A 279,499-nucleotide genomic window follows, 5' to 3' on the forward strand; every position below is an offset into this window, starting at 1 on the left:
GCAGCTAAAGTCCTCACCTTGCACGCATCAGGATCCTATATGTGTGTTGGTCCTAATCCTGGCCACCCCATTTCCCATCCAGCTCCCTGCTTGTGGCCTGGGAAAGCAGTGGAGGACGGCCCAGAGCTTTGGGATCCTGCACCTGCGTGGGAGACCAGGAAGAGGCTCCTGGCTTCTGGTTTCAGATCGTCACAGCTCTGGCCATTGAGGCCGCTTGGGGAGTGAACCAGTGAATGGAAGATCTTCCTCTCTGTCTCTCCTCCTCTCTGTACATCTGCCTTTCCAATAAAATAAATCTTATAAAAAATAAGATAAAAAGATAAATAACCCCTTGTCTTGCATCTGCTGGGGTCCCATATTGGTGCTGGTTTGTGTCCCTGCCTGTTCCACGTCCCATCCAGCTCCCTGCTTATGGCCTGGGAAAGCAGTCGAGGACGGCCCAAAGCCTTGGGACCCTGCACCTGTAAGGGAGAGCTGGAGGAAGTTCCTGGCTCCTGGTTTTGCATTGGCTCAGCTCTGGCCAATTTCTTTATTTAAATTTGCCTTTCCAAGAAAAAAGAAATGTATACACTTTTAATCTGACAAGCAGTTATAGGTAGACAGGAGGAGAGTCAGAGAGAGACCTTCCTTCTGCTGGTTCACTCCTCAAATGACCACAACAGCCAAAGCTGAGCTGGTCTGAAACCAGGAGCCAGGGGCCTCCTCTGTGCTTCCCACAGTGGGTGCAGAGCCCTAGGACGTGGGTCCTTGCTGCTTTTGAAGAGCCTGAAAGTTTTCTGCCCTTTGTGATCCCGCCTTGACGGCTTGGCTGGGGGCTGTGTGGATTCTAGACCTGACACCCGGCAGGACACCTGGCAGGTCACGTAGGCAGACCACTCCTCAGGAAGGAGGTACCTGGTGTTTGATAAGATCCACCACCCTATAGCTCATCGATTTGTACTTTTTGAAAGTTGCTAGTTTCAAACCCACCAATAGAAGCCTGCTAGATCATGACTGTATAATTAATAGCCTGAAATGTGTAAAAACTGGGGAGCTTGGGCTCTCGGGGTCTGGCTTTTCTCTCGGGCTCTCTCTCTGGCTCGCGGGCTTGCTGCGGATCCTGCAGCGGCTGCCCCTCCCCCGCCTGGCCATGCTGGGCTGGGGGAGGTGGCTGGGAGGCCTAGGTTAGTTTGAATAAACCACCTTTTTGCCTTAACACGGACTTCAGGCTTGATGATTATCTGGGGATTTCAGAAACCAGCACAACACTTTCCCAGGCCATTAGCAGAGAGCTTGAGCAGCTGCGACCCAAACCGGTGCCCGTATGGGATGCTGGTGCTGGAGGTGCAGGCTTGGTGCACTATGCTATGGCACCTGCCCCCTTAGACGGCATTTAAATAGTGCTGTTTGATACTCTTGTCAAGGCCTCCTATCAGAGCTTCCAGATCAAGTGCAGGCCGCCTACTGAAGTCTGAGGGTGCTTCCCCAAGTTCACAGAAAAACAGTGAAATTCTGGTTCAGACACCAAGCAGTTCTGCACCCAGCACAGTTTGTGCGTGAACACACATTGCTCAGGAACTTTTGGAAGACTTTTTGCATGTACAGATCTTTATTTCTTGCACAAAACATTCTTTCAATTCCAATTTCCCATGGAAGTTTCCCCGCATATCCCACATATTGCATGAGACATATTTATGCAAACACAATGATGCACTGCTCACTGCAGTCCCCAAGTAACAGGGTGCCCTGTGCTTGGGCTGCTCCACCTAGCTACCACACCCCACTTTGCTCCTAACGCCAGCAGCCTATGCCCACCAACCTGCTTGCAGTGCATTCGAGCTGGCCCCTTCACTGGCATGAGCCTGCCTCCCAAGGTGTCTTTTTTTCTCCTTCTAAAGTTTTCATTTATTTTATCTGAAAGACAGAGTCACAGCTATAGAGTGAGATCTTCCATCTGCTGGTTTCCTCCCCAAATGGCCACCAGGGCCAGGGCTGGGACAGACAGAAGCCAGGAGCCTGAAATTCCAGGCTTTGAATTGCCCCGGGGGGTGGCAGGGGCCCAGGGTCTTGGGCCATCTTCAGCTGCTCTCCCAGGCGCCTTAGTGGAGAGCTAGCTAGGAGCAAACCAGCAGAAACCCGTGCTCAACTGGGATGCTGGTGTCACAGGCAGCTGCTTAACTTGTCCCACCACAACAGTGCCTCCCTTCCACCTGGAAAGAAAGGGCTGCCTGGGTCGGCTTCCTCCCCACCTCTCCCTGAGAGAGGAGTTAGACTGGGTAACAGGCGGTTACGGCATTCTGGGTCCCCAAGTCATCATTTTTTTTCAAATATAAAGGGGTATTTTCCCCACCATGTCTTGGATTCACCAGAGCATGTTTCTCCCAGACAAGTGCATATTTTAACATATCAGGAACACCCTTCCCCGAGAGACAAGGGCAACATTAACATATCAATTCCCCACCCGAAGTATCAGCCATTGTCTCCAGCCATTGCCTGGGAGAGTCTCAGGTTGGTCTCCTTATCATTGAAAAGGGACCAAGGAAGTTGGCCAGTGACACCTTTCTGGGCCTTTAGTCCCAAGGCCAGGTACCATGGAAACCAGGAATTCAACTCTGTTTATGGAGAAACATCTTTGAAGTAAACCTTTAAAAGGTGCTTACCGGGCCTCGCCTTGAAAGCCCCAGGATCCCATATGGGCGCCGGTTCTTATCCCCGGCAGCTCCACTTCCCATCCAGCTCCCTGCTTGTGGCCTGGGAAAGCAGTGGAGGACGGCCCAATGCATTGGGACCCTGCACCCGCGTGGGAGACCCGGAAGAGGTTCCTGGTTCCTGGCTTCGGATTGGCTCGCACCGGCCCGTTGCGGCTCACTTGGGGAGTGAATCATCGGATGGAAGATCTTCCTCTCTCTCTCTCCTCCTCTCTTTATATCTGACTTTGTAATAAAAATAAATCTTAAAAAAAAAAAAAAACTAAATTGTGTCTACATGAAAATTCTTCTTTCCTGCGAGGCAAGAATTGAGGTTGCTGCCATATTTGGGGTCAAACCCTACAAAAACCCCACACTGCTAAGGTCTGACTCTGTTCTAGAAAGATCTGGGAGCTTACACAAGCCACTGTACCTGAACCCAGGAGAAGGCCCATTCCTCTTCCTGCAGAGAAAGCAGTCTGGTTGCCCGAGGTGCTCTCGGTGCTGGGGGGTCCTGGCCAGGTGAGGGAGGGGGACTCCACTGTGTCGAGCCTTAAGGACAGTCCCAAAGGCCGCAGGTGCTCCCCAACCCAACAGCCTGCTGCCAGGTTGGGGGGAGGGGAACCACAGCAAGACAGAAAGAAGGGGGAGACCTGGGAGGAACTTAAGGTGGACGGGGGAGGGAGGACCAGCTGCTCTTTGCTGCAGTGGGAAGAAAGGCCAGTGCCACTTGAGACCATCCAGGTCTTCTGAGGTCTTGGCCACACCTTCAGGTGGGCAGCACCAGCACTGCCCACCCATTTTCTAATTAATTAAGAGACCACCAATGGGGAGCATCTTACCCAACAAGGAGGGGTCAGGGAAGGCATAAAATCCCAAGACCCTTCCTCAAACCTTTGGTGTCTCTCTCTCCCTCCTCTTTCGAGAGGCAGCCCACCCCCCGGCTCTTCGGAGGTGCTTTCCCCTTCCCTGCTCACCTGGTCCCTTCACAAATAAACTTTTCTGTTTGCAAAAGATTCCCGGCTTTTTATTTCTATACTAAGCTGAGGAAAGAACCCACCGGGCATTTCTGGTAACACCACTGGCTCTTGGTGCAAGGGCGGAATATCTGGAGTTTTACGCGCAAATTCCTGAGTTTTAAATGCCATGACTAGTACCCCAGGAGACACATACACACCTCAAAAATTGTGGCTCCCTGTCCCACACTGTTCCCAACACATCAAAGCCTTCTGTGGGATAAAATCTAGACCCCCGACATTTCTAAGAATTGTGAGGGTTCCTCCCAACCTGGGGTACTGAAATCAAGAAGTTGAGGTACCTTGGCCCAGTTAGCACATATGTGGGTGCCAGAAGGCCTGGGGCAGGAGACCTGGAAAAGGAGGGCAGATGAGGCCACCCTCGGCACTGCCCCCACTCCCAGGGACAGATTTGAGTTGTCATGGCGATGGGAGGAAGGTGGTGCTAAACTAGCAAGGGCTTTGTCCACCAGAGGTCAGGCTCCTGTGCTGGGCTCCCGATGAGCTAAAGACAGCCAACCCCACAAGCTGTACACCTGTGACCCTATTTAACCCTTGCCGTCCTCACCTTCACCCCAGGGAGGCATCTCCAGCTTGCCCATCGGAAGGAAGAAGGTCAAGTTGCCACACCACCAGCTGTTCAACCCAGGCAGCCTGGCTTCCCGCTCCCGACCACCATGTCTTAGCCGCAGGGGAGCGTTTGCTCTCAAACTGCCTGGGAATCTGCCCAGCATCTTGTTCAAGCCTCAGGCGGTTGCCTGGCTGGCGGCCGGCGCAGGCGGAGACACTCGCGTGTCTAGCTGCTGCCTGCCTTGCCGCCGGGCATCTGGTCATGCCCATGGCTCTTTCCTGCAAACCTGGTAGAAGCAGACTTGGCAAGAGAGAGGCCCATTGGGACCTGGGGCCAGCAGTGTGGTAAGCAGGTAAAGGTGGTCAGGCTTAGCACCACAGTGCAGTATGTGTGCGGTGAGAGTTGTAGCCTGCCTCGGGTTACGGGGGAGGGGACAGGGGACTCCATCTCTCCAAGGCTGGTCCAGTTCAGACCCTAGACTCCTGCACTGCCCCCTTCCTACCACTCCTCCCTTTCATCCTAGCAACCCTTCACTGGAAGGGGTGATTCTAGGATTGCTAGGCATACTCCCTCCACCCCTAAGCAGGTGCCACTGTGGTTAAGGGAAGGGTTAAAAGCCTGAATGGAGGCGGGGTTGCAGGCAGCTAATCCAGCTCTGAGCCTCGGAGCCCCCTCCTTGCTAGTCCCAGCGGCTTTGGGTAATGATCTTAGTCCCACTGGGCCTCAGTTGTCCCCTCTGTAACTTGGGGATGGTGACCACCCTGTGAGGTCTGAGCAAGGTAGAATGAGCAGGCAAGTGTGTTCAGGCCTGGGAGATGTGACTTGGGCTGGTCACTGGTTTGGCACTGGTTTTGACAGGCTCCCTAAGCCCAAGTAGTCCAGGGCTCCCCCGGGGGCAGCCCTGCCAGCCTGCAGATGGGTTTTCCTGGTCTCAAGCAAGTTGCTAACATTTGAAAAAAACTGGGAAATTTCCCACTAAGACTGGATTTCCCTTGAGAAGTTGGAAGCCCTCGGGGACCCAGCATCTGCCTTCCCCCACCCACAGCACAGCAGGGGAGAGGGGTGAGCGGGTGCTCGTCCTTTTCGGACCCACTTCCGCTCACTTCCACAACCTGCTGGCCCCTGGGGACATCTCCCATTGCCAGCCTGGAAGTGGGACTTCTGAATGGGCTAGGGGAGGTCACATACTTTGTTCGAAGCCACAAAAACAGCAGGTGCGTACCTGCTGTCCAGTCCAGCACCTGCCTCCTCCTTTAGCAGCCCCGTGCCAGGGGCTTCAGCTGCATTTTCCCCCCCGCTGGCCCTGAGACCACCAGGGGGCCAGTGCTGTTACTATCCCTCTTTGGGGGAACAAGGAAGCTCAGGGAAGGAATCGGCTCAAGGTCACCCAGGCGGCAGCAGCGAGCCCAGGGAGCTGAGCTCGGGCCAGATCTGACTGCCACAGCTGCTGCTCTTAGCGGCCTTCCTCACTGGCCCTGGGCCTCCCAGACTCCTTCTCTCTGGGGCTGACCGCAGTGGGCTCCTGCTGGCCACCTGGAGGTCTGCCAGCCCGGAGGTCTGGCCAGGGGGTAGGATGCTGACACACAGGACCACACAGCAGGGGTGGGGCCAGAGCTGCTCCCGGCCCTCCCCCACTCCCCAGGCTCCTCCCCCCTCAGGCAGTAACCCGCCCACCTCCCTTGCCTATTCAGCCCCACACCTCCCCTCCCAGGCAGCATTGGAAACAATGGGTGCAAAGTTGGGTTGAGGTCTAGAGTGATAGGCAGCAAGCACACAGTGGGTCTGTTTTTACAAAGAAACCAGGATGGGAGAGGGGAGGGAGGGGGTGAGGAAAGGGGATGGGTCCAGACCTGGGTTCTTGACTCTCCACCAAGTCTCTGGACGAGGGAGGGGCAAGAAGTAGCCCTACTGGCTTTGCTGAAGTCTGACCATGTTGTGGGTTCCTTACAGAAACGACACACCAGGAATCTTCTGGATCTGCCTGCACCCCATCTCGGGGCTCAGTAACCTCACCACTCTCGCTAGCAAGGTGCTTTTCTCCCTCTTTCCCCTACCTTAACCACCTCCCCCCAGGCTAGGCTCCCCCAGTCACCTGTGAGCCTCTTCCAAGATAGCCACAGCCCACTACCCCCGCCCCCGGCCAGCGAGCGGTGGCATTTACCCCCTACCTACTGTGTGCCAAGCTCTGGTCTCAGCACATCTTGGCTGTACCTCCTGAGAAGCCTGCCTCCCCAGCCCCAGAGGTGGAGCCCAGGCCAAATGTCAGAGTGGGTAGCTGGGGGCTGGCTTCCGGTCCTACCACTTTTTCGTGGGGCTGGCAGTGCTAACTGGAGGGAACCCTAAGCCATCACTTTCGCACCTGCTATCTCTGACCAGAAAGGCGCTATACCCACTGCTAGTCACCGCGTGCTGTGTGGGGAGGGGGGCTCCGCAGTTGAGAACCCATCCCCCACCTCTGCCACCCCATTCCTGGAAGCAGGTTTAGGGTTCTGGGTCTTCCCACTGCTGAACCCAACTCCATCCCCTCTTTAGCCCTCCCAACACACCATGTGAAAGGAGCCTGACGCTCCTGCAGCGGGGGTCTCACAGGAGATCTCAGAAACGGCTAGGTTTCCCCAGGCCGGTGCCGCTGCAACCCGGGGACCCATAGTGTGGGAGCGTTGCCTGGGACCCAGGCGAGGGGCAGCCAGGATGGTCAGGACAGACGCGGCGCTGACTGAAAGTGAGGGTGCCGTGCGGTGAGGGCGCGCCGGGGGCGTGTAAATGGTGGGGCGAGCCGCGTGTATGCACACGCGGGGCGGCGGGCGTGCGGGAAGGCTTTGCGCAGTGCGCGCAGCGGTTGGGCCGGCTAAGGGTACCCGGCGTGCGCCCGGGCCGGCGCTGGTGTGCAAGCCGGCCGCGGGGTGCAGGCGCGCGGGGCGAATGGGGCCGGGCCCGGGACTGCGTGGCGTTCGGGCGAAGAATGCGTAGCCTGATCGCGCGTGGGGTCGGCCGGGTGCGTACTCACCCCCGACTCCGGATGCGGCTACAGCTCCGGCTCGGCCTCCTACAGCCGACTATCGCCTCTGCGCCCAGCCCGGCCGGGGCCGCCTCGGCAGCCCCGCAGTGTTGCGGAGCGCGGGCTTCGGAGGTGCGCGCCTCGGGCCGCCCGGGGCTCGACCGGACCGGGGCGGCGGACGGGCGCTGCGCCGCAGTCCGGGCTCGCTCCCTGGAGCCCGCCGCGCGCTCCCTCGCGCTCGCCGCCCGCTCGCCCGCTCCCTCCTTATAATTTAAAGTGACAATGCCGAGCTCGGAGCTCCCGGGAGCGGCGCGCGCTGCGGGGGACCGAGCCGGAGCGCGCCCCGAGCGCCGAGGGGGCGGGGGGAGTCCTGGCTGAAGTCGAGGCTCGGGCCCCCAGCCTGAGAGTTCCCTTCCAGGATGGACCCGACCCTGCGTGCGCACCTGCCTGAAGAGGATTTGGGGGGGGAGTGACGCAGTGCCTTCCTGATGCGATCCCGCACCCCCTTCTCCTGCCTCACGCTGCTCTCGGAGCCCGGGCCCTTCTAACCCTCCGTGTAATCCTCACGAGGACCCAATAGGGTTTTGCTCACTCTATTTCTTTTCTTTTTTGGGGGGTGGGGTGGGGTGGGGAGTGAGATTCGAAGAGATGTGCAAGGTCACAGAACCAGAAAGTCAACGCGGAACTTGAACCCAGGTCTGTGTGACTTGGAAGTTCATTGTCTTTAACCATTTAGGGGTCGCGCTTTCTCTCCCAAAGTAATGAATGAATCATTCAGGAGATATTTACGACGCCCCCGCGGGCCCCGGGCATAGCGCCAGGTGTGGGCGGATTTCCATCTTCCGGGAACAGGGGACAGGTCCCTCCCTGCCCGCAAAGTCTGGCGGGGAGGCACGGCAAACATCGGGAGGGGGTGGGGTGTGCTGGAGGGGCAGGGTGCCATGGGATGTGGGCAGAGTAACCAAGGCAGCAGGCTGAGGTGGGTACCCAGAAGGCTCCCGGAAGACCTGGGTTGGGGTGGAAGGAGACAGGTGGGGACCCCAGAAGACGAGAGAGTGTGCCAAGGCCGGAAGGTGGCAGTGGCTCCTAGTGACACCCAGGGCAGTGAGTGGCGCTCTACAAGGAAGGACTAGGACCCTGCGGGCAAGGCAGCACAGCTTCCCCCTGGCCTGCAGGGGGTGCCCTTGCTTGCATTTCTCCCCCAGGTGTCTGCAGCTGAAACGTAGGCATTCCAGAGGCTCCTGGCAGGAGGGAGGTGGGCGGAGAGCCATGGGTGATCACTGCCATTTCCCTTTTGTAAACTTTTTTCCTTTTTAAAGATGTGTTTATTTGTTCAAAAGGCAGAATTACAGCCAGGGGTGGGAGCTATGTCCATCAGGAGCCAGGTGCTTCTTCAGAGCCTCCCACATGGGCATTACCTGCTTCATCTGCTGTTTCCCCAGACCATTAGCAGGTAGCTGCATCGGAAGTGGAGCAGCCAGGACTCCAATATGCCCACATGGGATGTGCTGGCATTCAGGTGGAGGCCTAACCCCATACGGGGAGTGTCATCCAACGGCCAGTTCCCATTTACCTTCCCAGCTACCTGCAGCTTGGCTGTGACTAAGCCCATTTTCCACTTGAGGACGTCTGTGGGGTGAGGAACAGCATTAGCCACGCCATCCATGGGGGCGTGTGCAGGGAGAGTCTGGGCCCTCCCCCCAGCCCCTGGCGGTGGGGGGGCAGTGTGGGAGCTGGAGTGAGCCTGAAGTACATCCAGTCCATTTCACCTTGACCAGGAAAGCCTACAGAGGCAGCGCAGCCTAAGACAGGGCTCACATGCCACACGGGGAGCAGCCAGTGCCCCTGGTGGGTGTAATGAGCAAACTCGTGTGGTGTCCTCACTCGGTACCCTGAGAGCGGGGTGATGACTGCGTGGGGTGGGCGGCAATTTTCTGCGATGCCACTCCATTGTGGTTTGCATCACAGTGCCAGGGTCCCTGGGCGTGCCCACTGGGATATGAACATATCATATAACACTTCTATGCAGTTACCGACACACCAAACACCCGTGTGGAACTGCCCGGTCTAAGAAGCGCAGCTCCTCCTTCACCCCCACCCAGGCCCTGCTGGCCCTGCTGAGCTGCCGGCCTCCTCTTCAGGCCTCCCAAACCTTCTGGCCACACTGACGCCTGCCAAGCTATTTGCTGCCTCAGGAACTCTCACTCCCTTGGCTTGGAAAGAGTCTGTTGCCAAGGAAGGCTCTGCCCTCTTGCCAGCACACCCCCTGCCAAGGTCACCTGCTGCCCACCCTGTGCAGGTCACTCCTGCCTACTCTGCCCATAGGAACCCTGCCACCCCAACTCACGTCTAATTTTCTGCACTTTTTAAATTTATTAAGTTTTAAAGGCAGATTTTTACAGAAAGGGAGAAGAGACAGAGAGATCTTCCATGCTGGTTCACTCCCCAAATGTTTGCAGTGCTGGAGCTGAGCACATCTGAAGCCAGGAGCCAGCAGCTTCCTTTGGGTCTCCCATGCAAATACATGTGCTCAAGCACTTGGGCTATCCTCCATTACTTTCCTAGGCTATACGCAGAGAGCTGGATTGGAAATGGAGCAGCTAGGACAAAAACTCCTGCTCTTATGGAATCCAGGCACTAGCAAGTGGAGGATTAGCCTGCTATACCATTGTATTGGCCCTGATTTTTTTTCTTCTCTTTTGAATAAAATACTTATTATTTTTATTGGAAAGTCAGATATATAGACACTCCTCAAGTAGTCACAACAGCTGAGTTGAGCTGAAGCCAGCAGTGGCATATATAATGGGATCCCAGTGCATGCAAGGTGAGGACTTTAGCCACTAGGCTACAGCGCACCCTGATTTTCTGCACTTTCTTACAACTGATTTACATAAGACTTAAAAAACTGGAAACACACAGCACCATCACCATCAGTTTAAGGCCAAGTTTTTAACTTTTTTTTTTTAAAGATTTATTTATTTTTATTACAAAGTCAGATATACAGAAAGGAGGAGAGACAGAGAAGAAGATCTTCCATCCGATGATTCACTCCCCAAGTGAGCGCAACGGCCAGTACTGTGCCGATCCGAAGCTGGGAACCAGGAACCTCCTCCGGGTCTCCCACGCAGGTGCAGGGTCCGAAAGTTTTGGGCCGTCCTTGACCGCTCTCCCAGGCCACAAGCAGGTTGCTGGATGGGAAGTGGAGCTGCCAGGATTAGAACCGGCGCCCATATGGGATCCCGGAGCGTTCAAGGCGAGGACTTTATCTACTAGGCCACGCTGCCGGGCCCTGAGTTTTTATCTTTTGTGATGTCAAGGCATGGCACCCTCACCCCAGCCCTTTGGGGAGTCTCGGGGTCTTCTATCCAGCTGGCCCTGAGACCACCAAGGGGTGACAGACAGTGCTCTCCCGCACCAGAAACACTGGAGACAAACTGCCGGTCAACATTGTCCGTTTATCTGAGAGAAGACACAAGCTTGTACAGGAGAGGAAGACAGGCAGAAGGGCCTCCCCACAGTAAACGGTACTTCCACCCGACAACAACATGGTGACTGGCTAATAGCTATGTCTATCTCTCTGGACGCTTCAGTGAGTTAAAGGTCAGGAAGCACACGGGAAATGGTATCTCAGGGCCGACTTGTTACTTGCTTAAAAGCAGGATGAATGTAGCATTTGACTTCCTAGAGTTGTTTACAAAGGAAGTCCTAGCAGAGTAGGGAAAAGAGACTGGGTCCCAGCCCATCCCTCTTCTTCTTTTTTAAGATTTGTTTAATTTTATTAGAAAGGCAGATATACAGAGAAGAGGAGAGACAGAGAGGAAGATCTTCCTCCCAATGGTTCATTCCCCATTATGGTTCACTCCCCAAACTGTCACAACGGCTGGAGCTAAGCCAATCCGAAGCCAGGAGCCAGGAGCCTCTTCCAGGTCTCCCACATGGGTGCAGGGTCCCAAGGCTTTGGGCCATCCTGGACTGTCCTCCCAGGCCACAAGCAGGGAGCGGATGGGAAGTGGGGCCGCTGGGATTAGAACCAGCACCCATATGGGATCCTGGAGCGTGCAAGGCGAGAACTTTAACCACTACGTTATCGCGCCAGGTCCCAACCCTCTTGTTGCATGCCCAGTGAGCAGGCCACGTTGGGGTCTGTTAGCCAAGGGTACAGTGTGCCATGTGCCTATGGACACCCATATGGGCTAGGCAGGGGGAGCGCCATGGTCTCCGGCAGGGGAGAGGAACTCAGAGAGGCAGTGCTTGCTGGGAAGCAGTGGAGGCAGGATTTGAACACAGGCAACCTGGGCTCCAGTCTCTGCCCATCACTCTCAGCTCAGACGCTGGTAGGATTTCTGAGGCAGTCCCTGGCGTCTGGAGTGGTGCCCGGCCTTTGACAGGGCCTCCACACAAGTTTGCAGAATGAATGGATGAAATGAAGTGTCTAGACGAGGGGCTGGAGCTTGCACCACCCCCAGGGCAGGCAGCAATTTAAAAAGTTCCTGGTAAGAGTGCCAGTAACAGGGTGAGCCGGGAACTGACAGGGAGCCCAACTCTACAAGCTGCAAATTCAAGACCTCCCTTGGGCCTTGGTCAAGTGCGTGTTCAACCTCCTTGTCTCCAGAGGGAACTCAGCCTTGAGGGCTCAGGTGCTGCGTGAGGTCCCCAGCAGCACATAAGACACCCCGCACTGGGGGCGCAGGCTGCCATGCTCCCCAAGAAAGGGAGATGAGACACCCCCCTCTGGCCAGAGACTCTCTGAATCCTGGAGACCTCCCCAGGAACAGGAAGGGCTCCCAAGTCGTGTGGAGTCCAGGGCCAGTCAATGAAGGCCACTGCCCTCTGGAGCCTCCAAATTGTGGCTGTGTGGCTGCAGGAACCAGCCACAGCTCCTCCCTGCCCTTCCAGTGGGGCCGTCCATGGCTGTGTCCATGCACACGGAGCCCTGTCCCCCAGCTGGGGTCCGGCTCACTCTTCTTTGACCTCTAGTTTCATGGCAAGCTCGGTGCTTCGGGGTGGCACTGCCCCGAGGTCTGGCCCAAAGCAGGCTCCATCCCAGCTGCCTGGGGTTGATGGGTGGGGAGCATGCCCAACTGACAGAGGCCAGGAAAGGAAAGAAGGGCCGGATGGGGACATGCTTCCAAGGTCAGCACCCCAGCGGGCAGCCTACCGATTCCTGGGCCCTGGACCAGCTCACAGGACACCACCTGTGTGGTGTCTGTCTGAGTTCCCCAAAAGTCCAACTCTTGTTTTAGTTTTTTTTAAGGGATTTATATATTTTTATTGGAAAGGCAGATATACAGAGAGGAGGAGAGATGAGAGACAGAGAGGAAGATCTTCCATCCGATGATTCATTCCCCAAGTGACCTCAACGGCCAGTGCTGTTCTGATGTGAAGCCAGGAACCTCTTCGAGGTCTCCCACGTGGGTGCAGGCTCCCAAGGCTTTGGACCGTCCTCCACTACTTACCCAGGCCACAAGCAGGGAGCTGGATGGGAAGTGGAGCTGCCGGGATTAGAACCGGCGCCCATATGGGATCCCGGCGTGTTTAAGGAGAGGACTTTAGCCGCTAGGCCATGCCGCTGGGCCCTGTATTTATTTATTTTTAAAGATGTATTTATCTGGGGCCAGCATTGTGGCACAGCACGTAAAGCCACTCCCTGCGAAGCTGATATCCCGTATGGGCACTCGTTCAAGACTTGGCTGCTCTTCCCTTGGCACAGCTCCTGACTGTGTGCCTGGAAAGCCGTGAGTGACGGTCCAAGTCCTGGGGTTCTTGTTCCCCTGCGGGAGATCTGCAGGAAGCTCCTGGCTCATGGCTTCCTACCATCTCCTCTCTGGTCATTCAGGTCACTTGGGGAGAGAACCAGTGGATGGGAGAGCTCCTGCTCTCTCTGTAACTTTGCCTTCCAAATAATCTTTTTAAAAAGATAAATTTGGGCCTTGTGTGGTAGCCTAGTGGATAAAGTCCTCACCTTGCATGCACCGGGATCCTATATGGATGCCAGTCTGTATCCCAGCTGCTCCTTCCCTTCCAGCTCCCTGACTGTAGCCTGGGAGGGCAGCAGAAGATGGCCCAAGTCCTAAGGACCCTGCACCTGTGTGGGACACCTGGAAGAAGCTCCTGGCTTCTGGCTTTGGATCAGCTCAGCTCTAGCCATTGCAGCCGCTTGGGGAAGGAACCGGCCGATGGAAGATCTTTCTGTCTCTCCTTGTCTCTGTGAATCTGACTTTCCAATTAAATAAAATTTTAAAAAATTTTAAAAATTAAAAAGAGAAATGTATTGGTCGAACGAAAGAGAATCTTCTACCCAGCGGTGCACTCCCAAATTGCCTGTAACAGGCAGGTTTAGGGCAGGCCAAACCAACCCAGAAGCTAGGAGCTCCATTTGGGTCTCCCACGTGGGTGACAGGACTTAAGTACTTGGGTCATACATCTTGAGATGAGATCCACAGATAATAGCAGGTGTCAGAGGTGGGACCTACACCAGAGGGACAGAACAGAGAGGAGTCTTCCTGAGGCAGGGGGCAGGGCCCCCCTGAACCAAGGAGGGACGAGGGCTGCAGCCGGGAAGGGAGGCCGGACGCCATCGGGCCTTCTCCCCCATGCTATCCTTTCTCCACCTCCCACGCGGGAACCAGTGCTCCTCGGGTAAAAATAACGAAGCTGGAGGAGGTGAGAGGAAGTGGTGGGCGGAGCACCCCGCACAGCTGTAACCCTGGAGGGGCTGCCTGCGCAGCCTGGGGGTGGACGCTGGACAAGGCCACGGGACGAGGGGCATGGGGTGATCTTTGGCTCGCAGGGCGTAACTTCATCTCCTTGGGGGGAGTGGGCTTGAACTGCGGTGCCTCCCAGAAACCCTGTGTCTTGCGCTCACGAGGCCCACGCACCGTGCCAGTGCACAGTTCTCCCAACCCAGCCTCGCCCCACTTCACAGTCCTCTGGCCAGGAACCTCCTCTTAAACCCGCTGTGAAAGACTCCGATTGGCTGGCTGCCTCGAGTCGGAGACCAACATGGCTGCTGAGCCTGTCTTTGAAGGCCCCCAGAATGGTCCCTGATCGTGCTCCTGCCTCACTCGGGCCAGGGGACGACCCCTACTCCTCCTAAACTTTCAGCCCGTGTTTCATGCAGGCCCGTCTGGGGTCATCCTCTGTAGAGAGAGTGCATGCGTTCTTGTGTGGCGGGGGCTTTGCACATGCCAGGACTCCAGCTTACACACCGTGCCCTCACCCCACACCTAGTCTATAGTTCAAGGCCACCATCTTGAGGCGTACAGCCTGTGCTTGTTCTGTGCAGGATTTATTCTTGCTTTTATTTCTAGAAAAGATTTATTTTTTATTGGAAAGGCAACAGCGAGAAGGAGAGGTAGAAAGATCTTTCATCTGTTGCCTCACTCTGCAAATGGTTGCAGTGGCCAGAGTTGAACCAATCTGAATTCAGGAGCTTCTTCTAGGTCTCCCACACAGGTGCAGAGTCCCAAGGCTTTGGGCTGTCCTCTACTGCTTTCCCAGGCCACAAGACGGGAACTAGATGGGAAGTGGAGCAGTCAGGGTATGAACTGGCGTCCATATGGATTCTGGCATTTGCAGGAGGAGGATTAGCCTGTTGAGCCATCATGTCAGCCCCAATTTTAATCTCTTTTCAGCCCCACATTGGCCTCCTTGGGCTATGACAAGATGTCCCAAGTGACTGAAATGTTAGATATGTTTTCCCCTCTGGCCGCCCACCGTTCTGGAAGCTGAAAATCAAGAGCTTTCTGGGTAGAACTCCCTTCATGGCTGTGGACATTTAGCTGCCTACTTGCCCCCCTGTTTCTGACGCTAGCCCCCTGCTTAGGGTCCCCTGTGGCCTTAATTACCCCGGGAAAGCCCTGTTTCCAAAGCAAGTGCCCCCCTGCTTGGTCCCAGCATCCCCACAGCTACCCCACCGTAGGTGCCGAAGTGCCGGATCTGCACATGCGCTCCCAGACCCTCCGACTCCAGCTTGCTTCCCATGGCCCAGCCCGTGGCAACACTCTCTGAATTGTCACTTTACTGTGTTGTTTTTTGGGGGACCAGCAAGAAAGGTCTCTCTATACGTTGGCAGTATAGATGGGCGTTCCCCTGCACCCCTATAGTGTAGTTTTCGATGTGAGGTTTGATTGAGTCCACAGACTTGGAGGCTGCAGCTGTGGAGACCCGAGTGTGGCTTCACTGTGTGTATGTTGGGGGTGGGGAGGGGCCAGAGGTCATGACTCCTGTACTGTCAGGCAGCCGTGTCTCTGGCAGCTGACCACTGGGTCCCTCACCTGGGCGGTCCCTGCCCTCCTTCAGCTGCCACAGTCCTCAGAGCCAGCCTGGAGAAGCTGGGCTTCGACACTCTCTCTGGATGGGTAACTCCTGGACCCTCTGGGGAGCTTTGTCACACACTGGGTAATGCTGTCCCACCATCCTCCCTGACCTCCCATGCAACACAAGACAACAAGCAGTGGGTCACTCTTGTAAAGAGAATGCCCTTTATCAGAAGTTGGCCTGCATCTTTTATAGTCTGCCTAGTCCCTCCCAGTATTATCCCAATGCTCAAGCAACTCCTAAGCTCCCCTGGGGGCATCTTAACAAAGGGGAAGCAGGGAAGAGGAACTTGCATTCAAGCCATGGGCTAAATGTATCAGGCCAAGAGTACCCATTCTGTTACCCCTTAGAAACAAGTTAAGCTGTGGAGTTAACCCTTGGGAGACCGGGGCCTACACTCCCGCTGTCCCTATAGCTGGATTCAGTTCCCTCCCACGCGTCTGACTACCTTGGGTGTGTCCACTGTATACCCTGTCAGTGGCCACGTTGGTGCCTAACACAGCCACTAGTCTCTTCATAACAGGGACATTTATTCAACGTGTCTGAATCTGAGCTGGCATGGCAGTACTGGAAAGCAGTCCTCCACCCTGTGGTGCCGGCATGGGATCCGATTCCTGTCATCCCAGAGGTCCTGCTTCCCCTCCTGCTCCCTGCTTGTGGCCTGGAAAGCAGTCGAGAACAGCCCAAAGCCTTGGGACCCTGCACCCGCGTGGGAGATCCGGACGAAGTTACTGAACCTGGATTCGGATCAGCTCAGCTCCTGCTGCTGCTCAGGGAGTAAACTAGCGGATGGGAGATCTTTCTTTTTCTTCTCTCTGTAAGTCTGCCTTTCCAATAAAAGCAATTTTAAAAATAGGGACTGAATCACAGAAGTTGTACAGTTAAAGTCGCCCCTGGGCATCCACAGGGAATTGGTTCCAGTACCTTCTATGACGTGGGGGAACCGTCTGCACAGAACACACGTGTTCCTGTGTAAGTCACCTTAAAATCACCACCAGCAACCCCCCCAACAGCACGAACGCCATGTCCATACTTGAGCTGGGCTGTTAAATACAACACTTAGTACAAGTGCTGTTTTTTCCCAGATCTTTTCTATGTGAGGTTGATTCTAGATGAAGCGTCCGTGGGAATGCAGGGCTTGCCCCATGTGACCTCACCATACCCCCGAACCGGCCAAGGACAGTGGTTGGAGACTGCAGACCCAAGAGCAGGTTGGCCAACTGCAGCTCTGTACAGCTGTCTGAGAAGTGGATCCAGCCCCTCCTCCCTCACCTGCCATGCTGCTGGGCGGTGGCGGGACCCTTCGTATAGGCAATTTTAAGTGGGTCACTTTGTGTTCTGATTTAGAGTCTGAGAAAGGTTTTCTCACTTTGCCCCCTAGCTAGAAGGGGGCGGGGCGGGGGGACTTCACTGCTTTGAAAGTCAATGCAACATAAGATTAGAATTCTTTTCAATGCCACGCCCTGTGGTATTATCTGTTGGATTGCATCAGCCTTGGAAGCACCTTCTCCGCCTCCTGCCCCAGCCCCCGTCCCTTCTCCTCCTCCCGGAAGATCCCAGAGAGCTAGCAATCCTGGGGAAGGTTGAGGTGTGATTCCAGTATGGGTAAACAGGCACCTGGGCCCCACCCCTTTTCCTGTCTCCTCTTCAGGATCTTAGCCCCTATTTCCTCTATTATATCTCTCTGACAGCACTCAGGCACACCTGTCACAATTCTGGAACATCTGTTATCAATGTTGCTGCATTATGGTTAACTCTGGTATGGTGGGTTAAGCAGCTATTTGGGACACCTGCCCTCTATGTCAGAACGCCTGGTTTGAGTCTCAGCTATTTGGCACTTCAGAGTCCACTTCCTACCAATGCATCCTGGGAAGCTGCTGGTGGCGCAAGGATCTGGGTTCCCGCCACCCACATGGGAGATTGGTTTTCTGGGAAAGGTGCATTCAATGCACCTTTCCCAGAAAACCAATCTCTTGAATGTGGGTGTTGGGTGTTATCCGGTCCCATGCTAAATAGAGCACACTGAATTGAGGGTGTGGAGCAGCTGGTCCATCAAGATTCCAATCATCTAACTCATAGGGTTGTTTAAAAAGGAACCCCACCTGGGCCCAGCGGCGTGGCCTAGCAGCTAAAGTCCTCCTCGCCTTGAACGCCCCGGGATCCCATATGGGCGCCGGTTCTAATCCCGGCAGCTCCACTTCCCATCCAGCTCCCTGCTTGTGGCCTGGGAAAGCAGTTGAGGACGGCCCAATGCATTATCTACTGTCTTCCAGGGACAACAGCAGGAAGCTGGATCTGAAGGGGAGCAGCTGGGACTCACATCACACTCCTATCCCGGCTGGGGCAGGTGGCAGGCAGGCAGGTGTACCCCATTGACTCTAGTTCCTATAACCACTCTACATGCTACTTAGCTAATCCACCCTGTGCCCCTGTGATACTGGGGAAGTCACTTCAGACCTGACCAATCAGAGCCTTGCATTGCCTCTGCGATAGTGATTGGTTCAGAGACAAGCCTGTGACCTCTTTATAACCAATGAAATGCTCCCAAGGGTTTTTGAACCAGATGCAAGCCCTCCCCCAGTGGACTTCTGGATGTGCGAAATGGGGTTGGTACAGCTCCTCGGGGACACTGGGTGGAGAGAATGAAGCCGGGAGGAGGGGGATAGAGACAGCAGAACACAACTAAATTAGGCCCTTTTCTCCCAGCATTCCCACTGTGCTTCTGTGGCTTTGCATTGCCTCTTCCAGCCTGGGGGGATCCCCCACACACAAACTCTTCCCCTGGGGTGACACCCCCATCTTGGCTGCCCTCCCTCAGGAAGCCACCTACCCAGAGCTAACCTTGTCCACCTGCAGACTGGTCTGCGGCCTGAGTCAGCCCTGGGGAGCTGGGGTTGTGCACCAGCCAACGTGCTAGCTGGCTGGGTGCTCCAGCTTGGCCCTTGCGGCCGGCAGGGTGGGGAATGAGGGCCTCTTCCTCCCCCTCTCTTCCTGCCCGCATGCAGCACGTGCAGCGCTCACGCAGAGACCCCCCAGGGCAGCCATCTGCTCCGTGGCTGGGCCTGGATCCTGACGGCCCCTGGCCTGCCAAGTCTGGGGCCAGCGGGGTGAGCTGGGGACACGCTGGGTACTCTGTGCCAGGCTTCCCAGTGCTTTCCCAGGCTGACCCTGGGCTTGGCACAGCCTGCTCCTTGGCCTGTCTCACTCCCAAGGTGCCTGGAGGCCGGGGCTGCTATGGACACCCCCATTTTCCAGGGCAAACAGCTTGAGGCTCATGGAGGGGATCACAAAGAAAGAACCTTCTGGAAGCAAGACTGAGGGGCCCAGGTTTCATGTTGACTCAGGGGCTAGACCACCCTGTCTCTGTCTTTACTGAATAGATAAGACCAAGGAACAGAGAGGGCCAGTGACTTGCCCGATGCAACCCAGTTGGTTCACAGTGGAGTCAGGATTCCTATGCCAGCAGCTGGCTGCCAGATTTTGCTGGCTTTTTTTTTTTTTTCTCAGCTCTGGGACCAGGTACCAGGAGTGGGCGACAAGGGTGTTCTGTTCAGGTCCCAGCATGCCTCAGGCAGCAAAGCGTCTGCTCTCTCAGCTCCTTGTCTGCCCTTCATAATTCCCATTGTGAAGAGGGGAACGTGAAGGTGGGGGTTCTTTCCCAAGTCACCCAGCTAGTTGGTTACTGGGAGCGGGGCAGAGTGGACGCCCGGGCGGGGCACCTGGCTCTGGGCTGGGGGGCAGGTGCTGTATGGGGCACGGCACGGGGGAGAGCCCCAACTTTGTCTCCGACTTCCAGCTTCTTTATCTGTCAGCCAAGCAGGCTGAGTCTACGGGAGCTTGCAGCTGGAGTCTGCACGCCTGGCTTGGAGAGACACTTGCACTGCCCCCGCCTGCCTGCCCTGTGGTTTCCCTGCTTGGTGCACCTGAGCCATCCCGTTTCCCCAGCAATGGAGGGTTTTGCACCAGCTGGAAGGAAGCTACTAGGACTCTAGGGCTGTATGTAGTGGATAGGGCTGGTGTTCAGCTAAGCCCCGGAAGGCACAATGGTCCAGGAATGGATCTCCCATATCATCTCCTTCACTGTCCCGGTGAGCGAGTACTCCAATTGCTTCACAGCAGAGCAGGTGGGTTTCTGTCTGTCCATCTGCCTGTCTGCCTCCCCTCCCCCACTGTGACTCCCTGAGAGCAGAGGCCGTGTGCAACGATCAGAGTTTGATGATGAGGAATGAGCTTCCTGGTCCTGAGAACATGCAAGGAGCAGCTGTGAACGGCGGGGGAGACTGGAGCTAGGTGGGCTGGGCTCCTGGCTGGGAGGCGTCTGGCATGAAGGGATGGGGGACTGGGACCTGTGTGTTCTGTGCTCAGCCGAGGCAGGACACAGGCCCAGTGAGGGCATCCCAGCACAGCTGATGGGCGGACGCTGGCCTGAGAGTGGGGAACCCTGAGAGCTGTGGCTTTGTCCTCTGGGTCCACGCTACACTGACGCCCCAACACTGGGAGGCCTCAAGGGCAGTGCAGTGTTGGTCAGGCCAGTGGGTGCAGCATGTCCCCTGCTGGGCTCGCAGCAGCCCTTGTCCCCCTTCCCCCCTCCCACTCCTTCTTACCTGGCCTGGGCCTCGGTTCTGATGTGGCGTCCCGGCTTCTTCTAGGCACTCACTGCCCCCTGAAAGTGGGCAAGGTCAGGGTGTCAATTCTCCGACATGAGTAAATTAAGGCTGCAAGGGTGGTGTCGCAGCCTGGCTTCCCAGCTGCCTGCTCACCCTGTGAGAGTGAGGGTGAAGGCAGGAGGGATGGGGAGCAGGGAGTCAGCTACAGGCGGCCAGGCAGGAGCACCTGCTGCGTCCTAGACCATTGCAATGGGGTTTGAGCTTCCCAAGTACACCCCCTCCTCTCTGGCCCCAGGTCTCTGCCCAGGAGGTTCCTCCACATGAAATGCGAGTTCCCCATCCTCTTACCTGGATAACGCCTCTCCATTCTCCAGGGGTTAGCTTTCCACTATTCTGGAATCCAAAGGCAGGGGGAGCTTGCATTCTGCTGGTGAGGCCAGCTAGCCTCATAGGGCTGCAAAGAAGGCCGGGAAGCGTCGCCAAGCCCGGAGCCCAGACTGGCAATCACCTGGCCAAGTGTGCCCCTGACACCACCAAGTGCCTGGATCAGCTTCTATAGTCGCCTTACCTGGAAGTGATGCCGCCTCCACCCACCCGAACCACCCCCCAGCCCCATTCGTAGTTTTATTTTTTGATGTTTCAATTATCTGTGGTCAACTATGGTCTAGAAATATGAAATGGAAAATTCTAGAAATGATTCATATGTCTTAAATCACTTTGATTACGATATGTTGCTAGTTATCCTATTTCATTATTAGCTATTGTGTTAATCTCTGTTAATCTCTTACTGTGCCTAATTTGTAAGTTAAACATCGTGTTCAATTTGTATGTGGGAGGAAGGAGGGAGGAGAGATAGGGTCTGGTATGGTCCATGGTTTAGGCATCCCCTAAGGGGCTTGGAATGTAGATCCATGATGAAGGGGGTGGGGCTAAGGCTTCAAACAGAAACCTTAAAGGGCCTCAGGCCAGACGGGGCACAGTGGCTTCAGCCGCTACTTTGATGCCAGCTTCCCACATCGGAGTGCCGGTTTGCATGCTGGATGCTCCGCTTCCGACCCAGCTCTCTGCCAATGTTCTTGGGACAGCAGTGAGAGATGGCCGAATGCTTTGGCCCTGCACGCACGTGAGGTCCTGACTTTGGTATATATATATATATATATATATAGAGAGAGAGAGAGAGAGAGAGACATCTTCCATCTACTGGTTCACTCCCCAAATGGCATCAATGGCCAGGGCAGAGCTCATCCAAAGCCAGGAACCAGGAGCTTCCTCCAGTTCTCCCAAGTGGATTCAGGGACCAAAGACTTTGGGCCGTCCTCCACTGCCTTCCCAGGCCCCAACAGGGAGCTGGATGGGAAGTGGAGCAGCCAGGATTCAAGCAGGTGTCCACATGGGATGATGGCGTTGCCAGCTGCAGGATTAGCTTGTTGAGGCGCTGTGCCAGTCTTGGGGATATTGGCCCCTTGATTTTGGACCTGTGTTTTCCAGAGCTGTGAGAGAATCCATCTGTTGTTTTAAGCCCCCGGTGTGCGATCATTGGCTGCCCCAACCCTCGTGGTATACGGGAAGAAGTGTTTCTTAAAGCCTCGGTTCTGGGGGTTGGGTTCAGCTGTGCGTTTTTCCCGCTGCCCTTTGTTTCAGTGGGGTCACTCAAGCTGCAGTTGGCTGGGAGCCAGGCCACGGCCTTGCTTATATGTCTGGCAGCTGGTGCTGGTTGCCAGGCGGTCTCTCTGCAGCCCAGAGGTAGGACAGGAGCTGCAAGGTCTCAGAGCCCTAACACAGGATTTCCACTATATTCCATCAGCCGAAGCAGGCCCCTGATCCTTCTAGGTTCAAGGGGGGGAAGCAGACCCTACTCTGGGCCCCAGTGCACAGGTTGGGTTTGGTGGAAGGAGAAACAGCATTTAAGTAGACAAGCCTATCGTAGGATAGTTGGGAGGGCAGCAGAGTGGTGTCTCTCGAGTGATGGCTGGGTTGAGGAGCCCTGCCCTCTTCAGGGTCTGCTTCTGGATTCTGGGGGGATCAGGGGACCCACTCATCCTCTACCTGTTAGATGATCCCCCCTGCAATCTACATCTGGAAGTGGGGTGCCCCCTGTTCTGGGTCTGCTCAAAGCTGGGGAGCCCCAGGAGCTCCCCACCAGCAGTGCCAGTACATGCCACGAGCTCAGGCTCTTTGCTCAGACCCGCTGCCTCTGGGGACCCCTGGGCGAGCTCAGAGGGCGCCCTGCTTGGGTTTTGGGCCAGCTTTCTCAGAGGTGTCGATTAGGGGTGGGGTGGGACGTACTTAGAGTCATGACCACATCATTTCCTTTAGTTCAGCATTAAATTTATTTATTTATTTATTTATTTGAAAGAGTTACAGAGAGAGAGATAGAGGGAGACTTCCGTCTGCTGGTTCATTTCCCACATGGCTGTAATAGCCGGGGCGAGGCGTAATCCAGGAGCCAGGAGCTTCTTCTGGGGTCTCCCACATGGGTGCAGGGCACCAACCACTTGGGCTGTCCTCCGCTGCTTTTCCCAAGCCTTCAGCTCGGAGCTCGATGGGAAGTGGCGCCCCGAGACTTGAATCAGTGGCCAAATAGGATAATGGGGTCGTAGGTGGTAGCTTTACTAAGCTGTGTCATGGCGTGGGCTGCTCAACAACTTTATTACTATGTCCAGCTCCCATGCCGGGCACTGGACGTGTGGGGGGGGCAGAGGGCAGAGATGTCCAAACCACTGACCTTTGCCCCCTGCCTCAGTTTCCCTCCCTGTCACAGAGGAAGAGCAGGCTCCCTCACTCCCTTCATTGTGGCACTGAGGTCCAGTCCCTTCTCTCACGAAGCAACAGCTGCCACAGAGGATGGCAGGGCAGCTCCCGGCAGGTGCTGATTGCAACCCCTCAGCCAGGCATGTGGCTTCACTGGGCTTCTCTCTGGAAGTAAACGGGTCATCCTGGGTGGGGCCAGATAACCCTGCCCCAGAGCCGGCTTTTGGACCCTCATACGCAGCATCATCGTAGTCCAGGGGTCCCAAGCCCCTCTCTCCTCAGCCCTGGCTGGGCCTCCCGTGAGCTGCTGGTGGCACAGCCCTCCTCGGGGAGACGGGGCAGGCTGCTTGGAGGGGACTGGAGCAGGCAGAGGCAGGTGGCTCAGGGGCGCCATGGCGTGCCAGGCCTGGCGCGTGTTTAACTGGCGATGTCCAGTGGCTCCCGGGAGGCGGACGATCGGCTCAGGGTGAGGCCGGGGATGCTGGCCACCAGGCTCTCCCACCTCCTCTTCATCTGCTGTAACACAGAGCAGGTGCGAGTCAGGATGCAGGATGGAGAGGGGTGGGCATTGGCTTTCATTCCGGCCACAGCCACGAGGTAGGGGTAGACTCCAGGGAGAGAGAGAGGGAGAGAGAAAGAGAGAGGCCCCTAGTCCATTCCTAAGGGGAAGAGGCGGACTGAAGCCTACAGCAGCTTTGGCCCCTTTCCCTGAGGCCAGTAGGGCTGGATACTCAGCCTGACCAGTCCATCTCCTGCCCCCAGCTCTGTGGCTGCTGTCAATCTTCTCAGGTCTTCCCTGGCCTCATCACTTCACCCCAAACCTTCCATGAAGCGCCCCCCACAACACCTCCAGACCCTGCAGGTGTCAGCTCTGGCTCTCTGGACACCTGCCCCTCCTCCCCCAGTCCCCAAGGCATTTCTGTTCTCCTCTCACTGGCCTGGGCTCTCTCCCGTGCCCTCTTCTGCCCTAGGCCCTCCGTACCTGTTGGTACTGCTTCAGCCATCGTCTGCTGCCTCGGCGCGCTTGGATCAGCTGCTCCGTGTCCCCGGGGCCCCCTGGCAGCCACTCCTGAGCAGCAGCGCTGGGCCCTTCTGGGTCTCCCTCGGGGTCCTGCTGGCCCCTGTCCCGCTCCTGTCGGAGGCTCAGTGCCCGGCGTGGTCGGCCCTCCAGGGGTCTCCCCTGGGAGTCTTGGAGCTTTCCATAGGTGGGCCGGGGTCCTCGCAAGGACTGGCTGCGCATTCCCGTGACCATGACTGTGAAGGCAGCAGGTGCAGGGTGTTGTCAGTCCCTTGGCATGTGGCTGACTTCTGAGACGCTTTTGGGCCTCCGCCCACCTGGCAGGGGATCACCTTGGGGGCAAAGGTCGGAGCCGCTGAGGTGGCTGCCATAAACCAAAGGGCAGGTGGGCAAGTAGAACATCTTTGAGTCACCCTCCCCGCTGCTGGGGCAAGGAGTGCAGGCCACATATGAAACAATATTGCCACTGTGTTCTCCACCTCCAGGCAGCCTCCCTGATCCCAGCCCCCCACCACCAACAAAGAATTAAGACAGCCCCAATCTAGAATGAAGTCATGGGGACACACAGCAGGACTGTGAGGGCCAGCAAATGGACAGTCACTGATGGGCAGCTGTAGCTATTCAGTTTTGTTGAAGAGAGTTCCGGAACCTGGCGGTACAACATGACTAACAAATGTGACCCTGCTGAGCTGGACATAAACCAGGGCTGCGATAGTATATTTTGTATCTATAAAGATTGATCTATTTTTGTCTAAGAAACAGAATTACAGAGAGAGAAGGAGAGACACACAGAGAGAAAAATCTTCCATCTGCTGGTTTAGTCCCCAAAGGGCCGCAACAATCAGAGCTGAGCTGATCTGAAGCCAGGAGCCAAGAGTTTCCTCCATGTCTCCCATGTAGGTGCAGGGACTTGGGCCATCCTCCTCTACTCTCAGGCCACAAGCAGGGAGCTGGATGGGAAGTGGAGCAGCCGGGGCTTGAACTAGCGTCCATATGGAATGCTGGCACTGCAGGCAGAAGATTATTGTGCTAAGCCACCATGCTGGCCCCTGAGATGGTACAATTTATATGAAGCATGTTTTACTACATGAAGTCATTGTTAAGAGGGAGGAGGCAGGCCAGCTTCCAGTGAGGAATCCCAGAGCCAAGTGCCTCTCCAGGCCTAGTACCTGCCCAGCGTAACTGTCACACTTCAGGCCCAGAGAACAGTCTCCTCAGGGTAAGTTGTACTTTGTCACACAAGGCTCTGTGACCTTAGGCCCCTCCATTTCCTCATCTACGACAGGGAGCAGCAAATCAGGCCACTGCTGTCCTCACTAAATGTGGCCTGCAGGGTGTGGCACACGGCAGGTGCACAGCAAGGGAGGTGCGCCTGGGAAGGTAGCGGGAACGGCCCAAGTGCGTGAACGCCTGTCCCTCCCATGAGAAACTCAGGAGAAGCCCCAGGCTCCTGGCTTTGACCTGACTCCCCACCAACCATGTGGCCCTTTGGGGAGTGAACTAGAAGATACATGATCTTTTTCTGTCTCTCTGTCTTTCAAATAAATAAGTTGTTTTCTTTTTTAAGCAGGGAGTTGGTGGTTGTGGGCAAACTGCAATGGCGCCCTGGATTCTCTCCCCATGTGTACAATGGATCATGTTGAAAGGAAAGTGGAAGGCCTAGTGGGTAAAGTCCTCACCATGCATGCGCTGGGATCCCATATGGGCGCCACTTCCTATCCCAGCAGCCCCACTTCCCATCCAGCTCCCTGCTTGTGGCCTGGGAAAGCAGTCAAGGACGGCCCAAAGCCTTGGGACCCTGCACCCGTGTGGGAGACCCAGAAGAAGCTCCTGGCTCCTGGCTTTGGGTTGGCTCAGCTCCTGCTGTTGTGACAGCTTGGGGAGTGAACCAGTGGATGGAAGATCCTTTTTTTTTTGATTCTCCTCTTCTCTGTAAATCTGACTTTCCATTCAAAATAAGTAAATCGTAAAAGCAAAACAACAACAAAAAGAAAGTAAAATGAAATCGCAAGAGTGGACATGATTGATACATTGCCAGTAGCAGCTCTTTCCCACAAAACAAAGCAAAGGAAGGGGACCTTGGGCAGGGCGGCAGAGTGGGAAAGGGACTTCCAGTCCGGCCGTAGTCCTTCTGGCTCTAACGTCCATTGGCTGAGAGTTTTTGCTGATTCCACGGCTAATTCTTCCACCAAGTTCATTGAAACCTCAGGACAGTTTGATGAACTGGGAGTGTTTGTCCCATTCCCCAGATCAGAACACTGAGGCTCGGAAAGCCTGTCCAGTAAGTGGGAGAGCTGGGACTCGACTACTCTACTTTCCTGTCCCAGAGCTTCCAGTCAAGGCTGGACCAAAAGCCAGGTGCCCAGCCGCTCGGGCAGCTGCTCCACGGGGCTCCTGGTCTGCGATGGAGGAAGCGTTGGCTACAGCTCCGGGCTCATCCGGCCTTCTGTCGCCGCCCTACCTGCTCTGAGTTTTGGGGCTTCCTTGGGTCAGCCCCTAGCTACTAGTCTGATTTAGGACAAGGGCTGTGTGAAGAGAATGGGACGAAGAGGCCCTGCCCCTGTGCCCGGCCTGTGCGGAGCCCTCTGGAGTCCAGCTCCTCCGACAGGCCTAATGTTTAACACACAGGCTGCCTCTGACCCTGGTTCAAAGGTCGGAAAAAAAAAAAAAAAACCATCTGGCAGTTCTCAAGGTCCTGTCTTGGCATGTGCAGTTGCAATGAGCTCAGCCCCTTCTGGTCCCCCACTTCCTGCTACGTCTGGCCCAGCAAGAACCTGCCGAGTCACAGGTGCTCAGCCAGGCTCGCCCAGCCTGATGACTCACCTGCTGTCACCCTTGGGCGAGCACATATGGCTGCCCCATACCCTCCTGTCAGCCAAGCCATTATTATTACAACAGTAGCAATACAAAGAGTGAGAGATCTTTCAACTGTTGGCTCACTTTCCAAACGGCTGCAACAGGCCCGGCCTGGGCCAGACTGAAGCCGGGAGCCTAGACTCTCACCCAGCTCTCCCACGTGGATGGCAGAGGTCCAGGGGACTTGAGCCATCCTGTGCTGCTTTTGTAGGTCATAATCAGGGAACTGGATCAAAGGTGGAACCACTGGGGACATGAGCCGGCTCCATGTGGGCTGCCGCTGGCGCAGGCGGAGGCTGGTCTGCCTACTATATCATGGCGCCAGCCCCATGGTTTAGTCACTGTTTTGTTCTTTTTTTTTTTTTTTTTTTTTGTAGCATTTTTACTGGTTGGTCACTAGCCCCTTCATAGCGATCACTGAAACCCTATGATATTGCCTGCTTCCAACTTTGGGTCCCCACTCCCTCTCGTATTAACCATCAGGAGCGCTCCAGAAACCCCTCAAAACAAACAAACAAACAAAACTAGAATAGATAGAGAACAACAAGAAAAGCTTAGAAATAGACAGGAAACGGTCAGCGGGGATGCACTCATACCTCACTGGGTGGGACACAAAGATTAGTTACTCCTCACTGGGGTATGGAAGATTTCTCTGCACACCCCTCCTAAACATGCTCACCTAAACTGTTGACATATATCCTGTTAGAATTATAGAGTTAGACCACCCGAAAAACAGCCAGGTTCATCGAAATCATGCTTCAATGCTATAAACTGCTAAAGACTAAAATTAAAATAGCATGAGACAGCTGAATATTAATCTAAGCCATTTTAAGGTGTATAGAACACGGTTGAATATAAACCAAAATTGAAATGTCTATGAAGAAGTCACAGGTTGTGGTTGAGAACCTGCATTTTCCTATTAACATATTGCTTAATACCATGTCAATTAATGCCACAATGTTGTAAAAGGTTGGAAATATTATGTTGGGGCTTTTAATTGAATGGGATGATACTCTGCCGGCTCTACCTTCAGACCAAAGATGGTCTCACCAAGAAACCATTGAACTTACCAGGACAATAAGATGCTGGACTTTATGCTTGGTAAATACCTCCAATGAAAGAATGTCAACTGAATTTGAACTATGGAAATGCAACAAGGTGGAGCAATCCACCATGGGGGGAGGGTGTGGGGAGGGGTGGGGGGAATCCCAGTGCATAAAAAAATGTATCACATAATGCAATGTAATTAATTTTAAAAAAAAAGGAAATGAAATAAAAATATATGTTAAAAAAAAAGAAACCCTATGATAGTTTAAATAAAGCTTGGTGATTTAAAGCAAAGTTGGTCACTTCAAATAAGTTTCTCATCTCACTCATGGGTGAGAAACCCAAGGATGGCTTGGCAGGTCACAGCCAGGGGACGTCAGCACCTGGCCAAGCTGGCCCCTGCAGGATGGGGCAGAGCTGTCCACAAGCGCCCCCTGGTGGCTGCGTGTGGAACTCTGCTCCTTGTGGCCTTGCAGGGTTTTGGGGGTCCTTGCAGGACAACCTAGGAAGCAGGAAGAGCTGCCGTGGATGCCTGGCTCCTGGAGCAAAGGGTCACTCTGTCCTCTCCCCTGACCGTCAAAGGACCTGGACAGCAGGCTCTGGCTGCTTTTCTTTGCAGGACTCCCACTTCCATCTCTCCCTGCCCTCAAGACTGGGCTCCAACACCGCCTCCTATGAGAAGCCAACCTAGATTGTTGCATCCCCCTGAACTGGTGGCCAGATGTTCCCAAGACCACAAGTCTGATCATCTGTGCCCCTTAAAAATATTTAATTCAGGGGCCCGGCAGCGTGGCCTAGCGGCTAAAGTCCTCGCCTTGAAAGCCCTGGGATCCCATATAGGTGCCGGTTCTAATCCCAGCAGCTCCACTTCCCATCCAGCTCCCTGCTTGTGGCCTGGGAAAGTAGTTGAGGACAGCCCAATGCATTGGGACCCTGCACCCGCGTGGGAGACCCAGAAGAGGTTCCTGGTTCCCGGCTTCAGATCAGCGCGCATCGGCCCGTTGCGGCTCACTTGGGGAGTGAATCATAGGATGGAAGATCTTCCTCTCTGTCTCTCCTCCTCTGTGTATATCTGGCTGTAATAAAATGAATAAATCTTTAAAAAAATGTTTAATTCAGAAAACAGTAGCCAGTGTAAAGCAGAGAGGGCAGACTCCAGGAAATAGGAGACGACAGAACAACAGCAGAGGGGCACCTGGAGACTGACAGACACGGGAAAGCAGCAGACACAACGGTGTGGTGTTGCAGTGACTGATACCCCAGCGTCATTCAGCAAGCGGTGATCTGAACTGTACCAGCCCCTGGAACTCCAACAGCAACCAGGGGGGAAGGGACATTCACCGGGAGCTCTAGAGGTGAACCCAGACAAAGAACTGTCTATCCTGCTGGTCTGTTTGATTTGACCAGGAGCAGAGATAGAGCCAGATGTCCCAGACAGGCAGTGTGGGAACAGGGTAGATGTCACAGCCCAGTAAACCTCCCAGAGCGGAATTGGGCACCATTTTGTATAGGAAGGCAAAGGCTATGGACAGAACTGCACATGCTCTGAGCTGGGAGTGAACTCATTTTGGCTCAGTGAACTGCAACAACGTGGCATTCTACAGGTTCCATCCAAGATAGGTCCGGTAGCCCTCAGACCTGACAGCCAGCAGATCAAAACTCTAGTAATGGTACATCAGGTGCCATTTCTTACAGTGTGGCAACGAATTTAAGATTGCAGGGACAACAGTGAGCTGTGCATGTGCTGAGCTCAGCCAGAACCCACTGAGCTCAGAGCATTGCACTAGACCCACAGGAAAATAATACTGATTATGGCATTATATGGGTCAGAATAGGTCCGTGTGCCCCTCAGACCTAACAGCCAACAGGTTCCGGCAAGATCAGCACCACCAACAACCTAACTATATAGGACACCTGGTGTTTCTCTAATCCTGGACCTGCTCCAAGCAGAAGTGGGAGAAATGTTGTACAGACAACAGTGCAGCCTCAGCACGGTATCACAGGAGGTGGAGAGTGGTGAGCCAGGAGCTGGGGCTACTGAGACCATGGTGGAAATCTAATATAATAACCTAGACCTGGAACTTGCTGGAGGGAGTGGCACAAGTGACTGCAAACAAAGAGCCGTGTGCCAACCACAATAAGTAAAACCGAACTGTAGACCTGTGGGTGACATGGCTTAGAAACCTGCCCCAAGGAAAAGAATCTGCTAACCAGAAGTACAATGACCAAGAGCAAAAGAATGACCAAGGCACAATGAATATTACTGAAGACTCTCCTGTAAAGGAACAAAAGTCTTTGCCAACCTCAGAGTTAACTGAGGAAGACATCGAGAAAATGGGGGATACAGAATTCCAAACACTTGTTATAAAACTTCTTGTCAACAAGGAGAAGTACATAAAGCAGGCGTTCAAGGAATTTTTTTAAAGATTTATTTATTTTATTACAAAGTCAGACATACAGAGAGGAGGACAGAGAGGAAGATTCCCCGTCCGATGACTCACTCAAGTGACCTGCAACGGCCGGTGCATGCCAATCCGGAGCCGGGAACCAGGAACCTCCTCCGGGTCTCCCACGCGGGTGCAGGGTCTCAAGGCATTGGGCCGTCCTCCACTGCTTTCCCAGGCCACAAGCAGGGAGCTGGATGGGAAGTGGAGCTGCCGGGATTAGTACCGGTGCCCATATGGGATCCCGGGGCGTTCAAGGTGAGGACCTTAGCTGCTAGGCCACACCGTGGAGCCCACATTCAAGGAATTTAAGTGTTGTGGGCTAAGGAGTTGATTAGCACTCGTTAAGCTGAGCACTATGGGGAATGGGCTTGGGGCTAAAAGCGCCTGGTCTGATTGGACTCATCTGTACCCAATAGTCTGCTCATGAGGGTGTGGGGGAGAGTATACAAGGAGACCTGAAAAGGCAATAAAGGCAGACTTGGGAGAGACTTCCACCATCGCTGGTCTCCTGTCGGTGCCTCATCCCCAGGTCCTCACCGTGTCCACGTTACGGGCTCTGCTGGCCAGAACAGTTAAGGAGTATGTCACACTTGAAATGAATCAAATGAAAGCTGATTTATCAGAAATAAAGAATACAGGGAAGCAAATTAAAAGTACAGTGGAGAGTCTCCAAAATAGAATGAAGGAGACAGAAGAATCTCAGAATTAGAAGATATTTCCTGTCACCAGGAGGAAACAAAAAAAAGCTGGAAGCAGAGCTGGGTCAAGTTAAAAAACAAAAGTATTCAGGAACTGAAAGACATTATTAAAAGGCCAAATATAAGAGTTATGGGAGGGCCCGGCGGCTTGGCCTAGTGCTACAGTCCTCGCCTTGCATGCCCGGGATCCCATATGGGCGCCGGTTCTAATCCCGGCAGCTCCACTTCCCATCCAGCTCCCTGTTTGTGGCCTGGGAAAGCAGTTGAGGACGGCCCAATGCATTGGGACCCTGCACCCGCGTGGGAGACCCGGAGGAGGTTCCTGGTTCCTGGATTCGGATCGGCACAGTCAAGAGAATGGATGCTTGCAATCAAGCGTTTATTCAAGAGAGCACACAACAAACAGGACGGGGAAAGCCACCAAGGGCACCCTTGACTTTGGCCTCCTGGAAGTCTGCTGAGCTTTGGTTCTGGCCTAGTGGGAACCTGTTGGACTGTTTGGCTCTGGCTAGTGGGAGCCTGCTGGCTTCAGTGACTGGGACCAAGGCATGGGTTTATATACAATTCAGTGGGTCAAGCAAGCAGTTGTTTACAACATTTTGATTGGTTAGTACATGTTATCTATCAGCAACACTTGCTTTCTCTCAGTTCTGAGAGACATGGTTTTTGTTTATATATTCATCAATATACAATTACTTCTTCTTTTATCATTTTTATCATAACTTGTTTTTATGACATGTTTACGTACATTAGAGCTTCTTAACAAGAGTGATAAGAGAGCTTAGCACACTGGAGTTTTTGGCAAGAGTGATATGAGAGCTGGCCCCATTTCACCAGTAGCTTAGCTTAGCTGTTCAAAAGTTCCACATACATACTATGTCCATTATTGAGTCACAGCATAATTTACATAAAAGGTCTATTATTGTAACTATCTCCGGGTCATCAATCTCAGATAAAAGTGTAGTAATATTAAGGACATAATTAAGATTATTGATAATATTACTACCCATATTTCCCATGGATTCATTTTTATTTATACCCATTTAAGTATGTGTTGGTGGAGCAGTGTAGATGCAGATAGGAGCAAATAAACACTTATGACCAGACTGTTCCTATCACTTTGTAATAAAAGTAAATTTTTAAAAAAAAAAGGTGCGTTCACCACCTTAATATGGGTCTTCTTTCTTTTGCCCCTGCCACTACGGCAGAGGGCTAGGCTCTTCTTTTCCGCTTTTCCTCCTGCTGCCATGGCAGGGGGTAAGGGTCCTTTCCATCTCAGAGCCCCCTCCCATCACTAGGATGGGAATCTCCTTTCTCAAGTTTTCTAATAAATCTTGCTTTAAAACTAAACTGTGTCCGCACGAAAATTCTTCTTTCCTCCTAGACAAGAATTGAGGTTGCTGCCGTATATGGGGTCAAAAACCCTACAACAAGTCTTACCCATAAAGATCATCTGGTCCCTCTCCTCCAACCTACCAGGTCTCATTACCCTCACTTACTTTCAAAGGAAAAGTTACTCTGTCGTTGGGAATCTTTAGGATTGATTCACATCCCAGAAGCACAGTGGGCTCAAAATGGAGCTACCTAAGCAGCGATTCAAAGAACCAAAACCCCAGAGCTCGCTGCCGGGTGGCCAGCAGGTGGAGCCTGTTGCCAAATGGTGCACTGGCCACCCACCCGGGGACAGCTCACCAACTGCGTGTGGTGGCTGGAATCAGGGCTCTGAGCATGCAGACAGCCCCGGCCTGACACCCACCAGCAGCCAACAGGCTGTTGGAAGTTTTAATCCCCAGACTGTCGGCAACACCCACCTCACCACATACCTGGAGCCAAGTAGAGGGACTAGGGTTACAAAAAAGACAACATGCAGTGGGTCATTCTTGTAAAGAGAATGCCCTTTATCGGAAGTTGGCCTGCCTCTTTTATAGTCTGCCTAGTTCCTCCCAGTATTTTCCCAATGCTCAAGCAACTCCTAAGCTCCCCCGAGGGCATCTTTAAAAAGGGGAAGCAGGGAAGAGGGAACTTGTGGTCAAGCCAGGGGCTGAATGAATCAGACTAAGATTGCCCATCCTGTTACCCCTAGAGAAACAAGCTAAGCTGTGGAGTTAACCCTTGGGAGACCCGGCCATGCACCAGACCTCAAAGTCACCCTCTCCCCAATCCCACCCACCATGCAGTGATGGCGGCAGGTGGGGCCCGGGCCTGCCCTGTTCTCCAGACCTCTCCCTTCAGTGTACTCACCATGAAGGGAGCAGCCTCTGGAGCTCAGGCAGGCCAGGGAACAGCTTATCGCGTGTACTCGGTGGCTGGAATCAGGGCTCTGAGCACGGAGATGGACCCGGCCTGGCACCCACCTGCAATTCTTTAGAGCATAAAAAATGTAGCTGTTTTAGCCGCTTTTATAATTTTTTTAATTTTTAATTTTATTTTTTTATTATGTTTTTTGACAATCATTGCATAGTTAATTAGGGTAAAGAGGCTCAAGGGCTATAGGAAAGTGGTAAAGCTTTTGTAATTTTTTTAACTAGAGGAATTATAGCGTGATTTTATTAGTATCATAGAGATATGCTTTTGATTATTGTTTGTTTATGGGGTTATACAGCCTATAATTGTGGGGGGGATCTAATATTTGAAACTTTTGTCTTGGATTCCCTTGTAACATATTTCTCCATTAAATGATGGGCAAGTTGTGGAAACAGAAATGTGGTAGGATTGTATTACTAATTAGTAGGTAATCGCATGTGACTTGGCCTTGGAGTCCGGTCTGTCACCCAATGGCCACTACTGAAGAATAATGGCTTGCTTTGAAGAAAATGCTTATGGTAACTTATAGAATTATCCTTAAGAGCACCTGGTTGACCATGAAGTAAAAAATAAAATAATCAAACATCTGTGCATTCCCACTTAGTCACGAAGTAAAAATAGAACGAACGACTGTGCAGAGCTGTGTGATGTATCTAAAAGGACAGCTTCTTAGTGAGCTGCTGCAAGAGGGCACCGAGAGACAGTGTCCGTGTCTTTATCTCCGACTCTACGCACCCTTCCCGAGCTTTGAACTTGTCTGGAGCTGGCCTCTGGCATAAGAGTCAATAAAGAGATTCCTGGGCTCCTTCCAGATTTATCTGGGGGGCACTGTGGATCCAGGAATCGGTTTGGTTTCAGCCGTTGCCGGCTTTGGGAGAGTTCCACCGGCAGGGATGTCTGATTCCTACTTGTCAGTGTCAACACCAATGTGCGTTGTTACCTCTGCGGGTGACTACCACGGTCTAGAGCTAGGGGAGGACAGTGGGGAGGGCCCGGTTCCATGGAGGTTGTGGAAGTAGCCTGAGGAACAATCGTTAATATGCATGGGAGCATAGCCACCATTGCCACGGGACATGGGAGTCCCGTGTTTCCCGCAGGCACTCTGTCCGCAAGCAGGTTGTCACTTCTGGTGCAGAAGTTTGCATGGAAGAATGCCTTTTCTCTTTTGCCCCTAGCCACAGGGTGGGACTGCTTCCCCCTTGGGCTGTGCTGGACACTTCGCTCTCTCTGGACCCAGCCTGGGAAGGTGGGCATCTTGTTTGCTTATTTGAATGTGTCCGTGCTGCAGCTGACTGTTCAAAATGAACATTGCCTCGATTCTGGATCCACTTGGTTCTGTTCACTGGTATTGATATGACAATCATCTGGGCTGCCTATCCTGTACCCCAGGCCCACGAGGATCCACAGGGACAGACCCTGCCACTTCAGTCACAGCTTCTGGCGCATGGCCAGTCCTCAGAGAAGGCCACACCCTTTCTGTAGGATACAGAGACCTGTGCCATACACAAACACACAGCTAAGTGATAAGTGATGGGCTCATGAGGTGGGTGTGAAGCAGCCGGAATTCTAGACTGTGTGTCAGTGAATTCCAGCCCTTTGAACCAGGAAAGCCAGTCAGTGAAGAAAGGAACCCGCCCCATGTCACATGACTTGAGCTAGAAAGAGATCTCCCACCTGCTATCTCACTTCCCAGATGGCCACGGCCGGGAGACTTGGGCCATCCTCTGCTGCTTTCCCAGGGAGCTGGATCAGTTGGACTGGTGTTCCTGTTGGATGCGGGTTAACCAGCTGTAGCACGTTTTCCTCCTTCCTGCCTAATGAAAGCTGTTGGGCTGAGTCTTTGGACTTGAACATACTGTACATCGTAGTATTATCTGACATGAAGCTAATATGCAAGCATTTATTATTATTTAGTCTTTAGGAAGAATGGGGCTAATGCAGTGACATAAAACACTGATCTTCTGCAGTGGCAGCATCTCCTACGGACACCGGTTCTAATCCTGGCTGCTTCACTTCCCATCCAGCCCTCCGCTTGTGGCCTGGATACAGCAGAGGATGGCCCAAAGCCTTGGGACCCTGCACCCGCGTGGGAGAGACCTGCTGGCTTCAAACCAGCCAGCTCTGGCTGTTACAGCCATTTGAGGAATCTGTCTCTCCTTTCCGCTCTGTAAAATCTGCCTTTTAAATAGAACAGAAGTCTTTAAATTAGGGAGCACACGCAGTGCTTGTCTTTCTGGGTATTTCACTCCTCACAATGTCCTCTGGTGAGAATCAGGGTTTTAATCTCTGCTCCTATCATTGTCGGAGGGTGGCGGGGCAGATCTGAGTAGAGGAGTTATACAGCAACAAGACGTTTCTCCAGGCCCCGGGTACACCTGTCAGGAAGCGAGCGATCTGCCTGCCCCTGTCCACCTGCCGGATGCCATGTATTTTACTGTTTTCTCCTCACGGAGAGACGAGCGTTTGCGTTGGTCTTGGCACGGAGCTGCCCTCTCCTCCCTGCGGACCGGGCCCTCAGGATCCGAGAGGCCATGCGGCTGCCCCAAGGTCACACCGAGAAGAGCTCGGGGGCCGCCTCACCTCAAGACGCGGCCGCCGGAGGATAGCCCCGGGAACGCTTCCCCGTTCCTCCCGGTGTTCGCGAACGTTCCCGCGCCAGCCCGGCGGCGGCCGCGCGCCTGGGCCTCCACTCCCGGCCCGGGCCACCCGACCCCCGGCGCCTCTGTTGTGCTTGCGGCTCCGGGAGCCACGTGCTGCCCTGGGGTGAATGAATCGCGCGTCCCCACCCCCGCCGACAGCCAATCCCGGCGCCCCAGAACGCCGCCACTTCCGCCTATGGCAGGCCGCGGCCCAGGCTTGGCGGCCCACGTGAGGCTCCACGGCCGAGGGCGTAGGCGGGGGCGCGCCCGGGGGCGGGACCTGCTTCTCCTCGCCACCAATCCGGACGCCCGCCGGGGACGCCAGGGGCGGGGCTGACGTGGGGCGCCAAGGCTTAAACGCGAGGGGTAGGCGGGCCTTGGGAGGAGTTCCGAGTAGGGGGAGCTGTGAATGGCGGAGCGCTCCGTCCAATAGCAGGAGGGGCTGGGCTGCCGGGGCCAATCGGAAGTCGGAGGGGGCGGGGCCGCGGCTGCAGCAAGTTCGGTTGCGCGGAGACCGCAGCTGTTCCCTGTCAGGGGAGGCAGCGGCTGTGGAGGCGGCGGCGGCGGCGAGGAGGTGAGTGTCCGCGGCGGCGCTCCGCGTCTTCCTCTGCCTGCGGCACGCGGGTCGGGGCGGGTGGGCGTGCGCCGGCGCCGCAGCCGTGAGGGATGCTTATGTAAGGGTCGGACGCGCCGAGGCGGCGGCGGCAATGTGCAGCGCGACACGACGCGGCGCGACGCGGGCCACGTTCGCCGCCCCTCCTGCGCACCCCGCGAGCATCCCTGGGGCGGGCACCCCGCGGGTGTGGGCCCCTCGCCAATCCATGCTGCAGATGGACAAACTGAGGCACGGAGCCCTAAGTCATCACCACCACGGGGTCCCCCAATCTGCCCTCCCCAACCTGTCGAGGGGTGGCACTTAAAAGACACAGGTGCAGGGTCAGGGTTCACGGGGACTGGGGTGGTCTCCCTGCCCCTTGGGTGCCCGAGGCTGCCCAGGTGGCAGGTGGCGTGCGCCGGGTCCAGGCCCGTTAACTTGCAGAGCTTCTAGAAGTTTGCAAAGTGCATGGAGGCACCTGGCGCGGAGGCCCTTGCGGGGCAGGTGGCTCCCAGCGTGACTTGCCCTGTGTACTTGGAACAAGTTCCTTTCTCCTCTGGAGAGCTCTTTCCTCATCCCACATAGATGATGGACTTCAGTCAAGGTCCTCGGTGCCTGACCTGGGGCAGATTTCGCGAACGTTCCTTCTGATGGCCGTGTTCTGTTCCACACGTGCAAGGGCTTGTAACCCCCACCGCACCTCCCCATTCTGAGGATTACGGAGGCTCAGGGAGCATGGCACTTGCCCCTGGGGTCACCTGTGCCTTACGTGTGATGCCCCTCTTTGCTGAGCTGGGGTGTGCCCAGTGTTTTTGTTGATGCGCAACGACCCTGCCCCATTTTTATACCTGAACTCTTTGGCACAGCCCCTGTCACGTGCAGAGCCCCGGACTGGGTGCTGAGAGACCATGTGGGTGGTGGGGAGTTAATCTTTGTTCTAGAATTGCTGACAGACTGGTTGGGGAAGAGAAAAATAAATACCAGCTAAGCGGCTGGTGGGCCGTGGGCAGGGATGATGGAAGAGGACGCACAGGGCTAGCCAGCGCTGAAGCAAGGGAGGGAACCCTTGGGCTGGAAGGGGGTGGATTGGGAGGCAGCTTCCTGGAGGAGGAGTTACAAACCTCTTTTTGATGCCACTGGCGGTAACAGTTGTAACAGGCAAAAACCAAAAGACAAAAGAACAGAACAAATCGTTACTGGGTATCCTGTGAGCGGGGAGTTTTTAGCGACTGGAAGGTGCCAGAGGAAGGAGCAAGGAGAACCTGGGGGAAATAGCTGTGGGCTGGATGGGAGGCGTGAGCAGGCGTGGGTAAGGAGGTGTGCTGCGAGGCCGGCCCAGGCGAGGAGGTGGGATGGCTCCCAGACGGCTGGGCCCAGCAGCAGCCTGTGCTAGGGCCGGCTCCCTTTGGGTTTGGGCGAGCTTCCCGGTATCCATATGGTGTTCCAAGGCTTGTCCTGCTACAAGGGGCCTCGCGCCCCACGGCTGCTCAGTACCTGTTGTTTGAGTTTCTTGGGGCTGCCAGCCAGGGTTACCCCACCTGCGTCGTCTCCTCTGTCTGGCTGTGGGAACATGCCACCGTCTGGCTGGTCTCTGCCTGTTGGAGTGGGGCTCCCAGGACCTCACCTGCCTGCGAAGTGCCCACAGGGACAGTCTGTCCTGCTTTCTCCCTGTCTCACCTCACCCCCGGCCCCAGCACTGTGTCAGTGCCCGTCCTCCCCATCCAGTGCACAGAGGGCACCAGGATGGGGCAAGCCTTGACCCCAGTCCCACTTCCTCATTCCAAGGGGTGATTTTTGTGCCCTTCTCCCCTGGTCTTCACCGTGCCTGGCACAGCAGTGAGGACAGACAGAGTGAATTTGTGTACAGTGGCTCAAGTGTGGATGCCAGTGAGGGAAGGGTACAAGCTGGGGAATGTGGAATGTTCGGAGTGGTGGTAGAGACCAACACTGCTGTCGGGGGCAGTGGGTCGGGGTGGAAGTCCTGTGTGGCCCCGAGCCTGCCCACATCTCAGTCCAGTGTCTTCCACGTGAGCTGGCTGCCTCGCCCAGGTCAGCCCTGTCTTTTCCTTTCTCCATTCCCACTTTCTAAAAATATTTATTTGTTTACTTGAAACCCAAAGTTACAACGAGAAGGGAGTTGATCTTCCATCCACCTCGTCAACCCCCAGATGACTGAGGCTGGGCCAGGCCATGACTTCATCTGGGTGGATGGCAGGGACCCATGCCCTTGAGCCATCCTCCGCTGCTTTCCTAGGCATATCAGCAGGGAGCTGGATCAGAAGAGGAGGAGCTGGGACTCGAACTGGTGCCCATACGGATGCCGACATTGTAGTCAGTGACTTAACACACTGCACCTTGGTGCCCGTCCCCATCCTACCCGCTTCTGAACAGACTCCTCCCTGCTCCTTGCATTCCAGGAGGGCCAGTGAGCTTTTCATCTGAGGCTGTATTTTGCCTGGAACCTTGCCTGGGCTGGAGTGGTGTCACTCCCCAGTGCTCCAGACTTGGTTGTGAATGTGGGGTGTGAGGGCAGAGGGTGGGGGGGTCCTGGAAGGCAGAAGCCATTGCTCAGTACACTGTGAGCCACCTTTCACTTGCCCAGGCAGCTGCTTCCACCTCAGCCCTCTTGGAGACCATGCACGTTCCCTGAGTCGCTTGGTGCTGTCCCTCCTCTGGGTCCCCATGGCCCAGTTTTCCTTGGAGCCTTTTCCCTTTTCTGATCCCATCAAAATGAGGTTACCCTCCAAGACACAGGGCTTTTCCTTAGAAGCTTTTGCCCAGCTTCATAAAAGGGGAGCTGTGTTTTCACTTGACGCCACTAAGTCACTGCCAGTGCTTGGCCCGGATGGCGAAAGCCAGCCTTCATGGGCATGTGCAGTGGTACTGCTGGCCCGGACCTTGCCATCCCCATCTGTGCCTGTCGTTATCTCCCGTGACTTCCACAGCAGCCATTGCCAAGGGGACTGCTAGGTGGCATTTGCGAGTTAAGTGGCGAGACAGCTTGCCTGGAGTCACGCAGCTGGACAGCCAGCGGCGAGGCTGGGACTGGCCTCGGGCGGCAGGCTCTAGTTCCGGCTGGGATGCCGGCTGCCTTGCTGGGGTCGTCTCTTTGGGCCTGCCAGTTGGCAGCTCCGGACAGCGTGTTTTTGGCGTGTCTGCAGGCAGGAGCCTGTGCTGTTCTGCTGTAGTTCCTGATGCAAAGCATGCTATCAACAAATATTTTATTAAGCTGCATGTCCCCAACGTTCAGCTGTACCTTGACGTAATCTCTTGACGTCACCGGTTTCTTTGCTAGCCCCGTGTCTCCATTTGGCTGCCCACTGACGAGTGCTTTGAGCTATCTGACAGGTGTGGCCTTTCAAAGAGGAACATCCTGGAGTGGCATTAGGGGGTGAGCCAGAAGAGAAAATGAGTGTTCAGAGTTCTGCAGGGGCCGGGTTTGGTGCCACGCCATGTGTGTTAGCCCAGCAGGTGCCTCTCAGGGCCCGGTGAGGCGGGTAGTCCTAGTTCCCCTGTTTTCCAGCTGAAGAAAGAGGCTCTGAGGGTTCTGGGTGTGGTGGCAGCGTTGCCAGAGGTGGAGCGCAAACAGGCAGATTGCAGAGCCTGCACCACCTGTGGTGTCCAGCCCCTTCCCCCTGCACTGAGCTGGAAGCAAAGAGAAGTTCTTCCCTGGGCCACAGATCCATGTTCTGCCCCTCTTGGTCTCTGGGGAATGCCTTGGAGAACCGAGGATAACACGTTTTCTTTTTTCCCCTTTGCTTTAGATAGTGTCCGCCTTCTGAAGTGCTTGCAAAAACACTCAGGGTAAGTTGAGTGCCTGTATCATCCAGGCTGGGGGCTGCGTGGGGCCGTGAGTGGAAGCCGCCGTGGGTGCCAGCCGCGTGGTCGCCGTGTCAGGTCTTGAGAGCAGTCAGAGCGAAACCCCAAGCTCTGATTTCTGGATCAAACCCATCTGAGCTTGGTTTCTCTGAGTTGTCTTTTTTAAAGGAAAATGATGTCTATTTCCCGGACTCTCCTCTTGGCAGCCGGCCAGCCCTAGCAGGAGGTGTGGCTTGTGGCACAGGGCCGGATAGGACCCCTTCTTTTTGGCTTGTGTGGAGGAAGAAGCTGGACAGTGAGGGGCCTGGGGTGTTGTGCCGGATTTTGAAATCCCCAGAAAATCATCAAGTCTGAAGTCGGTGCTAAGGCATAAAGGTGGTTTATTAAGGTTAGCCTAAGTCTCCCAGCCACCCCTCCACCCAGCAGGGTTGGGTGGGGAGGGGCAGCCGCAGCTGAGGCTGCTGCAGGATCCCCAGGGAGGGCAAAAGAGAGAGCCCGAGTGAGAGCCCCCCCACTGAACAGCCTGGTGTTCTTGTACATTTTAGGCTATTAATTATACAGTCATGGTATAGCAGGCTTCTTTCGGTGGGTTTGAACGAGCAACTTTTCAAAAGTACAAGTTGATGAGCTGTAGGGCGGTGGAGCTTATCTAACACCAGGGACCTCCTTCCTGAGGAGTGGTCTGCCTACATGACCTGCAGGTGTCCTGCCGGGTGTAGACTATCAGGCCTGGAGTTCATTCACACAGCCCCCAGCCAAGCCATTAAGGCAGGAATTACAAAAAGCAGAAAACATCTAGGTTCTTCAAGGGCATAAGGCAGCTGTGGCACAAGGGGTGACCCGGCCAGCTGGTCGTAGAGGCACTTGACGTGTGGGCTTCCAGCCTCTGCCAGTCACAACGGCGAGGGAGTGAGATGGCCTTGTCCGTGTTGCCCTCCACCTGGTGCTTGGCCAGCAGTGTCCCATACAGCTGTGCCCCCGCCCCCTTTAAGGCCTTCCTCCCTCTGAGGCCCCCTCCCAACCTACTGCAGGTGGCTGGGCTCTGCCGGCCCTGGACCTTCTGCTGCCGCGGGACTGGGTGGACGTCCTGGCCGAGCGCTTCCTCCTGTGACCCCAGGACAACTTTCCCAAGGCCACGGCTCAGAGCTGTGGGAGGGTTCCTTTGCAGAGTGCTTGAGTCTGCTTTTCCACCCTTTGTGTGGGGATCTTTTCCCAGCGGACACATCAGAACCTGTGAGTTGGCCTCCCGCGTGGGATTTCCCGTGGTGCTCTTGTCCTGGGTAGTTCTTACCCTGTGATGGTGTGTTTTCAGAGAAGCTGGGCCACAGCAGACGCTGGGTGCCACGAGGAGCGTTTTCTCTCTGCTTTGGCCACTTTTCTGTGATGCATAGAGTGAATGTTCCTTCTCTCATTTGCCTGTTTGAGGGGAAGAAGTCTTCATAAACCACCTCATTTACGGTGTTGGACAAACCGCAGCCTAGAGAAGGCTGTGACACAGAATCCCAGATGCTGCTCTGGGGGGAGGAGGTGAGAGCATCTTTGGTCCTTCTCATCCCCCTGCCCCCCAAGGATATATTTGTTTGAAAGGCTGAATGACAGAGGGAGAGAAAGATTTTCCATCCACTGATTCACTTCCCCCGATGCCCACTGGGCCAAGCCAAAGCCGAAAAGCCTGGAACTTCATCTGGGTCTCCCGGGGGTACCTTTTGCTGCCTTTCCAGGTGCAGCAGCAGGAAGCCGGGTGGGAATGGGAGCGGCCATATGGGATGCTGGCAGCTGTTGGTACCACGTGCAGCCCCCTGCCTCCCAGCCCACACGTTGAGAAAACTGCCCCCTGGTCGCCTATTTCGTTCTTTGGCCCCTACATTTTAAGGCCTAGCAGTGTCCTGGAGCTTTGCTTGGTTACTGTAACCAAGGCTCTGTCACCTCTGCTGCGGGCCTTCCCTCCCGTCTGCTCCTCCCTGGAGATCCTGGAGGAGCTGGCTCTGGGCTGCTGCTGTTGTTTTGCTTCAGCACCAGCTCCTGGCTCTCTGTTACCTCCGCAGGCACTCCTGATTTGCCTGCAGGCCAGGGGAGGGGGCGGGGCCGGCTGGAAGCTGCTGGAAGCAATGCTTCACCCACCGCCTCCGGTGGCAGCTCCTCTCCTGACCTGCAGGGGACAAGGCATCCGGGGCTGAGGCTGTGGGGAAAATGCCGCCACCTGACTGTGCTGAGTCATGCTTGGTCTGCAAGGATGGTGAGGATGGCGTGTCCCAGTTCGCCTGTCTGACCCCTCTTCCCATCAGCCAGGGACTGTGGGGCGAGCTGTGTTTGTCCCATTTCCAGTCACTGGGCGCATGTCTGCCCAGTGTGCGGTTTATCAATATGTGGTTTATTAACGTTGGTCCTAAGATGAGGACATGGCTCAAGGGGCTGGGTGAATTTCAGGCCATGTGAGTGGCTTGTCAGAGTGAGGTTTAGGAAGCCACACCCTGCCTCTACCCTTGGAATTTTAAGCCAAGGAAAGATTATGCAAATGTTTACTTTTGTTGAAAAACTGGATTCTCAACTTGTTAAAGTTCCCAGTTAAATCTTTTAAGGTTAGCCACCAAGTATAGTATACAAATCTTCCCATTCCATTTGAATCTAGGAAAGTTTAACATTCATCTTGAACGGGAATTTAATTAATGCTCAGTACCATTTGAACACTTAATTAAGCTCATTTGGAATTTATAGATTACAGTCAACTTCCTCTTGTTATTTTTAAACCTTCTAATGGTCTGATTTTTTAAAATCTTGACATCGTTAAACGCCTATAAATCAAAATTAAGAGTCAAATTAAACTAAGTTTTTAAGAGGATTCCTGGGCTGTTTTAAATCTTGCATTAAAGTGTAACAGACTGCTCACGTGTGTTTGAAGTGTGCCGTTGGACACATTTTGAAAACTCCCCAAGGTGTGGCTCACCACATGCGCCCCTCACCTTTGGGTATCCCTCCCTCCCACGCTCCACTTCTTGGTAATCACCGAGTTGCTTTGTGTTAGTGTTGTCTCTGTTTTCTGGAACTCCCGTCGGTGTGCATTCTGTTCCGCCTGCCTTCTCCCACTTGGCAGAATTGCTCTGTGGTCTGTTCGCTCCAGTGGGTCTACCAACAGTTTTTATTACCAAGTAGTACTCCATCCCATGGATTTCATGTAACTCAATTACCCGTTCACCTGCGGGGCGGCTCAGTTGCTTCCTGTTTTTGACAGTTACTTATAAAACTGCCCAGGGTCTGTGCATGTCTTTGGACATCTATCTCCTTTGCTTGTGGTCAAGTGCTGGCATCGGAATGGCTGGATCCTGTGGACACTCTTACGTTTATTTGAACCTGTTTGTACTGTTTCCAGTCCCACTGGCAGTCTGTGGAAAAGTAGACTTAAACAGTATGTTCATTTTGGTGCAATTTTGATTTTGCGTTTTAAACATTTATGTGAGTGTGGGGCCACTGTTGTGCCATGGGTTAAGCTACCACCAAGTGCCAATCTGAGCTCTGGTTCAATAAAAGAAATCTTAAACAAATTATTTATTTATTTAAAAGGAAGAGTTAGGAGAGATGGAGTGACAGTGAGAAATTTTCCATCTGTTGATTCACTCCTGAGATAGCTCCAAGGGTCCCGGTTGGGTCAAGCTGAAGCCAGAGCTTTCAGGGCGGATTGCAGGGGTCAAAGCATTTGGAACATCTTCCTACTGCTTTTCCCAGATGTATTAGCGGGGAACTGGACTGCAAGCAGAGCAACTGGGACTCACCAGGGCCCATAGAAAAGTATGCCAGTGTCACAGCCTGTGGCTTAGCCTGATATGGTACAGTTGTGACCGCTGGTGCAAATAGTATTGAAATCTGTGTATATAAGTGGGGAAATTGTTATTACGAAAAAAAAAGTGTGATTTCAACATTTTTTTAAAAAGATTTATTTTATTTTTATTGGAAAGGCAGATATACAGAGAGGAGAGACAGAGAGGAAGATCTTCCGTCTGATGATTCACTCCTCAAGTGACCGCAACGGTTGGTGCAGTGCTGATCTGAAGCCAGGAGCCAGAAACTTCCTCCAGGTCTCCCATGCCAGTGCAGGGTCCCAAAGCCTTGGGCCATCCTCGACTGCTGCTTTCCCAGGCTACAAGCAGGGAGCTGGATGGGAAGTGGAGCTGCTGGGATTAGAACCGGCAACCGTATGGGATCCTGGTGTGTTCAAGGCGAGGACTTTAGCCACTAAGCTGTTGTGCTGGATTTTGAAATCCCCAGAAAAATCATCAAATCTGAAGTCAGTGCTAAGGCATAAAGGTGGTTTATTCAGGTTAGCCTAGGTTTCCCAGCCACACCCCCCACCCAGCAGGGTTGAGAGGGGGAGGGGTAGCCACAGCCAAGGTTGCTGCAGGATCCCCAGAGGACAGAAAAGAAGGAAGAGCGAGCCTGAGGCCCCCAGTTGAACAGCCCAGCATTCTTATACATTTTAGGCTATTAATTATATAGTCATGATTTAGCAGGCCTCTGTTGTTGGGTTTGAACAAGCAACTTTTCAGAAGTACAAATTGGGGCCCGGCGGCGTGGCCTAGCAGCTGAAGTCCTTGCCTTGAACGCACCAGGATCCCAAATGGGCTCCGGTTCTATTTTTTTTTATTTATCTTTTTTATTTTATTGTATTGTATTGTTGTTGACAATCTTTATATAGTTAATTGCGGTTAAAAAAAAAAAAGGTTCAGGGGGTATAGGGAAGTGGGTAATACTATTATGCCCATATTGTTTCCATCATGTATCTGTGGTAAAGGGGGATATTGAGGGAGAAGCCCCACCCGGTTTCCCGCCCGCTTCAAGTCCCAGATGTGGGGCATGCTCTGAGATATTTGCTCAAGTGGTTTTAATAGTTCTCCAGTTATGAATCGCTGCCAGTTTCGCTCGATGAGGTCGTCCACTGATTGATATCGTCCATCATAAAGTCTCCGTTTGCCCCATATTTCGCTGGCAACATACAGCTGAGATGAAGTATTGACCTGTTCTGTCTCTGTCTTTTCTTGGTTAGAGTTCTGAGTCCAGCAGTTTGATTGGGGAGATCTCCAGAGAAACCTTGAGGTATTCCCAGACCAGATTCTTGTATGTTCTAGCAAGCACGGGGCCCGGCACAGTCCATCACCCCGATCCAGCTAGTGGTTGCAATTGCTGTGTTGGTTCTGTTTTCAGTCCCGAGTTGCACTGGAACCAATGGGTGTTGCAGTCCAGTCTGGTTCTGCCCAGCACATACTCGGCCCTTACATCAACCAGTGGGAGCTGCAGCCTAGTCAGAGCAACCCACAATAACCCCACCAGGCCCACATCCTACCCTGGTTTGCCAGTATGTGTAGCAGACTAGTCCAGTCTGTCCACATCCCATTTGGCTCTTGTACTTGTCAATGGGTATTAAAGCTTAGCTCCATCTAGCCAACTCAACCATCCAGCCCTCACGGATGTTGTTGAGTGTCTCTGTCTAGCCACCCCAGCCCCCGTCCTAGTTTTCATGCCCTCCCTCGAGACTAGTGACCCAAGAAGGGGGAACCCACTTTTCCCTCTCTCAGTCCCGGTTTATGCACTCTTTAGGTGGTTCTGTGGTTTGACTTGACAGAATTAGTCCCCAGTGCCAGCTTCTGCCAGCTGATGCTGTGGCTAAACCCAAACATCCCTCACCCACTCTAATTTATGCTTGCACCAGTAGGAATAATCAGCCCAGCCTGGCTTTTCCCTGATCTAGTCCACATGCAGCGCACAGGTGTTGCAGCCTTGCTTAGTCTGGTCTGGCCCCATCCCAGCCCACGCTCTCCAGTGGGAGTAGCTGTCCAGCGAGGGGACCAGTCCCTTAATCCCCCTGCCAGCTCTGTCCCTTCCTGGATCTCACGTGTGCTGGTTGGGTGCTGCAGTCAAATCCAGTACAGGCAACCACGCCCTGGCATTCCATAATGTGTACTGGTTGTGTCACAACCAAACCCGGCTCAACCCACACTCTGTTCTGGTGTTTGGATTTGCCAGTGGATGACATGAACTGATTCAGCCTGGTCTGCCCCTGACCCATGTCGAATGTGTGTCAGTGGGAAACTTTCCATGGCCTATTCTGGGCTGTTTCCAATCATGCTTCTTGTGCTTACCTGCAGGGACTGTGTCCTACCAGAGGAATTGCCCAGGCTCCTCCATCAGAACCCCTCCCAATGCCAGATTTTGCACATACCAGGGGATCCTTGAGCCAACCCTACTCAGTTCACTTCCTGTCCTAGCAGGAACAGTGGCTTTTCTTGGCTGGCTTTCAACCCATTCTGGTTCTTGTTGTTGGATGTTTCAGCCCAGCCATGGCTCATCCATACCCACATATAGCTCACACATGGCTTAGTAGGGGATTGAGACCCAGCCTAGTCAGTCCCACATCTACCTTGGTTCTCCATGACACCAGTTGGTGTTGGGGTCTGAACTGGCCTAGTGCATCCAATCCCAGCCCACACTAGGCCTCGGATGACTGCAACTGTTTTCTAGATAGAACACAGCCCCCATTCCAGCACACGCGCCCCTTGGTGGGAACCTCAACCCTGTTAGGGTGTCCAACTAGGGGAACTTGTATTTCCACAGGGTTGGGCCCACACAACCCCATAGAGTCTACCCCCAGACCAAGTTCTCTCGCGTGCTGGATACATTCTTGACCCTGCCAAATGTGACCACTCCACCACTCCACCAAACAGTTGGGTAATGGTACCCATCACTGCCAAAGAGGCCCCCATCCATAGTATTGGTGTGGGCTGGTGTGTGACGATCAGTGATGTTCTAGGCAAACAGGCCATTTCTGTATTCCGAATTGGGTTGGTGTATCTGACTAACCGTAATTGTCTCCTGGGTACTTCCCTCCAAACCACCAGGTCTCAGTCCCCACGCATGCCTAAACCTTCCATGACCCTGTCACTTGGAATCATCCAAGATTCACTACTTACCTACACTAAAATTGGACTTAGTCATGGGTGTTCCCGGGCAGCAAACATATCTTAACCCCAGAGCAGGCCGCTGGGCGGCCAGCAGGCGAAGCCCTGGGTGAGGCCGAGGACTCGTTCACTGCCTTGCGGCAGTGTCTTTGGCGTGAGCCCCCAGCATTGGGTCCGACCCGGCAGGGGCACCCCCACAGCCTCCAGGCTATGAGGAGCGGCACTTGCCCCCAAACCCAAGGCCCAAATCCCTCCCAAACTCACCCAGCCACCAGATATTAGCAGCTGGGTGGAGCTAGGAATTTTAACCCAGTTCCCAAGTTCCCTCATGGCCCACTTACACTGAGGAAAGAGCTCTCTTGGGTCCTGGGGGAGGCCGAGGACTCGTTCACTGCCTTGTGGCAGTGTCTTTGGCGTGAGCCCCCAGCATTGGGTCCGACCCGGCAGGGGCACCCCCCACAGCCGCCAGGCTGTGAGGAGCGGCACTTGCCCCCAAACCCAAGACCCGAACCGGGCTCCAGTTCTAATGCCAGCAGCTTCACTTCCCATCCAGTTCCCTGCTTGTGGCCTGGGAAAGTAGTTGAGGACGGTCCAAAGGCTTTGGGCTTTGGGACCCTGTACCCACGTGGGAGACCCAGAAGAGGTTCCAGGTTCCCGGCTTCGGATCGGCACGCACCGGCCCGTTGCGGCTCACTTGGGGAGTGAATCATCAGATGGAAGATCTTCCTTTCTGTCTCTCCTCCTCTCTGTATATCTGACTTTGTAATAAAAATTAAAAAAAAAAAATTTAAATTAAAAAAAAAGATTTATTTGTTTTTTTTAATTTTTATTACAAAGTCAGATATACAGAGAGGAGGAGAGACAGAGAGGAAGATCTTCCGTCCAATGATTCACTCCCCAAGTGAGCCGCAACAGGCCGGTGCGCACTGATCTGAAGCTGGGAACCAGGAACCTCTTCCAGGTCTCCCACGTGGGTGCAGGGTCCCAATGCATTGGGCCATCCTCGACTGCTTTCCCAGGCCACAAGCAGGGAGCTGGATGGGAAGTGGAGCTGCCGGGATTAGAACCAGCGCCCGTATGGGATCCTGGTGTGTTCAAGGCGAGGACTTTAGCCGCTAGGCCACGGCGCCTGGCCCAAATAAATAAATCTTAAAAAAAAGAAAAACAAATTGATGAGCTATAGGGTGGTGAATCTTATCAAACACCAGGTACCTTCTTCCTGAGGAGTGGTCTGCCTAAGTGACCTGCCAGGTGTCCTGCCAGGTGTCATATAGACTATCAGGCCTAGAGTTCACACAGCCCTCAGCCAAGCCATTAAGGCAGGAATTACAAAAGGCAGAGAACCTCTAGGTTCTTCAAGGCCACCATGCCATGTAGCCGCTGCCCAGCAGTGGCGACATTAAAACGCTGAGTCATACTCTTGGGGGTCCGGGAAAAGCTGGCAACTGGATCCTTCACTGCCAAAAGCGGCTGAGTTTAAATCCTTCTCTCCGCTGCGCCTGTCCCTGTTGGTCTAAGCTTTCCTCTCCGCTTCTTCCGCCACCCTTCCTCCCATTTTCCGCCACGCTTCTGCCCACGTTTTTTCCCGTGCTCTCTGCTTCATTCTCCTGTCTTTCTCCTCGTTGCCCCCCAGTCTCCTCGTCGCCCCCCCAGTCTATCTTTGTCATAGTCATCTGTTTTGTCAGTCCACGTCCAACTTTTATTGGCTACTTTTATATAGTTCTCCACCAATCACTTCTCCCGATGGGTCCACTTGGCGCTATCTGATAGGCCAACAATCGCAGGGGGCATTAGCCTATCCCTGTGACTTCCTGTTTACCTGCTGGCAGGACCAACCCTGCCTCCTGGCCCTCAGCCAGCTGCCATCTTGCGACGGCCCCTATCAATCCCCAGACCAGGCCCTCAAAATTTTTAATATTAAACATTAGGGCCTGGCGGCATGGCCTAGCAGCTAAAGTCCTCACCTTGAACACACCAGGATCCCATATGTGTGCCGATTCTAATCCCAGCAGCTCCACTTCCCATCCAGCTCGCTGCTGTGGCCTGGGAAAGCAGTTGAGGGCAGCCCAAAGCCTTGGGATCCTGCACCCGCATGGGAGACCCGGAAGAGGTTCCTGGTTCCCGGCTTCGGATCGGCGCAGTACTGGCTGTTGTGCTCACTTGGGGAGTGAATCATCAGACGGAAGATCTTCCTCTCTGTCTCTCCTCCTCTCTGTGTATCTGACTTTCCAATAAAAATAAATAAATCTTTTAAAAAAAACATTAAATGGAATTTGTTAAGTTCAAAAATGTGATTCTAAGTTCTAGTTCCTCTGCATCCTCACCATGCTGGGCAGGGTCAACCTTTTGAATCTCAGCCATTTAAAGGTTGCATAGTGATACCTCGCTCTAGTATGCGGTTGAATTTCCCTGGTAACAGATGATGCAGAGCATCTTTTTGTGTGACTGCCATTTGTTACTGGTGATGTTGAATTTAGTACAATTCCTACCTCAAGCTCAAGTTGAAGCCAGTCGATCAGGAGATATTTTCACTGGAGACTCAAGGCTGGTTGCTGAACATACCAGGTTCCCTTAGGTGATATGGGAAAGGTATCACGTGACAGGGAATTTCTTAACACAGACTTGTAGATACTATAGGCTTTTTGTTTTTTGCCATGTTGACCCTTGCTCGTAACTCATCCTAGCATGAAGGATGCTCATCCAACGAGGAATTGTGTTTGATCGCAGACGGAGGCGGTGGTTTTTCCTAAGCAGCTTTTGGCATTTCTGTCTTCACAAGGTGATTCTTTTGGGTTGGTTGGTTTTTGAGACTGTAAGGAGGCCTTGGCCAGGCCGAAATGTGGCCTTTGACGCTGAAAAGCTGATGCTTGATTCACTGCCATGCTGTTTCCAAAGGGGATGGTCTCACAGCCCTTGTGCCCTGGACACCAGCGTCCCGCTGCCTCGTTCCCTCTCCTAGAACTGCAGCTCTCCACTCGGCCCGCGAAGCCGTGTTGCTCGATCCGATTCCTCTGTTTAAGGCTTCATTTTCTGAGGCCCCTCCAAATAGGTAGAATTTCGTTACAGAAGAGGGCGCACGTAGGTTCTGAATATCTCCTAAGAACTAGTTAACAAGAATCATGCTGTGGCCAGGACTGCTAGCGCTTGGGCCCTGGGCATCTGAATCCTGGCGTTTGTTCCCCTTTCTGAAATCTGTGTGAACACAGAGGAAAGGAGGCTGCAGCTTAAAGGAGTCCTTGCTTTCTGATGAGCCTTAACAGCCCCGGGCCCCGTGCCGCCCTCTTCCTGGCCTCTCTGTGGCCGGGAGAGCGTCCCACGTTTCTGTTAGGCATCCGGTCTTGCATCTCAGGTGAGGAAGAGCCAGAGAATTTCTCATGGTTAGAGCATGCCCTGCTTGGGGCCCACTGCTGCAGCTGCCCTGTCCCCAGTGGGGGATGCCCACGTGGCTCCATGTGGGTAAGAGTCTGTGGAGTTCCTGGAAAAGAATATCCGCGTGGGAGGGAAGTTGACAGGAGGCCTTCCTGGAGATTTTTTTTTTTCCTCTACCCAACTATTTTATTGTGGTAAACTACACAGTTTAGTCCACCTGGCGCAGATCTCTCAGGCAGCAGGCATTTGCCTCTGGGTTCCGGCGTCTGGAAGTCTTGGGGCTGGGCGTGGGGGTGGGCTTGTTTCTGGCGGGCCCTCTTCCACGAGGGTGTTCATGCTTGGGTGATCCCCTGCCTCTGACTGCTCACCTCTTCTGAGCACTGCGGGCTTCAGCGCGGGGCCCTGGGCACTGTGGCACCCAGAGCGTCTCATCCACTGCCTACCGTCTTAGCCTTTGTTTGTATGTACAGTTCATATGGTATTAATGGTCATTGCCATCATTCACCCCCAAAGTCCTCATCTAGCAAGAACTGAACCTCTAGCCCTTTGAGGTAGCGCCCACTCACTCAAGCCCCTGCAAGCACCATTCTACACTGTAGGTCCCACGCAGAAATGGAATCAGGCAGGACTTGTCTTTTTATTGTGGCCATATTTCAGTTGTAACATTCTCAGAGCTTATCCATGGTATTAGAATGTGTCAGAATTTCCTCCCCTTTTAAAGCTGCATAGTATTGCATTGTGTGGGTTTCTCTCTGGTTGTGCCCTGGTGGGCAGATGGTGGCTTCCATGTTCCAGCCGCTGTGAGTCGCGCTGCTGTGAGCAGGAGGATGTGTCCTGGTGGGCAGATGGTGGCTTCCATGCTTCAGCCCCTGTGAGTCGCGCTGCTGTGAGCATGAGTGTGCACGTCTCCGCAGGAGCTTGCGATGCTTTTGACTAGAAGTGGAATAGCTGGCTCACACAGCCACTGTTTCAGCATTTGAGGATCCACCAGACTGTCTTCCAAAATGGCTGAGCTTTTTCCAATTCCCACCAGCAGTGTGTGAGGGGTCAGTCTCTCCACTTCCTTACCAACACTGTGTGTGTGACAGTCACTGTTGTAATGGGCTGTGTATGAGGTCACAGCTCAAGGTAGTTTTTAGTGGCATTTCCTTATTGATTGATGTTGAGCATCTTTCCACTGCTTGTTGGCCAGTTATGTATCTTCTTTCGAGAAATGTCTGTTCAGGTCCCTTGTCCATTTGAATTGCATTTTTTTGGCTGTTGAGTTTTGGATGTTTATGTAAGCTACATAGCAGTCCCTTTTCAGGTCTATGATTTTTTTTTAAGATTTATTTATTTTGGGGCCCGGCGGCATGGCCTAGCGGCTAAAGTCCTCGCCTTGAAAGCCCCGGGATCCCATATGGGCGCCGGTTCTAATCCCGGCAGCTCCACTTCCCATCCAGCTCCCTGCTTGTGGCCTGGGAAAGCAGTTGAGGACGACCCAATGCATTGGGACCCTGCACCCGCGTGGGAGACCCGGAAGAGGTTCCTGGCTCCTGGCTTCGGATTGGCGCGCACCGGCCCGTTGCGGCTCACTTGGGGAGTGAAAACATTGGATGGAAGATCTTCCTCTCTGTCTCTCCTCCTCTCTGTATATCCGGCTTTCCAATAGTAATAATAAAATCTTTAAAAAAAAAAAAGATTTATTTATTTTTATTACAAAGTCAGATATACAGAGAGGAAGATTCCCCGTCCGATGATTCACTCCCCAAGTGAGCCACAACGGCCGGTGCGCGCCGATCCGAAGCCGGGAACCAGGAACCTCTTCCAGGTCTCCCACACGGGTGCAGGGTCCCAAAGCCTTTGGGCCGTCCTCGACTGCTCTCCCAGGCCACAAGCAGGGAGCTGGATGGGAAGTGGAGCTGCTGGGATAGAACCGGCGCCCATATGGGATCCCGGTGTGTTCAAGGCGAGGACTTTAGCTGCTAGGTCACACCGCCGGGCCCCAGGTCTATGATTTATAAATGCTTTATCCCATCCTGTGGGTGGCCTCTTTAGCCTGTGGATAGGATTCTCTGATGCAGAAGATTTTTACAAGAATTTCAATTTGTCTGTCATTGCCTTTGTTTCTTGTGCCCTAGATAAAAAAAAGTCATGGTCAACTTCATTGTGATGAAGCTTTTCTGCTAAGTGTTCCCTGGGAGCGCTACAGTCACAGGGCTTACAGTTAGGTTGGGGATTCTTTTAATTTCGTTTGTACAGTAGTTCCCCTTTTCCTCAGTTCTGCCATCGGTGCTGTCAGTTACCTGTGGTCAGTGGTGGCCTGAACATTTCAAATGGAAGTTTCCGAAATTAGCAATTCATTTTATTTATTTGAAAGGCAGAGTGACAAGAGAGAAAGGGTCAGGGAGAGGCAGAGGGAAAGAAAGAGAATCTTGCACCTGCTGGCTTACTCCTCAAATGGCTGCACAGCCAGGGCTGTACCGGGCCCAAGTTGGAAACCTAAAACTCCTTCCCCTATGAGTGGCAGGGCCTAGGCGCTGGGGCCACCTTCTGCAGCTGTGACCAGACCCATGAGCAGAGCGCTGCATCAGCAGCGGATCAGCAGGAACGCCGGCCAGGCTCCTGTGCAGGCTGCCGTCATCACAGCCACAGTGCCGGCTCCCGCTGCACTCAGTTCTGACGAGACCAAAGTCCGCACCATCCGCCTAGATGTCAGGCATCTCGTTGAACTTGTCCGTGCTGTGGATGTTGTCTGCTGATTCGGCACTCAGTCGTGTCTAGGTGAGCAGAGGCCACTTCACACTCCTGTGTCACGTGCTTGTGTTCAGCAAATCTGTGTTCTGGGGTGGCCCAGTGGCTCAACAGGCTCATCCTTGCCCTGCAGTGCTGGCGTCTCAAATGGGCGCCAGTTCCTGTCCTGGCTGCTCCACTTCCCATCCAGCTCCCTGCCTGTGGCCTGGGAGGCAGCAGAGGACGGCCCAGGTGCTTGGCTCTGCATCCTCCATGTGGGAGACCCAGAAGAAGCTCCTGGCTTCAGATCAGTTTGTCTCCGGCTGTTGGGGCCACTTGGGGAGTGAACCAGTAGACAGAAGATCTTTTTCTCTGTCTTCTCCTTTTAAGTTTGCCTTTCCAGTAAAAATAAATAATCTTTTTTTTTAAAGACGTTTGTATGCCGTCTGCTAATGCTGGGTCCCAGTACCCACGGCATCCACTTCACCTCATCCCGCCTTCACGGGTGGAGGGTGAGACCACAATGCCGTGCTGCGGGAACTGCATCGGCGCAGCCTTTGTCACAGGATAGTGTTTTCACTGTGCTACTTTATTTTTACTAATTATTCATTTCCTGCTGTGCCTAGTGTGTAAGTTGCATTTTGTCATGGTATGTGTGTACGTACGTGTGGAGGTCTCTGAACGTGGTACAGTGTTGGTGGGACTTGCTGCTTTCTGGAGATTCACGCACCTAGGGCGGGTCTTAGAACACCTCCTTGTGACTGCCGCATAAGATGGTGGGTACGACTGACTTCATTCTTGTGTAGTCGTTTTGTTTGGAAAAATGTCTGTTTTCATCTACTTGAAAGGCAAGGTGACAGAGGTAGAGAGAGAGACTGTTCCTTCATTTGCTGGTTCACTCCCTTAAATGGCTGCCGAAGCGTGCCAGCAGGCTTGTCTGTACTTCCCATGTAGGGGGCAGGCTGCGTCCCTGGAGCATAAGCTAGAAGCTGGATTGGAAGCGGAGGGGCCTGGGCCTTTGCTGGCACTGTGATGTGCATTGTGGGCTCATAGCAGGTAGAAGAATCAGCAGACTTTAAGAAAATTGGTAAGTTGAGGCGATGTAGTTGAGGATCCAGTAGCAACAACAGAAAGAATGGAGGCAGAACAGGCCCCAGAGATGCAGGGGACATCAGGCGAGTGTAGAATGTTCTAGGGGAGGAGAGAGGGTCAGAAAGAATATTTGAAGAAACAAGGCTGGAACTGTTTAAGTTTGATAAAAACTGATAGTGTGTATATATCCAGGAGGTTGAGTGAGCCCCACCTAAGGTAAACTCCGCCTGTAGCTCTGTTAGAACTGAGGGCTGAAAGCAAAGCCTCTTGGTAATGACCCAGGAGAGCAGCAATTCACCAACAAATTAGCACTTCATTTCACTTTGTAAGCCTTGGGGGCCAGAGGCCCTGGAATGAACTCATGCTACACGGAAAAAAAAACCTTCAGCTATAGGTCAGTGTCAGCCCTACAGAACAATTCGTCAAGCTCCCTCCCGCTTGGTTCCCCTCCCCAGGCATTTCTGGAACCATCCAAGGAATGCCCGTGTGTGCCACGGAGCTCAGAGCGCAGTCAGGGCTCAGGGTGCTTGGCAGGTGGACTCGGGGTTGCCTATGTCCCTGGCCAGCTAAGCCGCACGTGTCTCCTTCATGCGTTCCCTGCTTCCGGTTAGGGGCCATCCTACACCCGAGGTAGGAGATGGTAGCTCCAAAGGAAGAGCCACTGGAGAGGAGGGACAGGAAGCTGCAGGGTGTTAGGAAGGTGGAAGACCCTTGCTGGGCACCAGACCCTCACAAGATGAGCAGCTGTGGAGGACCAGCTGGTCACCCTCACCAGCAACTGCTGGAGCCATCTGCACCAGTCAGGAACAGTGAGTAAGACACTTCATGGTGGGCCTGCTGGTGACCCCAGCCCAGGGGATTCTGGTGGCATTTAAGGGGTAGCAGAGCAGGCTGGCAAAAGAGTAGACCAGGTATAGTTTTTCTTTAATAAAAATTGCCAAAGCCCTTCTAGAATAAGCTTTTATGGGCCTGATGCCGTAGCCTAGTGGCTAAAGTCTTCGCCTAGCATGAACCAATATCTCATATGGATGTCAGTTCGTATTCTGGCTGCTCCACTTCCCTTCCAGCTCCCTGTTTGTGCCCTGGAAAGGGATCTCCCTGGCCCTCCCTCCCACCTCCACTCATGGCAGTATGGTGATAGCGGCATGGCCCTGGTTGGTGTGTGCCCACAGTGGCACGGTGGTTGCTCCATCCTCTTGCCCCTGGATCTTAAAAAAAAAAAAAGTAGAGAAAGGCCTGGTGTGATAGCCTACGCTTGATCTTAGCCAAAAGGCCGAGAAGCGATCTGATATGATAGCCTAGTGGCTAAATCCTCACCTGGCATCCTCTGGGTTTCCATATGGCTGCCGGTTTGTGTCCCGGCTGCTCCACTTTCCTTCCAGCTCCCTGCTTTTGGCCTGGGCAAGCAGTCGAAGATGGCTAAGGGTCTTGGGACTCTGTACTCATGTGGGAGACCTGGAAGAAGCTCCTGGCTCCTGGCTTCAGATTGGCTTGGCTCCGGCCCTTGCTGCCACTTGGGGAGTGAACCAGCAGATGGAAGATCTTTCTGTCTCGCTTCTTTCCTAAATGTGCCATTCCAATAAAAATAAATAAATTTTTTTTTTTAATAGAGAAAATGGAAGAAGCAGCTTTGCTGGCACACTGGTATAGTTAACACGGAGTTGACATGGACCAGGCCCAGAATGCCTGCAAGCCTTTGACTGTGTAACACTTGCCTAGGTTGTTGCCTACAACTGAGAGGATTTGGAGAGTTCAATCTTTACTTAGCTTAAGCAGGACAGAACAGTTACTATAACTTAATAACAGCACCCACCTCACACCCCATCAGCCATCGGGGTCCCAACAGATCCCGGGTTCTGATGTCAGTCCCCGCACTCCGAGCCACCATGTGGGACTGACTATTGATGTTCTGTGTGCGGAACACTTTGTGGTTTTGGTTTTTTTTTTTTAAAGATTTATTTATTTTTATCTGTTTTATTTATTTTATTTTTATTTATTTATTTTAAAGTCAGATATACAGAGAGGAGAGACAGAGAGGAAGATCTTCCATCCGATGATTCACTCACTCCCCAAGTGAGCCGCAACGGCCGGTACTGCGCTGATCCAAAGCTAGGAACCAGGAACTTCTTCCCAGTCTCCCACGCGGGTGCAGGGTCCCAAGGCTCTGGGCCATCCTCCACTGCTTTCCCAGGCCACAAGCAGGGAGCTGGGTGGGAAGTGGAGCTGCCGGAATTAGAACTGGCGCCCATATGGGATCCTGGTGCGTTCAAGGCGAGGACTTTAGCCGCTAGGCCACGCCGCCGGGCCCCTGTGGTTTTTTTTATCAGTGAGTTCTCTCTGGGCCTGGGTAAGGTCACAGTTAAGGTTGCGGTCTCGCTGTTCAAGGCTGGCAGACCTGAGGTTCAGAGACATCTGGGGGCTCATTCAGCTTCACCAGGAAGAGGCAGAAGTACGTGGTGCCCGTAGCGACCCCAGTTCTTCCCTGGGGAACCAGAGGGTCGCAGGCTGCAGGCTGGACACTGCCCACTTCTTCCTCATTTGACCGCTGGAGCAACATTTGCGGCTTCCATTCAGGAGGACAGGAGCCCTTTGTTTTAGCAGGGGCTGCGGGCCAGCTGGGAGTCCACTTCCCCACTCTGGTTGCCCAAGGCTGCTTCCATAAGATCTTCCAGATTTCCTCCTCCTCCCTGGCCTATCCTGACCCTGTTCCAGCCAGTCGCAAACAGTCGCTCGTGATTTTGCTGACCCCAGTCGTATCTTTCTACCCCTTATTACTTCTGATCTCCTTAAGTGGCAATTTCGGTATCTGGCAGCACAGATTCCCCATGATCTACTTCTGAGTTTCCTCAGTCGACTGCGTGGTTTAAGAAGGTCACGTGGTAGGACTGCACAGTGTTCTGCGGAATGCTTCCTGCCTTGGGCATTTACTGTGCCCAGCCCTTTGCTGGCTGCTGGCAGGTCAGGAGGATGCGACAGTGTGGCCTGCTGTGCGCTACAGTCCCTGCTGTGAGGATTATGAGGTGGGAATCTTTACAAGGTGGCCTGGATTATGCCAGCAGGTGCTGTGCTCAGTGGATTAATCCACTGCTCACAATGGATGCGTTATCAAAAGAGCGGGTCCGTTATAAAAACCAGTTAAGCTTTCTTTTCTGGATGTCTGTTGATGTCCTGGGCCACCATGGGGTTCCCTGCAGAGTCCCGCTCCTCAGGAGGGACCTCAGTGGCCTTCAGAACTGCAGCCAGCAAGCCTCCTTGCTCGTTTATAAATCATTCAGCCACAGGATTCCTCTGTAGCCATGGCGTTGGAAAACCACCCCAATGGCCTTGGCCTTGGGTGCTAATCCTGCCACCCGGGAGGGAAGGAGTGTGTGTGCTTGCTCGTGAGGTGCCTGGGTGACTCAAATGGTACTTGGTATCAGTACCACTTCTTGGGTGCTGTTTTTTAGCCAGAGCAGACGCTGTGTGCATGGAGACACACACACAGACACTTACATACATGTAGTGGTGAGAACAGGGCCTCCAGGGTCAGGCAGGCTGCACGGAGTTTGGGCTGAGGCCTTTAACCAACCCTGTTTCTTCTGGCAAGTTCCTGGGTCACTATTAATAGAATGGTTGTAGTTAGGGTTTCTCTCTGTGACTGTTGGGGGAGAGCAAATGAAATGAGTGCCGTGTAAGGGGCACCTAGTGCACGCATCCCCCGTGGTGAAACTCTTGTAGGGTTTTGACCCCGAATGCGGCAGCAACCTCATTTCTTGTCTCGCAGGAAAGAAGATTCTTCTTGCAGACACAGTTTACTTTTAAAGCAAGATACATTGGAAAAGTTGAGAAGGAGGCTCCTGTCCTAGTGACGGGAGGGGGCTCTGAGATACAAAGGACCCTTACCCCCTGCCATAGTGGCAGGAGGAAAAGTGAAAAAGGAGACCCTTATCAATGGTGGAGAAAGCATCTTTTAAAGGTTCCCCTCAAAGGTGTTTCTCCATAAACAAAGAAAATTCCTGGTTTCCGTGGCCTTGGGACAAAAGGCCAGAAAGGTGTCATTGGCCAACTTCCTTGGTCCCTTTCTAATGATAAAGAGGCCAGTCTGAAGCCCTCCCCCTTGGCAATAACTGGAGACCTGATGCTTCAGGTGGGGAATTGATATGTTAATGTCGCCCTTGTCTCTTGGGGAAGTGTGTTCCTCATATGTTAAAATATGCACTTGTCTGGGAGAGACCTGCTCTGGAGAATCCAAGAAATGGTGGGGAAAATACCCCTTTATATTTGAGAAAAAAGTGACTTGGGGACCCAGAATGCCCTAACTGCTGCTACCCAGTCTGACTCCCCTCACAGTTCTACTCAGCCAGCAGAAAACGGCTTTGGGGGAGTCTGTGAAACATGAGAAAAGCTCATTTTGGTACAAAAAATTTGAAATCTATGCATTGGGTGTATTTTTTTTTTCCTACATGTTATGCCTTTCCATGAACTTTTTGTATGTGAGTCTAAGGACTTGCAAGAGGATGGGCCGTCTCAGTCTTCCTGGAAGAGCTGGTCCTGGCCCAGATGATGATGTTTGGTCATGGAGAGGTCAGGAGGGCACCCAGGCTGGGGCAGTCACAGCCCAAGCAGAGGGCGGTGCCCAGCCTCGCCACGGAAATGCCTCAGGGTGGAGACGGGCCTGCGCCACGCACTGCTGCATCCACAGGCCTTGTGCTCAGGAACACCCCCTGACAAGTGTGGGCGGCGGTGGCGAGGGCTGGGCGAGGCCTTCTCCCGTGACCCCAGCAGCGTGTCAGTGATTTGAGATGATTTGAGATGAGGAGCGTCTGAGATGCTTGGGCCAGGGACTCCCGCTAAGGTTTTGTTTATTTTAATTGATTTAATTTTTTTTTTTTAAAGATTTATTCATTTTATTACAGCCAGATATATACAGAGGAGAGACAGAGAGGAAGATCTTCCGTCCGATGATTCACTCCCCAAGTGAGCCGCAACGGGCCAGTGCGCGCCGATCCGAAGCCGGGAACCTGGAACCTCTTCCGGGTCTCCCACGCGGGTGCAGGGTCCCAATGCATTGGGCCGTCCTCAACTGCTTTCCCAGGCCACAAGCAGGGAGCTGGATGGGAAGTGGAGCAGCCAGGACTAGAAGTGGTGTCCATATGGGATCCTGGTGCGTGCAAGGTGAGGACTTTAGGCCACGCCACCGTGCCAGGCCTTCTTGCACCCAACCCTAACCAGTAGCTAAATTTGCTCTTTCTGTGGTTTAGCAAAATGTGTGTTGCAGGGGCTCGTTCTGGTGCCTTCTCTCCAGAGCCTCGCGGGAGGCCCTGTGCTGATGTGCTTGCTCCGCAGGGTGTGCATGCAGAGTGTGCATGTCCCTTGGAGTTTAAGGTCCCCTCGTACATCCATGTTTTAAGTAAGTCATCTTGGGGTGAGCACCGTGCAGCGGTGAATCAAGCTGCCGCTTGAGACGACTGTAGCCCATACCATGCCAGCTGGGTCCCACCTGCCCCGCCTCCCATCCTGCTTCCTGCCCTCGTGCTGGGAGGCAGCAGATGAAAGCCTAAGGACTTGAGTTCCCACCACCCACATGAGAAACACAGCTGGAATTGCTGGCTCCAGCTTGGGCCTGCCCCACCCCTGCCTGCTGCAGGCAGCTGAGGAGTGAGCCAGTGAGTCATTGTGTGAAGATCGCTTTCTCCCTGTCTTTCCACTTTTCAAATAAGTCAGTCATTTATAAAATAAAGTCTTTAATCATTGTGATACACTTTCCCATAAACAAGTTTTGGCAAAAAGGAAAAAGAAATCGTAGAGGGGGCAGATTCACCTGTGCTGATACGGGAGGTTCTGCGTTGAACCCTGATAAAGGAAGGGTGTGAAACAGCGCTGGCACTGTGACGCCACCTGTGCCACCTGCACTTCCTATGGGCTGGATTACGTCCTACCTGCTCTACCTCCTACCCAGCTCCCTGTTCATGCATCTTGGAACACAGCAGAGGGTGGCCCAGCACGTGGGCCCTGCACTCAGGTGGGAGACCTGAAAGAAGCTCCTGGCTTCATCCCGACCAATGCAACAATTTGGGGAGTGACCCAATGGATGAAAGATCTCTCTGTCTCTCCCCCCCATAACTGATTTTCAAATAAACAAATAAATCTTAAAAAAAAAAAAAAAACTTTTATATGCCTAAATGTTTGGGCCAGGCCAAGCATTATTTAGCTAAAATATGATAGTTTTTTATAAACACTTTTTAAAAAGATGTGTTCAAAACTAGCCCCTGGATCAACTCTTCGGAACCTGCCAGGAGGCTCTGTTCCATGCCAGCAAAGTGCCCTGCGGCTCGCACAGTGGGCTTCCTCTGCCTAGTGAAGAACCAGCTCGGTTTCCAGGGTGGAAGTCTCCCACGGGCACGGGTTTTTGCACTAAGAAGGCAGCATTCCAGCAGGGCCTTCCACTCCACAGACTCCCCTCTGCCCACGTCCAGGCTCCCAAGTGAGCTTAGTCCCACTGGGGCCAGCCGATCTGGAACAAAAGTCTCCAAAAGGCAATAGCTAAAATGTTCTTTTGGGGCCCAGATCTGGGTGTGGTGGTGGCCTCTGTCCTTTGCCCCAGCAGTGTCCTAAATTGGCCCCGGGGCGGAGTGGGGTGGAGCCTCTGGGAGCTGTGTGCTTTCTCCAACTAGTGAGAGCAACCACTGGAGTGCCTGACCTGGGCTGGCCACAGGGCCTTTCTTACAAGGTAAATAAAGGACTCCCCACCCTCCGGGCAGCAGTGCCCGAGCCGTCTATTCTGCTGACCAAACTTCATTCCAAAGTCCTAGCACAGCAGCCATGGAAATGAAGACGCCGTTAGGAGAGAAGCGTTACAGACATAGTTCAGGTGTGCTGTGAGAACCCCGTCTCAATCCCTGCCCTCCCCGGGTATACAGCTGAAAACAGAAGACCTAGACTTCGCAGAGGCTGTGCTCAACACAGAGGCACCTGTTGACATGCAGCTGCAGCCTCCACTTACACCTGGGAGGCACAGGGTGAGCTTTCCAGAACCCCAGAGGCCAGACTCCGTGATCAGCCAGCTCCCTCATCAGCCAGCTCCCTCAGGAGCCCGGAGCCCTTCCCGCCAGCCTCACCACCCAGACCAGATGTTATCGCCTCACCCAGAAACTGTCAGTTCTGGACAAAAGTAGGTAGGCCCCAGGAGGCAAGAACCCGAGAAAATCAGCTGAAAAACTGGAGGCTCTCACCGTCCATGTCACAACTTCTCCAGCCTCTAGCAACTCCGCGGGCTAACAGGCCTGGTCCCCGCTACCTCAAGTGTGTCAGGAAATTCTGAGTTGCACTGAGCACTCCCACCCAATTTGCTATTTCAATCGGCCTTTCCATTCCTCCCCCAGCTTCAGGTCCTGGCCGCGTTTCCAGTGCTGGACACAGAGTTCATTCTGCACCCGCGATAGCTTTCCTCCTGACACCTAGAACATGCTCCTCCCTCCCGCTGCCTGCCCCTCACCCACCACGTGCTTGCATCATCTGGCAGTGGGAAATGACAGAGCCGGCAGCCACCCTGGCCCTCCGACTCTCCAGTCCCACTCTGCCTGCCCACTGCCCACTACTTCCGGAAGAGTTTTTCAAAATCCTGGGGGAGGGTTGGGGAGGGGTCTGATAGCCTAATGGCTAAATCCTCATCTTGCATCCACCAGGATTCCATATGGGTGCTGGTTCGTGTGAAATAGTGAAATCCTTGATGCTTTGTGGAAAGGCCATGGAGACTCCACTCCTTTTGCAAGTGGAGAACTCATTTGCAGAAGGGTGCAGATGATACTGAATGTGCCTCCTGTAGCAGCAAACCATCCGCATTAGTTTTCAAGGGAAAAAGTAATCTTCCCCATGCCCTGTTAGGACTGGGGAACCTTTTAACTGCTAAGGGCCATTGAGGTATTTATTCATAACATTATTCACAAGCCACACCAAAATGACCAGTTTAAAAATGAACCTGTTACCAAAAAAATAAAATACCAACCAGCCATCCCACCAAAAAATGAGCTTGCCAGTGAGTTGCAAGTCCCAGCTGTGGTTGCCTTGGCAGGGCCAGACCCAGTGGTGTTGTGGGCCTCACACGGCCCATGGACTGGCTTGTCCCCAGTCCTGTGGAGTGAAGAGGACCAGCTAAAGATGGACAGCAGACATAAGAGCCAGCCCTGGGGACATTGTGATTGCCCCAGCTCATGCAGTGCTGACTTACATTGGAGCAAGCAGCATGCTCAGCTGTCGGCAACGGCCGCGTCATCGCCGAGCGGAGGGACTAGGGTTACAAAAAGACAACACACAAGACAACACAAGACAACACGCAGTGAGTCACTCTTGTAAACAGAATGCCAAGTTTATTCCAAGTATCCTGCATCTTTTATAGTCTGCTTAGTCCCTCCCAGTATTATCCCAATATTCAAGCAACACCTAAGCTCCCCTGGGGGCATCTTAACAAAAGGAAAGTAAGGAAGAGGGAACTTGCGGTCAAGCCAGGGGCTAAATGCATTAGGCCAAGATTGCCCATTCTGTTATCCCTTAGAAACAAGCTAAGCTGTAGAGTTAACCCCTTGGGAGACCGGGGCCTACACTCAGCTGTGACGAGAACAGAGCTTGCCATGGACATTTCCAATAGGTGGCATCTAGCTCCTGGGAGCATCTCCTTGAAGAGAGGAACAGAGGGTTAAAACCAAAGGCGAGCAGAGAGATGGCAGTGGTCCCCTCTAGGCACAACTGACCGGTTCTAAAGCTAAGGCCATGGTGACCATTTTCGGGAGTGCTCAAGGCTGTTTGCTTATTGACTACATGGAGGGTTAAAGAGCAGTCCCCTGTGCTGACCTGGAGAGTTCCACGCCCACCAAGAGCCGTCCTCCGCCATGACAGCAAGTTTGCCCTTTCCTCTTGTTGAACAAGGGCCATTTTCCCAGTTTTCCTGGGAAATCATCGGGCCGTGAAAGCCTTTGGTTCTGGCTTCTCTCAGTGTTTGGAAAAAGAAGTTCACTGTTGCTCTCCAGCTTGTGATCGTTGCCAGCACTGGGGGTTCTGCTTCGGGGGTGGACAGAATGATTGCTTATCATTACTTAGGACAAGTGTCTTGGGTTTGATAGAGCATATGTTGAGACATTACATCGATTTTTGTCTGTTAATTGCGTTTTCCATGAACTGTTAAAATGGTAGACATCCACGTGCCCTCCCTGCTCGAACCCTCTGAGCCCCGCAGTTATTCTGGCTTTCCGTAAGCAGTATCTGAATAAGCCGGTGTTTGGTGTTGCCTGTCTTTGGTTAGTATCTTAGCATGGGTGAAGACTCACCCACGCGGGCACAGCTCTTTACTCTAGCGTGTGATGTGCCACCCTGTGTCCATCTGTTGGCAACGCCCGCGTCGCCGCCACCATACCCGGAGCCAAGTAGAGGGACTAGGGTTACAAAAAGGACAACACGCAGTGGGTCATTCTTGTAAAGAGAATGCCCTTTATCGGAAGTTGGCCTGCCTCTTTTATAGTCTGCCTAGTTCCTCCCAGTATTTTCCCAATGCTCAAGCAACTCCTAAGCTCCCCCGAGGGCATCTTAAAAAAGGGGAAGCAGGGAAGAGGGAACTTGTGGTCAAGCCAGGGGCTAAATGAATCAGGCCAAGATTGCCCATCCTGTTACCCCTAGAGAAACAAGTTAAGCTGTGGAGTTAACCCTTGGGAGACCTGGAACTGCATCCGTCCCTGCTGTCGCCCAGAGGCCCCTGAGCGGCTCTCATCATTCCCTTCTTAGGACCATGCCCTGCTGGGAACGCTGCTGTACATGGGTACTTTTTGCAAGGTGAGGTTAGGTGTGGAGCTGGTGACCCGCCCCACTCCCCCAGGCTGCACCAAGCTCATTTCCAGTGTGGTTGTAAGAGCAAAGGTATTTTCTGATCCCTCAGGGGTGGGAATTTGGGTGTGAATCTGAGTGATGCCTTCTGGTGACAGCTTCTTGGGCAGGGTTTCCTGTTTGTCCACCTGCTCAGTGAGAAAGCCAGAGAGTGGCACCTTTTCTTACAGGTCATTTCTTGTGGGTGGGGGAGGTAGGCGGGCTCACCTCAGGTTCACTGTCATCGGGATACCTTTTGAAAGTGTCAGCTTCATTGGGACTAAGAGCTCTGTAGATGTTCCACCTTGGCCGGGAGCCAAGCCTGCCAGCCCCACAATGATGTAACAGACACGGTTTGTTCCGTTCTCAGGACTGCCCTCATTGGGCTAAAGGCGTCCTTTCAAACTCCAGGGACACTGATTTGTCCCGCTCGGCCACTTTGTGAATTTACAACGGGATGTGGGATTTCTGGGGTCTTACCCTCCTAGATCTGTCTGGACCAGGCAGGCCTGGCTGAGCTAGATCTGCCCTGGCACCCAGTGGTGTACACAGGGTGGCTTAGCAAGCAGGCAATTCTCGAACGTGTCTTCAGGGATTGTAGACGTGACACCACCTCAGTTCACACTTTGACTCTGCCCCTCGTGAGTTTCCTACTTTCACATAGTACGTTTTCCAGATAGTTTGCTTTCGTAGCCTTTTGGTTGCTGAAAGTCCCCATAATAATTCTCACATATTTTGCATTCCTGAGTAGACTGTGAAACCTCCTTATTAATCCTGGCATTGCCAAGGCCATCTGGGTAGGTGTCATTTTCAGGCTGGTTTTTTAAAAAAAAAAATTTTAAGTATGTTCATTTTAAAAGCTTATTTATCTTTGTTTTAAATAGAAAGGCAGAGAGAGAGAGAGAGAGAGAGAGAGAGATAAGAGGAATGTTCCATCTAGGAGTTCACTTTCAAAATGCCCACCACAGCCCTGCTGGGCCAGGCTGCAGCCAGGAGCCAGGAATTCGGTCCAGGTCTCCCACGTGGGTGGCAGGGCTCCAAGCTCTTGAGCCATGAGCTGCTGCCTGCCAGGGCGCACAGTAGCAGGGAGCTGGATTGGAAATGAAGTAGTCAGGACTCTAAGCAGGCGGTGTGATGTGGGACATCCTGCCCGCGTTTCGTGCTATTCTACTCCTATTGTGTGGGTGCTGAGCAAGCTGCCTGCTCTGCTTTATTCATGCAGATTACCATCTTCTTGTCAACATATGGGAGCACCACACCGCCTGCTTTGTCTGGCCCTTAGATGACAGGTCCCCTGTTGCAGGGTCAGCCCCTGGGCCGCAAGGTCCTCAGTGTTGTTCCTGTCAACACCAAGCTGCTGGCTCTACGTCCAGAATGGTTAGCCTTGCCTGCTCCAAAGGTGACCGTCACTGAGTGTGTAGGTCCATAAATAAGCAGGTACATGTTGGCATATAATCCTCTTCCCTGTGGTGCTGGCATCCTATATGGATGCTGGTTCATGTCCCGGCTGCTCCACTTCCCAATCCAGCTCCCTGCATGTCCTCAGAAAGCAATGAAGAGTGGCCTAAGTTAGGGCCCCTGAACCCACATGGGAGACCTGGAGGAAGGTTCTGGTTCCCAGTTTGGGGTCAGCTCAGCTCTGCCCATTGAGGCCATTTGGGGAATGAACAGGTGGATCTCTCCTTCTCTGATAAATATCTCTTTCAGATAAAAAGAAAGTAATCTAAAAAGCAAAACAAAGCAACCCCCCCCCCCCCCTCCAAGCCCCATTAGGTGCTAAGGCACTATTTTGCAAATCAACATTCATTTCTTCTATGGAAGTACCTTATCCATGGAATGCCTGGGGTTGAGTTCTCACTAGACCTCTCATCCCTCTTGCTGCTAATGGATACCTTTGGGAGCGAGAAGGTGACAACTCAAGTAGCTGGGTCCCAGGGAACCTGGATAGAGTTCTGGACTAACAGCTTCTACCCTGCCCATGCCACTGTTGCAGCCATTTAGGGAGTAAACTAGTGGATAAATATTTCTGTGTCTTTGCTTGTCACTTTGTCTTTCAAAAATATAGAAAACAAGTTTGTTTTTTTGTTTTTTTTTTTTGTTTTGTTTTGTTTTTTAAGATAGATACAGGGACGGGCAGCATCTTGGCATAGTGAGTTAAGTCATTGCCAAATGCTAGCATCCCCTATGGGTACTGATTCAGGTCCTGGCTTCTCCACTTCCCATCTAGCTCCCTGCCAAGGTGCCTGGGGGCCAGAAGAAGATAGCCCTGGTCCTTGGGCTACTGCCACCCATGTGGGAGACCCAGAAGAACCTCTTGCTGTCAGGCGTCAGCCTAGCCCAAACCTGACCATTATGGCCGTTTGTGGAGTGAACCAGCAGATGGAAGATTTCTCTCTCTGTCCCTCCCTCCCTCTCTATAACTCTGTCCTTCAAAAATATGAATGAATATTTAAAAAGAAAGGGGTGGGACACACCATGAACATGGCTGTTGTATGACTAATTCATAATTCCTGAAATCTTTAATAAGATGAAGTGGCTGCTGCCTCCCATGCATCTTGGGTTGACCGGTTGTTTGTGCGTAATTCCAGGCCCAAATCTGCCATGTACAGTTTTCAGGGGCCTTGCTTTAACCAGTCCTGGTGGTATTGTCCTCTTTAAGCCCTGGCACCACAGATATAATGTGGATTGTTCTTTGTGCTTGGTGTGGTGGCCATGTTTCCCATAGATTGACTTCTGAGTGTGGGAGGCCAGGGAACCGCATGGTGGCCCAGTGCAGGCCTCTTAATGTGACTTGCAGACAGCAACCCTTGCTGTCATCTTGTGGCTGTGCCGAGGCTATGAGCAGATCTGCATTCTTGCATTTAGATTCATTGCTTACGTAGACTCACCTCGCTCCCTGTGTTGTTACAACAGTTTCTTCTATCTATCTATCTATCTGTCTTCACTTTTATTTGAAAGACAGGGAGAAAGAGAAAGCCAGACACAGAGTGTCCATCTCTGGCTTATTCTCCACATACCTGCAGTAGCCAGGGCTGGGCCTGGAGCTCAGGCTGGGCCTGCCACATGGGTGGCGGGGACCCCAGTACCTGAGCCTTTATCTTGCACTACCTCCCAGGGTGTGGCACATTAGTAGGAAGCTGGATCAGAAGTGTGATCACCCAGACTTGAACCAGGCACCCACATGACTGCTCAGGCCCCTTTGGCCCCTTTGCCGAGCAGCCACGCCCATTCTGTTCCCTGCATGAACACAAGAAGCTGCGTGGTGAACTCTGTACTTGGAGTTGACTAGTGCTGGCTTTCTGACACCCCGTGTCTTGGCAAAGCTCCTCGTGGGTGCTTGCATCAACACGCCTTTTCGCTAGAAGCTCCGAAGGGCAGCCCGTAGCACTCCCTGCTGATTTCCCGTGGTGCTGTATTCCCGTGGAGGGAATACAGATGACCAGGTAGCCCTCCGTCTCTGCAGCCAGGGCCTCATGAATATATTTTTCTGGCAGGCATTTTTAAATTTCCACTGCTGCCTCTGCTGCTGGGTTGCCCTATACCTTCCGTATCAGAACGAGAATGGATGGCAGTGTGAGACAGCACTGGGGATCAGGCCCTAGAGACACATTATTGGATTCAGGTGCTTGGCTAATTTCAGCATAACAAGAAATGGTAAAAATCTGTGAATTGGGGCCCAGCACAGTATAGAACAGGGTAAGTCTTTACCTGCAGCACCGGCATCCCAAATGGTGCCACTTGGAGTCCCATCTTCTCCACTTCCAGCCCAGCTTCCTGCTAATGGCCTGGGAAAACCCAAGGCCTTTGGGCTCCTGCACCCTCATGGGAGAACCAGAAGACGCTCCTGCTCTCAGCTTCAGACTGACTCAACTCTGGCTGCTGCGGCCATTTGAGGAGTGAATCAGCAGAAGAAAGATCTCTCTCTCTCAGGCCCAGCGCAGTGGCCTAGTGGCTGAAGTCCTCGCCTTGAAGGCACTGGGATCCCATACAGGCACCGGTTCTAATCCTGGCAGCTCCACTTCCCATCCAACTCCCTGCTTGTGGCCTGGGAAAGCAGTTGAGGATGGCCCAAAGCCTTGGGATCCTGCACCCGTGTGGGAGACCTGGAAGAGCTCTTGTCTCCTGGCTTCGGCTGTTGTGGTCACTTGGGGAATGAATCATCGGACAGAGGATCTTCCTCTCTGTCTCTCCTCTCTCTGTATATCTGACTTTGTAATAAAAATAAACAAATCTTAAAAAAAAAAAATCTCTGTCCTCTCTATCTCTTCCCTTGTCTGTAACTCTCTCAGGTAAAGATAAAATACATCTTAAAAAAAATTAAAAATATATTTGTTATCTCATGCATATCAGAATTTACTGAAGTATTACTTGTAGTAACCAATAAGTAGAAACAGCTCGAATGTGTATTAGCCAATGGATGGATAGACTAGGTATGCTCTTTCCATGTGATGGGATATTATGCAGCCACTCAGAGGAGTGTAATACTAAGCCATGCTTCAGCACGCACCTTGGACACCGAGGGCCGCGTAGAACATGGACTTCATGTGAAATGTGCGGAGCAGGGCAGAGCGTGGGGAGAGATCACCAGGAGCCGGGGGCAGGGGGACGGACAGGTTCTGCTGGAGAGTCAGATTTGCTTCTGCATGTTGAAACTGTTCTGGAGTTAGTTGTGCTGCTTGCACCACCTCATAAGCATGCTGAAATTCACTGAGTTGTGAACTGGAAAATGGTGGAGAAGTGGAAACGTCTCACAGAAGTGAGTAGCCCAACTCCCGTTCAAGGCACACCACTTCTTGCTCCTCCATGTTACGGTGCCCGTGTGTTTCTGGACACACTTGTAGCCTGGGGTTGTGCATTAGGCCCATGGACTGGAACATTTTAAGAAATCACGTCCCTAAGCCTGGTGGTGTTGACCTAGTGTGATTTGTGTGATTACCTGCCTTCTGTTGAGTACTTGGGTTCTTTCCAGGGTTCTGTGATTATTGGTAATGGTAAGCCTTGCTTCTAGTGTTTTATAGATTTAAAGAAAAAAAAAAAAATCTGCCTCCTATTCTGCTATGCCAGGCACCTCAGAAGAACTTTATACATATTTATTGGCTTAGCTGTGCTTGCCACGCCTGTTTCACTAGTGTGGACAATTGCAGGTTAGCTGTAATTGTCTGCTGTTCCATTGTTTAAGGAAATAATAATCCTTCAATTGTGCACTGAACATTCCACATTTGTAGGGCGTGCCTACACTTTCTCCAGCTAGGAAGCAGCCGATCTGTGTTCCCCGATCACTGTGCAGTGTGAGATTCAGGTATGGCCTGGCCAGGCCTGAGGCCTGTATCTTTTGGAAGTCTCCAAAGAATGTCCCATCTGCGCAGGAGCGGCTTCTTATCTCAGTCTGCCTCACTTGGGCTTTTCATCATCTCCTCTGCATCTTGAATCTACTTGACTTTGAGCCTGCCTTCCTGGAGTCCTAGGATGCCTTTGTCCTCTTCAAAGATCATCTCATCGTTTGCAAAGAGGAGTGCGCCTGTTCCTGTTGGAGTGGGTCAGCATGCTAAGTTCCAAACTTTTTTATCCTACTTCCAACTCTCTCTCTCTCTTTTTTTTTTTTTTTTTTGCCTTGAGACTTTCTGACACCCCAAAGCTGTGTACTTTTCCATGACCTGTGTAAACTTTGCTTGTTTTGTGGCTTTCCTGCCCAGAGGAAAGTGTGGACTTCAGCCCTATTTCCCTTGGCTTTGTTGTGCCGCCCAGCCAGGTGCTGGACTCCCTTTGCTAGTATCACTGCTCAGCACGCCTTGATGTGGGCATTCCAATACCTGGCATGATGTCATACTTTCCCTGTCTTCCTCTAAAAGCCCCATAGTCAGCTGACAGCTGACTGCAGAGTTTGAGTGGGAGCCCACCAGGCCTTCCATGGGCTGGAGGAGCCTTTCCAGGGCTGGAGGATCCTCCTTTGTGCTGGCTTCTGGCTCTCAGAGGTCTTGTGGATGGGTGACAGCTTGTGCCCGCGTCACATGCCAGCAAGCAGGGAGAGGGACATGAATGGTGGCCTGGACGAAGAGCAGGTGCTTCTCTCTGGGCTGCAGATGCGTGTCTGGGAGTTGGGCCATTGGCCTTTTCTAACCAGTGCTCATGGCTGAAGCAGTTTCGTTGCAGTACCTGGCAGGTATTAGTTGAATGACAGCCCGTCTGTGGCCATCTCTTCATCTTTCTTGTCCTTATGCCCCTTCTGTGGGTTTTGAGCCAAAAAGTTTATTTCCTGCGCACTCCCCTCAGATTTAAGTTACGATTGTGAGAATGTCTGTTCTGGGATTGTAGTTGCTAGGCAGGGTTCGTGCAGACAGAGGGTCCCCTGGCCTCATCCGTGAACACAGGGGAGTTGTCATTGGACTGTGAAAGGTAGTGGGGCTCCTGTGTCCTGTTGAACTGAGCTGTGGCTTAAGGAAGAAACCCCACCCCCCGCCACGGTGCAGTGGGCAGCTGGCCATCTGTCCTAGAGCCCTGCCTGTCTGAATTCTCATGGGCAGCGCTGAAGTTTGGGGGAAATTAAATCAGGATACTTAGGTGGTTTTGTATCTGCTGGCTGGATTTTCTGGTCTCAGAACTAAATTTATGCAACAAAATAAAACACTCAAATGATCCCAGGGCTGCCAAGTAATGATAGTGGGGGTGGGATTTGTTCACTTGTGAGCTAGTTCCCTATGTGGCCCCACTCCCTGCTCCTGGGGTAAAAGGGGTTTCCTGGAGGAGGAGACGGCTTGGGGAGGGGGCTATAGGGGTCACTCCATAAGAAGCAGCTGAGCTCAGACCCACACGGGGCATCTCCCTCCCTGAAGGCAGGCCTCTTGGGGTGGCTGTCTTTGAACCCAGACATCTCAGATCTGGGCTGTTTTACAGAATTACTTTTGGGGCCCGGCAGTGTGGCCTAGCAGCTAAAGTCCTTGCCTTGAACGCACCGGGATCCCATATGGGCGCCAGTTCTAATCCCGGCAGCTCCACTTCCCATCCAGCTCCCTGCTTGTGGCCTGGGAAAGCAGTCAAGGATGGCCCAAAGCTTTGGGACACTGCACCCGCGTGGGAGACCTGGAAGAGGTTCCTGGTTCCTGGTTTTGGATCGGCGCAGCACCGGCCCGTTGCGGCTCACTTGGGGAGTGAAACATCGTATGGAAGATCTTCCTCTCTGTCTCTCCTCCTCTGTGTATATCCGGCTTTCCAATAATAATAAATCTGAAAAAAAAAAAATAAAACCAAAATTACTTTTGGTACCTGTTCTGTTTTTGCTCAGGTTTCCTCTCTATCAGAATGCTTCTCCTTTAAGGCGGTGGTAAAGGTAGAACCAGTCCTGCGCTGGGGTGTGAAGGCTGTGGAGAAGTTCTTTGAGCAGGTGGCTGGGAGTCCCAGCAGGGCTGTTGCCACGCTCTGCCGTGCCTTAGTGCAGGTGGGCTGTCTGCAGTGCAGTGCCCAGGAGGCAGGCATGTATCTGTGTGTAGCCTGGTGGCGCTTGAGCTGAGGACCAAGGACGGTGTCTCATCCATGGCCTCTATTTCTGTGTACGAAATTCAGCCCGTTCCTGGAGCAGGTCAGAGCACCGCTACCTGGAAGGAGGCTGGAGGTGGCGAGGCTGCGTGGAAGCGGGTGTGTCACAGACGAAGCGCAGGTTCCGAGGGAGCCTGCTGCCCGTGCCCAGGGGCTGGCCTTTCCCCGAATGCCCCACTGTCTGGCTTCAGGCCTGTGCCTGACCTCCTGTCCCAGCTCCCATATTTTGAAATCTGGGCAATCTTCCCACAATGGGATCCAAGCTGGAGGCTTTTCCTTCTCTCCCAGCTTGCTGGGCAGGGTCTTCAAGCTTCCGGCAGGGTCAGGAGGGGGCTTCTGCTGGCATGGCAGGTGACGGGCTGTGGGATGACGACGCCAAGGGATGGCCCTGCTGTGAGTCGCAGGCCGATGCTTTCTGGCCAGGCTTCCGTAAGCCACTGCGTTCACCTTGGTGTCATGTGGGGTCTGCCCCTATGTGCCCCACTCCCTGCTGACCCACAAGGCCCCAGCGGGAGGCGTGGTGCACGCTGGGTCCTCCATGGTCTGTCTGTTTACCTGGCTGCTGCCTTGCTGGAGTCCAGGCACCTGCTGACCTCCTCAAGGCCGTGCCTGCCGTTATCAAACCAGTGTCACTTATGCAGCTTGCTGCTGTGCCTTTGACGTGATGTCCATTTTATAAGCCCAGGTGTTCTTCTTGATTAATGCAGTGGCTCCCTTCCAAAGAGTAAAGGCTTAGATTTAAAAAAACATTGTAGGGCCCGGCAACGTGGCCTAGCGGCTAAAGTCCTTGCCTTGAACGCGCCCGGAATCCCATATGGGTGCCGGTTCTAATCCCGGCAGCTCCACTTTCCTATCCAGCTCCCTGCTTGTGGCCTGGGAAAGCAGTGGAGGACAGCCCAAGTCCTGACCTGGAAGAAGCTCCTAGCGCCCAGCTTTGGTTCAGCCCAGCTCTGGCAGCTGTACACATTTGGGGAGTGAACCAGCACACGGAAGATTTTTCCTTATATCTTTCTCTGACTCTATCAAATAAAATAAATACAAGATTTTTTTTAATCTGTTCATTTTACAATGTTTTTTTTTTTTGCTTTTTTTTTAAAGATTTATTTCTTTTTATTACAAAGTCAGATATACAGAGAGGAGGAGAGACAGAGGAAGATCTTCCATCCGATGATTCACTCCCCAAGTGAGCCACAGGGCCGGTTCTGTGCCGATCCAAAACCAGGAACCAGGAACCTCTTCCAGGTCTCCCACACGGGTGCAGGGTCCCAATGCATTGGGCCGTCCTCAACTGCTTTCCCAGGCCACAAGCAGGGCGCTGGATGGGAAGTGGAACAGCTGGGACTTGAACTGGCACTCACATGGAATTCCACCTTGCTAGCCCTAAAGGCCTCGATTTTCATTGTGACCTCAAGACCTTGCCTTGTGGGTTCCTTTGGGCATGGGAGTCAGCGCCTCCCACCCTCTTGGGGCCTTTTTGCTGCCTGTAGCCCAGTTCTTCAGGCTGTGTCCATTCACCGCCGCTGGCCTGGAGCCTGTCCTTTTGTCACTGCCTTGACACCAGCCCCTCCTGCCAGCACACTGAGCTCCTGAAGTCTCAGCAGAGTCCCCGGCATTAGAACACAGATCCAGCTCCCAGCTTGCGGAGTGTGCTCAGAAGGGCATGCATGAAGGGAGAGTTTGAATAGATGAAACTTTGTTTCCTCCCCTCATTTACCTGCAAAGGCTGGCAGATGGCCCGAGACCGGGCACCTGTGCCAGGAGTGGGTTTGTCTGACTTACCTAGCTGCTGGAGGCTTCCTGGCCTTGGTCTTGCTCCTTCTCCGAGCTGCCCTGCCAGAGGAACGCTTTCACAGAAGAGGGTGTCTGGGGACAAGTTCCAAGGCCACCATCCCCTCCCAGGCCGGTTGAACTTGGCTGCTGCTTGCCTTCAGATCACAGTTAGGAGAACTCCCTGCGCCCACACACTCTCAGCCCAGTTTTTATTCTTTCTTCCTCCTCCCTCCTCCCCACCCATCTCAGCTGCACGCTCACGCTCCCCAAGAGGAATGTGAGAAGTGCCAATGGCTTGGCGCAGGTTGAGCTGGCCGAAGCACTCATAGGGGTTCGTTTCCTCTCTGTGGGGGAGCTGCAGTTAAAGGAGGCCTGGTAGCTGCTCCGGAAGGGTGGAGAGGGAGGCTGTTGCTGCTGGCACCATCATCACAAAGTCCCAGGCAGAGACTTGGGCATTTATGTGCCTGAAATTTTTGTAGTTGATAGCAGGGGTTAGGGTAGGGGTGCCACCAATATCCCAACTTAGGCGAAAGCTGACTGGCTTCCAGTGTAGCCCCTGTGGCCCATGCCATGCTCTTGGCGGTGCTCAGAGACCTGTCCCCTGGCCTACCTTGGCCCGTGAGCACAGCTGTTACAGAAGGATGGGCTTAGCCAGCTGCCTCCCCAGCCGCGTGCAGGCCCACTCCCCTCCTTGGGACCCGGGCTGTGACTTGCGTCAGTTTGGGGTTAGATATGCTGTAGCTGAGGCAGAGTTCACTGCGGAGCAGCCTGACCAGTGCCAGCCGTGCACGCCCGCCCGTGGAGCAGGCAGCAGCCCTTCTGGGCCCCGTGCCAGCTTGCTTTGGAGCTTAGGTCTGGGATTTCAGACTTGGCCTCTTTTCTTAGCTAATCAGTTCAGTGTCCATGAACTCCTTTAACCCAGGTAGGAAAAGGTGAGGGGCTCTCTCCCTCCGGTCAGCAGAGACCTTCTCTGCATAGATTACCCCAGGGGAGCTCAGTGGAGTGGCTTCCCAGATGCTTTGCTGGAGGTCACCAAGGCCCGGGGCTGCCCATGAATTCTGCTGGCTGCCCTGGCGCATTTTTCTCCCCGCGGCCAGGCTTCATTGCTTCCACAGCTGTTCATCCAGTTGGAGTGGATGGGAAAGCTGGGGTAGCAAGCGGGCCCCTGCATAAAGGTCCCTTGCTCTTGCCAAGCCCCACCAGCATTAGGATGAGTTGCAGCAATGCAGGGGCTGAAAGAATGAGGGCTGGTGTGTTTGTCTTGGCTGGAGGGAGGGGTGGGGCAGGCAGTGAGGAGGAGAAAGAGCCCCAGGTGACAGGTGAAGGGTAGGAGGGGAGAGTGCAGGCAAGGTGGTGAAATGGGTTACAGCTCTGAGGCTGCTGAGGTCTGGAGTCTGGGAGGAACTAAGCAGGAAGGGAGATGGGGCCAGAGCCAGGCTTCCCCCACTGCCCCAATCCTCTCCCCGGGTCATCAGTGTTGCGGTGCTCTCCGGACCTCGGCCGTCTTCCTGTGGGAGCTGCTCTCCCAGTAGCAGCCCCCATTCGAGGAACAGAGCTGAAGTCCCCTGGGTCCCCGTGCCCAGAGTGGTCAGCTGCTTCGTGTGGGGAGGGAGAGCAAGCCCTGCATCGGCTCCAGGACTGTTCCGGGCCCTGCCACCTGTGGAGATTCAGCAGGGACAGGAGGCCTGGCATACCTACTGCCATGTAGAGAGACAGACAGGGGGCAGGTCCCTAACGGGAGATCAGCACTGCCCTGTGTCAGGGGAGGGGCTGGCTCGCCTGCGGAACCTCCCACTCTGCCCATTATCTGCCTGGTGCAGTGGGACACAGGGAGCCTCAGGCGGGTTTTGAAAAGCAGGCAGCCCTGGCTTCCCCCACCAGCTATGGTCTGGCTGCTAGTGCTGCCTGTGTGGCTGGCCAGCGCCTTCCCCTGATTGGCTGGTGTGGATAGGGCCCTACGTGGCACAATGGTGGCCCAATGTGAACCACCCTTGAGGCAGGGGTGGAAGTCCCTGGAGGTGGTGGCAGAACTTCCCTGAGGCAATAGGGTGGGTTGTCAGTTTGTAGGTTAGCTGGCCTTGTCCCTGCCTCCTGTTTGTTGAGTATCTGCTCTAGCCTTCCCTTGGAGCCCCAACCGCCTGACCCTGGCATGCTCTTCTAGCCTCCTATAGTTCTGGTTCCTCCCTGGTGACACACACAGACCAGGATTAAGTGTAGTTTCTAAATCGGACACCCGTCGCCCTGTGCAGGCTCAGGGAACAGACTAGGTCTGGAGGCGCTGGGGTTGCCGGGAGCTGAGCTGTGCAGGTGGCTAGAGAGCCAGGAGTGGGGACCAGTAGGTCCCCGGGCTTGACGTGGGTCCACTCCATCTGTGGCTGTCACCCTTCAACTTCCAGTCTGCTGCGGAGGCTGCAAGAAGTGCTCAGAGCTACCTCCTGATTTGCTAAGTTCAGGACTTCATTGGGGTTGTAGCCGAGTGTGTCCAGTCCAGATAGAGAACTGCAGCAGCCCTCCTCCCTGAGTGGGGATGGGCAGGTGTCCTGGGCTCCGTGTTGGCTTGGTTCCAGGAGGTGGCCGCCGTGTTGCTTCTGAGGGATCGTGGGAGTTCTAGCTGCCAGAATGGTGCCAGAACCCTGATTTTGAGTAACACAAGTTTATCTATCTGTAGATATATGGCTGTATATAGATTTATATAAACAAGTGTCCCCATCCAGCTTTGCGCACTCAGCCTAGGGACAGCCCTGCCCATGGTTGGAGGCAGGGTGCCCCAGCTTTACCCAGCAGAGGCGAGGAGGATAAGGGCACATTGTCCATCCCCTGGGCCTCTGGCCTGAATGGCACTTTGTTCTCTGCTTTTGCTCTCTGGGCCAAGTGGCTTCCCTCCTGCTGCAATCCTCAACTTCCTGGCCCGTGAGGCATCCCTGCCCCCCAGGCGGCACACTGCCCTATGGCATCTCCTGGCAGCGCAGGGGCTGGAGCTCCTAGTGGCTGCAAAGCTGGCAGGAGCCCTTCTCCTCACCCAGAGACCTCAGCTGTGGAGGCGGGGAAATGGGAAGCTCTTTGATGACATTGAACTGGGAGCTAGGCTGACTGTGATCTGGCAGGAGCTGAGGCTGGGCCAGAATGGGGGGTGATGGTGTCCCCCAAACCATTGCCTTTTTCTATTTCTGCCCTCTTCCCTGACCATGCCTGCCTCCTTGGTCCTCTGCAGGTGGAGGCAGGAAATGAATCGGAGAACTGAAGTGCTGTCTTTGGTGTTGAGGTTAAGGTGCGGAGGGAGCGTGGGGACAGGGCGGAGTTGGGTTTGGAAGCCGGGCGGAAGCTCCCATACCCTTTAGGGCCGTCAGGCAAACAGCACTGAGGGCAGCCCTGGCCCGGCTTAGTGCGGGGTCCCAGGGCTCATGTCCTGCCCCTCACTCTGCTCAGCCTGCCCTGCACCAATGCTTCTCAACCTGGGGTTCCCAGGCCCCTGTGAATCCTTCAGCCTGTGTTGGTGAGAGTCAGGGAGTGGTTGTGGTGGGCTTGTGGTGGGTTGTGGTGGGCTTGTCTTCACCACCTGCAGGGTGAGCTGGGCAGCACCATGAGGCCATAGCCGAAAGAGGGATAGCGCCTCTAGGATGGACTGCTCTGCACCCCAATCTTGCCACCTTGTTCCCAGGGAGCCGTTGCTACTTAACTGTAACCCAGACCTGGGCATGTCACTGGCTTTTCCTCGAAATGAGCATTACATCAAAGGAGCACCAGCAGTACTTGTGGCCAAAGGCAAAGTTAGAGAGAGAGTCCAGGGAAGAATCTGACTTCGGAGACACTTGTGTAGTCACCGGATGTGGATGACTGCCTGACAAGCCCAGGGGCCCTTGTTCAGGGGGAGATCCTGGCACTTGATCATGAACTTCCTCCACGACCTGAAGGTCTGTGTGTGCGGGAGGTTACAGGGTCATGGTGGGGAAAGGCCCCATCACAATTCCAGCAAGGTAGAGACAGAGCTCTCTGCTGGTTCACTCCCCAGGTGCCCACAGTAACCAGAGCTGGGCCAGACGCGGGGCCAGGAGTTGGGAGCCCTGTTCAGGTGTCCCTTGTGGGTCACCGGGATGCAAGGACCACATGCTGCCTCCCAGGGTCTGCATTCGTCAATAAGCGTATCACGATATACTAAATACAGAAGGTAAAATACGGGCCCGATGGCGTGGCCTAGCGGCTAAAAGTCCTCGCCTTGAACACACCGGGATCCCATATGGGCTCCGGTTCTAATCCCAGCAGCTCCACTTCCCATCCAGCTCCCTGCTTGTGGCCTGGGAAAGCAGTCGAGGACGGCCCAATGCCTTGGGACACTGTACCCGGGTGGGAGACCCGGAAGAGTTTCTAGGTTCCTGTCTTCGGATTGGCACAGCACCGGCCGCTGCGCTCACTTGGGGAGTGAATCACCGGACAGATCTTCCGCTGTCTCTCCTCCTCTGTGTATATCTGACTTTGTAATAAAATAAATAAATCTTTAAAAAAAAAAAAGCAGGTAAAATACAAGAATCTCCTGTCTTCTCTCAGGTTGATTTATAAAATGAAAGAGATTTGCTAAAAAGTTTTTTAAAAAATGTAGTTGTGGGGGCAGGCATTTGATAACATGGTTAATTCACTGCTTAGGTTGAAGTCATGGTGCTGCTCTTGGTTCCAGCTCCATGAAAGGAGCAGAGATATTTGTGTCCCTGCCACCCAGCTGGAAGGTCTGGATTGAGTTCCTGGCTTTGGCTGGATCCAGCTGCAGCTGTAAGAGGCATTTGGGGAGGGAATTGGCCAAAGGGAGATCTTTGTGTATCTGTCTCTACCTTTCAAATAAAACTCAAATAAAATTTTAAAGCATAAATAGATCTCCTAAAACATTTCTGTTACCCTGCATTGTATTTCTTAATGTTGTTCTTATTTTTTAAAATCTCATTTATTTTGAGCGTGGCATGATGGCCTGGTGGCTAAAATCCTTGCTTTGCATGCGCTGGGATCCCGTATGGGTCCTGGCTGCTCCACTTCCCATCCAGCTCCCTGCTTGTGGCCTGGGAAAGCAGTCGAGGACGGCCCAAAGCCTTGGGGCCCTGCACCTACGTGGGAGACCTGGAAGAAATTCCTGGCTCCTGGCTTTGAATCAGCTCAGCTCTGGCTGTTGTGGCCACATGGAGAATGAATCAGCCTATGGAAAATCTTCCTCTTGATCTTTTTTCCTCTCTGTATATCTGATTTACCAATTAAAAAAAAAATTAAAAAAAAAAATAACATGTAGCACTTTTTGGAATTTATTTTTATAACAGCTTTATTGAGATAAAATTTGTATACTTTCACATTTGCCCCTTCAAAAATACATAGTTTAGTAGCTTTTAGTTTTTTCGCAGTGCTGGGTGCAGTTTGCTATCTAGTCCCAGATGATTGTTACGAAGGAAGGTTTCCAAGAAGGAAGGCCTGTGTCCACCAGCAGTCACTTCCCATCCCTCCCTCTGCCCAGCCTTGGCAACCAGTGTCTGCCTTCTGCGGCCATGGATTTGCCAAGTGGCAACACTTTATGTAACCAGAAAGCTGAACGGTGTGGATTTTTGTGTTTGGCTTTTCCACTTGGGTAATTTTTTTTAAACAAGTTATTTAGTTGAAAAGCAGAGAAAATTTTGTTTTTGTTTTATTTTTAAATATTTACTTAATTTATTTGAAAGGCAGAGTTAGTAAAGGAGAGAGAGAAAAAAAAACACTTTCCGTTTTGCTGGTTCACTCTCCAAACGGTCATGAGGGCCAGGGCTGGGCCGACACTCTGGGTTGCAAAGGTCAAGTTCGTGAGCTGTCCGCTGCTGCTTTCCCAAGTACATTAGCAGGGAAATAGATTGCAAATGGAGCAGCTGAGATTTGAACCCTTCCCCCGTGAGAAGCCAACGTTGCAGGCAGCAGCTTAACAAGCTGTCCGGCGTGTCAGCCCCTGATAGATCCTTCACTCACTGATTTATTCCCCCCATAGCTGCTGGCACAGCCAGGTCTGGGCTTAGAAGGGGGAGCATGACACGCTGCGCCACCACAGCCCTGCACTGTCCCGTATGTGCTCGCTTTTGTACGATTCGGGTTGTTGTGTGTATGCACTTGTATCCAGGAGTGCAGCTGCTGATCATATGGCAGTTGTTTTAATCAGGTGAGGAACTGCCAGACTTTCCCAAAGTGACTGCACTGTTTTGTTTTCCAATGAGGATTCCGGTTCCACACATCCTTGACAGTATGTGTTATTCCTTTCTTACTTGATGATAGAATCTTTGTGCCATGAAATAGTATCTTCTTGTGGGTTTCTCGGATTATTGCAGATATTAAAACTTTTTTTTTTTGAAGGTTGAAATTTTGTTTTTTGGGCCCGGCGTGATAGTGTAATGGTTAAGGTACTTGCCTTGCACGCCCGGGATCCCATATAGTGCTGGTTCTAATGCCAGCAGCTCCACTTCCCATCCAGATTCCTGCTTGTGGCTTGGGAAGGCTGTTGAGGACGACCCAAACCCTTGGGACCCTGCACCCGTGTGGGAGACCCGAAAGAAGTTCCTGGCTCCTGGCTTTGGATCGGCGCAGCACTGGCCGTTGCGCTCACTTGGGGAGTGAATCATCAGACGGAAGATCTTCCTCTCTGTCTCTCCTCTCTGTATATCTGCCTTTCCAATAAAATAAATAAATCTTTTTTTTTTTAAAGATTTATTTTTTAAATTCTTATTACAAAGTCAGATATACTGAGAGGAGGAGAGACAGAGAGGAAGTGGAGCCACCGGGATTAGAACCAGCGGCCATATGGGATCAAGGCGAGAACCTTAGCCACTAGGCCACAGTGCCGAGCCCAAAAATAAATAAATCTTAAAAAAAAAAAAGAAATTTTGTTTTTTAATGTATGAGGCCAGTATTTTGCTGTAGCAAGTTGACTCGCTGCACCACTTGGCAGCCCATATAGGTACTAGTTCGAATCTCAGCTCTCTGGTCCAGTTTCCTGTTAATGTGCCTGGGAAGGCACTGGAGGATGGCCCAAGTGCTTGGGCCCTGCACCTACCTGGGAGACCTGGAAGAAGTTCCTGACCTGGCTCTGGTCATCTGGGGAGTGAACCAGCAGATGGAAGATCTGTTTCTGTCTTTCCATTTCTCTCTGTAACTCAGCCTTTCAAATAAAAGTAAATAAATCATATAAAACTTTTGTTTCATTTAAAAAAAGGAGAGAGAGAGAGAAAGGAAAAATAAGAAGGATAGAGAAATGATGGCAGCAGCTGGATTGGGCCAAGCTGACGCCAGGAGCAGCTGTCCGTCTGCGTCTCGCACGTGGGTGGCGGGAACTTGAGTACTTGAGCTAATGTCCACGACCTTCCGGTGCATTAGCAGGGAGCTGGGTGGGAAGCCAAGAAGCTAGCACTAAACTGGCATTTGGGATGGGATCCATGTCTTAAGCCAGGGCCCGTGGCTTCACCCGTTGTACCACAGCACGTGACTGGCGAGTTGGACGTCTTTTCATGTGGTTATTGACCATTTGTCTATTTTCTTTCTTTGGAGACATGACTGCTAAGACCTGTGGCTTAAGGTCTGCCACCCGGCATGGCTGTTAGGAGCCTGTTTGCGCCATCTCCATGCCGCGTTAGCATGCCTCCCGTTGAGTCTTGGCTTTGCTTCTGGCTTCTCGCCACTGGGCTCCCTGGGAAGGAACAGGTGATAACTCAGATATTTGGGCTCCTGCCACCCACATGGGAGACTCGACTGAGTGGCTGTTGCAGGTTTTGGAGGGTGAACTGACTAATAAAAGATCTCCATCTTTCTCATTTCCAGTGAAAGAAAAACTGCCTTGCTTTCCAGTTGGGTTGTCTTTCTTGAAGTGCAAGTTGCTTGTGTCTTCTGAATGCTAGATCCTTAGCAGATACATGATCTGCAAAATGGCTTTACCATTCTGTGGACTGTCTTTTCGCTTTGTTTATGGTTCTCATGGAAGCTCAAACATTTGTGTCTGTGCAGAATTTTTGTTTTTAATAAAATCAATTTATCTCTTTTTCTCCCCTTTCATTTCTTACGCTTTTGGTGTCATGTCTAAGGAACCATTGCCTAACCTAAGGCCACATCCATTTTTGTTTTCTTCTAAGCATTTTAAAGTTTTAGTTCTTACATTTAGGCGTGGCTTCCTTTGTGCGTTAGTTTCTGCAGATTGCCTGGACGGTGATGGCTGGGGATGGTGTCCGGTTGCTGGGCAGTGTTGCTGAGCGGTCTTTGCTGAACATCAGTTGACTGTAAACTTGTGGGTTGTGTTCTGGACTGTCCGTTGTCTTCTCCCGTGTGTGTGAGTGGGTGTCAATTCCACATCACCGCGGGAATAAGTACTGAAAACAAGAAGTGTGACTTCCCATCTTTGTTCTTTTTTGAGACTCTTCTGGCTGTCCTGGGGTCCTTGCGTTGCCACGCAGGTTCTGGGACTGTCATGTCCACCTCAGCCTGTGAAGGAAGCTGCCTTTCTGATGGAGGTCACGTTCCGTCTGCAGAGGGGCCTCACGAATAGTGTCATGTCGGTGTCTGCTGGCTCTGTCCCTGGAGCATGGATGAACAGTTCTCAATGTTAAGATCTTGCAAGTTTGTCAGATCCATTCCATGGCGTTTTATTCTTTGATGCTTGTATTACCGCCTGTCAGCTGAACCCCGTGTTGTTTGACTCCAGCCTGCCCACTCCCTCCTTCCTGGGGCCTGGCTCCTGTAGCACAGTGCACTGCCCTAAATATTTTATGGGTTCTTTGGTTCGCTCTGCGTGTGTGAAGAAGGCATAGCAGTCTTCGTCCTCGCCTCCCACGGTGTTATGGGGAGTGCCAGCAAAGTTCCAACCAGGCTTTAGGCTTTGGGCCTGACACTGTCTGAGCCTCCTGGGGCTTCGGGCTAGATCTCTCCCTGTCTCAGATGGTAGCCCCAGGAGTGACACAAGCACCAGGGACTAAGGTGGACCGGATCACTGGCTCGTCATTCCCTGGGCATCCCTGATGGGTTCACCCCCCCCCCCCCCGCCCCCAGTCTTCCACAAGTCATTGCTTGGTAAGTTCTACCTACTGCACAACGCCCCTTGATCAGTGTACATGTTATAGACCAGTAAACTAAGGGCCAGGTGGTTATTTAAATCCCCAATCCCAGAGGGATCTCAGGGTTGGGGCTGCAATTATGCACAGCTCTCAAAGGTCAGGCTGTGGGGCTGGGCCTGGGGCGGACTGTGGTGGGCGAGTGGAGGAGGCCAGGGAGGGCCCTTCCAGGGAAGGGGTGGCTCTGGCAGCACCAGGGCTGGGCTGGCTCAGTGCAGAAGCACTTGCTCACTGCTACTAGCTTTTGTTGCAAAGCAACTGGCTTGCTCTATCTTTCTTGGAGGGAAATAGAGACCTGGAAGTGTTAGTCCCTGAGCCCCAGGTCTTTCCCATGTACTGTATCCTCTGCAGTTGCGGGATTGGCTCCAGGCCACAGGCAGGCCTTGCTCCTCTAGCCACTGGGAGGGCAGCGGCACCCTTTCTGTTTCCCTTCCTCCTTAGCATCCTTTCTGTGACCTGGCAGGTGTTCCTCCCAGGCATTCTCAATAAATGAAGGAAATTCTACTTGCCTGCTTTACACAGTGGGTTCTTTCTTCCTTTCTCTCTTTCTTTCTTTTAAGATTTTTTTTTATTGGAAAGGTGGATATACAGAGAAGAGGACGAGAGGCAGAGAGGAAGATCTTCCGTCCGATGATTCACTCCCCACGCAGCCACACCGGCTGGAGCTGAACCAATTTGAAGCCAGGAGCCTCCTCCAAGTCTCCCACACAGGTGCAGGGTCCCAAAGCTTTGGGCTGTCCCTGACTGCTTTCCCAGGCCACAAGCAGGGAGCTGGATGAGAAGCGGGGCCGCTGGAGTTAGAACCGGTGCCTATATTGGATCCTGGCGCATTCAAGGAGAAGACTTCAACCATTATGCTATCGCACCGGGCCTGGTTCTTTCTTTCTCAATATCTATTTCTTTTTCTTTGAAAGGCAGATTTTTACAGAGCAGGAGAAATAAAGTGGTCTTCCATCCTCTGGTTCACTCCCCAAATGGGCGCAACAGCTGGAGTTGAGCTGATCTGAAACCAGGAGCCAGGAGGTTTTTCAAGGTCTCCCATGTGAGTGCAGGGTCCCAAAGACTTGGGCCATCCTCTGCTGCTTTCCCAGGCAGGGAGCTGGATGGGAAGTGGAGCAGCCAGGATATGAATTGGGGCCCACGTAGGATGCTGGCACTAGCAAGCAGAGGATTAGCTGGCTATGCCACGGTACTGGCCCCAGTGCTGTGAGGGGGATAAAGGAGAATGGAGGATGCCATGAACAGGACCCTGGGCCCTGGTGCTCAAGCAGTTTGTACAAGGTGTACTGTGAGCCGAGACAAAGGGCATGGCATGAGGGCAAGGTTTGCCTCTTGTTGACATATTGCCCACTCCTAGCTGAGCCCATGCCAACCTGTTTTCCACTTGGAAGCCTTGGTGGACAGCCTGGCTGGGTCTGCCCCAGCAGTGTTAACATGCTGCTTGGTAATCTGAGCCACCCATTAACCAGGGCAGGCAATGAGCAACCTCGCTATTGTCACATTAAGCCAGACATTTACCCCCACTATCTCTGTTTTCCTGAGGTTATAAAGTTCCTAGTGCCCACTGACTCATGGGTGGCACACCGAGCTCACGTAGCCTTCCTGGAATCATCCCTTAAGCGGTGCCATGTAACCGCTGTTGGGTAGCGTCTACACTGTGTAGAGGTGGTTTACAGCATGTGGGGAAAGTGCATAGTTCCACGCAGGCACCACGCCACGTTCCAGAAGGAGCTGGAGAATCTGGACTGTGGTGTGGGACATGGAGTGGGTGAGGTGGGAGACGGAAGGGCATCACTCCGTCACGGATCCCGGCTGACTGTGGGAGCAGTTGGCTTCGGGACTATGTTATGATCATACGGACAGAGGCAGATCACACGCTGTTTCTTGGAGCCGGGGCAGGGGGGCTCATGCACGCTGCCACCTGCTGCTTTGGCAGGGTGGGTGACCCTAAGTGAGTGTTGGTGGCCGCCCTGCAGGGCGCTCCCTCCCTGTCACTCCTCTCTCCTCCCAGCTCCAGCTTAGAGCCCCACCTCCCCCCTTAACCCTCCCCCTCTCTGTTACAGCACCTGCCACCGTGATGTCTCCTCTCTGTTTTGAAGGCTGGCACCTTCCTGGATGGCAGCTTTGGCCTGGGACAGAGCGCATGTGACTGTGATGGATCCTGGGAGTAAGCCTGTCCAGGGCCCGCTGCAGACTCCCCTGGCTTCCGTTGTGAGGTGGCAGGGAGAGAGCCTGTGCAGCTGGGCTCCGTGTGCTGGGCAGGACGCTCATGTGGGCTTCGCTTGCGGCCAGTGTCTCAGGCTGAGTGGCATCAGTCCCTGGGCAGGCTCAGGCAAGGCCTGTGTCCTCTCAGAGTACGGGACTCCATGGGCCCTGGGACTGTGCCCCTCCAAAGAAGCTTGCTTCTTTGACCTCATGCCAGATGCTGAGCGCCGTGAGCAGAAGGTTCTAGATGGCACAGTACGTCTGGGCTGCTGGGGTGCCCAGAAGAAGATGGAGAAGAGACAGAGTGGAAGTCCATGCCAGGTTGGGAACCTGGACCTGAGGGACAGGCAGCTTCCCTTGCCAAGGGCTCCCGTTCCACGTGGCTCCTCAGGCCCCCATCCACAAGGCTCACCTGACTGATGAGCTTGGCCATGGCTTCGGTGCACCTGTGTTTCCTCAGAGGCCTTGCGCCCCAACCAGGCGAAGCGCCCTCTAACTAACTCACCCCGGTGCAGGGGGCTAACAAGGGGCAGAGCCACAGCTCACGCCCTGTGGCTGCACGCGGCTCGCTGGAGCTCAGCCTAGGCTTGGTTTCAGGAGGGTGTTGGGGCAGAGACTAGGAGCTCTGCCTGCTGCTGGCTGGAGCAGGCTCTAGGATCACCCCACAGGAAATGAAGCCAGCCCGTGCCCTTTGCAGACCTCACACTGACCACCAGATATGGAGGGACGCAGGCTCCTGGCCCTGTGTGGAGAAGGGCTCACGAGCCTTCAGTTCAGGTGGGCCCCCTGAGGCCCCGAGAGGAAGACCCAGGCTCCTCCTCCTCTTCTCCCGCCAGCTTCTCTGCACCTTCTGGGCCCCGGTTCGCCTGGCCGGCCTTCCCACCTTCGCTCCTGGCGTCCACCACCTCGCCGTGGCCACTAGCATCAGTGGCTTTCGACTGCCCCCTTCCTGGCATGTCCTGTGTCTTCCTGCTCCAGGCCCAGGCAAAGCTGGAGACTGCCTCCCAGGTTGCTTCTCTCCCCTGAGCCTGCAAGGAAGGGGCATTTGGGCAAGGTTACTGGCAGCGGCTTAAGCTAGGAATCAGTGAGCGAGCAGTGGGCCCAGCTGGAGGGCTTCCAGCCTCAGGAGCACCCAGCCTTACTCGGGGGTCTGCAGACCACCTGCCATGGCAAGAGGCCTGGCTTACGGACCCAGGGAGCTGGAGACCTCCGGGAGGGGAGACTCCTCCCGAGTCTGACACTGATTAGTGAGAGTCACTTCTCTGATCTCTGCAGAGGACCAGGATCCCTCTCTGCTTGCTGGCGGCGCTCTGTGAACCTGGGGCCAGGGCTCCTCTGCCGGGCAGGCTGGCGTCCTGTGTCCCTGGCAGCATCCAGGGCTCAGTCAACGCTGATGCAGGGGAGATGGAAACTGCAGCTTGTTCCTTTCCGCTCGCCGTGCCCCTGTGCACTGATGCACAGGCTGTTGCTCTGACAGCTGAATAAATAAGTAAAAATCAAAGGCTAACTCTCGGGGGTTCTCAGCAGCGTCTCGGGTGGGGGTGCACGCCTGGTGTCTTGTCATGCTTCCCTCGGGCAGCCTGCTGGGCTTTGGGGAAGGTTAGGGTGGAGGGATTCTGGGAGCAGGCCCACGGAGGACAGGATTCCAGGGGGAAATTTTTTTTTTAAGATTTATTTTATTTTTATTGGAAAGTCAGATATACAGAGAGGAGGAGAGATGGAGAGAAAGATCTTCCGTCCGATGATTCACTCCCCAAGCGGCTGCAACTGCCGGTGCTGTGCCAGTCCGAAACCAGGAGCCAGGAGCCTCTTCCGGGTCTCCCATGTGGGTGCAGAATCCCAAGGCTTTGGACCGTCCTCAACTGTTTTCCCAGGCCACAAGCAGGGAGCTGGATGGGAAGTGGAGCTGCCGGGATATGAACCGGCAATCATATGGGATCCCGGTGCGTTCAAAGCGAGGACTTTAGCTGCTTGGCCATGCTGCCGGACCCTCCAGGGGGAATTGTATGGGTCATGGCCCGAAGGCCCTCACTCAGGGGGAGAGTTCTGGTTGGGGATAGACCACCCCCTGTAAACCCTCCTCCCAACCAGGACAGCAGATCCAGCCTTAGACTTGGTCCGAGCAACATCTGTATGGTGGGGACTGTGGAAATGGTGACACTGCAGGTCCCCGGGGTTGGGGAGTCTGGTGGGGGTTTTAGGTGAGATGTTCCTAGCACCAGGCTCCAAGGGCCCCTTCTGGGTGTGCTGCAGCTCCCCGGGGTCCTGTCACAGAGGCTTGGGGCTGTGGCCCTGGAAGGGCCAGCTTTTCCTTTTCCGTAGGAGTTTGGGAACGTGAGGAGCTGAGGTCAGCTGCCTGCAGGCCAGGCACTCTCAGGCAGCAGTTGAGGGATGACGTGTGTGCTGGCAGGGCCCACTTCTGGTGCCTGTGTCCGGCTCCCCGCTCACACCCCCCCAAGGGAAGCGAACCTCGCCCGTCTGTGTAGAAAACCTTTCCCTCAGTTCTGGGGCAGGAGAACGTGATAAGGCTGCCAGACGGCCTCTGCTTCTTTATCTTCAGTGACAAACAGGCCTGACATGCTGCCTGGTCATGGGATAACAGTTCAAGGACGGGGAAGCTGTGTGTGCGTGTGCACATGCGTGCTCTCACAGGAGGGATTGGTGGTGACGTGGACACTGAGTGTTCGTGGGATTTCCCTCCCCATAGGGTCTGCAGTCAATAAGAACTATGATGTTTCTCCCAGCACGCCACAGAGGGATTCAGGGTGTAAGACATCGGTGCCTGGAGGAAGAAGATCCTTCCTGGGGCAGAGCCAGCTCCGGTGTCCCCGGCGGCCTCTGCTTTGTTCTGCTCAGTGGCCTGCCTGCTCCGGCTTCCTTGGCTGGACCGGAGCACACACCTGGGGGTTAGTAGTCCCGATACTTCCAGAACTTCTCGCCCGGATTAACGAACTGCCCCTTCGATGGAAACTGGTGGCAGAAGGTGGATGGCGGGGAGGTAGCCGTGAGGGTCTCAGGTGGGCAGTGATGCCCCCAGGGCTGGTCGTGGGCAGGAAGCCCTGCCTAGAGGAGACCATTGCACTGCCCACCAGATGGGGCCTGTTGTAATGCAGCCGGTGAGTTGGGGAAGCCCCTCTGACCCACAAAGCACTGACAACATTGTTCTAAGTGGTGACTGCTCCAGGCTCCAGCCTGAGTAAGCTGTCAGGTATGACAGTCCTGGCCTCCTAGGCACTGGGAAGCGAGCAGGGTGCGCCTGCTCCAGGCCTGGCCCTCAGCCGTGTGAATTCTTGTTGTTTTAATGCCTACAATCAGATAAGCAGTCTTCCTTCCAGTCGGGGGGCGGGTACTGAGGAGGCACCCTTCCCGTTTCTGGTTGGACCAGGACAGGAAAGATGGGCTGACCCCCGCCGGGGGCTCCCTCGGCCTCAGAACCATCTCCCTGAGCAGGGACACAGCTTCCCATGTCTGCAGCCATCTAACCTCTCACCTTTGAGGAAAAACCTACATTCAGAGAAATGCTCACTGTGATGGCCAGTGGAGAGTGAGCCTGTGCCTGTCCCAAGCTGTGCCGTAGGCCTGTGTGGGTGGCTGTGGTGCTGCCTGCTGCCAGTGCCCATCGTGGGCAGGGTGAGTGCAGGCGCCTTGTCTGTTCTGCAGAGCTCTGGAATAACCTAGGGGGCTCAGCTTGGGGCCACTTCGGGCTCCCCCCATGGGGTGGACAGTGTGGCTCTGAGAGGGCAGAGCCGGGGTCAGCGCAGGACAGGACACAGGTGTGGTGGCGGTGCAACTGGGCAGAGAGGGCCAGAGGGACACCCACTGAGGGGCACCGAGGTGGGCGGGGCGAGGGATGCACCTGGGAGCCGCCAAACAGGGCTGACCTTGATGGGCTGCATTACGACAGGCCCCATCTGGTGGGCAGTGACTGATCCCCGGGCAGCCTTGTCCTTTACCCGCGAGCACGCTGCGTGACCCATCTCTGCCCCCTGCTCGTGCCAAGCAGCTGTTGGGGCTCCTGGTTTCAGTGAGGGGACATCAGGCATCAGTGGTAGTGGCCGTCACTCAGGCAAACGAGACCGGTGATCCTAACACTTGGCCATTTGGCCTTGATGGCAGATCAAGGAGTGCCTGGGAGACCTTCTGGCCCCCATTTTGTGCTTGATTCCAAAGCATAGGGTGAAAGATTGGAGCAAGCATTGCAAAGGCATGTTCTCCCAGGAGTCAAGGGCCGGGCTGGAGAGCAGCAGCCACCCCAGTGCAGCCGCTGTTGGCTCTGTTCTTCCAGGGACCAAAGCTCTTTGCCATTGGAATCCCTCACTCTCTCCTCGGGTCGCAGACGGCATGCTGGTGACCAGAAGGCCCGGCACCCGAGTGTCCCCTGAGCTGGGCTCCGCAGTGCCTTTCCCCTGGGGTGCTCTGGGTGTGGGGTCTGAGAGAGCAGCAGTGAACACCAGCCATCAGGGCTTGAAGCTGCGTGGGGTTTCCGAGGCTAGGTTGGTTAGCCAGGGCAGGTCCTGTACCCACCAAGGGAGGGCAGGGCACCCAGGGCTGAGCCACAGGTGACATGCGTTCCATCTGCTGCATGTGGAGGGAGAGAGGGGACAGGCAGTGGAGGCCAGGGCACGCCCTGGGGACTGTCGCCGTGGCAAGATGCAGACCCTGCCGGCGCGGTAGCACCTAGGGCGGCAGAGAGCGGGAAGGTAGCCCGTGTTCCCTCTCTCGCCCATGCCTCCCGGGGACTTGAACCCATGGCACAAAGAAGAGGACCCGGGGAGGTTTGCAGGAGTCACAGACCAGGATGTTGTGTTAGGAGGGCACAGACGCCCCCCGCCCCCCTGGGCAGGTGGGCAGGGCAGTTCAGTCAGCCTGGTTAGAGTGGCTGTTTCCCAGGGCGGGCCAGGGGCCTATTTAAAGTGTAGTCATCAGAGAGGGAGGGGCGAGGAGAGGTTTCAGGCCCCAAGCCTGGAAAGGACGGGCTCGTGGACCTTCATTTGCAGCCGACATGCTCTTGTCTAAAGAAGCCCAGGGAATCCCCTGGAGATCATCACTGAGGATGGAGCTTGTGAGGACGCAGGCACGAGGTCCACGTGCATGGGTCACCTGGGCCTGTGGGAGGGATTCAACCCAGGACTCCCTGTGGAGACTCGGCAAAGGCTCCAGTCCCGGAGGCGAAATGGCACAGTGTTCGGCTGGAGCGCCCACTTCCGCCTTCTTCCCTGGATCACCTGTAATACCCCCGAGGGGGCGAGTGCTGGCAGATAGCTGTATCCTGAGGGACTCGCGACAAGGAAAAAGCGTGTCTGGGCTGGGGACAGACGCAGCCACTGCAAGCTAACTGCACAGCAGCGCCGGGCACACTGTTTTCTGTCGGAATTCCACTGATGGGAGGATGTGGAGGAGCACTGCTGTTTCTGTGCAGTAACAGTGGATAAACTGAAAATGAAGAAGGAAATTCCACTGAGGATAGCATCCCAAAGAATGGGATAATTAGTCATAAAGCTAATAAAAGAAGTTAAAGAATTACTGGACAATAAAGCCGTGTTGAAAAAAGTAGAGATGACTTGAGATAACTCCTGTTCTCAGGTCAGAGAGCTTTTTTTTTCCTTTTTTTTTTTTTTTCAAAGATTTTATTTTTATTGGAAAGTCAGATATACAGAGAGGAGGAGAGACAGAGAGAAAGATCTTCCGTCTGATGATTCACTCCCCAAGTGACTGCAACAGCCAGTGCGCGCCGATCCGAACCGAAGAGCCAGGAACTTCTTCCAGGTCTCCACGTGGGTGCAGGGTCCCAAGGTTTTGGGCCGTCCTCAGCTGCTTTCCCAGGCCACAAGCAGGGAGCTGGATGGGAAGTGGATCTACCAGGACTAGAACCGGCGCCCATATGGGACCCCGGTGCTTTCAAGGCGAAGACTTTAGCCGCTAGGCCACACCGCTGGGCCCCGATCTTTCTTTAAGATGTAGCTATATTTATTGAAAAAAGCAGATTTAGAGGGAGAAGGAGAGACAAAGATCTTACATCTGTTGGTTCACTCCCCAAATGGCTGCAGCAGCTGGAACTGAGTCAGTCCAATGCCAGGAGCTTCTTTGGGGTTTCCCATGTGGGTGCAGGGTCCTAAGGCCTTGGGCCATACTCTGGTGCTTTCTCAGGCCATTTGCAGGGAGCTGGATGGGAAATGGCACAGCCAGGTCTCAAACCATCACTTCCCTGGATGCTGTTGCTGCAGGCACTCTTAGCTTACTGTGCATAGCACCTGCCCCAGAGAGTTCTTACTGTTGAAATGTCCATAGGCTGGAATTGGTCTGCAAATTTTTTAAAAAGATTTATTTATTTTTATTATAAAGTCAGATATACAGAGAGGAGGAGAGACAGGGATCTTTCTTTCGTTGATTCACTCCCCAAGCGGATGCAATGGCCAGAGCTGCTCCAGTCGGAAGCCAGGAGCCAGGAGCCTCTTCCGGGTCTCCCACGAGGGTGCAGGGTTCCCAAGGCTTTGGGCTGTCCTTGACTGCACTCCCAGGCCACAAGCAGGGAACTGGATGGGAAACAGGGCTGCTGGGATTAGAACTGGCACCCATACAGGATCCCGGTGAATGCAAGGTGAGGACTTTAACCACTAGGCTACTGCACTGGGCCCTGGTCTGCAAACTTAATGTAGCCCCCATTACCATTCTATATGCCTCATCTGGTCAAGATGATCCTAAAATTCACACGGAATCGTTAAGAGAGCCAAAACACCTTGGAAAAGGAAGGACGAGGTAGAAGGACTCACACTTGGCAACATCAGCTCACTGCCAAGTTCCTGAGGTTGAGTCAATTGTCCCAAATCCCAGTAGACACAGGGGTCCTCGCAATAGAATCGAAACCTCAGAGAGAAGCTCTCCCATGCACAGGAAGTGGCTTTCAGACTGGTGCTGCCAAAACAAGCGGATACCCATGTGCCACGGGGTGAAGCCGGACCTTGACCTCCCAGAAGGAGTCAGAGACCTCAGTGTCGGAGAGGACTCTGAGAGGACAGATAGGCACAGTTCTCTGTGACTGTGGGTTAGACGATGGCTCCGCTGTGGTGTTAGAGCAGAACACTGGGGAAGGTCTATCTTCTGTTCCTGCTCCAGCTCCTGGTTCCAGCTTCCTGCCAGTGTGGACCCTGGGAGGCAGTTGTGAGGACTGAAGTAATTGGACCCCTGAGTTGAACTCCTGGCTTCCTGCCCAGGTCCCAGCCCAGCGCCTACCATTATGGACATACAGGGAGTGAACAGTGGCCCTTTCTCTTTCTCTCTCAAGTCATTTGTTTAAGGTTTATTTTATTTTTATTTGAAAGGGAGAGTTGTAGAGAGAAGGAGGGACAGAGATCTTCCAACTGCTGGTTCACTCCTCAGAGGGCCACAATGGGCAGAAGTGGGTAAAGCCAGAAGCCAGGAGGAGCTTCTTCCAGGTTCTCCCATGTGAGTACAGGGGCCCAAAGGCCTGGATCATCCTGTACTGCTTTCCCAGGCCACAAGCCAGGAACTAGATGGCAAGTGGAGCAACTGGGACTCCAACTGACGCTTGAATGGGATGCCGTCCTTGTAAGTAGAGGCTTAGCCCACTGTGTCAAGTGCTGACCACCCTGTCTTGGATTTAAAAAAAAAAAAATACATATATATATATATATATATATACATATATATATACACACACACACAAAGAAAAACGTTTTGTTTTGTTGTGATTATTGTTTATACAGTTGACAGGGATGCGTGTGTGGCTCCAGGTGTGGAGGAAGGAGGGTGCGACACAGGTCTCAGCTCTTTATTCTCCTGGTCTGCTGGGGTGAAGCGGAGGAGACCGCTCCTTGCTATCAAACTGAAAAAAAGAAAGTTAAAGATTTATTAATTTTATTTGGAAAGTCAGAGAGACAGGGAAAGACAGAAAGAGACAGAGCAAGGGGTGGGTAGAGAGAGAGAGAGAGGGAGGAGAGAGACCAATCCTCCATCTGCTGGTTCACTCCCCCCAAACGGGCCAGAACTGGGCGGGTCTGAAGCTAGGAGCCAGTAGCTTCTTCAGGTTTCCTCAGTGGGTTCAGGGGCCCAAGTCCTTGCACCATTTTCCACCGTTTTCCCAGACCATAGTGGAGTAGTTGGGATAGGAGCTGGTGCTCATATAGGATGCTGGCACCAGCAGGTAGAGGATTAGCCTTTTAGGCCACTGCACCCCTCTCCCCTCATCAGAATCAAAGGCACAATTAAGAGAGTGAATACAGCATTTTGTAGAGCATCTGATAAGGGAATTGTATCAGACTATATAAAAAACGTTGACCAGGCTGGTGCAGTGGCACAGCAGGCTAATCCCTTATGGGCTGATTTGTGTGTTGCTGCTCCAGTTCTGATCCAGTTCCGATCCAGCAGCAGAGACTGGCCCAAGTGGGACCTTGCGTCCACGTGGGAGACCCAGAAGAAGCTGCTGGCTCATTGCTTCGGCTCAGCTCAGCCCTGTCCATTGCAACCATCTGGGGTGTGACCCAGTAGGTGGAAAACTTCCTCTCTCTGTCTCTCCTTATCCCTCTGTAAAATCTGCTTTTCAGTTAAAAATAATGAACTCAGGAAAGATGCTCATCATTAGGTGTTTTTTTTTTTTTAAAGATTTATTCATTTTATTACAGCCAGATATACACAGAGGAGGAGAGACAGAGAGGAAGATCTTCCGTACGATGATTCACTCCCCAAGTGAGCTGCAACGGGCCGGTGCACGCCGATCCGATGCCGGGAACCTGGAACCTCTTCCGGGTCTCCCACGCGGGTGCAGTGTCCCAAAGCTTTGGGCCGTCCTCGACTGCTTTCCCAGGTCACAATCAGGGAGCTGGATGGGAAGTGGAGCTGCCGGGATTAGAACTAGCGCCCGTATGGGATCCTGGTGTGTTCAAGGCGAGGACTTTAGCTGCTAGGCCACGCCACCGGGCCCAACATCATTAGGTGTTATGGCAGCATAAGCCAGGCCCGCAGGGGCCACCTGGTCCTCTCCAGGGAGACTAATCCAAAAGGCATGTGCAGCAGGTGTTAGCTTAGACACTGCGGGGAGACGATAAAGCAATGCGGCTGCCTTAGAAAGCCGCCAGATGTGATCCAGCAGTCCCATCCCCTGTCCCCACAGAGCAGTGGATACATAACCTCCAGCAAGGATCTTGTACCCAGATGTCTACAGGAGCATTTTCAAAACAGCCTGAAAGTGGAAATAGTCCCGCAGCTCATCGGCTGATAAATTAATAAGTAAAGTGTGGTATTGTCCTCTGGTGGGAAATCACTTACCACCGAGATGCTGTGCTACACTGTGGGTGAGCCTTGACGTGGACGTGCTAAGTGGAAGAAGCCAGACCTCAAGCCCTTTGTGAGTCAGATTCTCTCCTTTCGTCTAGAACAAGCAAATCCATGATGGATCAACTGGCCTCCTGGGGCTGGAGAAGTCGTGGGGCTGGAGGGGTTGGCCAAGAGACAGGGAAAGTCTTCTGAAGTGATCAGGATCAAGTCCTGGCTGCACTTTTGTCTCACTTCCTGCCCATAGGCATGCTGGAAGGCAGTGATGCCGACTGACATTGTTGGGTCCCTGCCGCTCACATGGGAGACCCAGCTGAAGCTCTGGCGCCTCGCTGCTGTAGGCACTTGCAGAGCAAACCAGCCCGTGGAGGATCTGTTTCTTTCTTCCCTTCAAGTAATAATTTCAAAAAGACTAAATAAATTTTAGGAATAAAAACTACGTGTTGGTAACCGTTGTGGGATGTACCTTAGATGTGTGAGCTAGGTGGTGTAGCGGTCCTGTCTCTAAGCTGTCTACGGCACAGACCTGAGCTCAGCTGGAACGAATGTGGTTGGATGAGGAAGCTTTGCTGCTCGCTCTTCTGCAAGCAGCAGGGTGGGGCGCTGCCCGTCCCCGGACACACTCTTCCTCATTGCTGGTGGAAGGTTTTAACTGCAACTCAGTTTGTTTTGATTCTGTTCAGAATCCTTGCAGGCGTGCTGTGAGCCAGGCACCAGGCCAGATACGCTTTTGAAAGAAACTAGGCACGTGGAGGCGGAGGGGTTCGATTCTTCTGGAACCTGCTAGTTCCTGTGGGTCCTTCCAAGCCTCCCATTCTTATCAGCACGATGAGTGTTGAGAATACCCTGCGGGGCTGTGGCTAGAATTAGGGGAGCCAGAAGGTGCATGGCAGACACAGGCTGGGAATGCAAGCTGTTTTCCAGTGTTCTTGGAGTGTTCATGCCCAGCTTGGAGCGTGGTGAGTTGTCCTGGACGCACCTGCCCATGTGAGGCCTGAGGGAAGCCCTGTTGCACATAGGCCTCTAGGACAAAGTTCAACATATTATTTTTAAAGATTTATTTATTTTTATTGGACAGGCAGATATACAGAGAGGAGAAGAGACAGAGAGGAAGGTCCTTCGTCCAATGGTTCACTCCCCAAGTGACCGCAACAGCCGGAGCTGAGCCAATCCGAAGCCAGGAGCCAGGAGCTCTTCTGGATCTCCCACACGGGTGCAGGGTTCCAAGGCTTTGGGCCGTCCGGGCCGTCCTCAACTGCTTTCCCAGGGAGCTAGATGGGAAGCGGGGCCGCCGGGATTAGAACCGGTGACCATATGGGATCCTGGCGCATGCAAAGCAAGGACTTTAACCACTGCACTATTTAACATATTTTTTAAAAATATTAATTTGGGCCCAGCACTGTAGCCTAGTGGCTTAAGTCCTTACTTTGCGTGTGCTGGGATCCCATATAGTTCTGGTTCATTTCCTGGCGGCCGTGCATCCCATTGTGGCCTTGGAAAGCGGTCGAGGATGGCTCAAAAAGCCTTGGGACCCTGCGTGGAAGAGACCTGAAGGAAGTTCCTGGCTCCTGGCTTCAGATTGGCTCAGCTCCGGCCGTTGCCACCACTTGGGGAGTGAACCAGCAGATGGAAGATCTTTCTCTCAGTATTTCCTTCTCTCTGTAAAACTGAATTTGCAATAAAAAAAAATTTTTTTTTTAAATCTGTGTCCTGACACTGGTTGGGCTTCAGGAGGGGAAACAATGTACACACGCATTGTGGAGCAGGGTTGGCACAGGAATGCCAGGCCAGGGAGCCCGGAAGGCCCCATCAGGAATGTAACTGAGCATTAGGGTTGCCAGATAGACACACAGGACACCCAAACTCAAATGCAAAGGAACAAATGATTCTGTACCGTAACTGTGCCTCTAACATTACATGGGGTACACTTAAATGTGAGTTGAAGTTGCTGTTTGAAATGCCGGACTTGAGTAGTAGATTTATTGTATTTGAAAGCTTGGGTTACAGAGAAAGAGACAGTGACAGAGAGAGAGAGAGGGAGGGAGTCGGAGAATCTTCCCTCAGTTGGTTCACTCCCCGAGTGGGAGCAGCTGCCTTGCTGGCCCCTTGCTATGGCAAGGTTGTGCCATGGGCGGCAGATCTGATTGCAAACTCAAACTTACTGTCGAGCCCCCAGTGTGTCTCCGCTTTGGGTTTTTCCTCTAAAGAAAGAATTTTAAAGCGGCATTCTGTGGAAAGATGGTAAAGCACACTGCCCCCCGCCTTGCTGCCCTTCCCCGTCGTTAGGTAATCACAGTGGATATGTCAGAATCTCTTAGACAATCAGTCCATCCAACAAGCAGCCCGTCCAGAGAACCTCTGGACCTAATCCAGCTCCTTCGGCGGGAGCTGCCCCTGCCTTTTTTCATCTGAGTCTTGTTTTTTTGATCGGAGTGGCCAGGCATTTTCTTTAGGATTCAGTTTTTAAAGGCACCACTTCAGTCTGACCTCCTTATTCCCAGTTCTTGGAGCAGCTGTGGTGACCAAGCTGAGTGGCTGTGGACGGGGACTCGTGTCTGTGCGTCCTTCGGCTGTGGCCTTGCTGTGTGTTGGGGTCTCCTGGAGTGTGATATCTGTGGTTCGTGCTATTGAGTCAGAAGTGGCTCCCAGGTACTCCAGGGCATTGAATGATACTGGGTCCCAGAGTGTGCCTCCTTGTAGCTGCCTGCAGCCAGACAGCAAGATAGGCTGCAGGTGAAATGGTCCCAGGAAGTCTGGGTACCTGGGTCTCTGAGGAGCTGCAGCTCTGAGTCCAGGCTCAGGGCTAGGCTTGCACCTGAGCTGCAGAGCCTCCTTCCTTGACTTGATTGATTTCTTTGCCCTCTCCTTCCCTCTCCTTCCCTCCCGCCTCTCTCTCCCCTCCCTCTTCCTGTAACTTGCCAAACATCCTGTCACAACGAAGGTTCCTCAGTGGTACCTAATGCAGAAGGGCTTCAGGCTCTAATCCTTGTCAATTACAACTCAACAGAAAAAGAGGAACAGTTCAACAGGAAAATGGGCAACTGATATGAACAGGAAATTTACAGAAGCGAAAACCTCAAAGTCCTCCATCAGGAGAAGATATCCAGTTTCACTGAAAGGAATGTCACAGTACCAGAGTTGGTAGAGCAGTGGGGTGGCACAACTCCTGCTGTGGCACACTCATGGTGCCCACGGATATTATTAGGACATTACCAGCCTAGTTCTTTGGCTCACTTACAGAAAACAGTTGATATGAGGCCAGCATGCAACCCCGATGAGGTTGACAGGGATCCTGCTCAGCCCCAAGGAAGAAGGCGTGGTGGGAGAGGGTCTGCCGGCGGCAACTGTGCAGGCTGGGCACACAGCTTGCAGTGCACCCGCCCTGCAGTGCTGGCCCGCCGCCGCCACACAGTGCTCCTGTCCGCACCCAGCGTGATGCAGTGTGCAAGCGCTGCCGTCCTGGGCAGTGTCGCTCATGCCCTCAGCCCCAGGAAGGTGTGTGGGCGCACTGGGCTGTTCGGGTCATCTGTGCAAGCTGGGGGGTGCCTAGCAGGGCACCTCCTGTGGTTTGATCTGGACACGCCCTGTTCCTGTTTGAATACATGTGGGGTCAGGAGGGGCCTGATGGAGTGAGTCCTGTGTGCCCTGTTTCACAACTATTTTACAGAGGGATTTGGCAATATTGACACTAAAATGTACCCACTGTCTGAACCAACAGCTACACCGCCACGTCCTAGAGAATTCTTATATACTGTGTGTGTGAGGTAAGGGTATTTTGTTTTTGACCTTTTTTTTTTAAAGCCACCCTTCATTGTGACACTTTTTTTTTTAGATTTAGTTTATTATTATTATTTTTTTCTGATAGAAAGTCAGACATTCAGAGAAAAGGAGAGACAGAGAAGATCTTCTGTCTGATGATTCACTACCCAAGCACTGCAAGGGCTGGAGTTGTGCTGATCTGAAGCCAGGAACCTGGAGCCTCTTCTGGGTCTCCCATGTGGGTGTACGATCCCAAGGCATTGGACTGCGCTCGACTGCTTTCCTAGGCCACAAGCAGGGAGCTGGATGGAAGTGGGGCCACCGAAATTAGAGCCAGTGCCCACATGAGTTCCCAGCATGTGCAAGGCAAGGACTTTAGCTACTAGGCTACCACGCCAGGCCCCGACTTTTTTTTTAAGATTTTATTTTTTGAAAAGACTGATATACAGAGAGAAGGGCATACAGAGAGAAGGATCTTCTCTCCACTGCAACAGCTGGAGCTGAGCTGATTCGATGCCAGGAGCTTCTTCCAGGTCCCCCACACTTCTTCTGGGTCTCCCATGCAGGCGCAGGGTTCCAAGGCTTTGGGCTGTCCCCAGGCCACAAGCAGGGAGCTGTATAGCAAGTGGAGCAGCCAGGAAACGAACTGGCGCCCGTATGGGATCTTGGCTCATGCAAGGTGAGGATTTATCCACTAGGCTATAGCACCGGGAGGGCCCCTTGACCTTTCTAAAAATTTTGTAATTATAAAATTCTATTTTTCACTTTATTTGAAAGGCCAATACACAGAATTTCCCTATGCCGACTCACTCTCCAAATGCCCGTGACTGTTAGATCAGTCCAGGAGCCGGGAACTCGGTCCTGGTCTCCCAGGGAATGGCAGGACCCCCATGACCTGAACCACCACCCGCTGCTTCCCAGGTCTGTAACAGCAGGAAGTTGGAGCTGGGACTTGAGCCCAGGCCCTGGGACCTGAGGTGCGGGTGTCCCCAGAGGCAAGAGCCACTCAGCAGACGCCAGCACCTGTCTGTGGCCGTGTATTATAGCTGAAGTCAGTGGTCACAAAGCCCATGGACCCCCTCACCCCAGGTTTTGCTTCTTAGCTGCAGATTGGAAAGAAGCTGTGTGCCTGGTCCATTGGGCCTGCCCTGACGCGCCATGGACCAGTCGGCTCGGGGACAGCAGAACTCTGGAGGTGGCAGCAGATGGAGTGTCGGTGAGGGTCACTGGCATCTCACAGATGACAGGTGGGCAGCCAGATGCCGGGATCTCCTTTACAGGGGCCCTAATCCCCTCGGGGGCTCTGCCCCACAGCCCCAAAAGGCTCCGCCCCTGGTGCCATCACATGGAGGGGTGGGGCGGGTGTCAGGATTCCAACATGGGAACTTGAGTGGGATCCAAGCATTTGGTCAGTAGCTTTGGGGATATGTATTACTGGGAGTAATGGACTATCTATTGGTACAAATGCGGACAGATTTAATATATCATATTGGATGAAAAAATAAGTTAAAATGATAAAATTGGGGCAAATGTTTAACCCACTGGTTTAAGATGCCAGTTGTGGCTACAACCCAAATTGACCCCAGCCTTCTCTAGGACCCTGGGAGGCCACAGTGACGGCTTGGGTGTTTGGGTTCCTGCCACCTGCGCGGGAGACCCAGATTGTGTTCCCAGGTCATGGGTTCAGCTCTAGCTTAGGCCTCGCCATTCGGGATATTTGGGGAGTGACTAAGTAAGTGGGACGTGTCCCTGTCTCGTTCACAGATAGGTAGATGAACTGTATCGTCTATGCAAAAAAAAAATCCAAACAGCGATGATGGTGACGAGTAACGCAAGCTTCTAGTGAGATGAACTCAACCCAGGGGAGCGTCTCGAGCAGCTCTGCTCAGCTCTGGCCCAGGGAGAGAGGAGGAAGGGGTGGGGATGGGATCTGGAAGGAGCACAGGGCGGTGTGGCTGTAGGGTGAAGCTTTTCCAAAGTAGCGCATGTGGATACTTCTGGGAGGTCAGAGTGGACAGTCCGCTGACCTGCCACCCTCCCTGTGACTGCCCTCCACTCACAGCCCCCGTCTGCCTTGGCTGCCCCCAGTAGGCCTGCACTCTCCCCACCAGGGAGGCGTGAGTGGGCACCCACTCTTCCTCCGGCGCCTCCAGCATGGTTATGTAACCATTTTTGTTCCGGCACTTTTTTTTTTTCTTTTTTAAGTTTTTTTGCGTTACTAAAAATCAAGGCAGGACTCACATCCAGAACTACAGGAAGATTCCTTAACGCAGCTCACTTGCCCTCCCCTCGCCCGCTGCAAGGGACCCCGGCCTGGAGCTTCCAGCCGCTGCTCTGCGGTGCCCTCCAGGCCTGCCACCGGTGGGCAGCCAGCGATTTCCGCTGTGGGTTTCCTTTGCTGACTGCTGTGCAGGACTTCGTGGCCTCCTTGTTCTCGGTCAGCACCTTCTTTGTCCTGCTTTGTCCCCACCCCAGACCATGAGGGCTCAGTTTTGCAAGACCAGGCATGCGTGAAAACATGTGCATTCCACCCCACGCTTGAGAAGCAGTCTGAGTCAGCGGAGAATTCTGGACTTTTCCAGCTGTTTCTTCGGAAACCTGAAGACCTTAGCAGGGGCTCACATCATCGTTGAACCCTGCGACCTTCTTCCTTCAGGCGTGCAGGTGGCCAGAGGATGGCCCCGGGACCCCTAAGCGTGACCTCTGAAGGGGAAAGGACCTTAGCAGGTGTGATGGGGGCTGCTGACCGACCTGGCGGGAGCACCCTGGCTTCTCCAGGCGGGCCCTAGACCTCGCTAGAGTTCACAGCTGCAGGAGTGATTTTTGGCCCAGCAGACTGACCTCCAACGTGGAGACAATAACATGTGTTCTGTTCCTGTTGAAGTCACCCAGAAGGTGGCCGCTTGTTACTGTAGCAACAGGAAACAAATCTGGGAGGCTGTGGCCCCACCCCTCTTGAGCATCCTCTGAATTCCCGGAGTTCTGGTGTCCCCCATCCCTGGAGCCTTCCCCGTTGGCTGCTTGGGACCTCGGGCTGCCAGATGTGCTCGCTGAACCGGCTGTTCCTGTCCCCTCTTCCCTTCTGTTTTCCGTGTGTCGGGGCTGACATCCTAGTGGCCTCGTAATTCTATTTACTGTGTTTGGAGGCTTTCTGCACCCTATTTTTAATTTCCTAGAGCTCTTTCCCGTTGTTGGTTTTAAATAGCTGCCGCCCCTGACTCTGGCTGCATTTGCACTCCGGCTTGCTCAGAGGCGGCTCAGGGTAGGCTCTCCCAAAAGGCCCCCTCTCCATTCTGTTTTTCTCCTCAATTCTCTCTTCTTAAAAAAAAAAAAAAAATCCAGTTTGTTTTTGGATGGATTTGTTAGTCGTTTCCTCTGGTATCTGCTGATCAGCTTAGCGCCTTTCTGGAGAATGGGCCCCAGGCCAGCGACAAGTCCGAGCAGGGTGCAGCTGTGGCCCAAGGCTCTAGCTGGGAGATGCCATGAAGCTCCAGGGTGTGTGCCCTGCTGGGCTGGGCAGGGACCCTCTGGGTTGGAACAGCTGCATGGACTCAGGGGGTCACCACCTGCCATTGCTTTCCCTGTGACCAGCTTGCGGCCTGCCTTGCTCCCGCCTGGCAGAACACCTGACCCTGTGGGGCTCTGGACTTGCCGGCCAGTGCAGCCCCTAGCTCAGCTAGGCGCTCCCCTCGGTCATTACCACCAGTCCAGGAGTTTTCTGGACTGCCTTCGTCTGCTGCCGTCTGCTTGACCCTTCTTCAGCCCACTGCTCTCTAAGAGGACAATTCCTCATGGACGTTTCTGTGGTGTTTTGGAGGAGATAGAAATAAAGCCCAGTGCCTGATCCACTGTGTCCCGGCAGACCCGTTCATTCCGGTCCTCAGTTTCATCCTGCCCCCTCTCCTCCGTCCCTCAACTCTCTGGCCCCCAGGGAGCCCCGGGGCTCAGCAGCCTCAGCCACTGGTCCCACTGGTCCCCGCTTCCTGGGCAGGGCTCACTTGCCTCTCATGTCAACAACGAAAGGAACAGCTGTGGCTCCCCGCAGCTCCAGATGGGCCCTGGCCATCCGTTGTGTCAGCTCTGCTCTGGCCTCACCCATGGGTGCTGTCACGGCCTCTTGTCCCCTCCCCTGAGTCTGTTTCTGAGTAGGCTGGGGGCTCCTGGGGTCTCCATCCCTGACAGGAGAGCTCCCACTTAACCCCAGTTCTGCAGGGTCAGTGCCCACCTCTGCCGCCAAGGTGGTGCCACTGTTAACCTTTCTCCTGCTGCCTCTGTGCGCCTTTGCTGGTAAATGTGGCCTTTTTTCCATCCTGAATGCTTGCTGGTCTGGTTCCCTCCACTACCACCGCCCTGCCAGGCCTTGCTGGTTCCTGCCTCTAGTATCCCCTCCTGGCCCTAGAACGGATGCGTGTTCGGACGTTGAATGTCCCTTCTCCGAGGCCCAGGTGCCCTTTAGGTCTGGCCCTCAAAGGCTTCTGGTAACGTTAGGAAGAGAGGCGGGCACATCCTTACTGTGTGGCTAGGCACTTGGGGTGGTGGTGGGGGCTTGTTCCCTGGGGCCAACATGACCAGGCACCCAGGGCTGGGGGCTGAAGACGTAAGAGCTTGGCTGTCCCATAGAGCTGGAGGTCAAGTCCAAGACCAAAGCACTGGCCATGCCTCACATCCTCCAACATCTCCCAGCTCCTGGTGTTTGCCGGAGGCCTTCCCTGGCTTGTGTGCACTTTGCTGCAATCCCAATACAGTCTTCTCCTTGTGCCCCTTCCTTCCCAAAGGCCCCCACCCACGAGCTGCTCTCTCTGCCTGCCGGCATCCATCACGTGGAGTGGGAGGGCAGGTCCCGTGTGGCTCCCGCTGGGTAGATCAGCTGGCAAGAGGACAAACACTTGCAGTGTCTGCAAGGCCTGGGCCCGTCCACCTACGGCACTTGCTGTGGGGCTCAGCGTCAGGACGCAATGCCATGGCTTGGTGGGAAGTTCAGGGTCAGGGTCTAGCAGGTTGATCTGGGGGTGACCCAGTCAGTCTGTGAGGCATCTGTATCCTTGTGTGTACTGGCTGCAGCTTCTGGGGTTCTCCTGCACTCTAGGGCCCCTTGGATACCCCTTTAGCTCTCGGTTGCTGCGCTGGTGGGGGGAGCAGTGCCAGTTAGCCATAGAGTGTTTCTGCCCTCACACTCTGCAGACCCAGAGCATTCATTCATTCATTCATTCCTCAGACATTTATTAGTTTTAATGTCAGGCACCACGCAGAGTGCCAGGTGCAGTGGAAGATGGCAGGGGATGGAATAGACACCGGATCCTGCGCCCCGGTCCTCACGGCTTCTGGTGAGGGAGACGTGCCAGCCGAGGCATCGCCACCACGTCAAGTGTTCCTCACTGAGGCCTCCCCTGACCAGAAGGCCAGCAGGGGTGGTCAGGACAGGGATAGCTGTGCTGAAGAGACGCTGCCTCAGTGGGCCGCAGGTTGTCACATGTCCAGAAGGGCGTGCTCGAGCTGTGTGCTGATAGATGGGCAGCAGTTGGACAATGCCTTCCTGGGTGGCCCTCGTGTTACAGTCCCCCCGCACCTCCCGAGAGAGCCCACTCTCCTTCCCTGCTGGGCCAGCAGTGGCAGCTCCCCGTGCCAGGGGGGCAGTGTTGACCCTAGTATGTCCCCTGTCTGCCAATGAGGCTGGCATGGAGCAACCACCTCCCTCTTTTCCCCACAGCCCTCTTTGCCCCTCACCCACTGAGACCTGTGTGGCCTTGCCAGCTATGGCCCAGGCAACCCTTCCCCCTGGCTGTTGCCTTTGAATGGGGGGTGGTCGGGGGACTGGGGGGTGCGCCAAGGCTGCCATCCTGCCCAGTGCTGCCCAGGGGCCTGGCTGCCTGGAGCCTGCAGGCGCCTTCATGCCGCCTTCTGTCTTTGGCGGCTCCTCTCTCCCGTCCTCCAGTCTGACATCTGCATTGTTTCTCATGACTCTCTTTCCGCCCCCCTGCCCGGAAAGCTCAGGGGGCCTTGCCATGTCCTCTGGGCACTTTGATATAGGTTATTGCCCGCCCCCATCCCCTCAGCCTGGCGGGGACTTGGTTTCGTCTGGCCCCATTGGCTGCCGGCCCCCAGACCCACTGGGCCATTCCCGACAGCGTGAAGCATCCCATCCGTCAGGCGCTGCCGTTGGCGCTGCAGCAAGGCCTCTGCCAGCGACTTCCGTCGTTCTGATGCTTGGCCTGCCTTTGGCTGGCAGCAGGCGAGGCTGATGGGGACAGAGTGTGGGAGGGGTGCTGGGCAGCAGGGGACTCCTGGGCCCACCCTCCTTCCCCTTGGGCCTGAGATGTGTCTGCTGAGGGGAGTGGGCAGTGCAGACTGGGCTGGACTTTCAAACCGACACGTAAGCCAGCTGCCCCTCAGGTGGGGCTCCACCAGTGGTTGCAGAGGCCGTGTTGTCTGTGCCCAGACCCACTGTTGCTGGCCTGCAAATGGAGACCTGTGCCGTGTCCATGGCCACAGGACAGCCTGTCAGGTGTGGTGGACACTGCTGATTTGGGGGCCAAGCTGAGGTTGGCCGGATTGATCTAGAGGAGGTGGCTAGCGGCTTTCCTGGGGGAGTCCAGGCCAGGGCTCAAAGCTTTGGTGAGGCAGTGGCCTTTGGGTTTGTATATCTGATCCCCAGTGCCTGTCACACGAGTTTCTCTCATTGCACAAAGTCCTCACTGGGCATGGCTCCTACTGGAGAGGGAGGGCACACAAATTGGGTTGAAATCTGGCTCTCTGGTGACCTTGGAGGTGCTGCTTAGTACCACTAGGTGTGGTACATGCTAGTGTGGCAAGCAGTGGCTTAGTCCCCTGTGCCAGCCCCAAGCCCAGGTAGGTATGCAGGTCCCTCTAGATGTGGGATCGCCACCGTCATGTTCCTCTCTGCTGGCTCGGGGCCTGGCACACAGGCCCAGCTGGTGAGTATTCACCAGGTCCTCTTGCTGACCTAATTCTCACTTCCTGAGGGGGAGAATGCTGAGTTCACTGGTCCCAAGTGGAGGGTGAAACAAAGCACAGAGATCCGTGGGGACGCTCTGTGGCCTGTTTCCAGTGGCAGGGGAGGACAGGTGCTCCGGCCAGCCCTGCTTCCCTGGGGAGGCAGCCTGGCTCGCAAGCAGTCATCACACATCCGGAAGGGCTGGCAAGGAAAGGAACGTGTCAGCTGGCACGGGCACGAAACAGTGGCCAGAGTTGTCTGAGCTGTCAGCTCTGGAGAGGGAACGCGGGGTGAGGGGGGCTGGGGAGGGGCTCTTCCCTGCCACGTGCCTCCCCACTGTGTCTCAGACCAGGAAGCGGAATTTTGCTTGGGTACAGCAGTGACAAGTGACGTGTGGTGTCCCCGAGGCAGACGTGTGACCTGAGCTGCACACCAGGCTCTGCAGGGCCCTGCGCCTCTCACTGGGAGGAGAGCTGGCCTCCGGAAGGTGGTCTTGCCTTCTGGAAGGGTGCAGCTCAGTGCTGGCCAGAGGAATTGGGTTATGTCATTGGTGCCGCCAAAGGCATGGGGCTTGGGGCTGGCGTGTTGGCACACTGGATTAAGCCACTGCCTGTGGTACACCATTATCCCCATACAGGTGCTGGTTCAAGTCCCAGCTGCTCCACTTCTGATCCAGCTCGTTGCTAATGTGCCTGGGAGAACAGTGGAAAGTGACCCAAGTGTTTGAGCCTCTGCACCCTCTTGTAGAAGACCCAATGAAGCTGGTGGTTTCTGGGTTTGACTAGCCCAACCCCGGCCATTCCAGCCATGCGGGAGTGAACCAGTGGTTGGCAGATCTGTCCTGGGATTGGTAGATGAGGCCCAAAAGCAGGGCATACTCTGGGCCCGCATGGCTCCGAGTGCTGCGGCAGGTGACGGGGTGCATCTGGAGCTGTGCCCACTGGGAGGGCCAGGCCTGAGACGCTTCTGGACAGGTGTCACTGGGCAAAGGGGCTGGCACGTGGGTCACTCCAGGGTGCCAGGGCTTGGTCTCGTGCGGTGGATGCCCTGGAGGACGTGCCAGGCCTGCGGCCTCCTGCCCACCCTCGGCTCCTTGCTCAGTGCTGCTTCTCCCCGTGGGTCCCCGTGGCTGTCTCTGCCCTCGTGGTTCTGACGCTTCAGCTTTAAGGACAAGGAGAATCCACCTATTCGGCTCCTCCTCTTGGGCTACCCCAGACCTGACACTGCTGGGTGAGTGAGCTGTGGACGCCCACACCTCTCCTGCAGTAGTGTCTCTCCCAGCTGGTGTGGGTTCTGGGAAGAGCTGAGTTTCTGACCTCAGTTTCCGGCCCATGTTTCAGACTTGGAGGATGGTGGGGTTGGATGAGGGCAGATTCTGAGAACTGTGCAATATTTGCGCTCAGGCGGAGTGCTCTGTGACTGTCCACAGGGCCCCATCCTGCGTCTGGCAGGGGGCTTTGGGAGAGACAGTGGGGCTACTGCCACAGTGACTGAGCCGAGGGCCCTCATTCACACGAGAGGCCACCTGGCCACTGCTGGCATTTCTGCGCCTGTACCCTCGGGGGCAGCCAGTTTCAAGCCCCCCCAGAAGCCGGCCTCCTGCTCTGTCCCAGGCTGCCAATGCTGAACTCCAGGCCTTGAGGGGCGGGCGCTACCCCGGGGGAGCCCTTCCCCCACCTCGGCCTTGAGGGCAGCCCAGCCTCCAACAGCCTGGGGCCAGAGGACTTTGGATCTCTGACCAGCGGCAGAGCAGCGGGTGGCAGTGGCTTCTCCATCATCATCCTCTGGGTGCTGCAGTCCGGGGCGCCTGGCCAGTACAGGGTGAGTGGTCCGGACAGGTGCGCCCCACACGCCTGACACACCTACACTGCCTGTGCCAACTGTGGAGTAGCCACGAGTGGCAGGGAGGTGGGAGTGGGGACGGGGACCGGTTTCTGCATGAGATGACCACACCCCGTGCGCCTGGACCTGTGACTGGGCGGGTACAGTAGTGGCTTGTTCTGATGCCCCGGTTCTGCTCAGCACAGGACAAGCATCATGCTAGACCTGCAGGCTGTACACGGCCTTCTGACCCAGGCAGGTCGGGTGCAGGTGCCCGTGAGAAAGCTGTGTGTGTGTGTGTGTGTGTGTGTGTGTGTGTGTGTGTGTGTGTGTGTAGGGGGAGCTGGAGTGAGCTTGGGAGTGGACCCAGGAAGGCGTACCTTCTCCGTTGGTCTGCAGGGAGGGGAGGACAGCCAGAGAGGGACACCGACTGGCGTTGACCCCCCAGACCTGGTCCTCTGGCACGGGGTACTATTTTATAGATGAAGAGATGGCCCCTAGCAATGCCATGCCACAGAGAAGGTCCAGAGCCTGGATGCTGCTCAAAAGCTGTGCCAGGCCTCCTAGTCCCTGTCCCGACATCAAGGAAGGGTCCCAGCCTTGCCAGCTGTGACTGTGGGCCTCAGGTGCTGCCAGCCAGAGCGCCGGCACCCGGGGACATGTCTGTGTGGGTCTCCAGCCTAAGCCCACTTCTGCTGCCCTCTGTGTGGTCACAGGGTCATGACCTTGTCCAGCAGTCCCTGGCCAGGCCCTGGGGTGCCGGGATTCCCACCCAAGAAGGGACTCTGTGCCGATGAGGGGTGCCCTGGCGGCTAGGGGTGGTGAGGGGCCAGCTCAGCAGGGCCACTCCAAGGGGCAGGGCCCAGCCTCAAAGACCGGCAGGTGCCAGCCCTCTTCCCCTAATGTCCAAGGAAATCCCTCTATTCACCCGAAGAAGCAGGTGTGTGGGGAGCAGCCAAAACGATCATGGCAGCCATCCGAGCGGCTGTCGCAGTAACCCCAGGTGGGCAAGGACGGGGCCGCCCTGTGCGTGGCAGCAGATGTGGGAGTTTAATCATCCTGGTGCCCCAGGTTGTTTCCATAGCCGCCAGGCTGTTCCTGGGGGCAGCGGGTGGCAGGTGGGATGGGGCAGGGGCTGTCCAGGAGCTCCCCTTAGGGCTTTCTGGTCCCCTGCGTTTGTCCCTTCATTTTGTTTTCAGGTTATAAATGATGCCCGCTGGAGGAAAGGGTGTGGTTGGTGGAACAGCACGCCCAGGTGGGCAGGAACTAACCCTGCACCACTCCGGGCACCCAGGAGTGGGCAGCTGACCCCTAGCGTGTCGTGCCTGTGGCCACTGTTGCTTTGGCAACGTCTTCCAGGAACACACTTGCCTAGGCATCACAAAGTCTCCCATGGCATGGAACCCCATGTGTGCCGAGGGCCTGCCCTGTCTTACAGTGTCTCCGTGGAACCCCGTGTGTGCCGAGGGCCTGCCCTGTCTTACAGTGTCTCCATGAGACACTTCAGATGACCACATGTCCCTTGCTGTTCCGCCCGTGTCCTGCCTCACACACTGGAATAATCCCTTGAGTTCCTTGGTGACCAGGCCAAGGAAGGGAATACTCTGGAAGGTTCCCGATCGGATTTGCAGGCCCCTTCCCAGCAAGTGGCCCTACTCCCAGCCGGTACCTGTGGGTCTGCCCACAGGTCTTCTCCCACCGAGTATCCCCCTCCCCTTCTTTCCCCTCTCCTCCCTGCGGCCAACACATAGGTCAGAGTGACACCTCCTCCTTGAAGCTGCAGGGATTGGGAGTCCCTGGGGTTCACAATTCGGCTGCTGCGCTGGCCCCAGGGCGCCCTTTGCCTCTTCCTGCCTCCCCTCGTGGTCACAGAGATGACCACTTGGCGCAGTTAGGGTTGCAGCCCATGCCTGTTTCCGGGGGTGTGCCCTATGCTGCCAGCGTGGCCTGTACCCTGCCTCCTCTGCCCCCGCTGTGGGTCACGTTGCACGGTCCCCTCTGAGTAAGATGTGGGGCTCAGAAGTCTCATCCCTCAACCCCCGGCTCCCGACTAATTCCAGGGGCACCCCTTGGTGAGGTCAGCAGTGCCCACAGGATGAGCCGGGCTGTGGAGTTCTTCACAAGGTGTTTGGAAATGGATTCAAGCTCATACCAAAGCGACAGAAGCCTTGGCACCCCGCCCCCGGGTCCCCCCAAACCAGCGTCTGCATCATTGTTCTCATGTTTTCCCCTTGACTTGAGTGTGCTTCCTCCAGGGAGGAAGACATTCACTGCGTGACCTGGGGTTGGGGTGGGATCGGCGTCCCCACCAGACCTCATCATGCTTGTCACTGTGCCCCTAAACAGATACCCAAGTCCCCGTCTGGATCACGTGGGCAATGGGTCGTTGTCTCTGTCGTCGTCCCCTCTGTGGTTCCTGTGTCGTCCCTCTGTGGCCCCTCTGTGGTTCCCCAATCCCCAACTGTTTTTGTTTGCTTTGACAGAGGTGAAGAGTTCAAGGTAGTTGTTGTGTGGGATTTTTCCCTGAAACCTGGTTTGTCCTTTGTTTTCTCCTGGTTATGATTCAGGCTGCGGGGCCAAACGCAGTAGCCTAGCAGCTAAAGTCCTCGCCTTGAACGCCCCGGGATCCTGTATGGGCGCCGGATCTAATCCTGGCAGCTCCACTTCCCATCCAGCTCCCTGCTTGTGGCCTGGGAAAGCAGTCGAGGACGGCCCAAAGCCTTGGGACCCTGCACCCGCTTGGGAGACCTGGAAGAAGCTCCAGGCTCCTGGCTTCGGATTGGCTTAGCTCCAGCCGTAGCAGCTGCTTGGGGAGTGAATCAGCGGATGGAAGATCTTCCTCTCTATCTCTTCTCTGTATATATCTGACTTTGCAATAAAAATAAATAAATATTTAAAAAAAAATCAGGCTATGCCCTGTTCCCACAATGCAGCGCAAACATCCCACCCCCCATGCTCCTGGCAGGAGGCGCACCTGTTGGGGGCTGGTGATGTTAACCCTCAGCGCTCATCCACGTTGGGTCACCACCCTTTTGCTCAGTCTCCTCTTCTCGGGGGCTCGGTTACTCGTGGTTGACAGCAGGGCAAACGGTGATCCTGGGCCAATGCACTGTAACCATTTTCTAGGTTTTAAACTGCCCGCTGTGTTGAGTTGCGTGATGAGATCTCGTAGAACTCGTCCCCTGGTGCGGGTACCCAGGCAGTGTGCTGCCCGCTGCTTAGTCCTGGGTCTTCTGGTTAACGTCCCACGTCCGGGGCGGCCCCAAAGCATGTGTGATGCTGGTACTGTATTCCGGTCACGTTCAGTTACAGCTGACAAGCTGGGAATTGTTGCCCGTAAGTGGACAGGTGAAACTCCTCGGCTTAGCAAAGAAAGTACTTGCTAAGTTCGACAGTATGGTGAGATACTTTGTACTTTATCAGTTGTTGCTGTTAAGCTCCCGAGCCTAACTTGGGAATTCCATTTTATCACAGGTGTGCGTGTGTAGGAAAAGATACAGAGCCTGTGTTCCTATCCAGTGACAGGTGTGTGCTGGGCATCTTGGGTCAGACCCTCCACAGATGGGGGCTGGGGTGTTGTGTGACTGTGTGTGTGTGAGACCCTCCACAGATGAAGGCTGGGGTGCTGTGTGTGTGTGTTAGACCCTCCACAGATGGAGGCTGGGGTGCTGTGTGTGTGTGCGTGAGACCCTCCACAGATGGGGGCTGGGGTGCTGTGTGTGTGTGTGTGTGTGTGTGAGTGAGACCCTCCACAGATGGGGGCTGGGGTGCTGTGTGTGTGTGTGTGTGAGACCCTCCACAGATGGGGGCTGGGGTGCTGTGTTTGTGTGTGTGTGTGTGTGTGTGTGTGTGTGTGTGATTAGCACAGGTGTGGGTGCTGTTACTATTGTCCTTTCTTTCGGAAAGACGACGAGCCTGCAGCCCAGCTGGGTTGCCCTGCCCGGGGTTGTGGGCTGGGTGTGTGGCACAGGGGCCTCCTCCAGGTGTGGCAGGCTAGCCGCTACTTTACCTCACTTCCTTTTTTTTTAAGATTTATTTATTTATTTGAAAGGCAGTAACAGAGCGCGAAGAGCAAGCCAGAGAGAGACAGATATGTATTCCATCTGCTGGTTTACTACCCAGATGGCCACAATGAGTGAGGCTGAGCCAAGCTGAAGCCAGGAGCTTCTTCCAGGTCTTGTGTGCGGGTGCAGGGTCCCAGGCCTGCCAAGTCACTGCTCTGCCAAGGACATTAGCAGGGAGCTGGGTCAGATGAGCGGTGGAGCAGCTGGTGCTGGTGTCCCAGGTGGCAGCTTTGCCAGCTGTGCCACAGCACTGGCCGCTTGGCTTACAGCCCAGCTCCCGTTCCCTGGAGCCTGGTTTACACTCACCCTCTGCTCCTTCTGACCCACCAGTGTGGCGGGACCCAAGGGCCCAGCCCCTAGAGTGTGTTTCCCTGGCCTTGCACACAACACGCCTTGCCTACAATGCCCAGTCGCTGCCCCCTGCCCTGTCTGTGACCCTGTCCTGTCTCACCCTGTTTCCCTAAGGTCTTGCCCATAGCAGACTCCGCTCCGCTCTCCATCCGGCCAGCCAGCGCCACTCCCTTCCCTGCCTGTCACATCCTGAGATGTCACCTCATCCCCACTGACGCCCATCCAGTGTGGCCCTCCACGTGTTCCGTCTGAGAGGCCCACTGCCTCCACTCCGGAGACAGCTTGCCTGGCAGACACCAGCTCACCTTCTCGTCTCTCCCTGCGCCCCAGCCTCCACTAGTGGGCCCCCTCCTTCTGATGCTCCCATACCCCTGGCCTATGCTCTCCCCGCAGCTCTGGCCTGTGGCTGCCCTCCCCGGCTCATCTTTGAGGTGCTTACTGCGGCCTGAGCTGCTCTCTCTCACTGCTGAGGCGGGCCTTCGTCATCCTGAGGCCTAGAGCTGCCATGTGGCATCCTTCTCGTGGCTGCCAGTGCTGTGGCACAGCTGGGCTGCTCCCCTTCCCATCCAGCTCCCTGCTCGTGGCCTGGGAAAGCAGCAGAGAATGGTGCTAAGCCTTGGGACCCTGCACCTGCATGGGAGACCCAGAAGAAGCTCCTGGCTCCTGGCTTCAGATCGGCTCAGCTTTGGCCTTTGTGGCCATTTGGAGAGTGAACCAGCGGATGGAAGCTCTTTTTCTCTGTCTCTCCTTCTCTGTAAATATGCCTTTCCATAAAAATAAATCTTCTTTTTCTTTTGTTTAAGAACGTGGAAGCCTCTGGGTCTGGGTTGTGATGGCTTCCGTAGATGTAAAAACAGTTATTTATTGTGGCCCAGTGTACACTGCCAGAGGTACCGACTTTACCTGTGTAGGCGCACAGGGCAGTCCCTTGGACACTGGAGTGACGGTTGACCTGCACACCCGCTCCCCCTCCAGAGTTCGTCTTCCAAAAACTCGGCACTGTCTGCTCTGCCCATGTGCGCCTCTGTGCCCAGCAGCCTCCCCTCTCTCCTCTTGAGATTGATGTATTTGAAAGAGAGATCGAGCCAGAGAAATCTTCCATCCGCTGGGTCACTCTCCAAACGGCCACAGCAGCTGGGGCCAGGCCAGGCTGAAGCCAGGAGCCAGGAAGCCGGCACAGGCCCTCACGTGGGTGGCAGGGGTGCCATCTTCCGCCTTTGCAGGCACCTGAGCTTGCACAGCGTTTGTCTGTGGCCTGTTCTTCGCCCTTGCTGTTTTGTTGGGGATTTATGTAAACTCCCCCAGGACGGCTCTGTGTGGCAAAACCGCCTTTCCATCCACTGAACCAAGGTGTCTTCCTGCAAGGTGGTCGCCTCCTCCTCCGGGAACCCTGCTCTCAGAAGCCTGGGAGAGAGGGCCAGGGCTCAGTGTGGGGGAGGTTCCGGTGCCCAGTGCCTGTCGGGACCGGCTCACCAGGCAGAGGGCATTGACGGCCAGGGGCGGGCCATGCTGAGACATGCACCGTGCCCACCGGGGCCTCAGGCCTCTGAAATGGCTTTCCCAGCTTGAGGTATGAATGTGAACATGTCGGTATAGACAGGGCGAACTCGGGCATCCAGTGGCATTGGGGCACACACTTTCTCTGCCACTGGGCGATGCTGGGCTGGGCTGCAGGCGCCATGTTGGTGCTGGCGTTTGTGGGGGTCAGCCTGAGGAGGGGCTGCCCTGCTCCTTGGCCTCGGTGCTGATCTGTGCCTGTCCCTCTCTCCTCAGATGCTGAGGCTCCGGGCAGTGCAGGGGGGCCTGCGGCTCCTAGGCGTCCGCCGCACCTCCACCGCCCCCGCCGCCTCCCCCAGCGTCCGGCGTTTGGAGTACAGGCCCATCAAGAAAGTCATGGTGGCCAACCGAGGTGAGCGTGGGGCCGCGTCAGGCGCCAGAGCTGCCCCGGGCCTTCCTCTCGTCCTCCCCTCCTCCCACGCCTCTCTGCTTCCCTTGGCGTCTGACTTCCCGGCCTCCTCCTGCACCCAGGTGAGATTGCCATCCGTGTGTTCCGGGCCTGCACGGAGCTGGGCATCCGTACCGTGGCCGTGTACTCTGAGCAGGACACCGGCCAGATGCACCGGCAGAAGGCAGACGAGGCCTACCTCATTGGCCGTGGCCTGGCGCCCGTGCAGGCCTACCTGCACATTCCAGACATCATCAAGGTGGCCAAGGTGAGTCACCCCATACTGGCCCTAGGGGACTGTGGGGGTCTCTCAAGGTTGGGGCTGGGTCCCAGACCCGGACCAGCCCCACTGGGCACTTGCCAGGATGGACAGCGGGTGGGGCAGCCTGGCCAGCACCTGCAGAGGCACTGACCCTCACCCCCTCCGCAGGAGAACGGTGTGGACGCCGTGCACCCTGGCTACGGCTTCCTCTCCGAGCGAGCAGACTTCGCCCAGGCCTGCCAAGATGCCGGGGTCCGCTTCATTGGACCAAGCCCAGAGGTAGTCCGCAAGATGGGGGACAAGGTGGAGGCCCGGGCCATCGCCATCGCCGCAGGTGACACTGGCCACACAGCCCCCTTACCGGGCGCTGGCAGGGAGGGAGGGAGGGCATGGCGGTGTCTTTCCCTGACTGGTGTGGTGGGCACTCCCCTGCTGTCTCCCAACAGGTGTCCCCGTGGTCCCCGGGACAGACGCTCCCATCACCTCCCTGCACGAGGCCCACGAGTTCTCCAACACCTACGGCTTTCCCATCATTTTCAAGGCCGCCTATGGGGGCGGGGGCCGCGGCATGAGGGTGGTGCAGAGCTACGAGGTGAGTGAGAGTTGAGGGGAGCCCAGGGAATGGGGGTGGGGCAGAGAGCCAGTGGCCAGGGCCTCGGAGCCCAAGGCGTGTACACTTCGCCCGTGCCCAGGAGCTGGAGGAGAGCTACACCCGCGCCTACTCGGAGGCCCTGGCTGCCTTCGGCAACGGGGCGCTGTTTGTGGAGAAGTTCATCGAAAAGCCACGCCACATCGAGGTGCAGATCCTGGGTGAGTAGGGACCCCCAAGGCTGGGCCGCAAGACCCAATGGCCTGGATTTTCAGCCCTGGGTTCTGGGACAGCTCTGGGGACCTTCCCCAGGCATGGAGCTCGGGCTGGGCTGGCTGCCAGGTCTGCACGGCTGGGCAGTGCCGGCCTCTCCCCGTGCTGCCCACAAAGCTGAACTTGTTCCCTGCCCCGCTCCCCCCACCAGGGGACCAGTATGGGAACATCCTGCACCTGTATGAGAGGGACTGCTCCATTCAGAGGCGCCACCAGAAGGTGGTGGAGATTGCCCCGGCCGCCCACCTAGACCCGCAGCTCCGCATGCGGCTCACCAGTGACTCTGTGAAGTTGGCCAAGCAGGTAAGGTCAGGGGTAGGGTCTGGCACAAAAGGCTGGGCACCACTGTGGGCGGCCCCTGGGAAGCAGGGCGGCCTTGGTTGACCAGCAGCTGGAGGAGAGGGACCCCTAGGAGTTCACTGGGCTGATGTGGGGTGCCTGGCACCCATCTGTGCAACAGCAGAGGGAAGGAGGAGCCCCGCCATTCCCCACGGCCCACCCTTCCCTGTGGTCCCAGCTTACCCGGAGTGAAGGGGCTCCGCGCCAGCACGTCCTCCCGGCTGCTGCCGTGGTTGGTTGCCTCGTCTGTTCCCATTCCAAGGTCCCTGTGCTCACTTGGCGGTGCTGGTGCACTGAGCCCCAGGGTGACGGGGTGGCAGGTGGTCCCCCAGCACCTGTTGTGTGTGCTGTGTCTCGGGTCACAGCTGCATGACCCCAGGGAAGGTGGCAGCCAAGCCGCCAGGAAGCTTGACCGTGGCCTCTCTCTGGGAGGAGCTTCTGCTCTGTCGTAGGAAACATCTCCATCTCACCTTGAGTTTGGTCACACACCCCACTCCTAGTTCCATAGCAGAATTTGTAGGCCCGGAAGCACAGCCGGCATTATTGTTAAAATCTAAGTTGCTGTCACCATTCGCTTGTTGCTTTAAAATGACATGTTTCTTTGGGTGGCAGCCGGAGGCGAGTGGGGGTAGAATAAAGAGGCCCTCCAGCCTGGAAGGAAGCACGGCCTGGGGGCCACGGGGCTGCAGGGCTGAGTGGAGGTGGAAGAGGGTGGGAGGGAGCGCCTGCTGACTTCTCGTCCCACACACCTGAGGTGCCACCAGCCAGAGCTCCTGGGGGTGCTGGGAACTGGGGGTGTCTGTGGGGACACAATCCGGGTGGGGGCTTCTGCTCGGCCCGTCTGCCAGGGTCTGCTCTCCAGCTGACCCGTTAGCCGCCCCCCCTCGGCAGGTGGGCTACGAGAACGCAGGCACCGTGGAGTTCCTGGTGGACAAGCATGGCAAGCACTACTTCATCGAGGTCAACTCGCGGCTGCAGGTGGAGCACACAGTCACAGAGGAGATCACAGAGTGAGCGTGGGCCGGTGGGAGGGCGGCCGAGGGGTGCGCCGCAGCCTGGGGGCAGTACCTGCCATGCCTAGTCCTCAGATGAGGAAACCGTAACCTTGGAGCCTCTAAGATGTTACGAGAGCTACCTCGGGCCACAGAGCTGGAATCGAACTCGGATCTCCTCCAGTACTGCTCCCAGCCACTATGAATGTTTCGTTAGGTTTCTTGTCATTGAAAGCAGTTAGCATCGGGGGCTTACACCACTTAGGGGTCCTGTGCGGCATTTCTGCCCAGGCGCACCCTCCCAGCCCCTCCCGTCTCAGGGCTTTGTCCAGGCCAGGACACGCACTGCCACCCCTGGAGCTGCTGCTCCTGTCTTCTCACCCCGTATCCACTTAGAAATAGCTTGATGCAGTTTCTACAGCATCTTTTATTCTACTTTTTATTTTTATATATTTTTAAGCTTCCTTTTAAAAGTTACCCAAGTGCAGGAATTGCCCCAGGCCATCATTGTTCAAGGTGTTCCAGACATTTCACTGTTTGTGGCTGGAGGGGGTGGCAGTTGTGTTAGGAGTACCCTAGTTAACCGTGAGTGTGCCAGTCCTCGGCTTCATCCTTCAGGAGCCCAAGGGGGGACACCAAGTGGGGTCACCGACAGGTGTCATCTCCTCTTAGGGCTCCCGAGACAGGCTGAGCTGATTGGCCTGCCTCGGATGTGGCAGTCACAGTAGCTTGTAGCGTTTGAAGGTGCAGCAGGGGGGGCAGGGGGCCTGACTGGTCCAGTCCATCTCAGCCCGGAACACTTCTGGCCCAGCTGCCCTACCACCCAGCGTGCCGTGGGTAGCTGCCTTGGCCCAGCAGGTGCATGGGCACTGCCCCACACCTCACTCTCCCAGGCCAGGAATGGTGCCAGTGAGGTTCCCCACCAGCCCCTGGACGTTCCCCGCCATGTGGCTGTCCAGAGCGCTGTGGTGGACAGGCAACTGTCACTGGTAGGGCTTGTGTGGGCTCAGTACCCGAGCCCTGGGGGGCTGGGCTCAGCTGCAGCCCCCCCACTCCTCTGCTGTGAATGAAAGTAACTCTACCCGCTGCTGGGGACGGCCATGCCCCCCATCCCTACCCTTGTGAGCTTGTAAAACCACCTGAATATGGGGAGCTGTGGACCCCGAAGTCTTCCCTTCCATGTGGAGCATGCCTCTCGATCACAGCATGTGCCCCAGGGGCCCTCCAAAGGCTGGGATGCTGCTTTGAACTTGACCTGAACCAGGCCTGTCCACTCCTCCCACATGTAGCACATCCAGCTCTGGCCTGGGGGTGAACGCGTCTGAGGCTCCCAACCTGGGTTTGGGGAAGCGAGGGGGCGGGCAGGGGAAGGCAGGGGGAGGGGGAGGCAGACGGAGGCAGGGGGAGACAGGAGAAGGGAGGGGGAGACAGGAGAAGGGAGGGGGAGGCAGGGGGAGGCAGGGGGAGGCAGGGGGAGTGCAGGGGGAGTGCAGGCGGGGGCAGTGGTGGAGGACCGCATGCTTAGCAGGTGGTGCACAAAAAGGTGCCCTGGTGCTTCTACTGCCCCTTCCAGCTGAGTGCCCACCTGTGGGTGGTCTACACTGCAGGTGTGGGTGGTACATACGGCAGAGCCTCTCCAGGGCCTGGGGGTCAAGGCCAGGGTTGGGAGGCCTGGGTCAGGAGGAGCCGCTGCTCAGGCTGGCCCACCCCACCCCTTGCTGTGCCCTCCCGGTGCACACCCCACTCAACAAGTCCTCCTCCCCTTGGCTGCGTGCAGTGTGGACCTGGTCCACGCCCAGATCCATGTGGCCGAAGGCAGGAGCCTGCCGGACCTGGGCCTGCGGCAGGAGAACATTCGCATCAACGGCTGTGCTATCCAGTGCCGTGTCACCACCGAGGACCCTGCACGCAGCTTCCAGCCGGATACGGGCCGCATTGAGGTAGGCACCGCCAGCACCTCAGCGCAGCCACCTCGAGGCCTGATGGTGGAGGCAGGCTCTGCCTGGGCTGCCTGGGCTGTGCTAGAGTGAGGGAACCTTCAAGGGAGGAGGCTGCCATGAGTCCCAGGGTATGTGCATGTGCCACATGCGTATCCCAACTGGTGCAGCAAATGCCCAGAGGGCAAGGTCTGGGCCTGCAGGAGTCCTGAGGCAGCTGCATCCCGTCCCTCCCTCGGGCTGGGGAGATGGGCGCCTGGAGGCATGTCTACGTCCTGCTTCTCTCCCTTGCTCAGGGCCCTGGGCTTTGGCAGGGCAGCCCGGCACTACTGGGTAACTGAGTGCCGGGGCAGAGGGCCGGGTAGGGTGCAGGTGCTGTGGCTGAGCACTGTCTAGCTCCTGGGCGGGGCGCAGGTGAGGAAGGCAGGAAGTGGCCTGCTCTGTATTCCTAGAAGGTCAGCGCCCATGAAGGAGTGTGGCCAGGCCCCGGGGTGGGGGGCAGTACGGGCTTTAGGCCCCACAGACAGACGTGGCCTCCTTCACGCCCACGCTGAGGCCGTGTTTCTGAGGCTGCTGTGACCACAGAGTATTTTTAGCTGACGGTTCCTGTTTACAGCTGAATGCTCCCCTTTAAATATTTTATTAAGTTCCTTTGGATCGAACATGGGCCCCTCTGAGCAGGGCCGTGGAGGGTGGGTGCTTTCCCATGTGCACCCTGGAGACGCCCTCCTTGCTGGAGCTCACCTCTGCCCATTGCCTTGCCGGAGTGCTTACCTGTGTGTGTGCGTCAGTATCACCCACGACCCCCAAACTCTCCCCTCCCACACGCTCCAGCATGCCCATTGGCCTCCCTGGTCCCTTTGTACTCAGCTCACACTCTGGGTTGGCTTCCTGTGCTGTGAGTGTGGGTGCTGGGGTGTGAGCTGTGGTGAGAGCTGTGGTGTGAGCTGTGGTGTGAGTTGGGGGTGTGGATGCTGGAGTGTGGTTGCTAGGGTGAGAGCTGGGGTGTGAGCTTGGGTGTGGATGCTGGAGTGTGGTTGCTAGGGTGAGAGCTGGGGTGTGAGCTTGGGTGTGGATGCTGGGGTGTGGTTGCAGGGGTGTGGTTGTGGGGGTGTGGATGCTGGGGTGCAAGCTGTGGTGTGAGCTGGGGGTGTGGGTGCTGGGGTGTGAGCTGGGGCCCACAGGTGAGCCGGGCAGGGCTCCTGGGCTGTCCATCGTGGTGCCTGCAGGCTCCCTTCCCATCCCATCTCTGCAGCTCCTGCTCTACTCTGCCTCCTCTTCTTCCTCCTCCATTTTTCCTTCTGCAACCTCAGGCATTGGTCAGAAGCCACAACCTCTGTCAGCTATCTCGGGTCCTTCCACACTCACTGTCCCAGCACGTGTCCCTAGCTGTGTGCCTGGGGGTCTTGTGGGAGCAGCAACTTGTTTCAGCCGCGGAGTCCTCAGGGTCCAGCTTGGACGGGATGCTGGGGGGCCGTGACTCGTGGATGGATGCCTGGAGGGCTGAGGGTCAGGTTGGCCTTGGGCCTGGCCTCAGTCCTGCGGGAGAACAGGCCTCCCTTGACCCCAGCTCTGGTTGCTAGCAGGAGCCTGCAGGATGCGCCCAGTCGAGCTGCTGTCACCTGCACCCCCTGCTCACCGTGTCCCTGTGTGGAGCCCTGTCCTGACTGGGGCCCCCTCGGCCTGTCTCCCCAGGTGTTCCGGAGTGGGGAAGGCATGGGGATCCGCCTGGACAACGCTTCTGCCTTCCAAGGGGCTGTCATCTCCCCCCACTACGACTCTCTGCTGGTCAAAGTCATTGCCCACGGCAAGGACCACCCCACGGCCGCCACCAAGATGAGCCGAGCCCTGGCTGAGTTCCGCGTGCGGGGTGTGAAGGTGAGAGGCAGGGTCAGCCCCTGCCACCCTGGGATCCCTGGTGGCCCTGCTCCAGCCGGGGCTCAGTCCTGGTCAGAGCGCCTCTGTGGCTCTCCTTGTTCCAGAGACCCTCCTGGCTCCTCTGGCGTTGCTGGTTGTCCCTCGGTGCCCATGCACCTCGGCCTGACCCAGGTTTGCTGTGCATGCCTGGGCGCCAGCCTGCCCATCCAGCTTTGCTCTGGAGAGACGTGGGGTTTCGTGCCCCATGGTCATGTCAGTCAGTACCCGGGTCACAAGCCCTCAGTCACCAGTTCTGGAACGCAGCTGTGGGCAGCTACCCCAAGTCCCCAGGGAGCATGCAGGAAAATCCCGCCCCTCCTCACCCCCCAGGACAGGTGCCTCAGCCCTGTAGGCGATGAGATCCCCAGCCTGGAGTGTGCAGAACGCCGGGTGCTCTGGGGACAGTGCCATGTGCAGGGGACTAGAGATGCCTGGGGGCCTGCAGAGCCGGGTCTGCTGCCCTGTGCCTCTGTTGGCTTCGTGCAAGTCCGTGGCTGGAAATGAACTCAAATACCAGCCACCCTCTGAAGCCAGTGCCTGCTGCCCTATTCTGTGGGCACCGCCATCAAACTGGCAGGACACCAGGATCAGGCGACCCTGCTAGGTCTGCTCACTCATGCCCACTGCTGAGCTGCCAGCTGCACCCTGCTGGCCCATCAGATTCAGTGCCTGGGGCTGGCGCTGTGCAGGGCAGAATGGGGCACGTGGCCGTCTCCTGGAGGTCACACGGTGGTCCTCTCCTCTGTCTGCAGTGGGAACAGAGGTTTTTGGGTAGGGCCTGTGTGGGCAGGAGGGAGGCCCCAAGGCCTGTGCCTGCCAGGCCTCGCCCGCAGCCACCTGGAGAAATGGGTGTTTCTGGGCGCGAGTGGGGAGCTGAGTTGTGCTCTCCTGCGGGAGCTGGCAGCTCCGCCGGGACCTGCGTCCTGCACGCTCGGCCGAGGTGCATCCAGCTTGCCTCGCTCCACCTGATCCTGCTGCGGTGTCGGTGTTGGGAGGGGCTGCGTGGCCAGCGTGCGTCATGGGGCCCCCAGCTGCTCCCTCCTCATCCTCACACCGTCCCCCACCCCATGTGCCCAGCTGGTCCCCTGGGCCTTGGGCTTGTCCCCTGCCCTGGAGGGCTCAGGAACACACCCTTAGACACCACCCTGCCTCGAGGTGGAGGAGGGGACAGTGGCACCCGTGACCACAAGGCCAGCAGTGGGGAGGCTGTGTCTGGAGTCCGAGGGTGCCCCTGTCCTCCCTAGGGGTGCCCAGGCCATGGCTGTAGCCAGCGCCCAGGCGGCTGGCCCTGACCTCTTCATGGGGTCTGCCCTCCACCCTTCCTGTTCAGAATCTCTGTTTCAATAACTGACTATGGTCCTGAGCCTGGGGAAGGGGAGGCAGGTGGCAGGCACACCCATGCACAGACCCCTCCCCACTCCCCCAGCTGCTGGGTACAGCCCACCTCTGCCCTCTCCAGGCAGCGGCCCCTAGCGGGCCGGTACTGCCCGGGACCAGGCCGCCAGGACCTCTGCCTAAGGGTTGTATAGAGGAGACAGCAGTGGGCCTGGCTCTGGCCACGTGGCTTCTCAGGGCGATCTCCCTTGGGCCTACAGGAGGGCCGTGGGATCCCTAGCTCTTTTGAGGTGGCAACAGCGCTGGGAGCTGCAGGGGCTTTCCAATGAGTGGTGTTCTGAGCGCCACCAGCCAGGGCCCTGCACCTGCCCAGAGAGGCTGCCATCCCCCATGGCTCCCTGGGCTGTAGCGTGCTGGGCATCACTACACATCCTGCCCAGGCCCACGGCTGCTGGGCCTGCCATGCTGACAAATGCCAGGCCCATGGACTGGACCGCTGCCCTGTGCTGCCCCCCACTGCAGAGGCCCTCAACCCCTGCTCCCTGGGCCTGGCAGGCCCACCCAGAGCCCCGTGCCGTCCCTCAGGGTGAGAACATAGGTGAGCACCAAGGTGTCCCCAATGATTTTATTATAAATAGAAACAAGACGCCCACTTGGTGGCTGAAGCCCTGCCTTGGTGGCCGTGAGCACCTGTCGGAGGGACTTGGCCCTCAGCTCAGTTGGGAGGCCAGAGCAGTGCAAGGGTCCCCTGTCCCGCCAAGTGCACAGAGGAGCCTGAGGTACCGAGGATAAAAACCGGGGTGCACCCCCAAGGTGGGCAGCCGCCGACAGGCCTTCCGGCCCACACTGCTCACACCTCGGAGCGTTCTCATACCACACTCTCCTCCAGCCGCTCTGTGCTGCCCCCCACCCCCCGGCACCCCGCCCCAAGCAGCCCCCCATGCACCGAGTGGCTCCTGCGGGCCCAGGCCCCCCCGAGGCGCCGGGCATAGCCGTAGCAGCCGCCAGCATCTCCCAAGTCCAAGGAGCAGCTGCGCTGGGGGCGCGGCGGGGGGCTCCGTGGTGGGTGGGCCTTAGGGGTGGGGCTGGGGCCTCCGTTGGTCTGGGACTGCACGTGGCTGAGCTTCAGGGGGAGGCGGCCGTTCCCAGCCCCCCGACCCCGAACCAGCAAGGCCACGGTGAAGACCAGTAAGGCAGCCACCAGCACACCGCCCACAGCCACAGTCAAGGTCCCGCCCAGAACGTGGGCCTGCAGGGCGTGGCACAGGGGCGTGGCAGGCAGGGTGGAGAAGTGGGCACAGCCCAGGAGCCTGGTGGCCGTGAGGTCAGAGGGCCCAGCAGCAGGCGACAGGGCCAGCAGGCAGAGGTCATAGTCAGCTCCAGGGACCAGGTGCTTCAGCAGGAAGTGGTGGCTGGAGGCTGGGATGATCCTGTGGGCATGGGCAGATGGTCAGGGCACCATGGCTGCAGTCCAGCCAGGGCCTTGGGCATCTGCTTCCCCCACCCCCAACAGCCTCGTGAGCCCAGGGAGGCAGGGGCCAGGCCAGCACGTGCAGGACGGGGTGCTAGTTGGGCCCTTGTGTGGGCACGGCTCGGGGAACACCCAGGAGGGGGCAGGGCATGGCTGCAGCAGAAACAGAAATGATGCCAGGGCCACGGCTCCAGCACGGGACAGACCCCGAGCTCGGCCACGCCTGGGCCACCTGAGGCAGCCCAGGACCTCCCCGCCCTCACAGCCTGGGACCCATCTTCTCTGCTGCGATGGGGAGGGGTGCAGGGCAGGGGGTCCTCACCGGTAGATGAGCGTCTCGTCCTCGCTGCTGTTGTACTGGATCTGGAACATCCACACGGGCTCGGCTGGCCTCCCTGGCCCCCAGCTCACCAGCCCGGAGGTGGCAGTCACCTCTGTCACCTGCACAGCTGGCTCGGACTCCAGAGTCCCCTCACCCTCGGCCGCGGTGCGGGCGGAGGCTGCAATGTCCGAGGGTCCGGGGCGGGCCCCCTCAGCACTGGCATTCCCGCCGTGGGGCAAGGCCAGCACACGGAGCTCGACTCGGGCTGTGGCCTCGCCAGCAGGGTTGGTAGCAATGCAGGTATAGCCCCCTGCGTCTCCGGCCCCCGTCACCCCAATCTCCAGGGTCCCATTGGGAAAGGCCCAGGCCCGGGAGGAGTTGCCAACTAGCCGGTCATCGGGGCCCACCCAGTGCATGGTGGGTGCGGGGTCACCCAGGGCCCGGCAGCGCAGCATGGCCCGCTGGCCCTCCAGCACCCAGAGGCGCTGTGTATGGCGGGCGATGAGGGGTGGCTCACACGAGAACTCAGCTTCAGGCACAGCCCAGAAGTAGCGGCCAGCTAGGCCGGGCGGTGAGGCGCATGTCTCCAGGTCGTCGGGCCGGGCCAGCCGCCGCAGCCACAACAGTTCACAGTTGCAGTGCAGGGGGTTCCCGCTGAAGCTGAGCACCAGGGGCGCGGGCGAGGCCTCGGCCTCGCGGCCGCGGGAGAAGAGTGGGTCGGGCGCCAGCGTGGTGAGGCGGTTGGAGGTGAGGTCCAGGCGGGAGAGCTGACCTAGCTGGGCAAAGGCGCCGGGTGGCAGCGCGTCGATGAGGTTGTGGTCCAGGTTGAGGGTGTGCAGGGCGGGCATGGCGCCGATGCCGGCCCAGGGCACCTGCCGGAGGTTGTTGTAAGACAGGTCCAGGTCCTCGAGGCTGTCTAGGAAGTCGTCAAAGGCGCCAGGCGCGATGCGGCCCAGCTGGTTGCCGCTGAGGATGAGGTGCTGCAGGTTGATGGGGCCACGGAGGCTGCCGCTGCCCAGCTCGGCCAGCCTGTTGCCATCCAGGTGCAGGGAGCGCAGACTCTCCAGGTCCCCGAAGGCGCGGGCGCTGATGCGGGTGATGGCGTTGCGGGACAGCGTCAGGTCCACCAGACCCGTCATGTTGCGGAAGTCAGGAGGCCCCAGGGCCTGGATGAAGTTGTCAGCCAGCCGCAGCTCCACCGTGCGCCGGTCCACGTTGGGCGGCACGAAGAGCAGGCCCCGGTGGGCACAGAGAGTGCTGAGCGACTCGGACAGGTTCTGGCACACGCAGGGCAGCGGGCAGGCGGCCGCTCCACTGGCCAGCAGCAGCAGCAGGAGCGGCGGGGCCATGGTGAGCGCCCTGTGGGGAAGGGCCACGGCCCAGGCACAGGTGGGGCTGGGCAGGTGCCCCGACTGGTGCCCAAGGCACAGCAGCCCCAGGGGCCAGCTGGGCCTGGGAAGGAGTTGGCCCAGGGGCCCAAGGGGGCCACAGGGATGAGGGAGAGCCGGGGCCTGCATAGCCAGCCCCCTACGGGTAAAGGTCACATTTCCCAACCAGTTAGGGGGTCGTCAGGTGCAGGGGATAAGGTGAGGCGTCAGGCAGGAAGCGGAGGTGGGCCGAGAGCAGGGAGGGTCCCGGAACTTCCTTTCTCGGTGTCCCCTGGAACCGTCATCCCCTCCCCCGCTGAGCAAGGCGCCTGCTGTATCCCCCTGCATGGTCCTGGGTCCTCCGCGGCCCACTCTCGCTCCCGCGCAGCGCCCCGCGGCCTCCTCACCTGGTGTCGGTCGCTCACGGGGCGCGGGCCGGCCTCCCCGCGGGCCCGGCCGGCCCCCGCCGACTCCAGGCCGTTCTCCCGCGGGGGCGAGGCCCAGGGCTGTCCGGTCCCTCCTCGTGCGCCTTCCGGCCCATGGCGCTCGGGCCCGCGGCCCCGGTTCCCTCGGTTCCCGGCTCCTTTTTCCCGGCGCGGTTCGCGGCGGCGGCGACAGGCGAGCGGGCGCGCGCTGGCGGGCACGCGCGCCGTGGCCACGCACGTGGAGAGCGAACGGGGAGGGGCGCGCGGGGATCCACCCGGCCCGAGCCGGCTGCCGAGGTCACGGGGACACGCGGCCGCTGCAGCGCCCACGGATGGCGCCCAGTCACACCCGAGGCCCGGGCCGGCGCGGGCTCGCCACGCTGCCCCCCGGCGCTGCCGCAGCGCGCTCACCCGAGCACTGGCGCGCGCGCCCCGGGCCGCCCTGGCGCCCCGGCATCCTGCACCGCGCCGCGCGAGCCTCACTCTGCAGCCTGCCACACAAAGCGCCAGCTCGCGGGCTCTTCCACCATCTCCCCCAGTCCGGGCTCTGTCACATGTCGCTGGGCACCCTCCCTAACACACCCACACATGCCCACACCCCCGCACCGACGGGCAGGGCCGAGCGCAAACCCGCCCTGGCGCTGGGACCCTCACAGACACGCTGAAGGTCACAGCTGTTCTGCAACACCGAGTCACGTGGAGGGTCCCCGACAGGCACGGGTCACGGGGGGCTGGGGCTGTGCCCCAGGAGGGGTGCTGCGGGGTGGGGCTGAGAGGGCTCGGCCTCCGGGCAGGCGCCGCACCCCGCCCTCCCCGCGCCTGCCCGAGCTCCGCTCTGCGGCCCCATTGGCCGGCGCCGCACGCTGCTGGGAGCGTTGTGGTCCTGGCGCCCGCCCTCCCCGCGGGCCGGGCTCGCGGAGAGGGCAGGTCCTGGGGGAAGGCGGCTATGCGCGCTTCCCGCCTCGGACCTGGGTCCTTGGTGGTGGCCCGCGCAGTTGGGGAGCCTGGGCAGTTGCCACCTCCCACGCGACAGACGCCCACTCCTTCCGCGCCTGGAGATTCAGGGAAAGCCAAGATGAGTTCCACTGCAGCACAGCCCTGGGCCGGTTCCTTAGCCGCCGCGCCCCATTGCCTCCCACAGATCTAGGGTTGTGCCCTTGGGGGTGAGGGGTTCTGAGCCGCTGCATTTGTGAAATGAGGGGGTTGGATCCCACCTAGCCCAGGTCAGCTTCTTTACTGTGGCGCCAGACGTTTCTAAACGTTTTCACTCGCTCTGAACGTGTGCGTTTGTCAACATCTGTGCTGGAAGCTGATGGAGGCGCCCCTCTCTCGCCCCAGGAGCCAGGGTGGCTTGTTTCCTGCCCCCCCCGCTTCCGGTCCATGGCGGGAGAGGGGGTGCAAGGTGTCAAAGCTTGGGCAGGGTGGGGTCTCTTGGTCCTTGCCCCATATAGCTCTGGGTCCTGAGGGTGGCTTCTGCAAAGCCAAATGCGAGGCTCCGGTCCAGCAGCAAAGTGCCCAATTCCTTGGGGGCAGGTGGGAGGTCGCCAGGACCGTCTGCCTGAGGCGTGCCCAGGTTCCTGTTCGTGGAGGGGATCCCAGGCAGTGCTCATGGTGCACATGGAGGCCCGGCCATGGGACCTCATGGTCATGGGCACCCCAGGGTGCTGGCTTCCTGGGTCCTCCAGGAAACCCCACCTGCCCTTGTCTCAGGCTGTCACCTGGCCAGTTAACAAGAGCTGCTCTGTTCACAGCTCACAGACCCCAGGTTTCAGGCAATGCCCACCAGGCAGCACCTAGTGGTACACAGACGGGAACGTACCCTAGGGATGAGCCCACCTGTAGCTAACGCACCCCTCCCCAGGGCCCACTAGGAAGGAGTGTGTGGTTGAGCCAAGGGTGGGCAATGAAGAGCATGGATGGCAGTTATGGGTGCAGCCGAGGGCAGGTGACTAGCTGAGCCCCTGTGGGGCAGGAGGCACCTGTACTGTGGGTCCTGATGCTGCACATAGGCTGAGCCCACAGCTTCTGGACGCCTTTGGTGAGGCCGCTGAGGAGAGGGCAGTGCAAGCAGAGAACTCAGGGGGCAGTCCCCCGCACCTTGTTCAGTAGGCAATAGCCCCCCAGGGCCAGATCGTGAGCAGAGTGCACCTGCTTCTGGGTGGTCTGGGGGAGGAGGTGGGAGGGCCACACTTGGCAAGGGTGGAGGGAGCAGGCCTGGCCCCCACTGGGCATGCAGTGAGAAGGTGCAGTGCCCAAGTCCGTGGGGGGCCCTGGTCTGGCTGTACCCTGGTCTCCCACCCCTGCCCTGGTCACACTGACACCCTCCCTCCACCCCTGTCCTGCAGACCAACATCCCCTTCCTGCAGAACGTGCTCAACAACCAGCAGTTCCTGGCGGGCACCGTGGACACCCAGTTCATCGATGAGAACCCCGAGCTCTTCCAGCTGCGGCCGGCGCAGAACCGAGCCCAGAAGCTGCTGCACTACCTCGGTTCGCCTCGGCCCCCCGCTTCGCCCTCCCTGCTCCTGCCCTCGGGTCCCCAGCAAGCCCACACTACTGGGACCCAGGAGCCACCATGGCATTGGAGGGCGTAGGGTCCCCTCTCCCTGGATTCTCCCACCTGTTCTTACCTGTGACCCGCACTCTCCCCCACCCCAGGACACGTCATGGTGAATGGCCCCACCACTCCCATCCCTGTCAAGGCCAGCCCAAGCCCCACGGACCCTGTTGTCCCCGCAGTGCCCATAGGTAGGTGAGAGCCACCGGCAGCCCGGAGGGGACATGGCAGGGAGACGGCCACCACAGGGTGGGCACCCATGACCCTTTCTGTGCTAGGCCCACCCCCTACTGGCTTCAGAGACATCCTGCTGCAAGAGGGGCCTGAGGGTTTCGCTCGCGCCGTGAGGCGCCACCAGGGGCTGCTGCTAATGGACACCACCTTCAGGGACGCCCACCAGTCACTGCTGGCCACGCGTGTGCGCACCCATGATCTGAAAAAGATCGCCCCCTATGTGGCCCACAACTTCAGCAACCTCTTCAGCATGGAGAACTGGGGAGGTAGGCCAGCAGGCTGGGACGCTGGGCAGGGAACAGCTTCTGGGGACAGAGCGAAGTCAGCTGTGAGAAACCAAGAGTGGGGGCTGCAGCAGCAGGTGTCACATGTCGGACACACAGACCCCGCCTTAGGGCCAGCCGGGGCATACGGGTGCTGTCCCAGACTGTGTGGGACATAGGAGGGACTGTAGCAGACCCCCTGAGGCAAGAAGAGGGGGCAGGGGAGATGGGGATCAGCAGGTGGGTTGGGCAGGCTGCTTTGTGGACCAGCTGGGGGAGGGTGTGTGTGGCGAGGAGCAGGGCCTTGGCAGATGCCGCCCCACCCCGCTGACCCCGGCCCCTCATCCTGTGCAGGAGCCACGTTTGATGTTGCCATGCGCTTCCTCTATGAGTGCCCGTGGCGGCGGCTGCAGGAGCTGCGGGAGCTCGTTCCCAACATCCCCTTCCAGATGCTGCTGCGGGGCGCCAACGCCGTGGGCTACACCAACTACCCCGACAACGTGGTCTTCAAGTGAGCGGGGGGCGGGCTGTGGGGCTGCTGCTTGGCAGGGGGACGAGGCTGGGGATCGTGAGGCAGCAGGGACGTGAGGGGGCCTCACCCGGCCCACCCCTCCCAGGTTCTGTGAGGTGGCCAAGGAGAATGGCATGGACGTCTTCCGGATCTTCGACTCCCTCAACTACCTGCCGAACATGCTGCTGGGCATGGAGGCCGCGGGCAGCGCCGGGGCCGTGGTGGAGGCCGCCATCTCCTACACGGGGGACGTGGCCGACCCCAGCCGCACCAAGTACTCGCTGCAGTACTACATGGACCTGGCGGAGGAGCTGGTGCGAGCGGGCACCCACATCCTGTGCATCAAGGTGTCTGAGCCGCTGCCCGCCCCGTGCCTCCTCCTGTCTCCCTCTGCCCTCTTCCTCCTACCACGTACCCCCTCCTCACCATCTTCCTCTGCCCTCTCCCTCGCACCAGGACATGGCGGGGTTGCTGAAGCCGGCGGCCTGCACGCTGCTGGTCAGCTCCCTCCGAGACCGCTTCCCCGACCTGCCCCTGCACATCCACACCCACGACACTTCCGGCGCGGGTGTGGCAGCCATGCTGGCCTGTGCCCAGGCAGGTGCCGACGTGGTAGATGTGGCTGCCGACTCCATGTCTGGGATGACCTCACAGCCCAGCATGGGAGCCCTGGTGGCCTGTACCCGAGGGACCCCCCTGGACACAGGTATGGACAGCTGCCCCCGCCCAGTGCCCATTCTGGCCCGGTTGCCTCCCGAGCCGGCCCCGGGCGGAGTCCGCCCTGACTCGGACCTCCCCACAGAGGTGCCCCTGGAGCGCGTCTTTGACTACAGCGAGTACTGGGAGGGGGCCCGGGGACTGTACGCAGCCTTTGACTGCACGGCCACCATGAAGTCCGGCAACTCTGACGTGTATGAGAACGAGATCCCGGGGGGCCAGTACACCAACCTGCACTTCCAGGCCCACAGCATGGGGCTGGGCTCCAAGTTCAAGGAGGTCAAGAAGGCCTACGTGGAAGCCAACCAGATGCTGGGTGATCTCATCAAGGTGAGCGTCTGCGCGGCCAGCCCCGTCCATCCTGCCTCCATCTAGCTCTGCACCCGCGGACCTGACTGCCAGGGGCCCCTTCTCTTCAGGTGACTCCCTCCTCCAAGATCGTGGGGGACCTGGCCCAGTTCATGGTGCAGAATGGGCTGAGCCGGGCCGAAGCCGAGGCGCAGGCAGAGGAGCTGTCTTTCCCGCGCTCCGTGGTGGAGTTCCTGCAGGGCTACATCGGAGTCCCCCATGGGGGCTTCCCCGAGCCCCTGCGCTCCAAGGTAGGCCAGATCCCTAGCCCCACAGGATCCAGGGCCGGGAGGTGGGCTGCAGCTGACCCTCGGCTCTGCCCGCAGGTGCTGAAGGACCTGCCGAGGGTGGAGGGGCGCCCCGGAGCCTCCCTCCCACCGCTGGACCTGCAGGCACTGGAGAAGGAACTGGTGGAGCGGCACGGGGAGGAGGTGACCCCCGAGGATGTGCTGTCTGCCGCCATGTACCCCGATGTCTTCGCCCAGTTCAAGGACTTCACCACCACCTTTGGCCCCCTGGACAGCCTCAACACACGCCTCTTCCTGCAGGGACCCAAGATTGCAGAGGAGTTTGAGGTCAGTGGCTCCGGGGTCATCACATGTGGCCCAGCGCCCCCTGCCCCGTGGTGTGCAGGGCCGGTCCTGAGCTCCCCGCCATCTGCAGGTGGAGCTGGAGCGGGGCAAGACGCTGCACATCAAGGCCCTGGCCGTGAGCGACCTGAACCGGGCCGGGCAGAGGCAGGTGTTCTTCGAGCTCAACGGGCAGCTGCGCTCCATCCTGGTCAAGGACACACAGGCCATGAAGGTGGGCTCCCTGGGGCCGGTGGGAGGTGGGCACAGGCCAAGCGCGGTGCCTCACGGCCCCTCCTCATGCCTGCAGGAGATGCACTTCCACCCCAAAGCCCTCAAGGACGTGAAGGGGCAGATCGGGGCGCCCATGCCGGGGAAGGTGATTGACATCAAGGTGGCCGCCGGGGCACGGGTGGCCAAGGGCCAGCCCCTGTGCGTGCTCAGCGCCATGAAGATGGAGACTGTGGTGACCTCCCCTGTGGAGGGCACCGTCCGCAAGGTGCACGTGAGCAAGGACATGACGCTGGAAGGTGACGACCTCATCTTGGAGATGGAGTGAGCCCGCCCAGCACCCGCAGCCTGGCGGTCCCATCTTGACAGCAGCTGAGCGCCCCGGGCAGGCCCAGGCCAGCAGAAGGGCTGGCCCCGCACACTGCCCTCGTGGGACCCGAGGAGACCTGCCCGCAGGGCCCTCTCGCTGGCCAATAGCTACTCACATCATCTCTTGCCAAATGAGTACCCTCCTCCAGCGGGCAAGCCTGGCGTGGGGGCGAGGTCCTAGGACACAGGGGCGGGGGAGGCCCCTGCCCAGGTCCCGGGACATTTGCTCAATAAAGTCAGCTTGCCCTGTCTGCCAGGCTGGGTCCTTGCAGCTACTGGGTCCTTTGCAGCTGCCCTGGCCCCTGGTCCTGCTGCTCAGCAGGAGGACAAGGATGCCTCAACAGCACCCCCGCCCCGGGGTCCCAAGCAGGAGGCGGGTGAGCCCTCCTCCCTCCGTGAGGGCAGCGACACCTGTGACTCAAGGATGCAGCTGTCACAGGACATTCCCACCAGAAAGTGCTCGCCACCCCTGGGCCGTGAGCAGCAACGCCTCTCAGCCCTGCCACACTGCCTTAGCCCAGGCCAGCCTCCCCTCCCTCCAGGCAGGAACAGAAAGTGACTGACTGGGATGTGTGGGATGGTGGGAGGCCAGGAAGGAGGCAGGGCTGGGGGTCACAGGTCCTGGCCTCTGGAACCCCACAGCCAACCCTCAGGCCTGCGCCCTTCTCCTCGGTGCTTGGGTCCCTGCTCTGGTGTGGACTCTGAGGGAGAGGGGGCAGGCACTGGTGCTCTCCCTTTGAGATCAGCCTGTCACAGTGAGCCCAGGCCTTGCCCTCTGTGGACAAGACCCCGTGGGTCCCATGCCCACCGCACTGCGCAGGCTGGGGGATCTTTAGAGAGTGGGGTGTGGAGCTTTCAGGCCACCATGGGCAGTGATCTGAGCATCCTCTCCAAACTCACAAACACAAGTGTGGGGCCGGGCTGCGGGAGCCACAACAGGCCGAGAGCAGGTGGGCAGGACCCGGTGGGTTCTGAGACGCCCAGCTGGCTGCACTGCCTGGCAGAGCAGCTCCTCTCAGGGCAGCAGCCCGTGTCCCAGGTTCCCAGGGTGAGGATGGCCCTGGTCCTTGTCAGCCAAGGCTCATGCACTCGGGGGGCTTGGTGGTAGCCCCACTAGCCATACTTCCACATTCCAGGACACTAGCTGGAGGTGCCAGCACTGGGCCACGTCAGGTCACCATTCCTCCTGACCGTGGCAGCAAAGCACAGGTTGCAGGGTGAGCTGGGCACTGACCTGCTGCACCTGCCACCCATGCACGGGGCACAGCTGCCAGAGGCACCAACCTCGTTCCCATGGCCTGATGTGTGTGGCTGGGACTCCACACCCCAGATCCCAAGTGGACTGACTGCCAAGGACCTGATGCCGTGTTACCCAAGTTAAATCTCTTTAATATCCCAATACAAAGTCCTGATGCAAAAAGACAATGAGAAAACCCTGGGAAGCGAGGGGAGGGGTTATAAATTAAACGAACAAAAACCAAAAACCAACCCAAGCAGCTGCGTTACAGATGCAGAGGGGCGGCAGGCCGCGGGGGTGCTGGCTCCTGGCCCAGCCGCGGCCCCCCAACCCCACTGTGGAGGGGCTACCCTGTGGGGATCTCTGCTCCTTCCCTTGGTCCCTGGGATGAACTAGCTCTAGCTTCAGTCCCCTATAAAAATTCCTGAGATCTTGGGGAGCCCAGCTGGCCCTCCCTGCAGTACCCGCGCTGCGGAGGGGCTGAGGAGCCCGAGTCCGTGGGTGCACGCAGGAGGCGTCAGGAGCACAGGGGGAGCTCTGTGCTCCCCGCCCGCTGCAGCAGCACGCACAGGGGCAGGCTGCCGTAGAGCTTGGGGTCCGTGAGGGGCTGTAGCAGGAGCAGGAAGAGCCCTACGCCAAGGGCGTAGCCTGCCAGCAGCAGCCACCTCTGTGGGTGTTCCAGGGCTGCGCAAACGGCCGGGAAGCCCATGTAGTTGCAGAAGGAGTGGCAGAGAACCGGCCCGATGAGGTGTCCTGGGGGAGACAGGGTGCCTGAGGGAGCACCTGCCACCTCCCGGGGCCTGGCCCGCCTCTTGCAGGAGGCTGAGCCTCCCCTGCCGCACCCAGACACCCGCACACCAGTCTCCGCCTCCTCCCCCTCCCCAACTGAGGGCAGAGGACACCTGCTGCCCTTCCCCCACCCGCTCCCATGGCCCCCCATCCCCTCAAGCTCCAACCTGTGCGGATGAAGAGGAAGGCTGTGTAGGCACCGAAGACAGCCGTGTAGGAGAACTGGAAGGCTGGGGAAAGGAGGCACGAGTGACCGTCCCGTCCGGTGGGGGCAGCACAGAGAGCCCTGTGTCTGCTCTGCGCCCCAGTTCCTGTGAGTCTAGAGCCCCCCCTCTCCCTGCAGCGGCAGGTGGGGGCACCCCGGACTCACCTGCAGACAGGAAGATGCTCCCCACGCTACTCTGGCGGAAGCGCAGCTGCTCGATGATGTGGTGGAAGTGGGCTGGGGGGGTCAGGACATGTCAGCTGTCCCCCCGGCCACTGCCTCCCTGAAGGCCCACCCAGCTCAGCCCAGGTGTCACCAAGAGCCCAGAGGGGCGGGCTGGGCGGACTCACCGACCCCGAAGAAGAGTGGGCAGGTGAGCACGGCAGGGCCCAGGCCCGTGCAGGGCGCCAGCATGGGCAGCATGCAAGCCCGGAAGACCAGCTCCTCTGTCAGCGGGGCAATCACCTGGTTGCGCAGCCAGCGCAGGTCTGTGAGGCAGCGGGCCCAGGCGCGGGGAGCTGAGGGTCGGGACACGCTAAGGGTGACCTGTTGAACCGGAGGCTCTCAGGCCGCCCCCCACAACCCTAGCCTTGCCACAGGCTCCTGGGGGCCAAGGCTCCAGACAACTGGCATAAGGGGAGACGGTGGCCACACTCTTAGAATCCACAAAGACAATGACTGGACCTACAGGGAGGGGCCCCACAGGACGCCACTGCCATGGACACTCGGCCACGACCAGGTCAGGCTGTGGGAAGCAGGGAGCAGCTCCGAGGTTCCTGTCAAGCACTGCTGGGCCGAGGACACCGCGTCGGCAGGAACCACTGAGAGGTCATCAGCCACAGGTCCCGCTGGACAGACGAGACGCACCAAGGGAAACGGCACGGCTCCAGACTCATCAGCTCACAGTGATCCCTGAGGCTACCTGCACTGCTGCCCCAGCGTCCCCGACTCACCCATGACGACCCTCAGCCCTGCTGCCAGGTCACAGGGGCAGTCCATCGTCAGCTGCATCAGTGGGCCCAAGAACAGGATCTGGGGAGAAACGGGATGGGGATGAGAACGTCCAGCACAGGCTGCGGCCTTCACCCAAACTTCCGGCCTTGGCCAGCCTTGTGAGGCATGACGTTCTTGGGCCTCAGTGGGGGTGTCTCACCCAGGGCCAGGGCCAGAGCCGGTATGTCCCTGCTTCCCTCCCACCAACCAGGCCCAAGCAGGGAGTGGGCAGGCCGCTCACCATGGTCAGTAGCAGGGGCAGCAGTGCTGCGGGAAAGATGCCCTCCAGCCGGACGCCCATCAGGGTGAGCAGGGGTGTGCCTGGCTGAGCCACAGGAAAGGGTGCATCAGCCTGGCTCCATCCCTGGCACGCCCCAGGCGCTGCCCCGCGCCCCCTGCCCGCCCCTCCGCACCTGGATGCCCGTCAGCTCCCGCCAGAGCAGCACGCAGAGAGGCGAGAGGCTGGACACCACCAGGACGCTGGTGAAGCGCCGCTTGATGACGGCCGGGTGGTCCCTGCAGGGTCGGCGGGGTCAGGGATGCGGCCCCGCCCATTCGCGGCCAGCCCCGCCCCTCCCGCCCAGGCCCCTCCTCTTCTCGGCCAGCCCCGCCCCTCCCGCCCAGGCCCCTCCTCTTCTCGGCCAGCCCCGCCCCTCCCGCCCAGGCCCCTCCTCTTCTCGGCCAGGCCCCGCTTCTCACCGGCCAGGCCCCGCCCCGGCCCGCCCCTCCTCGGCCAGGCCCCGCCCCAGCCCCGCCTCTCATCGGTCAGGCCCCGCCCCGCCCGCCGCCGTGCCCTCACCTGGGCAGTTCGCTCTTCCAGACATACAGGCTGCCCACGTAGGAGCAGGCCAGGCTGAGGCAGGAGAACACCGACACCCAGCAGCACAGCCCGGGGCCCGCGCCGCCCAGCGCCGCCGCCTCGGGCTGCCGCTCCAGCCGCCGCTCCGGCCGCGACACCGACAGCAGGCGCAGCCCGTCCCCGCCCAGCGCCGCCATGGCGCCCGGACTCGCGGCGCGCACCAGTGACGCAGCCCGCGGCGCGCCGGCGACGTCACGGCCCCGCCCCCGCCCTCACGGAGGAGACGCGCGTGGACACAGAGCTTTATTGGGGACCGCGGGCGGGCGGGGAGGCGGCCGCGCGGGGCGCCGGGCCGGGGCGCAGCCACTCGGACAGGTTGGAGACCTCCTGCAGCCACAGCGCGTCCTGCGGGACAGGGGCCCGTGAGCCCCGCGCCCGCCGCTCCCCGGCTCCCCGCCCGCGGCCTGCCCGTTACCTCCAGGCCGCCCCACTCGACGGGGGCCGCGGGCGGGCTCGGGGCCCGGGCTGGCCGGGGGGCTGTCCGCTCGTCCTCCTTGCGCCTCTTGCTTGCGGCGGGCGCGCCGGCCGCTGGGAGGAAACAGGCCCACTCACCCCGTGCCCGGGCAGGGGGTCCCGGGGTGCCGTCCCCGACCCTGCAGGGGGTCCCGGGGTGCCGCCCCCGACCCGCCCGCCTCTGTGTGCAGAGATCCAGGCCGTGAGGCCCTGTTGTTCTTAGCCGAGTCCCGCGCAAACTGAAGGCGAATTGGAACTGGCCGACATCACCTAGGTTACCCGGCCTGTCCAGGGGAGCTAGACCCCTGAGCCTTCTCCGGGAGCCGCTCAGCTGCCAGGGAAGCGGGGCCGGAGCAGCTGCGGGCTCCCCGAGGCGCCTGCTGGGGAGGGGGTGGGCCACTGCAGACAGGGGGGCCAAGAGGAATCCGTGCTGAGAAGCCCTTTGTGCAGGCTAGAGCGCCATCCTGCTTACCCGGGGGGGGGGGTAACCTAGGTGATGTCCCATGCATGGCCAGGTAACCTAGGTGACATTCCATACCCGGTGGGGTAACCTGGGTGATGTCCCATGCCCAGCCTCATAGCCTAGTTGACATCCTATGCCCAGCCGGGTAACTTATGTGTCTTCCCGTGCCCGGCCGGGTAACTTAGGTGACTTCCTGTACCTGGCCAGGTAACCTAGGTGACGTCCTGTGCCTGGCCGGGTAACCTAGGTGACATCCCGTGCCCAGCCGGGTAACCTAGGTGACATCCCGTGCCCAGCCGGGTAACCTAGGTGACGTCCCGTGCCCAGCCAGGTAACCTTGGTGCCTGGTGGTGAAGGACTGTACTAGGAGGCCCTGAACGCTGTCGCTGTGTGTAGGAAGCAAGGCCAGTGCAGAGTTTGGGCACAGGAGGAATGTGCTGCCATGACTATCAGAGGTGACCTCAGGGCCTGGGACACCCACAGGGCTTGGTGAGGGCAGGCCAGGCCTCTGGGGGTGGGGGGCAAGGGGTCAGAAGCAGCCCTCAGGGAGGCCAGGGGAGGCGGCTTGTGGGATCTGAAAGCTCGGCAATGAGGCCACGGAGAGCTCAGGTGTGGTCAGTGGGCTCGGACCTCTGGAAGAGGCCTGAGCTGCCTCAATCTCCTCTCTCCTCGATGCATAAATATGGAATTGTAAGTGGTACACTTACATGCTTTAAATCTACAAATCTGATTTTAGAAAAATAGCATTTGCTTTATGCAAAGCCATCACTGTAGCAACAGTGCCCACAACACATGAAAAGATGGCTCAAGGGATGGAGGATTCAGAAACACAGCTCCATGCCCAGCGCAGTCCGCATGCCAGCCAGCCCAGCACCTGTGGGAGGCCTGTGTGGCCCTGGGAGAGCTGGGACACCCCAGGCCTGCCTTGCTGTGCTGTGAGAGGAGTAGCAGTCCTCGGCGGGGTCAGGGATGCGGCCCCGCCCATTCGCGGCCAGCCCCGCCCCTCCCGCCCAGGCCCCTCCTCTTCTCGGCCAGCCCCGCCCCTCCCGCCCAGGCCCCTCCTCTTCTCGGCCAGCCCCGCCCCTCCCGGGGCGTTGTTTCTGAGCACAGCAGTGAGGAGGAGAGCTCTGGACAGGGCCTGGCACCTGTGGGTCCTGAACTGCTGAGGGGAGGGACATGTGTGGGGACATTCTATGGTGCGGTCACCAACTCTAGACACCCCCATACAGGTTTGGAATATCTGACTCCAGGCAGGGCCAGCTCCATAGCAGAATGGAGTAACAATACGGTGGGGGAACAGCTGTAGTCGCAACGGTGTGAGGGAGAGAAGGGCCCACCTGAATCCAGGCCCTGAACCTGCCTCCTGTCGCCCCCAACACACATACCCATTTTGCCCCAACATGTACCCTTCTCTGTAACTACACAAACGGTACTAGTCATGTGTGCTCATGAGCTTGTTGGGGGATGGGGGATGCAGGCCGACATGGCTCGTGGGAGCTCAGGGTCCCAGCATATGGGTGTGGCTGCTGAAGCCAGGGAGTTCTGGAGTGTGGAGCTGGAGCCCGCCCCACTGGGAAGGCCTTACCCTCAGTGTGGTCAGCGCTGACATGCTCACGGGTGGCCTCAGTGTCCTGGGCTGATGCCTCCTCTGGGGTCAGCTGCTAAGAAATGGGAAGTTCCAGGTGAGTTTTGTGAGACCCCCATGGGCAGGATTGTGGCTGGTGACCTCACAGGGCTGTCCCCTCTGACTTCCCACTCATTGTCCCCCCACCTCCTGACCCCTTCCCAGGCCACCGCCTGCTCGCATCCCCAGGCTTAGATCTCTGCTTCTGCACATCCTTCCCAGAATATTTCCACAGACATCGAACACGCATTCCTGAGGAACAGTATCTGACTTGTCGCCCTCAATCTTGTAGTTTCCAGCTGAAGCCATTGGGTGCCGCCCTTGTGCCACTAGCAATCACCAAGGGAAGCTGTAGGGACCCTGAGAGAAGCCTGGGCTCTCCTGGGCATCCCTGGGCCGCCATCTGGGCCTCCTGGTCAACACCGTTTGCTCAGGGGCCAGGAGGTCTCAATGCAGATCCCCACCTCACCATTTAGTGGCTCTGTGCCTCTGGGCACGTCTGAAAGTTCTCTAACCTCAATTCCTCACCTGCAAAACTAACCTAGCTAGAAACATCTTTAAGGACATTGAAATGCTGGCACAAGATTTCCTTCCAAGACCTATGACAACTGCTAAGACCCTGAGGTCATGAGCCATCTGCCAAGGTACCTAGGCTAGAATAGCCCTGAGGCCATGGACCATCACGGTAGCCAAAGGACTGGGCATAAGAGGTCAGGTTGTTATTTTTGAGATCTCACTGGGATATCAGAGAAGCTCGAGCAAAGCACTAAACAGGCTGAAGAGACACTCCTCCCCCTCCCCCCACACACTAGATCCTGGGTACTGTAATGGTACATGACTTCCCCTAAACCTATCAGGAGACTAGAGATGTGGAGGCCGGCAGTGTGGTGTGGCAACGAAAGCGGCTACCACGGATATAGATGGACAACAAGCAGTGGTCCCTTCCTCAGTTTCTCCCCTCACCCCGCAAAAGAAAAAAGTTGAAACATCCCATCTACTTTCTTCATACCTCAACCCTCCCCACACTAATCAGAGGCCCCACACGGCATGTATCCCTCTCAATGGTGCAAACAATATTAAAATGGTTTTTAAAAAGCCACCACCAGTGACAACAGCATCCCATATGGGCACCAATTTGAGTCCCAGCTGCTTCTCTTCTGACCCAGCTATCCGTTCTTGCACCTGGGAGAGCAGAAATGGCCCAAGTCCTCGAACCTGGCCCCTGGCTTCCGTCTGGCCTAGCCCGGCCATTGTGGCCACTTGGGAGTGAGACCAGAAGATGGAATCTCTTTTTCCCTCTCCCTCTGTAACCCTGCCTTTCAAATAAAAATAAACCTTAAAGCAGTTGAACATGTAGATGACTGCAGTAAGTTGTGCCCCGCTCCCTGCCATGTCCAAGTTGCAGCCCCCCAGCACCTGTGGGTGCAAATGCAGTGATGGAACCTGGAGTTAGGGTGAGCTCTTACTCCAATTGCAGGTGTCCTTAAGGGCAGAGGGATGTTTGAGAGATACATGGGGAAGGGCCAAAGATTGTAAAAATTGTAAAACTGCAGTTCACGGAACGCTGCCCACCAGAACCTGGAAGAGGCAAGGAAGGATTTCTCCTTCCGCCTTTGAAGGAAACCTGCCAGCCCCAGGACTGTGACTTCAGACTCCAGAACCAATGTGTCGTTTTGTCATGGCGATGGCAGTTTCTCACAATACTCCTAGGAAACCCGCACAGTGCATGTGGCTTGGTTTGCTCAGTGCGTGGGCAGCAGCCTCCCAAGTCCAAGGCAACCTAGGGAGAGGATCGCAGTGAGCCAGCTGAGACACTGCAGGAAACTGCTTCCTAGAAGGTGCACAGAACCCAAGGCCCCATAGGAGTGCTCCTGCCGGACCAAACAAAACAGTGGCCATACCCACAGGATCCACTCATCCAAGTCAGCAAGTAAGGGTAGAGAGGGAGAAGAGATGAGCAGGAGCTAAAGGCCCTGTGATTGTGTCGGACACAGGGTCCATAATTTTGTTAACTCTATTGTAATATAACTGACAAGCTGTCGTGTGTGTGGCCCTTGTCGGAGAAGACTCTTGGCTCCTGGATTTGGATCAGCCCACTCTGGCCGTTGCTGCCACTTGGGGAGTAAATCAGCAGAGGGTGATTCTGTCTCTCCTCTCTGTACACCTGCTTCTCCAATAAAAATAAATACATCTTTCAAAATAAGTAGATCTTTTTTTTTTAAATTTTATTTTTTATTACAAAGTCAGATATACAGAGAGGAGGAGAGACAGAGGGGAAGATCCTCCGTCCGATGATTCACTCCCCAAGTGAGCGCAGCGGCCGGTGCTGCGCCGATCCAAAGCCGGGAACCAGGAACTTTTTCCGGCTTTGGGCCGTCCTCGACTGCTTTCCCAGGCCACAGGCAGGGAGCTGGATGGGAAGTGGAGCTACCGGGACTAGAACTGGCACCCACATGGGATCCCGGCTGCTAGGCCATGCCACCGGGCCCTAAAATAAGTAAATTTTAAGGAGAGAAAATACGTATTTCATTCTTTTAAAGGCATTCTGACTGAAGAACTGTACGTAGAGTTGTTTCTCCTAAATATGATAAAGATGTTGCTCCAACTTACCTATCAACCTATAACTCTATCTCTCAAATAAAACAAATATATATATATTTTTATGTTACTGATGTGAATAGCTTAGAATACTGTGGAAGATAAACCAATTGATTGCCTTGAAAGAATCCGTCACTGGCCAGTTGCTGAGCTCCAGGCAGGTATGTTTCTGTTGCACCTGATCACGGTTCTGTAGGGCAGGAGCATTCACAGACCCATCCACCCCCTTGCTTTGGAAAGACAGGACAGCAGGCGTACAACACTACACATAAAAAGTGTTTTTTTTTAAATAGTGAGTTTCTCCACTCAGCCTCAAAAGGAATGCCAATATATATTTTTAAAGATTTATTTATTTTCGGGCCCGGCGGCGTGGCCTAGCGGCTAAAGTCCTCGCCTTGAAAGCCCCGGGATCCCATATGGGCGCCGGTTCTAATCCCGGCAGCTCCACTTCCCATCCAGCTCCCTGCTTGTGGCCTGGGAAAGCAGTCGAGGATGGCCCAAAGCTTTGGGACCCTGCACCCGCGTGGGAGACCCGGAAGAAGTTCCAGGTTCCCGGCATCGGATTGGCGCGTACCGGCCCGTTGCGGCTCACTTGGGGAGTGAAACATCGGATGGAAGATCTTCCTCTCTGTCTCTCCTCCTCTCTGTATATCCGGCTTTCCAATAATAATAAAAAATCTTTAAAAAAAACAAAAACAAAAAAAAAGATTTATTTATTTTCATTGCAAAGCCAGACATATAGAGAGGAAGAGAGACAGAGAGGAAGATCCTCCATCCATTGATTCACTCCCCAAGTGGCCGCAACAGCCAGAGCTGTGCCGATCTGAAGCCGGGAGCCTAGAGCTTCTTCCAGGTCTCCCACACAGGCATAGGGTCCCAAGGCTTTGGGTCGTCCTCGACTTCCTTCCCAGGCCACAAGCAGGGAGCTGGAAGGGAAGCGGGGCTGTTGGATTAGAACTGGTGCCCATATGGAATCCCAGTGCCAGGACTTTAGCCGCTAGGCGACCGCACAGGGCCCAGGAATGCCAATTAAGTTACACTGACTGCATCAACTTATCCCAGCATCTCAGTGATCACGTCTGTCACTTCTACATCTTCCTAAAAGAAACAGTCATTAACGGCTTTTTGATTTCCACTGAGTGTACATAATTTTTTTTTTTAGATTTATTTTTATTACAAAGTCAGATATACAGAGAGGAGGAGAGACAGAGAGGAAGATATTCCGTACGATGATTCACTCCCCAAGTGAGCCGCAACGGTCCGATGCCGGGAACCAGGAACCTCTTCTGGGTCTCCCACACGGGTGCAGGGTCCCAAAGCATTGGGCCGTCCTCGACTGCTTTCCCAGGCCACAAGCAGGGAGCTGGATGGGAAGTGGAGCTGCTGGGATTAGAACCGGCGCCCATATGGGATCCCAGGGCATTCAAGGCGAGGACTTTAGCCGCTAGGCCACGCTGCCGGGCCCGAGTGTCCATAATTTTGAATAAATGTAGGAATTTTATGTTTACCACATTAGTCTTGCAACACTAAAAGAAATTCTGAGTATCAGAATGGTGGTAATGATGGTAATTTCTCACAAAACAAAAAAAGAACTATGTTAGATAGAACATTGTTTTGACATAAAATTCCCCATCCTCACAAAATGGCTGTTACAATAAAAGCTATAACATACTAAGATAACATGTAAGTCCATTTGTCAAGTCGGTTTTCTCTCACTGTCCCTTGTTTTACCTGCTGCTGGCCGCAAGGCGCTGCATCTCTTGCCAAGTGCTGGGTGTCTGCATCCCTTGCTGAGTGCCGAGTGCTGGGTGTCTCTGCATCCCTTGCTGGGTGCTGGGTGTTTCTGTGTCTCTTGCTGGGTGCTGAGTGCTGGGTGTCTCTGCGTCTCTTGCTGAGTGCTGGATGTCTCTGCGTCTCTTGCTGGGTGCTGAGTGCTGGGTGTCTCTGCATCCCTTGCTGACTGCTGGGTGTCTCTGTAGTCCTATAAATACCCTTGCACCTTGTGATGCTGCAGAAGTATCCCCAGGGTTGGCGCCTTGGGTCTCGCTTTTGCTTTTATGCTTTGTTGGACAGGATGGACAGGACCAGAGGGTCAGAGTGTGGACTTCAGCGGCCCCACTGTTCCCAGCTCCACATGGAATCTGGAGCGTTTTCCTTCACTGTTAGAGACCAGTGCCTAATCAGCTAATGTGGTTTGACCTCCTTGAGGGAAGACTCCTTCAGTTCAACTCCAGCTCCAGCTCTCAGCAACCGAAAAAGTAGACAGCGCCTCATTACAGCATCCCCATTGCTTGACACTTTGCAGACATTATCTTACTCAAACCTCACAACAGTCACTGTAGGAATCCATCACTGATGCAGAAACTGAGGGAATCACTGTTGTGCCGCAGGCGGAACCACCACTTGCTATGCCTGCAGCCCACGCTGGAGTCCAGTGTGAGTCCGGGCTGCTCTGCTTCCAGTCTGAGTTCCCCACTAATGCTCCTGGAAAGGCAGCGAAACATGCTTTGGGGTCCTGCTATCCATGTGAGAGGTTGGGATTCCCTCCGAGTTCCTGGCTTCTTTCTGGCCCAGGTCCCAGCCCAGCCCCTGCTTTAGTGGCCATTTGGGGAATGATCCCGACAACAAACAATTTCTGTCTTTCCCCCACTCTTTCTGTGTGAGTAAATGACTCTTTCAAATGATTAAATGGTTACATATTAAAACAAAAACATGGCTTTCAAATGTTAAAGAAATTGTAATATAAATGCCAACAACTAGCTAGTGGCAGAACCGGAATTCAAGCCATACCTAATTATGCTCTTAATGTTATGCCCAGATTTTGAGATCCCCAGAAATCACCAGGTGTCCGGAGTTGCTACAAGTGCACAAGGATGGTTTGTTCAAGCTCAGCATGTCGGATCTTGGGGTCTCGGTTGAGAGCAGGCAGTCGACTGACCAACTGGCCAGCCGGGACCAACACCCCATACCGGAGTGCACGGCCCTGAACAGCACATTCACAGGCTTTTTATAGGGGCAGTTTATAATAGCTTGAAAAGTGGCAATTCACAATAGCCTGTAAGGTGAGGGGAAATACCACACATTCCCTACCTATCTCGGCTGGACAGCCCATGCTTGGCTCTCCAGTCCAGCAGTTAAGGTAACCACCCACTTAATTACTTGGAGCCACCTGTGAGATAACCAGACTTGGGCCTTGATCCATGAGAATTGGGGCTCATTGGTGCTAAGGGTCACATAGGCTGTCTGGCCTGCAAGCTCACACAGTTTGTTCGTAGCAATGAGCCATGAACAAATGGTTGGGATTTTGATTTTCAGATTCCTCAGTTACCGCTCTGTAATACCATGTGTTCTATGGGTTTTCTAAACCACAGGCTTCCTTGCTGAAAGACTGTGGATCCAAAGCACTTGCACGCTCATGCTGGATTCAGAACACTCACATATCCAAGTGGATGCTTTGCACTCAAGTGCAAATATCAAATACCTTGATATTTACCTGCTTTCTGTCACAGGAACAACGGTGATGCAGTCGCTGCTGGGTGATCTCATGAAATGCTTCGTGCAGTCTGGTCCCCAACTCCTGCGTGTCAGATGCCTAAAATGAGACAGAGACTGAATGCCACGTTCACGTGCTGGACGCCTAGAGGGGAGAGGGTCGAGCAGACAGCAGAGCAGGCCATTGTCAGACGTCTCCTTAGAGACAGGAGAGACGGAAAGGAGGCCTGAACACTTGCCACAAGACAGGAGGTGTGGCTTCCATTTGTTTCTTGCTTCTGTCGCCCAAGCAAGGCCTTCAAACAGGCCCTCTCCCACATCTCTTCAGGATTGAAAGTGGAGTACCCAGGGCTTGAACCAGTGCCTAAGTGGGATGCCAGAGCTGAAGGCCCTAGATACTTTACTCTTTGATACTGTAACTCCATTTAAGGAAACTTATTCTAGGACATAATTCAAAAGAAGACATCACAAAAAGGTATCAACTAAAGCACTATTTATAACAGTAAAAGGAATGTAACCAACTTAAATTAAATTAGGCTAAAATAACACAGTGGAATGCTGATTAACCAAAATAAAGTTCTAGAACTGCTAAAACAGAAAATGTCAACTTATATATGAAAACTGAATGTTCTCATAACTTTAAAATATGAGCTAATATGAAAAATTAGAAATTATAGTGATGGATGGGCCCAGCGCAGTAGCCCAGTGGCTCAAATCCCTGCCTTGCATGTGCTAGGACCTCCTATGGGTATCAGTTCAGATCCCAGCTGCTCTGCTTCCACTCCAGCACTTGGCTTTGGTGTAACCAGCCGAGGGAGGCTGTCCTCCTCTATACATATTTAGAGATGGACTAATGTGTCGCCTCCTGTCGCCTCCTGATAAGTCCAGTCAGTTCGTACACGTTCTGATGGGTTGGGGAGTAGCTAATGTTTGGGGCATGTGTCATATGCTGTGCCCTTTGGCACTGTCTTGTCCCCCTGCCACTGCCCCCATGAGGGCCTGTCTGGAGCCGTTGTATAAGGGCACCAATCCCACCTGTGACCTGCCACCTCCCAAGGCCCACGCCTCTTCACGCCTCCTCACGCCTCCTCACGCTTCCTCACGCCTCCTCACGCCTCAGCATGGACTGTGAGGGAACACAAACACTCCTACCATCTCACACATTCAACCTGCACCTTCAGAGTGATCCTATGAAGAAGGATTATTATTTTTTAAAAATGTTGTTTCTAATCTGAAAGGCAGGTTTACAGATGAGGAGAGACAAACATGTTTCCATCCGCTGGTTCATTCCCCAGATGACTGCAACAGCCAGCGCTGAGCTGAGCTGAAGCCTCTTCTGGGTCTCCCACGTGGGTGCAGGTCCCAAGGTTTTGGGCTGTCCTCTACTGTTTCCTAGGCCCCAAGTAGGGAGCCAGGTGAGAAGAGGAGCAGCTGGGACATGAATTGGTGCCCAAATACAATGCCACACTTGGAGGTGGAGGAACAGACAGTTGAGCCAATGTGCCAGCCCAGAAGTACTATTTTCTTTTTCTTTTTTTTTTACAATTTGTAGATTAGGCCCAGAGAAGTTAGAGGCTCAATCCACACAGCTAGTCAGTAAGTGAGTATTTGAAGCCAAGCCTCTGATTCCCAAACTCCTTACGCCCGCATATTGCCTCTTACGTGGACTACTTTTGGCTGCTCAGTTGCTCCTGGTACACCGTCACCATGAAGCGGCACTGGTGCTCACTCATCTAATCCTAGCTTGGCTCTGATCTAGCTGTGTGACCAACAGGAAGTAGCTTTCTGAAAGAATGAATGTTCTCATTGATAAGAGTGGGCCCACTCCTATCCATTCCATGGGCACTTCTGAACTCCCTTAGGCCTAGTCCTAAGTGGGATCACAGCTGGGCCACATGTCTAAAAGTCCCACCAACACCAGTATGTGCTATGGAGACATAAACACCTGAACTTCCAGCCTCCCCAGGTCTCCGAACCTGAAGGGCCTGGAGACAGGTCTCCCGGAAGCTGCTGCTGGTGCTCCCAGTCACAACGGTGAGGATGGAATTCACAGCCACAGACAGGGAGGCTTGCAGTCTCTGCTGGGACTGGGGGACAGAAGAAAGGGTGAGACCACATTAGGACCATGCTGATGGCTCAGAGGACCCCCAAGGGCCAGAGGTTCCAACGGGGGTAGGATTTCAACAACTTCCTCCCCTCCCCACCCCACCCCAGTTCCGGCAGCACTTACTGAGCTCACAGTATCTCTTCACATTATGACCCTTAGGGATTACAATAAAATTGTTAAATGCTCTCTCCTTTCATGGGCATAGCATGTCTCCACAGACAAACATTACGGCATTAATAGGAATAGACACACTGTTTATAAAGGAAAGTATTAATTGTTATTCTCTTAGTGTATGTGTGTGTTCTCTGAAAAAGAGTCAAACACAGTTAGGAATGTATCACCAAAATTACATAGAGTGGAAGAACTGAGAAGTCAGTTAAGAAGAGAAGGTACTGGGGCTGGTGTTGTGGCACCGGGAGTTAAGTGGCCACTTGTGAACCTGACATCCCATGTCAAGAGAAGAGGAGGCCCAGCTCCTCCACTTTCATACCGCGTTCCTGCTGACGTGCTGGGAGGCAGTGGAGGATGCCTGAGTGCTTGGCCCTGCACACAATGGGAGACCTAGACCCAGCAACTGTCTTGGCTTCAGCCTGGCCCAACCCTTGCTGTTCAGGAAATGAACTAGCAAATGCAACAGTGCATGTTTACATGCTCTTTCTTTCCTGCTCTGCCTTTCAAATATAGAAATCAATCTTACCCCTCCCCCGCTCCCAAAGAAGAGAAAGTACTGGATAAAGACTCAGGAAATGGGAGAGGAAGGGAAAGCTTAGTGAGGCGGCAGCCCCAGAGTCCGTGTGGGAAGGGGAGACGCACAGGCTAGGCTCGGGCTTGTCACCAGCCACTTTGACTGTTATTTCTGTCCCTGTTTATTCAAGTCCATCCATTAGGAGGTAAGACCACACAGTCTAAGTTAGAGCTTGAATTCCAGGGGACCCAAGAGCAGAGCAACAGGGAGGGTAAGGATTCCAGGCCTTGTCGTCACATGCTTGCCCTCTCTTAGTCCCAGAACAAGAGGAAGCAGCTGGGGGGTTCTCACTACCTTGGCAGCCTGCTGCTGCTGCTGCAGGACTTGGTCCACGGTGAACTGGACCGACTCCCGCACCCTGTGGCGGCTCTCTCTGAGGACGGCACCAAGATGCGCTGTGAGCAGAGTGTGGATCCCTAAAAGGGAGAAATCAGAGAGTGGACAAGGACGAGCGCGTCAAGACTGCTGCTCCTGTGCGCTGAGCCAGGGCCAGGCCTGGGCACGGGGCCTCCTGGAAGAACACGTTCCTTGTCCTATCCACAAGCAATTACCTGTGTCTCTCCCAACACCCAAATCTTCCAAACCCACCCAATGCTCACTTACAAAGGAAAAAAAAAAAGCTCAAGAAAATGAAAGAAGTTTCTTTCTGAAGAAGCAAAGGAGAGGCTAAGTTTATTTCACACTACAAATATACCGCAAGAATAACAGCGACTGCCATCAGAGAGAAGGGAGAGAGTGGGCCTCATGGAACGTGTCTAACCCACCGCACTGTCAGCCAAGGTGATGGGTGGTGAGCCACTGCAGGCAGCAGGGCGGTGTGTTCTTTCTGACACACTTTGGTAAGAACATGACAGAAGCTGACAACAGGATTTTGAGACCTGCCGGCACAAGGTCCTTTGAAATGAAGAGTTAGTTCTGATACAGTGGGCACAGGCACCGCTGTTGGACATCATTCAGAGAAGTGCGTGCACATCATCACGATGAGGCTGGCCTTGAGCCACCCTGCTGCAGCAGGAGAAGGAAGGTGGAGCCCCGGGAGAAGCTGCTGTTCCCAGTGCTGTTCTGCTTTCCCCTGGACGCTTCCCTCAGACTGATGAAGCAACTGAGGCTGACTGGCTTTGCCCAGCCCTGTATTAAAAATGCAAGAGGTCGGAAAAAAAAAAAAAAAAAGGGCCCCGCGGCGTGGCCTAGCAGCTAAAGTCCTCGCCTTGAATGCCCTGGGATCCCATATGGGCGCCGGTTCTAATCCCGGCAGCTCCACTTCCCATCCAGCTCCCTGCTTGTGGCCTGGGAAAGCAGTGGAGGACGGCCCAAAGCTTTGGGACCCTGCACCCGTGCAGGAGACCCAGAAGAGGTTCCTGGTTCCTGGCTTTGGATTGGCGCAGCACCAGCCGTTGCGGTCACTTGGGGAGTGAATCATCGAACAGAAGATCTTCCTCTCTGTCTCTCCTCTCTGTATATCTGACTTTGTAGTAAAAATAAATAAATCTTTAAAAAAAATGCAAGAGTTTGGGGCTGGGGAGTCGACGGGGGGCCTGCAGGGGGTGGTGCTTGGCACAGTGGGCAGAGCCTCCACCTGTGGCACAGCATCCCATGTAGGCTCCAGGTCACATCTTGCCTATTCCACTTCCAATCCAGCTCCCTACTTATGGCCTAAGGAATCATCAGAGGATGGCTCTGCGCCCATGTGGGAGACCTGAAGGAAGCTCCTGGCTCCCAGCTTTGGCTAGGCCTATCTCAGGCTGCTGTGGCCACTTGGGGACTGAACCTGCAGATGGGAGACCTTTCTCTCTGTCTCAATCAAATAAACATAAAATAAACCTTTTTAAATAAAAGTAAAAATGCAAGCCAGAAGGAACATTTACATAAAGCACAATAATTCTTTTCTGGAGGAGGAGAGTAATGTGGTTGGTTCAAAACAAGTCTGGAGTCAGAGACAAAGAACACCTATTCCAGGGTCAATTTTATCAGCAACTGGAAGTGAGCAAGTCACTTCCCCGTCTCGCCTCAGTGCAGCACCTGGTCTCACAGGTGTGCTGGTGTGTAAACCCAGGGGTAAGATGTGAAGCCTTCTGAAGTGTGCGCTGTACAAATGCACACTCCCTATTCACAGGGACAGGACTGACGCAATGGTCAGATACCATATGGATTCCTGTTTCTACAGTCAGTTCTAAGAACAGCTCAAGAAATGAGATCTCTCTGAAAGCGGACACGCGCACAGGGCCAAAGGTCGCTCCGCAAACTGCTCAAGCCCACCAGATGATCTTGACGTCGCAGCACAACGAGTTAATCGTAGAAAAGTTACCATGACAAGGTAGGCAGGAGGCCAAGTCAGTGATTTTTAAAACGACACATGGAGACAGACTGTAATTGTGCGCAATCTGTTTCCTGGGCGATCCTGGAGGAAGGCGGGGGGGAGGAGGCAGCGTTACTGCATCCTTCTCCAGCTCCCTCAGAGACCACTCCTGAGCCACCAGCTGGGCAAGACAGAAAACACACTTAGGCTTACTAACGCCGTGATTAATTTCTTCCTTTTTCTTCTCGGAAGGAACTTTAATGAACTGAATACTATTATCAACAATGTCAAAAGCCAGTGCAACAGAAATGAAATTACCATTTCATATCAACACGAGTTTGTTGTTAAAACTGCTGGCAAAAATTACATCCTGGCAACATCCAAGTAGTTGACGTCTGTGACTTAGGCAAAACGCTTCTCTCCCCATCTCACTTTTTCCCTCTGAAATCGGCAGGGGACGTGAAGGCGACATTACCAGCCGAGAGCATAGGACTCGGCTGCTGTTTAGAAAGCATCCCCAGAGGGCTCTACCCCCAGAGCCAGACTGTGAGAGCAAAGAAGCAGGGCCTGAGCTGCCGAAGTGCCGCCTCCACAGCATGGACCCCCACAGTGCTGCACTGTCCAGTCATGCATCCTGGCCTGCTCCTGCCACGGGCCTCGGGGGAGTGTGGGTGTGTGGATGTGTTTGTGTGTAGGTGTATGTCGTGTAGATGTGTAGTTATGTGTTGTGTGGGTGTGCGGGATGTGGGTGTATGGATGTGAGAGTGTGGATGTGTGAGTGTGTAGATATGTAGTCTGGGTGTGTGAATGTGTAGATATGTAGTTTGGGTGTGTGTGGTTGTGTGGGTATGTAGGTGTGTAGTGGGTGTGTGTGTTGAGTGGCTGTATGAGTGTGTGGATGTGTGTTGTGTGGAAGTGTGCTGTGTGGGTGTGTGGGATGTGGATGTGTGCGTGTGTGGTGGGTGTGTGGGTGTGTGAGATGTGCATGCATGGTGTGTGGGTGTGTGAATGTGCATGTGTGTGGGATATGGGTATGTGGATGTATGGATGTGTGGTGTGTGCGTGTGTAGGATGTGGGTGTGTGATGTTGGGGTGTATGGGTGGTGGGTGTGTGTTGTGTGGTTGTGTGTGGTATGGTAGTGCAGGTGGCAGTGGGCACTCACAGTGGCCCAGGTGCTCCATGCCCAGCTGCCGCTGCCCCACCGCTCCTCTCTGCGCAGACCAGCAGGGCCTCTCGGTGATTCCCACACTGCTCGGCCACATCCCGCCTCCCCATCTGCTGTGTTGCCATTCTCACTCCTTGGACAGAGCCTGCTCTGCGACATGTGGCTCCTGCTGCTGGTGGAGGGCCTGGAGCTCCTGGAATGGGACTAAGTGCAGTTGGGAGTCCTGTGGAGCTCCTGACCATCTCAGAGGGCCTGGGGATGTCCAGCCTCCTTCTTGTGGGAGTCTAGGGGAAACTGAAATAGGACTTCTTGGCCTTCCTGTCCGGGTCCTACAGGCTGCCCACGCAAGCCCATGTGGCCTATATCTTGCACACCAGATGAGAGTACCAAGACTTGGTAGATGTGGAACAAGTCTCATGGAGGTACCATCTAGATCCCAGGAGATGGCAAAGTGGGGCCCCTTTCTCGGTGGCATGAATTTCTTTTTAATCCAATACTGAGGACAACTGCTAAAACATGAGGTGTTCAGAGCCAAGCTGCACAGAAGTATCTAATGTATAATAACACTACAAGAACAGTGACATTGGTTTCTGGGAAATCTGTGCATGGCTGGGTCTCCCAAGGGTTAACTCCACAGCTTAGCTTGTTTCTCTAGGGGTAACAGGATGGGCAATCTTAGTCTGATGCATTCAGCCCCTGGCTTGACCACAAGTTCCCTCTTCCCTGCTTCCCCCTTTTTAAGATGCCCTCGGGGGAGCTTAGGAGTTGCTTGAGCATTGGGAAAATACTGGGAGGAACTAGGCAGACTATAAAAGAGGCAGGCCAACTTCAAATAAATGGCATTCTCTTTACAAGAATGACCCACTGCGTGTTATCTTTTTTGTAACCCTAGTCCCTCTGCTCAGCTCGGGGTATGCAGTGACGCGGGCATTGCCAACAAATCTGAACCCTCAAAGCATGCTCAAGAGGACTGAGAACATGGTATCAAGCTTACATGATCTCAGGGTCATCTTCTGGGGCTGATCACGTTAATCCTCCACTTGCAGTGCCAACATCCCAAATGAACACTGGTTCAAGTCCCTGCTACTCCATTTCCTTCTTTTTTTTTCTTTTAAAGATTGATTTATTCTTATTGGAAAGTCAGATATAGAGAGGAGGGGAGACAGAGAGAAAGACCTTCTGTCCGATGATTCATTTCCAGTGACCGCAACAGCTGGTGCTGCGCCAATCTGAAGCCAGGATCTAGGAACCTCCTCCAGGTCTCCCATGCGGAGAGACCAAGGCTTTGGGCCGTCCTCAACTGCTTTCCCAGGCCACAAGCAGGGAGCTGGATGGGAAGTGGAGCTGCTGGGATTAGAGCCGGCGCCCATAAGGGATCCCAGTGCATTCAAGGCGAGGACTTTAGCTGCTAGGCTACTGTGCTGGGCCCTGCTCCATTTCTTTTTTTTTTTTTTTTTAAAGATTTTATTCATTTTATTACAGCCAGATATACACAGAGGAGGAGAGACAGAGAGAAAGATCTTCCGTCCGATGATTCACTCCCCAAGTGAGCCGCAACGGGCCGGTGCGCGCCGATCCGATGCCGGGAACCTGGAACCTCCTCCAGGTCTCCCACACGGGTGCAGGGTCCCAATGCATTGGGCCGTCCTCGACTGCCTTCCCAGGCCACAAGCAGGGAGCTGGATGGGAAGTGGAGCTGCCGGGATTAGAACCGGCACCCATATGGGATCCCGGGGCCTTCAAGGTGAGGACTTTAGCCGCTAGGCCACGCCGCCAGGCCCCCTGCTCCATTTCTAATCCAGCCTCCTGCCTATAGCCTGGGAGAATGGCCCAATGCCTTGATACCCTAAACCCACATGGGAGAGCCAGAAGCCCCTGTTTTCACATTGACTCAGCTCTAGCTGTTGTATCCATCTGGGGAGTGAACCAGTGGACAGAAGGGTCTTTCTCTGTCTCTTTCTCTCTCTTTATGTAAATCTGCCTCTCATATTTAGACAAATCTCAAATAACTCTAATCTAAAAGAAAAAAAAAAAAACTGGGCCCAGCACAATGGCCTAGCAGCTAAAGTCCTCGCCTTGCCCTGGCTGCCCCACTTCTCATCCAGCTCCCTGCTTGTGGCCTGGAAAGCAGTTGAGGATGATCCAAAGCCTTGGGACCCTGCACCTGTGTGGGAGATCTGGAAGAAGCTTCTGGCTTCAGTTGTAGCCACTTGGGGAATGGACCAGCAAATGGAAGATTTGTCTGCTTCTCCTCCTCTCTGTACACTTGTCTTTCCAATAGAAAATAAATAATTCTTTAAAAAAAATTACCAGGAGGTAGCAGAATTTGTCTTAAGGGGTCTCTAGACTAGAAAGGTCTCTGATATTATCAAGTCTAATTATCTTTCAAAAAAGAGATTTAATTACTTATAATAAACAATTTACATACTATAGATAAAGAGATCTTTCATCTGCTCATTCACTCCCTACACAGCCACAGTAGCCAGGTATGGGCCAGGAATCCATCAGAAATCCATCCTAGTCTCTCATACAGAAGGCAGGGGCCCAAGCCCTTGAGCTATCCTCTGCTGCCTTCCCAGAGCTGCCAGTAGGAAGCTGGATTGGAAACAGAGCAGCTGGACTCAATGGGCATTCCAAAACAGGATGATGTGGCTTAACCCACACCACCACAGCAACCTCAAACCCAGGTCTTGTGTCCTCACCCTACATTCTTTTTCACAGTACTTAGTTGTTCTTATCAACCTTGATTCACACGAACACAGGTCAGGTAATGGCCCTAGGACTCACAGACACCTCCTCAGCTCAAGTCTCTCCTATTTCTCATTCCTCTGGCTGTAATCAATGGACACAAAGAACATGAGCTCCTCGTATCGAGAGTTGCAAACGCAAGCCCAGCAGCCCCTCTGCTAGACCATGTTTGTGCAGGGAAAAGGCAGGAGAGGCCTGGAGGGAAGAATCCCGGAGCTGGCTAGGGTGTGTTCAACAGACAGTTGGCAGCAGTCACTGTGAGCATCCCTGATCAGGGTTACAGTCACAGGACAGTGGGCTCAGGGCCACATGACACAGCACTGATATGCCTACAGAGCACAGTCCCTAAGGGCATGGTGACCCACAGAGAGGAGACCACACACACAACAGAGGCCCCAGAGGGGAGGCTCAGGACTTCCTCCAAGCCTATGTAACCTCCACTTCTCATTACTTCCCTCAGAGTTTAGGAGGACATTAGGACATTCAGCAATCACTAAATTTATGTCCTAAGTTTTGTTGGGTTTAAACACACAAGTCAGGGCCAGCATTGCAGCACAGCTGTTGCCTGCAATACAGGTTTCTCATATGAGTGCTAATTTAAGTTCTGGCTGCTCCACTTCCAATCCAGCTTCCTGCCAATGGGTTGGAAAAAGCAGTGGAAAATGGCCCAAGTGCTTGGGTCTTGGTACACACATGGTAGGCCCAGATGAAGCACCTGGCTTCTGGCTTCAGCCTAGCCCAGTGTTGGTCAGCCTAGCCCAGTGCTGGCCACTGCAGCCATGTGGGTATGAACCAGCAGTTGGAAACGAGTGCACTTTCTGAATCTGCCCCCACACCCGTATCACTTTCACAATAAATAACTCTTTTTTAAAAAAATATTTATTTGTTTTCATTACAAAGTCAGATATATAGAAAGGAGGAGAGACAGAGAGGAAGATCTTCTGCCCGATGAATCACTCCCCAAGTGACCACAACGGCCAGTGCTGCGCCGATCCGAAGCCAGGAGCCAGGAACCTCTTCCGGGTCTCCTGCACGGGTGCAGGGTCCCAAGACTTTGGGAAGTGGAGCTGCCAGGATTAGCACCGGCGCCCACATGGGATCCCGGAGCGTTCAAGGTGTACCAGGTATTTATCCCAGAATAAATAAATCTTAGGGCCTGGCGGCGTGGCCTAGCGGCTAAAGTCCTCGTTTTGAAAGCCCCGGGATCCCATATGGGCACCAGTTCTAATCTCAGCAGCTCCACTTCTCATCCAGCTCCCTGCTTGTGGCCTGGGAAGGCAGTTGAGGACGGCCCAAAGCCTTGGGACACTGCACCCGTGTGGGAAACCTGGAAGAGTTTCCTGGTTCCCAGCATTGGATCGGCGCGTACCGGCCCGTTGCGGCTCACTTGGGGAGTGAATCATCGGACGGAAGATCTTCCTCTCTGTCTCTCCTCCTCTCTGTATATCTGACTTTGTAATAAAAATAAATCTTAAAAAATATATATCTATATATATATAAATAATTAAATAAATCTTAAAGATGTATAAATCAACTACACTTAATTTTACATTTTACTATATTTTAGAATCACTTGGGAATCTTTTTTAAAAATGAAGATTCTTAAGCTATATCAGAGTTTTACATTACAGCAAATGGTTGATCAGTGGTCCAGGAAGCTGCACAATTTTCAATAATTCTGGTGACAGTGATCTGGTGGAGCCACTGTATAATCTCTTTCCACACAGAGTAGCTTTCTGACAGCAGAATACCACCCCCCATAGTAGATACGTGCCCCAGCCCCCCGGCCTGGCTGTTTCCACGCAGAAGGGTGGAATCGGAGTTCTCAAGCCTGCTGTGCCCACAATACCTCAGACTAAAGCACATGGAGATGCAAGCCCCATCCATGCCCAAGGGAACTGGACTCTCTGCAGGTGAAGTTGGATGTATTTTAGAAATATTTAGAATTGCAGCTAAGGTTGAGAACCACTGATCCAAGGCATACACCTCTAGGAAGTACCATAGGAATGGCTGCTGACTTCTGGCTAATAAGATTTGGGCATGGCATCATTTAAGTGACACATAGACTTGTCTATAGGGCATATAATTTAGCTTACTTAAGCAAGGTGTTTCCCTGGTATTCTTTCTTCTAAGGGATATATCTAATTCCGATGTGTGCGTTACACCTGGTGGTTTTTGGCTCACCCATGCTCCTGTACCTACCCCAGCTTTCTATTGGCTGGACTGGAAATCCACTGTGGAAATCCACAAAGAGGAAAAGCAGCAGGGTCTGTCCTCGAGGGTCCACATTCTGAGACTGCTCCCCTTGACTGGACGCCACCCGGTAACTCACATCTGGAAGCAGCGAATCTGCAGGACAAGTCATTCCACACAGGCCTAGCGTAAGCCCTCACAGTGCTAAGTGACTGAAGAACCCGCATCCAGAACGGAGCTGAGAATAGGAGTGTGACACGCACACTCACTCACTTCTTCCTCCTGATCCCGTTTTTCTATTCATACTAGAGGCAGTAACAGTGACTCACAGGAAGAACATCACAACAACTACTGGGTGTTTGAAATACAAACCCCACAGCACTCCCTTGCATTTACTGGTTAGTATTACTCAAAAACTCATCTATTTCCTATATACTTTTGTGAGGTAGATGTGACCAGTGGCTAGCAGTGGCCAGATTCTACCTTGAGTCATAATAACGATGACAAACGACTAACTTGTGCTATGTACCAGGTATCATATTAATTTCTTTGCAAGCATTATTTTAACATCTAGACTTCACAACACAACTATGGGATGGGACCTACTTTTATGCCATTTTACAGATAAGAGAAGATGCATATGCAGATTAAATGCCTTGCTTACCCTGAGTTGGTAAGTGGTGGAACTGAGTTTTAGCTCTCATTAGGCTGACTCCAAAATCTGTGTTTGTAACCCCAATTCTATCTGACGTTTGGATTTTCAGGTGTCCAATGCCCCGTGGTCACTTTCTAGCACCTCAATCCTTCATAACAGTCAGGACACTGCTACATTCCAGATCCATACAGAGAAGCACCTCTGCAGATCTGAATTCTGTCCCTTACAGTGACAAGGGAGGAACTATGGGTCATTTTCTACTTTATCCAATTCCAAATGAGCAAGTTTAGGTATATCATGAATTAGCAAAGAAATATATGAAGTTAACAAATCCTGAAACTATAAATGAACAGGAAGGATTTCCCTAGAAATTCAAATGGGCCATCCCTTTCCAAAAACCTGACTACCGATCCCATCCTCACAAAAGGATATCCTCCAGGACCCCGGCCAGGGATCCCTTCCTCCAAGCCCCATCCCGTGGAATAACTACCTACCAGAAAGAAAAAAATGAAGCTTCCCAGGCTTACCTCGTCAGTGAGGAGCCATCACTTCCCCCGAAACACTGCCCAATCCCCAGAGGCTTCACTCTGCCCCTGCCAGTCACAACCCAGGAAGTCCTTCCTTGCTTTCTTCAGAATCCAAATAACCAGACACCATCCACATTTCCAAAGATCCCAGTTGGCAGCGGGCATGCCCAGTGCTGTGGGCCTCCCAGAGACCAGCCCGTGGGGGATGTTCCTACTTCCCAGGTTTACTTACTGGTCCAGTTATTAACCACATGGATATGAGCATGACTCTCCAGAACTCAATGCGATTAGGACCAAGATAAATTTTACAGCCAGCTTCGCAGGCTGACTGGTGGTGATGTCTCACATCTGTGCTGCTTTAGTTTTAAACTTGATGTGAATGTTCTTACTCCATCGAGAAGCATTTCTCCTCCTCTATGTTTCGAGGTGTCCTTGCACCCTTCCTCACTTTTCTAAAGCCCCAGAGTTGATGCATTAGGGTACAGCTCCAAGCAAGGTTCTAGAAGGACCAGGAAGAGAGGAGACAGCAGTGGCAGCTGACAATGCTCACCCAGTTAGGCTCTGCTGTTGGAGCTCTCCTGCTTACTTGCCTCGCTCCAAGTGGACTCACAAACTCAGTCAATCCCATCCCACACTCCTGCTAAGCCATCAATCCCAGGGTCCTGCATTTGTATACATTGCTATGTATATATTTGCATTTCCTTCAATTTCTCTAATATTCTCTGGATTTTTTTCATTCCTGTACAAAGAGAGGGAGATACTTGTACACCTCTGTCCAAGTCAAGATCCAAAGTGGGCGTCACACACAAATTATATTTCTTCCAGTCGATGAAATAAGAGGTATCTTTGAAGACAGTGGTGACTGGTTCCTCCCACGCTGACAACATCAGAGGAAGACCTGAAGGTCCATATAGAAATATGTAGAGCTGTTAAAGAAAACTACAAAATTTTAGTTTCTATATATAAGGTAAACATGATGTTGATCTGATTCACAATCCCAGAAATTAACAAGAGTACTATGTAATAATTTATTAAGCCTCTTCCTTGGGCCCGGCGGCATGGCCTAGTGGCTAAAGTCCTCGCCTTGAACGCACAGGAATCCCATATGGGCGCCAGTTCTAATCCCAGCAGCTCCACTTCCCATCCAGCTCCCTGCTTGTGGCCTGGGAAAGCCGTCGAGGACGGCCCAAAGCCTTGGGACTCTGCACCCGCGTGGGAGACCTAGAAGAGGTTCCTGGCTCCTGGCTTCAGATCGGCGCAGCATTGGCCGTTGCGGTCACTTGGGGAGTCAATCATTGGACGGAAGATCTTCCTCTCTGTCTCTCCTCCTCTCTGTATATCTGACTTTATAATAAAAATAAATAAATCTTTTTGAAAAAAAGCCTTTTCCATGCTGAATATAGGTGAGATACCAGAAACAGACCCACTAGGATCCACAGAAATTTATTTTGTGTTTAAGGAATATGAGCAAAGGTACAGAATTTGGACTGCTTATTCACCCTATTCACCCAGTTGTAGAACTGACTAATGGCTGGCAGTGGAGCTTAGTGCATTAAGCCACCACCCGTAGTGCCAGCATCCCATATGGGTGCTGGTTCAAGTCCTGGCTACTCCACTTCCTATCCAGTTCCCCATTCATCTGTCAAGGAAAGAGCAGATGCTGGCTTAAGTGCTTGGGCCCTTGCACCCACACGGGAGCCAGAAGAAACTCCTAGCGCCTGGCATTGGCCTGGTCCAGCTCAGGCCATTACGACTTAACGGGGAGTGAACCACGGATGGAACGTATCTCTTTCTGTGTCTCTGCCTCTCTCTCTGATCCTGGCTTTCAAAAATAAAAAAAAATTGTTTAAGTATGACAAGCCAATCACGTCATTACTTTCACTTCAAGCCCTGTTTTCTTTCTTTCTTTGTTTGTTTTTTTGTTTTATTTGAGCTGCAAAGACAAAAAGAATGAGACTGAGAAAAAGAATGAGATTTCCCATCCATCGGCTTACTCCCAAAACAGCCACAACGGCCAAAGCTGAGCTGATCCAAAGTCAGGAGCTGGGAGCTTCCTCCAGGTCTCCCACACAGGTGCTGCTTTCCCAAGTCATTAGCAGGGTTAGGGAGCTGGGTTAGAAGTGGAGCAGCTGGGGCACAAACCAGCGGTCATATGGGATGCCGGCACAGCAGGTAGAAAGTTAGGCTGATATACAACAGTGCTGACCCCTAAAATAAGTCTTTTTTTTTTTTTTTTTTTTTTAAATCAGCTCAATAGGGGCCAGCACAGTGGCATAGCAAGCTAATCCTCTGCCAGAAGTGGTGGTATCCCTGATGGGCACTGGTTTACGTCCTGGATGCTCTATTTCCAGTCGAGCTTTCTGCTTATGACCTGGGAAAGCATCAGAGGATGGCTTAAGTCTTTGGGCCCCTGCACCACGTGAGAAACCTGGAGGAAGTTTCCTGGCTCCTGTCTTCAGTCCAGAACTAGAAATGATTGTAATTGAGGGCTTATTCTGTACTTGATACCCTCTGAACTCTCCAAAAATTAGGAAAAATCGTGTCTGAAGCTGTAAAATGCCCACTCATGGCCTTCATCACTATCCTGCCCTTCCTTGTTGCTAAAAGAGACCTCTTACGACACCTGTCGCATCAACCCTCTTCTGTTGTTCTTTATATAGTCTTCTGAAGGAAGACGAGTGAAGAATAAGAAGGCTGAAGCCTCACTTACTCCAACAACCTCAATAGAGAGTGGTAATAACGACTAGTGTCACGTGTCAAGGAGTGGCATGTGTCAGCGGCGTATTATAACTATCTCTAAAAAAAAAAAAAATCCCAAAAGAGAAAAGAGTAACAACCAAAAACCCGTGCAAGGGAACATAAGCAAATCTATGAGGTAGATATTATTATTTCCATTTCAAAGCTGAAGAAGTAACAGTGCAGGCTGGCTAAGTAAGTTGCCTGTAACTACACAGCTAAGTGGTAATCCAGCGTTTACACTCCTGTGTAGTGCTCTATACTCCTCTTACTGATGAAGCAAACCAACTGAAAATCTGTACTGTCGAATCTGATCCCACGCACATTGCAGACTAATATTTTTTTTTAGATTTTATTTATTCTTATTATAAAGTCAGACATACAGAGAGGAGGAGAGACAGAGAGGAAGATCTTCCGTCCAATGATTCACTCCCCAAGTGACCGCAACAGCTGGTGCTGCACCAATCCGAAGCCAGGAGCCAGGAACCTCCTCCAGGTCTCCCACACAGGTACAGGGACCCAAGGCTTTGGGCCGTCCTAGACTGCTTTCCCAGGCACAGGTAGGGAGCTGGATGGGAAGTGGAGCTGCTGGATAAGAGCCGGTGCTCATATGGGATCCAGGCGTGTGCAAGGTGAGGACTCTAGCCGCTAGGCCACGCCACCAGTCCAGACTAACATTTCTAAGTGGCTGTTTGCAGCCTTCAAAGGCTGTCCTGCAGGTGCCACACACTTCACACATCTAAAGCCAAGCTCATCTTCACACACCCCCAAATCCACCACTGCTGCCTTGCACTTTGCTGACAGGATCATTATTCTATTGGTCATCTATGAAAATAGCTTTTACCAGTTCTATTCAGATAAAATTCACACACTATGCAATTCATCCACTTTAAATGTACGATTGAATGGGCTTTAGTTTATTTATAGAGCCAAGCAGCCATCATCGCTCAATTTTACAGCGTTTCCAACATCCCTAAATGGAGCTCCCATGCTCATCAGTTTTTCTCTGTAGATCTATTCTGGACATAGAAATTATGACATCAAACTTGGCCACTGCCTTTCCCCATCCACAGGTGACCTCATTTGTTCCTGGGATGGCTCCCACTTTCCCATGCCCACCACACTCAGAGTCAGGCACATGAACTCTCTCATTCCTGTCCCTGGCTCACTCACTCAGGAGTGGCTGGCGTCCTGCTCGCCTCTTGCCAGAGATTCCTTCCAGCATGACACAGAAGAGAGTTCACACTTCTCAGCACGACACCCGGGATATGCCACAATTCACTCCCAACTACTTTCTCAGGCCATCTCTCCCTCCTCGCCACCTGTTCCACTCTGTCACACTGGATTATATGAAAATTGTGCCACACACAGGTCTATAGCCTCCAGTTTCCTGAAAATATTTTCAATCTTGGCTTTTAAATTCGATTTTTTTGTGTGTTTTTATACAAATTACATGCTTCAAGACACAGAATATATACACTAAAATATTTTCTAAAATTGGGATACAGAAATCATTTTCAAAGATAATTCAATGGATTTTTTAATCAACAAAAGGATATGGAAACTGAAGACATTCTGCCCGGCTGGTTGGCAAGCAGCCCTGGGCTGGGCCACAGAGCAGCAGCTGTGGTGAGCATCAGCTCTCCCAGCAAGTCCGTGCCGGCCACGTCATCGGGGATGGGAAGAGTCACAGGTTGTCCCAGCACAGGGTGGATTCTGCTGCAGTGTGATTCAGTTGTACCAAATTCTGAACTGCCATCAGAAAATAGACAACTTTAACCTTTCCATTGTCCTTAAGAATGATTAAAATGTTATTCCCAAAATTTTGCACAACCTCTAATACACCCACAACAACATGAATCACATAAAGCTGATGCCATCCGACTCAAACTCTGCTCTGCCACAGTAATCTAACAGATGACTGAGTACCTTTCTCCCTTGGAAAGATCTAGAGAAGTGTGTGCTGACTTTTCAACAACTCTGGCCTAAACAGAGAACACCAGAAGACCCCTTTCTCTGTCACTAATCACGCCGTCCAGGGAGACAAATCCACAAAACATTGGTAAAACTATGACAATCAGATGTCTGCAGACAGATATGCAATGGGGGACTTGCTTCCTCTTCTTTTTTTTTTTTTTTTTAATAATCTTACTTAGTTGATTAGGGTACAAAGTGCCCTACAGGAGAGTGAGTAAGACCACTGTTTACACACTAATATCATCATTTTCCCCCTGTATCTGGGGTCAGGGGAGAAACAAAGGGAGAAGCCCCACCCAGCCTCCCTCCCATCCCAGGTCCCCCATATGAGGCACTAAAATTTTTCCAAATTGATGCATTTGTGCTGAAAGTATTTTGGGAAATAAAGGTTAGGAAAATAATTCTAAAAAAAATATGTTTTCTCTTCTTTAAAGTACTAAAGATATTCTCACTGAGGTATGCTTTAGGGAAAATGTAAGAAAATAGATTTTAAAGCCATGGATTTAAGCCTCGAGTCTATTGGTGTTGACTGAGGGTATTTTAATAATGGCAGAAACTGAATAAAATACGTTAATTAAACATACAATAGGTCCTTTCTTGATAAAAAAAAATCATGTTCATTTTGGACTCTGGTAATTGGACTTTATGAGAAGGCAGGGCAAATGGGTTATGTTTGTACCATATTATAATCCACCTCCGCCATATATTCATTTTTTGGTGCCTGAAGAAGGCGGAAGAGGAGAAAAAGATGGCTTTCAAGCCTGTGTAAAATGCCAATGTGTATAAAGTGATATGTCACCAAATTGTCTGGATTCACAGTGTCTCGTCACTCAAGAATTCCAGCAACCTTTAAATTCTGTCTTCTCATGTCTAAATTGAACTGGAATTAGCAGGGCAAAGAAACATATTCTCAGGTCAATTAGAATATTTTTTAAGGAGCCAGGAATAATGACACTTTTTAATACAAATCACTCTGGAGCTTTGCTTGTGTTTTGCTCTAGAGAAGCCGGCCCCTGGCGCTTAGAGATGGCGAGTTCTACCTCTGCTCACTCTCACGCTAGGACAGTAAAGACACAGAGGGGCACGACAATGCTTCTCTCCTTCACCTCACATAATGCTGACGGCTGACGACGAGCACAGTTGTGTCGGACAAGCTCAGAGTAGGTTCATCCTCTATCCTGCAAAGCAAAGCCAAACCAAGCTATCTCTCAATGATTCTACAACAAATTCCTGTTTATATAAATTTTGTGGCAATTACCACCCCAGAAAGGATTAAAATTCAGTAACCAATTAACCAAGAGGAAAATGAAATTTTTAGGTTCATTCTCTAGAGCAGGCATGAACAGTTTAGACAAATATGCTTATTTAGCAAAAGCCAATAATGGAACAGGAAAATGTCAGGATCTCAGAAAACTAATGCCAACGAGACTCTGGGCCAAGGAAGGAAACCGAGAACCTCCTAGAAACAGGACAAACACAGCTGAGGAAGCCTGCAGTGCCACTCTACCATCTTAAGCCATGGATTCGGGACGTACCTGAAGACATGTGTTGACAGGACCCCATTCACCTCCAGCCGGAAGTTAAATCTTATCTACAAAACAATAAATGACAGGATGCGAGACTGAGCGGGACCCAGGAACACATCCGCAGCCTCTCTAAAACACATGGCGTTCTTTTTAAAAAATGTAAATATCATTTTAAATTGAGAAATCGTAACAGTAGACACTAATTAATGGAGCACAATGTGATGTGTCTGTATAGAATATAGAATGACTAAACCAAGCTGACTAATGCACTCATTAGCTTTCAACGTTCACTCTCAGCTGCACTGACGTCTAAACTCCAAGTCACCCTGCGCAGAAGCAGGGACTCAGAACCTATTCTCTGCCGAGCCCTGCACCCTTGGCCGAACAACTCCTAGCTCTCGCCATTCTCCCACCCCTCAAGTCTCTGGTAACCAGCTTCCCAGCTCTACTTCTCTGAATTCGCCTTTTTTTAAAAAAGATTTATTTATTTTTATTGGAAAGGCAGATGTACAGAGAGGAAGAGAGACAGAGAGAAAGATCTTCCGTCTGATGATTGACTCCCCAAGTGCCCGCAACGGCCGGTGCTGAGCCGATCTGAAGCCAGGAGCCAGGAGGAAAGAGCTCTTCCGGGTCTCCCGCACGGGTGCAGGGTGCCAAGGCCTTGGGCCGTCCTCCACTGCTTTCCCAGGCCACAAGCAGGGAGCTGGATGGGAAGTGGAACTGCCAGGATTAGAACCGGCGCCCATATGGGATCCTGGTGCATTCAAGGTGAAGACCTTAACCGCTACACAATCACGCCAGGCCCCGAATTTGCCTTTTAAACTCATAGGTAAGTGACCCTGCGTGGTACCTGTCTTTCTGTGTATGCGCTGTTAGGATGGATGAGGTAGATAGAGTGCATACACGCAACAGAACACCACTAAGCCTTTCAAAAGGAGGAAGACTAGGCCCGGTGGTGTAGCCTAGTGGTTAAAGTCCTCGCACACACTGGGATCCCATTTGGACGCCAGTTTGTGTCCTGGAAGTCCCACTTCCTATCCAGCTCCCTGCTTGTGGCCTAGGAGAGCAGGGCCTTGGGCCCAGGGCCATTGGACCCTGCACCCACATGGAAGACCTGGTGAAGCTCCTGGCTCCTGGCTTCAGATCAGTTCAGCTCTGGCCATTGTGGCCACTTGTGCAGTGAACCAGCGGATGGAAGGTCTTCCTCTCTGTCTTTTCTTCTCTCTGTAAATCTGACTTTCCAATAAAAACAAATACATCGTTTGCTAAAAAACAAAAAGAAATGAAACACAGAGGAAGGAAATGAGGCATTTAAAGTGACACATTAAAGAAGTAAGGAAGTGGAAAGAAGATATCCCTGTCTCCAGAGGTGTCTCAGCTGTCACAAGAGCAACATTCAGCTGTCCTACGGACACAGAAACCAAATCCATTCAGTCTGACCAGTCAGAGAGATCAGCGCTATCCTTCCACCTCCTACAAAGTAGAGGTCCCTTGAAAACACATTAAAGAAACATCTTTGTACAAAAAAAAAAAAAAAAAAAAAAAAAAAACCAGCTTACCTTAGGATGCACCACGATGATTCTGTGTAAAAAATGCTTTATAATCAGACAATCTCTTGTCAGTATTCTGGGCTTTTCATCAACCTGTAATAACACAACAAAAACCCTTATCTCACAAACACAAACCCAAGCACACAGATGAATCAGCTGGGGGTGTTGCTTTCTGAAAGCGTCAGACATCTGCAGGGAGACACCTTTGGGGCTGGAACGGTGCCCAGAGGGAGTCTAAGGGACCGCCAGTCCCTGGGCTAGGGACCTAACATGAGGAGCTTCCGGAGGGACATGGACAGAAGGCAGGCTGGGGGCTGCTGCTCCGCTCGAGTGCCAGCATCCCCCATGGGCGCTGGTTCGTGTCCCGGCCGCCCCACTCCCATCCAGCTCCTTGTTTGAAGGCAGCAGAGGGCCTTGGGACCCTGCACAAATGCGGGATTCCCAGAGCAGGCTCTTCGCTCCTGACTTCGGCTTGGCTCAGCTCTAACCATTGTGACCTTTTAGGGAGTGAACTAGAGGATAGCAGATCTTTCTCTGTTTCTGCTTCTCTCCATAAATCTGATCTGCCTTTCCAATAAAAATAAATAAATCTTTAAAAACATATATTAGGGGCCTGGTGGCGTGGCCTAGCAGCTAAAGTCCTCGCCTTGAAGGCCCCGGGATCCCATATGGGCGCCAGTTCGAATCCCGGCAGCTCCACTTCCCATCCAGCTCCCTGCTTGTGGCCTGGGAAAGCAGTGGAGGATGGCCCAATGCATTGGGACACTGCACCCGTGTGGGAGACCCGGAAGAGGTTCCTGGTTCCCGGCTTCGGATCGGCTCAGCACCAGCCGTTATGGCTCACTTGGGGAGTGAATCATCGTACGGAATATCTTTCTGTCTCTCCTCCTCTCTGTATATCTGACTTTGTAATAAAATAAATAAATCTTTTTAAAAAAAAAAACATGTGTTAGGGTAAAAACCACAATGCTAAAACCACATTTTGGAACAAATTTAGAAGTAATTCAGGAACACTTCCTCAATTTATGGAATCAGCTGTTACCAGATTCTAGGAATGAAGATCATGTCAACTCGGATCATTAAACTAAAAATAAAGAAATTAGGGACAGACTTTGTAGCACACAGGTTAAGTTGTTCCGTGAAGTGTGGCTGCCCCATTCTTAACCAACTCTTTTGGGGCAGCAGAGACGGCCCAAGTCCTTGGGACGCGGAACCAATGTAGGAGACCTGGAAGAAGCTCCTAGTTTCCAATTGGCTCAGCTCTGTCTGTTGCAGCCATTTAGGGAGTGAACCAGTGGATGGAGCATGTTTCTCTCGCTGTCTCTCCTTCTCTGTATAGCTGCCTTCCCAATAAAAATAAGTAATACTTAAAAGAAACAATTTAAAAACAATCTCCTAGAAAATTAAAACATTCACAAAAAATTTATAAAGAGGCACCGTAAAAAAATTAGTAGGTTCCTATGGGTGGCTCATAGAATACAGCGCCATATACAAGGTATATGTGAAAGAAAAAAAATGTGTCCAGACCTTAAAAATTCATAACACAATAAAGAATTTAAAATGCAAATAGGGGTCGGTGCAATAGCCTAGTGGCTGAAGTCCTTGCCTTGCACATGTCAGGATCCCATAAAGGTGCCGGTTTGTGTCCCGGCAGCCCCACTTCCTATCCAGCTCCCTGCTCGTAGCCTGGGAGAGCAGTCAAGGACAGCCGAAAGATGGCCAGGAGCCTATTCTGGGTCTCCCCTATGGTGCAGAGTCTCAAGGCTTTAGGCCGTCCTCGGCTCCTGGCTTTGGACTGGCTCAGCTCCAGCAACTGCAGTCACTTGGGGAGTGAATCATCGGACGGAAGATCTTCTCTGTCTCTCCTCCTCTCTGTATATGACTTTCCAATAAAAAATACATCTTTCGGGCCCGGCGGCGTGGCCTAGCAGCTAAAGTCCTCGCCTTGAACGCCCCGGGATCCCTTATGGGCACTGGTTCTAATCCCGGCAGCTCCACTTCCCATCCAGCTCCCTGCTTGTGGCCTGGGAAAGCAGTGGAGGACGGCCCAATGCATTGGGACACTGCACCCGCGTGGGAGACCCGGAAGAGGTTCCAGGTTCCCGGCTTTGGATTGGCGCGCATCGGCCTGTTGCGGCTCACTTGGGTAGTGAAATCATCGTACGGAATATCTTCCTCTCTGTCTCTCCTCCTCTCTGTATATCTGGCCATAATAAAATGAATAAATCTTTTAAAAATACATCTTTCAAAAAATGCTAATAAGCAAGAGATTATAATCTTTTTATAATGCATAGAAAAAAGAGCTCAAAAACTAATACATGGTCATTCTCAGAAAAATTATTAGCAAAATTTCAAAAATTAGAAAAATGAATAGTTGGTTATTAGAAAATTCTGGAAACAATTTAGGATTATTCACACATATTAATGGTGGCAATTAAAGGCATTTTCTGTACTTTACATTTTCAAAACAACTTCTTGGAACAGTTTCAAATCTCTGTAATCTTGGTGATTATATGGTGTATCACGCAGAGGGCTAATTATGTGTAACAGTAAAGACAGACAAATAAGTGAAGGTCTGTTGAGCGGCTACCAGAGAGATGCTACAATTAATAATAAACACAAGCTCCTATTTACTGAACACCTGCTACTTGCAGCTTATATGCAAGAAGGAAATATCTACTCTTTATGGAAGATCATGAAACCCAGTTAATTAGTGTGTCCAAGGTCACACACAGTCAAGTGGCAGATACAGGATTCAAACCTAGACCTAACTCCTAAACCACATTCCACTGGGCAATGCTGTGTCTCCAGGAACATTCATTTTCTGTGTACACAGCTAAATATCTGATTGGCAGTCTATACGACCCATCACTATTTTATAGCTCATACTTATACATGACTACCTGATCTATTTACATCTATATTCACATGCTTGTAGAACACTATGTTGGCTTATTGTATACTTGAACCTGCAAAGACTGGATGATCTCCAAATCAGAACAAGTCACAGTAGAAAATAATGACAACGTGAGTGACATCATACTTGAGATGCGTGAGATGCTGAAAGGACACACAGTGCTGACTGAGGGACTGGCACGACTCTGTGTCAGGTCAGCAGAGCACGGCCACTGCAAGGCAAACTGCCCCTTCAGCATCGACTCAGGGCGAGCGAGCGAGAAACAAAGCCTGCTATGAAAGGAGAAACCCCAGCCTGCTGTGTTCTGTGGAGTCAGTGAACTGACTGAAATGCTATGATGAAAAATAACGCATGCCGTCAGTCCTGGGCGGCAGACGCCAGCAGTGAGTCATGGGGACTCTGGTCCTCAGCTTCAGCTCTGTCTGATGACATGACAGAACACAGCAATGTGTAGCTGTGGGGCCTGGACCGGCTTCTAAAGCTGATTCTCTTCCTCCTCAGCTCAACACACGTGCACACATACATAGCTGTTATGTTGTGCACATGAGCTTGTCTAACTCTGCACATGCAATCATCGAGAACTGTGACAAAAACAAATATCAAACTGGATAAAGCTGCTAAGCAAATCTTGTCAAATCAGATTGCTTTTGAAGACAGCTGTTATCCAGATGCAGGGCTCACCTGGGCGTACACCCTAAGCCCAGCGTCTCTCGTGGAGCTCACCGGGGTTCAGCTCCCCCGGGGTTCGTTGTCCTCAACGTTCCCCCATTAGTGCACCACTTACTGCAGCGCTTCATGGATGCTGACGTGGAGTGTTAACCTTGCTGCTCTCCCCTCAGACACAATTTTTACTTTTTTTATTTTTTGCCATTTCCCCGTTTTCTCACTCTCTCTACATGCAAATATCCATGCACTTGGGCGATATCTAGCATGGCAACAATGAGACGTAAAGGAAGAAACACTTTGAGGAAACCCTTGTTCCCACGGGCTGCACTATTCGTCACCTCCGCGTGTCCCTCCCACCAGCTGACACCTGGTCACGAGGTCACTGCTTTCCTCTGCCCCCGAGTCTAACTTCCACAGCAAGTAGGTGACCAGCTTAACCAGCGATTTACTCTCACAGTTTTCTGATCTCTTCACTAACAATGACCGTTGTGTCCACTCCAAGCCACCTATTTCCACGGCCCCAGCTTGGAATTGTTCCATTCTAGAAACTTCAAATAGAGGTGTCCTACTCCTACGTGAAAAGATGTATGTCAGGGTGTTTAAAGTGGCTTCCTTGGTAGACGAAGCTGGATGCATTCTAAATGCTTCCGCTGGTCATGTTTTGTTTTTTCCTGAGGGGAAATCCCTTATGCCCAGTACGTCTGCTTCCACTCTCACCAGCACCTGCACACTTGACCTCTTCCCTGCGGCAGAGGTGCACTTCTTCAAAAGTCATCGCTTGCTGCTAGCATCATATATACCACAGTGTATTGTAATCATTTGTTCACTTACCAGTCTTTACATTTCATTTCAGTTCAAGAAGTATTGGGACTTTTTACCTATAAATAGCTCCATGAGCCTGACTTGAACAGACACAAGTTTCTGAATTAATGAATACTGAAATAGCACTGGTCTTTATGTATCAGTTTGTTCTAATTGTGCCACTAATCTTCATGGGATGTTGGGAAAGTGAGGGAAGTCTTCGTCTCATCCTTTTTCTTGCCTGTACAGTGATGCGGCAAGCCTTGTCCTGCCCAGCGCACCCAGCCTTTAGGACGTGTATGCAGCACTAAAGGTCACACATACAAACCACTGCCTGTTCAGACCGACTGCAGCACATGACCAAACTTTCCACAGTCACTTTCCTCGGTCCACTGGGATCACCTGTTCAGTGCTATTTGGCAGGAGTAGTTTTAGGGCTGACTAAACATTAAACTGCTCTTCGTCATCCTGAAGATGAGGCACGGCCACAGCTATCTGCTGTCCTGAAATTGGACCTGGTGCTTTCAGAAGCAGCATATGATTTTTCAAACGTGAAAAAAGGTTTCTCATGTGCTCCCTGGGAGAATGTTTACAGCACTCCACCACAAGCCCCAAGCAAGGAAACGAGAATGGAGGACTCAACTGTCTCTTTCATAAACATGGGCTTCAAATAAACCAAAGACATCTTTAAAACAACCCAATAAAAGTGTATCCAAATCGGATCTGCAGTGGAGACAAGTTTGATTCTCATAAATTCAAATAACGGAGATTACAATGGTCTCCAAACTTATTTCCACATTAGAATCACCTGAAATTTTAAAAACATACATTCCAAAGCTTAGATCATACCTGTGATGGACTGTATTATGTCTTCCAAAAGGAGTTCAAAAATTCTTGGAAAATAGAATTGTGTTTATTTTTGTTCAAAAATATTGAAATTCATTCATATAAGGGTCTTTTTAAAAGATTTTTAAAAATTTTTATTACAAAGTCAGATATACAGAGGGGAGGAGAGACAGGAAGATCTTCTGTCCGATGATTCCCCAAGTGAGCGCAACGGCCGGTGCTGTGCCGATCCAAAGCCAGGAGCCAGGAGTTTCTTTAGGGTCTCCCACACGGGTGCAGGGTCCCAAGGCTTTGGCCCATCCTCGACTGCTTTCCCTGGCCACAAACAGGGAGCTGGATGGGAAGTGGAGCTACCGGGACTAGAACGGCATGTTCAAGGTGAGGACTTCAGCCACTTGGCCACTGCGCCGGGCCCATATAAGGGTCTTCAAAAGGTTCATGAGCTGGCCAGCCTCGTCCCACGGCCTGCCGAGTCACTGCTGACGTCCAGCATCCACTGCGGGCATCCCAGGTGCTCTGCTTTTGATCCAGCTCCCTGCCAGGTGCGTGGATGGGCAGCAGAAAACAGTCCAAGTGCTTGGACCCGGGCCACCCACACAGGAGACCAGAATAGGGTTCCTGGCTTCAGGTCGATGATGGTGACCATTTGGGGAGTGACCCAGCAGACAGAAAAACCTTTCCCTGTTTCTCTTTATCTCTGCTTTTCAAACAGATCTTTTTTTTTTTTTTTAAATAAAACAAGACAATCACGAAGTAAATGAAAAAAAGAATGCATAGATTCCAAAATTTTTTTACATCAAAATAAATCTTTTAGTTCCATTTTCCATGAATTCTTTGACATTGTTAACCCTTAATGTGGCTGGTCGGAGGGGTAACAGGTTAAGGAAGGCTGTCGGCATCATACAGGAGTGGCAGCCTTGAAGGGGAGACAGCAGAGGTCTCCTCCCCACAGCTCCAGGGCAGAAGTGCCCCAAGCCAGAAGAGGGGCTTCATTAGAAACCACCCTGCTGACTCAGGCTTAAGGCCTCACACGGTGAGAAAACAGTTTTCTATTTGTTAATCCATCTAGTCTGTGTAATTTGTTACAGCAGCCTAACACCCCATATCGATACAAACCACAGCTTGTTGGAATGGGATACATAGAGACTAGAGTCCTGGAAGCTCCTGGATAACTTAACATCTGTGGAGGTAAGTTTGGGAACTGTACTGGACTTGGGGATTTCCTTCCCTCTTACTAGACACACAGAAAAAAAGGAATCCAATCTTCTGAGAAGCATTCAGCCACGGCGAGACCTGCCTGGACGCTCATCCGGAAGGGTGCTGCTCCTGCGCCATCCGCGGGCCAGCTGCTCTCCTCCGCAGTCCACGTCTGCTGCTTCACAGCCAGCCTGCACAGGGCCGCCTGCGCCTCTGCAGGAGAAGAAACGGCACCAGAGTGGACCCCGAGTTCAGGCAGGCACCAGCGTTTCTGCAACTATTTATTAAAGAATTAAGCCAAGAAGGCTTTTCCCTGATGAGCAGATTACCTGAAGACTTAAATCTATAACTGGGAATGTTATGCATCAGCAAACTGTTTGAACATTAAGAACTGTTTTATGGGGTTAAGATATTTAATATCACATTTTCTATCTCTCATATCTGCGAAATCAATATTTAGTCTCAATTAATTTCTACAAGGTCATATCCAATGCCAAAAATCTTTGGAACTGTTCTGATATTCTTGCATTTTTAATAAGTTCATGATTTAACAAACACAAATCCAGCAAATGTACTAATTTAGAGCTGAAAGCACAAAAATTCAAGAATGACTGTATTGAAGCTGGCACCATGGCTCAATAGGCTAATCCTCCACCCTGTGGCACCAGCATTCCATATGGGTACCAGATCATGCCTGGTTGCTCCACTTCTGGTCCAGCTCTCTGCTTGTGGCCTGGGAAAGGAGCAGAGGATGACCCAAAGCCTTGGCACCCTGCACCCATGTGGGAGACGTGGAGGAGCTCCTGGTTTCTAGATTTGGATCAGCTCAGCTCCAGCTGTTGCGGCCACTTGGGGAGTGAACCAGCAGATGGAAAACCTTTCTATCTCTCCTTCTCTCTGTAAATTTGCCTGTCAAATCAAAATAAGTAAATCTTCAAAAAAATTTTTAAAAAGCATGACTCTCTTAGGCAAGCCCCTAATAGGGCAGGTTCTTTACTGAGGTAATTGTTAAAGAATTGCAAACTTTCCAATTTAACTTGTGAATCAATCACATGATATGTGTGCATGTAATATTGATTCTGAACTATCTTTGGTGAGCTCAAAATCATCAACAGCACAGAAAACATTAAAATACGCACCATTTTTCTTCTGCAGACCTCGGCACTCATATAATAAAGGAAAAGAAATTAAACCTCCCATTTCATAAAATGCTATCCCTTATTGCCCTCTCTTGATTACATAATGAAGAGCTAAATATGAGTAAAGATATTGCAATGTCTCTAAGTTTCACCTTGTAAATGAGGTGACAATAGTATAAAAACTTTAAGAAGTCAACAATAAAAATATATTTTAGAATAAGAGCACAAGTGTCTCAGAAGGCATTCATGCTACAGATTTAAACATTGTTAACCACCTTGAAAAAGTGTGGACATTCCAGAGATCAAGTTCTAGCTACGAGTTTTAGTGAGTAATATTTTTCTTGTCGCTAGTTTTTCCAGCTTAACCCAGTCACGAGGTCCTGGATGATATAGTAGTGAGGCAGGCTACACTGTGGGTCATTGAACCTGGCACTGAACCAGGATGCCCTGTATTGAGCTTCACTTACAACATCGATCAACTTCCCTCCCTAAGGCTTTTCCCTTTGCTTATAATTCAATTACTTTTCTGTAAAATAAGAAAAAAATTGAAATCATGCTTCAACGCTATAAACTTTCTTTAAAAAAAAAGATTTATTTATTTTATTACAAAGTCAGATATACAGAGAGAAGGAGAGACAGAGAGGAAGATCTTCCGTCCGATGATTCACTCCCCAAGTGACCGCAATGGCCGGTGCGCGCCAATCCGATGCCGGGAACCAGGAACCTCTTCCAGGTCTCCCACACGGGTGCAGGGTCCCAAGGCTTTGGGCCGTCCTCGACTGCCTTCCCAGGCCACAAGCAGAGAGCTGGATGGGAAGTGGAGCTGCCAGGATTAGAACCGGTGCCCATATGGGATCCCGGGGTGTTCAAGGTGAGGACTTTAACGCTATAAACTTCTAAATACTAAAATTAAAATAAACATGAGACAGCTGAATAGTAATCTATAGCCATTTTAAGGTGTATAGAATCCGGTTGTATATAAACTAATAATAATTGAAATGTCAATGTAGAAGTCACAGAATGTGGTTCGGAAATTGAATTCTTTTTTTTTTTTTCTCTTTTAACATATTGGCTACTCAATACCATGTCAACTAATTCCATAACATTATAAATTGTTACTGATGTAATGTCGGGGTTTTTAATTGATCTGGATGATACTCCGCCAGCTCTACCTTCAGACCAGAGATGGTCTCCCAAAGAAACCGTTGAACTTATCTGGACAATAAGATGCTGGACTTCATGCTTGGTAGATGCTTGCAATGAAAGAATCTCAACTGAATTTGAACTGTGGTAATGCAACAAGGTGGAGGAATCCACCATGGGGGGGTTGGGGAGTGGTGGGGGGGAATCTCAGTGCCTATAAAACTGTGTCACATAATGCAATGTAATCAATAAAAAAAAAAATAGAAAAACAAGCAAACAACAAAAAAAAGAAAAAAGAAAAAAGAAAAAAATTGCTCCTGAATCCCACTTCTCTTTGAATTAGTGAGGCAGTGCAAAAGTGGAGAAAATATGGATATATGAGAAACAGCTTTGTAAATAATGAGTTGTTAAGAAATGTTAATAATTTGAAATAAATTGTGAAGCTGTTTTGGGGCAAACCAATTTCATTTTCATTTATTTATTCAAGAAGGAGGCGGAGCGAGTGAGAGTGGAGGAGAGGCACACGCAGACAGAAAGGCTCCCGTCTGCTGCTCAGTACGCAGAAGCCAGCAACGCCTGGGACTGGACTGATGAACGCTCAGAGAGGGAATGAATCAGAGCCAGAGGAGCCCCAGGACTGCAGCCAGCACCGTGTCTCCAATGACTGCATTTGCAGCAAGCCACAGTCAGGAGCTGAGCCAGGTGCTGAGCGCAGGGACTCCAATATGGAATACCTCTGCTCTTCACTGCCAGGAAATCTTAGGCATAGTTAGAAACAGCACAGTATAAGAATGATTTTAGGGGCTTGGCAGCGTGGCCTAGTGGCTAAGGTCCTCGCCTTGATCCCATATGGCCGCTGGTTCTAATCCCGGCAGCTCCACTTCCTCTCTATCTCTCCTCCTCTCAGTATATCTGACTTTGTAATAAAAATAAAATAAATCTTTAAAAAAAAAAAAAAAAGAATGATTTTAGAAGGAGAATCAAGATGGCTGAATAGGGTAAGGACACATTTAAACAAGACGGAGAAATATTAGCCAGGATGAAGCAGAGAGGGCAGATTCCAGGAAATAGGACAGAACAACAGCAGAGGGGCACCTGGAGACTGACAGACACGGGAAAGCAGCGGAGACAACAGTGTGGTGTTGCAGTGACTGATACCCCAGCGGCATTCAGCTAACAGTGATCTGAACTACACTGGAAGCCAGAACTCCAACAGCAACAAGGTGGGAAGGGATGTTAACCGGGAGGTCCAGAGGTGAACCCAGAAAAAGAACTGCCCGTCCTGCTAGTCTGTTTGACTTGACCAGGAGCAGAAACAGAGCAGCAGGTACAAGACAGGCAGTGCGGGAACAGGGTAAATTTCATAGCTCAGTCTGTCCCCAAGAGCCATATCAGGTGCCAATTTAAGGAGGTGAGGGCTATGGAGCAGGACTGCACATGGTCTGAGCTGGGACTGAACTCATTTCTGATTCAGTGAACTGCAACAACGTGGCATCCTACAGGTTTCACCCAAGACAGGTCCGGTAGCCCTCAGACCTGACAGCCAGTAGACCAAAAACTCTAGTAGTGGCACATTGGGCGTCATTTCTTACAGTGTGGCAAACAATTTTTTTAAACATATATTTTTATTGCATTTCCTTTTTTTTAATTAATTACATTGCATTATGTGATACATTTTTTTTATGCACTGGGATTCCCCCGCCCCTCCGCAAACCCTCCCCCCAGGGTGGATTGCTCCACCTTGTTGCATTACCACAGTTCAAATTCAGTTGACATTCTTTCATTGGAGGTATTTACCAAGCATAAAGTCCAGCATCTTATTGTCCTGGTAAGTTCAATGGTTTCTTGGTGAGACCATCTCTGGTCTGAGGGTAGAGCCGGCAGAGTATCATCCCAATCAATTAAAAGCCTCAACATAATATTTCCAACCAATTACAACATTATGGCATTCATTGACATGTATTGATTAACCAATATGTTAATAGGAAAATGCAGGTTCTCAACCACAACCTGTGACTTCTTCATAGACATTTCAATTTTGGTTTACATTCAACTGTGTTCTATATACCTTAAAATGGCTTAGATTGCTATTCAGCTGTCTCATGCCTATTTTAATTTTAGTCATTAGCAGGTTATAGCATTGAAGCATGATTTCGCTGAACCTGGCTGTTTTTCGGGTGGTCTAACTCTATAATTCTAACAGGATATATGTCAACAGTTTAGGTGAGCATGTTTAGGAGGGGTGTGCAGAGAAATCTTCCACACCCCAGTGAGGAGTAACTAATCTTTGTGTCCCACCCAGTGAGGTATAAGTGCATCCCCGCTGACCGTTTCCTGTCTATTTCTAAGCTTTTCTTGTTGTTCTCTATCTATTCTAGTTTTGTTTGTTTGTTTGTCTGTTTGTTTTGAGGGGTTTCTGGAGTGCTCCTGATAGTTATTATGGGAGAGGGTGGGGACCCAAAGTTGGAAGCAGGCAAGGACCAGAAAAAGCTCCTCTCCCTAGTCCTGAAGGAAGTTTACTGTTCTGTTTCTGCGGACCGCTCAGGGATCCTGGTTGTTGTTCCGATGACCTTGGATCCTGCAAGGCAGGATTTGGGCTTCTTCTATCCCATGTGGTAGATCCAAATGGGGGTGGTTGACCTCAGAGTTCTTGGTCTTCAAAGGCACTCCATTTCCCCGTGGTCTCCTTGGCAGTAGGGATGTAGTCCTCGGTGTTCGTACTGATAGTCCTTGGTGAGGATCTTGGAGTCTTTAGGGTTGGGATAAAAGCCTCCTCCTGTCCGGGGCAAAGATTTTAAGATTGCAGGGGCCCGGAGGCGTGGCCTAGCGGCTAAAGTCCTTGCCTTGAAAGCCCTGGGATCCCATATGGGCACCAGTTCTAATCCCGGCAGCTCCACTTCCCATCCAGCTCCCTGCTTGTGGCCTGGGAAAGCAGTTGAGGACGACCCGATGCATTGGGACCCTGCACCCGCGTGGGAGACCCAGAAGAGGTTCCTGGTTCCCAGCATCGGATTGGCGCGCACCGGCCCGTTGCGGCTCACTTGGGGAGTGAATCATCGGACAGAAGATCTTCCTCTCTGTCTCTCCTCCTCTCTGTATATCTGACTTTGTAATAAAAATAATAAATCTTTAAAAAAAAAAGAATTTAAGATTGCAGGGACAACAGTGAGCTGTGCATGTGCTGAGCTCGGCAAGAACCCACTGAGCTCAGAGCATTGCACTAGACCCACAGGAAAATAATACTGACTATGGCATTATATGGGTCAAAATAGGTCCGTGTGCCCCTCAGACCTAACAGCCAACAGGTTCCGGCAAGATCAGCACCACCAACAACCTAACTATATAGGACACCTGGTGTCTCCTTAATACTGGGACCTACTCCAGTTGGTACCTACTCCAACTGGAAGTGGGAGAAATGTTGTACAGACAACAGTGGTACCTCAGCATGGTATCACAGGAGGTGGAGAGTGGTGAGCCAGGAGCTGGGGCTACTGAGACCATGGTGGAAATCTAATATAATAACCTAGACCTGGAACTTGCTGGAGGGAGTGGCACAAGTGACTGCAAACAAAGAGCCGTGTGCCAACCACAATAAGTAAAATCGAATTGTAGACCTGTGGGTGACACAGTTTAGAAACCTGCCCCAAGGAAAAGAATCTGCTAACCAGAAGTACAATGACCAAGAGCAAAAGAATGACCAAGGCACAATGAATATTACTGAAGACTCTCCTGTAAAGGAACAAAAGTCTTTGCCAACCTCAGAGTTAATTGAGGAGGACATCAAGAAAATGGGGGATACAGAATTCAAAACAAGAAGCACGTAAAGCTGGCATTCGAGGAATCTGTCACACTGGGAATGAATCAAATAAAAGCTGATATATCAGAAATGAAGAATACAGTGGAACAAATTAAAAGTACAGTGGAGAGTCTCCAAAATAGAATGAAGGAGACAGAAGAAAGAATCTCAGAATTAGAAGATATTTCCTATCACCAGGGGGAAACAAAAAGCTGGAAGCAGAGCTGGGTCAAGCTAAAAAAAAAAAAAAAAGTATTCAAAAACTGAAAGACACTATTAAAAGGCCAAATATAAGAATTATAGGAGTCCCAGAAGGTGCAGAAAGAGAAACTGGGATTAAAGGTGTATTCAATGAAATCATAAGGGAAAATTTCCCTAATCTAAAGAAAGATTTGGGAAACAACATTCAGGAGGTGCACAGAACTCCCAACAGGCTTGACCAAAAGCTATCTTCACCAAGACACATAATCATCAAGCTCTCTTCAATCGAACATAAGGAAAAGATCCTTAAATATGCACATGGGAAAAAAAAATCAACTGACATTAAAAGAATGCCAATTAAACTCACAGGAGACCTCTCACAGGAAACTCTATAGGCAAGAAGAGAATGCAGCTACATATTTCAGATTCTAAAAGCAGAAAAATCATCGGCCCAGGATAGTGTACCCAGCAAAACTTTCCTTTGTCTTTGAAAATGAAATACATGGGCCCGGCAGTCTGGCCTAGCGGCTAAAGTCCTCGGCTTGAACGCCCCGGGATCCCATATGGGCGCCAGTTCTAATCCCAGCAGCTCCACTTCCCATCCAGCTCCCTGCTTGTGGCCTGGGAAAGCAGTTGAGGACGGCCCAAGGCCTTGGGACCCTGCACCCACGTGGGAGACCTGGAAGAGGTTCCTGGTTCCTGGCTTTGGATTGGCGCAGCACCAGCCGTTGTGGCTCACTTGGGGCCTGAATCATCGAACAGAAGATCTTCTTCTCTGTCTCTCCTCCTCTCTCTGTATATCTGACTTTGTAATAAAATAAATAAATCTTTAAAAAAAAAAGGAAATCTTTAAAAAAAAAAAGAAAATGAAATACAGTTCTTCCACAGTAAAGATAAAAGAATATGCCTCTTCCAAACCTGCCCTATAAATGATACTTAAAGATGTTCTCTTGACAGAGAAAAGGAATAGCACCCACCAAAATCAAAGGCAAGTGTGAAGAACATCCCAGTAAAATAATGACAGAAGACTAAACCAATGAACAACCCATTTCTAAAATGACAGGACCAAATTACCACCTATTTCTATTAACCCTGAATGTAAATGGCTTAAACTCATCAATCAAACATCATAGATTAGTAGACTTGATTAAAAAACAAAATCCATTTATTTGTTGCCTACAGGAGCCATATCTCACCAACAAAGAGAGGCAGAAATCATATTTCATGGATTTTGATTTTTTTGTTAGTTTCATCTCTTCAAAACTGTTCTGATGAAATTCTTCAATGATTCATAGATCATACAATAGCTTCATTTTCTTAAGAAGGTTCTTAATTTTCTTTTTCACTTCTTCAGTGACACATTAGTCATTCAGTAGCATTTTATTTAACTTCATGGTGTTGTTAATTTCTTTTTTCTCCCTGATGTTGATTTTGTTTTGTGGCTTTTCATTAAAGGGGATGCATAGCAACTGTGTAATGGAGACTATCATATCCAGATGTGAGGATACAATGCAGTATGCATCTCTACTTCCAGACAAAGATGGACTCCCAATGAAACTGTTTACTATATCTTGATAATAGAATGCTGGACTCTCTGCCATTGTCCATGCCTGCAATGATGGACAGATGACTGTGTGTGAAGAAATATATTATAGTAATAATACAGGGGAACTCAGTGGGGGGGGGGGAGGGAATTGGGGCGAGGGTAAGGGAAATCCCATGATCTGTGGAACTATATCATAAAGTGATAATAATAAAAAGAAGTAAAATTTAAATAAATAATAGTTTTAAAGGAAAGTTGGTATATGATTATGCACAGCACTAGTCATTCTGGCCAACACTGGACAGTACCTAAACATCTGCGAAATGATGAATGTCTTAACAAAACACAGAATATTTTCAAGCCATAAACTTGCCGCAACATGGGTGAACCTTGAAAACATGATGATTGAAGAAGTTAGAGCCAAAAGGCCACATATTCTATTATTACATACACTTACATGAACTGTCCAAAATGAGCAAATAGAGAGGCACAAAGCAGATTGGTGCTTGTCAAGGACTAGGCAACGAGGATGAACAGAGTGCCTATTGCTGAGGGCGGGCTTCTCTTCCACGTGATGCAGAATTAGAGCGAGGGACAGTTACACAACTTCGTGAATACAACAAAAGTCAGCAAATTGTACAAGTCAAAACAGTGTATTTGCAGTTAAGAATAGATCCAGATGGGCCCGGAGGTGTGGCCTAGCGGCTAAAGTCCTCGCCTTGAAAGCCCCGGGATCCCATATGGGCGCCGGTTCTAATCCTGGCAGCTCCACTTCCCATCCAGCTCCCTGCCTGTGGCCTGGGAAAGCAGTCGAGGACGGCCCAAAGCCTTGGGACCCTGCACCCACGTGGGAGACCCGGAAGAGGTTCCTGGTTCCCAGCATCGGATCAGTGCGCATCGGCCCGTTGCGGCTCACTTGGGGAGTGAATCGTCGGACGGAAGATCTTCCTCTCTGTCTCTCCTCCTCTGTATATCTGACTTTGTAATAAAATGAATAAATCTTTAAAAAAAAAAAAAGAATAGATCCAGAGGGGCCAGTGTTGTGGCATAGCCAGTAAAGCTGCCACCTGCAACCCTCTGTATCTCATATGGATGTCAGTTTATGTCCCAGTTGCTCCATTTCTCTGCTGATTGCCTGGAAAAAGCAGCAGAAGATGGCCCAAGTGTTTAGGCCCCTGCTAGCTATGTGAGGACAAATCTCCTGGCTCCTGGCCATCTTGGAGTGTACCAGTGAGTGGAAGGGCTATCTGTAGCTGACTTTCAGTATAAATAAATCCTTTTTTAAAAAAGAGAAAATAGATCCAGAAGAAATAATGTCAGAATTATCAAGCAACAAATACAGATATAAGTACTATTTGAACAAAGTTTGCCAAATGTTAGGCAAGATGAATTACTGAAAAACAAAACTAAAAGAAATCACACAAGCAAACAGATCACCATGCAGCCAGAATAAGAAGTACATGGAGGGGGCAGACACTGTGCTGTACCATATGAAGCTAGAGCTTGGGCTATCCTATACTGAGGTGCGTGGCTTTGAGTCTCGCCTCAGCTTGTGATTTAATTTACCACTAACGTGAGCCCTGGGGTGCAGAAGGTGATGATTCAAGTCCTTGGTTCTCTGCCGCCCACATGAGAGACACAGATGGGGCTCCTGGCTCCTGGCTCCTACCAAGCCCAGTCCTGGCTGTTGACGCCATTTGGGAAGTGAAACAGCAAATGCATAAGTATTTTTCTCGAACAAAAGTTTTTTTCCTCTCTTCCCTGCCATTCTGCCTTTCAGATGAATAATATGAACAAATGTGGAACATTACCAACAGGTTAAGACACGGAACAGTCAAGACAGACATTCCATCATTTCATGTAAGTCCTCCATGTTGTCCTTTAATGAGGCCACACTCACGCCTTCCCTAACTCCTTCTCCCTCCCTTCCTCCTTCACTCCTGACAGCCAGCATTTCTGTAATTCTCTCATTTCAAGAATGTTCTATAAATGGAAACACACAGCACATATAACCTTTTAGATTCACGCTTTTCCCCTCGGCATGGTTCCAATTTTAGAGTACGTGCTGCTGAAGTGAGAACTGCCCTCAGCATACTCCTCGGGAGGCTCCTTAGGCAGTATGCGCCTCAGAGGTTCAGTTCAGAGGTTCAGTTCAGAGGTTCCTGACACTGACTAGCCACCTCCCACCACTGAGTGTCATCTCTGCTGTCTGCTAGAAACACACACAGGCTGTTAATAAGTTTTCTTTTTTTTTTTTTAAGATTTATTTATTTTATTGGGCCCGGCGGCGTGGTCTAGCGGCTAAAGTCCTCGCCTTGAAAGCCCCGGGATCCCATATGGGCGCCGGTTCTAATCCCGGCAGCTCCACTTCCCATCCAGCTCCCTGCTTGTGGCCTGGGAAAGCAGTTGAGGACGGCCCAATGCTTTGGGACCCTGCACCCGCGTGGGAGACCCGGAAGAGGTTCCAGGTTCCCGGCTTCGGATTGGCGCGCACCGGCCCGTTGCGGCTCACTTGGGGAGTGAATCATCGGACGGAAGATCTTCCTCTCTGTCTCTCCTCCTCTGTGTATATCTGGCTGTAATAAAATGAATAAATCTTTAAAAAAAAAAAAAGATTTATTTATTTTATTACAAAGTCAGATATACAGAGAGGAGGAGAGACAGAGAGGAAGATCTTCCGTCCGAAGATTCACTCCCCAGGTGAGCCATAATGGGCCGATGCGCGCCAATCCGATGCCGGGAACCTGAAACCTCTTCCGGGTCTCCCACGCGGGTGCAGGGTCCCAATGCATTGGGCCGTCCTCAACTGCTTTCCCAGGCCACAAGCAGGGAGCTGGATGGGAAGTGGAGCTGCCGGGATTAGAACCGGCGCCCATATGGGATCCCGGGGCTTTCAAGGCGAGGACTTTAGCTGCTAGGCCACGCCGCCAGGCCCAATAAGTTTTTATAAGTGCCCAGGGTTACAACTGCTGGCTTGTAGGATAGTTGCATATTTAGTTTTTATTTTTAATTAAAAATATCAATTTTTGACACATACTAGTTTTACATATTTATGGGGGATAAAATGGCAGTATGAAACACGTATACAAAGTGCAGTGATCCAATCAGGATAATTAGTATTTCTGTCTCTTCCACAAACATTTCTGTGTGCTGGGAATCTTGGGACCCTTGCTCTCTAGTTATCAGTGCTGTAGCAGAAGCCAATCTAATTGTGCTTGAATCTTGACTTTCTCTACTCCCACATCCCTAACCCGCACAGTCTCTAGTGCTCACTAGTCTATGGAAAACAGTGTGGAGCTCCTTCAAAAAACTAGGGTGGAATTACCATATGACAGAACAGTTCCATATAACAGTTGGATATGTATCCACTGAGTATCTACCACCATGAGATGTATTCAGTCCTGAAAACCGTAAAATTTTGTCATTGCAGCAACATAGATGGAAGTGAACATCATGTTAAGCAAAATAAGCCAGAAACACACACACACATGTTTTCACACACTGAAACTAAGAAGTTGCAGAGTGTAAAGCAGTAACGACCAGACCTGGGAAGGGTATGGGGAATGTGAACAAAGGAGAATTGGCTCCCTGCCCTACGTGTGGGAGACCGGGCTGAGCGCAGGGCTCCCGGTGTGGTCTGGCCCTGTGCTGGCTGTTGCAGGCACTCGGGGTGTGCATCAGTGCAGCTGGAGAGCAGTAACTTCCAATGTTCTACAGCACAGGAGGGTAACTGTGGCTCACAACAACAAATGGGATATTTCAAAGCATCATCTCATTTTTTTTTCAACAGACACAGCAAACAAATAATTATTTGGTCTTGCACAGCCTGCCTTCTGCCTTCTGACAATCTTATGATAATAATGCCTGTAAGTAATGTACTAGTAAACAAAGCAGGAATCCGCATGCATTTTGAAGAAGCTAATTAGCAATAGATGCAAAGCTCTTTGGTTGGCTCTGTGACTTGCTATCATTGAAACTGGCTAATTATTTCCATAATATAAAACAATTCTGGTCATGCTTTCAAAGAAGAAAGAGAAATCTTGGCATTGCAATGAGCAAAGTGATCTTTCAGGATTGTTGTTATCAAATATTCGCTCGCTCTCAAAACAAGCAGGGAGAGTAGCGGCCTCATCCTCCATCCCAACCAAGAAGCCAGGGCGGCTACCCAAGTCTCCAACAAAGGGACAAGCATCCAGGCCTCATCCTCCATCAGTTCCCAAACAAAGGGCACAGAGGCCAAGAATTGAAGGAGAAAAACCCGATCGGCGCCAAGGCCGCACCTGCCCCTGCAAAATGGGATATGGGATACTTGAGACCAGTATAATTATCTCCAAAGTTTGGTGGGAGAATGAAATGAGAAGTTGTCAGAGAACCAAAATACTAGGAAATGAAAATTAAAACTCTAGGGGCAGTCTATGTGGCTTCATATGCCCAACTCATCCACTGTCTAGATGTGAGACTTTGAACAGTTCTTCCTGTGTATACAATCAAGGTTCAGTTAATATTACCATCCCTATCACCACCAGGAAAATACAGAAGGCACAAAACATAAGAAAGTAAAAAAAGGAGAATAAAATTAATCTAAAAATTGAGATGAGAAGGGCCAGGCAGCGTGGCCTAGTGGCTGAAGTCCTCACCTTGAACGCGCCAGGATCCCATATGGCCCCGGTTCTAATCCTGGCAGCTCCACGCTTCCCATCCAGCTCCCTGCTTGTGGCCTGGGAAAGCAGTCGAGGACGGGCCAAAGCCTTGGGGCCCTGCACCAGCGAGGGAGACCTGGAAAGAAGTTCCTGGCTCCGGGCTTCAGATCGGCACAGCACCAGCCATTGTGGTCACTTGGGGAATGCATCATCGGACGGATGATATTCCCCTCTGTCTCTCCTCCTCTCTGTATATCTGCCTTTCCAATAAAAATAAATAAATCTTTAGGGCCCGGCAGCGTGGCCTAGCGGCTAAAGTCCTCACCTTGAAAGCCCCGGGATCCCATGTGGGCGCCGGTTCTAATCCCGGTAGCTCCACTTCCCATCCAGCTCCCTGCTTGTGGCCTGGGAAAGCAGTCGAGGACGACCCAAGGCTTTGGAACCCTGTACCCGCGTGGGAGACCTGGAAGAGGTTCCAGGTTCCTGGCTTTGGATGGGCGCAGCACCGGCCGTTGCGCTCACTTGGGGAGTGAATCATTGGACGGAAGATCTTTCTTCTGTCTCTCCTCCTCTCTGTATATCTGACTTTGTAATAAAAATAAATAAATCTTCAAAAATAAATAAATCTTTTTAAAAATTGAGATATCTAATAAATAGCAAGTATATAACAAATTTGCATGGATAAATGAAGAGAAGAGTGAACAAAAGGGAGTAAACTCAGGACAACTGATTTGTTTAAAAGAGAGTTTTTGGGATTTTTTGGAAGATTTGTTTGTTTGTTTTTTTACCTGAAAGGCAGTTACAGGGTCCTAGAGGCTAAAGTCCTTGCCTTACATGCATATGGATCCCATATGGGCACTGGTTTGTGTCCCAGCTGCTCCACTTCCCATCCAGCTTCCTGTTTGTGGCCTGGGAAAGCAGCAAAGGATGGCCCAAGTCCTTGGAACACTGCACCCATGTGGGCAGAACTGGAAGAAGCTCCTGGCTCCTGCCTCTGGATCAGCTCACCACTGGTTGTTGTGGCTACCTGGGGTGAATCAGTGGACAGAGGATCATCTCAGTCTCTCCTCTCTATACATCTGATTTACCAATAAAAATAAATAAATCTAGGAAGAAAGAAAAAAAGAAAGAAAGAAAGAAAGAAAGAAAGAAAGAAAGAAAGAAAAAGAAAGAAAAGAAAGGGAGAGAGAAAGACAGGTAGTTACAGAGAGGAGAGACTGAGAGAAGGAATGTCCCACAGAGAAACCTTTCACCCATTAGTTCACTTCCCAGTGGTTGCAACAGCTAGAGCTGAGCCAATCTGAAGCCAGGTGTCAGAAGTTGGGCCATCTCGGCGGCGTGGCCTAGCGGCTAAGGTCCTCACCTTGAACACCCCGGGATCCCATATGGGCACCGGTTCTAATCCCGGCAGCTCCACTTCCCATCCAGCTCTCTGCTTGTGGCCTGGGAAAGCAGTCGAGGATGGCCCAAAGCCTTGGGACATTGCACCTGCGTGGGAGACCCGGAAGAGGTTCCTGGTTCCCGGCTTCGGATCGGCGCAGCACCGGCCCGTTGCGGTCACTTGGAGAGTGAATCATCGGATGGAAGATCTTCCTCTCTGTCTCTCCTCTCTGTATATCTGACTTTGTAGTAAAAATAAAAAAATAAAAAAATAAAAGAAGAAGTTGGGCCATCTTCTGCTGCTTTCCCAGGCCATAAGCAAGGAGCTGAACTGAAGTGGCGTCGCTGGGACATGGGACACTGGTGCCATAGGCTTGACCTACTATGCCATGGTGGTAGCCCCAGGCCATGCCTAACATACACCACAAAGACTTTTCTGATATATATTTTTATATATTTCATATATTTGTTTCATACATCATGAAATATGAGACATACAAATTTCTCACATAAGTCATGAAGCATATAAGAAAAATATATAGTACACACACATATATAAAACAAAAGGGACACCATGCATAATAGCAACAAAACCTGTTAAGACTCTAAGAATAGGGCCCGGCGGCGTGGCCTAGCAACTGAAGTCCTCACTTTGAATGCCCCGGGATCTCATATGGGCACCAGTTCTAATCCTGACAGTCCCACTTCCCCTCCAGCTCCCTGCTTGTGGCCTGGGAAAGCAGTCGAGGATGGCCCAAAGCTTTGGGACCCTGCACCAGCGAGGAAGACCTGGAAGAGGTTCCTGGTTCCCGGCTTCGAATCGGCGCAGCACCGGCCATTGCGCTCATTTGGGGAGTGAATCATCGGATGGATGGAAGATCTTTCTCTCTGTCTCTCCTCCTCTCTGTATATCTGACTTTGTAATAAAAATAAACAAATCTTAAAAAAAAAAGACTCTAAGAATAAATTCAACAGAAGATATCTAAGACCATGTGGAGAGAATTATAATGTGTTCCCTAAAAATGTCTAAATTGGAATACCACCAGCAAGGGGGCAGAGCAGGAAGCTCAAGGCCCTCACCAACAGAGACTCCAGCTGAACGTGGTGGGACGCCCAGGAGCTGGCTGAGACAGTGCGGAGCTCCCAGCTGAACGTGGTGGGACGCCCAGGAGCTGGCTGAGACAGTGCGGAGCTCCCAGCTGAACGTGGTGGGACGCCCAGGAGCTGGCTGAGACAGTGCGGAGCTCCCAGCTGAACGTGGTGGGACGCCCAGGAGCTGGCTGAGACAGTGCGGAGCTCCCAGCTGAACGTGGTGGGACACCCAGGAGCTGGCTGAGACAGTGCGGATCTCCCAGTGAGCACAAGGCCAACAGGAACCACGTGGAAGCAGCACCAAGGCTGAAGGAAAGCCCCTCGTCACTGCCCCAGCCAAGACACCCAGCGCTCCTGCAGACAGAAAGGACCCACCCAGATGCATACTGGCTCTTAAATCCTGTCCAGAAAGCTGGCACACGCCACTTGAACTCACATTTCCAAAGACCAAGAAAATCACCTGGCTTAGTCTTACATGGTTAGAGCAAGTAGCATCATTACACCCAGAGTGAGAGCAAAAATCCAGAAAAGGGGTCTGCAGCAGCTCTTGAGCAAGCTCCTCACCCTCTTGCTCAATCTGTACAGAGTATAATGCCTACCTCTTAGCTGTGACAAAACTAAACAACATGTACAAATCTCACTCAATACCATAAAAAATGCTAATTGCTACCAAACTAACTGTTCAACCCAACTTAATAAAAGTCAAAATCACAGTAAGATTTTTCACATAAGTTAACAAATCATAAAATGCACAGGCAAGAGTAAAGGCTTTAGGGCCTGGTGCAGTAGCCTAGCGGCTAAAGTCCTTGCCTTGCATACATCAGGATCCCATGTGGGCTGCTCCACTTTCCATCAAGCTCCCTGCTTGTTGTCCGAAAAGCAGTAGAAGACGGCCCAAAGCCTTGGGACCCTGCACCCATGTGGGACACTCGGAAGAAGCTCCTGGCTCCTGGCTTCAGTTCTGCTCAGCTCTGGTCACTACGGCCATTTGGGGAGTGAGGTAGAAAACAGAAGACCTTCCTCTCTCTGTCTCTCCTTTCTGTAAAATCTGCCTTTCAAATAAAAATGAATAAATACTCAAACAAAACAAAGACAATTCGGAAAAAAGAATAATATGGGATGAATTTGCAGTGTCAAACAGTAACGCTATCTTACAGCTGTAGGATGCAAGGCTTGTTCCAGGAATAGATACAAAAGTTAGGCAATACAGAAACAGACCCTAACGAACCCAGAACCTCAGCACATGACAGAAGAGTAATACAAGTTACTAGGGAGAGGCTTGTCCAATCAACTGAGCTGGGATAAGCACCAATCTGTTTGGACAAGATTTAAATTAGATTTCTTCTATCTTATACCATAAATAAAAACAAATCTCAGATTTACTGGAATAATTAATATAGTTTCAAAACTCTAGAAGTAATCAAGGAATTACTAAGAATGTATTGTAAATATATATGGAGAATACCATAACTACTTAGGCAGAGACAGAAGTGTTCAATAATTTATTGCAGCTTCCAATTCATAAAGCTAGAAACAGAAAGGCAAAAAAGACCCAAATCAAGTGGAATAAAGGATAAAAGATCAATTAGAAATGGATGAAATGGAAAACAAGAGAAAGATAACGGCAGGCACTGGGGTGCAGCAAATTAAGCCACACCCTGGGACGCCCACATCCCACAGCAGAGTGCCAGTTCAAGACCCAGCTGCCCGCTTTGGATCCTGAGCCCGGCTGACGCACCCGGGAGGCGGGTGATTGGGAAGTGCTGCAGGCTCTGTGATCCACGTGGGAGGTGAGATGGAGCTCTTGGCTCCTGACTTCAGCCATAGATGCTGTAGGCCCTTAGGGAGTGAACCAGCAGACGGAAGCTCATACCTGTGGATTTAATTTCAAGTAGATGAAGATAAACATTTAAAAAGTAATGAGAGAAAGAACCTGTTCCTAGTCAGACTATCCAAAGGAAAAATAAAACATAAATTACTAACTAATACCAGGAGTAAGAGAGATGACACTGCTACAGAGTCTGCAAATATTAGAAGAAAAGAACATTATGAACAATTCTCTGCCAATAAACCCAACAACTAAGACAAAATGGGCAAATTCTCAGAAAGAAAAATTACCTGTTCTGAAGAAACAAAATGAGATAACCTGAATAATTGAAATTATGAAAGAAATCGGAATTGTAATTAAAGCATTTCTCAAAGAAAAACTGGGCCTGGGTTGCATCCGCAACCAATTCTTCCAAGAAAACAAACGCCACACAAAATGCTAAAAAGTTAGAAAAATTAGAAATTATGTTCCAGTTCATTATGTAAGGCACTGCTCCTATCAAAACATGAAAACTACAGGTAACCTCTGTGATATAAATTCAGAAACCTTCAGTAAAATTATGGTAAATCAAACTTCATAGAGGATGAAAAGGTCAGTAATCACAACCACGTGGATTTTAGCCCAGAAATGCAGGGCTGGTTTAGCATTCCCTGCCCCCTCGCTGTCCCTACCCCATTTGCCTGTCAAATATAGAACAATTTTAACTCACTGTCCACTACACTATCATGACGGGTCCACAAATTGTAACAATTTGACTCGCTGTTTAAAATGCAATGATAATCGGGCCCGGCGGCATGGCCCAGCGGCTAAAGTCCTCACCTTGAACGCCCCGGATCCCATATGGTCACTGCATCTAATCCCGGCAGCTCCACTTCCCATCCAGCTCCCTGCTTGTGGCCTGGGAAAGCAGTGGAGGACGGCCCAAAGCCTTGGGTCCCTGCACCCGTGTGGGAGACCCGGAAGAGGTTCCTGGTTCCCAGCTTCGGATCGGCACAGCACCAGCCATTGCAGCTCACTTCGGGAGTGAATCATCGGACGGAAGATCTTTCTTCTGTCTCTCCTCCTCTCTGTATATCTGACTTTGTAATAAAAATAATAACTCTTAAAAAATGCAATGATAATCAAAACTGGGAGAAAAATCTACCTTTCTTTTTTTTAAAAAAAACAATTTCTTTTTATTGGAAAATCAGATTGACAGAGAGAAGGAGAGACACAGAGAAAGATCTTCCATCCACTGATTCACTCCCCAAATGGCTACAACAGCTGGAGCTGAGTGGCTCTGAAGCCAGGAGATCTTCCAGGTCTCCCATGTGGGTGCCGGGTCTCAAGGTTTTGGGTCACCCTCTCCTGCTTTCCCAGGCCACAAGCAGGGAGCTAGATGGGAAGTGGAGCTGCCGGGATGGGAACCGGCGCCCATATGGGATCCCGGGGCACTTGGAGGTGGAGGATTACCCAGTTGAGTCAGTACGCTTGCCCCAGGAAAAGTTACTTTCCGTGAAAGTCAGACTTAGAGCCAAAGAGGGAAAGACAGTGAAAAGGGCCTTCCCTGTACAGGTTCACTCCCTAAATGGTTGCAGTGGCCAGAGCTGGATCAATGAAGCCAGGGGCGAAAAGCTTCCGGGTCTCCCACATTAGTTTAGGTGCTCAAAGCCTTGAGCCATCCTCTACTGCTTTCCCAGGCCATGAGCAAAGAGCTGGATCAGAAGTGGAGTAGCCAGATCTAGACGTGATGCCCATATGGGATGCCAGTGCCACAGGTGGAAGATTAGTATGCTATACCACTATGCTGGCCCAAAAATCTACCCTTTTAAATGTCTACAAAATAGGGCCCGGCGGCGTGGCCTAGAGGCTAAAGTCCTCGCCTTGAACGTGCCAGGATCCCATATGGGCGCCGGTTCTAATCCCAGCAGCTCCACTTCTCATCCAGCTCCCTGCTTGTGGCCTGGGAAAGCAGTCGAGGACGGCCCAATGCATTGGGACCCTGCATCCGTGTGGGAGACCTGGAAGAGGTTCCAGGTTCCTGGCTTCAGATTGGCGCACACCGGCCGTTGCAGCTCACTTGGGGAGTGAATCATTGGATGGAAGATCTTCCTCTCTGTCTCTCCTCCTTTCTGTATATCTGACTTTGTAATAAAATAAATAAATCTTTAAAATAAAATAAAATAAAATAAATGTCTACAAAATAAGTGTGCTGGGATTTTTCTTCCAGTGTTTGGTTTGTCCTTCCATATTTTTAACAGTGAAAATATTTATAAATAATTCCAAAGATGATAAAGAATTTGTTTTCCATATATATGTGTGTGTATTATATATGTAACTCCTGAAATTCACTCATAAGAAAGTAAAGAATCCAATTAAGTACGAACAAAATGTTTGAATATACACTTCACCAAAGACAACGTCTGGAAGACAAACGAGCACATGGAAAGATTCTGAATCTCAGGGAAGGAGAAACTGAAAGCACAGTGACATCTCACTACAAACCTAGCAAAGGCTGCCTGTCCCTAGGCAAGTGTTACACTTCTGGAAGAAAAGCAGCCAACAGCTGCCAGGCGCTCTGGGCTGATTAATGCTAACGCTGTGTTCACTATAGCAGTGTGCAAGTACAGCATTTCTGACCATGGGTTAATGTTAAAAACATAGGAGGAACTCAAATCACACAATAGCAAAGAAGCAAATGATTCCATTTATTTTTTAATGACTCCATTTTTAAAAACAGGGAAAGGACCAAATAAACATTTTCTCAGACAGATACACATGGCTAACAGGTATATGCAAAGGTGCTCAAATTCACCAATCATCAGAGGAACGCACATCAAACCACAGTGAGGTATTATCTTATACCTGCTAGGATGGCTATTACCAAACAATGCAAAGGTAAGTTTAATAAGGAGGTGGAGAAAATCGGACCCTTTCACACTGATGCTGTTATTAAAGAAAACAATGAAGAAGTTCCTCAAAAAATTAAAAAAGGACCTACCATATGCTGCAATAATTCTATTTCTGGTAATATATAAAAAGGAAATAAAATCACTCTCCTGAAGTTTGTGATCTCCCCTCCCACAGCTCACAGCATTCTTCACAAACATCACACTCACAAACAGATGTACAAAGAAATTTGTGTATACATTGAGTGGAATGCTATGTCGTCTTTAGAGACAAAGAAATCCTGTCATCTTGCCATTCGTGACAACATGGATGAATCCGGAAGACATTATGCCAAGTGAAGTAAGCCAGGCACAGAGAGACAAATACTACATAATCTGTTCCATGTTGAATCTAAAAGATAAAACAAGCTCACAGGAACACAGCCATGGACAGCAGCCGGGGGCGTGGTGAGATGCTGGGCAAAGGGCACAGACTCACCGCAGTAAGATGAGTGCTAACAACACGAAGCATGCCCACTCCAGTTAACAGTTGTGTATCAGAGACTGGAGATTAGCTGAGTAGACCGAAGCAGCCTCCCTCACATGGGAAGACTGAGGGGTCTGTGATGAGTTGTTAACTAGCTGGACTCTACAAGTAATTTTAAATGCTTATGCACACCGAAACACTTCCTCAAACAGTGTTTGTCAACTCCACCTCAATTAAGTTAAAGCAAATCTATCTCAATGTCAATCTAAACCTTACCCTCAAGGAATCTGTGGTCTGACAAAGGAGACAAATGTGGCTCAAAGTATGGACTTCGAAGATGAATTTGAGGGGCCAAAAGCAGAGGTTGAAATTTTCAACCAGAAGATTATTTCTAAGTATTTTTTAATGTTTAATTTTTTTTTACTTGGCAGTGTTAGTGAGGTAGAGTGCAGTTTTCCAATACGGACACAGAACATAAATTGATCAAGCCAGGCGCTTCCTCCCCACTAAGTCTCAGCGTGTGGCCCTCAATCGTGCGCTGGGGTCCACCTGTGCACTGGGGTCCCCCTGTGCAGTGGGGTCCCCCTGTGCGCTGCGGTCCCCCTGTGCGCTGCGGCACACTCCTTACTCCTGTTTTAGACCCGCATCCAGCCTCCCTCAGCTCCTGTCCTCTGCCCAGCCTCCAGTAATCACGCTTCTAAGTTCAGATTTAATTTCCATCTGAGAGATAGAATATGTAAATAGAATATCTTTCTGCTATCTGGCTTATTTCACTGAACATAAGGATCTGTAATTACATCCATCTTGCTGATGATGACAGGATGTTCCTTTTTGTGGCTAACAGCCCACCACATATATACCACCTTTTCCTTATCATTGATCCACTGCGGGACTGAGGCTCATTCTGTATTTTGACTGCTCGAGTCTGCTGTAGTGAACGCAGGAATATCTCTCACATGCTTTCACTTCCTTAGAACATACACCCAGAAGTGGGATACCATATGGTACATCTATTTTAGGTTTCCTGAGGAACTGCCATCCTGTTCCCCCACAAGGGCTGTGCTTATTCCGACCAACGGGTGTATACGGGATCCCTTCTCTCCACATCTCCGCCTGTGTTTGTTGTTGTCTTTTTGATAACAGCCATTCTAAACAGTGAGATGTTTCACTGTGGTTTTAATTTGCCTTTCCCTGATGAAGAGTGCTACCAAGCACTTTTTCATGCATTTGTTAGTCACTTGGATTTTTTGAGAAATGTCTACCCAGATCCTTTGACCATTTCTTAAAAAGAAAAAAAAAAAATCTCTTTTATACCTTTTATATAGTTTAAAGGTAGAGAGAGAGAGAGGTACACTCCCCAAATGGCAACAACATGTAGGCAGAAGCCAGGCAGAAGCCAGGCCTCAGAGGCTCCATCCTGGTCCCCTGCACGTCCCCTGCAAGATCTGCACCAGGCCGAGGGCAGGAAGCTGAACTCCATCCCGGTTTCTCCCACGGGGAGCTGGGAACTAGTCCTTGAGCCATCAACTGCAGCCTCCCGTGATGCACAGCAGCAGCTTGGGGCCAAAGGGAAGTCAGGACTTGAACCTGGTCCTCTGACAGAGATAGGGGTGTCTACCCTGATGACCACAAGGCCCAGCCCCTCCAGCTTGCTGAGGAATGGGCATAATGCTCAAACTTCTTGGTGCTGTTCTTGTCACAGCCCAGGAATTTTTGTCTGTTGTGTTTTCCTGTTTGTTTCAAGGGACATTTTTTTTTTTTTTGAAGATTTATTTTTGGGCCCAGCTCAGTGGCCTAGCAGTTAAAGTTCTCGCCTTAAATGTGCCTGCATCCCATATGGGCGCTGGTTCTAATCCCAGCAGTTCTACTTCCCATCCAGCTCCCTGCTTGTGGCCTGGGAAAGCAGTGGAGGATGGCCCAAAGTCTTGGGTCCCTGCACCCGCGTGGGAGACCTGGAGGAAGTTCCTGCTTCCTGGCTTCGGATCAATGCAGCACCGGCTGTTGTGGTCACTTGGGGAGTGAATCATCAGACGGAAGATCTTCCTCTCTGTCTCTCCTCTTCTCTATATATCTGACTTTGCAATAAAAATAAATAATAAATCTTTGGAAAAAATATCTATTCTTATTGGAAAGGCAGATATACATAGAGGAGGAGAGACAGAGAGAAAGGTCCTCCTGTTCTGTTTATTCACTCCCCAAGTGACCACAACGGCTGGAGCTGTGCTGATCTGAAGCCAGGAGCCAGGAGCTTCTTCAGGGCCTCCCATGCAGGTGCAGGGTCGCAAGGACTTGGGCCATCTTCTATTGCTTTCCCAGAGCACAAGCAGGGAGCTAGATGGGAAGGGAGGCCATTGGGATTACAACCGGTGCCTATATGGAATCCCGGCACACGCAAGGTGAGAACTCTAGCCACTAGGCTACCATGCCAGGCCCTCAAGGGATGTTTTCATTTATTATTTGACTGTGGGACAGACAGCCAGGACTCCCCTCCCAGGCCTCCTCAGTACCCACAACAGCCCGTGGCTGGGGCCAAATGTGGGAACCAGGGACTTTTGCAAGTGGTATGAACCCAACTGCCTGAGCCATCTCCAGTGTGGAAAAGACCCATGTCACCATGGAGGCAGGATGAGGAGCTGGAGCCAGCAATTAGACCTGGGGATTCCAATGTGGGATTCAGGCATCCTAAGGCCAAACACCTGCTCCTATTTCAAGTAAGTTTAAAATTTGCCTTTCGGTTTCTTTTCATGACCCACTGTCCATTCAGAAGGATGCTGTCCAATGTTCAACCCACTTGTATTCGTATCGTTTCCAAAGATTCTTTCACTGATTTCTAGCTTTGCTCCTTTATGGTCAGAAAAGATACACAGTATTCTTTCCATGTTTTCCCGGATGTTAAGATTTGCTCTGTGGCCTAATTTATAGTCTACTTCAGGAAAGAATGTGTATTTTATAGCTGCGGAATAAAATCTTCTGTAAATGTCTATTTATTCCACTTGAACCACAGTGTGGATGATCTGTCCACTGATAGACCTGGGGAGTTGAACTTTCCGATACATTACTGTTTGCTTTTTAAAACTGGGAGCTATCACCTGGAGAGTGCAATATGTGGGTATGAGGTAGGTCCAGTGGGGAGATTGTAGGCTCCTCTCTGATGGGCTGCAGCACCCACTAATGAGCACGAGAACCAGGGCTGGGAGTGGGCTTGGCTGGAAAGGTGGTATCACCTGCTGGCATGAGTGTGGGCTGGAGGGTGGAGTCGGTTGGGTTGAATTAGGCTTCAATATGCAATGATATATATGAGATCTCAATGGGATGTGAGGCAGACTGGAACAGTCCACTGTACATGCTGGCAGGCACAGGAACCAGAGCTGGGGGCCAGTCCAGTGGGGGTCACTGCGGGTCACTCTAACTGGGCTGCAGCTCTCACAGTGGTGAGGGCAGAGTGTATGTTAGGCAGGGCAGGATTGGGCCACAGCACCCATTGGTTTGCTGAGTATGAGATTCGGAGGTGGATTATAACAGCCAATCAACTTCGGAAGGATTTCCTCATCCTTGGAGTGGCAGTACCAGCAGCATCTCAGAACTATTGAAACCGCATGAGCAGAACCCTCAGGAAATGGGGACCCTGGGATGACATCGGGTGGCAGTTCTCCCCCCATGTAATGTGGTGGTTGGGGGCTGGGCATGGTTTCTCCTCTTGTATCCCTGTCTCCCCCATATGGAAAGTAGAAAAGGAAAATGTGTAAACAAGGGTCTCACCCACTATCCTCTGATCCTCGACCCTTCCCACCCTGATCAACTATGTAAACATCATCACAAATAAAATTCAAATAAACAAATAAATAAAACTGGGTGCTCTTGCATCAGGTGCTTATGTATTTAAAAAACTGTCATTATCTTCTTGGTAAATGTATCCTTTGGTCATTATTTAGTGGCTTCTTCACTTTTTTAGTTTTTATCTTTTTTATAAAAATATTTATTTATCTGAAAAGGAGAGAATGAAGAGTGAGTGAGCGAGAAAGAGGCTGAGTTTCATCTCCCACTCACAGGTCCACTTCCCCCCAAGGACCACAACAGCTGGTCCAGGCCAAAGGCAGGAGTCTGCAACTCCATTCGGATGGCCCATGTGGGTGTCAAGGGCCTGGGAGCTTGGGCCACCTTCCACCATTTTTCCAGGGACATTAGCAGGGAGCTGGATTGAAAGCAGTAGATGGCCCAAGTGCTTGGGCCCCTGAATCTGTAAAATAGACACCAAAAAAGCTCCTGGCCCTGGCTTCAGCCTGGTCTAGCCCTGGCACTTGCTGCCTTTTGAGAAGTAAACCAGTGATTGGAAGATACATATCTCTATCTCTCCCACTCTTTGTAACTCTGCCTGCCTTTCAAGTAAATAAATATATCTAAGAGGAACCACAAAAATATATCAAACAATAAAGTTCAGGTTCACACTTGATAAATTAAAAAAAAAGAAACAAAAGCTTGGGAAGCGTCTTCTCAGAGTTTAACAGGCTTTTAGTGGCTGATAAGTGTACTACCTCTTCCCTACATCTACTTGGTATGTGAGACTGAAGTCCAGTCTGCATCGTTACATCTAAAGCAGACACTGGTTCGCATCCCAGCAGCTCCACTTCCCATTCAGCTCCCTGCTTGTGGCCTGGGGAAGCAGCTGAGGACGGCCAAGGCCTTGGGACCCTGCACCCACGTGGGAGACCCAGAAGAAACTCCCGGCTCCTGGCTTCAGATCGGCTCAGTTCCGGCCATTGCTGCCACTTGGGGAGGGACTCAGAAGTTGGCAGATCTTTCTCTTTGCCTCTCATTCTCTCTGTAAACCTGACTTTCCAAGAAAAATAAGTATTTTTTTTAGAAAAGGATTTAATTCTTTGAATATAAAAATCTGATTTTAAAATTTTAATAAGTCATATTTTCAAGAGTTCACCGATGCCTTTCTCAATCAGTGTTGAGCAGGTTTAGGCCTCTCAACCTCTGTAATTCATGAAAATCACCAGTCCTTATTTCCGTTTCTAATGAAAAGACAAAACTAAGTTTGGGTGAGGTATGGCACCTCCCTGACCCCCAAAGGCTGAAGCACAGGAAAAGGCAAAGGCCAACAGCCATGGGAACCTCACAGCCACACAGCCATCCAGCACCAAGGCGGCAGCTTGTCCTCCTCACAAGGACCGGAGTTCCTGACTAGGATTGTGATGGGGAAAGCGCTGCATGCTTTCTGACTTTGGTAAACAGCGGACCAGATGTTTAGCCTAGCGGTTGGGAAATCAGTTCTGACCCTCCTGTTCCACATAGCTGTCACGGGTCCACTCGCTGGCTCTGGCTCCAAACTCCACCTTCCTGCTGGTGTGACCAGGGAGGTGGCAGGGACGGCTCAAGGTCTGACGGTCCCACCTGCCACTCGGGACACCGGGTTCACACTCCTGGCTGTTAAGCCTAGCCCACTCCCAACTATTTCAGGCATTTGTGCAGTGAAAACAGTAGATGGGGGCTTGCTGTCTTTCTCTCTCCCCTCTCAATCAGAAGTAAAATAAAATGATTCATCACAAAGCATTTTACTAAAGAGTTAAATTATGTCAAACAGGAGAATGGGAGGATATTTTTTAAAGATTAAAAAAATGAGTAGCAAAAATAAGGGGAAAACGGCAAAATAAAGACTGATTTTTCCCCAGCTCATCACTCTTTCTTCTTCCTAAGGATTAAAAGGAACTCTTAAACCTGAGCAAGTAGGAGAAACTAAACAACTGCATTTTGCTAAGGAGATACTTGGGACAGACGTAACATAGTCCCACACAAATGAATAACAATATACAAATATAGTTGTATAAATGGAATTAGACTAAGTAGGTAAACATAAAATGGAGATTAGTTCACTAATATGAAACAACGAGAAATCTTAAAAGAATGTATCTTAAGGCTATCATTTTTTAAAGTAGAGGACATTATTCTGACAGAATTCTTAAATCTGATCTGAGTTTTTTTTTAAATAAGAATCATTACTAGAAAAACATTAGCTTAGGTTTAAATGAACAACTAATTCTATCAATTTAAATTATTATTATTATTATTATTTATTCAAAGGGCAGAATTAGGGAAAGGAGGGAGATGTGAGATCTTCCATCTGCTAGTTCACTCCTCCAACGGCCTCAACGGCTGGAGCAGACCAGGCCAAAGGCAGGAGCCTGGGGCTTTTTCTAGGTCTGCCACACGGGTATGGAGCCTGAGCACTTGGGCCACGTCCATTGCTTTCTCAGGTGGATTATCATGGAGCTGGATTAGAAATGGAGCAACAAGTTTCAAACCAGTGTTCATGTGGGATGCTAGAATACTAGGTGGTGGCTTAACATGCTACACCACAATGCCGCTCCACTCCCATCACCTTCCCTCCTTTTTAAGATTTATTCACTTGAAAGAAAAAGGGAAAAACAGTCCACAGCTTTTTTTTTTAATATTTACTTTATTTTTTAATGGAAAGGCAGATATACAGAGAGGAGGAGAGATAGAGAAAAAGATCTTCTGTCTGCTGGTTCACTTCCCAAGCAGCTGCAACAGCAAAAGCTGAGCCGATCCAAAGCCAAGAGCTTTCTCTGGGTCAGTCCTCCATACAGGTTCAGGTTCCCAAGGCTTTGGGCCGTCCTCAACTGCTTTCCCAGGCTACAAGCAGGGAGCTGGATGGGAAGTGGAGCAGCTGGGATACAAAGCCAGTGGATGCAAGGTAGGGATTTAGCCGCTAGGCTATTGTGTCAGACCCTCCACAGCTTTTTTTTTGTTTATTTGTTTTTTTATGTATTTGAGAGGCAGAGAGAGAGAGGGAAAGAGCTGCCATCTGCTGTTTGACTACCCCAAATGCCTGTGATAATTGGGACTGCACCAGGCTGAGGTCAGGACCCACAAATTCAATCCAGGTCTGATACGCGCATGGCAGACAACTGCCTGTTTGGGGGTATTACCAGACAATTAGAGTTATCAGGGCACAGAAATGAGCACTGGGCTGGGACTTGAACCCAGGCACTCTGGTATGTGACAGGAGGTCCATCTCACCCACCAAGGCCCTTCATAAACTCACTGAAGTACCATGTACCACCAAAAGCAGTGAGACATTAAACAGTCAGTTGGTTTCAAGAAAATGAACTCCACTTTAGACATGTTACATACGATTTTTCAGAGGAACTCTCAAATCGCATAGTCTAATTAATAAGGCTATTCCAGGGGAGTTCAGGAGACAGGGCAGTGAACGAGAAGGAGAAGAGAAGTCTTAGCAACATAGAAACTTAAATAGTCAAGAGTCTTAAAATCAAAAATCTGTCTGAATTGCGATGTAGAATAGCCAAGCCAGTGCAGACCCTGGGAAGGCGCAGTTGATGGCTCCGGAAGCTGGGTTCCTACCACCGGGCGGGGGCTGCAGCTGACCCCTCAGCAGGTAAAACAGCGAGTGAGACTAGCATGTCGCTCGTATCTGCATCCGTCTCTCTCTCCTAAGTTTTTTAAGCTCACTGAATAAAAGTATGAACAGTTAGGGAAGAGAAGAAAAAAAGGAAAGCAGACATCAGAGAGGTAGAGGAACAGGAAGATTATCTTGCTCATTGTTTATTTAATCTCAAGTATTCCTAATCCAGAGTTATAACCCTAACAGGACAGAGTGAGCAGTAAAGAAGAATGAAGAGTTCCCCTAAAGAAGATGGGAAGCTGGGATCTTATTTTAGACACAGAGAGAAGCCAGCTGGGCCCTAGACCGACGCGCTGGAGCTGCCTATGGAGCCATCCTGTCAGTTTTGTATAACACATAGTTCTTCAGGCATCTGGAAACCTGCTCATTAGTCAATCAGCTGCTAGAGGCTCCTGAGGAAGCTAATTAAGCAGGGTAAAGACTAGTGAATGGGCCAATTTGGGGCAATTTGCTAAAAGTATTACAGGAATGCTAAATAAATAATAGTAACAAAGGCATAATTAATGGTGCATAAGCCAGACAGCAAAGCGATTCAAGTCTTACTCTTGACCAATTTCTTTTGTGGGCTTCACCCAGCAACCTTTGTTACTAATTAGTAAGAATCAAGTACATTCCTGAGTGGAGGTTAATATTATGAGCCCCAACAACTGGAGAAAAGACAGGCTGCAGTTGGCTACTAATTGTGACTGACCACAAGGACTCACTTTTTATTGTGTATTGGATTTTCGGTCCTTCCCGTTTGTACAAATAGCCACCCACACTTTATCACAAGGATATTAAAAAAAGACTAAGTAAAACTGCTTTGAACTTTTAAAACAGTTAAAATTTAAACCATGACACAAATTGTTTAAAGTCTGCATTAACATAATAAATTCATGATTATTTCAGAAATAATTCCCAACACAATACCTCCTCCCTAGTAATAACAATAATAAAACCATTCCCTGGTTTTTATGGGGCTTTTCATTATTTTCAAAACACTTTCACAAATATTAATTGAAGTAGAAGCTTCACATAGCCTCTGCCCACTCCTCGTACAAACAATAGTAAGGATGGGTTTATGTTGCAGGGAAGATTCTGTCTCCTCCCTAGTGCTGTAATATGCTCCCTTGTGTTTAGATGGAGTTTTCACTTTCAACTCCCTTTCACACATCTTAACTGAAGCAGTGTCTTTAGAAATTATTTCTCCATTCTTTGTATCCTTCCAAAGGCCTAACCCTAAAAAAACAGCAACTAAAATTGGATAAATAGACCAGATGATTTAAAAGCATAAAACCATTCTTGAACTTGGATTCAAATCTCCCAAGTCTCAACACCAGAGCAAACTCTGAACACAACACCCGAACTCTCCCTCCTTCCCAAGCACAGGCTCGGAAGGCAGCTGCAGTGGGGCAGGTTTGAGATAAATTAAGTCTGGGCATGAGGAGAGAAAGCAAATGGATCCTGTTCACATAAGTAACCTCTCAGTGTGATCGTTACTAAAGGGAGAACATTCCACCTCAACTCACAGAATCATCTGTTCTAGCGCTAAGAGCAACAAAGGAAAAAGCCATTTTTGCTTTCATTATTTTTCATCCACAGTTACATTACACAGATGTGCATGTATGTATTTTATTTGTTTTATACATGTGCATACCAAGCAGAAGCAGCATAACAAAATCAACAGCAGCTGGCAAAGGGCTGGTGTTGTGGCACAGGGCCACCTGCCATCTGTGGCCCTGGCAACCCCATATGAGCACCAGTTTGAGTCCCAACTGCTCTACTTCTGATCCAGCTCCTTGCTTATGGCCTGGGAAAGCAACGGCTCAGGGTCTTGGGCTCCCGCACCTACGTGGCAGATCTAGATGAAGCTCCAAGCTCTAGTGAGGCTTCAGCCTGCCCCAGCCTAGGTCAGTACAGCCATCTGGGAAATGAACAAAGGGGATGGACGGTCTCTCTCTCTCTCTCTCACTCTCTCTGCCTCTCTCCATAACTCAGCCTTTCAAATAAATACAATAATCCTTTTTTTTTTTTAACAGTACATAAAAGATATACACACACAAGTCTACAGACATATGGAAAGCAGATTCGGGGGAGGGGTGGCTAGGATGCAGCCCAAAGCAGAGGAATACACTTCTGACTCTTCCTTCAGTTCAAATATCCACACCTGGGAAAATTACCTAAGAAAACAAGTTTCAAAAGGCAGAATTATGGGGGCTGATGATATACCTCAATTGACTAACTCTCTAACTGCAAGCACTGGCATTGCATATAGATGCCAGTTCACATCCTGGCTGCTCCACTCACCTTCCAGCTCCCTGCTTGAGGCCTGGGAAAGCAGTAGAAGATGACCCAGAGCCTTGGGACTCTGCATCCACACGGGAGACCCAGAAGAAGCTCCTGAGTCCTAGCTTTGGATCGGTTCAGCTCTGGCCATCGAAGCCATTTGGGGAGTGAACCAGTGCATGGAAGATCTTTCTCTCTGTCTCTCCTGCTTTATGCAAATCTGCTTTTCCAACAAAACTAAAATAAATCTTTTTTTAAAAAAGGCAGGATTATTTCCTAAATGTTTGTGTCTTTATCCATTCTTAACTCAATTGTAAAGTTTCTTCTTTTTGTTTGATACGATCAAAATAAATGAGTTGCTAGTAATCAGCATATAAATCTTTAACTGATTTGCATTTTTCAAAACACTAAGAAAACCCAGTTTACAAATAGCCAGAAGTAGAATATCTCACACACTATAAATTGTAACTTTCTAATATTACATATATATATATATATTATCTTACATTGTTTTCTTAGAGCAAGGATAAATTCAAGGGTTTTTAAATAAACAAACAAATAAAAACCAATGTACTTAAATTCCGTATGTAGTTGGGAAGTTTCTTCATAAATTTATTTTGTAGGGGAAGTTATCTTTTGTGAGGTTTTCTTTTTGGATAGGATTTATTTTATTTTATTTATTTGAAAGGCAGTTATAGATGAAGAGAGAAGAGAAAAAGAGATCTTCCAGCTGCTATTTCATTCCCCTAGTGGCAGTAACAGCTGGGGCCAGGCGGTCCAAAGCCAGGAGCTTCTTCTTGGTCTCCCATGTGGACCAAGCAATTCGGCACCTTCTGCTGCTTTTCCCAGGTGCAATAGCAGAGAGCTAGATAGTGGAGGACTCGAACTGGTGCCCTTAGGGAATAACTGCTAACCAGAGCCTAGATGGGATGCCGGCATCACAGGCAGCAGCTCCACCTGCTAGGCCATGGTGTCAGCCTCCCAACATCCCAGTCCAAGTGCCTGAGATCAAGTCTCACCTTCACTTACAGTCTAGCTTCCTGCAGATATCTGGGGAGTGAACCAACAGAGAAAAAATGAGTTTTTCTTTTGACTATTGCCTGAGATTGTACAGAAAGTACTCAGAAAAGCTGCAGTGGCCTAGGTATCTTATCCACTTCTGTGTCTGCAGTTTCACAGGTTATCCTGGAGTAGGACTGCCAGATAAAAGTATTCCATGAGAGATCTTAAAACCAAAACAATTATCCAAAGTTCAAACTTCAGTGGATATCTGATGTAGACCTGGTCTGGTAATTTTATCTTTTATAGCAAGTCAGTTCCAGAAAATATCAAATTCCCTGTCAAAAAGAGAATCTACCTCCTTTGGTAATTCTCACCTTTTAGAAATTTCTTCAGGACAAAGCCACTGTAAATGCATCCCACAGAAGCAACTGCAAGAAAGAGAATACAGAGACATTACAAAAATAAGCCAATTAAATGAGCCAATTAAAAATGGCAGAACACTAAAACCATGACCTTACTCATGAAGTTAGTCAAATCAAAAGCACCCAAGACATACTAAAAGGCAGTGCAGGGGTTCAGGACGAGGACTTAAAAATTACCAAGTGGCAAGTCATTTCACCTATATTCAATACTTATCTATGTTTTTCATTCTCTGGTTCATTTCCCAAATGTCCACAACGGCTGGAGCTGAGCCAATCAAAAGCCAGAAGGCCAAAAACTTCTTACAGGTCTCTCATATGGGTACAGGGGCCCAAGCTCTTGGGCCATCCTCCACTGCTTTCCCAGGCCACAGCAGGGAGCTGGATTAGAAGTAAAGCAGCCGGGACACGAACTGGCACTCATATAGGATGCCGTCACCACCATAGCACCTGCCTCAAAAAACTGGCCCCCTTTAAACCAATTTTACTCTTAAATAGAATACACTTTATTCAGTTATCAGATAAGAATCTCTGTCCCCAAAACTCTGAATCTACCCATAAGAACACTGGGCGCTTCAATACTGTGCAGTAGAGGGCAAAGGAGACAGTGGTCACCTAGGAGGAGAGGCTGAAGATCACCAAAGGCTCTTGCCTCCAAATGGAACATGTTCCTCCCTCGAGGGACAGCAGGAAAGAGATCTCCCCCTCAGTCTCCACAAGAACCCGATTCTACAACCTCAACTTTATTTTTTTAAAGATTTATTTGATTTTTATTGGAAAGGCAGATACACAGAGAGTAGAGACAGAGAGCAAGATCATCCATCCGTCTACTGGTTCACTGTTCCGGCCAGCAGAGCCAGTAACGTGGACACGGTGAGGGCCTGGGGATGAGGCACCAATAGGAGACCAGTGATGGTGGAAGTCTCTCTGAAGTCTCCCTTTATTACTGCTTATATACTCTTTCCCCCAAGCCCTTTAACGGAACAATAGGATGCCAATGAGTCCGATTAGACCAGGTGCTTTTAGCCGAGCCCATTTCCTGCAGTGCTCAGCTTAACCAGTGCTAATCAACTCCTTAGCTCACAACAGTTCACTTCCTAAGTGGCTACATCGGCCTGAGTTGAGCCAATCCAAAGCCAGGAGCCAGGAGCTCTTCTGGGTCTCCCACATGGTGCAGAGTCCCAAGGCTCCGGGCCGTCCTCGACTGCCTTCCCAGGCCACAAGCAGGGAGCTGGATGGGAAGTGGGGTTTCCAGGACACAAACTGGCACCCATATGGGATCCTGGCACGCGCAAAACTAGAACTTTAGCCACTAGTTTACCATATTGAGCCCATGATCTGAGATTTAAAATCAAACTTAATGGCACAACTTCACATTTCCAAGTGAAAATGGAAAACTGAGCATACACACACACACACATCTATATTCACTCCTGAAATCACAAACAACATAAAAGGGACTTACCCAAAGGCACAAGCTCACAAGGATAGAGAATAACAAAGATAATTATAACAACATTTTAGAAACTGAAAAGCAGATGGACTAATACAAACCAATGTAAAAATCTAAAAAATGGAATTAGTAGGGGAGAAGACAAAAGACCGAAAAAGAAGCTCAATTACACAACAAAATCCCCCGACCCAAAAACTCAGCAAAGGCACTAAAAGAAACCTCTGGAAAGAGGAGTGAGGCAGCAGCTAAAACCATGGTATACAGCTGAAAAATCAGTGTAAGTAGTTCTCAGATCACCTCCTCGCCTCAGCATCCTAGGGACCTGCCCTTTCTAATCTTGCTGCAAGGCAGAGGGGAAGTCATTTTTTGAAAACAGTAGAAGGATGGGCTTTGTAGGATTAGAATCAAAGTTGTCCTAACAGAAAAGTGGATTTAGTGAACGTAAACACTGGGTGCCATTTTCCCTCACTCCCAGACCTCTAGCAGACAGGCTCCGCCTCAACTCTTGGCCATACAAAGAGTAAAAACCTAAAAACGATGAAGAGAAGAGTTTCTCCTGATAAGTTACAGATTTTTATAATCTCTTCAAAATAAGCAGACAACCAAAAAACTGTAAGATGTCTAAAGAAAATATCTAACAGGAAAAACAGAAACCAGACTGATTATAAAGGGGAATAGAGAAAAAAACAGGTACTAGGTAGAGAAAGTTTTTTTGAAAAGAATCTGTATACTCCTCATAAATATGAGAGAAGTCACAGCAGTCCTGAAATACACGTGGGAAGCTATAAAATGGCATAAAGCATGAGGGCAGTTAAGACGCCCCTCCGCGGGGGCTGGCATCCACGGGAACTGGGTCTGAGGGCTGGCCTACCAGGGGTCTAGAGAGTGACGGACATCACGTGGACGTGTTGTCTGGTCCCAGAGTGCCTGTTCAAGGTTTGGTCAACTCTACTGCCAACTCCCATGCAAGGATGAATAACATACCATAAACACGAAACACAGGGCGGCTCCTGTAATTCAGCAGAAGACCCCAAGTATCTCACTGTGCTGAGGAACAGGCCAAGTTCTCCAGCAAGTGCCTCAGCCCACGGACATACTGAGATAGACATGGACAGCCAACGGCCATTAGAAATAAGATCCATCTCTCCTACAAGGAACTCAACAACATCTCAGGAAAAAACAAAACCACCCAAGCGACACCCTCAGGACATTCTTCCCCACACTGGGATAACGGGACAACATGGGAAGATAACCTCCATCCTGAGGTGCTAATGTGGTCTGAAAGCAGTTTCCTTCAGTCTCCCACCATGGGCCCCAGGGAGGAGTGGGGGGCCAAGGGGGAGGCAAAGACCTCTCCCTCACCTTCCCTCCCCTTACCCCTACCCCCTCCATTCTGACCAGTGGCTCCATAATTCGCTTTGCAGTCACCTCACCTCTGTAACAAACATTAAAAATAAAATGTAATAAAATATATTATTCACTAGGGGTATGCACATTCCATATCAGAGTACCAGGGTTCAAGTTCCAGCTCTGCTTCTGATTCCAACTTCCTGCTCACACACACCTGGGGGCTCAAACGGCCGGAGCACCCATGACCCACGCTGAGAGCCAAGCTGAATTCCTGGTTTCTGTCTTTGACCTGGCCCAGGCCAAGCTATTATGAGCACTGCGGCAGTGGACCAGTGGCTGAGAGATTTTATATATATATATATCCCTTTCTGCTATTGAGATACATAAATTTGTTTTATTTAATAGGTAAAGAGCTCTTGGAAATAAAAATTGTAATAGAAGAAAAGAGAACTGTTGTGGAAAAGTTGAAGAAAAAAATTGAGAACATTCCTAGTAAAAGGAGATGAAAAGTAACAAAAGAAAAGATTGTTTCGTAAAAAGCAGTAAAGTCCAATAAATAAATAACAAAAGTTCTAGAAGAAGTGAGAATACAAGTGAAGATTTCTTAAGTCCAAAACACATGAGTTCCTTACTGAAAAGGCGCCTGAGGACCAAACATAACGGATAAAAACCAACCCACAACATGACACATCATCGTGAATTTATTCACAAAGGCTACAATAAATATTGCTGGTGCTCACACATGAAATGAAAATGAATAAATAATGGCCCAGTACTGTGGTATAACAGGTTAGGCCACCACTTGAGATGCCATCTTCCCATATGGGCATTGGTTCATGTCCCAGCTTCTACACTTCTAAACCAACTCCCTGCTAATGGCCTCGAAAATGTAGAAGACGGTCTAACTGTCCTGCCACCCATGTGAGACCCAGATGAAGCTTCTGTTTTGGGCCTGGCTCAGCCCTAGCCACTGCAGACATGTGGGGAGTGAATGAGTGGCTGGGAGATACCTCTAATTCTTTGAAATAAATAAATTCAGAGACAGGCACAATGTTTCAGCTTCATAATCCTCCTCCTTCCAGCACCATTATCCCATTTAGGCACTGGCTTGTGTCCTGGCTACTCCACTTCCCAGCCAACTCCTGATTTATGACTGAGGAAGCAGCCACATGGGAAACCTGGAAGAAGCACCTGGTTCCTGGCTTCTAATCATCTCAGCTCTGGCCATTGTGACCATTTGGGGAGTGAACCAGTGGATGGAAGATCTTTATGTCTCTCCTGCTCTATGTAAATCTGCCTTTCCAATAAAAATAATCAAATCTTTAAAAACAAAAAATAAATTAAAATGTTTTCAAAAAGAGACTAAATTCTACCTAACTGGATGAGAATAGAAATAAAAATCTATGATTTCCAAGTCACCCCATAAGTCTTGCTCTCTTTCTCTCTCCCAAGCTAAATGTAGAGAACTTAGGGAACTCAGATGATGCATTCGAACAGAAATGACAAGAATCCTTTATGAAACAAAATATACCACTGTACACATCCATGTGACTGTAAAAATAAGAAAAAATAAACATTTTACATTAAGCTACTAAAATTTCAGGGTTATCTGTAGCAAGAAACCCAGCATTATTTATTGTAATTAACACAAGAATAGAGAACAGAATCTATAAGCTAACAGAGAGGAAAAGTTACAAAAAGAAGATGCAGAAAGACTAGAGTTTTCAACAGTAACACCTGAAGTTAGAAGACAGCATCGCAGTGTCATCAAAAATTGAATAACACACTTTTGCTTAGAATCCCGTACCCATTGGGCTCAACACAGTGGCTTAGTACCTAAGTCCACACCTTGCTGTGCCTGGATCCCATGTGGGCACCAGTTCACATCCCAGATGCTTCACTTCCCTTCCAGCTCCCTGCATGTGGTCTGGGAAAGAGGTGGAGGACAGCCCAAAGCCTTGGGACCCTGCACCTGCGTGGGAGATCTGGAATAATCTGGAAGAAGTTCTTGGCTCCTGGCTTCGGATCAGCTCAGTTCTGGCTGTTGTGGCCACTGAGGGAGTGGGGAGTTGGAGATGGAAGATACCAACATCTTACATGGGCACCAGTTCATACATACATATGTCATACTTTCTGTTTTAAAGATATCTTTACATTAACAAATATATATATATATCTTTACATGCATCAGTAGATAAATGACAAAGATATAATACATGTGGAATTGCTTATAGAGTTAGATGTAAATTCAACCAGTGTAGTGTTGTGTCTGTGTGTTTGAGGGTTTATATATACGAAGTAAATTGTATAATTTTTTTTCCTTGCTTTCAAAAGAAAAAAAAAACAAAAACACTTTTTTGCAGTTCTCATCTTGGCTGCTGCACAGATCCTGTCCCTGCTAACGACTCGTGGGAGACTCAGACGGAGCTCTTGGCTTCAGCCTGGTCCAGCACTGGCCATCGTACCAACCTGAGGAGTGAACCAGCTAACAGAAGGTCAATCTCTCCTTCTCTAGTTCTTTCAAAATAAGTATTTTTTAAAGATTTATTTATTTATTTTGGAAAGTCAGATATACAGAGAGAAGGAGAGACAGAGAGGAAGATCTTCCATCCATTGATTCACTCCCCAAGTGGCCACAGGGGCTGGAGCTGAGCTAATCCAAAGCCAGGAGCCAGGAGCCTCTTCCGGCTCTCCCATGTGGGTCCAGGATCCCAAGGCTTTGGACCATCCTCGGCTGCTTTCCTAGGCCACAAGCAGGGAGCTGGGAAGCAGGGCCACCGGGATTCAAATTGACTCCCATAAGGGATCCTGGCACATACTAGGCAAGGACTTTAGCCACTAGGCTACTGTGCCAGGCCCTCAAAATAAATAAATATTTTTTAAAAACATGTATAGCCTCCCCCAACTATAGGGTAGTTTGGAGGTGGGCCAGACTTGGCTAAGCTCCAGCAGCTGCTAGCGCTGATGAGAGCCAGAATGGGTATGAGACAGGTTGGGTTAGACAGTGGCACCCAGAACTCACTGGAACACAGGAGAGCTGGGTCTGGGGGTGAGCTATACTGGGCTAGGTTGTAGCACCCATTGGTGAGAGCCACAGCACTCACTGGCTCACATGAGACCCAGGGTTGGGACTGGGCCTGGTAGAGAAACTTGGAGAATTCCTCTGATAGGCCACAGCTCCCACTGGTGAACATGAGAGCCACAGCTGGGGAGAAGACAGGACAGGCTAGGTTGCAGCACCTGTCAGCATACATGAGGGCCAGGTGTGGGGTTGGGCTGGGTTGAGCTAGCTCACAGCATATGCTGGCATAAACAAAAGCTAGGATAGGGTGTAAGTCAGGCTGGGCTGGACAACATCCACCAACTCGCATGAGGGCTAAGGCTGGGTATGGCCCAGGCTGGGCTAGGCTGCCTCACCTGGCAGCAACAGCTGGGGCTGGGGGAAGGCCATCTTAGACTGGGCCCCAGCACCCACTGGCACACATAAGACCCAGGGCTGGGTATGGGCCTGGGAGAGGAACTTCAGGGACTCCCCTGGTGAACCAGTGCCTGCACTGGTGAGCCCGAGAACTAGGACTGAGGCACATCCCAATCCAGGCAGGGAAGTAGAACCCATCAACTGGCATGTGCTCTCAGCCTGGGGGCAGGCCACCCTAATCAAAGGCCCACATGGGTGTGCATACTTCCCAACCAGTAAACAATATGAAAAATAAGATTAAAAATTGAAAGAAAGAATGTAGCGCCTCTAGGAGAGAACAAGTTGGGAAAAGGAAACATGCAGAGATTTATATAAGTTTTTTTTAAAGATTTATTTTATTTTTATTACAAAGTCAGATACACAGAGAGGAGGAGAGACACAGAGGAAGATCCTCCATCCGATGATTCACTCCCCAAGTGAGTGCAACTGCCAATACTGTGCCGATCCGGGGCCAGGAGCCAGGAGCTTCCTCCAGTCTCCTACATGGGTGCAGGATCCTAAAGCTTTGGGCCATCCTCAACTGCTTTCCCAGGCCACAAGCAGGGAGCTGGATGAGAAGTGGAGCTGCTGGGATTAGAACCGGCGCCCATATGGGATCCTGGCGCGTTCAAGGTGAGGACTTTAGCCGCTAGGCCATGCCGCCGAGGCCCAGATTTATACAAGTTTTTTAAAGAAGTCTCACAGAACTATTTTATGTTTTACAATTACATATATCTGTAACCTTATCTAATATTAAAAATCAATGTTTACATTTTTCTTATAAAAATTATGCAGATCTCTACATTCTAACATGAAACGCTACCCATAAAATATCACTACTAAAAAACCTGGATGTGCCTGGTGTTATGGCACAGCAGGTGAGGCTGCTGCTTGGATACCCACCCCTGACATCGGAATCCCGAGTCAAGTCCCAGCTGTTCCTCTTGTAATCCAGGTGCCAGATGACATGTCTGAGGAGAATCAGATGATGCCCCCAGTCCTGGCGCCCCTGCCGCCCACAAGGGAGACCAAGATGGAGTTTCTTAATCCTGGCTTCTGCCTGGTCCAGCCTTAGCTATTGCAGGCATTGGGGAGTGTATAAGCAGATGGTACTTCTCTCTCCCCAACCCACCACCCACGATTCACTCCCCAACCTAATCTTGTCACTTCTTCTTCCAAATATATAAATTTTACATTTAAAAATAAACAGAATAGGGGCTGTTGCTGTGCAGATAAAAGTGCCACCTGCAATACCGGCTCATGTCTTGGCTGCTCTACGTCCAGTCCAGCTCCCTGCTTATGGCCTTGGGACTCTGCACCTATGTGGGAGGCCCTGGCTCCTGGCTTGGGACCAATCCAGCTCCGCCAGGGGCAGCTACTTAAGGAGTGAACCAGCAGATGGAAGATCTCTATCTTTGTCTCTCACTCTCTCTATATAACTATACCTTTCAAATAAATAAGTCTTTGGAGAAAGGGAGAGATTACAACTAATTGAAATTTTAAATAAACTGTCACATAAGTTACGACAAAACAAAGATTAAAAATCAGTCATTTTTGCCCCTCTACTTACTGGTTGTTTTGCAGTGAAGGATGCTTGCTTGCTTCTTAGAAGTTGATGCTTTGATGGAAATTACTAGCTGCCCTTCTAGCAATGCTCCCTTGGATACTCCTGTTTCACACGACCAGTAAATTATTAAATATTTCAAAATCTGAAAAGAGCACAATACAAAGAAAACACAATCTTCTTTAGAAATCACGGTAATAATAAACTTGCTTAATAGCGTTCAATTCACAACCCTTGTTTCCCTGCAAAAACTGTAGTCCTGTTTGTAAAATATCAGCTTTACATGTGTTCATGGCAGAGCACCATGACTCCATAGAATAACTAGTTGAGTGACAGAAGACACAATTCCATATAGTGTCCCAATGAGACAGGAAATTGAGACAATAAATGGCTTTATTTAGAGGGCAAGTTCATCTGGAAATAATACTGAGAGAAAAAAATTAAGTGGGAGTTTATTTTTCTTATTTCTTTTTTTCCTCCGAATATGTGCCAGCATGAAGACTATGAATAACAGTGCCATTTGGTTATGAATCATCTTTACCTGTCATTAGGCCTACTTTTTTAAGGGTCCAAACATTTAAGAAGCATTTAGCCTAGAGGCTAAGACACCAGCTGGGACATCTCATCCCATATCGAAGTTCACCCCCAGCTCCAGTTCCTGATGCCGGCTGCCAGTACAGAGCCTGGGAAGCAGTGGTCCGGACGGAAGTAATCAGGCTCCTGTCATCACATGGGGGACCTGAAGCGTGTCTGGCTCCTGCTTCAAGCCTAGCTCAGCCCCACGGTGGACATTTAGGCAGTGACTCAGTACATGAAAGCTCTGTTTCTAACTTCCTCTCAAACAAGCAATTTTTGAAATATTTATTTAACTTGAAGTCAAAATTGCAGAGAGGGAAAGACAGCAAAGAGATCCTCCATTTGTTGGATCATTCCCCAAATGGCTGCAATGGCCATAACTGAGCCCCTCTGAAGCCAAGAGCTTCTTCTGGGTTTCCCAGTGATGCAAGATCCAAGGACCTGAGCCATCCTTGGCTGCTTTCTCAGGCCTGGGAGCCGGATCAAATGTGGCGAAGCTGCGACTTGAACTAACATCTATATGGGATGCAAGGCCACAGGCAGGGGATAAGCCTGTTATGCCACTGAGCCAGCCCCAAACAATTACTTTAAAAATAAAAAATCAGGGCCCGGCAGCGTGGCCTAGAGGCTAAAGTCCTCATCTTGAACGCACCGGAATCCCATATGGGCGCCGCTTCTAATCCTGGCAGCTCCACTTGCCATCCAGCTCCCTGCTTGTGGCCTGGGAAAGCAGTCGAGGACGGCCCAAAGCCTTGGGTCCCTGCACCCGCGTGGGAGACCCGGAAGAGGTTCCTGGTTTCTGGCCTCGAATCAGCACAGCACCGGCCGTTGCGGCTCACTTGGGGAGTGAATCATCGGACGGAAGATCTTCCTCTCTGTCTCTCCTCCTCTCTGTATATCTGACTTTGTAATAAAATAAATAAATCTTTTTTAAAAAAATAAATTAAAAAATCAGTACTTAAACATGGCCCTACCCTATGGCCCCTCCAGGAAAATTATGATCTCTATTGTCCAAGGGAGATCGGAGCGGATCCTCACTAGGGGAGACCCCATCAGTGAGTTCCTAAGGTGGGTTCGGAGGCCTGTCTGCCAGCGTCTGCTCCCACACCTCCCGGCCCTCCCCACCCCAAGGTCGAGAACAGCTGGCGAAGGGATGCAGGCCTGGGACTCCCAGCTGCGAGGGCCACCCGCTTCTGTCACTTGCAAAATCGAGCCGGCACCCTGGCAGGTGCCCTCGTAGCCTGGTACTCTGCCGTGCCCTGCAGGCCCTCACAGGCCGCCACTGGAGTGCCCGTGCTGCACCTGGGCAAGCTCAGCGCCGCCCCTTGCTGGGCCCACTGCAGCCCCGCTGCCCAGGCTCGCGGGCACTCACGGGACACCCCTCGCCCGCCGCCTGCCATCTTGGCTCCTCCCCAGCGCGGGTTGCCTGTTTTGCTTCCCACTTCCTCTCCCAGGCGTGAGGTGTGTGGAAAACTCGCGGGGTTCCAGTCAGGCCAAGCCCGACGCTGCCATCTATACGAACCCCTTCTCCAGGTCCCCAGAGCAGCTTGCTGCACCCTGGTGCCCTCCGCGGGAAAGTGGGGGTGCGCGGTCTCATGTGGGAGGAGGGGGTGAATCCCCTCAACCAGGGACGCCCCGCGCCCCCAAGCCTGTGTCATCTGGCTCCTCACACACATTCCTGCACTTTTCTGCCTCTGGCACCCCAAACAACCCCGGACCCCTCTGCCCAAATTTGGCGGTCTCCTCAGAAAAGTGTCCTTCTGAGCTTTTCTTGTCCCCTCCGGGCATCACCTCGCTGACGGCCACGGCGGTGCCCTCCATGGCCAGCGGGAATCCGCGCGACGCCCCACTGCACGCCGCCTTCTCCTCCGCCTCAGCCCGAAGCCTCGCCCGGCCGCGCGACCCCTCGCTTCCCGCCCGCGCGGACGCCCCGCCCACTGCCGGCCGCGCCTGCGCACACGCTCCCTGCCCCGTCCCGCCGGCTGGAGCTGCTGCCGCTGCCCGGGGCCGTGGGCGGACAGGGGCCGGGGGCGTGGGCCGGGGCCGGGGGCGGGGGCCGGGCGGGCGGGGGCCCGGGCCGTGGGCGTGGGCTCGGGGGACAGGGGCCCGGGGCCAGGGACCGTGGGCGTGGGCCCGTGGGCGGCGACCACGGTTTCTGGGTGAGCCGGAACGCGGCCAGGACAGCACTCCACCCTCTTCCCAGAGACTTTCCCACGGTTTGGCAGGGCCGAGGAGTTTCACCGCTTTCAAAGCACTCAGCTCTTCCTCAGCGCTTTCAAGGCGGGGAGAAGCTGTTGGGTTTGCTACCCGTTCCCCAAGTCGGCCTCAGTTTGTACAGGACAGGGGTTGGGCGTTTGAATCCTATCTTTAACAACAACGACAAAACAGGACTGCTGATTAAAACTGAATTTCAAAGAAGGAATTTATTTTTAGTGTACAGTTATCTCATGCAATGTTTGAAACATGTGCTTTGGGCCCGGTGCGCATCCCTAGCAACTAAAGTTCTAGCCTTTGAACACACTGGGATCCCATATGGGCGCCGGTTCTAATTCCAGTGGCCTCGCTTCCCATGCAGCTCCCTGCCTGTGGCCTGGGGAAGCAGTCCAGGACGGTCCAAAGCCTTGGGACCCTGCACCCGCATGGGAGACCTGGAAGAAGCTCCTGGATCCTGACTTCAGACTGGCTCAGCTCTGGCCATTGAGGCCACTTGACAAGTGAACCGGCAGATGGAAGATCTTCCTCTCTGTCTCTCCTCCTCTCTGTATAGCTAACTTTGCAATAAAAAAAATAAAATAAATCTTAAAACAAAAACGTGTGCTTCAGAGACTATATAGGAATCTAATATTCAGCACTAGACACCCTGGATTTGACCTGGCCACGCGTCCCAAGCCTCTCCCCTAGCCGTGTCCAGGTGGTCCCAGTCTTGCTCCATCCCACCCCCCCACTCCCCGCTACTAGTGGTACCAGGCAGTGTCCCCACCCTTGTCCTCCATCCCAAAGGCAGCAGCTGGTTTTTCCAGGGTTCTCCCCGAGCAGAGACACGGGTTTTCCGCGAGTTGCCGGCCGTGGGACTCAGCAGGTCTCAGGGAGGAGCCTGGTTACTGGAGCTTCAGCCAAATGAAAACCCTGCTGAGTGAGAAGCCTGCCTGACTGGGTGTTGCCCAAGAAGAATGGGTGGCACCAGGTGTTGGCTACTTTCCTTCAGGGAAAATTCTTCCACCTCAGCTGCAAGCAGTCAGGATTGGACAGGGCAGCCTGGGTAGCTGGCAGTAGGCCTGCCCAGTGTGCAGCCCAGGTGCCACGCCAAAGAACATGTCTGTTGAGATTTGAGTCATTGCTTGCTGCCAGCTGCCGACGCTCTGCCCTACGGCCCCTCCTTCCTCACAGGTGCTCACAGGTAGACCAGTTGGAGAAACTCTTTTTTAAAAAAATAGAAAAATTCATCCTGACCATGAGGATGTAAGGGAGTGGGCATTAGGGGCTCGCAGGGATAGGTCTGTCTGTCCTTCTCTCAGACACACACGCATGCGCACATGTGCACCCTCTGTAGGAAAAGTTTTCAGGAGAAGGTGAGTCATCATTGTTGAACGATAATTCAATATTATGAATATTGTGATTATTGAGTCTTTGCTTGGGATACCACTAGCTCGTTCCATGAATTTGTCACTCGCACAAGCCTTGTCAAATCAGTGCCACCATTGTACCTCTTTGCTGGGTGAGGAGGAACTTTTTTTAAAATTTTATTTATTTTTATTGGAAAGGCAGATATAGAGAGAGAGGAGGAGAGACACAGAGGAAGATCTTGCATCTGATGGATGCTGGAGCTGAGCTAATCCGAAGACAGGAGCCAGGAGCCTTCCCCAGGTCTCCCACACTGGTGCAGGGGCCCAAGGCTTTGGGCTGTCCTCAACTGCTTTCCTAGGCCACAAGCAGGGAGCTGGATGGGCAGCTGGGCTGCCGGGAATAGAACCAGCGCCCACATGGGATCCCAGTGTGTGCAAGCCGAGGACGTTAACCTCTACATTACCACGCTGGGCCCAAAGAGGAACTTTTGAAATAGATCCCATTGAATGTGTTGGCCTACCAGAAAAAGGCTCCACCTTGAAAACTGCAGTGGGAGTGCAGAGTGGAGAAATAGTGGCCCTGACCAAAAACTCCCAGGTGCGGGGGCTGTCCCAACTTCCAGTCCCTGGCCTTGGAATGAGCCGGGTATTGGCAGTGCAGCACCTTGCCCGAGCCTAGAGGCAACCAAGGCCTAACAGATGTTGCCAGAGGCAGCTGCCCTTGCAACCCAACCTAGGCAGCTACAGGAAAGAAGCCGCTGATACAGGAATCTTACAAGAGGACTTCATTTTTTGTTGTTTTTAAGGTTTTTTTTATTATTCTTATTATTTGAAAAGCAGATTTACAGAGAACAGGTGAGATAGAGAAGAGAGATATTCCATCTGCTGGTTCACTCCCCAAATAGCCAGCTGTTAGCTAGAGCTGAACGGATCTGAAGCGAGGAAGCAGCAGCTGCTTCTGAGTTTACCACACAGGTAGAGGGTCCCAAAGACTTGGGCCATGTTGCACTGCTTTCCCAGACCATCAACAAGCAGCTAGATCAGAAGTGAAGCAGCCGGGCCTGGTGCAGTACCCTAGTGGCTAAAGTCCTTGCCTTGAACGCCCCAGGATCCCATATGGGCACCAATTTGTGTTCCGACTGCCCCACTTTCCTACCAACTCCCTGCTTGTGGCCTCAGAAAGCAGAAGATGACCCAAAGCCCTAGGATCCTGCGTCCACATGGTAGACCAGGAAGAAGCTCCTGGCTCCTGACTCCTGGCTCTGGATCAGCTCAGCTCCAGCCATTGTGGCCACTTAGGGAGTGAACCAGCAGATGGAAGATCCTTCTCTCTGTCTCTCCTCTCTGTAAATTTGATTTTCCAATGAATAAATAAATAATAAAATCTTAAAAGAAAAAGAAGTGAAGCAGCCAGAACTAGAACCTGTGTCCGTAGGGAATGCCGGCACCAGCAGATTAGCCTGTTGAGCCACTGTGCTGATCTTGAGACGTGATGTACAAAGCCTTATACTCAGGCATGATTTGGGTTGTTGGAGTTTTAAGATTTGTTTGAAAGAGTTACAGAGAAAGGTAGGGAGACAACCACAAAAAGAGATCTTCCACCTGTTAAAATTAATTCCCCAAATAGCCACAACAGCAGGGCATCCAGGTCTCCCACGAGGGCAGCAGAAGCCCAGTTATTTGGGCCATTTTCTGCTGCTTTCCCAGGCACATCGGCAGTGAGCTAGATCGGAAGTGGGGCAGCCAGGATTTCAAGCAGCACTCATTTGGGGGATGTTGGCATTCTAGGTGGCAGTTTAACCTTCTACAACACAACAGACCTAACCTTTGGTCAGTGCTGACTCAGTTAAGCACTCTTCACATTGTCTAGCCCTCCCCTGCAGGGGAGGTGTTGTAACCCTCCATTCACAAGGGATGGAAATGAGGTCTCAAGAAGAGGTTGCGTGACACTTCAGTCTGCAAATATCAGAGCCAGAATTGAAGCAAGGACCTATCTTTACCCTCTTGCCCACCTTCCCACAGCCACCCCGTGCACTTGCCACCTGGCTGGGACCTGTTCCGCTGCTTGTGAACTTTATACTGTGAAACATCAGCATTGTCAGAGCATGCTGGTCCCTCTTGTGAAAACGCTGAGCAGCCGGGCCCAGCACAGTAGCCTAGTGGCTAAAGTCATTGCCTTGCATGCCCGAGATCCCACATGGGTGCCTATTCTATTCCCAGCAGCTCCACTTCCCATCCAGCTCCTGCTTGTGGCCTGGGAAGTCAAAGATGGCCCAAAGCTTGGGCCCCTGCACCAGTGTGGGAGACCCGGAAGAAGCTCCTGTGTCCTGGCTGTGGATCAGCTCAGCTCTGGCTGTTGCAGCCGCTTGGAGGGTAAATCATTGCACGAAAGATCTTTCTCTGTGTCTCTCCTCCTCTCTGTATATCTTACTTTCCAATAAAAAATAATAAAAAAAAAATCTTTAAAGAAAAGCTGAGCATCCAATGAATATGGGCATCCTCCTCTCACAGTGAGGCTTGGCTGGCTCGGCTCTCAGCCCTTCTGGCCATCGCTGTGTGTGCTCACCCTGTTTGTAAGTAATGTGCTAATCACCCTATTTGCAGGGTTAGTAATATGCTAATGGATTCAACGTTTTGCCAAGACTGGGTCCCTTAGAGAGAAAGCCAGAAGAGGCTTGTAGAGGTGATCAGCCAGTCTCCAAAAAGAAGAAATATGAGACCCAACGAAATTAAATGACCTTGGGGGTCGACAAGGTAGTAGATCAGGCAAATTCTCTGTCTATGGTGCTGGCAACCCACAGGGGCGCTGGGTCTAGTCCCGGCCACTCCCTACTAATATGCCTGGGAAAGCAGTGGAAGATGGCTCAAGTGCTTGAGTCTCTGTTCCCATGTGGAAAACCAGGAAGAAGCTCCTGGCCTCAGATCGGCTCAGCTCTGGCCACGGTTGTCATTTGGGAAGTGAACCAGTGAGTGGAAGATCTCTGTCTCTCCATCTCTCCATAATTCTGGCTTTTGAGTAAAAATAACAAAATCTTTATTTTTAAGATTTTATTTATTGTTTATTGGAGAGTCAGATACACAGAGAGAGGGAGGAGAGACACAGAGGAAGATCTTGCATCCGATGATTCACTCCCCAAGTGGCTGCAATGGCTGGAGCTAAGCTAATCCGAAGCAAGGAGCCAGGAGCCTCTTCCGGGTCTCCCACACAGGTGCAGGGTCCCAAGGCTTTGGGCCGTCCTCAACTGCTTTCCCAGGCCACAAGCAGGGAGCTGGATAGGAAGTGGGGCTGCCAGGATTAGAACCAGCACCCATATGGGATGCTGGCGTGTGCAAGGTGAGGACTTTAACTACTAGGCTACTGCTCTGGACCCAACTAAATCTTAAAAAAAAAAAAAAAAAAAAAAAAGAAATCACATGAGGCCACCAGGCCAACCGAGGAGCTTTAGGATTTGGGTCTGGATGTTTCCATCACTGACCCTGTGCAGTGTCTGTGAGGCTCCCGTTTGTCCCAGTCTTGGAAAACAACGTAATCTGCTTCCAAGTCTCCTCCCACCTCAGGGTTTGGATCAGTGCTTCCCGTCCATTTCTGACAGCTTATGTGTATCACCCCGAGGCCCCCCTTAGGCCCTCCCTGGTTCTCAGACCCCCTCGAGGATTCAGACACCTGTGGAGAGAGCCCCTTGGAGGTTAGATGGAAAATGTCCCTGAATTCCCACTTGAGGACTTTTCTCCTCTGGGAAAGAACCAAGTTACAGTGAAAGGAGGCTGCTCTCCATGTAGACAGTAGGAAAGGGTTAACTGCTCCTCCTGGGTCCTGAACCAAGTCTGTCCCCCACTAGTTCCCATAACCGGGTTTCCTAAAATGGAGCAGGTCCCAGGTGTCTCTCCGCTAATCACATCCTTGAAAATGGGGCCAGGAAGCCCAGATTAGCTTATCCCATCACCTTCTTGAGGCCTTTTCCACCTGGAGCTCAGAATCTGGGGCGGCTTCAGACTCACCTCCACGCGCTTCCCTGCCCGGGGTCAGGTAGGGATGTGCCAGCCCAGGGATGGCGGGTGCCAGGGGGCCAAGAGGCCGGAGCAGTGTTGACTTCTGTGTCAGTTCTTGAACTGCAGCTTCTGTTCCTCCTTCTAAGACGTATGGGCAGAGGAAGGAGTCTCCCCAGGACAAAACCAACGTTGGCGTGAACTGCAGTGACTTCTTCACCCCCCACCCCCGGCCCAATTCCTTGGGTTGCCTTCTTGCTAATAGAATGACGGACAGATTGTGATGCTGGGTAGCTTTCTGTTTTTTCTGGCTGAGTCACTGTTTGCACCATGACTCTTAATTTCTCATCTTCCAGGAGCAGGTGCAGGGCTAGCCCAGGCAATTTCCTTCCTTCCCTGTTAGCGTCCAGTTTACCTTCTGCCCCAATAACCAATCCATCTCACCGAGCAGCTCTGCCCGCTGCCATTGGATTTTCACCTTCTCTCGAAGCAGGACCAGATTTGTTCTGCCAACTGATGTCCTCTGGAGTAAAACAGCCTTGATAGTCTAGAGGCATTGGGAATGGGAACAGCCATGTAACCTGGTCACCGACGGCCAAGTGAAAGTATTAATAAGGGCCAAGAGGATCCACTTGACGTGAAGGACAGATTGGCTCATTGGGATCTTTATTATTAGCCTTATTAATGGCAAGCTCTGTCTTGATTCAGTTAATTTTACATTATAGTGAAGTACAAGAGGTCTTCAAAAAATCATGAAATATGTATACTATCAAAAAATGCATGGATTTCTTAAAAAAAATCTACAGCAAAATGAATTTAGTGTTGAAATTCATAAACTGTTCAGAGTACCCTGTACTTGGTCAGGGGTGTGGTTGCACACCACCTGTTAGGCTAGTCTGCTGAGCTGAGCTGTGGTGAATCTCCAAGGTCAATTTTAACAGCACTTTTGCCTTCTGTCTCCCCGCTTTCTTTCTTCCCAGTTGAAATGAGCCTATGGCCCCCAAAGTCCAAAAGTCTGAATTCTCCCATTTCCTCACTTTCTTTAGGTGTTAGGTTCAAGTTTTCCACAACTGAAATTAGCAAATTATCTCAGGAATTTAGATGATTTGAGGGTTTTACAATCTTGCGATTAGAAGACTTCTTAGAGGTCATTTAATCCAGTATTTCCCATATCCAAAGAAGTCACTTTTTTTTTCTAACTCATTTCCTTTATCCCCTGATATCTACAATAGAAGTGATCAGGTGCATGCTGTGTACTCGGTGTGTTTAAGGTTGGGAAATACCAACCTACTTCACATCCCTGTCCTGTGCAATAATCGTTCCAAAGCCCGTAACAGGTTAATATCCAAGTTTCACTTGCCTATCTCGCGCTGGGAAATTTGCCGTCTCAGAGCACCCACTGCCTTGGGCAAGAGTGGCTTAGTAAACCCTTTTCATTACACCAAGCTAAAATCTCTCCCCTGTCTCTGCGCCCTCTCCCACTCACTGGCCCCAGATCTGTCCTTTGAACTCACAGAGAATCGCTCTAATCCCTGTACAAAGGGGCATGAAGAATACCCGCAACTGGCATTGGTGACTTGTCACAGCGATTCAGACCTGGCCAAACGATTGATTCATAGAGGTCTTGCAGCAGGGTGAATCTGATCAGTTTAGACACAGGGAGCAGCTGACTATTTAAAAGAGGCCTTGTCCTAATCAGTTCATTCATCATTCAGTGAATCCTTTTGCAATGCAAATGATCTCCCCCAGTTAACCTTCTATGCAAATCCAGGTTTCCATGCGGTATGTTTTACTAACACAAACACAAAACAAGTCAACCGCTCATAGCAATAGCTGGTTATAATACACCTGATATCACATTATTTAATTTCTCACTGCAATTTTCTTCGAAAATAAGATCTCCCAGTGTTTGAAAATAAGGAAGCTTGGACCCAGTGCGATAGCCTAGTGACTAAATCCTCACCTTGCATGCGCTGGGATCCCATATGGACACCAATTCATGTCCCGGCTGTTCCACTTTCCTTCCCAGCTCCCTGCTTGTGGCCTGGGAAAGCAGTAGAAGGTGGCCCAAAGCTCTGGGACCCTGCACCTGCATAGGAGACCAGGAGGAAGCTCCTAGCTCCTGGCTCCTGGAGGATCAGCCCAACTCTGGCCATTGCAGCCACTTGGGGAGTGAACCAGTGGATGGAAGATCTTCCTGTCTTTCCTTTTCTCTGTAAATCTGCCTTTACAGTAAAAAAAAAGAAAAGAAAAAGAAGGAGGCTCAGGTTTAGATAAGTTAAGTGCTTTTTCTGATTAGAAAGTGATAGGTCAGAAGTCTGTCTTTGCCACCAGAAAGTTTCAGATGCCTGCCAGTCAATGACAAACCGTGAGTTTTGCATTACAGCACAAGTAAATGAGGCTAAGGTCCAGAAAACCTGACCTAAAATAAACGCCTAGGGCTTAAAAAAAAAAAAAAAAAAAAGCAGATAAAATCTACTCTTGGGAGGGAGGGGATCCTGGTGCTGTCAAGTTCCCAGCACGACTCATATTTTTCCAGTGCAATTTGGCCAAGGAACCTCGAAGACCTCTCCACTCTCACTATGAGGCAGAAGGTTCCGAAACTTCAGGCATCAGGGTGCGACTGGACGCCCTCAGAGGGTCTGTGTGCTCCCAGGTGTTTGTGGCATGAACTTTGAGAGACAAAAAGCAGTTCTTTCTGGACTGGTAAACTCAAAGGGTTCAAGAATCACGGCCGGTTCTAGCCTAAATGGGTCAGATTCAGCCAAGTGGGCCCAATTTTTAATGGCATTTAGGTTTGCAAGTTAAAAATAGTCAGGGAAGGATGGTCCGTCCATGTGTTTGGAATCCAAACTGGACAAAGATAAATGGATGTAATATCTCTGTCCTCAAACCAGTTCCAGCGGCCCCCATGCAGCCGACAGCAGCAGGCCCTCAACACTGTTCAGCTCGGAACGTGCCTGAGGGCTCCAGAGCCCTGGACTCCTGCTGCATGGTCTGTGGGAGCTCCAGGTAGGATTCGCTTTGGTCCTCCACGCCCCACCTCCACCCTGTGCTCCCCGCCACTCCTGTACTCCATCCATCAGAATGACCTATTTGACTTGCAGTCAAATTATCTTGGCTAATCTGCAGACTTCTGCTTGCCAACGCACAACCATCTTTGCAAATCACATCCCACGCTGAAGTCCCAGTGTAGAGAAAGCACAGGGACTCCCCTTGCAAGCCCACCCTTCCAAACTTTGCTGAAATGACAGCCTTGTTTATCATTCTGTTGACAGCACAAAGACACGCCACCAGTTCAAGACAACCCAAGTATTCTAAGTTTATTTTGAAAAATAAAAATGTATTTATTTATGGGCCCGGCGGCGTGGCCTAGTGGCTAAAGTCCTCGCCTTGAACGTCCCGGGATCCCATATGGGCGCCGGTTCTAATCCCGGCAGCTCCACTTCCCATCCAGCTCCCTGCTTGTGGCCTGGGAAAGCAGTTGAGGACGGCCCAATGCATTGGGACCCTGCACCCGTGTGGGAGACCCGGAAGAGGTTCCAGGTTCCCAGCTTCGGATTGGCGCGCATCTGCCCGTTGCGGCTCACTTGGGGAGTGAATCATCGGACGGAAGATCTTCCTCTCTGTCTCTCCTCCTCTCTGTATATCTGACTTTGTAATAAAAATAAATCTAAAAAAAATGTATTTATTTATGTAATTGGAAAGGTGGAATGACAGAGGGATGCAGGAGAGACAGAGCCAGCCATCTGCTGGCTCACTTCCCAAATGCCCGCAAGCAGCTGGGGCTGGGACAAGCCAAAGCCAGGAACCCTATCGGGGATCTCCCATGTAATTCACAGTGATCCAGGTATTTGGAGCCGTCTTTCACTAGTTTCATCTCCGGAACCTTAAAGCTGGCCCTTCAATGTGCTCTCAACTCAAGTTTTTTAGTATTTTCCTCCCAGTCCATGTCTCCCTGTGACAGTCCAGTTTGGAGGGGTCAGGTACCATTCTGATATTAGGGAAGGGGACGCAAGGCCAGGTCTCATCCTCTGTCTCTCTTGCATGACAAAGTTTGATTTCCTTCGTGGGACCTTGACCCTCAGGCTCTGACTACTGCACCTGCTGCAGGCGCAACCTGTGATCTTGACAAACTTAAAACACGGTGATGACTTCATTGCGTTCTCGTGTGATGTTTATGTCGGGGCCATCTCACCCTCACCTCAACATCAGGGTCCTCAGCCTCACCCCACGGCTCACACTCTTGCCTGGGCACCTAGGAATTTTCCAGATTGTCTCCAACTCTCAAGCAGCCAAGGAGACTAGGGCTCCAAGGGTGAGAAGACCTAGAAGAGGAAGGAGTTCATTTCAAATGCGCTTTGTTTTCCCCTGGCTGGGTGTGGCTGTCCCTTGTCAGCACAGGCCCCTTGCAAGGCTGGGTTCCAGGAATGAAGCTGCTCGCGGGTAGCGGCAGGGACACAGGATAGGACCCCTGTGCTCTTGTGCTCTGGACACCCCTGTGCTCCTCAGTCCATCCTTTTCCATTCTGCTTCACGTCCAGAAAGGACTCTGTGCGTAAGGAAAACTCGTCTGTTCTTCCCGGCTCAACAGGTGACTGCATGCACCCGCAACTCTGGGTTTCCTGGCTCTGGATTTCGATCTTGAAGGCGGGGCTTCCAGAAAGAGGACAAACCCCTGTTAAGCACGTAGTTCTTACAAGTGAAACACTGGGCATTTCGAGAACCCGACTCTGCCATAGATTTTATTTTATTCTTTTTTTTTAAACAAAGGTTTGCGAATGTGTGTGGTTGGTTGGTTTGTTTATTGGAAAGGCACATTTACAGAGAGAAGGAGAGACAAATTTCTTCCATCCATTGGGTCACCCCCCTAAATTGGCTGCAACAACCAAGCTGAGCCCATCTGAAGCCAGGAGCCAGGAGCTTCTTCTAGATTTCCCATGTGGTGCAGGATCCCAAGGCTTTGGGCCATCCTCTAGAGACTGCTTTCCCAGCCCACAAGCTGGGAGCTGGAAAGGAAGTGAGACAGCCGGGACACGAACCCGTGCCCTTATGGGTTCCCAGCGCTTGCAAGGGAAGGATTAGCCAACTGAGCCGTTGCGCTGGGCCCTCGGCCATAGATCTTAACAAGTTTGACTTAATTAAACTGAGTTTAAAAGTCAATTTTTAAAATTACGGGCCCGGCGGTGTGACCCAGCGGCTAAAGTCCTCACCTTATACTCGCCGGGATCCCATCTGGGCACCAGTTCTAATCCCGGCAGCTCCACTTCCCATCCAGCTCCCTGCTTGTGGCCTGGGAAAGCGGTCGAAGACAGCCCAAAGCCTTGGGATCCTGCACCTGTGTGAGAGACCCGGAAGAGGTTCCTTGTTCCCGGCTTCGGATTGGCGCAGCACTGGCCGTTGTACTCACTTGGGGAGTGAATCATCGGACAGAAGATCTTCCTGTCTCTCCTCCTCTTTGTATATCTGACTTTGTAATAAAAATAAATAAACCTTTTTTAAAAAAAGTCAATTTTTAAATTAAAGATTATTTTAAATTTTTTTTTTTTAAAGATTTATTCATTTTATTACAGCCAGATATATACAGAGGAGAGACAGAGAGGAAGATCTTCCGTCCGATGATTCACTCCCCAAGTGAGCCGCAACGGGCCGGTGCGCGCCGATCCGAAGCTGGGAACCTGGAACCTCTTCCGGGTCTCCCACGCGGGTGCAGGGTCCCAATGCATTGGGCCGTCCTCAACTGCTTTCCCAGGCCACAGGCAGGGAGCTGGATGGGAAGTGGAGCTGCCGGGATTAGAACCGGCGCCCATATGGGATCCCGGGGCGTTGAAGGCGAGGACTTTAGCCGCTAGGCCACGCCGCCGGGCCTGATTATTTTAAATTTTTATTGGAGTGGTGGAGCTACAGGGAGAAGCAGAGACAAAATCTTCCATCCACTGATTCATTCCCCAAATGGCTGCAAAAGCTGGAAATGAACCAGTCTGATACTAGGAACTTCTTCCAGGTCTCCCATGTGGATGCAGTGACCCACGGACTTGGGCAATCCTCTGCTGCTTTCCCAGGCCATAGCAGGGAGCTCATGGAGCAGCTGGGACTTGAGCCAGTGCCCATAGGGTATGCTGGTGCTGCAGGTGGAAGCTTAGCCTACTATGGCATGGCACTGGCTCCCTAAGCCAAGAATTTAACTGCTGTCTGTATCATTCCTAGGCAGAGGACGTTGTCCCTACAAAGCACCTGCTAGTACCTACGTGATGGGAAATGGGTCCTCTGTCCTGCTAGTGACACAGTCATAAACTCACGGAGCTCAACTAACGAACACAGCTCGTGGGTGGTGACAGATTAGCATGGTGTCATCTCAGATTGCAGCCCAGACGTGACATCTAAATTGAAATCAAAACGATTAACAGATGTTTGGAGAACACAAGAGGGCAAGCAATTACAGCTAGCAACACTATCATGTTCGAGATGTCTGATGTTTCAACTGCCTAACCCTCCACTTCAAGCCCTGGCATCCAATATGGGTGCCGATTCATGTCCCAGCTGTTCCACTTCCCATCCAGCTCCCTGCTTGTGATATGGGAAGGTAGCAGAGGATGACCCAAGAACCTTGGGACCCTGCACCCACATGGGAGACCCAGAAGAAACTCCTGGCTCTGAATCAGCTATGATCATTGAAGCATTTTGGAAATGAATAAGTAAATGGAAGCTTTTTCTCTCCCTGCAAATCTGCCTTTCCAATAAAAATGAAGAAATCTTGTGGGCTTCCTTTGTAACGTTGTGTTGTATCCTGGCCAATAATAGCCCTCGCAGACTTGAACTATGTTTACCCTTGTGATTAACATGCCTGCACCCCATAATGCAGCAACTGGATTTGATTGCCTGCTCTGGCTCCTGAATCTAGCTTCCTGCTAATGGTGGACGCTGGTGGACCGTGGTGGTGCAGGGGCCTGGAGTTCTGTCACCCACGTAGGGAACCTGAACTGAGCTCCTAGGTCCTTGCTTTCGCCATGTCCAAACCAGGTCTGCCCACTGTGAGCATTTGAGGAAAGAATGGTGAATGAGAATGCTTTTTTCACACAACACCCCCTGCTGTCTGTCAAATTAAAAATAAATAAAGTTTCACAAACATTGAGAACATTTCATGAGATTCCCCTGTGTGTGGAAGGTGCCACAGAAGGACTCTTAGTTAAACACTTTGGACTTTAACCCAGGGGGAGGGGGAAGTGACTGAAGGGTCTTCCGCAGAGCAATCATCTGTCAGATCAACAAGAGAGCATCAACTGAGCTGCACAGTAAGAAGGGCCTCAGGGAGTGCATAGAAAAGGCCAGAACGCCACCAGCGACAACCACCACCACGGCAGCACTCAATAACAAGAAGGTCCCCTAAAAAAAAAAAAAAAAGAAAAAGAAAACAAAGGAAAACCAAGAGAGCCAGCCCCTCCACACCGGAAGCAGGACAAGAAGGATACAGCTGCTGAGAAAAGCGAGACAGCAACTGCAAACGAACGATTGGTTCAGGGGCAGCATGACTTCCGGAAAGCAAGCTGTGATGCATCGATGATCATCCGCCCCTGCCAGGGACCATCCGTCTCTGGAATGCCATCTCCCAAAGCCTCGCCCGTCACCTATGTCTACCTCATTACCACGGCCTGTCTACCTTTCTGCCAGTGCACTTCCATCTCCATTGCTAACATCTTAGTTCAAGCTGACATCTTTTCTCTCACCAAAGTCACAGTAATAGCCTGATTTTTTTTTTTTCATAGCAACCTGTGCACCCTGACAAGCCATTCCCCACACAGCAGCCACAGTAATGTCTATAAAACATTACAAAACTGTGGGGGTGGGGAGGGAGGAGAGCATGGTGGCTCAACAGGCTAATCCTACACCTCCAAACGCCAGCATCCCATATGGGCAGCGGTTCATGTCCCAGATGCTCCACTTCTCATCCAGCTTTCTGCTTATGGCCTGGGAAACCAGTAGAGGATGACCAAAGGCTTAGGACCCTGCACCCACATGGAAGACCTAGAAGAAGCTCCTGGGTTCAGATCAACTCAGCTCTGGCCATTGTAGCCACTTCAAGAGTGAGGGAGTGGACGGATCTTTTTTTTTTTTCTCTGCAACTCTGCCTTTCCCATGAAAGTAAATAAATCTTTAAAGACAAACAAACATTCCTAAGCTGATCAGTTCCCTTTCAGGCTTAAACCTTCGATAGCTTTCCCGAAACTCTAATGACAGTAAAACTGTGAATGACGTGCAAAGTGCTGTATGGCTCAGCCCTTGCCTACCTTCCCAGCTGCAGTCCCCAGTGTGTTCCCTCCTGCCTTCTGCTTGCCCTCATGTCTTACAAGCATCATGCATCTTACAACAGCAGGCCTGGTACCCTCACGCTCTGTCTCTGTGGCTAAGAACCAGAGATCACATGTGAGGCACTGTTATGCCTGCTTTGACGGCTCTGGGTAAGGTACTTCATTTCTCAATGTCTCCACTTTCTCCTTTGTGAAGTGGGTTTAGCTCTTCACGTTAAGTAAGAATTAAATGAGATGTGTTGGGTGCTAGGAATACAGTCACCAGTGAATTTTACTTCATTTTATTTGTTGTTTTAAAGATATTTGTTTGAAAGGCAGAGTTAGAAAAAGAGGAGAGAAGCAAGAAGAGAGGAGAGAGGTCTCCCATCTGCTGGCTCACTTCCCAAATGATTACAACGGTCAGCGCTGGGCTGGGTGGAAGCCGGGAGCCCATCATTCCACCCGAGTCTTCCACGTGGGTGTCAGGGGCCCAAGCACTCAGGCTGTCTTCCACTACCTTCCCAGGTGCATTTGCAGAGAGCTGGGTTGGAAACGGAGTAGCTGGGACTTGAATCAGTGCCCACATGGGATGCTGGCACTGCAGGCAGCAGCCCAACCCAAGGAGCCACAGTGCCCTTCCACACGCACAGTAAAAGTTGGTAACTGCTGATTGTTCTCTGTCGTAGGTGATTTGAAATTCTCCTTTTTATCCCCTCATTTCTATCCAAGTTACAACTCTTAAATTATCTGAGAGAGGACTTACATCATTCATTCATACAGCTTGTGACTGTATGTATTTTAAAACTTTTATTTATATAATTTATTTGGGAGGGAAGGAGGGGCAGAGAGGAAAAAGAAGAAATAGACAAAAATTTCTCATCTACTGGTTTACTCCCCAAACTAGGCCTGTAGCAGCCAGGGCTAGCCCAGGCCAAAGCCAGGAGCCAGGAACTCATCAGGGTCTTCCCACATGGGCACCAAGCCTCCACCCTCCACCTCCCAGGGGGCACATTATCAGGAAGCTAGAATCTGAGCTGGAGCCAGGACTTGAACCCAGGTACTGTGATAGGGAGCGGTGCTGTCCCAAGTGACATTCCAACCATTACACTCAATGTAATGTAGCTTAGGGGCATTTTATGTATGTGTGTCTACTGCACAACAGGATCCTCTAAGTGGACAAAGAAAAATGTCCATTCCACTCCTAATTCTCTCCCTAGATCCTAGCATAGTGACCAGCACATAACAAGCCAGTTAGTTTTTGAATGAGTGTTTGATTAAATAGAGGCAAGGAAGAGGGAGCCCACAAATACAGGAGACTCAAGAAGGCTGTGGGGGCTGGCACATTGGCTCAACTGGCCAATCTTGCACTTTCCAGAGCCAGTATCCCATATGGGCGCTGATTCATGTCCCAGCTGCTCCACTTCCCACCTAGCTCCCTGCCTGCAGCCTGGGAAAGCAGCTGAGGACAGCCTGATGCCTTGGGACTCTGCACCAATATGTGAGGCCCAGAAGAAGCTCCTGGCTCCTGGCTTCAGATCAGCTCAGCTGCTGCCATTGTGGCCACTTTGGGGAGTGAACCATCTCTCCTTCTCTATTTCTTCCAAGAAACATCTTTAAAAAAAAAAAAAGGAAGAAGGCTGTGAACAGAGTGAGGGTGATACATGTAGGGGGTCAGGGCTTATTTTCTGAGCTGGCAGACACTTGGAGCATGTTGAAATGCCAATGCTAATGGGAAGAGGAGCCAGCGGAGAACCAGCAGGCCTGCAGGAGTGAGGACCACGAGATTGCAAAGGGATGAGTCTCAGGCTGGAAGCCAGGAGGTGCGTTTCAGGTGGCGGGGGGGACAGCTCTTCAACGCAGGTGCAGCTGTAGGTTTGGTGGCAGGAAGTGGAGTGCTCTCAGTGAATCTCAGTTGCATAACCCACCACCACAGGTTCTGCAGGAAGCTTGCTGGGCACACTGGAGGACTGCCCTCCGTTCACTCTGGCAAGCAAAAAAAAGCAGCAGACGTCTTCATCCTTGCTGGACCACACTGATTCACTATGGAGCGAAATCCCAAGTTTCCAAAGCAACCTAGTGACTGAGCTGAGCCAGGCGAGTTCCCTCTCCAAACACAGCAACAGCTCAGGAAAACACTCACAGGGCTACGGTAACCACGGCTGACATCGGAGCAGCACTCACCACGGGCCAGGCCATGGGCTGCTACCTTGCCCCCACAGGAGGAAACCGAGTCCAGGAAAACTGAGCAGGGGTCCAGAATCACACAGCTGGCAGCTAGTAGCTATGCTGCGTCTACCATGCTGTGTGCCCCCTCTTGGGCAGAGGGGGCAAAGACCCTTTGGAGTCAGCCATGCTGTGTGCCCTCACATCCTCTTGTTCACCCATAAAATGCAAATTAGAACGTCTGCAGGGCTTTTTGAAGGACAGTGAGACCTGAAGTGGAAAACGACTCTTGAAAAGATACTGGGATGCTAATCGGCAGACCTACTATCCGCCCCCTCCCCACTTCCAAAACTGGGTCATCATCTGAGAGGCTGTCGCTGTCCAGCCCCAATGAAGTGTCCCCAGTTCCCATGGCAGCCGGCCGGCTGGTCCTCAGCCCTAAGTCTTCTCTGTGACCACTAGGTCCGCGTGGGCACCTCCTTCCTCCTGAGGCAACAACCCACACGCAGATGCAGCCTCCGTGTCACTTTGCTGCCGCTTGCCTTTGCGAAGCGAGGGTTAGGAACAAGTAAATAGCAGGTAGCCAGCATGACAGCTACTCCAGCAGCTCTCCCAGGCTGCGGCTGAGGTCACAGAGTTCAGAGGCCGAGAAAACGCCAAGAAAAGGCTTTAGTGCCACTTCTCATTTTTTTTTTTCCAGCATAGGAAAATCCAGAGCCGGGTATCTGACATGACGCAACTAGTTGGGGCCGGTAGCAAGATTTTTTTTTAAACTCACTTTTTCCTTGAAAATATTTGAAACAAATGATTTATTTCGCTTTGCCGAACATCCTATCTGAGGAGTATTTCCTACAAATTTCAGTGGGCACACAGAAAGCAGCAAAATCCTAAAAGATAAAGAGGTCCCCTCCCAAAAGAAAGCGCCTAAAAATCAGAGCCCACTTCACCTAAATTTCCTCCAAGCCTGTTCTTTGAGATCCCCAAATTTGCCATTTCAGGCAGTCCCCGAAGAATCCACAGCCACCTTCTTGGGGGTGGGGGGCCTCCGTGGGCATCCAAGCCCACCCTGCTGGTCCTCCCTCATCCCTTGAGCTCCGACTGGGGAGAATAGCACCCGCCTCTCCGGAGCCGGAGTGGGGGTGGGGGGTGGGGAGGAGAGGAGAGTCACATGGGGAAAGGCATTTTTAGCACCCACCTGGCATTCTGTGCGTTTGCTGGGATGTGGGCACCATTCCTTCTCTTCCTAGGCAGATAGCATTCGCCTTGGTTAATGACCTCAGACCTCAAGCCCACTCAGGATAAAGCCAGCCGCGCCAGGCCTAAAAATGTCCACCCCCACCCCCACCCCCCTTAAGACAGTGACTAGGCCAGAATTCTCCGGGTTGATAAATGAGAGGCGCTGAGGCGCGCCGTGATGGCTGTTCGCAGACCTGACTTGTGAGGCGGCCCATCTCCAACGCGCACCATGGAGAGGCTTCGGGAAGGCGAGCCGGCCCACCTGCCCGAAGGCGGACGCGAGAGAAAGCAGGCGGAGGAGAAACATGCCTAGAGAGGGGATGGCCTGGAGGTGGCCCAAGAGGAAAATTTGAAAAAAGGGACCCCACTTCCCGCCCCCGAGGCCGAATCTCAGGATCTACTTCTCACCGGTGAGTGAAGGATTGCGCGACCCGGGGAAATGAGGGAATTAGGGACAAAGGTGCGGCGTCTACGCAGCGGTGTCCACGCACAGCACCCCCCACGCACCCACTGTACGCCGTGGGGCCGGCGGCCGAAGCCAGGAGAACCCGGTCCGGAAGAAGGGTGTCCGCGCGGCAAGGACAGGGATGGAGAGCCGGCGGCCAACGCGTACCGCCTCGGGGAAGGTCAACGACCCAGGCCGGGGAGCCGCACGGGCAGAACCGAGAGGGGCCGCGGTTGCCATGGCGCCGGGCGGGGAGGGAGGAAAGGAGGGGGTGACTCGGGCCCCGCCCCGAGCCCCGCGGGGCCGCGGGTCCAGATGGTCCCGGGCCTCCCGCGGGAGCCGGCGGCCTGCGGCAGGGGGAGGCTATTGTCCTCCTTGGCGGCGCCGCAATCCCGCCGCTCGCGCCCGCGCGCCGCCGCCACGCGCCCTGCCGCCGCCGGCTCCCGCGCGCCCCCCGCGCCGCTCACGCCCCGTGACGGAGCCCGCCCGCCGCTCGCCGCCTGCAACCGGCTGTCGCGGCCGGTCTGAGGGCGCCCGACAGCCGGTGCGCCCCAGCCCCGCGCCCCTCGCCCGGCGCTCCGCACCCAGGTAGGTGCCGGCGCCCCCGCCCGCTTTGTCCCGGCCGGCGGGGCGGCGCGCTTTGTGCAGCCGCGTGCGGACGGCCGGGTCGGGTCGAGGTCCCGGCCGGCCGGAGCCGGGGGTCAGGGAGAAAGGGGGAGCCGGGAGGGAGGCTGCGGTGGCCGGCCCTAGCTCTGCCCCCAGGTCCCTTGGTGTGCCGGCAACTCAGGTCCCGGCGTGAGCGCGGCGCGGGGGCGCGTGGCCGGGGCGGGGGCGGGGGAAGACGCGAGCCCTGCCGGGGCCGAGAGAAGAGTCTGGAAGAGTTGGGCGCTGCTGACGGGCGCGTGAAGGAGTCGGGCTCGACTGGGCTCCGAATGGGGCTGACAGCGCCTCCGAGGCTGCTCCGGCGGTCGCCGGCTCCCGAGCTGCAGACGCACGCGTTCGGGGGCCGTGTCTGCCGGCGTCTGCGAGCTCTCGGTTCCCCGCTCTGAGCTGCGCCCGTGGAAGGCTGCGGGGGTGGCGGGGAGCTGTCTGTGGAGGGGACGGCTTCCACGCTCCACACTCTCCTTCCTGTTCCCAGGCCGTGTGTGGGAGGCGAGGACATGGTTGGCCGTGGTGACAGCCGCACTGACAGGGGGAGCCAGGACCCTTCAGGCAGTGGGGAGGCGGGAGTGTCAGCTGTTTACATGCCCACAGATCCGCCCACGCGGGGCTAGCCAGCTGGACCTCCGGGCCGGGTGGGCGACACGCGCGCTTGGGCTGGGAAGCCACTTCACCTCGTTAACCCCTCCAGGACAAGGCCCCGTGCGAGTCCCAGATGTGGGCTTACCCCCATGTTAGGCTGCTATGCAGCCTCGGCCGTGGGCCGGAGAGACGCCAGTTTTTGCCTCGGCCATGGGCAGGAGAGTCAACTGGGCAGGAAAACGCCAGTTTTCCTTGGAGGTGAAGAGGGCAGCTAGAGTCCCAAGTCTCTGCGTTTGGCTTGAAGTGCGTGACAACATCCCGCGTCTTCAGAGGGAGCTAAGATGGAGCTCAGCTGTATCCCTTGGAGAAACCGATGCAAGCCCAGGCTTCTGGAGGGAGGTGCCAAGGAGAGATTTGTCTAATTCTGTTCCTCACCCCCCCAAATTCAGTGCCACCTGCAGTCCAGTTCCTGAATTCATGGCCAGGGTGGGAGGGATGTCCCTGGGCAGTGGGTGGGGGTGCTGCTGCATGGCTACCCTGTGACCTGGAAGCCCTGAGCTTATCTGTGTTTTTTTTCCCTCTGCCGACACATGCATTTATTCTTTAAATCCACATGATTTTTACTTTGCCGAAGTCCCGGTTTCTTATCCTGCTGCCCGCCCACAGCTGCTCCAGCCCCTCCTCCTCCTCCTCCTCCCCCGTGGCATCTGTGACTCCTGGTGTCAGGGCACCCGCTCTGTCTGTTCCGTTAGTTTCCGAGCCCACTCCGTTTCTTTTCCCCTCTCTCCTCACTCGAGGTTCCCTCAGCAGGGAAGCTGTACTTGACTTTAGCCTCAGCAGGCAGCGAGGTGAGCGTGGGTGCGCTCCTACTCACTGCTGTTCTTGGCCCTCTGAGCTCCCTCAGCCCATTTCACCTGCTGTCGCTGACCTCAGCTCGGGTTGTGCGAGGGAATGGGCTAGAAACACGGTGCAAGTGGTTGTTTAGGCTAGTGGTTAGGATACCTACGTCCCATCCACGTCACAGTGCCCTGGGAGGGAGGGAGCAGTTCTATTCCTGGCTAAGGCAGCCAACTCCAGCTCCCACCAAAGCAGACGCTGTGAGGTAGCCAGCAGTGCCGGTTCAGTGACTGGGTTCCTACCATCCGTGTAAGGAGGCAACTCAGGTGTCATTCCCAGCCTTTGGAGCCATCCTTTAAAAAGACATACACATTCCCAGGTCCGCGCGCCGCCCCCATCTGCCAGATTGAGAAAACTCTGGGGGCAGAGCGTGGGAACCTGGGTTCTTAGCAGTCCTGCACTCCAGCTAGAACAAGTTGGAGACTACCTGGGGACATGCACCTAGACCCCCCCCACCAAAGTCCTGCTGGAAGTGTGGGGCAGAAGTATTTCCCAGACCCCTTTAAGGAGACTTACTCCAAAGTGGACGCGTGTGGTCTGTCTCATTATTGAACACCTCGTATGCAGAAAAGACAGAGGAGTCGGCCATAGGCGTGGAACTCAAGGAGTTAAAAGCAGAGCGAGCGCAGGGACACCTTAAACAGCTGCCTGGATTCCAGGGCGATCTGCGGCAGCAGGCAGCAGCGATAGCTGGCCGGCTCTGGGTTGTGGGAGCCAGGGGAGGCAAGGAATACCTCTGGAGCAGGATGTGGTGAGAGGAGGAATCAGGGAACAAGCCTACCTCTCCGGGATCGCTGTTCCAGCTGTGCGCACCACCGGAGGCAGGGGGCGGCTGCCCTGGAGGCCCCGCCTGGAGCGCCTGGAGCGCTGGTTCTGGCAGGTTCTCCCTGGAGAGCGCACACAGCTGGCAGGAGCTGGCATTCTCTGGCCTGAATGATGTCAGCTCCTGGTGGGGGGCGGGAGGGAGGCTGTTAGCAGCTAAGACTAGGAGGTCCTGCTGAAACTAATCTGGATTAGCTGCTGTGCAGGCCTGTGTGGGCCAGAGTTCAGGAATCCTTCAAGGAGGGAAACAAGTGAGCCGGAGGAGGCTCTGACGGGGTCAGAAGGATGGGGAGCAGAACCCGGCAGGACATGGAGACGCAGGGCCAGAGGCAGAGAATGCATGGCTAAAGAAACAAACAGGATCCATGTAGGCAAGTGTGGGAGCCACGAGGCCATAGCATAGGCCACAGGGCCAGGATGTCAGAGCTTGGAGGCACACAGACGGGGTTGGCAGGGAGAGCTTCGAGCTACAAGGCAATGTGCAAAGGGGTGGAAAGTAATAACCCCACACACGCTGGTGGCCCCTGGGCCTTGGCGACCTAAAGGCAGCAGGGCCTTCCTGGGTGCCCCCTGCACAGAAAGAGCAAAGTGTGTGTATATCATCTCCAACTTGATTTGACAAGAAGGATTTTTAAGATTTATCTATTTTTATCAGAAAGGCAGATTTACAGAGAGAAGGAGAGACAGATTTTCCATCTGCTGGTTCACTCCCCAAATGGTCGCAACAGCCAGAGTTGAGCCAATACGGAGCCAGGAGCTTCTTCAGGACCTCCCATACAGTTGCAGGAGCCCCAGGCTTTGGACCATCCTCTGCTGCTTTCCCAAGCCATAAGCAGGGAGCTGAATGGGAAGTGGAGCAGCCTGGACTAGAAACGTTGCCCATACAGGATGTGGGTACTTGCAGGTAGAGGATTACCCAATTGAGCCACTGTGCCAACCTGACGAGGAATACGGAAGCAGCTGGACTTTTCTGTGGGGAAAGAGCAGGTTGCAGCTCCATGCTATTTCCCCAGACTCATCAGAACCACAGATCCACGGCCCGATAGCCCTGGAGGGTCTGGGTCCCTGGCCTGGATCCCTTGGGAGACCCATGAAGAAGCCGCAGGCAGGACACATGTATGAGGTCCTGAGTTGCTTCTGGGAGGTGGGGCGGGGGAGAGCTGAGCCAGTTTATCAGCAGCATCACATGCTTGACTTCCTGAGGTTTGTCTTCTGTGTAGCGAATGAAGCTTTGGGGCAGGGATGGAAGATGCTGCAAACAGGTTGCTGAAATTGATGCAATCGTTTGGGCAGAAGGTGATCAGGCATGGAGGGACTGTGGCCACATGAGAAGCACAGGCCTGGCCGAAAGTCTCCTGAGCCCATGAGTGGCTTCTCCGCCGGAGAAAGACTCCTGGAGTGGGGTACGACCCTGGGGGGCATGGAAGGTCGGGGGGCACTGAATGTCAGCAGGGAAGGTTTGGGTCCTGGCAGTGTTGGTCCTGGAGCTGAGTGTGAGCATGGACGCTGGCTGGGAAGCCCTCATCGGCAGGGCCCAGCGACACGGGATGAAAATGGGGCCCAAGGGGCGGACGCCTTGCCTGCCCAGCAGCCGAGGGCATGGGTGACTGTCCCCGTTCAGCCTGTGCCTCTTCCCTCAGTGCTCTTTGCTCAGGGTGAGTCAACTCTGCCCTCGAATTTATTTTTATATAAATATTGACAGAACAGATCCAGGGGAATCTGTTGGAGGGAAGTGATGGATTTTGGACAGGAAAGGAATGCAAGGCCTTGGTGGAAACAGGGAATGCTAGGCCCGGAGTCTGGAATCTTTGACCTTGCCCTTCTCCCGCGGGGAGGGGGAGCCCTCCTGCACTGTTTCTCTTTGGGAGGCAGGGAAGGGGCGAGCCACCCTGCTCTCCTAGTGGGTCAGGTGCAGCTTGGCAGAACCAGTTAATGACAGAGGCCGAGTTCCGCCCGCGTGTGCCCATGGGAATGTACCTGCCGCGCTTCGCTAGGACTCGCCTCCCATCATGCCCTCCTCCTCCCCCAAACCACAGGAGAAAATGAAGCATGCCCATACCCTCCTCTCTCTGCAGAGTCACAGACGAGCAAGATTTCAGCCTGGGCCCTGGAAAGTGGTGTGCAGGGTTTAGAAACTTCTAGAAAAGTAAGGGGTATGGAACTGGGGCCCAGTGAAAGTTACAGAACATGCCCCCTCTACATACATATGCCACCATTGCCTTGAGTGGCTGCTGAATTACATAAGAACATTGGGCACTGAAGGGGGAAGGACAAAAACAATCACAGCCATGAACCTGAGTGTTGGTTTTGAGGACACACAGTGTGTTTGCATAAGTCAGACTTTCTAGATGGTGCTGGCAGGCAGGCAGGAGGCAGAACTTACCAGCCCCAGGCCCTACAGGGAGTGGCAGGTGTTGTTGTTTCCTCCCTGGGAAGCCCTTAAGAGATCCTGGGAGGTCAGGACCCTGAACAGGGCTGCGTGGTTCACACAGTATCCCCCAGTGGCCCTCCTGTAGCTGGCTGCTTGGTCCTGAGCCAGGAACCTCAACAGTGCGGGGCAGCTTCCTCCTGTACCAGCAGTGGACCTGGCCTGACCCTGTGATGCGGTGACGCGTGTAAAATGCAGGCACACCCATCATCACTGACTTGACTTGCTTGCTAAGGGTGCTCCAGGAGTAATAGAACGGGGCTGGATGCTCTTTCAAACTGTTCACCTGACCCATCCTTGCCAAACAGCGCACCGGTCTGTCTTGCTGGGGCAGAATTGCTCTCTGAACCTGGGCCTTTTCAGCTCAGATCGACCACGGGGTGCAGGAAGATGTCCCAGGCGGACTGGGGGGGGCTCTGCCTGGAGCCCGTTGCATCTACTGCTCACATTTCTCGAAGCCAGTGCCGCTGTCAGCTGGTGCATGCGTGGGCCCTGTCCTGTCCCTCTGTGGTCTGAGCGACCCCTCCCCACCCGCTCCATGGCTGTGACCCAACACTGCCATCCTCAGCCCTTGCCTCCGGGGAGTGGAGCGGCCCCAGGGCAGGAAGGGAGAAGGCCCCCAGGGGTGGCTCTCACCCACTGGCCATGTCTTCTTCCAGGAGCAGGAAGTCGTCCCCACCATGAGCAGCACTCTGTCGCCCACAGACTTCGACAGCTTGGAGATCCAGGGCCAGTACAGTGACATCAACAACCGCTGGGACCTGCCGGACACCGACTGGGACAATGACAGCAGCTCTGCCCGCCTCTTCGAGCGGTCCCGTATTAAAGCCCTGGCAGGTGAGGTCAGAGAAGGCCAGCGGTGGGGAGGGCAGGAGGGGGCTTCTGGGACGTTGTATGCAAGAATCTCTGCTTCCTAAGCTGGCACCCTCCACCCAGGCAGACCCAGAGCACCCCACCAAACAAGGCCCCAGAGTCTACTTCCTGTTCTCTAGCTGCCTTCCCCTTGCAGCCCAGAGCAGCCAGCTGTGCTCATCCTCGGGCCCTCTCCACTGCTTGGAACAGCTTCCTCCTCCTGTCCCAGGCCTGGGAGTCAAGTTCATCCTTCTGCACTTTTGCTGTCACTTTCTGTCCCCACCCCACCCTGCCTGTGTTGTGTCTCCCTGGATTTCCCATCATTTCCCACACCTGTTCTCCCTCCCCAGCCTGTTCCTTCCACCTGCTGCCCGTGGCTCTCATTATTCTGTGTACCTGTTCCCTGAAGCAGGTTCTCTCTGCCCGTCACCGCCACGGTCCACAGCCAACCGGGCTTGCCCTTGGCCAGCTTGCCTCAGCACCTACCCGGCCTGGCCCTGCCCCGCCTTCGCCCTCCCCTCCAGCCAGGGCGAGTATAAACAAACCCTTCCAGCCCAGCGTGCCTTCCGTGTTCAGCAGGGGGAGGTGTTGTCTTGGCAACCAGAGTGTGCCTGCCACCTGACACCACCGCTGGGCTGGCGTGGGGCTGAGTCACGCACACAGCCAAAGGCCACCCACCCTGCCTGGCCGCCCTTCTCCATCCCACCCTTGGCATTGCTACCAGCCCTCTGCTGAATCGTGGGAAGAGGCTCTGGCCACTGCCACCTGAGAGGTGGGGCTGCTGCCTGGGGGCAGGTGGTCCCCAGGGAAGATTGGCTCCATGCTTGGCACAGGAAGTTTCACAAACACCACAAACACAGCTTCCCCAGTCCCTGGACAAGGCACGCTAGGCATTCTAGACAAACTGTCCAAATCTTGGGATTTTTGGAAAGGACTTGTTCATCAGGCCAGCTTATCTGTGTCCACAGAACACCTGTCACCCAGGACGGTCACTCTGTCCACGTGACACCTGTCACCCAGGATAGTCACTGTGTGTCCATGTGACACCTGCCACCCAGGACTGTCACTGAGTGTCCATGTGACACTTGTCACTCAGGACGGTCACTGTGTGTCCACGTGACACCTGCCACCCAGGACTGTCACTGAGTGTCCATGTGACACCTGTCACTCAGGACGGTCACTCTGTGTCCACGTGACACCTGTCACTCAGGACTTTCACTCAGTACCCACGTAACATGACACCCAGGACTGTCAGCTTTCCTGAGCACACACAGTGCCATTCTCTGCTGGGTTCCTTGTTTCTCTCCAGCCCTAACCTGTGCCCCCTGAAAGGCATTGCTGGTTGGGCTTTGCCCAACCCTGATCTGTGCTTTGGCACAAGTAGATGCCAAATAAATGCTGAAAGAATGAAGATGGGGGAGGGGCACGTGTAGGCTACAAATGACCAGAAGCCAGAGCGCCTGGGGAGACGGGAAGGGAATCTACCCCTCCCCTCCTCATCCCCCCACCCCCTGCCGCCGGCAGTGGGGTACACCTGCCAGCTAGGGCTGGCCTGGCCCAGGAGCAGTGAAGGGGCTGGCCCTGGAGGTAATGGTGACAAATAGAACCCTAGTTTCTGGATGAGGGACCAGAAGTCAACGCCTCGCCGGGCACCTGGCACTGCCGCTGGGAAGGGCAAGCAGCTTTCCTTCCTGGCTTCGTGCTCTTTGCTTTCCAAGCTGGGATTCAAAAACCCAATGACCCGCCTGCAGACCCGCGGCAGCGGGGAGCCAGCCTGGGACCCCGTCGTGGGTTGGGGGGCAGCTCGGGGCCTGAAGGGCGGGTCTGGGGCGCGGCGGATCCCCCTCCGCCCCCGCAGGGCCTGGCCCGGCCCCAGCCGGGCTCCGCCTCCCACCCCTCCCCCGCGCCGTCCGACCTGTTTGTCTGGAGCCGCCTCCGTCTCCCCTCGCCGCCGCCAGGTGCGCGGCGCTCAGTCGCCTCCGGAGCCCGCACGGCCCGTAACTCCTTTCCCACCTCGCTCCTAGAAACTCCCACCTTTTCTCGAACCCTCTGCGCCGGGTTGAACGCCTCTCGGGCGGGCCCCGGGGTTCCAGCGGGGAGGAGGACAGGACCGCTGGCCAGGGCGCTGGGAGCATGCCCTCGGGGCGCCGGGCGCTGTAAGAGACCGCGGCGGGCACCATGCATGGGAGCGGAGTAAGCAGGGTACCCGGGCACGGCCTGAACGGGGCCAGCGAGTTTTACTACGACGCTGTGGAAGGGGCCCATAACCCCGGGGGCCTCCCGCTGTCGCCGGCCGCCTTCATCGACCCGGCTCAGTACGCCAGCGTGCTGGAGGGCCGCTTCAAGCAGCTTCAGGGTGAGCTCCGACCGCAGGGAGTCCGGGGGATATGGGAGAGCGGACTGGCAAGGGCTAGCCTAGGGGCCCACATACCCCGCACTGAGGGCAAAAGGCAAGAGGTTGAATCCGCACGAGACCGGGAGAGGTGGCTGCCCCAGATTCCCACCGGGTGCGTGGAGGGGCACCAGAGGGCCAGGGACCCCAGCGTGTTTGTGCAAGCGTATCTGTGTGGAGAGGGGAGGTGTCGTGGATTTGTACTGATGTTAGACCTTGTAGCTAGTACTTGTCTTGGAACTTTTTCAACATTTCCCCCAACCTCCCCTTTTACCCGACCTGTGTGCCTCAATGACCTCATTGGGTGGGTGTGCCTGGAGTAAGCAGTACTTCTCTGAGCCCAGTCACTGCTGAGGCTCCAGGCTGGTACGGCCTTCAGGCCACCCCCTATCTCCAAAGCAGAGGCCTAGAGCGCCCTGGGCCCCTGCAGGTGCTCCAAGCATCCCACACAGTGGTTAGGGCCCAGGCCTGGCACAGGTACGCTGGCCAGAGGTGAGGCAGGCATGGGCGTGGGGCCGGATGTTCTGGGTGAGGCGCCCAGGAATGTGGGGTGAAGGGGTGAGTCTCTCCCTGGTCTGCTACCTAGACTGAAGCCCCCTGGGCCGGTTCCTTGCCCCAGCCTGTTCCTCCGTGAGGACCCAGCAGAAGGTCTCGTGCCCGGTGGGGGGCATTTCCTTCTCTCTGTGGGTGTTTCTCTGAGGGACCTGGCTGCTCTAGTTCTCTCCCACCATCCAGCCTGGGCTCCCCGCTGCCCAGCATGCCCACCCCCTGACTCTCTGGGATGTCTGTGTCCTGGGGCTGCCCCCACCCTGCATCCACCTGCTTGAACCCAGCCCTGAAATAGAGCCACCTGCCTCTTCCGTCCCTCCTTCTTCTTCCTCATCTGGCTTACCAGCTCACTCCCATGTTTGTGTTTCTTAAATCAGTGATGGATTTTCCTTCTTGTCTCTCAGGACACCCTCCGCTTCCACAGACTTCACTTCTTGTCCCTCAGGACACCCTCCGCTTCCACAGTCCTGCCCTGCCCCGCTTACCCCCCAACCAGGTTGTACTGAAGGAGGGAATAAACGGCCTCATGTCCCTCCCCGCAGATGAGCGCGAAGCCGTGCAGAAGAAAACCTTTACCAAGTGGGTGAACTCGCACCTGGCCCGGGTGACCTGCCGGGTGGGAGATCTGTACAGTGACCTCCGGGATGGGCGCAACCTCCTGAGGCTCCTCGAGGTGCTCTCGGGGGAGACACTGGTGAGCCCTGGTCGGGGTGGGGGCATCAGGCCACAGGGGAGACACTGGTGAGCCCTGGTCGGGGTGGTAAGCGGGGCAGGGCAGGACTGTGGCCATCAGGCCACAGAGAGAGGGGCAATGAGTCCTTGCAGGAGGCTTTGCATAGGCACCCGGCTTCGTGGCCCCCTGGGAACAGTGGTCTCATTGAAAACCTTTCTGTTCCCATCCACTCTGGGTGTGATTAATTCCCTTGGGAATCTTAATCGGCCCAAGGCCGCATCTGTAACCTCACGGCTTTGGCTGGGCAAACTTTGGCCCAGCCCTTGAAGACCGGAGGAAGGAGGGGATAGCTGGGGGAAGGCCTTGCGGCAGGTGCACCCAGGGAGCAGGAGACCCACACCCCATGTCGCTGTGCCCTCTGCCCAGCCAAAACCCACCAAGGGCCGTATGCGGATCCACTGCCTGGAGAATGTGGACAAGGCGCTGCAGTTCCTGAAGGAGCAGAAGGTGCATCTGGAGAACATGGGCTCGCATGACATCGTCGACGGGAACCACCGGCTGACCCTGGGGCTTGTCTGGACCATCATCCTCCGCTTCCAGGTACCAGCAACCTGGTGGACCCCATGCCAAACACAGGTGGCTGCAGGGCAGCCTAAGGAGCTGCTCCCCGCCCCTTCCTCCTAGTCCTACAAGGATGTGGGCACTGTCAGATGTCCAGGCCGGCCTCCCTGCATGCTTCCTGCCCCTGCAGGATGGCCCACAAGGACCACAGGCTCCATAAACCGAGTCCACTGACTCGGCTAGCCTCTCTCGGAAGAACAGCCACACCCCTGCCACCTGTTCCCTCCCAACTGCCCCCCAATACCAGCCATGCTCCGGATAGCCTCCCTCCCCAGAGGAATGCCTCGGCTCCAGTCAGCCATAGCCTGTGGGCCTCACCTGAGCCAGGCAGCTGGCAGCACATGCCCCCTCACCACTTGAAAGAACTGGCGCCTTCCCCTCACCGTTCTGGCTCCACAGCCCCCATCCCTGGGGACCAGTCACTAGCCCAAGTTGCAGTGATTTCCCAAGGCGCGTCTCTTACCTGGGCTTTCCTGCCCTTGATCTCTGAGTTGTTCTGATGGCTGCCGAGGCTGAGGCCCTTGCTTGCCCCCTCCCCGCTGCCCAGATCCAGGACATCAGTGTGGAGACAGAGGACAACAAGGAGAAGAAGTCGGCCAAGGACGCCCTGCTGCTCTGGTGCCAGATGAAGACTGCAGGGTGAGGGGGCCTGGCCAGGAGGGGAGGGTGGGCAGCCTCCAGCAGGGTGCATTCACTGTTGGTCCTCTGTGCTGTGCATGTAGCTATCCCAACGTCAACGTGCACAACTTCACCACAAGCTGGAGGGACGGCCTGGCCTTCAATGCCATTGTACATAAGCACCGGTGAGTCGATGTGTTTTGTGACACCCTAGGGATGAGCTGGGTTCCTTGCCACTCTCGCCACCACCCAGCTGCAGGGCGTGAGCCACCAGCCGGGGCCTGGCATGGAGGACCTGGGGTGGGAAGCCAGGGTGTGGTATAGGGCATTGCGAGGAGCAGCAGTCGGAGTTGGGGTGCAGTGACGCGGCAGCAGGTTCACTTTCCCTCTTGAGGCCCTCACGTGCTCTTGATACCTGTTGGCGCTTCCCTTGCCCAGGCCAGACCTGCTGGATTTTGAGTCCCTGAAGAAGTGTAATGCACACTACAACCTACAGAATGCCTTCAATCTGGCCGAGAAGGAGCTGGGGCTGACCAAGCTGCTTGACCCTGAAGGTAGGGCCAGGCTGCAGGGTTGGGGACCGGCAGGGAAGCGGCTGCCGGGAACTGCCAGGCCGGGCCCTGGGCCCGAGAGAGGACCCCGGAGGAGCGGCTGACTGTCGGGGGCTGCCAGGCTGGCCCGAGAGAGGACCCCAGGGGAGCGGCTGCGGGGGGCTGCCAGGCCGGCCTGAGAGAGGGGAGCGGCTGCGGGGGGCTGCCTGGGCGGGCAGAGAGAGGACCCCAGGGGAGCGGCTGCGGGGGGCTGCCTGGGCGGGCAGAGAGATGACCCTGAGGGAGCAGCTGCGGGGGGCTGCCAGGGCGGGCAGAGAGAGGACCCCAGGGGAGCGGCTGCGGGGGGCTGCCAGGCCGGCCTGAGAGATGGGAGCGGCTGCGGGAGGCTGCCAGGGCGGGCAGAGAGAGGACCCTGAGGGAGCAGCTGCGGGGGGCTGCCAGGGCGGGCAGAGAGAGGACCCCAGGGGAGCGGCTGCGGTAGGCTGCCAGGGCGGGCAGAGAGAGGACCCCAGGGGAGCGGCTGCGGAGGGCTGCCAGGCCGGCCTGAGAGAGGGGAGCGGCTGCGGGGGGCTGCCTGGGCGGGCAGAGAGAGGACCCCAGGGGAGCGGCTGTGGGGGGCTGCCTGGGCGGGCAGAGAGATGACCCTGAGGGAGCAGCTGCGGGGGGCTGCCAGGGCGGGCAGAGAGAGGACCCCAGGGGAGCGGCTGCAGGGGGCTGCCAGGCCGGCCTGAGAGATGGGAGCGGCTGCGGGAGGCTGCCAGGGCGGGCAGAGAGAGGACCCTGAGGGAGCGGCTGTGGGGGGCTGCCAGGCCAAGGCTCCTCTGAGGGAGAAGGGGGCAAGGAGATGGTGCAGAATGAGAGAGTGGCGAGGGCTTACAGGCTTACGAATGCACTGAAAGCACTGTGTGTACTGGAGTCTACATTTTGTAAGGTGACCTTCAGGTGATGAAAACTAGGTCTCCTTTTATTTATTTATTTTTTCTTCAAAAAGGCTGGAGGAAGAATATTCATGGCTAGAAGACCCTCTGACACCCCCGTATACCCTCACCCCAGGCCGTGAGTTAGGTTAGGCCAGTGGCGTGTAGGTCTGTAGTGTGGAACCCAGCCACCTCCTCTCTGCAGGGCGAGGAGTGGTCTTCGTGGTGGCTAAGGGCCCCTGGGGATCTGAGTGGGGCTGCCTGACCTTGAGGTCTCCACTGAGAACTGGCCTTAATGCCCACAGTTCAGCAACAGGTACCAGGCTCTGGCTTTTTGTACCTGACATGCTTTAACTATTGCAGTCCTCACAACGCCCCCTTCAAAAGCGGTACCATTACTATCCTGTTAATGGGAGAGAAGGTCGGGGAATTGGGGTAGGGGGAGCTCCTGAAGATCAGCCAACTTACCCAAGCTGGTGGACCCAAGATTCAAAATCCCCAGAACACATGTCCTTGGCTGCCTCGCTGGCAAAGCAGAGAACTACCTCAGGGCAGGCAGAAGTGGGGAGGAGGGAGGGTCATGGATCCGCATCCTGCTTCCAGCCTCCCCATTTTCCACCCCATTAGTAGCCCCCATCTCCTGTGCCTCTTGAGTTGCAGAGCAACAAGTCTCAACTAACTAGAGGTAGAAGGAGCATTCCAGAAGCCTCGTGGTTATGTGTGGTACAGAAATGAACCTGAGGGGGCGTTTTAGAACCTTCTAGAACTTTCTGGGATCGATTCAGCGGCTCCTGCCTGCCTATGTGCTTTCAGGAGTGGGCAAGTCTCCCTTCCAAATGCTGTAAAGTAGCCTAAGAGAGCCAGGGTTCTCACTTTGTAGTCAGCCACCTGGGCAGCATGGGGGAAGCCCACTTGGCTTGAATGGCTCTCACCTCTGTGGGTGGCCCATGGCCAACCTCAGGGACTGAAGTCAGAGATGGCCATGACCGTGCGTGGCTCCAATCTCTCTCCCCGCTGGGCCTGTTGCTCTCAGTCCATCCCTTGCCATGTCCCTGCCCTGGCATCGACCCTGGGTTTCTAGTCCGTGGGTCCCTGAGCCTGTGCTCCAGCCCCAAGTGGGAATGTCGTTTCAGGTCTTGTCTTTTCTCTCAGCCAATCTTAGCTTTGACTTGGGAGCCCTGGGTGGGAGCCCCTCTCAGGCTTCCAGGCTTGCACTCTGCTTTGTGGAAGAAAGTGAAGTTGTGCTCCAACCACTGCACCCCTGCCCCCAAGGCTTGGGGCAGGTGGCGTCTGCCAGGCAGGTGCACCTTTCTGCCTGACACAGCGGTCCTTTCCTTAGATGTGAATGTGGATCAACCAGATGAGAAGTCCATCATTACCTATGTGGCCACCTACTACCACTACTTCTCCAAGATGAAGGCCCTGGCTGTGGAAGGCAAAAGAATTGGCAAGGTACCCCTGCCGGCGGGACAGGAAGGAAGCCCAGCGCAGGAGCCTCACTCCCCTCCAGCAGGGGGCTGGGCCGGGGACTCCAGACACACACACACGCACGTTCCGGCCTCCTGACCCGCAGGTGCTGGACCACGCCATGGAGGCCGAGCGCCTGGTGGAGAAGTACGAGTCCTTGGCCTCCGAGTTGCTGCAGTGGATCGAGCAGACGATCGTGACCCTCAATGACCGCCAGCTGGCCAACTCCCTGAGCGGTGTCCAGAACCAACTGCAGTCCTTCAATTCCTACCGCACTGTGGAGAAGCCGCCTAAGTAAGTACCCGTCCCCTGCCAAGGTCCCGCCTTGCTGGGGCATGCCCGCCCTGAGCCTCTCGCACCAGGGCAAGCCTCAATTAGGGCAGCCCTGTGGGAGGGAAATCTGGCAACACATAAGTGCAGGCAGCGTGGAGGGAGCTCCCCTCCCCCAGCTCTGAGCACCGGGAACGATCAACACCAGAGCTGCTCCTTAACTTTGCAAAGCGAGCAGCCAGCCATCTTAAAAAAAAAAAAAAAAAAAATCTGTGCCTGCTCTGGCTGTGCCGAGCCTGTGCCTGCTCTGGCTGTGCCGAGTCTGCCTGCTCTGGCTGTACCGAGCCTGTCTGCTTTGGCTGTGCCAAGTCTGCCTGCTCTGGCTGTGCCGAGCCTGTGCCTGCTCTGGCTGTGCCGAGTCTGCCTGCTCTGGCTGTGCCGAGCCTGTGCCTGCTCTGGCTGTGCCGAGTCTGCCTGCTGTGGCTGTGCCGAGCCTGTGCCTGCTCTGGCAGCGCCGAGCCTGCCCGCTGTGGCTGTGCCGAGTCTGCCTGCTTTGGCTGTGCCAAGTCTGCCTGCTGTGGCTGTGCCGAGTCTGTGAGCCATCAGATTCCCAGATACCCCTGGCGGGGTTGGACCTGAGAGCAGGTCAGGTCAGAGTCAGCAGCATAGTGTGGCCAATCATCCGAGCGTCGTAAGTGGCTTGATACCTGGGCATGGTCCGTGCCAGTCCCCTCATTCCCAGCAGACTGTGGGACGCCTGTTCCTGGCATTTGCATTTTTGGCTCATGGAGTTCTGTCAGAGTTCATCTTAGCTTTCAAACTCATGTTTGTTTCGTTTCTTTTAAAGATTTCTTCTTACTTGAAAGGCAGGTTTGGGCCTGGCATGATAGCATAGTGGTTAAAGTCCTCGCCTTGAACATGCCAGGATCCCATATGGGCGCCAGTTCTAATCCCAGCAGCTCCAGTTCCCATCCAGGTCCCTGCCTGTAGCCTGGGAGGGCAGTCAAGGACGGTCCAAAGCTTTGGGATTTTGCACCCACGTGGGAGACCAGGAAGAGGTTCCTAGATCCTGGCTTTGGATCGGCTAAGCTCTAGCCGTTGCAGCCGCTTGGGGAGTGAATCATCGGACGGAAGATCTTCCTCTCTGTCTCTCCTCCTCTCTGTATATCTGCCTTTCAATAAAAATAAATAAATCTTAAAAGAAAGAAAGAAACAAAGAAAGGCAGGTTTACAACAGAGGAAAGAAAGAGAGGTCTTCCACCTACTGGTTTGCTCCCAAATGGCCACAGTGGCCAGAGCTAGCCTGATCTGAAGCCAGGAACCTAGAGCCTCTTGCAGGTCTCCCAAGCAGGTACAGAGGCCTGTGGGCTTGGGCCGTCCTCTGCTGCCTAGCCAGGCCACAAGCAGGGGGTTAGATCAGAAGTGGAGCAGCCGGGACTCAAACCTGCATCCATGTGGGATGCTCTCACCACAGGCAGAGGATTAACCTGTTACACCACGGCGCCAGCCCTGAAACAAATGTTAATCCAGAAGACACCTCTTCTGATCCATTCCAGGGAGGGACTCGAGATGCTTCCCTTGGTCTCAGAAAGCCCTCTTCCGGGCCTCAAACAAAGCTGTAGCTTCAAGGATGTTTACGACACGGTGTCTGTAAACAAATAACTAGTCAGAGGGGTCCAGCAATCTCTCGAGGAAATGTCTTTGCTGGCTTGGAAAGATGGTTCTGAGAAGCCGAGCCAAGCGGCAGGAGATGGGAGAGGGCTCTGTGGGCAACAGAGACCCAAGAATCTGGGATCTGAGAGCCGGAGGGTGAATCCTCACCTGCCACTTTGTAGTTGTGGTCATTGAGCTGGTGGACCTGGCTAGCTGCGGCCACAAGTCCTGTGGGACTTTGAGAGCATGCGCAGCTTTTGTGAGAAGGAGGGGAGCGCGCGGAAGATGCTCTCTGATCGTGACCCCCAGGTTCACCGAGAAAGGGAACCTGGAAGTGCTGCTGTTCACCATCCAGAGCAAGCTGCGTGCCAACAACCAGAAGGTGTATGCGCCCCGCGAGGGCCGGCTCATCTCCGACATCAACAAGGTGAGCGGGCGGCCCCTGCACCCGGACTGCCTGGCCTCCGCCAGGCCTTCCCGCCCCACGTGACGCCTGCATCCCTGCTTGCACATAAGCCCATCTCTTCTGACCAACTTCCCGTACAAAGACATGTGAGGAAACTACGCCCCAGGTCTCGTACATGGTCCAAGAGGTCCCCAGCTCCCGTTTCCTTGCTTCTGTCCTATTCACAAATGATGTCACAAAAGTCATGAATCCCACACAGTCCCACCACAGCAGGCCGATCTGACAGTTCTCGTCATCCATGTGCCCTCTGGCCCTGGTAGAGGGGGCTGACAGTGACCTCCGGCAGCCCTCCTCCCCCACCCTTCCCTTTGCTTCGTTGCCCACAAAGACATTACATGGGCCGCCCTCCTGGCTCCCCCGGACTGGGCATCGTGGGAATCACCTGTGGCCCGATCCCCACCGACTCCCACCTACTTGCCCCAGCCCTCTGCCTCTGACCCAGCCCCCCTGGCACACTCAGGCCTGGGAGCGGCTGGAGAAGGCGGAACATGAGCGTGAGCTGGCTCTGCGTACGGAGCTGATCCGTCAGGAGAAGCTGGAGCAGCTGGCCGCCCGCTTCGACCGCAAGGCCGCCATGCGAGAGACATGGCTCAGTGAGAACCAGCGCCTCGTATCGCAGGTGAGGGTGTGGAGGGGAGAGGCAGGGGTGGCCAGAGAGCCCCCAGGGCGGGGAGGACAGTGGTCACGGGTCTCGGGGGGAGGGAAGGAGCGAAAGAAGCAGTGCCCGTTGCCCCCACGTTCTCCCGTCCCCCCTGCCTCCAGGATAACTTTGGGCTGGAGCTGGCGGCCGTGGAGGCGGCAGTGCGCAAGCACGAGGCCATTGAGACCGACATCGTGGCCTACAGTGGCCGGGTACAGGCAGTGGACGCCGTGGCCGCGGAGCTGGCCGCAGAGCGCTACCACGACATCAAACGCATCGCCGCGCGGCAGCACAACGTGGCGCGGCTCTGGGACTTCCTGCGGGAGATGGTGGCTGCCCGACGGGAGCGGCTGCTGCTGAGCCTTGAGCTGCACAAGGTGCTTCAGGACCTGGTCTACCTCATGGACTGGATGGAGGAGATGAAGGTACGCCGGGCAGGGTGGAGGGGAGGAAGGTTCCTGTTCTGAAGTGGCCCCTAGATGCCTGCAGTGGCTAGGAGCTATGCCGAGCCAAAGCCAGTCCATTTCTTCCATGTGGGTGGTGGGCACTCAACAGCTCGAGCCATCCTCACTGCCTCTCAGAGTGTGAGTCCTGAGAAAGTTGGAGTTAGGATGCTGGGTATCGAACCCGGGTCCTTGTGTGTGGGTGACGTATGTCCTGACAAGTGTCTTAACTGCTCGGCTGAATCAACCCAGCCCTGTGTGAAGCTTTTCACATGGTCACTTGGGCAGCTAAGTGAATAGATTTCCCATGTGGGAACACAGAGCATAGCTGGGCTTGCCGTCTTCCAGGCAAAAGGTGGACGTGTGGCTAGAGCTGGGAAGGGCTCGCCGAAGGGTGCTGGGGCTGGAGCCGTGGAGGCGTCAGGTGATCCTGGGAAGAATGGGAGAAAACTGGAAAGGAGGGGCAGTGAAGCCAGGGGCCAAAAGGAAGGCTGGAGTGTACCTGTGTGTGTGTGTTCCGAGGTGCCCGTCTGGGACACAGCGAGAACCACTGGAGATGTTCAGAGGGAAGCGGGGAGGTTAGTGTGTGCATGCTTGCTTGGCCTAGCAGGGTGAGCCGGGGTGGGGCAACCTGGGCCACTCAGGTAGCCTCGCTGTGCCCCACAGGGTCGGCTGCAGTCCCAGGACCTGGGCAAGCACCTGGCCGGCGTGGAGGACCTGCTGCAGCTGCACGAGCTGGTGGAAGCCGACATTGCTGCGCAGGCCGAGCGAGTGCGTGCAGTCAGTGGCTCAGCCCTGCGCTTCTGCGACCCAGGGAAAGGTGAGGGCCGGCTGGTAGGAGAGTCCCCCAGAGTGCGGGAAGGTAGAGGGACAGGTGGGTGATGGCTGGAGCCAGCTAAAAAGGCCTGCTGCTCCGGCCAGCAGAGCCAGTAATGTGGACACAGAGAGGGTCTGGGGATGAAGCACCGACAGGAGACGAGTGATGGTGGAAGTCTTGTGAAGTCTCCCTTTATTGCTCGTTTACCTCTCCTTATATACTCTCCCCGCCTCCTCATTTAGCAAGAGATTGGATACAGATGAGTCCAATAGTCTAGGTGTTTTTAGCTACAACCCCACTTCCTGTTCCTGCCCATCCAAGGAGCACTAATCATCTCCTTAGCCCACAAGAGCCTGGGAGTGACCGACGCCTTCCTCTGCTTGTGACCATTTCAGAGTACCGACCCTGTGATCCGCAGCTGGTGCGGGAGCGTGTGGCCGCCCTGGAGCAGAGCTATGAGGCGCTGTGCGAGCTGGCGGCCGCCCGCCGGGCCCGGCTGCAGGAGTCCCGGCGCCTCTGGCGGTTCCTGTGGGAGGTGGGCGAGGCCGAGGCCTGGGTGCGGGAGCAGCAGCACCTCTTGGCTTCGGCCGACACTGGCCGGGACCTGACTGGAGTCCTCCGCCTGCTGAACAAGCACGCGGCCCTGCGAGGCGAGATGAGCGGGCGCCTGGGGCCCCTGAAGCTCACCCTGGAGCAGGGCCGGCAGCTGGTGGCCGAGGGCCACCCAGGAGCCAGCCAGGCTGCGGGCCGCGCTGCGGAGCTCCAGGGGCAGTGGGAGCGGCTGGAGGCCCTGGCCGAGGAGCGCGCCGAGCGGCTGTCGCAGGCCGCCGGCCTCTACCAGTTCCAGGCCGATGCCAACGACATGGAGGCCTGGCTGCTGGATGCCCTGCGCCTGGTGTCCAGCCCCGAGCTGGGGCACGACGAGTTCTCCACACAGGCCCTGGCCAGGCAGCACCGCGCCCTGGAGGAGGAGATCCGAGGCCATAGGCCCACCCTGGAGGCCCTGAAGGAGCAGGCCGCTGCCCTGCCAGCTACCCTGAGCCACGAGGCTGAGGTGCAGGGCCGGGTGCCCGCGCTGGAGCAGCATTACGAGGAGCTGCAGACCCAGGCAGGCGAGCGGGCCCGGGCCCTGGAGGCAGCCCTGGCGTTGTACACCATGCTCAGTGAGGCTGGCGCCTGCGGGCTCTGGGTGGAGGAGAAGGAGCAGTGGCTGAACGGGCTGGCCCTGCCGGAGCGCCTGGAGGACCTGGAGGTGGTACAGCAGAGGTAGGGCCTGCAGGCCCCCATAGGGGCAGCCTCGGGGGCGGGGGCAGCATCCCTGGGGCAATTGCCTTGCTGAGAGTCCCTAAGCCATGCTGTGGGATTGATGCCATCAGAGCGTGGCATCTTTGGGGGGATGTCCCAGAGCCGACCCCCACAAACACTGAGGGATCCCTGTGTTCAGAGGTAGAACGTCCTGCCATGGACCCTGGCCCCATTCTCACTCCATCTTTCAGCAGTGGACCCCACCCCATCATTCCACCCTGTAGGTTTTTTGTTTGGGTTTTTTTGTTTTGTTTTTAGATTTGTTTATTCTACTTGAAAGAGCTAGAGAGAGAGGAAGAGAGAGAGATTTTTCATCCTCTATTTCATTTCTCTAAATGGTTGCAACAGCCAAAGCTGGGCTGTTCCAAAGCCAGGAGCCAGAAAATTCTTCTAGGTCTCCCACCTGAGTGCAGGGTCCCCAGGCTTTGAGCTGTCCTCCACAGCTTTCCCAGGCCACAACAGGGAGCTGGATGGGAAGTGGAGCAGCTAGAGTTAGAACTGGCGTCCCCTACAGGATGCCAGCACCACAGGTGGAGGATTAGCAGGGTGTGCCACTGTGCTGGCCCCAGAAGAGAACGTCTTAAAGCCCTCTGGAGTGCAAGGACATGTTTCTTTTAGAACCGCAACACCACTGTCCCCACACAGGACAAAATGCACAGCTCCAGGTCAGCCTAGAGTCAGCTTTCCTGGTTCAGTTTGAAGAGGTCATTCAGAGGTTTTGTTTTGGCTCCTGGGACAGCCCTAAGGGTGAACCAAACTACAGCCGTTGGGTGCAGTCTGGCCTGTGGCCTGTGTTTGTAAATAAAGTTTTATTGGAACAGCCACACTCACTCACTCGCTGACCCATCCTACCAAGGCTGCTTTCATGCCATCCGCAGAGTTGGCTGACTACCCCAGAGCCTGGCTCTCCAAGCCTCAAATATTTACTAAAGATAGGCATCCATCCTTCCGGTCAAATGGGCCATGTCCCTGGGAGAAGAGACATGTCCCTTCACCCCTCTGTTCCCCTGCCCCTTCTTTGTCTTAACACAGCTTAGCAGGGCACAGGGGAACTCCCGGGGGGCATGGCTCTCTGATCTGGGCTCTAGCTAGACGTTTTCCTGACCTTTAACCTGTTCCTGACCTTAACTTTCTCATTTTCAACAAAGGCTTTTCTCCTGCTTGTTTTTGGGGAGCCAGGTTGTGGGGGTGCCCCTTCCTCAACTCACACTCTGGGCTGAGTGGGCCCTGAGATGCGTGTGCATGAGCCTCTATGAGAAGGCTTGGGGTACCTGGAGCTATCGAAGGGACTGAGGGGGTCTTGGGGGCCTGAGTGTGCCACTGCCCCTCACCGTTCATGGCCAGCTCTGCTGCCCCCTCAGGTTTGAGACCCTGGAGCCGGAAATGAACGCCCTGGCAGCACGCATAAGTGCTGTGAACGACATTGCTGAGCAGCTGCTGAGAGCCAACCCCCCGAACCCCGAGCGCATCGTCAGTACCCAGGAGCAGCTCAACCACAGGTGGGCTGGGGCCGCTCCAGGGAGGGAGGGAGCCCCCCAAAACATGCTTGGGCCCAGGAGATACGATGAAAGGTGGGGGAAAGGAGGCCTCACCAGGGTGGTGCGGCGCAGCAGCCTCCTTGGTACCAAAGCAGAGACAGGTGCACAGGGAATCTCCCAGGGGTTGGGAGAGAAGCAGAAAGCCCCGGAGCTCCTGGCTATCCCCACAGCCAGGACGGACTGATAGGCGGGCCAGGTCCAGCCAGCAGTGGCACACCCTGGCTCCTCCTCCTGCCAGGTGGCAGCAGTTCCGGTCCCTGGCAGATGGCAAGAAGGCAGCCCTTATGTCCGCCCTGAGCATCCAGAACTACTACCTGGAGTGCACCGAGACCCAGTCATGGATGAGGGAGAAGACCAAAGTCATCGAGTCCACCCAGGGCCTGGGCAATGACCTGGCCGGGGTCCTGGCCTTGCAGCGCAAGCTAGCCGGCACCGAGCGCGACCTGGAGGCCATCGCCGCCCGTGTGGGGGAACTGACCCGAGAGGCCAACGCTTTGGCTGCTGGCCACCCGGCCCAAGCCTCCGCCATCACCGCCCGGCTGGGAGAGGTGCAGGCGGGCTGGGAGGACCTCAGGGCCACCATGCGGCGTCGAGAGGAGTCGCTGGGCGAGGCGCGGCGGCTGCAGGACTTCCTGCGCAGCTTGGATGACTTCCAGGCCTGGCTGGGCCGCACGCAGACCGCTGTGGCCTCCGATGAAGGGCCGGCCACCCTTCCCGAGGCCGAGGCCCTCCTGGCCCAGCATGCGGCCCTGCGGGGAGAGGTGGAGAGGGCCCGGGGCGAGTACAGCCGGCTGCGGACCCTGGGCGAAGAGGTGACCCGGGACCAGGCCGACCCCCAGTGTCTCTTCTTGCGCCAGCGGCTAGAAGCCCTAGGGACTGGCTGGGAAGAGCTGGGCCGCATGTGGGAGAGCCGGCAAGGCCGCCTGGCACAGGCGCATGGCTTCCAGGGGTTCCTGCGAGATGCACGCCAGGCCGAAGGTGTGCTCAGCAGCCAGGTGAGCACACAGGAAACGAGCTGGCTGGAGGGTGGGGAGCGAGTCGACTGGGGCACAATGCCAGTAGGTGCGGTAGTCAAAGAAGTGGCGAGAGGCAAGAACATGGTAGCAGAAGAATGTGAGCTAATTAAAAAAAAAAAAGGATGGACCGTGACTGACCAGACTGGCTTCCGGAGAACCCCAGAGCCTGGTTGGTCCGGGCAAAGGGCATGTGTCGGGCAGGGATCTTGTAAGGTTACATTAGAGCTGAAATGCCCGCTGCTCAGTAGGCTGACCACGCCTCTCCCATGGTCAGCCACGCAGAGATCAGTGCTGTGTCACAGTGCAGGTTTGCGGGCTGGGAGCCATTGGCCACTGTGTGCAACCCAGGCACACAGTGGGCGCTGCCTTTCTGGGGTGCAACACCTGAGCCCAGTTGCCAGGCACAGCTAAGCAGGACAGGATCCAGCTCAGCTCCCTGGGAAACCCCCCATTCCCACTCCGCCTTCAGCGCCACTCAGCCCAGCTGCCTGTCCCTGGGTTCCCCACAGCCCCCATCTCAGGTATCTCCCCTTTCTGGGGTAGCCCTTCCTCCAGGCGGCATTGGTGCCCCAATAGCTCTTTGCACCCCTATGCAGGAATACGTCCTGTCCCACACGGAGATGCCAGGGACGCTGCAGGCTGCTGACGCCGCCATCAAAAAACTGGAAGATTTTCTGAGTACTATGGACGCCAACGGGGAGCGCATCCGTGGGCTGCTGGAGGCCGGGCGCCAGCTGGTGTCGGAGGGCAACATCCATGCCGAGAAGATCCGGGAGAAGGCAGGCTCCATCGAAAACAGGTGTGAGGAGGCTCAGGGGGCAGCCCCTAGGGGACATGGCTTGGGTGGACCACAGGCGGTGATCCCTGCCCCCCCCCTCTGCAGCAGGTGGGAAGACTGCATTCCTGGGAGGTTCTGTGCCCCCAGGGGAGGGAGGGGACTTAGGGCACTGTGTGTATGGAGGCGGGGGTCACACGGAGGTGGGGGCTGTCACTGCAGACACCGGACGAACCAGCAAGCCGTGCAGGAACTCCTGAGTCGGCTGCGGGACAATCGCGAGCAGCAGTGTTTCCTGCAGGACTGCCATGAGGTAAGGAGGCACGCTCCGCCTTAGCCACGCCTGCCCCACAACCCCAGGGCCCAGGAGCCTTGTACGCAATGGTGTCTCACACACGCTCCCTAGGCCTCGTGGCTTCTCCCAGCCCCCATGCGTCCCCCGACACCCCCAGCCGCGTCACACTTGGGGTTCTGCCCTTGCCCACCTTTGAAATATCTTCCACTGTCTCCCCTCCCTCGCTTCCTCGGCTTGCTGCAGCTGAAACTGTGGATAGATGAGAAGATGCTCACAGCCCAGGATGTGTCCTATGACGAAGCCCGCAACCTGCACACCAAGTGGCAGAAGCACCAGGCGTTCATGGCCGAGCTGGCTGCTAACAAGGACTGGCTGGACAAGGTGGACAAGGTGAGCTGGTGGGGGAGCAGAGCGGTGCACAGTCCATCCTGGCTGGTGTGCAGGGTTCCCTCAGGGCCAGAGACCCACTGTGGGCCCCTGGGACCAACACTTCTAGCTGGGTAAGAACCAGTGTCTTAGGGCTGATTCTAGGACTGCCTAAAGAAGGTAGAGGTTGGTAAAGGGCCGGACTGTGGCTTCAGTCGCACTGGGCCAGAGCGGGATGGTGACACGCTTCAGCGGTGTCTGCCAGCTCCCACATCACATGGTTTCTGCAGCGACTACTCATTCCACCTCAGCAGCGCGGAGTTGGCTGTGGATACCCCGGAAGCCAATGCATGTTACTGTTCCAGTAAAACTTTATTTACAAGAGCAAGTGGGGGCCATACGTGGCCCATGGTCCGTGGGTTAGCAGCTCTTGGTTTTGAGGCTGTGTACCGTGGGACTTGGTTCTTCCTCATCCCCCAGCTCCTTCCTGTTTGTGTGGTGTTCCAGGAAAGGTTTTACCTGCTAGAGGTCCAGGGGCTACAGAACAGGTGCGCTCCCTCCCTCGAGGGTGTGATGGCACTGTTCCCTTTGCCCATTTGTTTAGTAAATGCCCCCTCGTTACGTGCACAGCCTGCTGTGGGGCCCATGCGCCCTGGCCCAGAGGTGGCCACATAGAGAGATGGTGCCATCCAGTCCGAAGCAGAACATGAGTGCTGTTGGGGCTAAGCAGAGAGCAGATGTGGGAGATGGAGAAGGCGGTGGTTCCCAGGGCCGCCCACGAGGGCAGGGGAGGAAGAGAACATGGGGGACTGTGACCAGGCAGATGTGAGGAAGTGGGGACCCGGCTGGGAGCAGGAGGGGCGGGCCATCCGCCGAGAGCAAGGCCTGTGGGAAAGGGGCCGCAGGGATGAGAGGGTGGCAAGACCAGGTGCCGGGCTCAGTCAGGAAACGCCCTGTCCTCCCTCCCGAGTTGGCACATGCTTGGCTGACAGAGTGGTGGGCCTGAGGGTGTTGAAGCTGCCTAGGCTGGGCCGGCTTTGCTGCTCTCTATCCGGAAGCCTGCAGGCAGTGTCTGGGTTTGTGTTTCACTGGGAGCGGACTTAAAGCAAGGGTTTAAGTGGAAGTGGGATATGTGCATGGTGGTCCCAGGGAACAGCGAGGGGGAGCAGGGAGACTGGGGAGATGAGAAGGAGAAGAGAAGGGGGGTCAGTGACGGGCACTCAGTGGTGCCAGCCACGCAGGGCAGTGGGAGGTGTGTTGTACCAGGGCCCCGAGGGACAGCATGGTGCAGGCAGCTGCCGAGCCCAGCCCAAGCAGGAGGACGCTGCCAAGTACGCGTCTGCGCGCCTGCTCCCTGCCTGTCGGGGCGGAGAGCTGCTCTCACGCAGGTCAGCAGAGCACCGCTGCTTCACCCCTGTTGGGGTGCAGTCCTAGTTCTTCTGCTTCTGAGCTGGCTTCCTGTTAGTGTGCGTGGGAGGGCAGCCCATGAAAACCCTGACACCTAGGCCCCTGGCACCCACACCAGAGATCCAGCTGGCTTCTGGGCTTCTGGGCTCCTGGCTTCAGCCTGGCCACAGCCTGGCTGGTGCAGCCGGTTGGAGGATGGATGGAAGGGGGAACTGAGCTGCCCTAGATCGTGGTGCGGGGAATTGAGAAACAGGAAATGAGAGCAAATCCTGAGGGTCCCACGTGCGGCCTAACCCTGGAAACCACCAACGCTGGAGGTACATGCAGATTGCAATGGCTTCTTTTTCTGATATTTTTAAAGATTGATTGATTTATTTATTTAAAAGGCAGCGCTACAGAGAGAGAGAGACAGAGAAAGATCCTGCATCCACCAGTTCACTCCCCAAATGTCTGCAACGGTCAGAGCTGAGCTGACCCAAAGCAAGGAGCCAGGAGCTTCTTCTGGGAAGCCCATGTGAGTGCAGGGTCCCAAGGCTTTGAGCCATCCTCCACTGCCTTCCCAGGTCAGAAACAGGGAACTGGATGGGAAGTGGAGCAGCCAGGACACAAACTGGTGTCCATATAGGATGCCAGCGCTGCCAGGTGGAGACTTAGCCTATGCTCCAAAGCCTCAGCCCCTGTTATTTCAATAAACAAACAGAGTGCCCTCCCCCCGCCGCCCCCGGTCACTCTCCAAACACCTGCAATATCCTGGGCCAGACTGGGCCGAACTCCAGAACTGGAAATCTAATCCAGGTCCCCCTCAGGGGAGGACATCACCACTGCCTCCTGGGGTCTACAATAGCAGGAAAGCTGGGGCCGGAAATTGAACTCAGACAGTGCTGTAGGGGCTACAGGGGTCTCTGTCAACGTCTTCACACATTGCATGACCCCTGCAATGGCTTTTGTTGATGATATTTAAGATTCATTTACATATTTATTTGAAAGGCAGAATGACAGAAAGAAAGAAACAGAGATCTTTCATCCGTTGGTTCATAGCTCAAACGGCCACAACAGCCAGGTGTACATTGGGCTGAAGCCCAGAGCCAGGAACTCCATTTGAGTGCCTCTCGTGGGTGACGGGAGCCCCAAGCACTCGGACCATCTCCCACCGCTTTCCCAGGCGCATTAGCACAGAGCTGGACCAGAAGCAGAGCAGCCAAGACTGGCTGCTCCGACATGAAAAGCTGGCATCCCGAAAGTCAGCTCCTAGCCTCTAGGCCCTCTGATCTGCTGTTGGCCCATCATGCTCAGGAGTGCCTTACACCTGCTTTGTCCTGGTTCTGCCCACGCAGGAAGGGCAAGAGCTGACTCAGGAGAAACCGGAGCTGAAAGCCCTGGTGTCGGAGAAGCTGGGAGACCTGCACAGGCGCTGGGACGAGCTGGAGACCACCACCCAGGCCAAGGCCCGCAGCCTCTTCGACGCCAACCGAGCCGAACTCTTCGCGCAGAGCTGCTCAGCCCTGGAGAGCTGGCTGGAGAGCCTGCAGGCCCAGCTGCACTCGGATGACTACGGCAAGGACCTCACCAGTGTCAACATCCTGCTCAAGAAGCAGCAGGTGCAGCCGTGGGCCTGGCAGGGTGGGGATGGCGGTGGCGTCGGGAACACTCAGACGCTGGGGCCTGGCAGGAAGCCTCACCAGGTTCCTCTTGGTCTGTCCTCCATCTCAATCCCGGAGAGCATATATGTCAGAGGGAGTTGGTGCACAACAGATGGCTAATCTGAACAGAGGAGCTGTGACACCAAGAAGTGTTGGTTAACACAAGTGACTAACCATGAGAGGTCTTGTCCCAGTCAGAGTCCTTCAGGATGGTCTGGTGGGGGGGGCCGGAAGTGCCAGAGCCTGGTGTTGGCATCCTCCAGGCTCCTGACAAAGACGCTGTGGGGGCACATAACAGGTGGGAGAAGGGCACAGGTGTGTGCAAGAGAGAGAAAACACTTAGTGGGCGGGGGGCGACCTCCCAGCTCAGTCTCTCGCAGGGCCTGGTCCAGTCCTGTGAGGACTGCACCCTGTTCCTGTTGACAACCTAATTACCACTTAAAGGGCCAGCCAGCTCTCAGTCCTGCCACCTTAAGGCCAGACCCCAACAGCCAGGCCTTAGCAGCTGCAGAGAGACACCCACAGGTGACCTCAGGGAAGTTTGTTGCGAAGGACTAAACCAACAGGCTCACATGGGTTCCAACCTTTCTCTGACCCCCCTTTTCCCAAACATCAGCAGCTGTCTGGGGTGCTGCCCCACCACCCACCCTGCACACTACAGGGAGAGCAAACGTAGGACGCAGCCACTTACCCCTGGGTCTAGAGGAGAGGATGAAATGGCTGAGTTGCAGACCTCCAGTTGAGGTCAAAGACTCACAGAATAGTTTAGAAGTATGGCAGCTGAAGCAATTCTGAAACCAGCGAGCCAGAGCTGGCCAGAAGGAAGCTGCCATTCCGTGCCACTGTTAGGGCAATGAGAGTCAACCGGCTGTTTGACTGCAGGGAAAAATGGCAGGCCAGACCCCCTGGAAACCCAGTTCTCATGCTGTGCATGGTGGTGCCCTCTACTTACAAGGCCCGGCACTGCAGTGGGTAGCCCGGGAGAAGTGTCCCCAAGGTGAGGCTGGTCGGGGAAACCACAGTGGCCCCATGAACCAAACATGGGTACAGTCACCACACTCCCTGCCACCCCGGCCACTCGCTCTGGAGTCTTTGGTGTGTGAAGGTCCAGCACCCGCCAAGCCAGGCTATGAGGGGCTGCCCCCCCAGGCTGAGCTGGAACGGTACGACGGGTGCTGGTGCTGATGTCTCCTGTCTCCTGGCACTGGCAGATGCTGGAGCGGGAAATGGCTGTGCGGGAAAAGGAGGTGGAGGCGATCCAGGCACAGGCGAAGGCACTGGCCCAGGAGGACCAGGGCGCCGGCGAGGTGGAAAGGACCTCGAGAGCTGTGGAGGAGAAGTTCCGGGCCCTGGAGCAGCCACTGCGTGAGCGCTGCAGGCGCCTGCAGGCCTCGCGCGAGCAGCACCAGTTCCACCGAGATGTGGAGGACGAGCTCGTGAGTCCGGGGGTGGGGCGGCGTGGGCCTGGCGTTCCCGCAAACTGCCCTTGCCGGCTGGCTCTCCGGGCCCTCTGCCTGGACGCACCCGTAGCATTGAAAAGCTCTCAGGAACCTTGGGGGTGCCCGCTGAGCCCCTTTACCCTAGAACCAGAGATCGTGGCTCATTGGGGCACCCCCTACTGCATGTCCCCCACTGTTCCACGCCTGCGTCTGTCTCTGCCCCCTGTACCTCCACCAGCTCCCCCCGCCTCTCTCATGCAGTTGTGGGTGACAGAGCGGCTCCCCATGGCCAGCTCCATGGAACATGGCAAAGATCTGCCCAGCGTCCAGCTGCTCATGAAGAAAAACCAGGTGAGGCTAAGGCTGAAAACAAAAGCCCCCTCACCCGAGGCCTGGATGTTAGGTTATAGGGCCCTTTGGTGTCACAGTTACAGGAGGCAGGGTCCCTCTCTAGGAGAGCTCATGGGTCAGAGCGGTGTCACTGCCACTCCCATGGGCTGGGAAGAAGAGAAGGGGTAAGAGTGTAAAGGGAGGGCCCCACCCAGAGTAGGCTGGGGGCTTCCTGGCAAGCTTGCCAGTGCCCCTCTTCTGTGGTCCTGGGCAGACCCTGCAGAAGGAGATCCAGGGCCACGAGCCCCGGATTGCTGACCTGACGGAGCGACAGCGTGCCCTGGGCCCTGCCGCGGCAGGCCCTGAGCTGGCCGAGCTGCAGGAGATGTGGAAGCGCCTGAGCCGTGAGCTGGAGCTCCGGGGCAAGCGGCTGGAGGAGGCCCTGCGGGCCCAGCAGTTCTACCGAGATGCCGCCGAGGCCGAGGCCTGGATGGGCGAGCAGGAGTTGCACATGATGGGTCAGGAGACAGCCAAGGTGAGAGCTGGGCCCCCGGCCATGTGGCTGACCCTGCCTGCTCCTCTGGTGCCCTCTGCCCGACGCTCACTGCCCTTGCCTGCAGGATGAGCCCAGTGCCCAGGCAGAGGTCAAGAAGCATCAGGTGTTGGAGCAGGCCCTGGCCGACTACGCCCAGACCATCCACCAGCTCGCAGCCAGCAGCCAAGACATGATTGACCACGAGCACCCTGAGAGGTCAGCTGGCAGGCGGCACAGGGACCCAGCACAGGGCAGGGGATTGTCAGTTCAACAGAGGTAGTGGTCACGACTCAGGTGCTGGGCTGTTGATGTCCCCGTGTGAGGTCTGGGTTGGGTTACCAGCTCCCAGCTTTGGCCTGAGCCCAATCTTAACTGTGAGAGGCGTTTGGGAAGTGAACCAGCAGGTGGGAGCTTACTTGCTATCTTTCTGTCTCTCAAATAATAATGGCTTTTAAAGGTTCGTTCGTTCTTGTCATTTAAAAGGTAGATTCTTACAGAGAGAAAGGGAGAGACACAGAGAGAGGTCTTCCTTCTGCTGGTTCACTTAAAAGTGCGCCTGGCATTCGTGGGAAGGAATCAACAATGGTAGAGTTTTCTGTACAGGTGTACAGAACATTCTAGAAAGCTGGAGAAGCAGGGACTTGGCAATTGGGGGTTCCAGAAGGGACAGAATACCATAGAACAGGCTGGGGATTGGGGCAGTGTCCTCTAAGCTGCATGGTGCCATCCCTGTCTCCCACCCCGCCAACCCCCCCAGCACGCGGCTGTCGATCCGCCAAGCCCAGGTGGACAAGCTGTACGCTGGCCTGAAGGAGCTGGCGGGGGAGCGGCGACAGCGGTTGCAGGAGCACCTGCGGCTCTGCCAGCTGCGCCGCGAGCTGGACGACCTGGAGCAGTGGATCCAGGAGCGTGAGGTGGTGGCAGCCTCCCACGAGCTGGGCCAGGACTATGAGCACGTGACCGTGAGTGTGGGTTGGGGAAACCAGGCCTCCCATCCCAGCCAGAGCCCCAGGGTTCAGGGACTCAGGGGAACCAGGCCTCCCATCCCAGCCAGAGCCCCAGGGTTCAGGGTCTCGGGGACCAGGCCTCCCATTCCCGGCAGAGCCCCAGGGTTCAGGGACTCGGGGACCAGGCCTCCCATCCCAGCCAGAGCCCCAGGGTTCAGGGACTCAGGGGACCAGGCCTCCCATTCCTGGCAGAGCCCCAGGGTTCAGGGACTCAGGGACCAAGCCTCCCATTCCCGGCAGAGCCCCAGGGTTCAGGGACTCAGGGACCAAGCCTCCCCTGCCCAGCAGAGCCCCAGGGTTCAGGGATTTAGGGCTAGGAGGACCATGACGGGGGTTTGGATGGGGTTGCAGGCTGTTGGCCATCATTAGAGGGTCCTTGGCTGCAAGCTAGGGGTCCCAGCATGTCACCTGCTTACCCTGGGAAAGAGGCAGTTTCCTAAGTGACGTCACCGAGTGGCATGCGGGACTGTCCAGGGTCAGTGATGAGCTGTTGTATCTGTCCCTGCCTCAGTCCTGGTAACTGACAAAGCCTGCAGTAGTCCAGGGGGTCCCAGGGGACAGAAGCTGGTCTGTGTGTAGCAGGAGTGAATTCCCTCCCTCCGGCAGACGCCCCACCCATCAGTGTCCACAGGGGCACCCTGACACTGGCTGCCTCCTCCCTCCCCCTACCCCAGATGCTCCGGGACAAATTTCGCGAGTTCTCCAGGGACACAAGCACCATTGGCCAGGAACGAATGGACAGTGCCAACACGCTGGCCAACGGGCTCATCTCCGGGGGCCACGCGGCGGGGGCCACTGTGGCCGAGTGGAAGGATGGCCTCAATGAGGCCTGGGCCGATCTACTCGAGCTGCTGGACACGCGGGGCCAGGTGCTGGCCGCGGCCTATGAGCTGCAGCGCTTCCTGCACGCAGCGCGCCAGGCGCTGGCCCGGGTGCAGCACAAGCAGCAGCAGCTCTCAGATGGCACCGGCCGGGACCTCAACGCCGCCGAGGCCCTGCAGCGCCGCCACTGCGCCTACGAGCACGACATCCAGGCCCTCAGCACCCAGGTCTGGCCTGAGGCACGAGGAGATGGGGGCGCTCAGAGGAAGCTCCTGGGGGTACCTGCCCTCCTGCTGCCCACACATGGCCTCTCAGAGTCTCCTCTCTCTCTCCCTGGCCCTGGGGCCTCGCAGGTCCAGCAGGTGCAGGACGACGGCATCCGGCTGCAGAAGGCCTACGCTGGAGATAAGGCGGAAGAGATCGGCCGCCACATGCAGGCCGTGGCTGAGGCCTGGGCCCAGCTCCAGGCCAGCTCAGCCGCCCGCCGCCAGCTATTGCTAGACACCACAGACAAGTTCCGCTTCTTCAAGGCTGTCCGGGAGCTGATGCTGTGGATGGATGGGGTTAACCTGCAGATGGACGCCCAGGAGCGGCCCCGGTGAGAGCGCCCCAGACACACACAGGGGGGAGGTACTATGATGGGGCTGTGAGCAGTGGGCAGGACTGGCTCTGTACCCCTGCCAGGGACGTGTCCTCCGCCGACCTAGTCATCAAGAACCAGCAGGGCATCAAGGCGGAAATCGAGGCCAGAGCCGACCGCTTCTCCTCCTGCATCGACATGGGGCAGGAGCTGCTGGCCAGGGGCCACTACGCGGCCGAGGAGGTGGGTCCGGCCCGGCGCCATGGCCAGCCTCGCCAAGCAGGGCCAGCCTCGCCAAGCAGGGCTTTGGCAAGGCTTTTGTTCTTTTCTGTCTGTGTCCTCTCGGCCTGTCTTCACTGGGAGCTGTCTGTCTCTGTCTCTGTCTTGGCATCATTCAGGGGCTCGCTACCCTGACCTATCCATCCCCCCAGAACTCCCTGGACACCCAACCCTCACCCTAGGGACCTTGGACAGGCCTCCCCACTCTGGGATGCCAACTTGCACCTGTGCCATATCAGATTTCAGAGACACTCTCCCAGCTGCAGGCGCGGCGCCAGGAGACAGCTGACAAGTGGCAGGAGAAGATGGACTGGCTGCAGCTTGGTAAGCCGGCTGCTCGGAGGACGAAGGCCCTGAAACTCGGGCTCAGTGGGGGAGGGAGTTGTCTCGAGTCAGTGAGACCAGGGGCTCTGGGCGTGAAGCTGCAGACTCCCCAGCCCTGTCGTCAAGGTTACTGTGCCCGCTCTGATTGGACCTCCCCATATCCCCCCGCAGTTTTGGAGGTGCTCATGTTTGCGAGAGACGCGGGCATGGCGGAGGCTTGGCTTTGCAGCCAGGAGCCCCTGGTGCGAAGTGCAGAGCTGGGCTGCACGGTCGATGAAGTTGAGAGCCTCATCAAGCGGCACGAAGCCTTCCAGAAGTCTGCGGTGGCCTGGGAGGAGCGCTTCAGCGCGCTGGAGAAGCTCACTGCGGTGAGGGACGGTGGCCGGCACCCACCTGCTGCCCTGGGCCACCAGGGACCGAGAGCTCCCACCCGCAGCTTCCCAGGGCCTAAAGGCCCCACCTCTGTCTGGCTTCTCATCCCTGCCCCCTGGGAAGTTCTCATCTTCGTGTTCTTCCCATGTCAGTGACCTTTCTGCTCTCCCAGTGCCCCACTTCTCTTAAACCAGGCATTCTTTAACAGCTGGAGGAGCGGGAGAAGGAGAGGAGGCAGAAGGAGGAGGAAGAGCGGCGGAAGCAGCCACCTGCCGCTGAGCACCCGGCTCGTCAGCCCACGGGGACCCTGGGGGACAGTCAGACAGCTCCTGACGGTGCCTGGGAGCGGTGAGAACTGGGAACCCTGGGCGGGGCTGGGGGGAGGCCGAGCCCACACAAGCCAGGGACTAAGGATTCTGTGACATTCTAGAACTCAGTCGCCGCTGCCGACGTCCACACAGGCGCCCAGCGTTAACGGGGTCTGCACAGACACCGAAGCCTCGCAGGTAGCCCCGCCAGTCTCCATGTGCCCCCTCAGCCCCCCAGCCACAGCCCCTAACCTTTGCCGCCCCCCGATGGGATGACAAAGACAGCTTCCCAGAGGAGGCGGCGGAGAGGGGAGGGCAGTGACTGGGAGATGCCAGGACAGAGAGATAACAGAGGCAGCGGGCTGATGGGCAGGGAGGACCAGCTCCTGCCTGGGAGGCTGCCCGTCTCGTCCCTCGGCACTGACGCTATTTGCCCCACACAGGGGTCAGGCCCAGTGGATGAGGTCAACGGACTGCAGGGGGGCAAGCAAGCCCGGCCCCGGGGTGCTGCCCCCACCGCGGCACTACCCCAGAGCAGGTCATCAGAGCCTGCCCAGGTGGCCACCCTGCCAGCCCGGGGCCCCGAACTCTCGGCCCAGGAGCAGATGGAAGGCATGCTGTGTCGTAAGCAGGAGATGGAGGCCTTGGGCAAGAAGGCTGCCAACAGGTACCATGCCGGGCTATGCCCCTAGGGTCGTCCCTCTCCAGGGAGGAGGTAGGGTTGCGACCCGTGTGTGCATGTGGGGGGCCTAGGTGGAGACGGCTCAGCAGGGAGTGGGACCGGAGGCCCAGCCAGCGGGGTATAGGCAGGCCCTGCTGAGGCACCTCCCATGCCCTTGCCCATGCCCCTTCTCGCCCACAGGTCCTGGCAGAACGTGTACTGTGTACTACGACGTGGGAGCCTGGGCTTCTACAAGGATGCCAAGGCAGCTGGCGCAGGCATACCCTATCACGGGGAGGTGCCTGTGAGCCTGGCCAGGGCCCAGGGCAGTGTGGCCTTCGATTACCGGAAGCGCAAACATGTCTTCAAGCTGGGGTGGGTAGGAGCAGGGGCCAGCCCTGTAGAGATACAAGGAGGGGACGTGGGGGTGACACCCTGGGGGAAGCATGGCCTCACTCCAACGGGGCCCTTACCTAGAAGGAGCACCTGAATGGTTGTCTAGCCAGACCCTGGAGACATCCCCGCAGAGGGAGGGGCAAGCCAGTGCTCTGGCTGCCTTCTAGAAGAAGTGGGGAGGGGAGGCAGGGAACATAGGTTAGAGACCCAATGACTGACAACGTCAAGCTGAGAAGCCTGCTGGAGAGGGAAGGTCCCCGCCACCTCCAGAGGCCTCTTCCAGGGGTGCCCCAGGGGCTGTAAACCCAACTCTCCCGGCCCTGAGCTCAGCCTGTCTGTGGCTTCTCTCCCCTACCAGCTTACAGGATGGGAAAGAATACTTATTCCAGGCCAGGGATGAGGTGAGTGCCCCCCCTTGTCCCTGTCCCTTTCTCTCTGGCCCTTCTGAAACCCCCTCCAGTGGCAGGACCCCCTTTCCCCCTGCTGCATGTCCCTGCTCCCAGGCTGGCTCTGTGCCAGCCGCCTGCCCATGAGCACACCTACCTGTCCTCAAGGGAGCTAAAGCAGCCCCGTGCTGCCCGCATGCCCGCTGAGCCTGTGATCTCGCTGCATCTCCTGCAGGCCGAGATGAGCTCATGGCTGCGGGTGGTGAATGCAGCCATCGCTGCTGCCTCCTCCGGGGAGCCCGAAGAGCCACCGGCAGCGCCCAGCGGCCACCGGGGCATGACCCGGGCCATGACCATGCCCCCCGTGTCCCCCGCTGGGGCCGAGGGCCCCGTCGTGCTCCGAGGCAAGGACGGCCGAGAGCGAGAGCGAGAGAAACGCTTCAGCTTCTTCAAGAAGAACAAGTAGCGGAGGGCAGGACTCCCCGCCGGCCGACTCTCGCCCTTTGCCTTCGGGAAACTGCCAGGGACTGGCCCTCCCGCCAGGACAACCGCCTGCTGCTAGGGGCCGTTGCCAAGGTCAGTCCATCACCAGGAACTGTCAGCTGGGACAAGTCCACATGCCCCAGAACGACCCTTCTTTCCTGCGGTTTGATTCCAGACTGGTGGTGGGGGGCCCAGGCAACCCCCAATCCCAACTCCCCACTCTTCCCCATCCCCCCTTCTGCCACCACCATGCGATGACCGTAGGCCACGTGGGAAACGTGCCCCTGCCTCAGGACCACCCTCCCACCGCAGCCCCAGCTCCCTGCCCCATGCCCCACGCTTCTACCACCACCACCCAGGGGTGGGGGGACTAGCCAGGAACCCCTCAGAGCTGAAATAGGACCGGGGTGGGGAGGCTAGAGCGCCAGGCCTTGAAATTCGCTCCTCCCCCTTCCTCTTCCCTCTTGGACTTGAGTGGCCACTCCCACCCCATGTGCTCCCAGTGGCTTCCAGGGGCAAGTGGGTGAAGGACAGCAACAGCCTGGGGCTGGCTGGGGAGGCGATTAAACAGCTCAGCTTCTCCTGCTGCCTCTGGGTGTCTGCCTTGCTGCCCACAACCCCTCCTGTTCATGTCCAGGCTTCTCCCTGTGGGCCTCCCAGCATCCCCAGCGTCATGTTGTTCTATCACGGTCTCGTGCCCCACCATCGTGGCCTCTCCTTGGCTGGGGTGACCGTTGCCAACCCCCTTTTCCAACTATAAACCTTTACCCTAGCTTGGGGTGGTGTTAGCCAGCAGGCCTCATGTTCAGTAGGCCCTGAGTTGCCCCTTCCCCGGCGCCCCAGCTTTCTTTGCTGGCGAGTCTCTTGAACAGCCCCCACAGGTAGAAGGCTGGGAACAAGGCCACGACCTGCCTGCAGTCGGGGTGGGGGAAGGAGTGTTCAGCTAACCGCCCGCTTTGCGTCTCCTCCCCAAAAGAGCCCAGGGAGCTGAGAAAGGACAGGTTCCCAATCCGCCACCCTGTAGACACCCCAAGGTACACCCCAAATATGCAAATAGGACTGTGTGCCCAAGAGCTCATCAGAAAGATGTCTTATGGAAAGACTTGTGACAGGGATTTCACAATTTTTTTTGCACCAAAATAAATTGGTCATTGAATTCCAATTCCAATGAGCGGAGGGTTGACTCTAGATAGAGCAAAGTAGGCCCGGAGCAAGTGACCTCTTGGCAGTTGATGGCCGCTGGACACTCCTCCTCCCCTCACTGTGGGCCGCTGCTTGGTGACCTCTTACACAACACGCTTTTTCAGGACAGTAGGTCTGTCTTTAGTATGAGTGGCCCATGGCCCTGAGCAAGACACTTTTCTGTTCGCTGTCCTGCAGTGATGGACTTGGTGCACAGAGCCAGTGATAACACAAGTGACTGCCGTGTTAGTGAAACAGCCGAAGTTTATTAGTGGCATCAGGCTTTTATGGACTGAGGCTCACATAGGATAAGGGAAGAGGTATTGAGGAGCTTATGTGGTTTCCCATAAACCTACACGGAATCCTTGTCTGAAAGGATCTCTTTTTGCTTTGTATATCCAATCAGACGTCCTCATTCAAATGGTATCCAATCAGTTGTCCTCCCACACTTGTCCTCTGTCATGAAAAAAAAAAAAGAAAAAAAATAGATAGGGGCTAGTCCAGAACCAGCACAGCACGGCCCCCAAGTGGGTGCCAAGCCTGAGTGTGGTAGACCAGCTCTCCCTTTCTCCTAAGCTGGGCAGATTCCACGTCCCACAGCAAGTGTGGATAGTCTGAGTGGAACGGCGTGCCGGGGCCACGTGGAGTAACACGTGAGCACTGCAGCTACCTTCTGCTCATTGCTAAGGTGTCACCGTTAACATCCAGTGTGTGGGGACAGAAACACACACACACCGGGCAGTGGGCATGGGTGGATGGGTGGCATTGAACATCCTAGGGGCAACACTGATCTGTGGAAGAAAAACTCCTCACTGACAATGTTAAGGGAGGTTGAATGAGGGGCCAGCCGACCCCCAGACCTCTGTGTGGCCCCCAGGAATGGCAGCAAGGCAGGACTGACACAGGTGGGCTGTGGAACAGAAGAGCACAAACGTAGGACCAACACAGGCACCACCGACCACAGAGGTGACAATGCAGAGAAACAGGTTCTCAGTGTGGCCCCGTCGGCAGGTGGACTCTGGCCACTGAGCACCTAGAGGGTGCCACATGCTGCCAGAAGGTGGTTCCAAACTTTGAGAACCTCCGAGGTGAAAACACTTCTCAATATCTTAATTTTTAATCCTGATTTCTGGTGTTGAAACAACAAAGTTATTAAAAGAGAATTTCAACTGTGTTACTTCTTCAATGTGTGTCCTGCAAATGTTTTAATTCCATATGAGGAGTCTTCAGCAAATTCAAGGAAAATAGATTCTATATATAAAAAATAATAACTTTTAAATTTAGGTGGGTGTATGGGGGAACCAAGATAAAATTATCTTCTAATTGCGTTTTTCTTTTTTTTTTTTTTTAAAGATTTTATTATTATTGGAAAGTCGGATATACAGAGAGGAGGAGAGACAGAGAGGAAGATCTTCCATCCGAAGCTTCACTCCCCAAGTGAGCCGCAACGGGCCGGTGCGTGCCGGTCCGAAGCTGGGAACCAGGAACCTCTTCTGGGTCTCCCACGTGGGTGCAGTGTCCCAATGCATTGGGCCGTCCTTGACTGGTTTCCCAGGCCACAAGCAGGGAGCTGGATGGGAAGTGGAGCTGCCGGGATCAGAACCGGTGCCCATATGGGATCCCAGGGCGCTCAAGGCGAGGACTTTAGCCACTAGGCCACGCCGCCAGGCCCTGTTATTGTCATTTAAGATGTTCCTTTCTACTCCTCTGGTCCATGGGGTATTCCAGATTTTTCTTCTGTTAACATTACAGTTTTTACCTGAGGCCTGTAATCCATTTAGAGCAGGGCTTTCCAGTAGAAATGCAATGTAAGCCAGGTAGGATCAGACTTTAGAAAGTTTGTGGAAAAATGCAATTAGAGGGCCCGGAGGCGTGGCCTAGCGGCTAAAGTCCTCGCCTTGAAAGCCCTGGGATCCCATATGGGCGCCGGTTCTAATCCCGGCAGCTTCACTTCCCATCCAGCTTCCTGCTTGTGGCCTGGGAAGGCAGTTGAGGACGACCCAATGCTTTGGGACACTGCACCCGCGTGGGAGACCTGGAAGAGGTTCCAGGTTCCCGGCTTCGGATCGGCGCGCATCGGCCCATTGCGGCTCACTTGGGGAGTGAATCATCGGATGGAAGATCTTCCTCTCTGTCTCTCCTCCTCTCTGTATGTCTGACTTTGTAATAAAAAATAAATCTTTAAAAAAAAAAAATGACAATAACAAACTTTGGGCCCAGCGAGGTAGCCTAGCAGCTGAAGTCCTCGCCTGGCACACTGGGAATCCCACTTCCCATCCAGCTCCCTGCTTGTGGCCTGAGAAAGCAGTCAAGGATGGCCCAAGTCCTTGGGACCCTGCACCTGCGTGGGAGACCCAGAAGTTCCTGGCTCCTGGCTTCGGCTCAGCTCAGGCCGTTGTGGCCACTTGGGGAGTGAATCAGCAAATGGAAGATCTTCCTCTCTGTCTTTCCTCCTCTGTGTATACGACTTTCCAATAAAAAGTCTTAAAAAAAAGCTTTAAAACAACAAAAAATATGAATTGTATAGAAAATAGGATTTTGGTTCAGTGAAAACAGCATGGATAAAACTGGGGAATGAGAGAAGAGATTTGAACAAACAGGAGAACAATCTACAATGTATAAGAAAGTCCTCTGAGGCAACAGCAAGATGGATACTTAACCCGGAAAAGAAAAAAAGATAAGGGGCTGCCGCCCTGGCTTAGTACGTTAAATTTCCACTTGCGGTGCCAACATTCCGTATGGGCTGCTCCACTTCCCATCCAGCTCCCTGCCAATGCACCTGGGGAGGAACCAGAGGATGGCCCAAGTGCTTGGGCTCCTGGCTTCAGATTGGCCCAACTCATGCCATTGTGGCCAGTTGGGGAGTGAATCAACAGATGGAAGAGGTCTCTCCTCTGTGTAAATCTGCCTTTTAAAAAGATTGGCCAAAGATAGTCAGTTTTCAGAAGAGTAAACCCAAAGAGAACAAGAGGAGATCTGTAGTGACCAGTATTGTGGGGCTGTGGGTTAAGCCTCTGCTTGCTCTACCGCCGTTCCATGTCAGAGAAGAGGTTTGAGTCTTAGTTTTCTTCCAGTCCAGCCTCCTAAACATGCCCAGGAAGGCAACCAGAGATGGCTTGGGTCACTGCTGCCCACCAGGATGGCCTTCCTGGCTCCTGGCTTCGACCACACCCTGGCTGCTGCGGTCATCTGGGAAGTAAATGGTGGACTGAAGGTCTTCTAGTCATTGTGCCTTTCAAATCGATAACAAAAGAGACGTTTAAGGTTATTCAAGAGCAGATGGCACGCTAAAGCAATAGTGAATTACCACTTTATGCCTTTTAGACTAGCGGTAACAGCAAGCCTTGGCAGAGACGCACACAGCTGTTCACGCTGCAGCTGGGGGCAGCGGCACAGGTGTCTACAGGAGAGTGCCACTTGTACTCTGTGACCTCATGATGTCACCCTGGGGTCATCCGCACCCTCATCCTCAGAACTAGGGTGCACTTAAAGGAGGTCCATTGCAAGCTTGTCTATACACATGGAGACTTCATGACCTGTACCCAGGGATGGCTAAGTAAAGTATGTGGTCTCCCACCACAGGTCACTTGGCAATACAGCACGTAGCAGAAAAAAGTGAAAACTATACAACACAATATGACACCTACATACTTTATACAAACGCACAATAGACCTTATTTAGATGAAAACAATATGGGCTGGCTTTGTAGCACAGCAAGTTAAGCTAATTCCTATGATGGCAGCATCCCACATAATCACTATTTTAAGTTCCAGCGGCTCCACTTCTGATGCAGCTCCCTGCTAATGAACCTGGGAAGTCAGCAGGCGATGGCCCAAGTGTGTGGGTCCCTGCCACCTGCACTTCATGGGAGGTCTGGATGGCGCTCCCAGTCCCTGACTGCAGCCTGCCCCAACCCTGGCCACAGCAGCCGTTTAGGGAGTGAACCTGTAGGTAGAAAATCTAACTCTGCCTTTCAAATCCATAAATAATTTTTAGAAGAAGAAAACAACCATAGAAGGACATTTCATGACAACTAAGAGAACTCTGAGTACAAAAGCAGATGGTGACAGTGAAATACAGAGGAAGTGACGTTATGGCTGAGTACGTGAGCAAGAGAAAGGGCAGGGGCTCGATGAAATGCTCAGCGGGTTCACTGGAGCTCACCATCAAATTCTCTGCATTTGTGTCTTATTGGAAATTTCCACAGTAAAAAAATTTTCAGCATGGGCCCAGCATGATGGCTCAATTGGCAAATACTCCTCTTGCAAGCACCAGAATCCTATATGGGCTAAGGTTTGTGTCCCGGCTGCTCCACTTCCCATCCAGCCCCCTGCTTACACCTGGGCAAGCAGCAGAGAATGGCCCCAACTCAGACACCGTTCTTAGAAGAAGCTCCTGGTTCCTGGCTTCAGATCAGCTCAGCTCCGGCCATGGCAGCCATTTAGGGAGTGAACCAATAGGCAGAAGATCTTTATCTCCTATCTGTGTATCTGCCTTTCCAATACAAAATAAATCTTAAAAATATTTTTTTAAGATGTACTTATTTGAAAGCAAGCTGCAACAGCCAGAGTTCTGTCTGCCACGTGGGTGGCAGGGACCCAGGCATTTGGACCATCTTCCCACACCCTTTCAGGCACATTGTTAGTAGGGAGCTGGAGTGCAAGTGAAGCAACAGGGACCGGAAGAAGCGCCACACTCCCAGCTTTGGATCCGCTCAGCTCTGGCCATTGTGACCATTTGGGGAATGAGCCAGTGGATGGAAGATTTCTCTTTCTCTCTCTGCCTTTCAAATAAAAATAAGTAGATCTCAAATAAAAAAGGCCGTGACTAATAAACCACCAGGGCCCCTCAACCCATCCATCTCCATCTATGTCAAAGCTTGGTTGAGGAGTGAGATGGAGCCACTCGGGTCTGCCACCAGGAGGTGCCCTTGGGCCGCAGCTGAACTGGGAGTGCAGGTGGCACAGACCTGCAGCAGCGTCGTGTGTGGACATGGAGTCTCGCTGGGTCCCTGACCACCAAGTGTTTCCCCTGGGATGCTCACCGACGAGCAGGAACTGTGGTGACCACACCACGGGGACCCAGCCCTTACAGACGCAAGAGCGAAGCAAGCCCGACCCAGGGCAGCAGCCTAGGCAGAATATCCTTCACACCTGTCCCTTTTTCCTGCCCCTTGGCTCTGTTTCTTCACAAAGGTATAACAGATTTACAATTAAAAAGAAAAATAAAATTTTAAAATTTTTTAAATGTAAAATTCTAATTATGTTTAAAATGCTATTAAAAAAAAAAAAAGACTAGACTGGCTTATACAAGTGGCGCCCCAGACGACGCCCCCAGGCAGCTCACCAGGACCGGTCGTGGGCAGTTAGTTACCTAGGAGATGAGCCTTTGTCATCAGGAACCCCCCTCCCGCCGGATAGCACGGTCCATTGTGATGGTGAGCGACGATCCGCCCCTCAGCTTCCGACTTCGCCCAGACAGTGGTTGCGTCCGGAACCCTACTGACGCCTGATTTGCCAACCCTCTTCGAGGGCGGTGATTGGCTAACTAGGGCTAAGGGCGGGCTGACCTCTGCTCCGCAGCGCTCGTCAGCAGCCGGCCCCGCCCCCCGTCATTTAAAGGAGGCCTCGGGATTGGCCGCCCGGCTCCCGCGAAGGGGCGGAGTCGGAGGCAACGCACACTCGCGCGTGCGTGAGCTGGCGCGCCAGAAAGGGCCCGGTCGCGCCGAGGCTCGAGCGGCCGTCGCCATTTTGTAGGGTTGTCTTCTGACGCGGGAGCCGCCGCCACCGCCGCCCGCCGCCCGGAGGTATGGACGGGCTTAGTCGGGGTGTGTTGGGAAGTCCGGGGACGGCCTGGGTCTCTGGCGGGATGGGGATGGCGGAGGATTTCACATCGGTCCTTCGTCTGGAGACGGGAGGTGCCAGGGAGAGACAACGGGAGGAGGCGGGGCCGCGAGTGCCGAGGGGGCGGGGCAGGGGTCGGGTCGAGCCTTTGTTGGGGTGTCGGAGCCGGAGAGTGGGGGCCCCGTGTGGGGCGAAGAGGGGGATCCGAGGTCCTTTTTATTCCGGAAAGATGATAGCGCACGGGGAGCAGAGAGGCACCCGGGTTTCCCTCCAAAACCTCGTCACCGAGGGGCGCCCCGACGCCTCTCGCTTCTGCCTGGACGTTTTTCCTATTTGAGGGGGAGGGGGAACACGCTAATGCGCCTCAAGTGCTGCCGACCCCGACGTGCCCTGTTCGCGTGTCCCCACGCAGCACACACTACCCCTCAAACCAACCGTCCCTTCCCGTCTGGCGGGAGGAGGGAGGTCCTTGTGTGACAGGCTGGAAAGGACCGGAAACTTTGTAGGATTGAAGTGAAACGCCACAGGGTGTGCACTCCCAAACCCCTCCAGGCCCAGTTTCTTAAAAAAAAAAAAAAAAAAAAATCTGGTTTGGTGTGTGCCAGGCTCTTGTCCAGAATGGTGAAGCTGTTCATCGGAAACCTGCCCCGGGAGGCCACGGAGCAGGAGATCCGCTCCCTGTTCGAGCAGTACGGGAAGGTGCTGGAATGTGACATCATCAAGAACTACGGCTTCGTGCACATCGAGGACAAGACGGCGGCCGAGGATGCCATCCGCAACCTGCACCACTACAAGCTGCACGGCGTGAACATCAACGTGGAAGCCAGCAAGAACAAGAGCAAAGCTTCGACCAAGCTACACGTGGGCAACATCAGTCCCACGTGCACCAACCAGGAGCTGCGGGCCAAGTTCGAGGAGTACGGTCCAGTCATCGAGTGTGACATCGTGAAAGATTATGCCTTTGTGCACATGGAGCGGGCGGAGGACGCGGTGGAGGCCATCAGGGGCCTTGATAACACAGAGTTTCAAGGTGAACTGGGGGAGGGGGTGCTGGCTGCGGGCATGCCCCCTGGGCTGGGCAGGGTGGGCGCCCCATCGTGTTTACGGCTCTTGAGCGTGATTCCCCCGGGCTTGCCAAGGTCGCCCTGCACAGGGCTGCATCACCCAGCGATCCCATGGGATCCCGGGCATGGGGTCGAGGTGTGTGGCTTGCCTGGCTTTGGTTTTAAATACTTAGGATTTATATTCTTATGGCCCCTGGGAAAGAGGGCCAAGAATGTTTAGAGGAAGCCCTGCGTGGCGTCTGGGCGGGCGTTAGAGAGTTCCTTCAAGGCCCAGGAGCAGGCCGTGGCCAAAGGGGGAAAGGGCGTTTGTGAAAGTGCTCGGGCTGTGCGACAGCGTGACCCTCCCGAGGGGCTTCCTGTCGGGCCACCTGAGAAGATGGGCTTTATTTAGGCCATGTTGGCGTGACTGCCACATGAAGGTGGCACATGCGACTCCAGAGGCGTGTTGTGTAATCAGGGTGCCACTAGCCACCCGGGTCTATAAGTGCACCAATTCAGACTTTACTGCTGAGCCTGGAAAGCAGAATGGAGCAGAAGTGAGAGAAAAGGCAGAATTGACCAGAACGATCTAAGAACATTTAGAGCACTGTCAGGTGTCCCTTACCTGGCAGGTTCCCATCACCCACCCCCTACGTGGGCCTTGGTGCTCTGCAGGGGTGGGGAATGATCCGCTCAACTCGGCCTGCTTGGGATTTGCGGAGTGTCAAGTTGTGCCTGTGGTCGCAGTGGTGCGGCCAGGCAGAGTGTTCCCCACCCTCCTGCAGAGAACGGGCCGGGAGTTTCAGGTGCTTGCGCTTGATGCTGGACAAGAGTTTAAGCCTTCTCGACTTTATTTTTCCTGTTTGCAAATAGTTGATGATTGCTGCCACCCGTGCCTCACGTCACAGGACGGTGGCGAGGCTAGCAGGGGGACAGGGTTCGGAGCGCTGCTGGTGCACCATGTGGTGACGGGTGAGTGGCTGCAACCACAAGGGTTTCTGCTGTGCTTAGCAAGGTGTTTAAACGCCAGCTAAGCTTGCTCATTTACGTGTCTGTGTTTTAAGTAAAATGAGGGAGAATTCTACTGATATTTCACTAGCGTGGTACTATTTGCCGTTACCTTTTTAATGTGCAGTTAAACGGATAAAATTATAAAGGCAGTCAGGTAACTGGAGATTTGGCTTCGGCTGAGTGTTTAATACTCTTCTAAAGCACGTGTAATTAGGAAGAAAGCTTGAATCATAGGTTTGTTTTTTGTTGGTGATTTTTTGTTTTTTCGTTTATTTTTATTGTAAAGTCAGATTTACAGAGAGGAAGATCTTCCGTCCTCTGGTTCACTCCCCAAGTGGCTGCAACAGCCGGTGCTGAGCAGATCCCAAGCCAGGAGCCAGGAGCTTCTTCCAGGTCTCCCAAGGGGGTGCAGGGTCCCAAGGCTTTGGGCTGTTGTCACTTGCTTTCCCAGGCACAGTCAGGGAGCTGGATGGGAAGTGGAGCAGCTGGGACATGAACTGGCACATCCAAGGCAAGGACTTTTAACTACTAGGCTACAGTCTCGGGCCCAAATAATAGTTTTTTTTTTTTTTTTTTTAAGATTTATTTATTACAAAGTCAAATATACAGAGAGGAGAAGAGACAGAGAGAAAGATCTTCCGTCCGATGATTCACTCCCCAAGTGACCGCAACAGCCGGTGCGCGCCGATCCAAAGCCGGGAACCAGGAACCTCTTCTGGGTCTCCCACACGGGTGCAGGGTGCCAAGGCTCTGGGCCGTCCTCGACTGCTTTCCCAGGCCACAAGCAGGAAGCTGGATGGGAAGTGGAGCTGCCGGGATTAGAACCGGCGCCCATATGGGATCCCGGGGCTTTCAAGGCGAGGACTTTAGCTGCTAGGCCACGCCGCCGGGCCCAAATAATACAGTTTTAAATGTCATTACTTCATTGGAAGTCAGTGGATTGAAGAAAAAAAAATCCTTTGTTTGATTTTCATGTTTTTTTGCCCAAATCCTCTGGAGAGAACGTTCGGCTCCGAGTTCCCCACACAGACCTTTTTAACAATCTGCTCTGTCCTTTTGTGCCTAGACTGGTAATAGCATGCAGCTTTGCAAAAATCTTCATTTAACACATTTGAAGCCATTTCCGTCATCTGATGAAGAGTGGGCACTTGAAACTGCCACTTAGAGCATCTTTTGAACCATTGTTGTATGTATTTCTAGCTGCTGTTTAGGCATCTACATGATGAGACTTCTAGAAGCAAGCAACAGAACTGTACTGCTGGTTAGTTAGCCGTTGCTGTGCATTAGAAAACCTAAAGAAACGCTCAGATTCCCAGCCAGCAGCTGGGCTGAGAGGAGGTGACATCATGGGCCTCATCTCCTGTAAGCGAGTGTTAAAGGCCACGTCACCCCTGGTCTCCGGTGCTGGCATGGGGTAGTAGCTCCGAAGGTAGGACCTCAGCTTCTCATCCCTTGGCATTGCAACACTCGCCAAGTCTAGTACCAAAAGAAAATACTTCTGTGGGATTGGTCTTAAGTTATTTGTAAGACCTCTACTAAAGCCTAGTCCATAATCTTTAGCAATTCTTTGAAAAAGGGAAATTGTTTCTATTAGATATGTTATTTTAGCTTAAAAAGATTTCCCCCCTTTTACTAGCATTATTTTTTTTATTTTTTTTAAATGACTAATTTATTATTGGAAAGTCAGATATGCAGAGAGGAGGAGAGACAGAGAGGAAGATCTTCCGTCCGATGGTTCACTCCCCAAGTGGCCGCAGTGACTGGAGCTGAGCCGATCCGAAGCCAGGAGCCAGGTGCTCTTCCAGGTCTCGCACACAGGTGCAGGGTCCCAAGGTTCTGGGCTGTACTCAACTGCTTTCCCAGGTCACAGACAGGGAGCTGGATGGGAAGTGGAGCTGCCAGGATTAGAACCAGCACCCATATGGGATCCTGTCACGTGTACGATACGGACTTCAGCCACTAGGCCACATAGGGCCCCAGTTCTACTTTTTTTCAAAGCTTGTTCTTACTAAGTCTATAAACACCTGTGGAGGATCTAATATTGTAGTCATGAAAATAAATGCTAGGGCTCGGTGCGATAGCGTAGTGGTTAGCGCCCTTGCCTTGCACACACCAGGATCCCATATGGTCGCTGGTTCTAATCCTGGCAGCTCCACTTCCCATCTAGCTTCCTGCTTGTGGCCTGGGAAAGCAGTTGAGGACGGCCCAAAGCCTTGGGACCCTGCACACACGTGGGAGACCAGGAGAGCTCTGGGTCCCTGGCTTCGTATTGGCACAGCACTGGCCCTTGTGGCTGCTTGGGGGGTTAATCAATGGACAGAGGCTCTTCCTCTCTGTCTCTCTTCTCTGTATGTATGACTTTACAATAAAAATAAAGTAAATCTTTAAAAAAAAAAGTAGAAATGAAGATTGGTATTAGGGAGACATCAGTGCAGAAATTGACCTCGAGTTAAAGTATAGGTTTGTTGATTTGTTTTCGTGAACGTGTCTTCCGGGCCTGCACGTCGGCCCTCGTGGAGCTGGCACAGTTCCTCCGACTTCAGAACTGGAAGTTTGTGTCTTGCACAGCCTGTGTCATCAGGCATGTTTGAAGGTGGAATAATTTGTAATCCTCTAAATTATAGGAGACACTAGATTTGAGATACAAATTATGGCCAAAATTCCTCGTTAATGGCATCGAATTGGGATGGAACTCTCCGTCTGGGAACAGCAGGTGGAGAACACTGTGGATGCCTCGCAGGATTTCGCCATCCGCCATTCCGGCCCTGGTGACATGGGTGCAGCGTGTCTACTGGGTGCTGGAGCTCAAAAGCCTGGGCATCTGTGTTCGTAAGAGAAGGGCCTTGAGGGTAGAGGTGGCAGCTGCTGGACGCTGGCATGTGGGGCAGCGCAGTCGTCTGGCAGGACTGTCTGAGGCCATCCTACCGTAGAGCCTCGCTCCCTGGCCGGAGACCGCGCAGCCGGCTGCTGCCAGCGGCCGTCCCAGCCAGGCTGTGCACAGCGGCTGGGGGAGCCTGTCACCGCAGGGCTGCGTCTGTCCAGAACAAGGAGTGAGGACGAGCGGGGCCTTGCTGATCACTGGGGGGGACTGACTGAGCAGCCCTGGGATGGCCAGCAAGCCTTTGTTCTCAGCCTCTGCTCTGGCGGCCTGGCCACGGGTGGAAATACACTGACTTGCTCTCCAGAGCCCTGGGCTGTTTGGTGTTAAGTTACTGCTAGAAGTTTCCTTAAACTGCTTTTATGGAGACTTTGGGTGGTGTCATCAGCCGGGCTAACGGGTTTTGATGGTATCCGAGCTGGAAGCAAAAGCTGTTTATTGTCCTGGCTCTTAGTGCTGGTCAGTTCTGGGGGTCCCAGGTGTGAATGTGGGTGCTCAGCAGCCTTTAGTTTAAGCTAAGTTTTTAACAAGTCGGTAATTATGTATTAAGAAATTGTGAACTACATGCAGGATGAAATGCTGACGATGGTTCAGTTACTTGATTACACCCTGTCCCTTTTAGGATCTGTGAGTGAGCGTTGTCAAGTGGTTTTCCCCCACGGTAGGCAGAGACAAGTGGGAACAGGGCTGAAATCTGGAGGGTCTTGGGACTCGCAGAGGTCTCAGTAGGGCAGATGGGGACCCAGGCGCAGAGCTTGCTGCTGGCACCTGCAGACTCCTGGAGCAGACAGGGCGGGCAGGAGAGCACTCCGTCAGCGCTGCTGTCCCGCATGGGGCCGAGGACAGCGCGAGGTGGGTATGCGGCCTGGCTGGGGTTCTGTGGAGTACTGATGGGGAAGCACGGGCGTGTTTTGAGTCAAGTCAGTAACAGTCTTCACAGTGAGAAACAGAAAGTTTTTCAGTTTCTGTGTTTGGAGAGGGAAAAGGCAGTTGGACAGACAGCGAGGCTGGTCTCTGTAAACAACATGTTGCTGGGTCTCCGAGGACTTAAAATTTTCTAACTCTTACCTGTTAATTTCAAATACATTTGGAAAAGGGTTTGTTAATATTTTGAGAGGGGTTTATAGTGTGTGTGTATTACACCAACTGGTTTCTCGTAATTGTGGGGAGGATAGTGAATCCTGCGTCTGTTTCTTCAAGGCAAACGGATGCACGTGCAGTTGTCCACCAGCCGGCTCAGGACTGCGCCCGGGATGGGAGACCAGAGCGGCTGCTATCGGTGCGGGAAAGAGGGGCACTGGTCCAAAGAGTGCCCGGTAGACCGGACGGGCCGCGTGGCGGACTTCACTGAGCAGTACAACGAACAGTACGGAGCAGTGCGCACACCGTACACCATGGGCTACGGGGAGTCCGTGTACTACAACGACGCCTACGGAGCGCTGGACTACTATAAGCGCTACCGCGTCCGCTCTTATGAGGCGGTCGCGGCAGCTGCTGCAGCCTCTGCGTACAACTACGCAGAGCAGACCATGTCCCACCTGCCTCAAGTGCAGAGCACGGGCGTGACCAGCCACCTCAGCTCCACCTCCGTGGATCCCTACGACAGACACCTGCTTCAGAACTCGGGAGCTGCTGCTGCCACCTCAGCTGCCATGGCCGCCGCCGCCGCCGCCACCTCTTCCTCCTATTACGGAAGGGACAGAAGCCCGCTGCGCCGCGCTGCCGCTGTGCTGCCCACGGTCGGAGAGGGCTACGGTTACGGGCCCGAGAGCGAGCTGTCCCAGGCGTCGGCGGCCGCGCGCAATTCCCTGTACGACATGGCCCGGTACGAGCGGGAGCAGTACGCGGACCGGGCGCGGTATTCAGCCTTTTAAAAACTGGAGGTGAGAGCTGGCTGGGTGGGCTCAGAGATTCTGTTCCGTCCCCCAACAAGCAGCCCTGCTTCCGAGAGGAGGCCAGAGATACCGCCTGGTCTGGGGCAGTAGGCAGAGGTGCAGACGGCAGGCAGTGGAAGTTCCCAAGCTCCCCAGGTTGCAATGTGGCTGACTTGTTCCTTCTGAGAAAACAGTAAACTAGTTTGCTAGAGTCGTATCGTTTAATCAGTTGTAAGCAGACTTGGTACAGAAAAATAGAAACCCAGCCTTTGTTAAGACTCTGTGTGTGTCGCTGCAAGGTGGGAAACCTTTGTTCTTTGGGTGTTAAATGCTCCTGTCGAGCCTTCCAGGCGAGCAGACGGTCAGGAGGCTGTAGGGTTCACGGCCGCTCCTGATGCAGACAGGCTTGAGATGGTTTTCCCCTTACCAAGAACGGAACTTAGCCACCTAAAAAATCATTTCTTAGAGGAAAGGGAGATCACAATTCAAACTCGGACCTGGAATCACACCCCTGCGCTGGCACCGCGGTGTTAAGCCAAAGGGCTCGGTTTTAGTAGCAGTGAGCCACAGTGAGAAGGATGATGTCATATGGTTGTCTTGTACCCTTAGCCTGTGTTTAAAAAAAAAAAAACTCTTCTAATGATATTTGTAAGGCAGAAAAAGGCCCATAAGTTTGTCATGTTTTGCTCTAAGACACTTGCCTGGAAGCCACGTTATGCCCCTGCAGTCATTTCGTTAAGAATGCCAAGCACCCTGCTCTGGTCACTAAACCCTGAAGTTTAAAGCCAGAAACTTCCCATTGCTTCTGGCAACTTCTGTTTTAAAAGCAAGGAATTAAAAAAAAAAAAAAAAAGAATTTGACTGGTAAACATTCTTGTGTATATAAAAAATCCAGTAATTGGATTTTAGGAAGTGTGTGCTAAAGGGATTAGAATGGCAGTAATAATTAAGCCTATCTAGAGAGATAAAATTTGCAAGTAGAAATGGCCTCATGCTGCTTTATGGTCCCCTGGTCTTCCCTGGGCCTTGAGGCTGAGCATCACTGGAGGCAGTCCTGGGAGCCGACTTACCGAGCTGTCCCTGGCTCGCAGTGCTCTGACCTGCGTCAGCATAGACGTTTGGCTTTTATGTGAAGTAAGAGGCAGATGCTGCAGGAAGCTGGGACACCCTAGACCCTGAGGTCCGTGTGCAGCAGTACCGTGCGTCTGTGTGAGGGACACGCTCGCGCAGCCTGTAGCTGTACGGGTAGCTTTTATGGCTCATCTGTCATGAGGTAGAAAATAAGCCCTGACCTGCTATTTCTGCCAAGTGTGTTCCAAAGTTAAATTATGTAAATATATTTTGGTCTTTTAAAGGGTATGGCTGGGCATTAAGTGAACTGCGAGCAGTGGTTGTTCAACTAACCTTTCTAGTGATGACTTTTAAAGAAACTTACCTTCCAGGTATGAACCTCAGATGGACTGAGTAACCCTGTGTTGGTTGCAGTCCCAGGAGCCCGATGTTAATGAGGCTGCCAGGAGGAAACACTCCAGAACAGTTGGGGAGCCAAATTCGGGTCTCACCCTAGCAGAGCTGATCCAAGACCGTCACAGCTTTTGAAGTCGATTGGCACAGATCAAGACCAAGATTTGGCCCTTTGTAATAAGTAGAGGAACTTGGTGTGAGTTAACTTTTATTTTCCCTCCAGCCATTGATGTCTGGAGTTCCCATCATCACTGGAAGAATTAAGAGAACTCTAGGAGTGATTAATTTTGGATTTGGCAAGGGAGATTTGGTCGGTTCGGGGAACTGTTGGCACTGTGGCTCTAAGCACATGATGTTGTGACTTTTAGGTGTGTGGAATGACCTGTTTCTCCTTGAGACCCTATATTCTTCATGACTCATTTCTGAAAGTTTATTATGTGAAATGAAAAACACACTTAGAACAATGCAGTTGGCTCACTGCTTATGGGATCTCGTAAGCATCTCACGTTTCCAGGACCCCCTGTTGAAAGTGCGCGTTTGATGGTGTATGTGTGCCCTTGCTTGTACTGGGTAGCCCTGCAGAGGCCACACTTCCTGAGAGAAGGTCAGAGTTGTGTTTATCGCTAGCCTAGCAGTTAGAGCTGGGCGATGCGCTGTGAGTGACTCCTAGGTAATTACGTGGACTGAGTGTGCTCCAGTCTGACTTCCTTCTGTTCTGTTCTCTCTCTCCCCCGGAATGCAGGCCGGGACCAGGGCCCTTGTACTCGGACCAGCGCTCTCCAGGCCCTGAGTAAGCTCTCTGTTGTGCTCTCTTTCAGGTAGGATAATTGCGGACT

At 53.5% G+C, this 279,499-nt stretch overlaps 7 protein-coding genes and 1 long non-coding RNA gene across 14 annotated transcripts in view; 3 read left to right on the forward strand and 5 right to left on the reverse strand.

Moving 5' to 3' along the window:
• Window positions 1–23,215: 23,215 nt before the first annotated feature.
• On the reverse strand, window positions 23,216–24,250 carry C4H11orf86 (chromosome 4 C11orf86 homolog). 2 transcript variants are annotated; one of them, XM_058662376.1, is made up of 2 exons: window positions 23,911–24,250; window positions 23,216–23,441 (listed from the first exon to the last, which is right to left on the reverse strand). In XM_058662376.1, exons 1-2 carry the CDS (start codon window positions 24,178–24,180, stop codon window positions 23,346–23,348), a joined length of 366 nt encoding a protein of 121 aa, XP_058518359.1. In that variant the 5' UTR covers window positions 24,181–24,250; the 3' UTR covers window positions 23,216–23,345. The 2 variants fall into 2 exon arrangements, with proteins under 2 accessions (XP_058518359.1, XP_036349143.2); XM_036493250.2 differs by having other exon boundaries at window positions 23,216–23,444; window positions 23,911–24,243.
• Window positions 24,251–40,289: 16,039 nt separating this feature from the next.
• On the forward strand, window positions 40,290–130,360 carry PC (pyruvate carboxylase). Its single transcript, XM_058662753.1, has 21 exons — window positions 40,290–40,336; window positions 112,890–113,025; window positions 113,145–113,329; window positions 113,492–113,657; window positions 113,770–113,915; window positions 114,016–114,133; window positions 114,337–114,488; window positions 115,416–115,534; window positions 117,294–117,456; window positions 119,149–119,331; window positions 126,636–126,780; window positions 126,949–127,038; window positions 127,126–127,347; window positions 127,699–127,855; window positions 127,962–128,202; window positions 128,312–128,561; window positions 128,658–128,902; window positions 128,992–129,171; window positions 129,247–129,495; window positions 129,584–129,724; window positions 129,800–130,360. Exons 2-21 carry the CDS (start codon window positions 112,890–112,892, stop codon window positions 130,046–130,048), a joined length of 3,537 nt encoding a protein of 1,178 aa, XP_058518736.1. The 5' UTR covers window positions 40,290–40,336; the 3' UTR covers window positions 130,049–130,360.
• Window positions 121,314–125,323, reverse strand: LRFN4 (leucine rich repeat and fibronectin type III domain containing 4). 2 transcript variants are annotated; one of them, XM_058662754.1, is made up of 3 exons: window positions 124,273–125,323; window positions 122,499–123,857; window positions 121,314–122,135 (listed from the first exon to the last, which is right to left on the reverse strand). In XM_058662754.1, the coding sequence occupies exons 2-3, from the start codon at window positions 123,845–123,847 to the stop codon at window positions 121,574–121,576; spliced, it is 1,911 nt and encodes a 636-aa protein (XP_058518737.1). In that variant the 5' UTR covers window positions 123,848–123,857; window positions 124,273–125,323; the 3' UTR covers window positions 121,314–121,573. The 2 variants fall into 2 exon arrangements, with proteins under 2 accessions (XP_058518737.1, XP_004598252.2); XM_004598195.3 differs by having other exon boundaries at window positions 122,499–125,323.
• A 1,097-nt stretch (window positions 130,361–131,457) lies between the features above and the next one.
• Window positions 131,458–134,349, reverse strand: RCE1 (Ras converting CAAX endopeptidase 1). 2 transcript variants are annotated; one of them, XM_004598194.2, is made up of 8 exons: window positions 134,113–134,349; window positions 133,727–133,829; window positions 133,555–133,638; window positions 133,274–133,352; window positions 132,671–132,838; window positions 132,486–132,557; window positions 132,283–132,345; window positions 131,458–132,079 (listed from the first exon to the last, which is right to left on the reverse strand). In XM_004598194.2, exons 1-8 carry the CDS (start codon window positions 134,307–134,309, stop codon window positions 131,844–131,846), a joined length of 1,002 nt encoding a protein of 333 aa, XP_004598251.2. In that variant the 5' UTR covers window positions 134,310–134,349; the 3' UTR covers window positions 131,458–131,843. The 2 variants fall into 2 exon arrangements, with proteins under 2 accessions (XP_004598251.2, XP_058518739.1); XM_058662756.1 differs by having other exon boundaries at window positions 133,555–133,634; window positions 134,113–134,141.
• On the reverse strand, window positions 134,339–161,123 carry TOP6BL (TOP6B like initiator of meiotic double strand breaks). Its single transcript, XM_058662758.1, has 10 exons — window positions 161,059–161,123; window positions 159,541–159,727; window positions 156,009–156,165; window positions 154,067–154,213; window positions 145,949–146,070; window positions 144,779–144,889; window positions 142,804–142,902; window positions 136,674–136,749; window positions 134,588–134,700; window positions 134,339–134,517 (listed from the first exon to the last, which is right to left on the reverse strand). Exons 2-10 carry the CDS (start codon window positions 159,610–159,612, stop codon window positions 134,416–134,418), a joined length of 999 nt encoding a protein of 332 aa, XP_058518741.1. The 5' UTR covers window positions 159,613–159,727; window positions 161,059–161,123; the 3' UTR covers window positions 134,339–134,415.
• A 402-nt stretch (window positions 161,124–161,525) lies between these two features.
• LOC131480155 (uncharacterized) lies at window positions 161,526–210,958 on the reverse strand. The gene is made up of 5 exons (XR_009245271.1): window positions 210,899–210,958; window positions 208,538–208,676; window positions 200,663–200,716; window positions 163,038–163,121; window positions 161,526–161,543 (listed from the first exon to the last, which is right to left on the reverse strand). It is a non-coding gene; the product is annotated as an uncharacterized LOC131480155 (long non-coding RNA).
• Window positions 210,959–228,536: 17,578 nt separating this feature from the next.
• Window positions 228,537–263,794, forward strand: SPTBN2 (spectrin beta, non-erythrocytic 2). Of its 2 annotated transcripts, none has more exons than XM_058662751.1 (36): window positions 228,537–228,750; window positions 234,834–235,011; window positions 238,510–238,661; window positions 239,067–239,240; window positions 239,809–239,900; window positions 239,984–240,064; window positions 240,318–240,433; window positions 242,687–242,799; window positions 242,921–243,108; window positions 245,047–245,164; window positions 245,664–245,822; window positions 245,966–246,268; window positions 246,953–247,106; window positions 247,499–248,369; window positions 249,770–249,907; window positions 250,185–250,941; window positions 251,559–251,761; window positions 251,960–252,050; window positions 252,276–252,422; window positions 255,140–255,403; window positions 256,657–256,881; window positions 257,146–257,235; window positions 257,489–257,749; window positions 257,835–257,965; window positions 258,507–258,711; window positions 259,431–259,805; window positions 259,932–260,176; window positions 260,263–260,401; window positions 260,677–260,761; window positions 260,933–261,129; window positions 261,342–261,481; window positions 261,564–261,639; window positions 261,885–262,108; window positions 262,304–262,477; window positions 262,857–262,899; window positions 263,120–263,794. In XM_058662751.1, the coding sequence occupies exons 2-36, from the start codon at window positions 234,855–234,857 to the stop codon at window positions 263,348–263,350; spliced, it is 7,119 nt and encodes a 2,372-aa protein (XP_058518734.1). In that variant the 5' UTR covers window positions 228,537–228,750; window positions 234,834–234,854; the 3' UTR covers window positions 263,351–263,794. The 2 variants fall into 2 exon arrangements, with proteins under 2 accessions (XP_058518734.1, XP_058518733.1); XM_058662750.1 differs by lacking the exon at window positions 228,537–228,750 and adding an exon at window positions 229,126–229,373.
• Window positions 263,795–270,073: 6,279 nt separating this feature from the next.
• Window positions 270,074–279,499, forward strand: part of LOC101520696 (RNA-binding protein 4) — a 9,532-nt gene continuing 106 nt past the window's right edge. Inside the window, exons 1-5 of one of the 3 annotated variants that reach the window (XR_009245270.1) lie at window positions 270,074–270,356; window positions 270,999–271,423; window positions 276,526–277,208; window positions 278,685–278,859; window positions 279,482–279,499. The exon at window positions 279,482–279,499 is cut by the window's right edge and continues 106 nt beyond it. Coding sequence is in view for 2 of the 3 variants with exons in the window: in XM_058662755.1 (XP_058518738.1) it covers window positions 271,012–271,423; window positions 276,526–277,199 (1,086 nt within the window). In the remaining variant the exon portion in view is untranslated. Of the gene's footprint in view, window positions 270,357–270,998; window positions 271,424–276,525; window positions 277,209–278,684; window positions 278,890–279,481 lie in introns of those variants that run through there. The other 2 variants (XM_058662755.1, XM_004596630.4) reach the window with 2 other exon arrangements.

This window comes from Ochotona princeps, chromosome 4 (assembly GCF_030435755.1).
Source record: "Ochotona princeps isolate mOchPri1 chromosome 4, mOchPri1.hap1, whole genome shotgun sequence".
Taxonomy (NCBI): domain Eukaryota; kingdom Metazoa; phylum Chordata; class Mammalia; order Lagomorpha; family Ochotonidae; genus Ochotona; species Ochotona princeps.

Coding starts and splice junctions, on each gene's coding strand:
- LRFN4 (XM_004598195.3), bottom strand. CDS start 124,015: ATGCAGGCCCCGGCTCTCCCTCATCCCTGTGGCCCCCTTGGGCCCCTG. Junction 122,136..122,498: donor GACGAGACGCTCATCTACCG/GTGAGGACCCCC, acceptor CCATGCCCACAG/GATCATCCCAGCCTCCAGCC.
- C4H11orf86 (XM_036493250.2), bottom strand. CDS start 24,180: ATGGTCACGGGAATGCGCAGCCAGTCCTTGCGAGGACCCCGGCCCACC. Junction 23,445..23,910: donor GGCTGAAGCAGTACCAACAG/GTACGGAGGGCC, acceptor TCTGTGTTACAG/CAGATGAAGAGGAGGTGGGA.
- PC (XM_058662753.1), top strand. CDS start 112,890: ATGCTGAGGCTCCGGGCAGTGCAGGGGGGCCTGCGGCTCCTAGGCGTC. Junction 119,332..126,635: donor TCCGCGTGCGGGGTGTGAAG/GTGAGAGGCAGG, acceptor CCTGTCCTGCAG/ACCAACATCCCCTTCCTGCA. Junction 129,496..129,583: donor AGATTGCAGAGGAGTTTGAG/GTCAGTGGCTCC, acceptor CGCCATCTGCAG/GTGGAGCTGGAGCGGGGCAA.
- TOP6BL (XM_058662758.1), bottom strand. CDS start 159,612: ATGCTCACCACAGCTGCTGCTCTGTGGCCCAGCCCAGGGCTGCTTGCC. Junction 154,214..156,008: donor GGATCTTGACTTGGACAGAG/GTGTACAAGTAT, acceptor CTTGTCCTGCAG/ATTCGCTGCTTCCAGATGTG. Junction 134,518..134,587: donor TCGAGTGGGGCGGCCTGGAG/GTAACGGGCAGG, acceptor CCTGTCCCGCAG/GACGCGCTGTGGCTGCAGGA.
- SPTBN2 (XM_058662751.1), top strand. CDS start 234,855: ATGAGCAGCACTCTGTCGCCCACAGACTTCGACAGCTTGGAGATCCAG. Junction 257,966..258,506: donor GACCACGAGCACCCTGAGAG/GTCAGCTGGCAG, acceptor CAACCCCCCCAG/CACGCGGCTGTCGATCCGCC. Junction 262,109..262,303: donor GGCAAGAAGGCTGCCAACAG/GTACCATGCCGG, acceptor TCTCGCCCACAG/GTCCTGGCAGAACGTGTACT.
- RCE1 (XM_004598194.2), bottom strand. CDS start 134,309: ATGGCGGCGCTGGGCGGGGACGGGCTGCGCCTGCTGTCGGTGTCGCGG. Junction 133,639..133,726: donor GGGAGCTGACGGGCATCCAG/GTGCGGAGGGGC, acceptor CCTGTGGCTCAG/CCAGGCACACCCCTGCTCAC. Junction 132,839..133,273: donor AGGGCTGAGGGTCGTCATGG/GTGAGTCGGGGA, acceptor CCCGACCCTCAG/CTCCCCGCGCCTGGGCCCGC.